This window comes from Aquarana catesbeiana, linkage group LG01 (genome assembly GCF_042186555.1).
Source record: "Aquarana catesbeiana isolate 2022-GZ linkage group LG01, ASM4218655v1, whole genome shotgun sequence".
Classification (NCBI taxonomy): Eukaryota; Metazoa; Chordata; class Amphibia; order Anura; family Ranidae; genus Aquarana; species Aquarana catesbeiana.
Window position 1 is genome coordinate 672,572,552 of NC_133324.1, and position 238,241 is coordinate 672,810,792.

General features: G+C 41.5%; 1 protein-coding gene across 6 annotated transcripts; it reads right to left on the minus strand.

The window, feature by feature from the left end:
• Positions 1–16,679: 16,679 nt before the first annotated feature.
• On the minus strand, positions 16,680–213,205 carry EGF (epidermal growth factor). 6 transcript variants are annotated; one of them, XM_073602404.1, is made up of 24 exons: positions 212,869–213,202; positions 212,661–212,739; positions 191,878–192,484; positions 144,489–144,688; positions 140,482–140,663; positions 136,176–136,406; positions 132,389–132,600; positions 126,700–126,822; positions 125,563–125,685; positions 111,465–111,587; positions 102,408–102,533; positions 102,044–102,180; positions 99,036–99,184; positions 96,298–96,402; positions 95,668–95,888; positions 92,794–92,961; positions 66,646–66,813; positions 58,906–59,022; positions 54,409–54,534; positions 49,410–49,532; positions 42,987–43,137; positions 39,687–39,848; positions 28,203–28,280; positions 16,680–17,431 (listed from the first exon to the last, which is right to left on the minus strand). In XM_073602404.1, exons 3-23 carry the CDS (start codon positions 192,005–192,007, stop codon positions 28,226–28,228), a joined length of 3,132 nt encoding a protein of 1,043 aa, XP_073458505.1. In that variant the 5' UTR covers positions 192,008–192,484; positions 212,661–212,739; positions 212,869–213,202; the 3' UTR covers positions 16,680–17,431; positions 28,203–28,225. The 6 variants fall into 6 exon arrangements, with proteins under 6 accessions (XP_073458505.1, XP_073458495.1, XP_073458522.1 ...); XM_073602394.1 differs by having other exon boundaries at positions 191,878–192,489; XM_073602421.1 differs by lacking the exon at positions 28,203–28,280 and having other exon boundaries at positions 191,878–192,489; positions 212,869–213,205.
• Positions 213,206–238,241: the final 25,036 nt, after the last annotated feature.

Here is a 238,241-nt window from a genome sequence, read left to right on the forward strand (position 1 = left end):
ACTAATGTAAGTCATAAGGTAAAGACTACAGACTTGGAAAAATCAGTTTGTAAATGGATAGAATACTGGCTTATAGACCATATTCAGAGGGTAGTGATTATTGATTTATACTCTGAATGGTCTAAGCTTATTAGTGGTGTACCCTAAAGTTCAGTGTTGGGACCCTTACTTTTTAATATATTTATAAATGATATAGGGTCTGGGAATAAAATGCAGTGGAATAACATCCTTACAGGATGTCTCCAACTTACAAGCCAAACTCAATGCATTGTTTAATTGGGCAACTATGTGGCAAATGAAGCTTAATGTTGATAAATGTAAAGTTTTGCACTTGGGGGCTAAGAATATGCATGCATCATACATAGTAGGGGGAGTGCAACTGGGGGAATTAATGGTAAAGGATCTGGGTGTTCTGGTAGATCATAAGCTTAATAGTAGCATGCAATGCCAAGCTGCAGTTTCCAAATTGAGCAAAGTCCTTTCTTGTATTAAAAAAGGTATGGACTGCAGGAAGAGAGACATCTGCCCCTGTACAAATCATTAGTAAGACTTCATCTGGAATATGCAGTTCAGTTTTGGGCACCAGTTCACAAAAAGGATATCAGGGAACTGGAGAAAAGTGCAGAGCAGTATAACCAAACTGATAAGAGGCATGGAGGAACTCAGCTATGAGGAAAGATTAGAGGAACTGAATTTATTCTGTCTTGAGAGGAGGATATTAAGGGGGATATGATCAACATGTATAATTAAATAAGTGGTCCGTGCAGTGGTCTATATAGTTACTTGGTGTAGAGTTATTCACTGTAGGGTCATCACAGAGGACAAGGGGGCATTCTTTACGTCTGGAGGAAAAGAGATTTAATCTCCAAAATGGAAGGGCTTCTTCACAGTAACACACAACCGGACTTTCCGGCACAAAAGGTCCGATGGAATCATTTCATCAGATATTCCGATCGTGTGTGGGCTTCATCGGGCTCTTTCTTTCGAAAATTCTGACTGACCTAGAAATAGAACATGTTTTAAATCTTTCAGACGAAATCAATTCCTATCGGGAAAACCGTTCGTCTGTATGCTATTCAGACGGACCAAAAACGACGCAAGGGCAGCTATTGGCTACTGGCTATTTAACTTCCTTTTTCTAGTCCCGTTGTACGCGTTGTACGTCACAGCGTTCTAAACGATCGGACTTTGGTGTGATCGTGTGTATGCAAGTCCGTTTCAGCGGAACTCCGTCAGAACTTTGCCAGAAAAATCGTCAGAGTTTATTCTGACTGAAAAAACGGTCGTGTGTACGCGGCAGAAGAGCTGTCAAAATTTGGAAAAGACTCACTTAAAAGCTGCTTCTGGCTAGCTCAGTAGACTGTTTTAAAAAGGCCTGGGTTCTTTCCTAAATGCATATAATATAACTGGATACTAATATTTTAAGGTACAGTTGATCCAGGGAGTGACTTGTTTTCCTCTGTCCCTCCCCTACTTTCCTTTATTCTCTCCCCTGATAAAAATGTAATTGTTTGAACAAGAACTATAAAATGCTGTATACTGGCGACTATTCTGTTATGCAGCCTGTCGTCAACCAGCTTCGCAATATGGAATATTTGGCTTGTATACCTTTACGTGTCGTCAAAGATGCCGCCACAATAATTTGAATAGCTACTGTATGTAGGGTCCTGTTCATTCAGATGTTTATGTTTGTTATATACTCTATATGAAAATGAATAAACATATGTTTGCCTATAAAATATTCAACAGGAAATATTCAATTGCCTTTTTAGGGATAAAGAAGGAAGCAAATTGGATCATACATTATTGTTTTTTTTTTTTTTTGCCTTTTGTGCGTATAAGATAGTGTATATGGAGGTTTTTACTTTGTATGTGTTTTGAGGGTTTTTTCTCTGTTGGTTAAACTGGATGGACTTGTGTCTTTTTTTCAATCAGATTAATTAAGTATCTACAGTATTTGTGTGTCAATCACAGCTCTGTTCACCCATAGTGATAAATAGAGTCCATCACAAACAACCTGAATACATGTACACCTGCTTGACAGTTCATCCATAGAGGTGAATAAAGTTCATTACACACCACGGGGATGCATGTACACTTTGCCAAGTAATGATTTGCATTTACAAGACACAAGTCATTACTTATCTAAATGAGGCATTTACTGTCAATTGGATGTCTCTCATAGAGAATAGAGAAGAATTTGAACTTTTAAATTAATTTAAAAATAGATAAATAAGCAAGATAACTTTTATGGTGTCATAGAATTGTTATGCTGTCAGTATGATGTAGTGGACTATGGACACAATTTTTTTGAGACAGCCAAAACCTAAACTACATTTCAACATTTCAAAGAAATATTGTTTTACAGGTTTTTTTTTTAGCTGAATATCCCACAAAATCCATGTTTCCTAGCCATTTTATATTAAAAAATAGATTAAAAAAAAAACTGTCTAAGACACTGAATCGTGCACTTTAATTCACTGGCATGTGGCCAACCACAGTGCCTCTAGTGGTGACCCATAAGCTCTGGTCGCTCTTTGTGCTAATTGGCCTTGTCATCCCTGGGGTTGTAACTTCATGACACTAAAGCCGGCCATAGACAGAGCAATTTTTTTTCCCTGCAAAAACGGGTTGTCAGTGTTGATGGGGGAATCCCTCCAGCAAAGCCTTTGTGTTCTCTCGACGGGGAAGCAGTGGGAGCTGTCCAAACTGGGAAAACAGAGATTATTGCTAGCAGCTATAACAGCCACTAGCAATAATCACATTTAAAATCTGGCTGGCTGGTTGCACCCAAGTTGATCGATCGATCGATCAACTTGGGTATATTCAGCCTGCCCATACATGGATCATACTTTTTACTTCTCAGCCTCCTGATTAGACCGTGAAAAAGCAGCACCATACTAAAAGAGTTTAGACTGAGAGTACAGTGCAGTGTATTACAATAGAATCCCAACTGTCTCACATTGATGGCTCTTGCTATTTTCTCATCTGGTCCCGTGTAAAGGGAAATATGAGAAGCTAACACAAGAAGAGATTTCAGGAACTTTTACTAGCAGTATTTAAAATGACATGCTCCTATTTTTTGCCAACTAAAAAGTAGCTTTTTAGATTTGCTTAGAGTTCACCTTTGGCTTACTTTGTAGGCAGTGATTTGAAACCACATTGCCTAGCAAAAGAAAATTCCACGTTAGTGGATCATGCAGCACTAGCAATGTAAAATCACAGCTTCTAGTATATACCAACATTAAAATTACAGAGCTCATTCTAGATGGACTTGTACTTTTTCATATCGCCTTGACAGTTTGAATAGAATACCACCATGTTTGTTGTGCAAGCACTGGCAGAGGTCAGTCCTTTTTAAATTAAAATGCAAATATTTCTGCAAGGCCGGTACGTCTCTGCTGTGTGCTTTATCCAGGGCTTAGGTCTTTATGGCTGTACTGAATGCCTCACTCTCAAATAGAATAGTTCACGACACTGGTATTAGGTAAGACATATTGTAGTAGATGATAAGCTCTGTTAAACAAATGATTATTTGAAGAACAAAAATTCCATGCCACCAAGTTTACTATTGTTAAATATTTGTGACGTTTGGATTTTTTTATTTATTTTTTGATGATTCACTGGAGAAGGGAAGATACTAGTATCTTTCTTTTTAATTAAGGTGCCACAAGATCTAATTTACAACCCACTTAGGAGTTTGTACCGCTTTTGTTTTGGCATGGTCAGTTTTATAGAGTATACTTTGTGGTCACCAGAAACTATCATGTAGCTGTTAGCTGTGGTTGCTACATGATGTATAGGCATGCATTACAATTTACCCATGATCTGGCATTCCTGAACACATGAATGAATAACCACTTTGTGGTCTTAACTAATATACAGTTAAAAGGATATCTACACCCAAAAACAAAAATATAATATACTGTAGCTTACCAGTCCTTGTATGTTTATAAGGAGGTGTGGGGTAAAGTGGCGCTGCTAAACCAAAATAACATGTGAAATAATAGATATAAGATGTGTCATATCACTATAAGTGTTGCAAAAACACACTGGTGTGTGAATATAAAAAATCAAAGTATAACTCTGCTATAAATAGTATCCAGTGATAACTGTTGAAAAATAAAGTGTTCAAGTGCTAATAATATAAAACAATGAAAAAACAACAAATGAATGTCTGTTTCTTTAGAAATTGTGTTCAACTATAAACAAACAAGTCCGTTGCACATCTCAGTTCATAAATCCACATAGATGATCATTGTGAGGAAAAGTGACTGGTGCTTGAATGAATATTGTGGTATATAAATCAAAAAAACAGTGCCTGTTCACCCATGCTCCTCCCTCGGGTCCTCACTCACCAAAAAGGTGTACCCCTGCAGGGGTGAAAGACCTCACAATGGAGTCAACTCTGTGTCCTATGTTCCCTCCTCGCCATCCACGATCGTATTATGCAATCACATATAAGAGTAAAGAAAGAGGACATTCCAGCGTGTAAATCCGTATGGATAAGTTTATTGAATAGAAGTTAATAAAAAGCACTTTCAATAGCGCTGGGAAAAAGACCACAGACCAAAAACTCCAAACTGGAAGTGACGTAGTGATGCTGTAAGCTCCACCGTACATGTTTCGTCATGCAGACGTTATGCAGTCCTTGTATGTGTTCAGTGCATTAGTTTTAATTAGCAAGTACAGAAAAAACCTGTTGTTCTTTCTAGGTAGAGTTTTTGTGAGTCTATTCCCCTAAAGAAAACTCTTGTACCTGTCTGCTAGCCCCTCTTTATCTGTGCACTAACTTTAGTGCAGTGCACTGTCTCAGCCCGTTCACAAAACCTTACAGATGCCAGGAATGAAGCAGTGCGGGAGCAGAAGTTACATCGTAAGTGCCTGCTCAGTGTTTGAAATAAGAAGATTCAAGACCTAGAAAAGAAGAGAAGAATATGACAACAATGGCAACAGAGTAGAAGTGGGGAACAATGACCTTGCATTGCATGAGAAAAACAATTCTAGAGGTAAATGTGCCCTAATGTGCAAGTATACTGTGTATAGCAAATGCTGGCCACACACAACCCTCAGTTTAGTTTCACCTTAAAGTTTAACAAGGCTCAGTAAAGTTAAATAAGACCCCATTCACACACATTCATAACATGCTCGTTATTTGCTTGTTTCCACACGTCGCACATAGGGCAGCCCATTCACTTGACACATGCCAAAAACTCATGTGCCAAATTTTGGCACTGAGCCAGGCATGTTTGGCAACACAAGCATGTTGGGGCAGAAATGTGTGATTCTGCCTGCATTTTCATAGTGAACACATGTGAATGCAGCCTTAAAGTAATATTAAAGGTACATTTAAAAAACAAAAAAAACAAACATGTAATACTTACCTGCTCTGTGCAATGGTTTTGCACAGAGCAACCCCAATCCTCCTCTTCTCGGGTCTTCCGCTGGCACTCCTAGCTCCTCCTCTTCTCAGAGTTTCCTCATAGCAAGCAGCTTGCTCCCAATCCCTGCTCTGTGTGTTCATAAGACTCACAGAACGGGGCTTGTCCCCGCCCCCTCCTCACTGGCTGTGATTAACAGCGGTGGGAGCAAATGGCTCCTGCTGCTGTCTCTCAGCCAGTGACGAGGCAGAGAACCGGGAGAGCAGCTGCTCTTGTGCACATCATTGTATCACGTTTGGTCTTGGGTAAGTAGTGGGGGGGGGGCTGCTGAGGGAGCTGCATATTGAAGGTTTTTACCTCCATGTATAGAATGCATAAAGATAAAAAAAACTTCAGCCTTTAGAACCACTTTAAAGCCTAACACTAACTATTTTTACAAATGTTCCTTCCCTCTCTTTCTAGCTACTTTGTCTGCCCTGTGTAAAAATTCTAGCTCCAGCTCCCCTGTGTTAGTGAGGACTGACAACATTTGGGTCATGGGACCCTATGAGTGATATCAAGCCTTCCAGAATTCCTAGCCATTGTCGAGGGCTTCATGACACAGGGGAGCCAGAGCTGCAAAATCACATGACTGGAGAGAACCTGAGTGAAAAAAGGTAAGTATACAGATCTTTTTTTGCACGGGGTGGGCGGGATAGGTGTGAAGAGGGAACATTTTTAAGAATAGCTAGTGTTAGGCTTTAATTCCACTTTAAGGCCAGCCTGGGTGACACTGACATCCAAGGCTTCCTCCATAAATAAAGTGGAGGAAGGAAGGAAGTGGGTGAGTGTAGTCTCCCTAGGACAGGAAATGTGTTATTCGCAGGATTACCAGGTAACAAAAAAAAAAAAACTTTGAAAAAACAAAACTAATACTGCCATCTCATCTAAGGGCTGGTAAGCTGCAATATATTATTTTTTTGGTTTGGCTTAGATACACTTAAGCAAGTTATTTGTTAAAGGTTAAGTTCACCTTTGCAAAATGTTACGTTACACCAGCATTTAGGGCAGCATGCTCATCCAGTGTGGCCCACAGAGCCCTCTAATGTGTCCTCATGCTCTGGGATGGGGGCTGGCAAGCCCACATCACGAGTTGCTGCCCCATCATCACAGGGCATCAGAGTGGATGGAACTGGCACCAAAGAAAGCAAGCGGCTGGAGAGGGAGCAAGAGCTGCAGAAATGTTACATTGTCAACACCTAAATATGGGTGTAACATGTAAATTGCTCCTAAGGGTGAAGGTTAATTACTTGCTCATAAGGGTCAACTTAGTCTTTAAATATGGACATTTTACAGTAGTGGTAATTGCACTTAGTGCAATTATATTAGAATAAAAGGAAATACATATAACATGACTTTGTTTTGGTAATGAACACTGATCTTCTATGCTGGTGTAGCACCCTCTAGTGTGCTATAAGCGGTAGTGTAGGCAAACTCTAGTCTGGCCCAGGTGTAAGCCTGACCCATGGAATCTGGGTCAGGGACATTAGCGTTTAGGGCTGGATGACTCATCCAGGCAGCTATCTGGTGCCTCCCCCTGGTTCTAGAATATTGATGAATGTTCTAGAAATTAGTGGGTGGAGGCTAGGAGGGGCTGCTCTGCATATTTTGAGGTCCTTGGCCAATCCCCAGAAAGTGGGCCTGGAAGGGAACTAAGAAGCCTTTAAATATTGGAGGAGTCATGCCAGCAGGGGAGATGGGTGGAAGATGAAGAAGAAGTGCTGAGGGAGTCTGTCGGGGCTCTTGAGGTACCCCTCTCGGGGAGGGGCTTTACCTCAGGCAGAAGCTAGTGAGACTGGCCTGGAAGAATCCTACCACAGGAGGCAGTTGGAGGAAAGCTTTCTGGAGAGGCAGCGGGAGCAGAGAGACACAGAACGAGAAGATCAGCACGGTGCAGGGATAGACAAGGGGAGAAACTGCCAGCTGTAGCAGGTCTCTCTTGAAGACACAGTGTGCTTAAAGTGTTTGTAACCCAAAAAAAATAAATAAGATCCTGTTCCTTTAAGGAATGAATAACAGCACAGAGCTTGTGCTGTGCAATTCTTCTCTTCCTATCCTGTGATAAACCTGGTTGATCCTGCCAGTTTCTGTGTCCCCCTGTCTGTGCTGACCACGGTTATCATGGCTGCTGAGCCCTGATTACCGTGGTGAGTTTATGTGCCTCTGTCATCCGCTGTCTTACCTCTGATAGTCTCTCCCTCTCTCCCCCTCCCTCCCTGTCAGCATGAGAGCCCCTGCCCCTCCCGCCGCTATTCAGCTGCATAATGCAGCACATATCAATGTATCCCATGCAGGTATCCTGCCATTAGCAAAAGTGTATGTGTTTGTTAGAAATGAAAAGGCTAAATACCTTTAGTCTCACTGCAACTGTGCGGTCATGTGATCCCCCTGTGCTGGCCAGCCTTGATCTATGGAGAGAAATGGGAGGGGCAGAGACTCCCCTCTGCTGGCCAGCTGACGTCACAGGGAAATCTCTTTTCTGTTACTGTCAAGTTGGTCATCCCATAATCACTAACCCCATCCAAGTTATCACCCCCTCAATATAACAACAAACACAAAGCTCAAGGACTGTTTTTCTGTGTCTGGATGCAAGTTGAAAATGCTAAGTGACTGGCTGTGCAGCAGTTGGGAACCCTGACATTTCCAACTCCTATGGGGGGGGGGGTTAGTGCTACACTGATAAAAAGCACAATCTTTTTTTTTTTAATTACCACAACAGGCAAGCTATACAGATCATACAGTCAACAGTCAACTATGTGTATAAGCACTGAGCTAATATGCTGGTGCAAAACTTAAATCTTACAGTACACAAGTACATAATGCCGTAAATAAAAACTATGCTGCTGCTGCATACACTTCTTGTAATGAAGATGTATAAACATCAAAGCCAACATATGCACATGCTGTAAAGATCAACAGAGTTAGTCCAAAAAAGTCCAAAAAAGTCAATGAAAGTACTCGTGTGCCTATAGACAAAAGGACACGTGCTTCACTCAAAAGTGCCTCAGGTGTTCCCACGTGTCCTTTTGTCTATAGGAGCACACGCACTCTCATTGGCAGCACCGTCAGCACATTTACAGTCGGACTTTATTGGATTGACTCTGTTGATGTTTACAGCATGCTCATATGTTGGCTTTGATGTTTATACATCTTCATTACAAGAATGGCATAATACATTTTTTATGCATATCAATGTTTAATTTATTACAGTGTCACTGTTTATGCAGCAGCTCAGTTTTCATTTATGTTATTATGTACAGTTTATGTGCTTATTTAGGTTAACTGCGGCAGCTGAAACTCAAAATATCTATTTTATTCACTGCATTTTATAGATTATTACTTGTAACTCAAATTTATCGCAATACACTATAATTGTTTTCCACGGTGTGAAATAACACATTGTAACCCTGAATGCATGCAGGCAGGCAATAAAGGGCCCATATAATGATAAAGGACCTAATTTGTCTAGTTACCAAATCATGAAAGACTGAGCTTGGGTTGGATAGCCTAATCAGTCCAAGAATGACTAGCTCCAGCCTATATAATAAACCTTTGCTAATATACAGTAGATACAGTTTTAGAAAACTCAAGGAACATATGCTTTAGCCTGTAACAGTAGAGTTTGGGTCACAGCAGCTGAATGTTTAGGTATTTACCTTGCAATCCAAGCCATGATGCATACTGCACAAGACCTATCACATTCTTAGCGTTCCATTTCCAACAGATGTAATCTAAATAAATATGTAGAATTTAGCACATTTGACTTATATACGTATGTGTGCCTTTCACAGCTTCACCAAACATTCAGAGCAGGCTGCTTCTAATACTGGTTTCCTTAGTCTTAAACGGTTGTTTGGCAAATTCCAATGTTAAAACTGACTAGAAAATGTAGAAGAGAAAAAGCAAAAATCTTACTTTTATATGTAAAGGCTCATACACACTATGAGAAAATGGGGCAAACATTTTCGTCCAAAGAATTTTCATACGATTTTCGTATAGTGTGTACACAACTCTCGACTGCCGATTCCAAATTTTCGTACGAAAATTCCCGAAGGGACAAACTCCAACATTTTTCTCGTATGGAAGCAGAACAAATGATTTTCGTTAAATGTGTACCATTTTCGTACGATTTTCGTACAAGAAAAATCAGAAAAGAAAGACTGCGTGTGATCAGAAACAATAAACAACAAAAAAAGCTTTTGTCGTACGAGAATATTCGGAAGAATTTTCATACAATTTTTCTTTCAGCGTTTCCGATTTGCAGTGAAACTTTGAGAAAAATCGGACGAACGTTCACCCGATTTTCTTATAGTGCGTACTCCACTTTAACCATCAATATACATCACTGTAAGGACCAGTACAAACACCATCTAGCTCTAACGAGCAGAGCCCTCTGATTCCTCCTGTATTGAATTGTACTGTCTATCCTCATGATGTAAAGCACTGTGCAAACTGTTGGCGCTATAGAAATCCTGTATAATAATAATAATCTATGTAAATTACACATAAAATAATATAATGTTTCATTAGATTACCTTTAGAGTCCATTTGATCAAACCCAACTAAAGACAGAAATGATTCATTTTGGACTCCAGGGCGATATAAGCTTTTCATGCAGTTAAAACAACCACATGGTAAACTGTATTCATTTTCTGTGCAGCCAGTCCTTGGTCTTGTTTCCAGCAGAGTCCTCCATCGAATGTGACTACTACTATTTTAGCTACTTACCCTAAAAGAGTATGGCACCAGTTGTGGGGCATAGAATCTTTTCTCTATGAAGTCACAATTGTCAGGCTCAGAGCTTTAGTCTCTGAAACCAGCTGAATGAAGTCATATCTACCAGTGTTGGCAACCGACCAGATTGAAATTTACTGACACAACACCCAAAATTTACTGACACAGCCACGTTTTTACTGCCATTTCCAAAAGTTACAAAATTACAGTTTTAAGTGCAAATTTCAGTGTTTAGGCTACAAACAAGTATAATATGCAAATAATATAATGGAGAATACCGTGCTAACTAATTATCAACAAACCGAGGTATAGCTGCCAGCACTACAATCGACAAACAATTGTGAACAAATAAGTCTATATACAAGTCCAGCGCTAGAAATTAGATAACAATAATAAAACTGACTAATAAAATCAAATATGAGTCAGCAAAGTGCAAAAACAATATAAATGATATGTGTTAAAGAACTGAATAAAAAAAATTTAGAATCTAAGTAGTGCAAAATAGTAACATGTCAGGTGATAATCAAAGTATAAATATGTAAAGAAAGTCCAAAGTGATAAATTCTAGTGCAGAAAGGAAGGTTAGAGATGGCATTAGTGACAGTCCACAACCACCCTCATTTGTGAGTTTCCACCACCAAAACCGAGTATTGAGCGTACCGTAATGCTATGACAGCAAAGCATGTAAACTCCAAGTAATGGGTATAAACGCAGCTGAGAAGATCCCACATCACCGCCTCATGATTGTATAGAATTGCCACTCATGGAATGCTATAACAGCAAAGCATGTACACGTCAAGCAATAGATATGGAAGCAGTTGAAAGGATCCCGCATCACCACCTCATGATGGTACCAGATTGCCACTCATTCGGATGTATTTAGGTTCTTTGTCTCCCTTTTAACGGGGTGCAGTGCCACTTCCATGTGCTGTCACTGCCGCCAGGACAGAAGGCCAGGTAATCCAAAGGTAATCCAGCCATTAGCTGATTGACGGGGCAGCTGTTTCCTGATATTTTCTGGGGGAAGTTGTTCGAGATTTGGGTGCAGAAACCTGGCAGGGCGCTGGCACCTTCATCATTGCCTTCTACTAGTTGTCTACCAGTGACTTCCACAGAGGTCTGATAAAGGAGCCACGCATGTTCCTCAGAAACGCGTTACCGCCCACCACCTCTCACTGACGCCATCGGCCCCGTGCGCTCCAGCGTGGAACCTGGAACACAGGCCGCCTCATTGCCTCCTCCCTTACGCATGGAAGTGTTCTGACAGCTGCTGGATGGCGCTACTTGGCTCTCCATTCGCGGACAGAGGACGGATCCATTTACCAGAGGAGGACTCCATGTTATATGCTTTTAATGATCTACGATCCTGTAAGTGCTTTTAACCCCTTGTGCACTTGATTAAATCTTTTAATATTGCACTTAGAGACTCGTTTCTTTCTGCAATACTCGGTTTCGGTGGTGGATACACACAAATGAGGGTGGTTGTGGAATGTCACTAATGTCATCTCTAATCATCCTTTCTGCACTGGAATTTGTCACTTTGGACTTTACATATTTATGCTTTGATTATCACCTGACATGTTACCATGTTGCACTGTATGGATTCTACCATTTTTAATTTAATTTTTTAATATATATCTTTTATATTGTTTTTGCACTTTGTTAAATCATATTTGATTTTATTAGTCAGTTTATTATTGTTATCTAATTTCTAGCGCTACACTTGCATATACACAATTAGCTTATTGCAATTAGCAATATGATTTAAGTTAGATATTACGGCAAAAAACATATTTTGTTTCCGGTATAGTAAGTAGCTCAGGGACAGGACTCAGGAGGGCAAGAAGTTAAAATAGGCAGGCACACACACGAAATTGACTCTCATAGTGACACTAACAGCAGTGTGCAGCAGCACAGATGATGATGATACCTCGCAACATGACAAGTCCCCTCCTGATTCATAGTGACAGTCTTTCTCCATGTCAGGTGGTCCCTTCAATCCACTCCAGTCCAAACAGCATTGACAGGTCCGTTCCTGGCTTGCCTTGCTCCCATCCTTGCAGAGGCTCCGGCAGCTCCGCTCAGCTCCCTTGCACCATGACATCACGTGACACGCTCAGGCACTCGAATGGTCTGGACCAGCCCTGGACTGGACCTGATGTGCAGTTCCAAGCCAAGCACATTTTCCTGTCACTGGCATTAACTGGCAGGACAAAAGTGCCAATTTTTTACTGGCTGCCAGTAAAAATACTGACGGTTGGCAACACTAATATCTACTGTCCACCTCCATTCAGCAGCTTTTGAAGGCACTACCATTGTCAACCTGCTGCTAGTGGACAATTAGAATTTTTTCATAATATATATTTCGACAATTTTTATTTTTTTGTAAAATAAACATTTAAATTATTTAAAGTATTGGTAATGTAGGGTAATGTCTCTGTTGTTTGTGTGTTTTAGCTGACAGTTGTCTATGTCATTGGCCTGTAAAAAATAGCAAGTTAAAATGTAGACAGAATTCTAAAACCACAAAATGGATTTAAAAATCCATTTAAAGTGTATGTTAACTTTAACAATGAGCTTCTTTTACTTGTTCTCTTTTGTCTGTTAAATATATAATTGGAATTATTTTGTTATAGATTTGAAAATGCAGCAGAGAAAAAAAACTGTTGATCCTGCCAGAAATCCAGTAAGCTGATTTTTTTTTGTTCAATTGGCTCTGCTGACTGTTATACCTTATCATTGTGCTATCTGTAGAATACAAAATATCACCCACCATGTTACCCTTTCTGCCCTAGGGTGCAATGCTGTTCTGTTATAGATACTGTGAGGGAACATTTGTTCATTTTCACCCATAGACCAGGAAGTGTGTTACTAGCAGAATCATACGGTAAATAAAGCCTTAGGAATAACACTAATGCAGACACCATAACTAAGGACTGGTAAGCTGCAATATATTATATATCTGTTTTTAAATTTAAATATGCTTGAATGATATTTTTATTGTTTATATATATATATATATACAGTGGGGACGGAAAGTATTCAGACCCCCTTAAATTTTTAACTCTTTGTAAAATTGCAGCCATTTGCTGAAATCATTTAAGTTCATTTTTTCCCCTCATTAATGTACACACAGCACCCCATATTGACAAAAAAACACAGAATTGTTGACATTTTTGCAGATTTATTAAAAAAAGAAAAACTGAAATATCACATGGTCCTAAGTATTCAGACCCTTTGCTCAGTATTTAGTAGAAGCACCCTTTTGATCTAATACAGCCATGAGTCTTTTGGGGAAAGATGCAACAAGTTTTTCACACCTGGATTTGAGGATCCTCTGCCATTCATCCTTGCAGATCCTCTCCAGTTCTGTCAGGTTGGATGGTAAATGTTGGTGGACAGCCATTTGTACGTCTCTCCAGCGATGGTCAATTGGGTTTAAGTCAGGGCTCTGGCTGGGCCATTCAAGAACAGTCGTGGAGTTGTTGTGAAGCCACTCCTTTGTTATTTTAGCTGTGTGCTTAGGGTAATTGTCTTGTTGGAAAGTAAACCTTCGGCGCAGTCTGAGATCCTGAGTACTCTGGAGAAGGTTTTCGTCCAGGATATCCCTGTACTTGGCCGCATTCATCTTTCCCTCGATTGCAACCAGTTGTCCTGTCCCTGCAGCTGAAAAACACCCCCACAGCACGATGCTGCCACCACCATGCTTCACTGTTGGGACTGTATTGGACAGGTGATGAGCAGTGCCTAGTTTTCTCAACACATACCGCTTAGAATTAAGGCCAAAAAGTTCTATCTTGGTCTCATCAGACCAAAGAATCTTATTTCTTACCATCTTGGAGTCCTTCAGGTGTTTTTTAGCAAACTCCATGTGGGCTTTCATGTGTCTTGCACTGAGGAGAGGCTTCCATCGGGCCACTCTGCCATAAAGCCCCTGACTGGTGGAGGGCTGCAGTGATGGTTGACTTTCTACAACTTTCTCCCATCTCCCGACTCCATTTCTGGAGCTCAGCCACAGTGATCTTTGGGTTCTTCTTTACCTCTCTCACCAAGGCTCTTCTCCCCCAATAGCTCAGTTTGGCCAGACGGCCAGCTCTAGGAAGGGTTCTGGTCGTCCTAAACGTCTTCCATTTAAGGATTATGGAGGCCACTGTGCTCTTAGGAACCTTAAGTGCAGCAGAAATTTTTTTGTAACCTTGGCCAGATCTGTGCCTTGCCACAATTCTGTCTCTGAGCTCTCTGAGGAACTCTGAGGCAGTTCCTTTGACCTCGTGATTCTCATTTGCTCTGACATACACTGTGAGCTGTAAGGTCTTTTATAGACAGGTGTGTGGCTTTCCTAATCAAGTCCAATCAGTATAATCAAACACAGCTGGACTCAGATGAAGGTGTAGAACCATCTCAAGGATGATCAGAAGAAATGGACAGCACCTGAGTTAAATATATGAGTGTCACAGCAAAGGGTCTGAATACTTAGGACCATGTGATATTTCAGTTTTTCTTTTTTAATGAATCTGCAAAAAAAAATTCTGTGTTTTTCTGTCAATATGGGGTGTTGTGTGTACATTAATGATGAAAAAAATGAACTTAAATGATTTTAGCAAATGGCTGCAATATAACAAAGAGTGAAAAATTTAAGGGGGTCTGAATACTTTCCGTCCCGACTGTATATATATATATATATATATATTTATATCTGTCCAAATTTCACTTTTAATAACCTTCATAAAATATTGTTATGCTTTGCCTACAATAAAATATTGTAAAGCAAGGCAACATATTCAAAATAACAAGGCTGGAAAGTTTATGACGGGTTCAATTATTTTATATACAAAGTATTGAAGACATGTAAAGCAGGAAAAGATATTTGCTATTTCCATGACTGATGTTTCACCAGCTGCTACCACTCTACAATTATTTCACCAACTACTAATAATGTTAGACCACATTTTAAATATAAAGAACATGTTTTTGTTTGTCACAGTAATTTTGTTTATGGTGCCCATCATACCATTGTATTTAGATATGGGGATGTTAGCTGCATAACTACAACAAAATACATCATGGTAAGAGTGATGTAGAAGATTTGAGAATTATTTACTACAGGTTTTATACTAGCCTAGATGTTGTTGCTGCTAATAGTTATTCAAGCTAAATGGAAATATTATTTTTTTTTATGTCAAAGTTGGCCAAGGCTTCTCACAAAAAACAAGAAAAACTCACATTAACCCACTGCTGATGCTGTTAAGTATGACCTTCCATATTACCCTTCAGTAAGTATTAAACTTTGCAAAAATCCCTGATTAATGGGCTTCTACAGACTACCAATGGGGCAATGCTAAATACGTATGAAACAATCAATATCCAATAAGGGACTGGAGTAAGTTTTTGTTCATTAATGGGAAGGATTCACTTGTAGAATCCATGTGGAGGAGCATATTGCACTATACCAACAAGGGAATTATTGGAATACTTAATGGCTAATATCCCTTAGCATGTCTATAGGTCTTTCTTTAGATGCATCTGACCTCTCTATTCCATTGTAGGTTGCAAAGGCAGGGGTTGCTCCGCCAAAGATGGAAAATTCAGTATAATTGTCCCCTTTTAAATTTTCTAGTTTTTATTTTTTATATTTTTTTTTTTTTTTTTGCCTTTTTGTTTTTGAGCATACATGGCGAACCTTCTATTCTTTTCAGAGATTGCGCCATATGTACTATATAATGATGTGATATGCAAAGTTTTGAGAGTTATGTAGGTATTTTTAACAGTATATGACATGTATAGTACATTGTAGAAAGTAAGGCATCTATCATTTTGGGGCCATCTTAAGCTACCATGGTATATACAGTATGCTTTCATTAAAGTCTAGTAAGAATAAAACAGTTTGTTACACTCCAGTATTTTGTTGGATATTCATTTTTAGACACATATTTATTATCATTTGTTTTATTTAGAGTTGTTTTATTGATTTTTTTTAGACATTTTAAAATTGTTGTTTTATATTCCATATACACAATCTGTGTGTTTTATGGGTTAAATGAAGACTAGAGATATCACAGCAGATGATACCTGCTTTGGAACTCCATTAGTCTGATTGAAACATCAGACTAAGTTGCTTGATAAGAAGTCACTGTAATTCATTTGCGTTTGTACATTTCAGCTTACTCCGCATTGGTCCAAGTGGTGGACAGGACCAAGCCGAATCAAATCAACCTAGCATTACCAGTAAAAGCTGCTCCAGTCTGATTTCATAATTGATTTATACAGGAGAAATGGCAAGAGGTTGAAATGTTTTTCGGCAATAGGAGTAATATGGGGAAACCAATGGGAATGCAGTGCACTTCTGTTTAGAGCACCACAGCACACAAAACTGGTGAATGGAGCTACATAGTGTTAAATGTATTGAAGGAAACCATTAAATACTGTCCATGACACTTTTTTTATTTGCACGAACGTACAATTTTTCAGGACAAGGCTTTGGGGTTTGTCCCCTTCTCTGAAGTCCTAACAGTACTGACCTTGAAGAAGGGGACATACCCCGAAAGCTTGTCCTAAAAAATTGTATGTTAGTGCAAATAAAATAAGTATCACGGACAGTACTCAATTATTTCTGTTGCAAGTGCACTAATACGGCTACAATCACCTCAAGAAAGTATTGAATAGAAAGAATACAGAGAGATATAAACAAGCCCTTAGGAAATCACTCCCTTTATGTTACACTATGTGAAATGCGAGCACAGACATAAACTTCCAAACCTATCTTCTTTAATGTAGTCTACAAATCCACCTAATGGATATAAGAGGCTGAATTTAACCAGCAAGTCCTTGGAAAGCTTTTTGCAATCACTTTGCTTAATTGGCTCAGTCCAAAAAAATACTATTATATAGTAGTGGAGACTTTTCCTTAAAAAAAATACAAAAAAAGATGTCCACCTGCACTCTGGGCCTGACCTGTTTGATAGCACTGGGAACAATGTGAACTATTTCATGTCTAAATTTAAAAACTGCTCATTTTGGAGCATAGTAGTTTTTAATCAAATAAGATTTCCAGGTAAATCTGTTGAAATTGCACAACTGCATAGAGGATTCACATTCTTCTTATTGCTGCAAATAGCTGTTCTTTCTGTTTCGCATTTATCTACAAATCAGATTATGGAACGCTGTAGTTTTTGTAGGTACAGTCATTTTCATGTTAGTTTACACGCTCTTGAAGCTCTGCTTTATTCTTCACAGACCAATAACTTGTTCATTTTTCGTTTTCACAGTCTTGCTGGCCACTGACAAAAGAAGGAATGCAGAAAAATCAACAGTAAGTACAAGGGATTTTACTGAAACTTTATTTACTTAGGAACCCAGTCCGGCTTTTGTTTACATTACACTAATAGAGTAATATCCTACCTGACTAAACAAGCTGCAGTACCAAATTTCACCAGCATGTGTACATGCAGAAGAAAGCCGGGGATGCAATTTCTACATTGCCAATAAAACCAAGGTGTAACTCGCTGGTGGGTTTTGTAGACAGAAAGCCTCCCTAAATTTGCAATGAATGCCCAATAACACACATATGCATGCTCACACATATTTAAAGATAGATGTATACAATATAGAGAATGTTCTTGTCAGAAAATGATATGCTGTAATGCTACCTTGAAGAAAAGCTTTCAGTTGACACCCAATATACTGGCATAGCTTTAAAAGCAATAAGAAACCTGACCTGTGGTACAAAGAGACATTTCAGCACTACATCTCCCTAAATGTCACTTGTGAGACATAGGCTTTTCCAGCGCAATGTTTATTAATGGTAAGAAAACATCCACCTGGCAATAAATCCTATGTAGGAAAATACAAATTAAGCAAGGCTTGGTAAATAAAATGAAGATGAGCCTGTCTCCTGTAACAGACACAAGTGGTCTGCCTCTGTTGTAAATACAGTTGGTCATTTTTATACAACATCTAGTTGACATTTACATGTCTGCCTGTGGGTATTGTATACAAAGAAATGATGAAGAGATGTATGTATCTTCTAAATGCAATTTATATGAAATCATATTATTAACATATACATTATATTCATCATATGAATGCAGAAAAATACATTCTACCACCTCCACCACAATGCATCATATATTCTTATGAGCCATGTGTCTGTGAGAATTCTAAGTCATCGGGGATCATATGGAATTACAAGTAGAAGTCAATAAAGCTGAGGTCTGAGATTCGTCAAAGAGGTTTCCGGTTTATATTAAACCCTTCCAGTCTGCCATCCATTGTTCTCATTCTAATAAAAGTGGGCATTCTAGGACGCAAAAGCTGGTATCTAGCACATCTCTTGTTAATGCAGCAAGATACCTTTATTGGGACAAGAGAGGGGAAGGTCAGGAAAAAAAAAACTGAAAAATTGGGTAAAAAATATTTTTTTTTTCTGTTTTTTTCAAAGTTTGGAATATGTTTCTTTACAATGATAAATAATATATCTATGACATGGTATTTAAATTACATAACATGAAGACCTTAATGAAAGAGCTCTGAGATTTTATGTAAAGTCTTAAACTATTGCACGTTTTCTCAGCTGAAGACAAGCAAATCCTTGAATTCAGTTCTAAGACTGTACTTATCAATGCAGTTCTCGAAAAAGAAAATCATGCATTTCTGCCACTAGGGGGCACTGCAGGGGAAAGGCTCCAATTTAGTTTGCTTGTGGACTCCATCTTGTGCTTCCTACAGTTGGGTGATTGTTGGGATACAGTAGATTATAGTTTCTGTCCTCTCAGGCTGTAATTGACAGGTAAGAGAGTAAATTTGTCTGAGAAATTTGTATATCTTTATAACCTTTAAATGATTCCTACTAATGCTATCCACCATCAGAGCATAATGTTTCCCTATAGTCTGCTCAGTAAATTGTATTTTGCTTTTCCTCCTCTCAGTAAAATGGTGAGACCAGCATTTAGAGTTTGGAAAACATTTCTACAGCGCAATTTCTGCAGAGAGCAATGCTGCAATTTGCAAATACTGTGAGAAGAAATATTCTTTTCCAAATGCTATGAGGATGACAAAACACATCCTTGCATGCCAGAGGTGCCCTAAAGACATGAAAAATACTTTATGGAATGAAAAGATGACAATAATGAAATTGTCATCTGAATGAATTCCAGAAACACTCTTTCTGCTGCTTTTGGATCATCACAAAGTGTTTCTTCACCAGCAGCATCTTCAAGCAAGGAAGTGTTACAAACCACGGCCCCCCAAAAATACACAATGCCTTAATTTATAGATAAAATGACACCTGGAAATCAGGAGAACACTGATCAAGCTCTTGCAAGAGCATTATATGCTTCTGGATCAGCACTGTCAATAACTGAAAATGCATATTTGCAGGAAGCTTTTACATTATTATGAGGGAAGGGGGGGGGGGGGGGGGGGGTTACATGTTCTCATGTATAGTTGAAATGTTCTTAACATCTACAGTCCTTACTATTCTATTTGTAATAAAAAAAATAATTTTCAAAAGCAAGTTTAGTTTATTTACTGAATAAGCTGTACTTTTATTTCAAGCATACATTTATATACACTTTCAATTTGTTAAACTACTCCACACTCAATTATTTTTTAATGTTTCCAAAATTTCATCTCTAGTTGGAACCTGGGGGTTAAAGGGGTCTTTTGCCAAAAATGTACACTGTTTCATGGAAAAGTGGGTGAATGCACTCCATCATAGTGATTCAAATAATAATGGCAAAATAGACCACAAAACATACAGCTTGAGTGGCTAGATTGTTGTCAAAAAATATAAAAACCCAATGAACTTTGAAAGAATTTGAGGGTCCCCGTGGCCTATACAAAGTGGGAATGGTGATTCTTGTGAGCTAAATCATGCCTTACCCTAGGTGTTCACTGGAAGTTTCAGGGATGTCATAATTTCTAGTGAATATGTAGGCTACGCGCATACTACTTTACAGCATAGAATTCATATAGCCATACTGAGGGAAATATAAGCTGTACAGTTGCTGACCTCTAAAAAAGCTAGTTGCCTGTCTGTCACACTGATCCAATGGCTTCATGACCCAGAACAAATATGGAGATTAGAGGTTCGGACTTACATATAGTTACATAGTAGGTAAGGTTGAATAAAGACAACAGTCCATCCAGTTCAACCTGTGTATGTGCACATGAGTCAGTGCCAATAATCATTTCCCATATCCCTCCTTGTTGTGTTCTTTAAGATGCATGTCCAAGAGTCTTTTAAAAAATATCAATACTCCCTGCTGACATCACCACTTGTGGAAGAGAGTTACACATTCTTACCACCCTGACAGTGAAAAACCCCCTGCACAGTTTAAGATTAAACCACTTCTCCTCCAATCTCATTGTGTGGGCACATGTCCGCTCACACCCCTTGAGATTGAATAGCTTTTTCCCTATGCTGGGATCACCATTGAGATATTTGTAAATCACTATCATGTCCCCTCTCAAGAGTTTTTTCTCCAGCGAGAATAAATTTAGTGCTTGTAGTTGCTCCTCGTATTTGAAGTCCTCCAGTCCCCTATTAATTTAGTTGCACTAATGTCGGCTTTGGTAGCTGCAGCTTGACATTGCATGCTATTGCACAGTCTGTCTTCTGCTAGGACCCCCAGATCTTTCTCCATCCTTGACTCCCCCAGAGGTTCTCCCCCCAGTGAGTAGTTTGCATTTATGTTCTTAGCTTCCAAGTGCATTTTTTTACATTTCTCCACATTAAGCCTCATTTGCCATGTAATTGCCCATTATTATTATTGTCCATTATTTTGTTCAGGTCTTTCTGTAAAATTTCTATATTCTGATGTGAAGTTATTGCCCTGCTTATTTTTGTATGAACTTGGGACTTTAAATGAAGTGTGTGGGATTACAAATCTCCATCCCTATCTATATTTATTTATTTATTTATTTCAGGTACTTATATAGCGCCGTCAATTTACGCAGTGCTTTACATATACATTGTACATCTATCTATATGCAAGAAATAGAAGAACCATGAGTGCATGCATGGTAAATAAGCATAACAATCACATATTATTAACCCGATATTCATAAAAACAATCATAGCAACTTGGACATGACATATTGAGGTATAGGACAGTTGTCCATCATAAAGAAAATAAAAAGCAACATTTTATATGTGGTCATGTTTGTCTGATCTTTGTGATCCCTTGCTGGCGCCCTCCCTCTTTCCTCCCATCCACCTTTGGTTGATGCGGGGGACTGGGCAGGCCAGTCCCACTGCGCATCGGTGCCATGTTTCCCCACACCATGTACACGGTGCCCTCTCTGGGCGTCCTGTTGCTGGCGTAAGTGGGATTCCAATCGTGGCCAGCACATGGGCACATACGTCTAACTGTTATAAGCTGTTTTGGTCGCAGGAGGGCCTTTCCTTTTTTGCTGTGCCAGCGCGATGCTGGGAGGAGCCTATTTGTTCATGCTGAGCACATAAGGATCCCCACTTCACTATGCTAGCTCTCTTGGCAGCACCTCCAGCAGCATACTGCACAAATCTGTGGATCATGGTTCTCTGTCACAGCTTTAGGTAATCACCTGTCTGGGCTTTCTGCCTATGCTTTTCAGTGTTTGATTGAAGACAGATTAGCTGCCTTTCATACTTTTTCTTATATCCTCTGCACTCTTCCTTTCCTTCTGAGCAGGTATAGCTTTTTTTCACTATGTCCACACTTCATTTGTATCCACCTGTTATCTTGGTGTTAGGCTCCATTTACTCTTAAATACTTTTCAACAATATTATATACCTTCATATATTCACAGTCTACGTGATTTATTTGCTTTTACAGCATTGGACCCCAAATGTTTTTCTTGCTTTTCTTTTTGATCACTTGTTTCCTTTTCTCTGGGGATCATGATGTGCGTCTGGCTTTCCTGTTGGGCCCTTCCTCATCTCCCGGGATGAACATTTTAAGCAGCCACCAGTTTTCATGTTCACATGGTCTAGACTTAATTGACATGTAAGTCCTTAAAGGAGGGGAGTTCATTTCTCCCCTCCTTTACATACTGTATATAGTCTCCCTTGTGTTTGGGCGTAACATTGGAGTATATAATTTTATTTATGGTTTTTTACAGACATTGGTGCACTCGCCCCTGATGATGTGGTAGGAAATCACGAAAGGTGCGTCAGGCCAATTTTGATGCACTATTTTCTTTTTAGATGGTTTTATTTTATTCACTACCAAGTTACCCCACCATGTTGCTTTTTAAAGGGGTTGAAAAACCCTCGTTTTCTGTTTTTTTTTAAAATAACAAACATATCATACTTACCTCCACTGTGCAGTTCGTTTTGCACAGAGTGGCCCGGATCATCATAGGGTGCATTAAGGTGAAAAAACACAAGGGTTTACAACCCCCTTTAAGTGAATCTCCAAGTTGCTATGATTGTTTTTATGAATTATGGTTAATAATATGTTATTGTTATACTTATTTACCACGCATGTACTCATTTTGCTATGTCATCTTTTTTTAATGTATTTAAAAAAACACGTCTTCTTACATTTACTCATTTTTTAGCCATGCTATACCTACCTCATTTAAAGTCCCAAACCCTCTTTTTCTTGAATGCTTATTTTTGTATCATCCGCAAAAACTGAGATTGAGCTATGTATCCCATCCTCTATATCATTTATGAATCAATTAAATAGAATTGGTCCCAAGACAGAACCTTGTGGTACTCCACTTACCACTCCAGAACAATCTGAGTACACGTTATTTATCACTACCCTTTGGACGCGTCCCTGTAATCAGTTTTCTATCCAAGAACAAATGGTCCTTACCTGCAGACCTCAGCTTGTAGATTAAACGTTTATGGGGAACTATATCGAATGCTTTTGCAAATCCAGATACATCACATCCACAGGCCTCCCCCTATCTAGATGGCAGTTCAACTTCCTCATAGAAGGTTTAACAGATTCGTTTGGCATCATAACTACTAATGATACTGTTTTCATCAGCAAATTCTTGGATATAGTCCCTTATCATCCCCTCCAATAATTTACCTACTATTGATGTTAGGCTGACCAGCCTTTAGTTCCTTGGAATATGTCTATGCCCCTTTTTGAATATTGGTACAACATTGGCTTTTCTCCAATCAGCTGGTACAATTCCTGTCAGTATGCTGTCTGTAAAGATTAGGAACAAAGGTCTAGTTATAACCCGACTGAGTCCTTTGAGGACTTTCGGGTGTAAGCCATCTGGTTCTGGTGACTTATGTGTGTTAAACTTATCTAGTCTTTCCTTGACTCCGGCCTCTGTTAGCCATAAGGGTATATCATGTGATGTGTTACTAATAATACTGTCATGGTCAATACATCCCTCCTTTTCCTGTGTAAAAACTGAGGAGAAGAAAGCATTTAGTACAGTTGTCTTCTCTGTGTCATCTGTAACCATCCTCCCATAATTTTCTTTTATGTGGGCAATGTGCTCTAATTTTGCTTTTTTTACTGTTAATACATCTAAAGATTTCCTTGGGATTTTGTTTTTACTCTTCTCTGCTATGTGTCTCTCTTTTTAGCCACCCTGATTTCGTTCTTACACTTCTTATTACAGTCCTTGTAGTCTTATAGTGTTAGAATGCTGATAATGTCGCCCCTGCTTTATATTTTTTAAAGGCTATTTTTTTCTCTCTAATAAGAATTTTTAAGTTACGGTTTAGCCACCCAGGTTTAACCTTCGCTCTACTATATTTATTTCCCATTGGAATGCACTGTGTGATACCTTTGTTTAATATGTTCCTAAAACATTCCCATTTTTCCTCAGTGTTCAATGTTTCTAGGATTTGGGCCCAATTGATGTTTTGTAGTATTGAGCACAGTTCAGAAAAGGTGGCTTTTTTGAACTTTTGAGTTTTTGTGCTACTGTCATGCCTCCTTTTCCTATGATTTACGCTAAATATGATCATCCTGTGATCCCTAGATCCCAAGTTGTCCTGTACTGCCACATCTGAGAACAGACTTGGATTTTAGTAATGAATAAATCTAGGAATGTAACCTTTCTAGTTGGAGAATACACCAATTGAGACATGAAGTTGTCCTGCAAGACATTCATGAAATGACAGGCCTTTAATTAGTGAGCTGTTCCCTCTGCCCAGTCAATATTGGGATAATTAAAATTTCCCTGCCTCGCTGCCCTTTCTAACTGTGATAGGAGGTCCACTTCCTCTTTCTTGTTTGGGCCTGTAACATACCCCCACTATCCATTTCCCTCTTACTTCTTCTCTTTGAAGTGCTAATCTACCCACACAGTTGCTCCTCTCCTTTACATCATTTTTGATATATATAACTCTTCTACCTTCCCTGTCCTTTCGATACAAGGAATACCCCTGAATACTTGCCAGCCAGTCGTGTGAGCTGTCAAACCAAGTTATTCCCACAAAGTCTAAGCCCTCCTCATATAATAGCAGCTCCAGTTCCTCCATTTTGTTAGCTAGGCTCCTAGCATTTGTGTATACTCCCCTCAGTGTTGTATGGGTGCATATTAAATTCTCCTTAAGTTTTCTCATGCTTTGTTTTTGATTTGACCCTTCATTCACTCCTGGATTAGACGTTCTGGCTATATTATCAGTACTGGCTTCAATATTACCCTCTGTCCTTTGCTCACTGCTGACTGTCACTTCCTTAGAACCCTCCCCCAACACCTAGTTTAAAAGCCTCTCCAACTTTGTGGCCATTTTTTTTCCCCAAAATGACTTTACTTGCTGCATGTTTATTCTATGTCAGTTACTCAGAAAGTGTTACAGCTAAAGACAGCCAGGCCAACTACCATTTTCAGAAGGTTAGTAAGGCAACATCCATTCTTTTGCAGTACAAGTCTAACCTTTAAAATGCTCCTAAAGTGTCACTAAACCCACAACAGTAAAAATCAGTCTGTATATGCAGTAAAGCATGCTTGTTATACTCACTGTAGAACCTAAGGAGTTAATCTTGCAAAAAGGCTGCTTGATCCTGTCTTTTCTGATCCTTCCCTTCTTCCACAGTTCCCAATCTATCTCCTGCTAGTACAGAGCCTTGGGGACACTCTGCACATGCTCAGTTTGATGCGTATTGCTAAAGAGTTTTTTTTTTTGGGAGGGTGCATGTGATCAGCAAATGGCCAATCAGCACTGTCCAGACAGAGGGTGAGGAGTCGTGCAGCCTCTTAGGACAGTCAAAGGAGAATGAAAACTCCTCCTACAAGCCTTAACCAGTGCTCGGTTGGACACTGATAGAAGTCACAAGACTGCTATATACAGCGGATGAGAAAAGGTATTTAGCAGTTTATATTTACTAAAATAATTGCAGTTCCATGTTCTGTGTACTGTGGGGAACCAGATATAGTGAAATCAGGGTACTGGGTTTAATAACAATTGAATTAACTCTCTTGAGCTCTGCTTTCTCTATTCTGTCACTTTCACTTAAAACTGAGATGTTGCATGCTATATCTGCTGGTTCTTTTGCTATAGAAACATTGGTGGTGTATTTATAAAATAACACACCAATGGATCAGAAAATCCCATCCCACTAATAAATGTACTTCTTGTACAGCACGTATAGTCAATTACTTCTGTCAGGGCTTTCTTTCAGCAGGAACGAGGAGGTATGCAGTTCTGGCACCTCCAGCACTGAATGGGGTGCTGGGGTGTGATGGAGGGTCTACTGATGCTGGGGAAGTCTGTTGTTGCTGGTGGGGAGTCTATTGTTGCTGGAGGATCTTATGTTGCTAGAGGGGTAGTTCTTGCTGGTAGGGATCTACTGTTGAGGGAGGGGTATATTGTTGCTGGCTGCTTGAGGGTCTATTGATGCTGGCTGTTAGGAGATATACTGTATTGTTGCTGGCAGGGATCTGTTGTTGTTGGGAGGTATTTTGTTGCAGGGGTACTATTGTTGCTGGGGGGATCTATTGTTGTTAGGAGGATCTATTATTGCTGGGGGGTATTTTGTATCTGGAGAGCATCTATTGTATTGCTTCTCTTGTTATCATTAACAAAGCCCATAAAAATTACTTAGCACCACAAAATTATACTTGGTTCTGTATTCTCTGAAAGGGGTGGTACTGAGAGGTGAGTAAGGGGTGGAACCAAGGGATAGTGCTCAGAGGTGGGTAGGGGGCAGAGACAAGGGGTGCCTCAGAAGGGAGGAGTACCTGCACCTATTCTTTGAGAGAAAAGCCCTGACTTCTGTTTTCCTGAAGACTGACAATGAGGGTTAACTTCTTTAACCACTTCCTGACCGGCTCCCGGCGGCAAGTTGGCTTTCCTGAGCAAATCGCCATACATGTACGGCGGCTCCTTCAAGAGGCACAGTAGGCGTGCGGGGAGCTTGATGCGCATGGCTGACGAGGGCAATCGCCGCTGGCCACCCACAATCGCAGGCACGAGAGCCAGGATGGGAATTTGTGTGTGTAAACACACAAATCCCTGTTCTGACAGGGGAGGAGACAGATTGTGTGTTTCTACTAAGTAGGAACAGCGATCTATCTCCTCCCCCAGTGAGTCACATCCCCTCACAGTTAGAAACACACCTAGGGAACACACTTAACCCCTTGATCACCCCCTAGTGTTAACCCCTTCCCTGCCAGTGACATTTATACAGTAATCAGTGCATTTTTATAGCACTGATCGCTGTGTAAATGTCAGTGGTCCCAAAAAAGTGTCAAAAGTGTCCAATCTGTCCACCGCAATGTTGCAGTCCTGATAAAAAATTATTTATTGCAGCCATTACTAGTAACAAAAAAAAAAATTTGTAAAAATGCTATAAAAATTCCATAAATCTATTCAATCAATATACGCTTATTACAATTTTTTTCTTACCAAAAATATGTAGAAGAATACATATTGGCCTAAAATGATGAAGAAATTTGTTTTTTTTTTACGTTTTTTGGGGGATATTTATTATAGCAAAAAGTAAAAAATATTGTTTTTTTCAAAATTGTCGCTCTTTTTTTGTTTATAACGCAAAAAATAAAAACAGCAGAGATGAGCAAATACCCCCAAAAGAAAGCTCTATTTGTGGGAAAAAAAGGACATCAATTTTATTTGGGTACAGCATCGCACGACTGCGCAATTGTCAGTTAAAACGACGCAGTGCGGTATCGCAAAAAAATGGCCTGGTCATTAAGGGGGCAAGTCCTTCCGGGGCTGAAGTGGTTAACAGACATTAATGTTCACTTGGAGAAGACCAATATGTGTGTTAAGTTAAATAATCATCTGATAGTGGGAAAGACCATCATGTATATCTATGGCTAACTTTTGCCCAACATTCATGAAAGTGTTTGATATATAAGTTTATAGAACAAATGGTTGCTTAGCATGTTCCTGATACCCATTAACTGTTTCTGATATAACTAAAGGGTACTGAGCCAAAATACAGAGGGTAAAGTTCATTGATATATTAGAAATGATCACTTTGTAAGCCTTGGGGTTGCATTCACTAATATTGCCTTTGTGGATCCATAGAAAGAGCATTCCTGAATGAGATGAACAATTTCACTTGGAGTCTGGGGTGTTTTTTTCACCCAGCACCTGTATATACGTAGTCTAAATACTGGCAGGACTCAAGCAGGATGTAAGAGATACAGAAGGTTAATCCTGCAATGTGCCTCCCTGTTCACAAACACTGTAAACGCGTTAGCTTTTAATCATTATCATTTTGCATATATAAGAGGTAATAATAAATATTTTCAATGTGTTTTTACAAAAGCTGTTTGTAAAAATCTGCGGGTTTTCACTAATTTGATAGGGTCTCACGTCAATACAGCATGTCATCGCTTTGCCATTTCCTTAATTTAGACTCGGCTCTCCAACTGTTGTGTGCTGGGGCTAACAATAACACTGGCTCATAACTGCAGAACATCCAAGCAGCTGTGAACTTAGAGGGATAACAATGAAGTAAGATGACCTGGAGTTCAGGGCAAAGTACTCAATGACTCTGGCAGCTATTTAATGTATAGAAGATGTGAATTATTTCATGGATAATCTCAAGTGGATCCCCACTGCCCTTTGATCCTCTGCTGCGACTTATTAATAATAAAGAATTACTGTACCTCAGGCTGGCTTCTGCACATTGCTAATATGGCTCGATGTGGCGCCCGCCAGTGCTTCTGCTTTGTACGAGCTGATACCTTACAGTGAAAACAGAAATATAAGAATGCAGTAAGTCAGACTGACCTAGGTAGCGTTTAAAAAATGTCGTGTGAATAATGATGTAGCACAGGTGTTATGCATCTTTATAGCCGATCAGGTCCCTGTATTGGTCATAGACATAATTGTATTGTCATCAAAGTGACAGATTTCGGATAGATAAGGTGAAAATCTCTTTCTTATCTCATGGACACCAGTAGATACCAAGGGATCGATTGGATAGGCTATAAAACCTTGCATAATTATGATGCTTTTCATCAAGATAAAAGCTAGAAATGTCTGATTGTGCTCCTTCCTCTCTATTCTATTTATCTGAACATGCATGTTTGGGACATCCAGTTGTACATACACCAATCAGCCATACCATTACGTCCACTGACAGGCTAAGTGAATAGCACAAATTATCTCGTTACAATGGCATCTGAAAGTTGGTGTGATAAATTAGGCAGCAAGTAAAGCTGATATTTTGAAAGCAGAACAAAAATGGGCATTGCAGTTTGTTGTGTATGGGGTGTGTAGCCGCAGACTAGGCAGGGTGCCCATGCTGACCCGTGTCCACAGCCAAAAGTGCCTACAATGGGCATGTAAGCATCAGATCAGGACTACGGAACGGAAGAAGCTGACCTGGTCTGATTAATCATGTTTTCTTTTACATCATGTGGAGGACTGGGTGCATGTGCGTCACATACCTGGGGAAGATATGGCACCAGGATGCATTATGGGAAGCAGGCAAGCCAGCAGAGGCAGTGTGATGCTTTGGGCAATGACCTACTGGGAAACTTTGGGTTCTGCCATTCATGTAGATGACACATACCACCCTCCTAAATACTGTTGGTGACCAAGTACACCCAGTCATGGAAATTATATTCCCTGATGGCAGTGGCCTCTTTCAGCAAGTTTGCGAATGGTTTGAGGAACACAACAATGAGTTTGAGGTGTTGACTAGGCCTCTAAATTCTCCATATTTCAGTCCATTAAGCATCTGTGGGATGTGCTGGAAAAACAGGTCCAATCCATGAATGCCCCCACCTTGAAACATACAGGACTTAAAGGATCTGATACTAATGGGTTTGTCCCAAATACCACAGCATACATTCAGCTGTCTAGTGGCGTCTATGCCCGACGGGTCAAGGTTGTGTTGGCCACAAAAGAGGCTCAATATTAGGTGGGTGGTCATAAAGTTATGGCTCATAGGTGTATGTGTGTACAGTCAATAGACAAGGCTTCAGGTGGTTGGATTGTTCCTACATGTATGACCATCCTCCTTAGTCCATGGTTAGATCTGGCTCATTTTAAAGAAGTCTCAGAAACAGATTAGAATACAACTTTTTTTGGTAATAATGTGCTCTATGTGCTTTTTAACTTTTTACTTCAACTTTTTATCAACTGTATGAGTTGTATTCAAAGCTAGCAAATTGGGTCCAATGTTTTATTCTCTGTCCTGCACTGCTAAGTAGACCAACAAATATTTGCAAAAGCTCTACTTTAAATTGTTATCATGTAGGTAGCTGAGTATTGTTAACATACTCTTATATGCCAATTCACTTAAAAACAAGATTTTTAGACCATTATAACTAACATGAAAAGTCACTGAAAATGCTTTTGTAAAGCCAAGGCCACTGTAATATTAGTAGAGGTGGGCACACACGGACCCTATCATCTACCAACATCTAAAATCTCTTAAAGACTCCAATAGGCACATTTCCCCACCTAGATTTGTGTCTTTGCCTATATCTTACAATGTCACTATCTTTATGCAGAACTCTATAATTATTTACATATTCTACCCTAAGATGAATCCATTTGCAGTGGGTGGCACAATTATTTGGCTGTGTCATAGCTTCGGCACTTAATCTCAAATTAGAAATTTGGTGGGAATCTCTTGTCTCCAGAGTCCCTTAAAATACAGGAAACCAGCATGGGACAGCAGCAGAAATATCAAGGCCCAAATATTATAGCACAATGTCAAACCTTGCCCTGCAACAGGTTTGTAAGGATTCTGTGATGTATTGAGAATGCAATCTATGCCATCTATAAAAGCCAATTGTTAAGTTTTAAACATCACAATAGTAAAAAAAAAAAAAAAAGTTCTTATGCCCAGTATTCTAGAACCACCCTGGCACAGGCAAATGCTATTGTTGAACTTCTTCTAAATATGCTAGTTACCTGGTTGTTTACTTACCATAACCTTAAATTTCAACCTTTTTTTTACCTGCAGATCAGGAAAGTTGGAGAAAAGTCAGGTTAAGTGCCGGTTCACACTGCAGCGATGCGGGATCCATGCGAATCCACTGTGGGTTCCCGCATGTCTCCCAGCGGCAGTTCACACTGCCCTATGCGAACTGCTGGGAGTGTAAGTTAAAAGTTAATGACACCCCTAAATCAGTTTGCATATCGCAGTGCAAACTGCAAATTCAGACATGAATTGGATCACATTTGATTCTGCTGTGGACCAAAAAAAGGGTCCTGTGCGAGTTTGATCCGAATGTGATGCAAATTCAGCCATACTATTTGTATGGCTGAAATCGCATCACACAGAGATTGCATGTGATTTGCACTGCAGTGCAATGCGAATCACATCCGATGTCGGACATCGCTGCAATGTGAACCAGCACTTAGTAGTACATTTTTTGTGTGTCTTAAGGTGTTTTCATTTTCAAAAGGAGAGGTCAGCAAGAGGAGACACCACTAATTATCCATAAAATGTTTCCTTTAACCACTTGCCGACTGCCCCATGGCAGATTTACTGCTACAGGGCAGCCGCGCTGTGCAGAATCATGTATATATACGTGATTCTGCACTTCTGGGTTTTGGGAGTGAGTGCTCGACGGCGGCAGCTCGCTCCCGCTGTGATTTTACACAGCGGGTGCTGATCAGCGGGCCCCACAAACCCGATGTCCGCCGGCACCCTCTGATTGTTCGGTACACTGACAGAGTGCCAGTCTGTCCTATGTAAACAAGGCAGATTGTCCTTCTGTCAGTATTGCAGTCCCGCTATAAGTTGCTGATCGCAGCCATTACTAGTAAAGAAAAAAAAATATTAAAATATCCTGTAGTTTGCAGATGCTATAACGTTTGCTCAAAACAATCAATATACGCTTATTGGGATTTTTTTTTTACCAAAAATATGTAGCTGAATACATATTGGCCTAAAATGATGAAGATTTTTTAATTTTTTTTATTGGATGTGAGTTAGAGCAGAAAGAAAAAAAATGTGTTGTTTTTTGTTTCTAGTGCAACAAAAAAAAAAAATGCTGACGTGATCAAATACACCAAAAGAAAGTTCTACCTGTGGGAAAAAACAACATACATTTTGTTTTGGTACAGTGTCGCACGACCACGTAATTGTCACTTAAAGTAATGCAGTGCCATATTGCAAAAAATGGCTTGGTCAGGAAGGGGGATATATTTTCCGGAGGTGAAGTAGTGTAACTGAACAAGGTTTTGCCACCCTTAAACCACCACCAATCGTTGGACAGAAGGTGGGGTGGGCTTTTGAGTGGAGGTTTGTCACAATGGAAAAGCACCAAACAGCTGCAAGTTATATGTCACCCTGGATTCTACTGATGGGTAGTGATTCCCATTATGCAGGCCTTTATGCCCAAAACTTCTAATAGCAGCAGCATAGCATAATGCCTACGCTTCAGTTTGCCAAAGCAGGAAAAATAACAATATAAAATCTGACTGGTAATAAAAAAAAATCATATGAAATTTCCCAGTCAAGAATAAAAAACCTACACAGGTATTTCACGTCATCAGTAGCAATCTAAAAAAAATGCAATTTGTTAATATGGTCTTTGATTCAACCTGGCCTATTCCTCTGTTTAGCACATATGTTTTTTAGCAAAGCTACATGTATTATGTCATCGAGTAAACCAAAATGTCAGACTGGATGGGTATTCTGGTGCAGTAGCGTGTGAGCCTTCTCACCAGATGTCTTCACATGTGACATAGATGTAATGTTTTCATGGCTCAGTTAAACTTTAAGCAGAGCCGCAGCAAACACAGACATCCAAGTCAAGATAGCTGAGATAACTAATGGGATGGTTAAATCAGGAACAGATGGCGGTCTCTTTTTGGAGGAAAACAGGGATTACCATGATGTTATATTTTCAAAATTCAATCAAAACATGCCAGCTCTCAGCAGGAATCTGGCCATTTGCTTTCAGAACTGGATGCTCAGTGACATAAAGCCATTTTCAGAAACAAGAGGAGAAGTAGTGGAAACAAATATTGTCGAGGTCAAGTGCATAATTAGAAATATGTAATTTTAAGGGCCTGCGGCAATCGCCATCTTTTCCCAAAGGTACAGCACATATATGATTATCACCACATTAAATAGAAAGAAATTGGTTTTGGCTTAATTTTATTTATTTACCGTATTTATCAGCTATAACACGCCAAGGCGTATAACACGCATATTCATTTTAAGAGGGAAGTTTCAGGAAAAAAAACGTACATTTTAAATAAGGAACTTTGAAGCAAAATAAGGGTCAGTGCCCATCTGCAACCTTACCATTGCCATCAATGCACCCTGATCAATGCCCATCTGCAGCCTCACAAGTGCTATCAATGCTGCCTCATCAGTCGCCATCAATGCAGCAGCCTCGCCATTGCCATCAATGCCGCAGTCTCGCCATTGCCATCAATGCAGCAGCCTCACCATTGCCATCAATTCAGCAGCCTCACCATTGCCATCAATGCAGCAGCCTCACCACTGCCATCAATGCAGCAGCCTCACCATTGCCATCAATGCAGCAGCCTCACCACTGCCATCAATGCAGCAGCCTCACCACTGCCATCAATGCAGCAGCCTCACCATTGCCATCAATGCAGCAGCCTCACCACTGCCATCAATGCAGCAGCCTCACCACTGCCATCAATGCAGCAGCCTCACCACTGCCATCAATGCAGCAGCCTCACCATTGCCATCAATGCAGCAGCCTCGCCATTGCCCTCAGTGTAGCCTAATCGATGCCCATCTGCAGCCTAGAGGGGACAGGGAGGGGGCGGGATGAGCGCCGACAGATTACATACAGTGAGAATCTCCTATGATAGACAGAACAGTGGTCCAATGGCGGCCCAGGAGACGGGACTTCCTATTAAAGAGGCCGCCCAGTAAACAGGAGATTTTCACTGTATGTAATGTGATGACGCTTGTCCCGCCCCCCCTCCCTGTCCCCTCCAAGGGAAATAAAATTGAAGTTTTGGTGTATAACACACAATCGTTATTTGCACCCGATTTTCAGGGTGAAAAAGTGCGTGTTATACGCCAATACAGTACTTATTTTCAACTGTAGTTTAGATGTATGTATATACTGTAGTTGTGTTCGTAAAATTCTTATTGAGATCTTTCAAGCAGAATTAAACTGTTGACCACCAAAAACTGAAAACGCTATTTCATTTATTTTTAATCAAAGCAAACTCACCCATTCATCCATGTCTCCATGCTTTATTATATTGAAAAATCACTTTAAAAAACACCTACCCCCCCCCGTTTTTGAAGCAACAGATAATCAGTAATCAGATTACAGTTTCCTATATTAGGCCGGTTTCATACTGGTATGACACGACAGTCGTACGACTGTGGATCCAACTTTGCCCTGCGACTTAATGTCCGACTTCCATTCGACTTCAATGAATGAGATCTGACTTTGATCCCGACAATACCAAGCTCTTTGAGTCTGGTATGAATCCTAAGGGGAAACCCATGCCAAAATAAAAAAATAACTGCGCGGGGTCCCCCCCGAAATCCATACCAGACCCTTATCCGAGTACGCAGCCCGGCAGGTCAGGAAAGGGGCGGGGAGCAAGTGCCCCCCCCCTCCTGGATCATACCCATCCACATGCCCTCAACATGAGGGAGTGCTTTTGGGGCAGCACTGTGCCCCCCACCCCAAAGCACCTTGGACCCATGCTGTGCTCAGTTTGAAATAGGAAAGCAGGGGGACTGGTGAGAACACCAGGGATTTCACACAAAGGAAGCAATACAAAGAGAACAGGATCCTTTTTCATACAAGTACATGGTACAGCAGGCACATATCAGGAATATGAAATGTTGGGGTAACAAATGCTTTCTGCCTTTCTTCTTCTTTTTGAAGTTCATTAAAGACTTAGCCGGAGCCAGGAAGGATCCAAGCTTTTCAATTATCTAACCATAAAATACAGAGACTCCAATAACATTGTCTCAGTTAAGTTGGTCATACATGGATCGAAATTCAGCTGGTTCAGCAGGGACTGGGCAAATCTTGATCCATGTATGGGCATTTTGGTTGTACAGAAGTCGATCTACAGTCTCTTTCCACTATCATATCCAAATATATCGAGCTACATTGAAAAGGACTTTGAGCCCTAGTTCACATTGCACAAGCATTGGATTTGCATGGGAATCACGCCACATTCCTGTGCAAATCACATGCGATTTGAGCCTTTCATTTTAAATGGCTCGAACTGCACTGCATCTGCATGAAACTTGCTTGTGGAACTTCAAGAACTGTTGTTTTTAAAAATTCTCTGCCGCTGGAATTGCTGTGCTGTGATATACTGTATTCAATTTCTGCTCTGAACAAACACCTGATTTTTGCATCGCTTTATATCGATGTTACCATTGCTTCCTGTTCACAATCTTGTGCAGTCTATACAGCATTACCAGCCTATGAAAGTTTCCTCAGCTTAGTTTCTGCGTATAGAGTGTCTCATTTGTTTTCAGTATCTGTATGGTGCCACCCTGACATGCACCCTCCTGCCAGCTGGTGCTTTGCATGTGGAACGTAGCAGAAGAACTGCTGAAACTACCTGGCTGGTGCATGCGCAATAGGGTCCACTGGTGCTGTCTGGCCAGTGTATGTGCAGCAGGGGCTGTTGTCTTTCTGAGACTTTCAAGCACAGTACTGTGCATGTGCCAGCCGGGCAAAGCTCCAGCAGCTCCCTACTGTGCAGTCGCTGGCTGGGCCCAGCACCAGCTATCAGAAAGACAGCAGCCAACTTAGCATGGGCTGGCCATACAATGCCAGCAGACCCTACTGCCCTGGCCAGGCATAGCGCCAGTGCATATTGCATTGCTTTATATCTATATTATATCTATATTATGTTACCATTGCTTCCTGTTCACAGACTTACGCAGTCTTTACAGCCTTTTACTTTATTATAGTATAAATATGTGTGAATCAGAAAGGTCTAACTTCTGGTGGCTAAGTATCATAGCATAATCTACACTATGAAGACAAAGAAATTGGAAAACTGAAACTGAAAAACACAAGTCAGGGGACAGATAAAGAACAATTTCTAAGTCACTGGATGGACTGAAGTGCACTTAAATCATCATTAAGAAAAGGAAAGAATATGGCACAGCTGTAAATCTTGGCTGCCCACCAAATGTGAGTTACCAAGTTACCAAGAAGAAGACTAGTGAGGGCAGCCACCAGGAGACCTATGGCTTTACGGAAGAGTGGCAGAAATATCCACTGCTAACTAACACTTTCATGGCATCTTACCAACTGTTTGCCAAATTGCATCTAGGATACTTTGAATTCAGCTGTAAAAAGGTTCTAAGGTTCTATGGTCTAATGTGACCAAAATTAAGCTGTTAGTCCATCATTCTAAACTACCTGTTTGTCATAAGCCAAACAACGCACATCATCATAAACGCACTATCCCCACAATGAGGTATGTTGGCAGGATGCTTCTCTACAGCATGCTGTGGAAGGCATGAAAGGGTATAGGGTAGAATGAATGCAGCTGAATACAGAGGAATCCTAAAAGAAAGCATGTAGTCTGCAAGAACCTTAAATCTAGAGAGAAGATTTGTTTTCAAAGAAGACAATGACTTCAAGCATAACGTCAAAACTACACAAGAACATGTTAAACAACATTGTTAATGTCTTGGAATGGCCAAGTCTTAACCTCCCTGGTGGTTTTCCTGAGTGTGGCTCGGGGTTAAATTTCAGTACCATTAGCGGTAACCCCGAGCCACACTCGGGATTGCATTGCAGGATCCTAGAGCAGTATACTTACCTTGTCCCCAGGATCCTGCAATGTCCCCCCACTGTGTCCACGGGCTCTGTCCTCCGCCCGAAGCCTCTCTGTGCCGGCCTCCGTTCCCTGCGAGCGTCGCGACGCACGGGGGTTGAGCCTGGCGGCAAATTAAAAAAAGTGAAAAATCATAATACATACAGTACACTGTAATTTTACAGATTACAGTACTGTATGAAATCATTTCACATCCCTTTTGTCCCCAGTGATTTGTCCAATGCTCTGCATGCAGTTTTATATTATGTATACTCTTCTTTCTGCCTGGAAACTGGAGATCGTCCATAGCAACCAAAAAGGGTCCCTTTACGTCAAAAGTGGTTTTAGACCAGCTAGAAAACAGCAATAGTAAATTAGGACACTTGCAGAATTGAGCGATAGTGAATCGTGGGGAATTTAATTTTATTATATTATTTTTTATAATTATTTATATTTATTTATTATATTCAAATTTATGATTTTGTGTTTCAAACTTCATCATACCCGGGATATCTACTAGACTCTTGGTGGACAGATTTAAGTGTGTTATTGCTAAGAATTACAGGCCTACAATATAAAATGCCAAATTTCTATGCAAAATAATTGTACTGCTTTGAGACGCAAAAATCTGATATAATCATACCGCCAGGGGGGCTGCGCCTCGTACACATGATCGGATTGTTCCCCAACAAAGCGTCAGACTTTTGTCCGAAGGGCGTGTGCCAGGAAATTGTCTTGCATACAAACGGTACACAATTGTCGGCCAACAAACATGAACATAGTGACGTACTACGTGTAATTTTAGCTCTTAAGCACCACCCTTTGGGCACCTTCTGCTAATGTCGTGTTTGGTGAGCACTGATTCCGAGCATGCGTGTTTGTACTTCGGACTTTTGTGTGACGGACTTGTGTACACACGATAGGAAAATCTGACAAAAGACCGTTGTCCGACGAAAATTTACTAGCCTGTCATCCAACATTTGTTGGTGGAAAGCTGGACAACAATTGTCTGATGGAGCGTACTAATGTTTGGATTTTAGGCAAACAGTCTGTCATCACACAATTCCCTGCCGAAAATCCGATCGTGTGTACGAGGCTTAAGTTTCACCCCAATAAAGAGTTTGTGACTGTTCACTCACAAACCCCATGCAACGTGAAAGAGTTAAATTAATTTTGCAAAGAGGAATCGGAGAAAATTGCAATGTCCAGATGTGCAAAGCTGATAGACACCCATCCAGATTTAAACCTGTAATGGCTGCCAAAGGTGCTTCTTCCAAATATTGACTTGAAGGGAGTCGATACTTATGCATTCAGATGGTACAGTATGTGTTTTTTGTTAATTTAAATCACTTTGCAGATATCTGTTTTCACATTGACATAAAATAGGCTTTGCTGACTTCAATTCTTTCTAGGCCACTGATTCAATACAAGCATATAGGTTTGGAGTTTCAACTTCACTCTGACTTCACACACTTTTTTTTTTCTTGATCAGTGAATCAGCTGAAGCTGGAGGGAGAAAGCTCTAGCTAATTGCTTTTTTTAAGAAAGATATCAGTAATGGCAGCTTGAGCATTGCTATATTCTTCCTCTTTCCCATTATACAGTTCTCCATTTCTAAAAGTCATGCTAAGAGTCAAAGTCAGGAATGCCCAGAGTGGTGCATTTTACTACTTGTTACTGCATTGCACATATCATGAAACACACTGGGGTGACTTTACTAAAGGCAAATAGACTGTGCACTTTGCAAGTGTAGTTGCTCCAGAGCTTAGTAAATGAGATGGAGTATCACTTTTCAAAGAATACCTAATGACATGATAGAAAAAAAAGAAAACATTTGATTGTAGAGATGTGCTTGACGAAAATTTAGTTTCGTTTAGGCTTAATTCATTAAGTAAATCATTTCGATGCATCATAATCTTTATTCCAGAATGATTTGTTTTTGGATTTTTTTTTAGGTATTTGGCTGTTTATTATACTTGTTGTTCTGAATCAATTTGTATTTTTTGAAGTTCTGTTATTCTTTAGTTTTTTTCAGAAGATTGGCTATATCCCTGCAAGTCCAACTCACAAACAGAAATGGAATGAGCTGATTGGACGATATCAACTGGAGTTACCTGCATCCCAAAGTAACGAATAGAACAAAATTAATTTCGGATTCATTCATTATGTTATGATTCGGAAAGTCTGATGGATTCACCTCCATCCAACCCAAACACAATAGGTAGGAATCAACTTCTTTCTCTTTTATACCTTACTGTATTTATTGCATAATGTTTCCATTTCATATAAAGTGCATTTTTTTTTTTAAATAATGAAAGAATGTTCATGCAAAAAGAATCAGGCTGATTATCCAAGAGTCAAAGACTACCTCACCACTCTCAGCCGAATAAAACGAATGGTTCCGAATTAATATGTATTCATTCGCTATGTTATTAAATTTCATTGATTTCCTTATTCCAAATTGACTTTGTTTGTTGGGCTGTGCACATACAAATTAAATGAATGGTCTCTCAGGTTCAACCCCAACATAAAAAGAATCTTATTAGTTCATGCTACGCTCACTAAATAAAAATGAATGGATCCAAATCAATTTTGATCTATTATGTCGTTACGTTATTTCGGATGCTTCAAATATTAACAAAAGGCCCAAACTATCACATCGTGTCTTCCGAATAAATACAAATTAATTTGTTGTTTTCCTTACAATTTATTTTGGATTCACTGAAATTCGTTACTATTGTGATTCGGAGTTTCAGATATATCCGAACCTCCAAATAACGAAAATTCTATCCGAATTTTAATACGTAACTAAACAAATGTCATATGTCAGCATGATTGGATGATGGACGTCAGCATGATGGACCTCATTTACTAAGCTCTGGAGCAACTGCACTTGCAGAGTGTCTATTTGCCTTTATTATTATTATTATTATTATTATTATACAGGATTTATACAGAGCCAACAGTTTGCGCAGCGCTTTACAACATGAGGGCAGACAGTACACTTACAATACAAATCAATACAGGAGGGATCAGAGGGCCCTGCTTGTTAGAGCTTACAATCTAGAAGGGAGGGTCAAGTGTCTTTAGTAAATCAACTCCACTATTACAGTAGCGGGCAATGCACCTGTACTGTAGAGCACCACAACATGTTTACTGTGATTGGGTGTGATTTTCTGTGCATTAACAAGCAAACATACATATTAAATTATATAGTTCCTGTTTGCAGGAAAGCAAAATCGAATGGTTTTCATGAGTCATTACACTTTGCATTGCTCTACTAAATCAACTTGCCAGAAAAGTTAACGTATTTGTATTTTCTATAAATAATCACTATCTGAAATGATCTTCAGCTTATAGTACATGAATATTGCAGTCACCTGTAATGGTATATTACAAAGGACCCAAGACCCAGAGTCAGGAAGAGGACAACCAAAGATACAGCGATGGTAACACTACGAATCCTCATCTGTGTTGATCGTGGCTCCCACCACTTCAGGTCATCAAACTGGCATTGTTCTCCCAAATACCCGTTCACACAGCTGAAATGTGAATTAACATATTATGATATTCACACGGAGAAAAATACGTTTTTAAAATAGCACAATGTGCTTACACTCATTTTAAACATTCCAAACAGTCACAAAAAGTATTACTAATATACTTAATTTGTTTAAATGGTGTTGTAGAGGACTCTGCCTAGCTTGCCTGTGGCTGCGGCAGTGTGTTAGGCCTCAGGCATTCCGAGTGCAGCTGTTATCATTTACAGTTCTGCTCTTTTACCCTGGACAGCCACTGGTATGTCCAAATGCATGCAATTATTTGTAGTGTAGCATTAGGAGAGCTGAAACACTGTCTACTAACTGATATTATGTAAGATACCACTAGACAGACACTTGGAAGAAAATTTGTTTGAAAATTCTTTTAAGTAAAAGCTGTTCCAGACCTGCAGGCTAGGCAGTGTAAACTTCTTATTGTTATATTTACAAAGGTGCTGCAGAGGGGAAGGCAGGGACAGGATCAGGATACTACATACAAGGCCTCATGTACACTGGGCACTAAGCCCCAGTAAGGCCCCTTTCACACTGCCGTGACTTGAAAGTAGCGCAATTTTGCTGCCATTTTACCGCAAATTTTCAAATTCGCCGGCGCAATTTCAGGCAATGCCTGTGTAAACGTCAGGTCTATGGACCTCAACTCACATCAAAGTCGGACCAAAGTAGTACAGGGACTACTTTGAAGTCAGTGCAACTTGAAGTCGCACAGATATGAATGATACTCATTGGAAATTACGGGGTACGACTTGTCATGCGACTGTGCAGTCCCAAGTCGCAGGACAAGTTGCACAAGTGTGAAAGGGGCCTTAATGAGAGCCCAGCATTTTGGTGGGGGCAGAAGGTGCATGCACCACCCGGCTCCACTGCACACAGCCTGGAATACGCTAAAATGCCAGGATTTCATACACCAGGGCAAAATGCCCAACATCCAGTATGCAGGAAGCCTAAAGGTGAATATATATTTTAGTAACTGATATAACAAAATCATATACCCAAAAACAGAATAAAATCAGTGAGGTTGATTTACTAAAACTGGAAAGTGCAAAATCTGGTGCAACTGCGCATGGTAGTCAATCAGCTTCTAAAGTTTTTTTATAAATGTATGGCTGCAGCACATAAGCATTTCAGTGTATACTCTCGGAACCTGTATAATGCCGAGTATAAAGTCAGGTGCTGGGACGGTATCATTTTAGTGCACATATGTAGGACTTATATTATCAGTGTCTGTCCAATGGTCTCAGAAAGAAGATACCAGGTCCAGAAAAAAGGACGAGAGTGGCAGCAGCAATGGTGACATGAAGGAGAGTGCCAGGTCTTGCATAGCTGGAGCAGGCCAAACTAGGAGGTAAGTCTGCAATACAATGCTGTATATACTTGCACAAATGCTCCAGGAACTTGCTTTCATGAAATCTGAACAAAGCACATATCTGTGGTGTTCACTCGCACAATTTGTCCTGGTGACCATACAGGAAGTCTACCAATGGGGACATATGTTCTGGTGACATTTTAAAAAGGCATTTCCTTCACTTTGGAGTGATTTGCTCTCACATCCTGTCTTGTCTACAGGAGTGAAGGGAAATTACTTGAATCAGAGTCAGAAAAAAAAAAAAAGGCTTAAAATATACTTTTAAACAATTAGTGCATCACCATGCTTATATTTTCTGTGTGTACGAGTTTATTTACTGTGTAGAGCCCTAGCGTATTGACACCAGCCTTATTTGGGGTAATGTTCACAGTGCACTACAAAATCAAATTGCTGCTATTTTTGCTTGGCTTTCTCAGTCTATTTAATGAGACAACATCGCCACCTTCTGGATTTTAAAAGAAATAGCATTTAAGTTCTAAACCTAGTGTGTGTTGGAAACTTAAATGTGATTGACATGTAATATCTTGACTGTCATATACAATCCAGTCAAATTAAATAAAACAATGATGAGTTTGCACAAAACATTTATATAATTTTTCATTCTATCTAAACAGATTCCAATCCAGTGTAAAGATCTCTATGGCAGCGAGTGGTATTGTACATTCAGATTTTTCAATGTATATGGTCATCTTACATTTGCTCGATGGGGGGACTTCCTCTTACTTTCTGCCATGTCATTGAAACCGGAAATTAGGGCAAATATCTCTAACAGGGACACAGACAGCAATAAAGAAATACATTTGTTTCCTAAATGTACACAATGTAACTGGATACTAATATTTTTAGGTAAACTTGATCCAGGGACTATCCTATTGACTCTTATGAGATCAGGAAAGAATTTTTTCCCCTACTGGAACAAATTGGACCATGCTATGATGGGTTTTTTTTGCCTTCCTCTGTATTAACTGTGGGTATAGGATAGGGTTGCTACCTTTTCTTCAAGCCAAACCTGTAACACTTTAGCAGCCTGGGACACCTTTAGGTGCCCCAAGGAGAGGAGTACTGCGGTGCGCATAGCGTGCCACAGCTAACATTGGGTGTGCCCAAAGTACTCTTGCTGACATCATTGCCATGCCCCCAGTGATACCGAACCCCCAGACAGCCGCCTGCAGTTCCTGGAGGGCAACAGATTTGTGCGTGATTATCTTGGTTACTTGCGGAGCCACAGCCCATTCTGAATAATATGTCCGGGTTTCAGTATGCCTGAAACCCGGACACATGATTTAAAACCCGGACTGTCTTGGTGAATCTCAGGCAGGTGGCAACCCTAGTATAGGATTGTGTTTATGGGATTGTATGATTTATTTTTTTGCTTCCCCTTTTAAAGGTTGAACTTGGGTATTTTTTCAAGACTAACTATAAATTTGTAGAGTGGAGAATGATTAGACTCCCTATCATCACATTTTCATTGCTGTCTGTCCTTAACAACTATAACGAAGACCAAAAGGGAGAAGAGATCTTTCCAATTCTTCCCCACTAGAAGATACAGAGTGCCCCGTGTTAATGCATGACCTGTAATTGTGAACAATTTAACAAAAAGGATGAAAATATGTTATAAAGAAGGAATAGATACTGGAAAAATCTGACAAAAAAAAAAAAAGTGACCTAAAGGGAGGAGAGCAATGTATACACAATAAAAAGTCCAAGCAGATACACCTGGTTGCCTGTAAATTACAGATCTAATTCTATTGACTTACATGCATCCATATTCTTCTACTGCCGGTAAGTAGATGCACACACCCCCATTATAACAGTAGTCATCATAGAATTCAGGGCAATTCTGTATATAGCCGCTACCCGAAGAGTTGTATACGGTTGGAAAAAAAGTGCTGGTAGGTGTGGTCAACTCTGAAAATAATGTAATATTCAAACATTAGCAAAAAACGAACCATTATTCCAACCTCTCACAATATATACCAATGAGTTCCACATTACAGCATACAAGAGATATATTTCAAGCCAGTTAGCATGGCAGTCATCTAAAACTGAACTACATTAAACCAATTACACCATCTCCCATATATTCGAGTCTGTGTACATTGACAATACAGGTTTACTGTTTTGAGTAAACATATTCAGGATGATATAACCTGCATATGTTATAAAATCGTGTTATAAAATAATTTTTTATCCTTTCCATCAATAGTCACTTTGTTTTGATTTCCAATCAGACACCCAGCTGTGTCAATACAGAGGTTGTTCCAAGCACTAAGGTGTGCTGGAGGGTCTCTGAACATGCATGACATGAGGGTCAGTGGAAGCCTTCCCAAGCTGAAGCAATATGTAAGGCAGGGTCAGATTACAATCATGTGCCCTCAATAGTGTTGCCCCTTTCACCATAATGTAAATTTTAAAGCGGTGTTCAACCCAAAACAGAAATGTAATGATATTGCAGCTTACCAATTTTTAAATGTGGTGGCTGCGTTTGTTTTCCTTTTTAGGCTTTTTTGCTTTATTTTAACTTGGTGATCTGACTGCTTACAGTCTTACACACTTCCTGCCTAAAGCCTCGTACACACGATCGGACTTTCCACCAACAAAACCATGGACTTTTGTCTGAAGGGCGTTGGCCCAAACTTGTCTTGCATACACACTTCCACATAATTGAATTGTTGGCCAACAATTGCGAACGTACTGACGTACTACGTGGTTTTTCAGCTCTTTAGCGCCACCCTTTGGGTTCCTTATGCTAATTTCGTGTTAGTAGAAGTTTGGCGAGTGTCAATTCGCGCTTTTCTTTTCGCGCTTTTCATTTCGCGCTTTTCATTTTGTTTCTGAACAGCCGTTCATCAACCAGACATGTTGCGGAATCGGAGGAGATAACGTGTTATTTATTATTGGCCTTGGAGTTATTGCTTTGACATTTTTTTGGTTGAATAACGCTTTGATTTGGTATATTTTCTATATTTTTGGATGCATAGAATGCAATTTTTGGTTAAGTTCTATTGGCAGATAGCATGTCTAATTTTATTTCTTTTCTTATTTTAATGCACAATAAAAAAATTGTGGAGAATAATACTTGGCTATGTGTTTTACTTCAAATGACAGTTTGGGTGTAGGCAGTTACATTTAAAAAAATACAACGTAAAATTGACAAGGGACACCAACATAGTTGTATCTTTGATCTTAAAAACTACGGGATAATGGCCTTGCCCAAATAATAATAATAATAATAATAATAAAAATATATATATATATATATATATATATATATATATATATATATATATATTAATCTTGATCTCACTAGATAAAAAAAGCCTTTGAAAATTTGTTTGCAATAACTCCATCAGTATCACCAGCAAAGCAGCTTCATTATTATCCCATTAAAGAAGAAGAGAATGTGCGCTGCAAGATTTCAATATTTCATAATTTGCCGCATCACGAATGTTAATTCTCCATTACGAACGCTAGTTTACAAGACCGACCGCTTCTGGCACATCCTTGCTCCCGAGCATGCGTGTTTGTTCTTTGGACTTTTGTCCGACTGACTTGTGTACACACACTCGGAAAATCCGACAACACACATTTGACCGTGGAAAAATTATAAACCTGCCATCCAACATTTATCCACGGAAAGTTGGCCAACAATTGTCCCATGAAGCATACATACGGTCAGATTTTTCCGCCAACAGCCTGTCATCACACATTTCCTCTCGGAAAATCGTGTGTATGAGGCTTTAGGGTGTCTGCACTCTGGATGGAGAAGCAACAGAGACACCTTTGGACAGCAGCAGTGTCAATCTGAGGACAGGGTACTGTTAGAAGGCCTAGAAGATGGACTTTACTAACAAATTAAAGCAGAACTTCAGCTAAGAAATTAAGTGAAATAAAATGCAGCGTAATCCTCTAAAAAAACAAAACACTATTATAAGGACATGTGAATCATGTGTAATACCACTTAAAGTGCCACTAACAAAAATAAAATTACAATGCAAATGAGTGTATATGAATGGTGGTGATACCTTCTGCTAAACAGGGTGAGCAGGGTCTAAACACCTCTCAATCCAATGTTGCAACACAGATCCTTTAGGAACTCCAGCTAACACTTATAAAGTAGTAGTTTTTTTTTCCTTTTGGGATAAAGATTTTACATAAATAAATAAAAGTGATCATTAAGCACCCCTGTCAGTGTCAACCCTCTAACTGCCACTTTTGCTGGACAGCTTGATCTGCTAAAGGAAGTTGAAACATAACAGACTTACTGGCCGGATCAACAGATAAAGGAAAAAAGCCTTAAAAGAAAACCATATTTACTTGGAGCTCATTTGTAAGTAGTGGGACCATGTGATGACCACAACTTGGCTGATTATGCCATACTACCAGTATGTCCAAAAACTTATATGCTGATATTTATTTCCTAGACATGTATTTTGCATAAACTCCTGAAGAAGTGAAAAGAGAGTCACGAAACGCGTTGGTTTTTTAAATGCAAATTGCCAACTATGTATCTATATGTGAAATATATGAATTGTTTAATGTCCATTGTTCATCGTGTATTTATATTTGGAATGTATATATAATATAATTATGATTGTGAAGGAATTTATGTCTTCACTTACTATATATACTATAAATTAGAGCTATATATTTTTCAACTGGATTTTATTGTGTTTGTAATCTGTAGTTATGTGTATTTACCATACAGTATTTTCATGCATGATGCACTTCCTTTAAAGTCCCAGGGCGAATGCTTTGATATTTTGTACATGCCCTTTTGGTGCTCTAGATCACATTTTATTTTATTAAAAAAGAAAATAAATGCAGCCACCACATCTCGGAATTGGTAAGCTGCAATGTAAAAAATGTCTTGGTTTTGGGTTTACTACCGATTGTATGTAGGCTACTGATGCTCCTATTTCCACAGTAAAGGTAAAGGATAACAGAACACCAGACGACTAAGACGTGGAAGGTAAATAATGTCTTGGACAGGACAGGTAAGAACAATTAAGTGGGTTGTAACAACTTGTACTGTCCAAGTCATATATGTTATATTATACAGCAAATACATCATGGAGCAATATATTTTATTATTTTATGATAATAACGATGTTTTCAATTTTAGGCTGTATCTGGGCACTATATTCTGGGGATTCTGTATATGCACTTAGAAATTTAGGCATAAAAGAAAAGATTTGCATAGCTCCACTTACCTCCCTTTTTTATTTATGATAGATACTGTGACATTTTAAGAAGGCAATCATAGCGCAAAATAAGGCATACTTTGACAAATGTAGGAGTTGGAATGAAAATGTATGAACTGGTAATACCTCTTGTCCTTAGTAACCGCTTCACACACTTGCCGTGGATATATGTCATGGCACCTCAGTAAAAGAATGCAGGGCTTAGTGGGAATGGGTCAGAGCTTTACAGCACTGTGACTCCAGCACATTTATGTCATAGCTCCACTACGACTAGGCTTTGCAGAGGTACTGACAAGAGCTTTAGTCCAATCTGTGTGTTGCAAGTATTTACCAAAGGAATACAGACTATTCACTTAGCAAAATGAATGTTCACTTTGTAGTGTGTACGTTTATTTTGCAATGTGACTTTTTACTTAGTGTAGTGAATAAGGTTTATAAGAAGTGTTAATTGCAAAATCATCCAACCATGTGCAAGAAAAAATCCTTTATTTCTTTTTTTTCTTAATTACAGTAATACCTTGGATTGCGAGAATAATTTGTTCCAGAAACATGCTTGTAATCCAAAGCACTTATATATCAAAGCAAATTTCCCCATTTTCCCCATAAGAAATAATGGAAACTCAGATGATTCATTCCACAACCATTTATTCATATAAAAATGATTATGGTAATACAAAATACAGTATAAAGTGTACTGTAAAAATAAAACAAATTAACCTGCACTTAAAAAGACAGTACAGTATAACGTGTACTGTAAACATAACATTAATTAATCTGCACATTACCTTTTTAAAAAAGAAGGATCACAGTTTTAATGTAAAAAAAAAGAATTACACTCACAATGTTAAGGAGTCTGGTGCTCATCCATGTAAAGCCGCTGTTGTATACAGTAAACCGCTGGTGTATATATACAGTAAAGCCGTTGGTGTACAGTATACAGTACTATATGTAGCCAGAGGTCCAGGGGCGCTGGTGGAGAACTCGGAGACACTCGGGAACTGTTGACATCACTTCTGGGTGCTTCGAACGTGCGTTACAACCGCCTCAACCAGCTGGGAGTGTCTCCGAGTTCTCCAGAAAGCGCTGGGAGCCACCAGCGCCCCCGGACCTCTGGCCACATACAGTACTGTATACAACCAGCAGCTCTACTGTATGTATATACCAGCGGCTCTACTGTACGTATACACCAGCGGCTTTACTGTACGTATACACCAGCGGCTTTACTGTACGTATACACCAGCGGCTTTACTGTATTAATACACCAGCGGCTTTACTGTATGTATACACCAGCGGCTTTACTGTACGTATACACCAGCGGCTTTACTGTATTAATACACCAGCGGCTTTACTGTACGTATACACCAGCGGCTTTACTGTACGTATACACCAGCGGCTTTACTGTATTAATACACCAGCGGCTTTACTGTACGTATACACCAGCGGCTTTACTGTATGTATACACCAGCGGCTTTACTGTATGTATACACCAGCGGCTTTACTGTATACAACATGTCTACAGCATGGATTTCAATGTTTTGTTTTTTTTAAGCACATGATTAGAGCCTGAGGCTCTAATTGGCTTCAAAAAGGATGGGCTTGGGGCGCAGAGCACTGCTCCCCTCAAGCCCACCCAGTTGTGTGATATTAGCAAATCAATATTCGCTAAAGTATTCCTGTTTCTCCTCCTAAGTCCTAAGTCCTGATTGGCCAGGAGGAGAAGCGATCACCAGGAGTCAGAAGGAGACGCAGAGTGGGAAGCTGCTGAAGCCATGACCTGGGTGGTTCGATCGAACGACGGTGGGTGTAAGCGGCGATTGATCGAGCGCCAGGGGTGGGGGTGGTTGGCTGTTTGGGTGGGGGTGGTTGGCTGTTTGGGTGGCCCCCCCAAAAAAAAGTTGAGGACCACATGCCACTGTGCGTTACTCGCAAACCAATGTATTACTGTATTTATTTCCCTTACCTGTGATGGGGTATTGAACGTGAAAACAGCTTCACATTACTTACAAGAAAGATCTGTAATTTTAACATGCATATTTAACTGCTCAGCTCACCCCTTCATGTTGTATTAGTTCCTACATATGCAGGTGACATGAGCTCCAACCTATAACCATGTGCTTGTAAAAAATGATCTGCTCATCCCCAACATAATGACTGTATAAAAGTTCATATAATTGAATCACAATCACGATAGTGCATGTTCACACTGTGCTGTTTCTCAGTATTACTGTTTGCTTTTAACAGAGCCCATAAAATGGTTTTAAACAGGCACTCTGTTTGGGATGTGCTAATCGTTTCACAAAGATGTACTTTTAACAAGTACTAGCATACTACCCCTATTTCAAATGCAGCTGTAACCACTATACATTTTAGCATCACAATCTATGTCCATGAGCTGTTCAACTACAATGTGTATGTTACTGGAAATAAGTAAAAACACATACATAATTAATAACATAGTAGCTGCATTTATATATACTCAAAAAGCATTAAGCTTAAAAAAAAAACAAAAAAAACTTTAAAAGTAGATTAAATAAATAGACGAATAGTAGTAGAATACTGATTTTCTACAGAAATAATGCCTTTACTTTCTAAATGATAGGAAGAGTAATCATGGTCATAAAAAGGATTAGATAACACACTTCATAGTAAATCAAAATTTTAAAGGTGTAAATGAATAGCATAATACAATATGAAGAAATAGAGAACCGAGAACAATTTATATAGTTAATCACTTAAATCTCTAACACTGGATGTCAATTACGCCAAATGAAAAGAAGTGGAAAATGAAGAGACTTAAGAAACAATCATGATTATGGAGATTTTTAGAAGATTATTCCCAAACAGCAGCAGGAGACATATGAAAAGCTTATTAACTATGCAGGGATTCCTTGGCTCCACTGTAAGACTTCTATGGTTAACCACTATCCCTGTGCTCACTTCGCTTTCCCAGCGTCAGGCTTCTGTGAAACAACTCACCCAGGCAGTTAGTGGCAGTTCCAGGAATCCCATTACTACATATGCAGGTGTAATTCCCTGGTGTGTTTGTGCAGAGGAACTCGTCTCCACATCCGTGAGTGCCCTGGGTGCATTCATCAATATCTACCGCACAAAGGCATACAGTAAATACGATTATAATACAGACTATGACAACATAGAATCATATATTTTACGTACATATGTGTATTATTTGTGTTAGCAAGTTTTACCAGCTTACTTATATTAGACGAAAGAGGTTGTATTAAACAACATATAATACAGTGTTAGTAAATTGGGTAAAAGCATGGCAGTTTTGTGTCTGATGGGCTGCACTAAGCTCCCCGTGTAATGTATCGTATAATAAATCATAGATGACAAGCTCTTTACTCCTTTAGTACAAGAGTAATTTGTGCATTTCAAACACCTAAAGACATTTCATACATGTGTAGAGACTTAACTATGCAAAGACATGCCTCTTTCAATTAAAACAAAGTGCTCCTATCCCTTATGCTCTACTGCCTTAACTTAATGCATGACTACACCCAGTGGCGGCAGCTTCCGGTATCTGTTCAAATTTTGTTCAAAAAGGCTTCTGACTGCACCCACAAAGTAGCTCCTTAGACTTCTGTGGGGCTGTGGCCAATGGCAAGAGACAGAGATGGCTTCATAGAAGACTATGGGATGCTAACGTGTAGACATGGCCAGCATACAGAATGCTTTTGAAACAGGATGTAGACAAACATTGGAGGCCACTGGATCTAGGTGGGTATGCTTCTTGGGAGTGCACTTTTTTAAAGTGCACTTTTTCTTTTAGGCTTATCCCATGCATTGCTATGTCACAGCTAGAGCAATGCATGGTACACACATGATATGTAGCCATGACCCACTCAAAGAATGATCTCCAACAAAACCCAGCAGATATTATAACTTTTTACATAAAAACTACTTTATACTTTACAGGTCCTTCCTTCTCTTGTTCTGCAACATGCAGAAATACACTTGATTTCAACACCCTATAAATCTGTACATCCAGTTTGTACTTGTTTGAGTTACACAAGCTTGTTTTCTAGCCCCAAAAATTGGCTATGATGCCCCTTTTTTTGACTGGGGCAGAACGGCATCCAATTAGACAACAAGACTTCTCTTACCATGATGAGTTGGAAGGAATGGGGATGGGACTACCATGACACAAAGGCATGACTCACTCAAAGAATGATCTCTAACAAACACTAGTACGTATTTTAACTTTTTATCTTCACAAGTTAAAATAATTACTGGTATTTTAACTTGTAAGCACCCCTTGTACACATATGGGTACAAAAGGGGACAGCATGGGAACAGGATCCCTACCTGTATTAGGGTTCCTTTCCTCCAAGCCATTTAAACGCTCTATACCACCCCCATGGTGGCAGTCAAACTCCTGCACTCCGTATCTTTAACATTCCTGATCTTAAATGGTACCTGCAAAGATTGTCCTTTGTCCCCACTGCTTTTTTTGCTTGGTACGGAACCACTAATCTCTAATTTTCATCATGGATATCTCCAGAGTTATCATACAAAACAGAAATTCTACTATCTCCCTATACGCCGACGATATCCTTCTAATACAATATGAACACACTTGTATCACTACCAAATCTTCATAAGATTTTAGAGGAATATGGCTCCTTGTGGGAATAAAAAATGGACACCACCAAAACTGAAGCACTTCTTTTCAATGTTAGAGCTCCCCACTTCGGTCAGCTGGAATTTAATTTTAACTACAGCTGAAAGGCAGATTCCATTTAGTACCTAGGTGTACACATCATGCCTACTTATTAGTCTCTCTATAAACAATACTTACCCCCTTATGCAAAGATGTAGCACACAAATGGAAATCACACCCTCTATCTCTACTGAAATGAATTGCAACAATTAGGATGTCTATCATTCCTAAATGTCTCTATTTGTTTAAAACACTTCCTATTAGTGTTCCTTTAAAGATCTTTAAAAAATTCAGTTTGCCTTCCTTAAAGTGATTGTAAAACTATTTTTTTTTAAATAACAAACATGTTATACTTACCTGCTTGAACAGCCCTAATCTTCCTCTTCTCAGGTCCCCATTTGGCTCTTCTGGCTTTGCCTCTTCTCGGTGTGCTACCAGAGAAAGCTGCTTCCTATTATGGGACACCTGCAGGGCTTGATCCCGAGCCATGCTGCCTGCATCCATAGACACAGACAGCGCGGCCTGGTCCAGCCCCCCGCTACTTCGTCAAAAGGTTTGATTGACAGCAACATGAGCTAATGGCTCCTGCTGTTGCCTCTCTACCCTGGGAGGAGGGACAGAGAAGAGAGAGGAGAGCCCCTGCTCTAGGGTACAGCACTGGATCGACATTAGACTCAGGTGTGTATAAGGGGAAACTTGTGGGGGTGGGGGTGGGGGGTTGGAAGAGCTGCATTAATGTAAAAAACCTTCTGTCTTTACAACCACTTTCATTTCATATGGAACTACATGACACCGTCTCTTTAGAGGGCTGCTTTGCACACCTAAATCCCAAGGATTTGTTGAACTAATGGATATAACAGAATATTATTTTGCAGCCCACTTGAGACATCTGGTGTCTTGGGCCATGTTCTGGTCCTAGAATTGCTGGACAGAACCTGAGTACATTTGGCTGGTGCTCATTTACCCCAACTCTTTGCCCTGCAGCTCAGGATACACAATATCAGACTCCGATTTTCTGGCTCCAATGCAATTCACTAAACTTATCTGGTGGCAAACCAAAGACAAATTTAATTTGACATCCACAAAATCATTGTTGACATCCTTTTTCTGCACTCTGGGTGTCCCTGATAGCTCACAATCAAAAATTATATAGCCCTGGAGATTGTGCTCTCACCTAGATTCTATGCTTCTTCTGTTCTCCAAATTACAGGATAAATATAACCTCCCTTCCTCAACCTTTTACAGTTATGTCCAAATCCAACACTTTGCCCAGTTATTTACTAAATACTTTAAATTCAATCAGCTCACGCCCCCTTGGAGAAGATCTGCAGGGAGGATGATTCATATATTCAAAACAATGAGTACATTTCTTGAACATCCTTATATGTTGATAGGAAAAGGTAGGGGGACACGAATTTCCCTTGAAGATTTGGCTAATGTCCTGTCTATTCTATATAACATCTTAATGTGTTGGTATTATACTGTACTTCATATTTAATGTATCTCATAAATCCAACAGTCAGCAATATGGCCCACTTAGCAGTGGGGCTAATTATACCATATCTGGAGGGCCTGCTCGGGCACCACATCCTTCTGGGTGGAAGCCGTTGCCTTGCTCTCAAAACTAGCAAAAACTTTTATCACTTTAGACCTTCTGAGACACCTTTTGAGTCTTCCTATTTGAAGTGTAGAAAGTGTTTTTTAAAAAAAAATGATTTCCCATATTCTAACAGAGACACACTTCCAGATAACCACTAAATGGAAACCGACAACTTCCCCTGCTTTGCATGACTTATTGAATAAGATCAAAGAAGTAAGATTACTGAAACACTTAAGGCAAGATTGCACAACACATTGAACAAATTTAATGCTGTGTCGGGCATTTGAAGCACCTGATTTAAAACATGCGCTGACCTTCCTCTGTAATTTCACTGTGTACTAGATGGCTCCCTTTTTCCCCGCATATTCCTGCCCCATTTTCTCTAACCATTCCCTCACTCCTTCCCTTACATCTCTTTTTTTATGTTTCTTTCTTTTGATATTGTTTCTCCACTGGTGTTATAACTACGTCAACACTACCTGCCCTCCACATACTAACAGACGTGGTTACCAGAAGGGCAATGTTGACCTAAATTCCTATGTAGTCTAGGACTCTATTTAACTGTTATTTCTCATAGACTCATTGAGCATGTTATGTACTGTGATCTATCATGTTTCACATGACAGAGAGTTTGTTACCCTTGTATGTGGATCTTTCTACATTTATCTTGTTATTTAACAAAATTCCTAAATAAATTCTTAAATTAAAAAAAAAATTAAAAAATTCTTAACATAAAAAAAGAACTACTAGCATGGCACGAGTTGCTGAGCTGAGTGATAGCAGACTATTTTAAAGCAGCACATATATGTAACATAATGCTCATATACTGCATTTTTACTTCATGCAGCATATGATTAGTTGATAAAATTAAGAGTATGGCACAATCCTGTCCTACTCATATGAGATACACAATGAACTGTTAAAAAATATAACAGAGTAAAAAAATGTAACCTAAAACATGTAACTCAAATAAGGGTGTTCCTTATTGTAGAGTGAGTGTGTCAGTGTCAGTTCAATGACGCTCATGACTATTCATCAGAACCAGTTATTTGATGAGTTTAACTACTGGGTCATTCTTGATTTGAGCCTTGTATCCATATTAAAGATTTCCAATAAATCTATGTACTTGTTCTATTTGTATCTATTTTGTTACAGCTGCCAAAGGAAATGAAGAGAAATGCAGATATAAGCACAAAAAATCTTAGGCTTTAGCCATTGATCTGAGGCTAAGGCAATATTCTCTTGTCTGTAGGCTATGGAAGAAACCATTAACAAATAAACAGCATAGAGTTTTTATGCTACATAATCATGTCATCTTTTCTTTATATTCTGAATATATTATATATTATAATAAGCAATACACTTCAATTTGCAGGCATCTCTAGAGCCAGATGTAATGGCGTATAATGTGCACTATCTTAACTGAATGACTATCCTTGTGATTAACTTTTTAATGCTACCAGACTCATTAAATAGGGCAGTGCAGGCAGGACAAAGTCCTGGAAAACCAGCAGCAACTAATAATCCTCATTTCAACAGTTTCAGTAACCAACTCAACAAAAGATAATTGCTGACTAATTGCTTTTATGCTGCAAAACATCAGACAGTAACAGGTGGTAAAGTGTGTTTGTAAAAGACACTCCATTCACCCATGAGCAAAGTCTCAGATGCGAGAACTGGATATATTTGCTTACCTGTGCACTGAAGGCCATTTCCATGGAAACCATCTCTGCATCGGCATATATAACCACCCTCCATGTTGATACACTCTGCATTGTGTGGGTCACAGGCATCAAAGTGTGGCAAGCATTCATCAATATCTAAAGTAAAGCATCAAGTTAAAAACAAACAGTAAGCAAGTTTTCACACTTTCCGAAATGCCTTGATTATACAAATGCCATGACTGAGAACTCTCATTATTAGTTAAAAGTTTTCGTCAAAATATTATATTGTTCTGTCTACATTAGGACTCATGAATACAGCTGTATCTGGCCGTATAGTGTAAATTCTGGCGTATTTCCCTGCCAGGGAGTCCACAGGTTACATGTACAGCTGCAAATTAAAGTCAATGGGGTTGATTTACTAAAACTGGAGCATGCTAAATCGGGTGCAGATTTGCAAAGAAACCAATCATCCAGGATTTTTTGTCAAAGCCTCATTGAACAAGCTAGAAGCTGATTGGCTACCATGCACAGTTACGTTAGATTTTCCACTCTCCAGTTTTAGTAAATCAACCCCTCTATGTGGCTATACATATTTATATGTAAGTACTTGAAGAAACACGCATATGAATATACGAATCTGGATGCAAATTTCTACCTCCAGAGTTGTAATGCCACGTACACACGATCGGAATTTCGGCCCGAAAAAGACCGATGAGAGTTTTTCATCGGAAAATGCGACCGTGTGTATGCTCCATCAGACTTTTGCTGGCCAAATTCCAGCCAGCAAAAGATTGAGAGCATGTTCTTAATTTTTCGGTTGGGAAAAGTTCCTATCCGAAAATGCAATCGTCTGTGGCAATTCCAACGCGCAAAATTCCTACGCATGCTCGGAAACAATTCGACGTATGCTCGAAAGCATTGAACTTCATTTTCTTGGCTCGTCGTAGTGTTGTACGTCACCGCGTTCTTGATGGTCGTAATTTCAGTGAACTTTTGCGTGACCTTGTGTATGCAAGGCAAAGTTGAGCGGAATCCCGTCGGAAAAGTCATCATATCTTTTTCTGACGAGAAGTCCAATCGTGTGTACGCGGCATTTGTCTGTATGCATGTGGGTGTTTTTGCAGGTACTTGGGTATACATGCTTATAGGCAGGTATGGCCATTCACTTCTACTGTAGAGGTGGCTATACGCATTATCTGTGGGCTCCCTGGTAGGGAAATATGCTGGGATTTACACCATATGGCCAGATACAGCCATGTGCATGAGTCCTTACAAGCAAATGCCTTTATAATCCTTCTGACTGCAAAGTATATAAATTAAGGAGATGAGTGGTGGAATGTGGTGTCCACTTCTTCACCTTCTAGTTTCTACTATTATATCAATAATGTGGCAGCTGTTTTTTTCATTGAGACATCAGAGGGAGGTTGAGGGCTGTCTGTTATTGGTAATGTAGATAGAGGTGCGTGATGTACAATAAATTCACCTGTGCCAAGAATATATGTGCGGAACAAAAAAAGTTAGTCAGAGTTTACATTCCACAGTGATGCATGTTTAAATAGTAAGAGATTTGTGCTGTATTTAAAAAGAGGTGTCACTTATGTATGCTTAATATAAAATAGTAAAATTATATTTTACACTAGAAATGTTCATACAATATTAATTACCATGGACATATGCGGCAAGCAATGCTATGCCTTTTTATAATGGCCAAAAAATTTAGCATTTTTATATACACAACTGTTATGGTTAATGTCATTCTGTATGTAGGTCTAAAGAGCAGTTCTCAAGGATTCAGGCATAAGACCGAACAAAGGAAAATCTCTTTTTAAATCTTGCATAATAATAATAATGATGATAATTATAATAGTTTGCATTCAGTCTTGATTCCTTTTACATTGTCTAGCCTTTACTGGAAAAATTACATAATATACACAACATAACATAAATATCTAATCTGGTAACCATATGTCTAGATATGTTTTTCATTCAGATTTTTATGTAAGGCACAGAACTTTGTCCATAGTTGCCAACATCTGAGAATGGCAGCAAACTACAATTATATCAAGGCGTATATATCAAGTCAAGATAACAAATATATTGTAGGAAATTAATGCAGATTTCCAAAATGCAGGCAATTTTACTGTAAGGCCCATGGCATATTGGTGATCTTGCTCCTGGTGACCATTTGCTTGTGTCAGAATAGCTCAAAAATGCTGAGAAAATTCTCACCTGTTTCCACATGTCACTCATTTGCTGGCTGGATGAGCAAGGGATCACTCCCTTGCTGACAGAATCATAGCAGAATGTCACTCACCAGCAACAGACTGACACCTTGCTTATCTGGTCAAAGAAGGTGAAGTGTATAAAAACAGGAGAGTATTTGTTCTGCCCTGTATAGTGATCTAGTTGCCAGGAAGTTGTCACCAGTTACAGGATCAATAATGTGCCGTGGACCTTAGAGTTGATCAGTGTTCAAAATTGGAGACATTGCTGGGGACACAATTTTCCAGGGACACATTTTCAAAACCTGAGCATGCCCTTAAAAATCAAAAACTGCTGGCAATCATGTTGTGTCTTCCTGCACTACATTATACAATAATAAATCCCTATTACACAAGTCCAGATATGTTGCTGAAATATTATAAACAAATATCTAGGGGTTTGCTCAAACCATGTCAATCTGCATAAATCAATGAGGGCTCAACGCAACAGCATATAGGAAACAATTGCTGTCTATGTTCCCTGTTCACACCATAATGCTGCATTGAGATTGGTTGCAGTGGATAGCAAAAAAATGCAGACACACATGTTACACTGTGGTTAAATGAAGTGTCATATTGTAACACTTCGGTAAAGTTGAAGAAAAAACAAAAAACAGTGTGATGCAACCACGCATTGCACCACCCTGCACCCCTACACAACAGAACCAACAATGGGCCTACTTTAAAAGGAAATACTGTAAAATGCACAACAATATTGATGTTGAAACTAAGGCTCCACTTTTCTGTAAAGAAGCTAGAATGCTTATTCTTATTCTATTCTGCAATCTGAGATAATCGATGTAAATACATCTTAATTAAAGTCAAAATAAGTAATATATTGACAAGACGAGATAGCCAAAATACAAACAGGAGCATGCAAACATGTATGCTCAGCAGAAATATGTTCCTTTCTGTTGTTCTAATGAATAAGCGCAGCGTCTCTGTGTGAAACGCGTTTACCTGTACCTGTTTGCCTGTCCTGTGGTCTAATTGATGTTACGGATTTTACAATTAAGAGATTCATCACTACCTCAGTGTGCAGCCATCCATTCCTTTTATCCTTTCCAGCACTGGCAGGTTAGTGTAGGAGTTTTGTGTTGGGCCTTTGGTGTAGGGTTTGATGTTACAGCAAACTTCCAAAAAGAGGCCTGTTATCCCTCACTAAATGAGTAAAATATACTATATGATCAAAAGTTTGTGGAAAGCTGACCATCACACCTATTTGAAGATCGTTGGACATCCCAGTTCAAAACCATGGGCATTAGGATGCAGCTTTCCCCTTTGCAGTTATAACAGCATCACCCTTCCAGGTAGGCTTTCCAGAAGATCTTGGGATGTGTTTATGGAAATTTGTGCTCATGTAGCCAAAAGAGCATTTTTAAGGTACTGATGTTAGATGAGAATATGTGGCTCACAATTGGAGTTCCGACTCATCCCATATTTAGAACTCTTTGTAGACGACTGAAGTTCCTCCACACGAAACATTTCAAACCATGTCTTTTTGAACCTGCTTTTTTTGTTGCAGGACTGATCTGGTGTGATATACACATACTTTTCACCATATAGTGTTTTTGATATGTCAGTGAGTATAATTCAATTGGAAGTCATTAACAACATAGCTGAATATGAAATGTGTTACAATATCCTGAGTCATTTACATGCTGAAATCAAAAGTAAGCTTAACTTTGAGGTTAAGAGTTATAAGTGTGATAAGTGTATACTGCGTGCAGTAAAAGCTCCTTTTTTGCCAAAAAATATCTGTCATGATTCCCTGGTGCCAAAACACTCTTTTCAGAAGCCATAAAGAAGCTCATAACGGTTGTTACAATTGGTCAGAACTGGGAAAACTGTTCATGAAAACACAACAGATATATAAAAATATCTTAAACCTGATGACAATTGTTACAATTTGTCAGAACTGGGAGAATTGTCCACAAAAACACAACTGATATACAAAATTATTCAGTGAGTTTTCAATATCTACAACATCTATAAAAACTGAAATGTCAGTTTCAGCTGGACGTATGGCTTATATCACACCATAATTCCTATAGCAACAGAGATGAATGGGAGCTTGTTTTAAGCCCCAAACAATGTAAATTCTTGCATATTCTAGGCACAGGGAATCTCTGTGAACCCACTGCATTTTACTTACATCATGGGTTGGGGTGATTTATTACTTGACATACATAAAAACTGAAAGGGTTTCATCATTTCTTTTCACTTGATTACTGCAGTGAAAATAAGTAAATGATTTGGTCATTACCATGACAGGACATGCCATTTCCAGTATAGCCTTCCAAGCATTGGCATCTTGGTCCATCTTCTGATGGCACACAGTAAGCATTGATATCACACGAACTGTCCCCACAGCCACTCTCATCTGTTTGAAGAACAAAGTTTATACCTTACATTTCTGCCAAAAAGAATTACAGACCCAACAGGTGCCCCAGCTATGTGACCTTTTTAAATTACATTTTCAGGTCAATATGGATTATTCTTAAAATACTATCATGGCAGCTAGTTATTGCAGTGCATTACCATCTATAGTTTCCAGAGACGCTTTTATTAGATTAACACTGAGTGTCTAGCTCAATGTGGCATTGAAATGAACACAGATCTACGAATTAAGGTGTATTGTATTATATGCCTCAATGACAAAACCATTGCATTTAATAATACCCAGCATTATTAAAAAGGAAGAACATTTATAACTAAAATTCACAAATTATATTAGATGCCGGAAATACAGCTAAATACATAAGGGTTGGTTTACTGAAGGAGTTTAGGCTGTTTACTTAGCTTTAAAAGGTGAACCTTTGACTACCCAACCATGTGAGAGGGTAATCATTTTTGGTGCCTCTATCCATGCTATACAGCATGAATAAACAAATCTCTTGTTGCGGCTTTTGTATTCGGATAGTCAGCCTTGCTGGATGATTGCATGCAGTCGTTGTTCAGCAGAAAACTATGCAGCAGGCCACCTACTTCAATGGGGTCAGCAGGGCCATCCACTGTGCCAATTTTGGATGGTTCCTCAGGAACCATCCAAAATCCTAACAGTGTATGGCCCACATAAGACAAGTGTGACCAAAAAAGCTAGAGAGAATGGATCTCTCTAGCAAGGACATAGACAAGAAAAAAACCCAAACAGGGGTTCTAATCCTTCCCCATTCCTTCCAAAACTGAAAAAAATGTATTTGCTTTACAAGTAATAATCTAGTTTAAAAATTTGGATTACTTGGATGTATCTGCCTACAGGTATACCACAAGCAACAGGACAATGCCTGTTCAACATAATTGGTTTGAGCCAGTGACTGTTGAACAGTGACATTGGAAGCAGCATGAGAGTAAATTCTAGAACAAAAGCAAGGTCAGCAGTGGTAGTCAATGTGTATTTCACAATGTGTAGAAGTTGGAAACTGAGCATATGAAGCAAAACTACATAAGAGTTTAATCTTTAGTGAAAACTATCAGTAGCCCCAGGATTATGTGTAAATCTAAACTTTTCCTGTAAACGTCAAGTTAGGCCCTGTAAGCGTCAAGTTAGGCCCTGCCCCTCGCTTTTTCTGAGCCTTCCTTCGTCCCTTTAACCACACGGACCAGTAGCAGAACAGTCGCTGGGACATGGTGTATCCAAGTTTGGCTTTTTACTAAAAAGTCAAGATATGAGCTTAACTATATTTGTCTGTATCGCTGACTGTACTAATTATTTTGACATTCATTATTTATCATATCCTCAGTTGGAATTGCCTAGGATTATGTTAAATAAATGTTGTAAGAAACCTTTCTACATAGAGTTGACTTTATGTTATTTTTTTCAGGAGAATTGCTTTGCAGTCAGATTATCTACTGTATATCTGGAGATGGCTGAGTAAAAGAAATATCTAAACTTTTTAATATCATGTCATTTGTACACTACTCTTAAAAGTAGATTTTGGATAGATTAAGCCACAACAGGAAGTGAGAGTAAATTCATACAAAGTGAGGGAAATCCATGATTGTCACCAGGGTCACCAGAATTAGGCCCCTTTCACACCAAGAGCGTTTTGCAGGCACTATAGCATTAAAAATAGCGCCTGCAATCCGCCCTCAAACAGCTGCAGCATTGTCTCCAGTGTGAAAGCCTGAGGGCTTTCACACCGGAGCGCTGGCAGGGCGGGAAAAAAAGTCCTGCTAGCAGCTTCTTTCGAGCGGTGAAGGAGCGGTGTGTTTACCACTCCTCCACTGCTGCTCCCCATTGAAATCAATGGGGCAGCGCTGGGATACCACCGGCAAAATGCCGCTATTGCGGCGCATTGCAGGCGGTTTTAACCCTTTCTCGGGTGCTAGCGGGGGTTAAAAGCGCCCCGCTACTGGCCGAAATGCGCCACTAATCCGACGGTAAAACGCCGCTAAAAATAGCGCCGTTTTACCACCGATGATATGGGCGGCCCGGTGTGAAAGGGCTCTTAGAGTCCAAACTGGAAGATTTTAGCTCTATTCCTGTTCTGGTGACAACTCAAAATGTTGACACTAAATAATTAAAACAATGGCAAGTGGACAAGATGGTACAGAATCAGTGTGTAAGAGTTGCTTTACTTCGCTTCAGGGCATATCTTGTTTTCTAGACTTTGTCGCAACCTGCTGCCTCAAATTTTTTTCAACTACAAGGCACCAAAAATATGCCTATAGTGTTTTTTATGCAATCAGCACATGTTTTTGAAGTTTTTATCACTGTCTGTGCCCCCTTCAGGTAGAGTCATTTTGCTTTTTGTCCTGGTGACCATTGTTACTTCCACAGACCACGTTGGGATATCCAAAATGTTCCAATTGTGAACCAAAACATAAGTTGAGAGTACATTTTAGTAGCACCTGTTCAGGTGACAAATGTCCAACTGTCTAATAGGGGAAGTCCATTCATTTTGTAGAGATGGGAGAGTTCTCGGTGGGAGAGAGATATAGGTTCTATTCCTAATGATAGCTGGGGCGACATTTTCCAATCCCTTCAGAGTGTTTTCTTATCTCCCTCTCATAGACTTACGCAGGTATTTATTTTACATAGAGTTTATAAAACTCCTGAATTTCTATTTAAAATTGGTCTGAAAGATGACCCTTGTTGTGCTAGGTGTGGATACATCTGGATTCATCTCCTTATTCATCTCCTATGGCATTGTCCCAAATTGAGAAGGTATTGGGCTGAGGTGGTAAGGACTCTAAACAAGCTTTTAGGGGTTAACTTGCTGGTTGGCCCGCTTACCTGTTTACTTGGCCATGCTGATTTATCTTTAACTGCTCTTACTTGAGAGCATTATCTATAGCCAGTAGAATAATTGTACTTAAATCGGAGTTCCACCCAAAAGTGGAAGCTCCACTTATCTGTCTCCTCCTCCCCTCCAGTGCCATTTGGCACCTTTCTGACAGGAACCTGTCCCCACTTTCGAGAGATCTCACCGCAGCGAGATCACTCAGAAGTTCGGCCCCCCTCCTCCTTCCCCGCCACTGGGCCATTCCAAAAGCGCAGTGCGCAAAGCTTCACTGCCGGTTTCCCTTACAGGCAATGGCGGTGGCAGAACCCGAGAACCGATGGAAATATCGGCTGGGGTGCCGACATTGCTGGATTTCCAGGACAGGTAAGTGGGGGGAGGAACTCTGCTTTAAGTGGACTACCCTCTGCCCCTTCTCTTTCTGAATGGTTAGCAGAGCTCAACAAATATATTTTCTATGGAATACATACCTATTATTTCAGAAACTCTTTACGGAAGTTCGAAGCAATATGGTCCCAGGGGATAGAGTGTATGTATCCTAAACTTTGATAGAGAGTATTTGTTGATCTTTTTTTTTTTTTCATATGATGAGTGCACCCCTTTTCCCCCGGAAGGTATTGTGCTGTTGGATTGTTTGTTCCACCCTGATGGGATGGGTAGTTATTTTATTTTTGTATTTGTGTGTAGAATAGAAAAAAAATAATTTTTATTTTAAAAAATCTGAATAAAAAGGAGGAAAAAAAAAAGAGTTGTCCTCTCATTTTCTGCTGCATCTCCCGAAATGAATGAGAAATCTCCTCAACTGGATGAGGACAGCAAAAGATTGCTTGTATAATTCTCTGAGAAAAAATGTGTTCCTCCTGAGTCTGTGATTGAGTGTAGTCATGTAAAAATGTAGGTGTCATGCTGAATAAGGCACAGAGTTCTGTCAAGAGATTTTACACTTCTATTTCTATGCACCTGACTGACTGCTGTCTACAAAAGTGATAGACGTTTAAAGTGGTATTAAACAAAAATACATATATTTCAGCTTACCAATCCTAAAATGTGGTGGTTGCATTTTTTTCCTTTATTTTGACTTGGTGATTCAACCAGTACCACACTTCTGTACTAAAGTGGTTGCAAACCTCAGACATGAGTTATAAAAAAAAGAATATTCTCCCGTAGTGCGTACTTGTTTCAATTAAGAGCACTAAATATAATTTCTGTCTGCTGCTTCATTCCTCTGCTATCAGCATGAGTCACTTCTAAGAAATTTTCCTGACACCAAGAGAAAAAAAGGTGACAGGGGAGGGATCTCCAGCTGATTGACAACCTTAAACTGTTCCTGTTTGCTGTGTGAAGGGGGTGAGTCCCTTTTCACCAATCAGCTCTCCTCACTGAGATCTGTAGAGTGGTACTCCAGGTCTCCGTCCCTTTTTTTCTGACAGCTCAAGGAAGCTGTAGAATTATGGACTTTAAATGGATGTAAAGAAGAGAAGACTGCATATAAACAGGTACAACTTATGTAGGAGGAGTTGTTTCACCTCTGTGTATCACCTGAGGCCAGTCACTTCACTGGGTATATGTAAGGGTTTACATCTACTCGTTCTGGGTGGACATCATATGACGGCTTCCCAGAACGGCCGATCTCGTGTGCCCGCGCTGTGTTGCTAGGACACGGTGCGACCCTGATCTCTGTAAAGGGCCACGGCTCTTTCACCATGTAATCGGCTGTGTCCAATCACAACCGGTCACATGTAAGCACGAAGATGCCGGTAATTGGCACTCCTCGCCTCACACTCAGCCGATCTGCGGCATCTCCTCGCAGAGGACATCTAGATATGTAATCAGGGCACTGATAAACAGTGCCCTGATTACAATAAAGCCCCCACAGTGCCAGCAATAAGTGCCCACCAGTGCCAGCAATCAGTGCCCACAAGTGCCAGCAATCAGTGGCCATTAGTGATGCCAGTCAGTGCTGGCTATCAGTGCTGCCAATCAATGCCCATCACTGCTGCCCATCAATGCCCATCACTGCTGCCCATCAATGCCACCCATCAATGCCCATCAGTGCCCATCAGTGGCGCCTATCTGTTCCCCCCAGTGCCAGCTATCTGTGCCCACCAGTGCCGCCTATCAGTGCCCACCAGTACCACCCATTGGTGCCCACCAGTGCCACCCATCAGTGCCGCCTATCAGTGCTCATCAGGGCCACATATCAGTGCCATAATCAGTGCCCATAAGTGCCGCCTCATCAGTTCTCATAAGTTCCACCTCATCAGTGTCCATCAGTGCTGCCTCATCAGTGCCCGTCAGTGAAGGAGAAAAATTACTTGTTTACAAAATTTACTGACAGGAACTAAGAAAAACTGGAAGCTAATTGGTTTCTTTGGAGAGCTGCACCAGATTTTGCACTCTCCAGTTTTAGTAAATGAACCCCATTGTCCTTGAGAATTTATCTGTATGTTGCTTGGGATGAAAAATGTTTCCTTTGGTTTATAACACTCCAATTTAATGCTAAAAAAAATCAGCATAATTGTTTTGCAAGCACCATATAACTTCAAATAGCACGTGTTTCACCTAATATATGCAATGTGTCTTAAAAATATCTAATATGTTGTGATGGTTTGCAAACTACCTGCTCTGCTGAAAACTTTTTTTTATAATGTAATATTTATATTATATTTATATAACTGTTTGATACTATATTATGTGATAATAATTAACACTTGGCAGTAGTACCCCTTGAATTTTTTCTTTTTACCATACGAAAAGTGCATGTTTCGTATTAGACATTACTAACTATCAGGGTGGTCTATGGAAGCTGAGCCACAAAGTAATAACAATGGCTATGCTGAGAAGCATATTTGCGTATTCATCTGCAAGCTTTTTAATTTCACTGTAAATAAACAAAAAGGACTGTGCTAAACCTTCACACTACCATGCTTACAGGCAAGCTAAAATAAATTGATTTCTTAAAATAAAATAAATGTGTAAACAGTTTATGTGAAAAAGATCCCTCTAACAAAACTGTAGGATAACTTCTCCAGAAATCTATTTAGCGAGTTTCAAAAACCCCAAAGACTCTTGTCATAAATTATGAATGGACAATACCGATTTTTATGCTGTTGAGTTTCGTCTGTTTTGCGACATTTAAAAAAGTAAATACAGAGCTAAAAATAATTGCTGCCATTCCATTAGGACATTAAAAATATAGACAAGATTAATTTTCTCCGACAGTAAATGTATGAAGCATTGTGCTTAAAATGTATTGCAGGTAGAAATACTAGGGACAGTTTACAAGATGTTTTTGACATGCAAGAAAAGATCCTCTATTGATAAATATCTATAGCTACAAAATTATAAAAACAATTTAACTAATTACATTTTCACTGCTATTATTTTAAGATTTTACTATAATGTGTTATTATTTTGCATTTTTTGCACCATAGTGATCCATATCAATGTAAAATATATCCAACAAAAATAAGTTTTGGATACAGTAGGAAATGATTATAACCCCTATGATTTTTTTTTTCTGTCTATCATTGGGAACATTTCCCTTCACTCTCGCTATGGAGACATAACATGCAGTTGGAGGAAATCTCTCCAAAGTGAAAGGAAATCCCTTTTGTCACTGGAGCAGGTGTCCTTATTGGAAGATTTACCCTCATCTCCTGTTCTAGTAACAACTGTAAAACTTTATATTTCCCATAGATTTCTGCCCTGGGGACAATGGTTTACCAGGACCAATAAAGTGGGTGATTCCTTTTTTCTCTCTTTCTCATTTCCATCTCTGGCTTTTCTTATTCTCCCTTTATTTCCTTGCTATTCTATTAAAAATTTTTAAAAAAGGCAATAGGCAGCTCCGTATTTTTTTTTGTGTGGTTTGTTTCTTAAAGTACAGAAAGAATGAACCCATATCTGACTTACTCTCTATATTGCTATCTTGAATTTTTATGGGGTTACAACATTGTTTTACTGTATAGAAATGCTGTATGGTATACCATTGGATATGCAAATGTCTATATACCAGTGTTGTACTGTTCTGGATCTGCCTGTTCCTGATCCTAAATAAAATATTTGCAAAAAAAAAAAAGGGTGATTCCAGGTGGGGACAAAGACTGCAGTAAAACCAGACAGAGGTTATAACTCCCTGGTCAAAAAAAAAAAATAAAAAGGTTACATGTTAAAGTAACATGGATACATGATAAGCAATGCTAACTAGACTTTCAGATAATAACGAAATTTAACAATTCCCTGATATTTTTGTTTGACAATATGTTAAATAATAATAAAATCACTACAGAAAAATATTCAACTCATTTTAATTTGTTCATTATTAACACATGTTGAAGATGTTATCAAAAAGTGTAATTAAAAAGCATAATCTAGATTTTTATAAGGCTATAAATTCAGCATGCTTTTTTGCGTTAATAAATTCCTAGCGCTCTCTCTCTCTCTCTCTCTCTCTCTCTCTCTCTCTCTCTCTGTATATATATATCTATATATCTATAGATATAGATCTATAGATATAGATATAGATATCTATATATATATAGATATAAATATATATAGATATCTATCTATATAGATATCTATATAGATAGATAGAGATCTATAATATCTATATAGATATCTACTGCTTGGACCTTGAAGAAGGGGACACACCCCAAAAGCTCGTCCATGAAAAATGATATGTTAGTGCAAATAAAAAAAGTATAAAGGACAGTACTCAATTTTCTCTATATAAAACAAGAAATTAAAACATACTTTACCTGATAAAAATATCTCAGCAACTAACTCATTGCTGCCATGGGCATCCTCTTTCGTAACGTTCCCATAAAAGATGGTACTTAGAGGGCCGTGAGGGAAGGACTGATTAAGTGTAGCTCCGTCGCTAACAGCTATGCCTTTTCTAGGTTCCGACGTGATGTCTGCAAAGGCTGTAACACAAAGAACCATCAAAACTTCATCTTAAACTAATTACGCAGTCATTAGGTTAGTCATTACCAAGCTTCACACTTTGGCTCTCTTTTTTTATTATTGTTCTTAATATAAGGGGCATTATGTGCATAATAGGATCAAGAGGTAAATATAGACAGCTTGGGAGCAGAATTATGTTTTATTATAGTCAGGTGCTAGTCGACTGTCCCATAATTTGGTGCGTGTTTAACGATAAGCAGAGACTAAGTTTAAACTAAAGGCTGAATAAAAGAGTGTTACACTTCTAACAAGCGAACGCTCTCCACTTTGAACATGAGCCAGTGCTTAAGCCGAGGCCTTCAAAGAAGATGAACGAGGACACTCCCTCTGCACGCAGTGGTGCCAAGCCAGGATATCTGGACACATCACAAGTATTCTCAGATTAGATTGTCAGCACAGTAAAGCTTCCATTATGCTACATCAAGGCATCTAAAGCAGTTCTCTTCCCCTTTTCCATTCTTTATGTCTGGGCCAGAAATACAATTCAATCCATGAAGGGTATCAAAACAAAGTGGTTCTTCTAATTCCATCCTTCTAACACTATAAAAGATTAGGACTGCAATGTGGTTATGAGCGCGCAGAAAAACAATGACTCACTGGCGCATTATTGTCTATTTAGGGAGAACGTGCACAGGACCCACAGTGTGATGAAATGATAAGCTCACAAAAGAAAAAACCCTCATAAAGGATACACCTGAATGCACTGTAAATAAAAACATATTTGGTGGAAGATTAAGTTAATCCCAGACTACCTGCTGTTGTTTCAGAGGCATTAGCAGTTTTTCCTACGGCTCCGTTTCATAAAGTCTTTATTGAACAAATGATGCACACGCAGTCTGCTCTCACACATCACCACCCTGACACCTTTTTATGAATGGAAAAGTGTTCTCCCTTACCAAGCTCATCAATGTCAGCTGTCAGGTCCCAATTTTCCAGGTACACTTAGGAACAATCCGTTGATAGCGCAGGCCAAATTTAGAAACTCCCGCTGTAGAGGTGCATTGCTAATTTCAACCATTTTAAGTAGCTCTTAACTTTTAGATTAAGTGATTTTAAGAGTTTAAAGGATAGAAAATGTTAACAAATGTTCCTCCTGTTAGTTACAGCAACAGCGCATGCTGTGATTGGACCATTGATATACCAAGTAGCCCATTTATAAAAGGTCCAAAGGAAAAATATTGATCAATATTCACTGGTTATTAACTGGCTGTTGATCATTTTCCTTTTGACGATTTTTTAGGGGTTTTTCACACTATTTGGGGCTTTAATTTTTCATTTCCCTGCCATTTAATTCCAGCTGGAATTTTTAGTGAGAAACCTTCCTACTATGCTAAGATCGAATGGTGAACATGACAATGTATACCACAATACAGCATACAACCAGGATATTTCTGACGTCATTTTACATTTATTTTTATTTTCTCAAAGAAATAAAAAGGGTAAGTAACATATATGCAATATATATATAATTTCCTATTAAGCAGTGATAATTTTTCATTGGGGAACAAAGATGGTGGGGGGGGGGGGTTTACTATTAGAAATGATAACTGTTCCAAAGTTATATGTTTCATATGCAGTTATTATTAGACAGAGATTAGCAGGATATGTGTGTTGGGACTAATAAATTATAAATTGCTCATTCATCACTTATTGTCATGTTGTTTGCAACTTTTGTTTATTCAAATACATTCACAATTCTTGGCTTCCCATGGCTTTACAGCTTTATAAATGGCTGGAAAACTGCGCAATGAATGAGGCGGATTTAAGCAAATAAATGCTGTCTTTATTTTACTCTTTATCCACTTCAGCCCCAGAAGAATTTACCCCCTTTTTACCAGAGCACTTTTTGCGATTCGGCACTGCGTCGCTTTAACTGACAATTGCGCGGTCTTGTGACGTTGCACCCAAACAAAATTGACGTCCTTTTTTTCCCACAAAAAGAGCTTTCTTTTGGTGGTATTTGATCACCTCTGTGGTTTTTATCTTTTGCGCTATAAACAAAAAAAGAGCAAAAATTTTGAAAAAAAACACAATCTTTTTTACTTTTTGTTATAATAAATATTCCCCAAAAATATATTAAAAAACTATTTTTTTCCTCAGTTTACGCCGATGTGTATTCTTCTACATATTTTTGGTAAAAAAAATCACAATAAGCGTATATTGATTGGTTTGCGCAAAAGTTATAGTGTCTACAAAATAAGGGATAGTTTTATGGCATTTTTATTATTAATATTTTTTTTTACTAATAATGGCGGCGATCTGCGTTTTTTATTGGGACTGCAACATTATGGTGGACACATCGGACATTTTTGGGACCATTGGCATTTATACAGCGCTATAAAAATGCATTGATTACTGTAAAAATGTCACTGGCAGGGAAGGGGTTAACACTAGTGGGCGATCAAGGGGTTAATTGTGTTCCCTAGTGTGTGTTCTAACTGAAGGGGGGAGGGGACTGTGTAGGGGAGATGACAGAACGCTGTTCATACTCTGTATGAACAGACGATCTGTCTCTTCTCCCCTCAGAGAACCGGAAACTGTGTGTTTACACACACAGATCCCGGTTCTCGGTGTGCCACGAGCGATAGCGGGCACTCACATCAGCTCCGTGGGCGTGCAGGGGGAGCCCTAGTGGCCACAGGGCAAAGCGACGTTACATAACGTAGTTTCGCCCAGCCCTGCCATTCTGCCGCAGTTCAACTGCGGCGGCTGGTTGGCAAGTGGTTAAAAACAGTCCCTATACACTATAGAGTGTGGAGAGTGCTGGAGAGTGCAAAATCAGGCTCACTCCCGCAATAGAAACCAATCAGCTTCTAACATCAGCTTGTTCGATTAAATTTTGACAATACAACCTGGAAGCTGTTTGGTTTCTATGCAGAAGTGAGCCCGATTTTGCACTCTCCAGCTTTAGTAAATAAACCCCTATGAGACAAACACACATTTTTTCCATTTCAAGCATTTACTAACCTATATAAAACTTTTACAAAATTGCTTTAAAATATTTTTCACCTTTTCAACCAGTAGTAGACATAGGGGTTGATTTACTAAAACTGGAGAATACAGAATCTGGTGTAGGTGTGCATAGTAACCAATCAGTTTCTAACTTCAGCTTGTTCAATTAAGCTTTGACAATAAACCTGGAAGCTGATTGGTTTCCATGCAAAGCCGCACCAGATTTTCCACTCTCTAGCATTAGTAAGTCCATAGCTCCATACTGTCCCTGATTTGGAGGGACTGTCCCTGATTTGGAGCAATGTCCCTCTGCCCCTCTTTCCTCCTCATTTGTCCCTCATTTTGGTCTGATCTATATAGTTGTATATAAAATGCACTTTTTATCTTTCAAAAAGTGTTTCCCAGTGCTAAACCTTTCATCCAATTTCTAAATTGCTGCATTTGTACATTTTAAAAGCCAATATAAAGGAAAAGTAGTGGTAAAAAAAAGTCCTTTTGGATTTAGTGAACTTTTTTTTGGTTAATTCTCCTTTAAGGGGGTGTGGCAGGGGGCATGTCCTATGCCTATAGACATTTGCTAGTAGGTGTCCCTCATTCCCATCTCAAAATGTTGGGAGGTATGAGTAAGTCAACCGCAATGTCACCAAAAGTTTCCATAGCAAAATATTTTGGGCTCTCAAATCATCTACTATAAAAGTGCAAATGCTTATTCACTGTGATAGACAGACAGACAGATACGATATAGATACGATAGATAGATAGATAGATAGATAGATAGATAGATAGATAGATAGATAGATAGATAGATAGATAGATAGATAGATAGATAGATCTAACATACCTCCCAACTTTTTGAGATGGGAACGAGGGACACCTATTAGCAAAAGTATGTAGGCATAGGACACACACCCTGCCCCGCCCCCTTAAAGCAGAATTATACAAAAAAAAAAAAAAAATGGTTAAACCCACAAGTGTTTTTTTTTTTTTTAACCACTACTATTCCTTTATACTGACATTTACAAACACAGCAATTTAGAAATTGAATGAAAGGTTTACCCGTGTGAAACACTTTTTGAACATTAAATAGTGTATTTTATATGCAACTATATAGATCAGAGAAAAACGAGGGACAAATAAGTAGGAAAGAGAGACTGAGGGACTTTGTTCCAAATCAGGGACAGTCCTTCGAAATCAGAGACAGTTGGGAGCTATGAGCTAAGGACCCATGCACACTGAGCGTTTAGCCCTGGCACATGAGATTCTGGTGTTTAGCTGCGGTCAGAGTGCACAGGTGCTGCAACAGGCTGACAGTTACTACAGCTGGATAGGACTAGGCAGTGCACCTAGCAGTATGTATATTTAGGACAGCATGCGCCCAAGGATGAATGTCTGGAACACAAGCAGCCTGCTGTCAGAGCATTTGTTCCCAGTGGTGTCTACAGCTTTCATATTTAGGGGGGCACATGGGGGGAACAGGGACAAAAGTAGGGGGGCAACTATAAAATGCAATTATATATATATATGTATATATATCCTGGGGCCCTTTACTACGACCCCACAACGGCCCTTTCACATGTTCTGCAGTGAGCTCCCTTCCTACTGTATTGGGGTCCCCCAGGGTGGCAGAAAACAAGAGATATATGTCACCAGCATGACAAGAAAATATAAGGGTCCAAAGCAGTGGGAGAACTATCAGGGTTGCAAAGGTTGTCTTGCCACCGGGCCCTGGTGTTCTGCCACTGTGGGGTACCCCAGCCTCCTCTTGCTGTCCTGCCCCTGCTATTGACAGCGCTGGTCTGGCATCTCTTGGAATTTACAGGCTGGTTCTCCTGTCCTAAGGACGGGAGAAATCAGTATGTTTTTTTCAGTAACTGAGAGTCCTGGTAGAGTCCTTCCTGCAACTTGCTCTTCTACCTGCCAATGAGGATGCAGGGGAAGGAGCAGATCGGGCGGCCGTGGTTGTGTGAGTGCTCACATTATGCAGTGTCAGCAAGCAGAGGGAGGGGGGAGGAATCACCCGCAGGAGCTGACTGGGGACGCTCTCCCTCTTAGACATTGCCTTTTTGTAAAAATTTTTTTTTTTTAAATTGGGGGGGGGGGGGGGGCACAGCATAATGTTGGGGGGGGTCAGGGCCCCCTCTGCCCCCCCCAGGGGCGCCATTGTTCCTGGGCATATACTGCACTAAACAGAAGTACCACTGAGTGCACCGCCTAGCTCCATCCAGCCGCAACAGCTGTTAGACTCTCAGAGAGACAGGCAAGGAATCTCTCCAATGAAACCTCCAATGGCTTAAAGCGGTGTTCCGCCCCCCAAAAAAATTAAAAGCCAGCAGCTACACGTACTGCAGCTGCTGACTTTTAACAATAGGACACTTACCTGTCCTGGAGTCCAGCGATGTCGGCACCACAGCTGATGTTTCCATCAGCTGTCAGGTGCTGCCACTGCCATTGCGGGTAAGGCTTCATGCCGCGAACCCTACTGCGCATGCACAAGGCCCTGCTCCTCTCTCCTACTGCCCCCGACGACAGGGAAAGGAGGAGGGAGCCCCGCCGTGATGTCACGGGCCGCAACCCGGACTACCGGAAGTGGAAACAGGATACCTGTCAAGGACAGGTATCCTGTCCCCCCACCCCCCCGAAAGATGCCAATTGTGGCACCGGAGGGGGAAAGGAGAAAAATTAGTGGTCCATAAAGGTCCATAAAGACATGGATGAGCGAGTATGGGGTGGAGGAACTTGACTGGCCTACACAGAGTCCTGATTTCAACCCGATAGAACACCTTTGGGATGAATTAGAGTGGAGACTGTGAACCAGGCCTTCTCGTCCAACATCAGAGCCTGACCTCACAAATGTGCTTCTCGAAGAATGGTCAAACATTCCTATAGACACACTCCTAAACCTTGTGGACAGCATTCCTAGAGTTGAAGCTGTTATAGCTGCAAAGGGTGGACCAACTAAATCTTGAATCCTATGGACTAAGACTGGGATGCCATTAAAGTTCATGTGCGTGTAAAGGCAGGCATCACAATATTTTTGACAATATAGTGTACATTTAACAGGCATGGTTCACATCAGGAAACCTGCCCTGAAATACAATGCAGCCACCACTTGAGTACATGCAAGTAGATATGAAGTAGCGGCAAAGAGGCTGCAAAAGATCAGCATCACTAAAAGGCAACTTAAGCTGGCCATACAATATATAATTTTCTAATTCAATTTCCTTTAGATTTACCTTTAACTATGTAGTGCAAGGACTTGCCTGATTGCATACAAATTGAAAGTGTTTAGCTTTGACCTCATTTTATATGGTATTATTTTGGTAAATCTAAAGGAAAATTGTACAAGATAAATTGCATAATGTATGGCCAGCCTTAAGATAGAAAAAATATTTTATTAAAAAAAAGTTATTTATTTAGAGTTTACATCTAATTTTAACCACTTGCTGACCGCCCCACGTACATGTACTGCGGGACGGCTGCTCTCTTGCGCAAAATTACGTACCTATCTGTAATTTCGCTCTTCCGGGTCTGCGGCATGCACGCACACCGCCTGTGACCAGCTCCCACTGTGCTGGGACACAGCGGAAGCGAAGCCAAACAACGGGTCCCGCCGATCGTTCCCGAGAGTAAAAAATATTGGGTTTTTTTTTCAAAATTTTCGGTCTTTTTTTGTTTATAGCGCAAAAAATAAAAACCACAGAGGTGATCAAATACCACCAAAAGAAAGCTTTATTTGTGGGGAAAAAAAGACTTCAATTATATTTGTGTACAGCTTCGCATGACCGCGCAATTGTCAATTAAAATAACTGGCCTGGTCATGAAGGGGGGTAAACTATCTGGGGCTGAAGTGGTTAATGCATCATCTGTCGGCTCTAATACTACTGGTATTATACAATGCTCATTCAGACAAACAGTAGATATCACACAAGTATTGCAAATCAAGAGCATATAGGAGAAAACATTTTCTTTTCTTTTTTTTTATTGGCAGTGCTTTAGAAGATTGCACAAAAAGACTTCCATTTAGTGACAGCTGTAAAAATATGGCTTTAGATTACTGGCAAATGTTTATAAAATAGGAGTGACTATCCACGTGACACAATTGAAAAGCATAGGCTTACATTTGAATTGTGAGATTCAGACTATTTCAACTGCATAAACATCTTCAGTGCAAAATAGCACAAATAGTTATGTCATGTTGTAATAAAATCCACATCAATCATTTGATCAGAAAACAAATATGTCATATAAGGAGAATTTCAAAGCTGGGGCACTAACATTTAAGGAATTAATGCATACTTTCACAGTAAGTACTTTCTGCAATTCTTGAAAAGAGTAAACAGCTTTTGGCATTTTCATCAATGTTAAAGTATAATTTTTAAAAATTTTTAAGCTGAACTCTGAGAAATCTGAAAATTCTCAAGGGTTAATTCCTCAATCTATCGGGCATGAAAAAGAAGATTTACTTACCCGATCCTCTGCTTCTTCACATTGCTAGAGCTGTTCCAGCTGTGTCTTCTCCCCTATGCTCCAGTGATCCTGAAGTTATCAAGATTGATGCAGGGTCCACTACCCTGCACTGGATGTGATATGTCGAGGGACAGTCCTCCACTAGAGCATAGGTGAGTGTTGTCTACCAGAGGGAATGCAGAATCGGGTAAGTAAAAGTGTAGAAAAAAAATTAGAAGTTAATCCCTGCAGTGCGGGCACAACCCACTGCAAGGGAGAATTTTCAGATTTCCCTGATTTGGGCTTTAAATCAGAACTTCACTCTTTCAATCAGCATTGACAATTGTATGTTGCTAGTCTTAGAAAACAGCTAGGAAGGTATATTATAACTTTTTTTTTTAATTTCTTCAGTTACTTCCTTGTTTCCAGGCCTAGGCAAATGATGTCATACATCCCAGGAATCTTCAGGAGGAGAAGAGTTAAGCACACCCTCCTTCCTGCATACCTGAGCTAAGGGTAGCTGGATTCCAGGAAGTAACTGTTATGTGAATCGCCTGCCTTTACTCAAGATGGCCACAGGTAGAAATGCTAGGGGTGGTTTTCAAAGTGATTTCTCAGAAAAATAAAGCATAGAGACATGGATGGATGGGGGAGTTCGAATATTGAATATTAAAAATTGTGAATATTAAAAATTAATTAAAGGGGAAGTAGGGCCGAGGCTCTTTTGGCCCTACTTCTCCTGTGGGTCACTTACGTGCACTTATTTCTGCACTCCTGTGACTTGTATTTAGTCAACAGTGGGCTAAAGTCTGCTGTCTGCTGACGTCACTTAGCCGGTCCAAGATTTGGATTGATCCCGACTTTAATGCCTGACCTGCAGCTGGTTTAGGCTTTCGTGCATTCTATGCATAAAGGTAAAAAACCTTCTGTGTGCAGAAGCCCCCCTGCCCCCCTAATACTCATCTGAGCATCCTTTCGATCCAGCAATGTGCACGAGAACTGAGCATCTTACGGGTCTCTCATTCCTCATTGGCCAAGACAGCAGAGGGAGCCATTGGCTCGTTCCACTCTCAATCACAGCCAATGAGGAGAGAGCGGGGGGCTGAGATGTGGCTCTGTGCATCATTAGGATGCATAGAGCGGGGTTCGATAGTAAGCACGTATCAGTGCCCCAGAGCAAGTGGCTTGCTTTTGGGGGCATTGGCTGAAGAGGAGGAGCCAGGATCGCCGGCCAAGGACCTGAGAAGAGGAGGATCAGGTCTTCTCTGTGCAATACCACTGGTCAGAACAGGTAAGTATAACATGTTTTTTGTTTTTTTTAACTAACCTTTAATGTTGCTTAAAAGATGTTACATCTGCTTTACACAACGTTCTCCTAACTAAAAATCAAAGCAAACACCAACTTGCAAAGTGCAGTAAACCAGTGGGAATTCATATTTCGCTGATCCTACGTCAATAAACTGAGATGTGATCTGTCACTTTACAAATAAAAATATATTACTGTAATGCCGTGTACACACGATCGGACATTCCGACAACAAAGTCCATGTTTTTTTTCCGACGGATGTTGGCTCAAACTTGTCTTGCATACACACGGTCACACAAATCTTGACGGAAATTCCGAACGTCAAGAACGTGGTGACGTACAACACATACGACGAGCCGAGAAAAATGAAGTTCAATAGCCAGTGCGGCTCTTCTGCTTGATTCTGAGCATGCGTGGAACTTTGTGCGTCGGAATTGTGTACACACGATCAGAATTTCCAACAACGGATTTTGTTGTTGGAAAATTTGAGATCCAGATCTCAAATTTTGTTTGTCAGAAATTCCAACGGAAAATATCCGATGGAGCCTACACACGGTCGGAATTTCCGACAACAAGCTCCCATCGAACATTTCCCGTCGGAAAATCCAACCGTGTGTACGCGGCATTACTCTTTACACTGTCTGTTTTATTCATAAATTCAAGTGACTCTCAGCACTACCAGCATATGGACCTTATACACATGAGCACTGGAGGACACTAGGCCATCTTCCACTTAATCATTGAGCATTGTCTATCCTTTTTGGTGCATGCAATGATATGAGCATTGGATTGCAAGATTTACCAGCTTTAGGAATAGATGACACTATTCATCATGTTGTGAACATTACAGTCATGATGGGTTGTTTTTCCAATATAAACTTCAAATCCTGTACCCTCGAGCTCAGATTAAGGGGTAAGGCTAGATCCATACTTTAGGGGGGCCGCTTCAGCTGCAGGATGAATTCTGGCCATACACTTATCAATTTTGTTGGTGGTTGGGGACATTAAACAGCAATTTTCAACCACAACAATCTGTCACCCATGGTTTTATTTATTCTGCTGTTTTCAGCTACCCAAACAATTGAAATTGTGATTGAATTTGATTCAAACCACCACAGTGCCCATTAAAAGTCATTTTCTATCAATTTTGGTACTTGAAGCTGGGAAACTGCTTAAACCGTAAACCAAAATATGGTTAAAAGCCTGATGGAAAAGCCTAGAATTAAAGTACACCTAAAGCCAAAACTTTTTTTTTAAATACAATTGAGCAATTAAAATCTTTATCTGATTTATATTGCTGTCTGTGTCTTGGTTAGGTAGATTCATCCTCTCCATCTGTCTTGGTGACCACTTTGTCACTGGGACCAAAAGATAGGGAAAATCTAAAATTTTGAGTTGTCATCAGAACAGGAACATAGAGGAAATCTTCCAGTGGAGATTCTTGTTCCAGTGACAACTGTTCAAAACTGGATTTACTTTTAAAGATATGCAGAGTGGTTTCAGCTAAATTGATTTAGCCTTTTGTTGATTTTGCTAAATCTCAATTTCACTCATTCAGCTTCTTAGGGGAAACTTGCTTGAGGCTGGGTTCACACCAGTGAACCCAGCCTGAAAGAAGAAAAATGAATTAAATAATGTATTTATAATTAGTGTTTTAAAAAAAAAATATATTGAGGGTAGTTCACTTCATTTGAATAACAATTCCTTATATTTGTGTCTTTCCCTTTTCTTGCATTTGATCATTTTTTTGCGTAATCACAATTGTCTGTATTATACTTGTAATAAAGAAAACATAAAGTAATCATGCTAATGAGGGTCCATTTTTGGCACGCGAACAGATCCAGAATGTTTAAAAAGGAGCTTCCAAAGCTATTTAAAGCGGAGTTCCACCCAAATTTTGAACAATATCTGTATGTATTCTCTTCCTTGCCTAGATGCTGACATGCTGTTTAAAAAAATGTAAATCACCGTAATTACCTTTTATTTTTCTATTCTTCTTTGCACTTCCTGGTTCTCCTCCCATGGGAGTAGGCGTGTTTCTAGCCTCTCCCAGACTCCTGGGAGCTAGTCTCAGGCTTCCCAGGATGCCACTGAGCATGTGCGGGAACGAGCAGTGAATGCTGGGAGCACAGCATTCACCACATCCAGGAAATAAATGCTTGTGGGCTTCAAATGCCCACAATGAAGATGGAAACCACCTGCAGTGAATAATATAAGTTATTCTTTCCGACAAAATCTGACGCAGGCGGACATATTACACACAATATGTGAGTATGTAATGCTGAGAAGAAAAGTTTGTGAATGAACTCAAAAAAAAAAAAAAACGATAGATAGGTGGACCCCCGCTTTAAGGCCAATAGAATCCTTAAAAAAAAAACAATATCCACCTTAATTTCATCTTTACTTTTAGCTCCAATATATTTTACCAAACTGGACAGAAAGTGAAAGGAAATCTCACAAATGGGACACAGATGGCAAAAACAGGTGTATTACCATTTCTTAATCCATTGAAAAATGAAAAAAACTGTTTTGGCTTCAGATATACTCCTTCCCACCAACCAACAAATAAAGACCAATCCTCCAATTCTTCCTACCTTCAGTTTGGAACTCACTTCTATCTGTGGGTAAATTGTTGTGTAGGGGAGTAGCTTGGAGACAGGTAAACCTACCAGCTACTCTAAAAATCCACTCTGGAGTTTGAAGGGACAGCTGTAAAGTTTCCATTTAATTTCAGTACAAAAACATAAACATTTTTAATCCCAAGTATTATACCATAGCTCCCAACTGTCCGTGATTTGGAGGGACTGTCCCTGATTGGGAACAATGTCCCTCTGTCCCTCTCTCCCCCTCATTTGTCCCTTATTTTGATCTGGTCTATATAGTTGTATATAAAATGCACTTTTTATCTTTCAAAAAGTGCTAAACCTTTCCTCCAATTTCTAAATTGCTGCATTTGTAAATTTTAAAAGCCAATATAAAGGAATAGTAGTTTTTTTGGTTAATTCTCCTTTTAAGGGGTGTGATAGGGGGCGTGTTCTCTGCCTACGTACGTTTGCTAGTAGGTGTCCCTCATTTCCATCTCAAAATGTTGAATGATAGGTTATAAGTGTCCCATGGGTTACATGCAAACTTGGCTGTAATCTACAAGATGGGAAATGTAACTGTGCACAGTTGAATTGTGTTAAGCCTGATGGTTGGATAGCTGGATAGTTGCCTTCAGAAAAAAAAGTATATATATATATATATATATATATATATATATATATATATATATATATATATATATATATTTATATATATACCCCACTTTTAAGTACACAATGGGGTTTATTTACTAAAGCTGGAAAGTGCAAAATCAGGCTCCTTTCTGCATAGAAACCAATGAGCTTCTAACCCCAGCTTGTTCAGTTAAGCTTTGGTAATAAAACCTGGAAGCTCATTGGTTTCTATGCAGAAGTGAGCCTGATTTTGCACTTTCCAGCTTTATTAAATAAACCCCATTGTGTAGTTAAAAGTGGGGTATGCCTGTACATATATATGTATAATACTTATACACTGTATAAATATTTATATAATTTCATTATGGGGAAACAAAACTGATGATTTTTAATTAATTAACTAATTAATTAATTAGGTTTCCCTAATTTTATATGCAGAAGTTAATTGAACTTGAGATTACAGTTTTAGTTGGAGAGGATTTGCATCTTAAATAAGAGGCTGAAAAGCTGTTGAATGGTACTAGCTCTACCTAGATCATCAATCACATTTTAGCTGGTCTAACATCTGTTTTCCTTTGCACACCCATTCTTTTTATTTTTCTAATGCTCGGGGACAAAACAGACTTTTGTCTTCTTTTTTTTCACCTGTAATTCCTTCCACAAATCTTAAATACGTCAAGTATCGGTATGATCTTGGGTATAAAACTAAAGGCAAGCAGTGTGATTTTCATGAAATCTTTTGTGTAAATCTTTCAACATCTTTTCAAAGGAGCTTCTGAAAACTGCTGATAGAGCCTGCCGACTGTTCATATTCAATATTTTCTTTTAGCAAGAAGGAGAAAGCCAAGATCTGCCAGAGGCATCTAAAATATGTCAAAGATAATCACAATAGAGCTTCATCACTCTCTCAGGTCATATATCACAATGGCTCACAATAGGTTTGGACGCAGTGTTCTGGGGCTGACTCTATAAAATGAAAATAGACATCAGCTTAGTGGTCATTTTTAGTAATACGCTCATTTTTTTTTTTTTTTCAAACCAACGTCTCCTTTGCCAGTGCTGAACGCCCATATTAGCCACTGGGACTATTTAGGAAAGCATAGTGTCATGACATGGTAAGCTTCAATCTGCCCCCCTAGCATAATTATGTTGTCATGTGTCATGTTTATGGGGTCAGCATGTTTTCCAAATGGCCTCAAAACTTAGTGGCCAGTGGTAACAATGCCTTCTGTCTGTGTTATCACTCTTGCCTCTAGTTACTACTTAAATAGGGAACATGAATGACATGATGACAATGAGGATTACAGGGGCTTCTGCCGTGCCATCCTCTCCCCCAGCTGTTGTTAAAGACTGAGTGCAATTCCACTGTTAGTAAAAGGACAACAGCCTAACGTTGAGGACAGCAGTCTGGAATGTAGAAATTCGAGCCTTTGTCGCTGTTATCTGTCCGAGCTGAGAAATTTACTAAAGAAAATTGTCATTTGTAGGATTTTTCTCAACAAGTCATAATGTTCTCAACACGAATATACTGTTGTGTTTGGAGAGTTTACTCTCTATTTTTTTTTTTTTTTTATCAGTCAGACCAGTTGTGATTTTCTGCCACCTGGATCTAGTTTCTATCTGATAATGAGCCCAATCATCACTAATGTCAATAAAGATGTGCTTTAATGCTGTATTTAGGGATAGTTCTGCCTAAGAATGCATGGAGGTGACATTGTTTTGACTGGGACCAGCGCTTAGGCTTTCAACACTGTACAAGGTTATTATCATGAAAGCCAGAGCTCATGCGCACGGGCATATTGGGACACATATCGCATATTTTAACACCCGGGAAGCCATAAGTGTTATGTACAGCTGCTTGTACAAATGGATGACAGGATACGGCTGTATGCGGCTATACGCAGCCCCAACCATAAACATGCATACATCTGTGTGCATGAGTTCTTGAAGTATATGTCAAGACAAAATCATTTTCTAGTTTTTTGGATAGAATGAAGAAGTTTTAGAAGGCCTGTCACTTTTTATTGATATCCAGGGATCCTCATAGAGAGATTTACTTTCACTTCCTGTCCTGCTAACAATGATTTCACCAGACAAAAAAATACAAATCTCTAAAGCTACTTACAACTCAACTCAATCGCTTTCCACACCCCCCTGCCCTCATTCCCTTTCTTTCTATCCTTGGTCCCTTTCGAAAGTTCTCCTGGAACGCGATTCACAGCTTGTTGAAATGACTACAAGTTGGTGGTACTGGCTCTTGTTTATTGTATACAACCTTTGTACCACTCTTACGTGATCTTCAGCCTTATCTACGTGTAAAATGTATAAAACCTTAATAAAACATTAAGTTACAAAAAAATAAAAATACAAATCTCATAATGCATGAGGTTGGTAAAACTGGGGGAGATTGTACAGGAATTGTACAATTGGATTGTATAGTGTATGGCTCAAGTTAGACATATTCTTTTTGGTTTTATTTTACTCACATACAGTATATATTTATTCTTAAAGGGTCCATCTAAATTAATTATTTTAATTGTTATTAATTATTACCATTATTTTCATTATTGCTGTTTCTTACCCTATTAATGAACTGAAAGGCTATGGTTTTTTATTCTTATTATCACATTATCACAAAGGAAGGCCGGTAGACGTGGTGTATCTGGATTTTGCAAAAGCATTTGACACAGTTCCCCATAAACGTTTACTGTACAAAATAAGGTGCGTTGGCATGGACCATAGGGTGAGTACATGGATTGAAAACTGGCTACAAGGGCGAGTTCAGAGGGTGGTGATAAATGGGGAATACTCAGAATGGTCAGGGGTGGGTAGTGGGGTTCCCCAGGGTTCTGTGCTGGGACCAATCCTATTTAATTTGTTCATAAACGACCTGGAGGATGGGATAAACAGTTCAATCTCTGTATTTGCAGACGATACTAAGCTAAGCAGGGCAATAACTTCTCCGCAGGATGTGGAAACCTTGCAAAAAGACCTGAACAAATTAATGGGGTGGGCAACTACATGGCAAATGAGGTTCAATGTAGAAAAATGTAAAATAATGCATTTGGGTGGCAAAAATATGAATGCAATCTATACACTGGGGGGAGAACCTCTGGGAGAATCTAGGATGGAAAAAGGACCTGGGGGTCCTAGTAGATGATAGGCTCAGCAATGGCATGCAATGCCAAGCTGCTGCTAACACAGCAAACAGAATATTGGTATGCATTAAAAGGGGGATCAACGCAAAAGATAAAATGATAATTCTCCTGCTCTACAAGGCTCTGGTCCGGCCGCACCTGGAGTATGCTGTCCAGTTCTGAGCACCAGTCCTCAGGAAGGATGTACTGGAAATGGAGCGAGTACAAAGAAGGGCAACAAAGCTAATAAAGGGTCTGGAGGATCTTAGTTATGAGGAAAGGTTGCGAGCACTGAACTTATTCTCTCTGGAGAAGAGACGCTTGAGAGGGGATATGATTTCAATTTACAAATGCTGTACTGGTGACCCCACAATAGGGATAAAACTTTTTTGCGGATAGGAGTTTAACCAGACACGTGGCCACTCATTAAAATTTGAAGAAAAGAGGTTTAACCTTAAACTACGTAGAGGGTTCTTTACTGTAAGAGCGGCAAGCATGTGGAATTCCCTTCCACAGGCGGTGGTCTCAGCGGGGAGCATTGATAGCTTCAAGAAACTGTTAGATAATCACCTGAATGACTGCAACATACAGGGATATACAATGTAATACTGACACATAATCACACACATAGGTTGGACTTGATGGACTTGTGTCTTTTTTCAACCTCACCTACTATGTAACTATGTAACATTTGTCGGAGGTTCTTGTACAGTATGTTGATTATCCATTCAATGTTAACCAACATTCATTTTTTTACATCCAATACTATTTTCTATTGGGTATTTGGTTTTAACTATCACCCTTAGCAGGGGATATTGTGTTAATGTTGTACTGATATGGAGATTTAATTATGTTTTTTCTAGCCCTGATTATAGGGGTGTCTTTGGACCCCCAAAACGTGTTGGCTATTTTTTGGGTTTTCCCCCTGACTTTTATCAAAATAAAGTTGTATCTAGGCATCTTAGCAGTGGCTTGGCGGATTAATTTTTATTCTTTGTTAGAATTACAAATCTGACAGGGGTGCTAGCCTTCCCTACCCTACTAAGGAAAAATATTTTAATTTCTGTCTGTTTTTTTCTGTTTCTGTTGGAAAGTTCCTTTCACTTCCTGTTTGATAAAATGTCATCAGCAGGACAGAACATCAGGGAAAATCTCTCTAACAGAGCCCCGGATTGCAGTAAAAATAAAAGACAGAGGTTCTAACCCTAACTTATTTAAAATGAAGAAATTTTTTTTGGCTAGAGACCCACTTTAAATATGCTGATGCAGTTACTTTTTCAGATCTCTCATTGGTCTGTACTGTCTATCAATGAACAATCAGAATAGAAAGAGAGATTTCTGCATATTACTTAATCTATAAAGCCCAGTGGTTAAAGTTTGGTTAAGTGAGATGATCCGTGCAAAAAAAAGTTGCATTGGATTGTTTTTTAATTTTGCCATTATTCATAAAAGTAATTCATTGTAATGCAAAGGCAAATATTTTATAGATTGGTGGAGAGAGGTGCAAAAGCGCTAGATACCAAACCAACCTGATGTGCCAGACTATTAGCCTCAGAAGATGTATTATAATTTTTTAGCACAAAAAAATATTTTTTGATGCCCAGCAATATAACTGTAACATGGTTGGATCACTGCCAAACTGTGTAATACTAGATTTTCACCTAGTAGAACTGAATTTTGGTCAAAGCCAGCTTTAAACCTTGGGGGGGCCCGGGGAACTTTAGGTTCGGGGGGGGCTCCTCATACACAGAGTTGGTTTACATTGTCATTGACAGTCACATAGTTTTACAATGCAAGACACAACATCATTCTGAGGTCACACATGCCCAAAAACACACAGTGTTAGAGCTCCATGTGTGGTTTGCTTGAGCCACCAAAATTCATTTTTGAAAAACTATTTAATATACCAGTCCAGAGTTTTACAGATCATGGCCTGCAAAATATTACTTCTGAAGATACATTTAATAAAATAAAGTATGTTTTTTTTATACATTTTATATATATTTTTTTATTATTATTATTTTATTATTTTCAAAAAAAAATGTAATATTGTATAGAGGGGGCCCCTTCTGTCAGGGGGGGCCTGAGGCAATTGCCCTTTTTGCCCCCTATAAATCCAGCCCTGACTCTGGTGACAACCTAAAGCCTTCTTCACACCTATATGTTGCATTTTAATCCAGTGAACCATTTTTGAGAATCTGGTGTTAAAATGGCAAGAGTAAATTTCCTGACCAAAATGTTTTACTCTGAGGGATCAAACAATAATTTCACATGGTGATAAGATCTTGTTTTTTGCTCATTAATCCTCTATTTGTAGCAAATACCAAGAAATCTTGGATTATGACCTGATGGTATAGGACGGTGTCTGTCCTTGCTGAACTTTTTCCAAAACAGAGTGTTCCTGTTGCAATGCCTATACAGAGACCCTATTACATGTTTTTTGGTAATGCCCCATGTTGTGCCCCTTTTGCCAACAGATTGACTAAATCATAACACAACTTACTGATATTTCTCTTTCTAATAACCCTGTTGCTGTCCAAAAAAACTTGACACTGCTGTCCAGGAAACACTACAACACTGCTGGTCCCGAGCCTCTTTCTGAGATTTGTTGTTTACAAGTTAAAAACATTTTTTTTGCTAGAAAATTACTTAGAACCCCCAAACATTATATATATATATATATATATATATATATATATATATATATATATATATATATATATATTTTATTATTTTTTTTCTAACATTCTAGAGAATAAAATGGCAGTCGCTGCAATACTTTCTGTCACACCGTATTTGCGCAGCGGTCTTACAAGCGCACTTTTTTGGAAAAAATACACTTTTTTAATTAAAAAATAAGACAACAGTAAAGTTAGCCCAGTTTTTTTTTTTATATCGTGAAATATAATGTTACGATGAGTAAATTGATGCCCAACATGTCACGATTCAAAATTGCGTCCGCTCGTGGAATGACGACAAACTTTTACCCTTAAAAGTCTCCATAGGCAACGTTTAAAATATTCTACAGGTTACATGTGTTAGAGAGGCTGTCTAGGGCTAGAATTATTGCTCTCGCTCTACTGATCGTGGCGATACCTCATATGTGTGGTTTGAACACCGTTTTCATAGTGACATTTTGACGTCGCTTCTGCCCTGCAATGATATGGAGACGGGTGGGGGCCATCTTCCCCTCACTCGTCTCCATGTCAGGCTAGGGAAAGGATCCGATTGCCTCCACCGCTGCCGATGGCTCCGGTAAGCGGCGGATGGCACCGGAGCACGGCGGGAGGGAGGCCCTCTTCTGCCGCTGATAAAAGTGATCTCGCAGTGAATCCGCAGCAGAGACTACTTTTATTTTGAAGAGGACAGCCGGCTGAAGAAGGGAATACCGGGATTATGGCAGCTAGCTGCTGCCATAATGATATTCCTCTTCAAAGTACCGATGTATAACGACGGTGGCCTGTCCGGAAGTGGTTAAACACAGACAGGACATGCATCCAAGGCAACTGGAAACAAACAAGCTCGCCGCCAATGGTTTGCCAGAGTGAATGATATACAGACTATGCAAAACCTAGCCTCTGCAAGTAGGAATAAGTTGGAAGAATACACCGCCAGATGGTATGTTCTCATAACTAACATCCTCCAGACCCTTTATTAGCTTTGTTGCCCTTCTTTGGGAAACCACTTTCCCATAGTTGCAGTAGGACTTTCAGGGATGTGACGGGAGTGCGTGTGCATGGAGTAGCCCATGAGTGTATGTACTAGACAAATACTAAATTCAAAACCTATGTTATGCTTTATATTGTCTAAATAATGTAGTAGCTTCTAGTCCATGACAGAATTGAGTCATTGTTGTTTGCAGTCATCTCTGCTGATAAACCTCTACTACATTTTGGGCTGGTCAGTTAGCTTCTAGGTTTAGCTTAGCTGTCAAACCTCAGCTTCCTTGACATTCTTCTGTAAGTGCATGATCATGTAAATTGTTCATAATGTCAAAATAAACAAAAACAGTAACATTCTTTTGAAACCTAGAAATTACATTTACACTTAATAGTGTCGAAGCAGAATGCTAATGACATACGAAAGTGGAAAGCTTGTGCAAAAATAGGTAGATAACTCCATCCTTGCATTAGCCTAAGCTGTCATTCTTTGTGGAAGGAATCTTAATGAACGCTACAAGTATTTATTTGTCTCTTGGAATCCTGTGTAGAATGTTGTTTTTCTAGTGTTAAATGCAGACAGGAGGAGTAGCGTGATCCAGCTATTCTCAGTCTATACAAAGATCACCCCAAGTATCAGTGTGGTTTTGGAAAAAAAACTTTAGAGAAGCAGACTGTTAAGCTGGCTACACATTATAAAATTTTCCTTTAGATTTACCCAAACCATATAATATGAGGTCAAACCTTAACACTTTCAAATTGTATGCAATCAGGCAGGCCCTTGCACTACATAGTTGAAGGTAAATCTAAAGGAAATTGAACAAAAAAAAATTGTATAATGTGTAGCCAGCTTTAAACATATGTTGTTCTGCATAGACAGATACCAACACATTAGTATTTAAAGCTGTGTCTTCTGTCAACAATTAATGCATGATTAAGAAAAAAAATAAATAAAAATGAACACATGATTAATATGTGATCGCTTATATGACCATTTTAAAGCCTAGTACACACTGCTAGTTTTTTTCCGTTCAACCCAGCGGGCTGAACAAAACAAAACTGACAGCTCAGGTTGGAACCACTGTACTAACAATCTAATGTTAGTACAGTGATCTCCCCTGCTATTTTATTGTGTTCTGACAGGGGGATGGCCATCCGTCAGAACACTCCGGTCAACGCTCCCAGCTGTTGGCTAAGAGCACTGATCAGGAGCCAGTTGGCAAACCTTATTCGGTCATGCCCCTTCGGCTTTTGTCGGCCTGGCTGCAGTACTCTTGGGCCAAATGTTAGCCCGTTTCTATCGAACCGGCCATGCCGCCGGACATTCGGCCCCTGTGTAGGGGGCTTAAGGTTCATACAATCAAACCATGTTAGGATAGTATGAATATTTGAGATACTATTACCATGCTTGCTTATCTTGTTATTACACAATAATACTTAAACTAGACACATGTTACTACATAGGTTACAGGATACAGAAAACCAAATATTTTAAAATGAAGTGGTTGGAAAGACAAATATATTAGACATTTAGCTATATACTTGATCAGAATCTGCGCATTGAAATGGAGAAATTTGGAAGAATAAGCAATCTTACAGGTAATCTGAGAGTGGCATAATCATATTTGTTGCACCTACCCCCAAAGGAGCCACTGATGTTTGGGTCCCCTGGTTCTACAACCCCAATTCCAAAAAAGTTTGGACACTGTGTATAATCGACATAAAAACAGAATGTAATGATTTGCAAATCTCATGAACCCATATCTTATTCACAATGGAAAAAAAAACATATCAAATGTTTAACCACTTGCCTACCACCCACAGTAAATATACTGCCACGTGCCAGCACATGCTACATGTATGTCATTCAGCCTGCCTCGAGCTAGGAGCGCGCAGCGAGCCCCTACTGTGACCACCATGTCTGATTACAGTTACCGGTAATTAGGGTTGTCCCAATACCACTTTTTTAGGACCGAGTACAAGTACCAATACTTTTTTTCAAGTACTCGCCGATACCGATTACCGATACTTTTTTTTTAATGTCACGTGACAGTTTTTTTTTTGCTATTTTTTTGGGGGGGGGAGGGGGGGAACGTTGTATGTGTGTGTGTTTTTTTTGTTTTTTTTTTACAATTTTTATTTTTTACAATAATATTTTTTTATTCTTTATTGTTTTTTTTTTTTTTTTTTTAATCAGCCCTTTTGGGGGGCTTTGGTGAGATATCAGGGGTCTTAACAGACCTCTGATATCTCCCCCTTGAGACAGAGAAAGAGACAGAGGATAGATATTCCCCAGTCCCTTTCTCTGCAGCGTCAGCTGCACTGAGAATGAATGGAGAGAAGACAACGGCTCCTCTCCATTCATAAACTGAGACATCGTAATCACAGGAGATTACAATGTTTCAGTTATGTGAATGGACAGAGTCAGCTGACTCTATCCATACACAAAGGAAGGAGGGGGAGGACGGAGGAACTGAGGGGGAGAACGGAGGGGACAGATAAGGAAAGAGGAATGCAGGGGACAGATAAGGAGAGAGGAAGGGAGGGGGAGAACGGAGGGGGACAGATAAGGAGAGAGGAATGCAGGGGACAGCGGAGAGGCACAGAGGAACGGAGGGGGCATGGAGGAGGATGCAGTGACAGTCAGCGGTGAGCGATCACCGCTGTATGTCACTAAAGCTGGTGAAAGCCGCTGGGGGAGAATCTTGTAACTCCCCCACCCGCCGATCACAGCTGTCCTCTAGGTATCGGGGGAAGCATCGGGAGCATTTGCCCGAGTACAAGTACTTGGGCAAATGCTCGGTATCGATGCCGATACCGATACTAGTATCGGTATCGGGACAACCCTACCGGTAATCAGTAACCAGGTATCATGTCATCACTATGATTGGTCATAGCGATCACATGATAACAATGTAAACAACCTGTCATAAATGGCTTTCCATTCATGAACAGCTTGTTTACTGCTGTGATCTGTTATTGGCCCAAAGCAATCACATGGTACCTGGCTATCTGTACCACGTGATTAGCTGTAGCCAATCACTGTATTACACTGGTGACAGTAAGTAAAAAAAAAAAATGTGAAAAAAAAATTGTATTTAATTGCTTCATTTTCCAAAAAATGTGGACAAAAACTACAACTTCAAAAAACTCACCATGCCTCTTACTAAATACCTCAGACTGTCTATTTTCCAAAAAGGGGACATTTGGGGGGTACTTGTACTGTCCTGGCATTTTGGGACCTCAAGAAATGAAATTTGAAAATTTGAAAATGAAAATTACTTAGCCATCAGTACATCAGGATTGATCAATTTTCAAATATATATACCATAGTTTGTAGACGCTATAACTTTCACACAAACCAATTAACATACACTTATTGGGATTTTTTTTTACCAAAGATATGTAGCAAAATACATTTTGCCTGAAATTTATGAAGAAATGTTATTTTATTGAATGTGTTTTATAACAGAAAGTACAAAATATTGGGGTTTTTTTTCAAAATGTTAGTTTTTTTTTCATTTAAAAATTAAAAACGAAAAAACCCAGTGGTGATCAATTACCACCAAAAAAAAGCTCTACTTGTTTGAAAAAAAAATAATATTATAAATTTCACTCGGGTACAGTGTTGCATGACCACGCAATTGCCAGTTAAAGTAGCACGGTGCTGAAAAGCAAAAAATGTAAATGTCACGAAGAGGGTAAAACCTTCCAGAGCACTGAGAAAATGTATAATTCAAACAAAATATAATTTTGAAAGTGATGGCAGCAACACATTTTAAAAAAGTTGGGACAGGCAAATGCTTACCACAGTGTAGCACCCCCGCATTTAAAAACACTCTGTAAACGTCTGGGAACTGAGGAAGGAGTTGCTGGAGTTTTGGGAGAGGAATGTTGTCCCATTCTTGCCTGATACAGGATTCCACTTAAAGACCAGCCTCGTTTTGGATTTTAGGTGTTTACATGTTTAAAACAGGTTTTTTTGCTAGAAAATTACTTAGAACCCCCAAACATTATATATTGTTTTTTTTCTAACACCCTAGAGAATAAAATGGCGGTCATTGCAATACTTTTTTTTGCACCGTATTTGCGCAGCGGTCTTATAAGCGCACTTTTTTTGGAAAAAAATCACTTTTTTGAATAAAAAAATAAGACAACAGTAAAGTTAGCCCAATTTTTTTTTATATTGTGAAAGATAATGTTACGCCAAGTAAATTGATACCCAACATGTCACGCTTCAAAATTGCGCCCGCTCGTGGAATAGCGTCAAACTTTTACCCTTAAAAATCTCCATAGGCGACGTTTAAAAAAATTCTACGGGTTGCATGTTTGGAGGAGGTCTAGGGCTAGAATTATTGCTCTCGCTCTACCGGTCGCGGCGATACCTCACATGTGTGGTTTGACCACCGTTTTCATATGCGGGCGCTACTCACGTATGCGTTCGCTTCTGTGCGCGAGCTCGTCGGAACAGGGCGCTTTAAATTTTTTTTTTTTTTTTTTTTTTTTTTTTATTATTTATTTTACTTTATTTTTTTTTTTTTTTTTCACTGTTTTAAAAAAAAAAAAAATTTGGATCACTTTTATTCCTATTACAAGGAATGTAAACATCCCTTGTAATAGAAAAAAGCATGACAGGTCCTCTTAAATATGAGATCTGGGGTCAAAAAGTCCTCAGATCTCATATTTAGACTAAAATGCAAAAAAAAAAAAAAAAAAAAAAAATAAAAAAAAGTCGTTTAAAAAATGACACAAAAAAAATTGTGCCTTTAAGAGAAGTGGGCGGAGCCGTCGTAATGACGTTGCTCCGGCCGTCACATGGTATAGAGACGGGTGGGGGCCATCTTGGCCTCACTCGTCTCAGTACCTCAGCGGTGACAGGTCCCGATCTCCTCCGCCGTTACCGACGGCTCCGGTAAGCGGCGGAGGGTGCGGGAGAGCGGCGGGAGGGGGGGTGGCACCTCTCCCGCCGCCGATAACGGTGATCTCGCGGCGCACCCGCCGCTGAGACCACCATTATCGTGTACAGAACCACTCGCTGTAAAGATGGATATCTCGGTTGTGGCAGCAGCTGCTGCCGTTACCGAGATATCCATCTTTAAAAAAATGACGTATATATACAGTGAGCGGTCGTGAAGTGGTTAACAGTCCTGGGTCTTCTTTTTTGTATTTTTTGTTTCAAGATGTGCCAAATAGTTTTAGTTGGTGAAAGGTCTGGACTGCAGGCAGGTCAGTAAAGCACCCAGATTCTTCAACTACAAAATCATGCGGTTGTCATAGATGCAGTATGCGGTTTAGCATTGTCCTACTGAAATATGCAAGGCCTTCCTTGAAAAAGACGTTATCTGGATGGGAGCATATTCTGCTCTAAAACCTGGATATATGTTTCAGCATTGATTGTGCCTTTCCAGATGTGCAAGCTGCCCATTCCACACACACGAATGCACCCCCATACCATCAGCGATGTAGGCTTTTGAACTGAGAGCTGAAAACATACTGGCCCCTCTCCTTTTTAGTCCGGAGGATGTGGAACCCATTGTTGCCAAAAAGAATGTAAAATTTAGATTTGTCTAAACACAGAACAGTTTTCCACTTTGCAACAGACCATTTTAAATAAGCTTTGGCCCACAGAAGACATTACCATATCTGGAGCATGTTCAGATATGGCTTCTTCTTTACATGATAGAGTTTAACTTGCATTTTTGGATTGCACGGTAAACTGTGTTCAGACAGTGATTTTTAAAAGCCCATGCAGTGATGTCCACAGAATCATGCCTGTTTATAATGCAGGGACATGTGAGGGCCTGAAGATCATGGGCATCCAATATTGTTTTTGGTCTTGTCCCTCGCACACAGAGATTTCTCCAGAGTCTCAGAATCTTTTGATGACATTACTGTATGTACTGTAGATGATGATATATTTAAAGTCTTTGAAATTTTACATTGAGGAACATTATTCTGAAATTGTTCAACACTTTTTAGAAGCAGCTTTTCACAGATTGGTAAACCTCTGCCCAGCTTAACTTCTGAAACACTCTGACTGTGACTGATGCTTATTTTGTACCCAATCCTATTACTGACCTATTGCCAAATTACCTAATTAGTTGCAAAATGTTCTTCCAGCTCTTGGAAATACTCCCAAGAAGGCAACATACAGTATGGCAATAGCAATAAACAATAACACATAATAAATTGGCACAACACTACACATAACAGGAGGACCAAGTGTCTCTGTACCCAAACCATGAAAGTGGAAAGGTCCGAACTAAAGGGGCGGCACTGAAAGCTAAATGTCCTTCAGTCTCTCCTAACCCCTCCCACACGCAAGTGTAAATAATGTGTTGCAGTGCTCAGATTTATATGGCTCCCACAGTACAGGGCATAAATTGTATTCCAAGGTAAAGTGACACTGTCCCTTTAAGTAATGAACAAGAAAGTTGTGGCTAGCAGCCTCTCACCAAGCAGACTGGCAGTCCAGTCTCTCTCTCTCTCTCTGACACTGCGGCTAATACTGCAGCAGGTAGCTCTCTGACTTAGCAGCCCACTCTGATGGTCACCTCTCACTGTTTTCTGAGACTGCCCGAGCCAAGGCTTCTTTCCCCTTTTTCCCCCTCCTGCAGCTTTTTGTCTTCCTGGGACCTGTAGTCCCATCCAGTCCTTGAGTTGATAGGTAACTGTCCCTGGGAACTACATCCCCCTTAGTTCCAGGTGGCTCCAAGCAGTCTTTTCTTCCTCCCAGGCTGCACAGCAGCCAATCAGAATCCTCTGTATCCTGAGACAGGTGGTGGGCTCTCCTCCGACTCCCTGTGGCTGTAAACTCAGCCCTAACAATTGTCCTGTTTCTATCTTTGCCCACATAGCCACTTCTTTACTAACTGGCAGTTGAAGAAAGAGGAGGAAACTTCTTGGGCAGCTGCAGCATCCTGAAAGATAGCCCAGGTTATGTGCCAGTAGACCAAGGCTACATACTAAATCCTGTTCTTAACACTTGTGCTTAACAGCAGAATTGGTCCAATCATAGCTGATTTGCAGGTTCAAGTTCTAGAACCACAGTTCCATTCGTTTTTAATAGGGCCATTAACACTAGGAAGAGTATAAGTTGTGACCACCTGCCACCCCCCACCCCCCTTTGTGTTGCATAAACTCACCAAAAAAATAAAAGTAGCAGACATACAATTTTTATAATGCATCTATATATCTATATCAGTTCAAAAATAAGAATTACCTAGCTTCACCAATGGATGCACGACCACAAGTGCGGAAGGTCTTTGCATACTCCCACGGAGGCGTACCCAGCTGTGTGTGTTCTTCCTGTCCATTCTTATTATTGATGGCTGCACCCAGTCAGACAACCAAATGTGATCTTCAAATATGGTTATACCAAATGGATGACCTGAGAAATATATGCAAATATAATAATCCACAGCCTTTTCCGTGTATTATACATATAAATTAGACTTCTAAAAACCTATAGATGAAGAGTGAAGAGTAGGAGATGTCTGCTCACTAGGCAGGCCACCCCCCAAATAATGCAGCAGTGAAAGAGAAGGTGGCTGGGGTACAGTGAAGATATAGTTTACTACAAATATACAAGACCAGTAACCCAAAACAGGGAGTTAAAGAAGCCATATCTGTAACAAAAAATGTAATACGGTATTGAACTTAGTTCACTTAGCCTTACCTGTCAAAATAAAACTGACTTCATGCTAATGGCCTGATCTAGCTGAATGTCATTGGAATGGTAATTACTGTATTTTGGGGGGAAGTAGTCATTCCAGGACAATTATTCTGGTGGGAACACATTGTAGGGAGGGTTGGATTTTGTTTTATATTTTGGCAGTATGTGATAAAAGGCATATCGTAGTATTAAATTCTGTCTTTTGCACACCAAAGAGCCAAAGCACCTAAGTTACTGAAGCTGGAAAAGTGTGAAGAAACACCACTTCCAAAAATACTACTCTTCAAGTATATCTAAAGCCAAAATTTGTTTTTTTTACATTGAATAGAGTGAGGAACAGATTTGTATTGCTGTCCTTGTCCTATTCTGGTAAAACCTTTATAAGATTACTCCTCACTTTGAAGGAATCAATGAGAAGCTCTTTAATGAGACACAAACAGCAAAAAAAAATGAAGTTTTAATTTTAGAAACGCAGATATCTGCATTTTCTATAAACTATTGAGACATTTTGATACAGGCTGTACACGCAATAACTGAAGTGTGGTTGTGGAATATTACTACTTTAATATTACATATCTTAACTCAGATATCTTCATGTTTGATCAGCTCTTGATACAGTTACATATAAACAAAATAACCAACTGTAATTCATGCTCCTTAATACGTTACAAGAATATGTCTGCATATTATGTGTCCCAAACTTTCAGAATGAAGACCTAAGACACATTAAATTCCATTGCACACCTCTTAGACCCTGCACCCAGTATGCCCACAGTTGGATCACCATGTTCACTTTTAACTAGCCCAAATACTGTATTTAGAATCTGAAAATGGGACAACCTCACTAAGGTCTGAACTCTAGTGACAACTGGGTTTTTTAGTAATAGGTTAAAAAAACACAGAAAAGTAATAACCCAAAACATCCAAAGGATTTTGTTCCTAAAACTAAAACTGGAAAAAAAAACACATAGGGGGGATTAGATAAAGCTGCTGCTCCACTTGTCTTGCCTTAATCCCTCTCATTAATGTATTGCCCAAATTCATTAAACATTTGCAACAGTCTTGGTTCTGACAGCAACTCGTGCACCAAATTCAGGTAGTTCTAAAATGTGCCACTGTTATAATGTGGCACAATGAATGCGCCAATTCAAAATGACGACTATTCGTATCTTACGAAAACCAATTATCTTTTGGCGTACAGAGAGAGAAATTGGCATAGACAGGTTTTGAAAAAGTGTCCTGTGGGCATTGTAAAAGTGGTATAGCTTGCGCCAAATTCAAGTACAAGTTCGAGACAGGTATGTGAATTTGATGCATACTGCACCATTTTTAGAACGCATGACAGACACTTTCGCAAAATCTGTCTACATAAGTCTTTAAAAATTCTATGGATTATCTTACATAGTTACCTAGTTAATCAGGTTGAAAAAAGACACACGTCCATCTTGTTCATCTGATTTTTTTTTAACAAGCACTCACTGTGCCTACATACTCATTATGATATTCTGCTACCTGTAGTTTGGCTAATGCTTCAGGGTGTTATCTTTCAAAGTAAATCTATTAGAAAATGTGTACTACGGTTGCTTACCTGAGTTTCTTGAGTGTTATGCTAAAATTTTGGCTTCAGGACTGCTAGAATCCATGACCCAGAATTTGTATGCATATCAGGAAAGTCAGAGAAAAGTCAGAAGTTATTATTTACAAACTTGTTTCAGGTTTGTGACTCCGAGTATTGAAGCCAAAGAAACAGCATGATGGCCAGGTAAGTAGTATTTGCAAAATAAGAAGTCAGCAATGACAGTCTCCATGTCGAGGGAGAATAAATCAATAAATTGAGTGAAAAATCACTTCAATTATCCAGTAATGTGAAAAGCAAGTTCTGTTTATTTCATCTACACATGCCTGGGCATTCAGAATGGATGCCCAGGCACTCATTTATTGAGTAAAGTTCAAAGTTCAGTCTCATTTTCTCAGAAGAGATTTCTGTTAACTTGGATCCATCATGTAAAACTGAAAATCTATTATAAATACTACAGCAATAACGAAAGTTGAAACTCAGTTGTACATATAACCAATTTTAAACAATCATTACTTTGTGGTGCATGATGGGAATTGAATATGCCTTAAAAAGTTTATCACATTCTCATTATATATTTTTCTGTCAAAATGGATGATGTTCAGCTTTATGCAGACATGTAATAAGTAAATACAGCTTACACCTCTGTAGTGAAAGAATATAGATTACATATGCAATACCAGTGTTAACATACAATATCTCTAATGTGCCGTTGGTAAAAAGATAATCCTATTCCAAGCTAGTGCTTTTTTACAAAATAAAGTGTATCTGATTTCTGTAATATAGACTGGGTTTAGTAATTTGACAGGTGTTTTTTTTTACATGATTTTTTATCAAAACCTCACCTACATCATGGGATAGGCTGCGGCGATTGGAGCCATCCAGATCTGAAGATTCAACGACAGATTTCTTAGCATCACACCAATAAAGCTTATTAGTGAGGGTGTCTACAGTGATTCCACTTGGCCACACCAGGTTGGTATTGATCACAATTCTTCTGTCCCTTCCCTCAAGACTGGAGCTTCCTATTTGAGGAGCAGATCCTATATCGGTCCAAAATAATTTCCTAAAAAAGAAAGAAATTCCATTTCTAAAACACTAGTACTAGTATATAATTTTTAAGCAGGACACAATAAGGTGTCTGTTCTTACCTTAAAACAAAGCTTAGGTCCATGATCTGCCACTCCAACACCCAAAAACAAGTGAAACTTTCATTTATGATACAAACATGCAACCTTCCAGCCTCCCACAGTGAAGTGATCAGTGCCTAAGCAAACTATTGCTAGGCCCAAGAGCTAACATATGAGTGGTAAACTTAGCTGTGTGCTAATATCAACTTTAAGAAAGCTGGTAGTTGCGTAGGACATTTTGGGGTACTGTAGTGATGCACCTGAGATGGCACAAGTGTACCATATTTTCTACATGCTTACTTTAAACATACAATATAAGACAAACAATGCACTACAGATTCATACCCAGCCTGCGGATGTAGACAAATTCCTCTTGGCTGATGCAAGTTTTCGTGGATAATCTTTTCTCTGTTTTCTCCATTCAAGTCACTCCTTTCAATGCAGGATTTTCTATTTATTGTTAAAATAAACAAGATGATAAAGTAATAAATTCAACATTCAGTAAAACAATGACAATAAATTAACTGGTACTGGAATTTAAAAAGCATCCATTTTATATCTATGTCCTCCTGACAATTCGTCAGGAGCACACACGCATGCTCCTGACTAAGTCTGCATGCATATTCAAAAACATCCCATATTTGCGGCATGAGATATCTATCTTTTGACAGTAATTACTTGCCAAAGCTGAATTGCAAAATAGTTCATAGTGCAGCTTTATCTAGCCTCATATCAAAAGCAAACAAAGTAGAAACACATCACTATGATTGTATCCTAATCACCTGACTCTTAGCAGGTCAAGTAATTAACGACTCTGACAGACACAGGGTTTAACCTCCCTGGCGGTATGATTATGTCAGATTTTTGCGTCTCAAAGCGGTACATTGTTTTGCATGGAAATTTGGAATAACTCACTTAAATCTGTCCAAACAAGAGTCTAGTAGACATCCCGGGTATGATAAAGTTTGAAACACGAAATCATAAATTATAGTATAATAAATAACTATAAATAATTATAACAAATAATAATATAATAATAATAAAAATTATTCAATAATGTCATCAAATCAAAAACACTGAAATTTGCTTAGTTGAAGAATTGTCGATGCTGTTACTTTCAGTGTTTGATGACGAATTTCCCCACAAATCACTATTGCTCAATTCTGCAAGTGATTCTAAAACCACTTTTGACGTAAAGGGACACTTTTTGGTTGCCATGGACATTCTAAAGTTTCCAGGCAGAAAGAACAGTATATATAATATAAAACGGCATGCAGGGCACTGGACAAAACACTAGGGACAAAGGGATGTGAAATGATTTGATATAGTAATGTAATCTGTAAGATTACAGTGTACTGTATGTGTTTTGTTTTTTTCACTTTTTGAATTTGGCGCCGGGCTCCGTCCCCCTGCATCGCGACGCTCGCAGGGAACGAAGCCCGGCACACAGTACATCGGGCAGAGGACACAGCCCGTACACACAGCGGGGAGACATCACAGGACTCTGGGGACAAGGTAAGTAACTTTCCCAGGATACTGCGATGCAATCCCGAGTGTGGCTCGGGGGTACCGCATTTGGTAATAAAAATCCACCCGAGCCACACTTGGGAATACCGCCAGGGAGGTTAATGTACACAGCATTATCTGTAAAGCTAGGTTGCTTGACATTATAATAGAGCAGCATATAAAATAATCGTTCTAGACAGAGCTAGATGCATTCTCTGTTGGATATTGTCTGGTGAATTGTATTATGGGACAACTCAGGAGATTGGGGAAAGTGACAATTAACCTGCACATGGGCGATATAGTATAATATGGTGCACACCCTAATTTCAGGGACATCGGAGCATGGGGAAGTTGTTGCATGTATAAATTGAGGTATCAACAAACAGCTTAGGATACCTGCAACCCTATAACAATAACAGTTGGGAGGTAGATGACCCAGTCTAAGAACAAAATGTTTTCTAAAAAACATTACATTTCAATCCCCCAGAACAGCCTTTCTCTCAAGCTTTTGAAACCTTGTTCCCACCTGGTCTGAAGTTACTAAGAGGGTGTAATGCAAGTAACCTGCACCTTTCTACAGTTCAGGTCACTAAGGTACTTTGAGGTATAAAGACATCAGTACAAGAGTTAATAGTGTGAAGAGGCAAGTGGTTACCTAGGGTAACAGAAGTTTACCTGTCAATAAGTGTGTGCCTGAGATGGGTGGGATAGCCTCTTGCAGGAGGGAGTTGTTGTTGGTGCTCCATCCATGAGCGGTCTGTCCCCCATAGCAATGGGAGCAGACAAGCACCACAGAGGTCCCCAGCCTGTACACAGGTACGGAAGAGTTGAGTGAAGTTGAGTACACATGTGGAGTCTGCACCGAGTACATGGCAGGACCCGATAGCCTTACTGGAAGTGAGATAGTTGTAATACACTGGACAGGTGGATGTGCAAAAGACTCAGTGTGTCCCTCCTAAATGCAAGTTATGGTGAAGGTGTACATTGTCACAGAGACCCAAGAGTTAACTGGAGGACTGTTATGGTGCAATTGTACACGGTGTATGTCCGTCTCTAAAAGCAGAGGCCTGCCTTAAGGTCAAGTATTCCCCAACAGAGGCCTCAGCTATGTCCCAGGGCATTGATAAAAATGGCACAGAAGTAAAGATACCCCATGTGTAGTCAAGTGATCCTGTTACAAGTGCCTAGTGTAGCCCAGATAAACCCACCCTGGGGGTAGTCCTCTCATATAACCCAGACATGGCACACAACAAGTTAGGAAAGACCATCCGCTTACCCCCCTTCCACTTTACATACTAAAATTTTTAAACTTTCAGCTCATTGCACATTAGTGTCAGTAGGTCGTACTGAGTTTTAAGTGAAAGAATAATAATTGGGGTTTCTGTAATCATAAAATAACAATACTTGTCAAAAAATAAAAACAGACAGTGAAAATTGTAGTGCCCAACCTGCAACTGCCCTCACCTCAAGGAACCCTAGAAACCTTCGAAGGATCCTCGGATTTCCATTGAACCAAAGCTGAGAAAGGCTGCCGTACAAGATGTATACGCCTTTTTAATCCTCTGTAAGATACTTACCCTCTGTCAGTCCAGTACAGCTTTCTGTTTATGGCATCAATGGCAAGTCCCTCTGGTGTGTCTACATCTTCTGTAATCACTTTTTTTCGACTGTTGCCATCCATCTTTGCACTTTCTATGCACTTCAGAGCTGTGTGTGCAAAGTAAATCTAAGAATAAAATTGTACAGACACATAAAACATCATGACTACAGATATGGGTTCTAGATTTCTCATAGTAGTAAAAAATAAATATGTTATGCTCATTAATCTGCCCTAAAATAACATTGCAGTTCCATGACTATAAAATCTTATTAGATAAAAGCATATATATCCCAGAACATCTGTTTTCACAAATACATACAATGTACAGTGACATGTTTATTTATTCCAATCAAGGCTGGTTTAGGAAGAAGTATGTGTAGTACAGTGAAGTTGAGTAGTGCAATAAAAAGTGGCTAAATAATTAAAACCTCCTTTATGCCACTTGCCTTAAAATCTTCAAAAACCTTTTGCTTTAGGATAGGATATAATTGATATAAAATGTAACTACAGACATTAATTGTCTGCTGTCATTATAACTAGTAGATGAATCAAGGTGGTTGAAAACCATGCAAGGCTGCCCTCTTGTGGAGTATTATGAGTATAACTATTATGTGTATATAGACATCTCAAAGTGGAACTTTACCTAAAAAAATGTGAACAGGCAGGCGGGAATTTTAATGAAGAAGAGACATGCTATGTCTCTTCTGCATTAAAGTTATTTATCTGCCAGTCTACACTACACTGAGCTGTGCCAATGGAAACTGCCAGGGATCGATACCCCGGAAGCGAGAGGTGGAGCTTCAATATATCCCTTATCACCGTAACAGAAACTAAAAGTTATGGGAAATCCAAAATTTTACAGCTGGTGAGGGAAAATCCTTGATTCAAGAAATCTCTTTCATTGACAGCTAATGGGGGAGCTCCCCCTAATGAAACTCTCATTTCCTATTGCATCTCCAAGACAGGAAAAATAGAGAAATCTATATACTTGGATATTGAACTCACTGAAGTGACAATTTGTCACTGAAAAGACAAAAAAACAAAATGATCAATAACATCATATCTACATTTATGTACAAAGGCACTGGCATTTAAAATTGCTATTGTAACACAGTTCTAACTTTTGTTCTTTTAACAAAATATATTAAATTTAATACAAGATATATATACACTGTACTAATACATATGCTATATTTCAAAGTTTATGCAATAATGTTTTACTTATTGTAAGATATTTGAATATTATTGTCATAAACAATGTTCTTTGAAAATTAAGGTGATTTCTAAGTGCTTATTTAGAAGTGATATTGCTTTATGTAAAGATTCAAAGAAAACAACTACCCTATACCACTCAGGTTTTGGCATCAGCACTTGCAAAAGTTTTTTGGACATTCCTTTCTTGCTGAATGCAAGAATTGGTATCAACATAAAAGGGGTATGAACAATTGCAGTCCTTTGGCTATGGAGGTACTGATATGCATAATTAGCAAGATTGATTTGCTATCAATTTTGGCTATCAATTTTTGTCTCTGGGATAAGGGTCTCAATGAGATAATAAGAAGGTGAATCTACCTAGAGAAGATACAGAAAAAAACAACATGGGTTCTAATTCTGCCCTATATTATACAAACAGTTTAACCTGCACATCTCCTGTTGTACCTATCAACTAACCCATCCAGCACAATTCATAACTATAACACTAACATTTAGCCTCTAACTCTAAACTAATCCCAAAAAGATATTAAAGCATACCCCCACCCCAAAGCACAAGGGGCGGGGTCTCTGGGTGACATCATCAGATGGCCACGTCCCATGGCTATTTACGAAATGGTAGACAGTGGGAGCCGACATAAAGGGCCTGGTATGGGCTGGGGGGGGGGGGGGACCCGCAGTGGGGGTTTTTTCATAATTTTTAATTTTCTGCTTTTTTTTTACAATCAGCTGTGAGTCAATAGTTGTTGAGGATGCAGTGGCGGGCTTCCAGGCCCGCTGCTAGGCAACCAGCTCAATGCGGTAAATTACCGCATTAACTAATGCGGTAATTACCGCTAAATCAAACAAATACCGTATGCGGTATTTAACTACAAATTCTTAGTGAATTGAACACTTGCACAATTGTTACCGCATGCAGTATTTTACCGCATAGGGTTAGCTGTTATTTAACTCTTAGTGAATTGACCCCTAATGCCGTGTACACACGACCGGACTTTCCGGCAGAAAAGGTCCGACGGAATCATTCCATCGTATGTTCCGATTGTGTGTGGGCTTCATCAGACTTTCTCTTTAGAAAATTCTGACTTACCTAGAAATAGAACATGTTTTAAATCTTTCTGATGGAATCAATTCCTATCGGGAAAGCCGTTCGTCTATATGCTATTCCGACAGACCAAAAACGACGCAAGGGCAGCTATTGGCTGCTGGCTATTGAACTTTTTCTAGTCCCATCATACTTCATCGCATTCTAAACGATCGGACTTTGCTGTGATCGCGTGTAGGCAAGTCCGTTTCAGCGGAACGCCGTCGGAACTCCGTTGAAAAAAACGTCAGTTTATTCTGACGGAAAAACTGGTCGTGTGTACGCAGCATTAGTCTTAAATTTCCTAACAACTTGATTATATGCAATTGCAAATTGGTAGCACTTATTAAGGATATACCTATTAACATAAGTGACTTAAGGAATGTGTACAGTATACTGCATTGTTTTATCTAAATGTTTAAAAACATTTTTTTTTCTGTCTATTAACTAGACACTTAGAATTTTCACTTTCTGTCAACCACATCTTCTGCAAAAAGCTTTTGAAGAACTGGAGCTGATGTTCTGAATCATTAAATCTCTTGGTTGGAGTATCGGTAAAAGTTCTGTACTGGGTGGTAGATGAAGGCATAGATGGGATAATGGAGACATGGACATTAAAAACTGGGTAATCCCTTTGACCATAGGGCTTTGACATACAAAGTATATATGGTCTGTTCAACATACACTACCCTATTTTCCATAGGGTCATGGTCCACTGCTAAGACTCTCCCCATCTGTGTGTCCAGTAGACTGTCATAATCTGTCCCATCAAAGTTCATTTTCCGGATATCTTTTACATTTGTAAACAGTAAGAATGGCCGAGGACCTGTACTTAATGCACAAAGAAATATTAATGAGTTAAATATAGGAATTAATACTGTCAAGAATAAAAAAAAGAAATGGAAAACAAAAGTCAAAACTATATTTAGTATTTTATAACATATATAAATGGTTTAACTATTTGCCTTAACTTTGCCTGATGCTTGCTATTTTTATTGCTTACAATGGCAAATTAAAAAAACAAAACAAAAAAAAACTATAAAATCTACTGACCTGAAGCAAGGCAACGCTTCTTATCCCATTGTAGATTGTATCCAGGAAAACAGTCACAGTCCCATTCTGCTCTTCTAGTCCTCCTGCATATCTGGCTACATCCTCCGTTGTCAGGAGACGAGCAGCCTTGAAAACAACGTATCTGGGGCACTTATGATTTTGTACTTTGTAACAATTTACTACACATAACACATTCACATCTTTCGGGTTTTTCTAACTATGAATGTGTGATTTTATTGCAGTCCTACTTCACAACAGCTTCCACCTTTAATGAAACTATATAATCACACAAGAAAGACAAATGTACCAATATCATACTTGCCAACAGTCCCGATTTTCCCGGGACAATCCTGATTTTGGGACCCTCGTCCCGATCGGAGACCATCCCGATTAAAATCCCGGGATTTTACTTTTGTCCCTGGATATCAGGACTGTTTTTGGCACCAGAGCTGCTTCTGGATCCAAAAATATGGCCACCACCACCGCCACCACCGCAAAATCTCTTTGTTGTTTCCCCCTAGCTCTCAGCTCAGATCTTAACTCCGCCCCTCCAGCCCTCTGCACCGCAGCTTCTACCATTCTCCCTCGCAATGTTATTCGGCCGTCTACCGCCCCGCCCCCATCCTTGCCCCCTGTTTTCATGGTGTTTTACTGAGACAGTTTTCCCCATGAAAAAGGGGGGCGCGCATGGGGGCAGGGCGGTAGACGGCCGAATAACATTGCAAGGGAGAGTGGGAGGAGCTGCAGTGCAGAGGGCTGGAGGGGCAGAGATTAGGAGGAGCTGAAGTGCAGTAGGCTGGAGGGGCGAAGTTCCCATCTCAGCCAAGAGCCATCCGAGAGCCAGGGGAAACAGGTTTTTTTGGGGAAACCGATGCTGGCAAAACACCGGTTTGTGAGAGGCAGAGGCAAGGGACTCTACTGCACTAGGGACACCTGATGTAAGGAGGGACTCCGCTGCCAGGGGACACCTGATGTAAGGAGGGACTCCACTGCCTGGGGACACCTGATGTAAGAAAGCACTCAGCTGGGGACACCTGATGTAAGAAAGCACTCCGCTGGGGACACCTGATGTAAGGAGGCACTCCGCTGCCTGGGGACACCTGATGTAAGGAGGGACTCCGCTGCCTGGGGACACCTGATGTAAGAAAGCACTCAGCTGGGGACACCTGATGTAAGGAGGCACTCCTCTTGGGACACCTGATGTAAGGAGATAATCCGCTGGGGACACCTGATGTAAGGAGGCACTCCACTGGGGACACCTAATGTAAGGAGACAATCCGCTGGGGACGCCTGATGTAAGGAGACAATCCGCTGGGGACGCCTGATGTAAGGAGGGACTCCGCTGGGGACACCTGATGTAAGGAGGGACTCCGCTGGGGACACCTGATGTAAGCAGGCACTCCGCTGGGGACACCTGGTGTAAGGAGGGACTCCGCTGGGGACACCTGGTGTAAGGAGGCACTCTGCTGGGGACACCTGATGTAAGGAGGCACTCCGCTGGGGACACCTGATGTAAGGAGGGACTCCGCTGGGGACACCTAATGTAAGGAGGGACTCCACTGGGGACACCTGGTGTAAGGATGACTCCGCTGGGGACACCTGGTGTAAGGAGGCACTCCGCTGGGGACACCTAATGTAAGGAGACAATCCGTTGGGGACACCTGATGTAAGGAGACAATCCGCTGGGGACACCTGATGTAAGGAGGCACTCCGCTGGGAACACCTGATGTAAGGAGGCACTCTGCTGGGGACACCTGATGTAAGGAGGCACTCCGCTGGGGACACCTGATGTAAGGAGGCACTCCGCTGGGGACAGCTGATGTAAGGAGACAATTCGCTGGGGACGCTGAATGATTTGAACTGGGTACGTTGGGTAGGGGGGGGGAGAGGGAGGGAGCCGGGGGGAGGGGGAGGGGAAGGGGAAGGGAAGAGAGGGAAGGTGTAAGGTTATAACAATAATAGAGCACTTTTGTTATGGGGTTCTTATGTACATCTAATAGTGGTGATTTTAGTAATATGATATTACATGAATATTGTATACTGTGATGTATTTTATATGAATATAAATAAAAATTATCAAATTTAAAAAAAAAAGGAGGCACTCCGCTGGGGACACCTGATGTAAGGAGGCACTCCGCTGGGGACACCTGATGTAAGGAGGGACTCCGCTGGAGACGCCTGATGTAAGCAGTCTCTCCGCTGGGGACACCTGATGTAAGGAGGGACTCCGCTGGGGACACCTGATGTAAGGAGGCACTCCGCTGGGGACGCCTGATGTAAGGAGGGACTCCGCTGGGGACGCCTGATGTAAGGAGGGACTCCGCTGGGTACACCTGATGTAAGGAGGGACTCCGCTGGGGACACCTGATGTAAGGAGGCACTCCGCTAGGGATGCTTGATGTAAGGAGGGACTCCGCTGGGGACACCTAATGTAAGGAGGGACTCCGCTGGGGATACCTGATGTAAGGAGGCACTCCGCTGGGGACAGCTGATGTAAGGAGGCACTCCGCTGGGGACGCCTCATGTAAGGAGGCACTCTGCTGGGGACACCTGATGTAAGGAGGCACTCCACTGGGGACACCTGATGTAAGGAGACAATCTGCTGGGGACACCTGATGTAAGGAGACAATCCGCTGGGGACGCCTGATGTAAGGAGGCACTCCGCTGGGGACGCCTGATGTAAGGAGGCACTCCGCTGGGGATGCCTGATGTAAGGAGACACTCCACTGGGGACGCCTGATGTAAGGAGGCACTCCACTGGGGACGCCTGATGTAAGGAGGCACTCCACTGGGGACGCCTGATGTAAGGAGGCACTCCACTGGGGACGCCTGATGTAAGGAGGGACTCTGCTGGGGATGCCTGATGTAAGGAGGCACTCTGTTGGGGATACCTGATGTAAGGAGGGGCTCTGCTGGGGACACCTGATGTAAGCAGGCTCTCCGCTGGGGACACCTGATGTAAGGAGGCACTCAGCTGGGGACACCTGATGTAAGGAGGGACTCCGCTGGGGACACCTGGTGTAAGGAGGCACTCCGCTGGGTACACCTGATGTAAGGAGGGAATCCGCTGGGGACACCTTATGTAAGGAGGCACTCCGCTGGGGATGCCTGATGTAAGGAGGTACTCCGTTGGGGACACCTAATGTAAGGAGGGACTCTACTGGGGACACCTGATGTAAGGAGGCACTCCGCTGGGGACACCTGGTGTAAGGAGGCACTCCGCTGGGTACACCTGATGTAAGGAGGGACTCTGCTGGGGTACACCTGATGTAAGGAGAGACTCCACTGGGGACACCTGATGTAAGGAGGGACTCCGCTGCCTGGGGACACCTAATGTAAGAAAGCACTCTGCTGGGGACACCTGATGTAAGGAGGCACTCCGCTGGGGACACCTGGTGTAACGAGGGACTCCGCTGGGGACACCTGATGTAAGGAGGCACTCCACTGGGGACGCCTGATGTAAGGAGGGACTCCGCTGGGGACACCTGATGTAAGGAGGCACTCCGCTGGGGACACCTGTTGTAAGGAGGCACTCCGCTGAGGACACCTAATGTAAGGAGGGACTCCGCTGGGGATACCTGATGTAAGGAGGCACTCCGCTGGGGACAGCTGATGTAAGGAGGCACTCTGCTGGGGACGCCTCATGTAAGGAGGCACTCTGCTGGAGAAACCTGATGTAAGGAGGCACTCCACTGGGGACACCTGATGTAAGGAGACAATCTGCTGGGGACACCTGATGTAAGGAGACAATCCGCTGGGGATGCCTGATGTAAGGAGGCACTCCGCTGGGGATGCCTGATGTAAGGAGGCACTCCACTGGGGACACCTGATGTAAAGAGGCACTCCACTGGGGATGCCTGATGTAAGGAGGCACTCCACTGGGGACGCCTGATGTAAGGAGGCACTACACTGGGGACACCTGATGTAAGGAGGGACTCTGCTGGGGACGCCTGATGTAAGGAGGGGCTCCGCTGGGGATACCTGATGTAAGCAGGCTCTCCGCTGGGGACACCTGGTGTAAGGAGGCACTCCACTGGGTACACCTGATGTAATGAGGAAATCCGCTGGGGACACCTTATGTAAGGAGGCACTCCGCTGGGGATGCCTGTTGTAAGGAGGTACTCCGTTGGGGACACCTAATGTAAGGAGGGACTCTGCTGGGGACACCTGATGTAAGGAGGTACTCCGCTGGGGACACCTGGTGTAAGGAGGCACTCCGCTGGGTACATCTGATGTAAGGAGGGACTCTGCTGGGGTACACCTGATGTAAGGAGGGACTCCGCTGCCTGGGGACACCTAATGTAAGAAAGCACTCTGCTGGGGACACCTGATATAAGGAGGCACTCCGCTCGGGACACCTGGTGTAACGAGGCACTCCGCTGGGGACACCTGATGTAAGGAGGCACTCCACTAGGGACGCCTGATGTAAGGAGGGACTCCGCTGGGGACACCTGATGTAAGGAGGCACTCCACTGGGGACGCCTGATGTAAGGAGGGACTCCGCTGGGGACACCTGATGTAAGGAGGCACTCCGCTGGGGACACCTGTTGTAAGGAGGCACTCCGCTGAGGACACCTGATGTAAGGAGGAACTCTGATGGGGACACCTGATAAAAGGAGAGACTCCACTGGGGTACACCTGATGTAAGGAGAGACTCCACTGGGGACACCTGATGTAAGGAGGGACTCTGCTGCCTGGGGACACCTGATGTAAGAAAGCACTCTGCTGGGGACACCTGATGTAAGGAGGCACTCCTCTCGGAACACCTGATGTAAGAAGACAATCCGCTGGGGACACCTGATGCAAGGAGGCACTCCACTGGGAACACCTGATGTAAGGAGGCATTCCACTGGGGACACCTGATGTAAGGAGACAATCCGCTGGGGACACCTGATGTAAGGAGACAATCCGCTGGGGACACCTGATGTAAGGAGGCACTCCGCTATGGACACCTGATGTAAGGAGGCATTCCACTGGGGACAGCTGATGTAAGGAGGCACTCCGCTGGGGATGCCTAATGTAAGGAGGGACTCCACTGGGGACGCCTAATGTAAGGAGGGACTCCGCTGGGGACGCCTGATGTAAGGAGGCACTCCGCTGGGGACGCCTGATGTAAGGAGGGACTCCGCTGGGGAAACCTGGTGTAAGGAGGCACTCCGCTGGGGACACCTGATGTAAGAAGGGACTCTGCTGGGGACACCTGTTGTAAGGAGGGACTCCACTGGGGTACACCTGATGTAAGGAGAGACTCCACTGGGGACACCTGATGTAAGGAGGGGCTCCACTGGGGAACACCTGATCTAAGGAGGGACTCCGCGGAGGGACACCTGATGTAAGGAGGGACTCCGCTGGGACGTCTGATGTAAGGAGGGACTCCGCTGGGACGTCTGATGTAAGGAGGGACTCTGCTGGGGACACCTGATGTAAGGAGGGACACTGCTGAGGACACCTGATGTAAGGAGGGACTCCACTGGGGTACACCTAATGTTAGGAGGGGCTCCATTGGGGGACACCTGATGCAAGGAGGGACTCTGCTGGGGGACACCTGATCTAAGGAGGGGTTCCACTGGGGACACCTGAAGTAAGGATAGATTCTGCTGGGAATGCCTGGTGTAAGGAGGGACTCAGCTGGGGACACCTCATGTAAGGAGGGACTCTGCTGGGGATACCTGATGTAAGGAGGCACTCCGCTGGGGACACCTGATGTAAGGAGTGACTCAGCTGGGGACATCTGATGTAAAGAGGCACTCCGCTGTGGCCACCTAAAGGCATCTGGTGGCAGGCGACGTGACAAGTAACACACTCAGGGCTCCCACTGATTCTGCATTATGGTGAGTTGAACTATTTCATTTTATATTACAATGTAATAATAGAAATAATGTGCTTCAATCATCCTGACACCATAAAAACCATGGTGCCAGGATGATTGAAGCGCTAACACCAGGTGTTTGGATTATCTGCTGATTGTTAAAGTTTCTGAAATAGACATATTTTTATTGTGGTGTAGGATTTGTGCCTGCTGTCCGTCCATCCCTCTTTCTTTCCTTCCTTCTCTCTCCTTCCCTCCATATCTCTTTCTTTCTTTTTCCCTCCATCCCTCCTTCATCTCAGGCTCGGACCACACCCCTTGAGCCACACACCCTTTAAGCCACGCCCTCAAAATTTAGTTTAAATCACACCCATTTTTCGCCGCATTTTCCTTTTCCTTCTATAAATTTGTTTACAATGTTGGCAACTATGCAATATACATAGGAAATCTAAAATATATATTTAATAGTGGGCATACACATGTCAGTTTTTATGTCCAATTGCTCAACTGCCAAATAAGAACAGTCAAATCAATGGGCCACCACTGGTTGAGAAAATCTCATTACGATTTTTTCAAACCTTTGCCAACTTCACATTTAACAAAAAGTTAACAGAAGACAAAAATATTACCATGCAATACAGTTTATACAAGACATAGCTAATAAAATAACAATTAATATACATTTATTTCAACCCTCTTCCTTGCTGATGGACTACCCCCCCCCCCCTTCTTTTTAACAAAAAAATCTTTATTCTTATTTTATTCTCATCTTTTTTTACAGGTGTCTTCGGTCTGTGTATTCCACTCAATTCATCACTGTGTCGGGCTCAGTTCCCTGCGAGCATAGCGACGCATAGGGGCGGAGTCCGACAGCAAATTCAGAATAATGAAAAATACAGAACACACACAGTACACTGTAATCTTACAGATTACGTTAGTGTATCAAATCATTTCACCTCCCTTTTGTCCCAAGTGCTTTGTCCAGTGCCCTGCATGCACTTTTATATTATATATACTTTTCTTTCTGCCTGGAAACTTGAGATTGCCCATGACAACCAAAAAGTGTCCCTTTACGTCAAAAGTGGCTTTAGACCAGCTAGAAAACAGCGATAGTAAGTTCTAATCACCTGCAGAATTCAGCGATAGTGATTCATAGGGAAATTCGTCAACAAACACTGAAAGTGACGACAGCGACAATTCTGCAACTGAGCAAATTTCAGTGTTTTTGATTTGATTACATTGTTGAATACATTTTATTATTATTATATTATTATTTTTGATAATTATTTATAGTTATTTATTATATTATAATTTATAATTTTGTGTTTCAAATGTTATCATACTTGGGACTAGACTCTTGTTTGGAAGGATTTAAGTGAGTTATTCCTAAGAATTACATGCCTACAATATAAAATGCCACATTTCTATGCAAAACAATGCACCGCTTTGAGATGCAAAAATCTGACATAATCATACCGCCATTGAGGTTAAAGGGGTCCTTTCATGCTTTTTTCTATTACAAGGGATGTTTACATTCCTTGTAATAGGAATAAAAGTAATCCATTTTTTTTCAAAGGGACAGTGTCAAAATAAAAAATAAAAAGTAAAATAAATAATAAAAAAAAAATGTCAAATTAAAAGTGCCCCATCCCGCCGTGCTCGTGTGCAGAAGCGAGCGCGTACGTAAATCACGCCCGCATATGTAAACGATGTTCAAACTACAGATGTAAGGTATTGCCGCGATCGTAAAGTGAGAGCAATAATTCTAGCAAAAAGACCTCCTCTGTAACTCAAAACTGGTAACCTGTAGAAATGTTTAAACTTTGCCTATGGAGATTTTTAAGTGTCAAAGTTTGTCGCCATTCCACGAGCGGGTGCAATTTAGAAGCATGACTTGTTGGGTATCAATATGCTCGGGGTAACATTATCTTTCACAATATACAAAAAATTGGGCTGACTTTAATGTTTTCTTATTTTTTTATTTAAAAAAGTGTATTTTATTTTTAAATTGCGTTTGTAAGACCGCTGCGCAAATAAGGTGTGACATGAAGTATTGCAACGACCGCCATTTTATTCTCTAGGGTGTCTTAAAAAAAATATATAATATTTTGGGGGTTCTAAGTAATTTTCTAGCAAAAAAAAAACTCTTTTTAACTTGTAAACACCAAATGTAAAAAATAGGCCTGGTCCTTAAGTGGGTAAATACAACAACACATGTGAATGTTTTTAAACAATTTGTCATTATGCTACTGCAATAGCTTGGCTTTTATGTCCATGTATTTACTCATGTTTTCAATAAACGATGTAACCATGTTTATTTTTTTTGTTGAACCCCGTGCTCACCTCACTCAAATTCACATGAGCTATTTTTGCTTTGTTGTACTGTATAGGGATGGAGCACGGGCATTATCAGACCTTTCTCTTCTTTTTTACTCATCGTGTTCTGTGTTAAAATCTGAGCTTTAGCCGTTGAGCTCAATAAACTGGCTTTATTCAGACTAGCTTAAATTATAGGTATTGGAATTTCCTTTTAAATTTGTCTGTTAGTGAACGTAATGAATTTACCAAAAGTTACCAAAATAACAAATGCCGCATCTAAACAAATGGAACAGAACTAATTAATAATAAATAATAATAATAATAAAAAAAAGTTTTTATTATTATTATTGTCATTTATTGTTTTTAATTCATTACGTTCTATTCGTTTAGATACAGCGTTCGTTATTTCGGATAATTTGGAACTTCGGATAAATTCGTATTCATTACGTCCACTAACAGCCAAATTTGAAAGGAAATTCTAATACCTATAATTTAATAGTTAGGAATAGTTAAGTTATTATTAGTTAGTTATTATTTCAGATCTTCGGATTTTCGAATTTACGAATTTTCGAACTTATGAATTTCTGAATTTGCGAATTTACGAATTTGCGAATTTACGAATTTTCGAATATTCGAATTTATGAATATTCGGAAAAATTTGTTAAACGTGTTTTCATTAATTCAGATAATTCCGAATGAACTAATTTGTCGAAATTCGTTAAACTAATTTGGGAAGAAAGGATTTGCACAGGTCTAATGCAAACCTGCAACAGACTTTGCACTCTCCAGTTTTAGTGAATCAATCCCGTTGTGATCCGGCCCATCATGATGTGCCATATGGAAAAGGGCTGGAAATGCCGTACATGCTGATAAGAGAGGACAGCTAGTTCATTAACGTGACCGTTATTCTTTCTAGAAGTCCTGCATACCTGTGCACCTTTTCCCATCACTAGCAAGCACTGATCCTTCAGGGCAGTAGCAGACAGGTCCTCCAGCTGTCTGTACACAGCCATGACTGCAGTTTCTATTTTCTTGTAAGCAAGGTGTCACATCTAGCAGATTGAAAAAGAGTTCTCTGATTAAACACAGCTGTAAGCATTATGAACTGAGCAAACATCTGTAATTAACTACCAGACAGATATAAATATTGTGATGGGTAGCAGGTGCTTTCCTTTTCTATGTAAACTTAAGTCTTCTCGTATTTTGTTCGCCTGAAACAAAAAAAAAACTGCCATTGTACCCAATAAGACAAAAGATAGTGAATTCATAGAAATATAGAAACCAGTAGGCTTTTATTTTTTTTATTTAACACATGAGCAAAAGACACCAAGCATCCACAAATTGCCTTCACAGGTTTCGTATAGCAGTAGCCTTACGAGTAATGCTGGCCATACACTATACGAAAAATCGTCCGAAATTCGTTCATTTAGAAAGTTTGTTCATTTTTCGGCCAGTTAATGGGCACAAAATCGATAATCGTTGGGATGTTTTTGAGCCGAAAAAAACAAAGGACAAGTTTGGAAATTTTATGCCGAACGAACAATAAATTGAAAGGTTAATGTTTCCCGTCCGAACTGTCTGCACTAGGTATATGTAAAAGAAAAACGAACAAAAAATGCATTCATTTATGCATACCTTCCAACATTTTGAGATGGGAATGAGGGACACCTACTAGCAAACATATGTAGGCATAGGACACGCCCCCTGCCACAACCCCTTAAAGGAGAATTAATTTTTTAAAAAAGGTTAAATCCACAAGTGCTTATTTTACCACTACTATTCCTTTATATTGGCTTTTAAAATGTACAAATGCAGCAATTTAAAAATTGGATGAAAGGTTTAGCACTGGGAAACACTTTTTGAAAGATATACAACTATACAAATCAGACCAAAATGAGGAACAAATGAAGAGAGAGGGACAGGGGGACATTGCTCCAAATCAGGGACAGTCCCTCGAAATCAGGGACAGTTGGGAGGTATGATGTATGTCCACTGAACGATTTATTGGTCATTACATGATGACACTATCATTTGCGCTCATGGCCGAATGTCCATTTTTCGAAAATGGGTTGGGCCGATTTTTCGTATAGTGTATGGCCAGCATTAGCCTTTCTGTGTGAGACATAGCAAGGTATTTTTGCAGGAAGGTGAGCACTGAACCCCTTTATTTAAAAGTTATTTTAATACTGGAACTGTAAATCTTGCTTCCTGTGACATAGGCCATTATAAAGTCATTTATGCCAGACAGATTTTTTTTGTTTTTTTCTGAGATTTTTTCTGGTTCCCATTGCTGAAAAAAATATCTGTTGAGTAAAACTCACACCAAGGAAGGGAAGAAATGAGCGACAAGACCATGGTGACAAGTAAAGAGCAGGACTAAGGATCATAAAAGCATAGTACGGCGTACATGAAGATGAGAACATAAGGACCTGGTAAGTGCTTATGCCTGACGGGTGTTTGGTGATGGTACATTATATGGAGGATTGGAAAAGACACAGCTTCAAATATTACTGTTGGAATGAAGGTTTAGTGACAAGCTGCAGCTGACAAGTGTTTGTGAACAGAGATTAGCATGGAGCAAGCTATGGACTAATAAGACACTTTAAAATGTTTGAGTTATTTCGTTCACATACTCTTATATGTTTTGTGCTGTCTATCACGTTTATTTATTTCTATATTTGTATGGTTCTATGATCCTTTCTTATTTAGCTTACTCTGAGGAATATCAAATGTAGGGATTTTTTTTTGTAGGGAAAACACAGTTAAAAGCATTTTCTATTCACCATAAGACATATTGGGGGTTATTTACTGAAAAATGCATGGTGCAAAATCTGGTGCAGCTCTGCATAGAAACCATAGAATCAGATTCCAGGTTTTATTGTCAAATCTTAATTGAACAAGCGGAAATTAGAAGCTGATTGGCTACCATACAGAGCTGCACCAGAATCTGAGTCCTCCAGGTTTAGTAAATCTCCCCCATTAACCACTTCAGCCCCGGAAGATTTTTCCTCCTTAATGACCAGGCCACTTTTTGCAATACTGCACTGCGTCGCTTTAACTGACAATTGCGCGGTCATGAGATGCTGTACCCAAACAAAATTGTCGTCCTTTTTCCCCACAAATAGAGCTTTCTTTTGGTGGTATTTGATCACCTCTGCGTTTTTTATTTTTTGCTCTATAAACAAAAAAAGAGTGACAATTTTGAAAAAAAAAAAACAATATTTTATACTTTTTGCTATAATAATTAAAAAAAAGAAAATGTAAAAAAAGAAATTTCTTCATCAGTTTAGGCTGATATATATTTTTCTATATATTTTTGGGGAAAAAACGCAATAAGCGTATATTGATTGGTTTGCGCAAAAGTTATAGCATCTCCAAATAGGGAATAGATTTATGGCATTTTTATTATTTAATTTTTTTACTAGTAATGGCGGCAATTTGCGATTTTTAGCGGGACTGCGACATTGCGGCAGACAGATCGGACACTTTTGACACATTTTTGGGATCAAGGGGTTAAATGTGTTCCCTCATGTGTGTTTCTAACTGTGGGGGGATGGGACTGACTAAAGGAGGAGACATATCGCTGTTCCTGATTATTAGGAGCACATGATCTGTCTTTCTTCTCCTGTCAGAATGGGGATGTGTGTGGCTCCGACCGCGTAGCCTTCACCTTCCTGCAAGCCCTCCTCCCTGGATGATCCCTCCCCTGGATACCGAACCCGGAAGCGGACGAACGACCTGTAACGTCACGCACGCTCCACGTGCGCTCCACGCCGGCCCCTAGTCTCTTCCTGATGGCCACAGAAGGAGCTCCCGGCTGGTAATCCACCTTCTGCAGCCCAGCATCCCTGCAGCGTCACCACCACAGGATCAGAGGGAACACCGAGGACCACATACCTATACAGATGAGCCCTTTATATGTTTTCATCCTGTAAGTGTGTTTTTACCTGGTGTCATTAAACATCATTTGTTAATACTACACTCAGGGGGTGCTTCCTTCTCTACCCCTCTCTCAAAGGAGAAGTACAGCCAAAGCTCGTTTGGCTGTACTTCCCCTGTGGATCACAGGAGTGCAGTTCATTCTGGGGCGTTGGGGGGTACGCTGGTAAAGCACTGCTATTTTTAGCGGCACTTTACCGTCGTTTTTGCAGAGGTTTTTGGCCACTAGCAGGGCGCTTTTACCCCAGGTTAAAAACGCTGCAGTGTCGCTTTGCCGGCAGTGCTGCCTATTTATTTCAATGGGCAAGGGCACTTTAGGAGTGGTGTATACACCGCTCCTACATCGCTGCAAAGATGTAGCTTGCAGGACTTTTTTTTACCATCCTGCCAGTGCACCGCTCCAGTGTGAAAGCCCTCAGCCCTCCTGGAGTGAGAGGAGAGGCTCTTTCAAGGTGCTTTGCAGGCACTATTTTTAGCATTATAGCGCCTGTAAAGCGCCTCAGTGTGAAAGTAGCCTAACTGATATTTGAGTAGTAACATATGTAGCACCCTCAAGTTATTGAGTGCTAGAAGTGTGGATAATTTTGACAGGGTAGGAAAATTTGGGCAGGCCTAGCTGGTGGCTTGGCCTGTTTGTTTTCATTCTGGGCTGGGAATGGCTCAGGGAGAGTTGGGTGATTGACAGTTGGCATCACCATCAGCTCCCCCTTCCTTCTATAAGGTCCTGGAAGGAGAGGAGGGGAGGAGAGGTAGAGCTACCTGAGGTATCTGGGGAGCCTTGACCAATCCCCAACTTGGATTGGCAGGGTGCAGGCCTTCTTAAACACCTGTGGTCAGCCCAGCTGGGGAAGAGTTGTCAGTGGAAGAGGCTGTTGGGCCCACGAGGAGCTCCCTAGTCGGGGGGGTGACCCTGGGCTGGGGCTCGGGTGCATCTGGGTGGAGTGAAGAGATCCTGAAATCAGAGGCACATGAGAAAGCAGGAGAGAGGACAGCAGGAGAGAACACTCTAATTCCGCGTACACACGGTCGGATTTTCCGACAGGAAATGTTCAATGGGAGCTTGTTGTCGGAAATTCCGACCGACTCAAATTTTCCGACAACAAAATCCGTTGTCGTAAATTCCGATCGTGTGTACACAATTCCTACGCACAAAGTTCCACACATGCTCAGAATCAAGCAGAAGAGCCACACTGGCTATTGAACTTCATTTTTCTCGGCTCGTCATATGTGTTGTACGTCATTGTGTTCTTGGCGATTGGAATTTCCGACAAGATTTGTGTGACCGTGTGTATGCAAGAAAAGTTTTAGCCAACATCCGTTGGAAAAAAAACATGGATTTTGTTGTCAGAATGTTCAATCGTGTGTACGCGGCATAAGAGTCTCCAGAAGGACTACTGGTCGCAGCCAGGAGGGCTGGTGAATGAGCACAGTCGGGAGGACTGGGGAGGCATGCCTGAGAGAACTGGGAGATTGCAGTTTGAGAGATGGGTGCAGAACCAGTGGAGAGAGGACTGTGGAGAAGGGCAGTGGAAAGGTGTCCTTGCAGCAGGCTGGCTGGCAGGGCCTGAAGAGAGCTATCTGGGAGTGGTAGCTGAGCAGAGGACAGCTAGCACCTGAACTATTCCACGCCACAAGGGCCCAAGGTCCCTGCCCGCAAAAGGCAGTTCATTAAGGCCTGGCTGGAGCAGTGTCAGGCCTGCACACATGGTGCTAGCCAGTCTGGAGGAGTGACAGTCTGCAGGCAAGGGAAGTGCTGGAGAGAAGATTGAGGTGTATGTACAGTAAGTGTACATAGTCAGGGCCGGATTTCCCACAAGGCCACCGAGGCCAGGCCTCGGGGCGGCAGTGGTACAGGGGCGGCGCAGCTCCTGCAATGACTTCTCGGCCGCCCCCCACACTAACATAGCAGCATGCAGTGCACCAGGGCGCCAGAGAGGTGGGGGCGCTGAAGTGCTAGAGTGCTCCTCTCCCTCCTCCTCCTCTCTGTGTCCAGACTGAGGCAGCTCCCTCCGCAGGTCACCGCCGCCGCTGCTGTTTTTTTCGAGGCTCAAGCCTGTCCCCCTCCCTCCTCCTGTCAGAGAAGGAGAGCAGCCGCCGGAGATCGGAGCGGCTGGTCTTTGTGGGGGGGGGCATGTTCTCCTCTGTCTCTCACTCCCGCCCAAGCCTGTCTCCATCTGTTCTGTTGTAAACTTATGGAGGGGGGTTGTCCTGGGGGGTCTGTACTAATGGAGGGGAGGTTGTCCTGGGGGGGGTTGTCCTGGGGGGTCTGTACTAATGGAGGAGGGGTTTGTCCTGAGGGGGTCTGTACTAATGGAGGGGGGGTTGTCCTGGGGGTCTGTACTAGTGAAGGGGGGATTTGTCCTGGGATGTCTGTACTAGTGAAGGGGGGGTTGTCCTGGGATGTCTGTACTAATGGAGGGGGGGTTTGTCCTGGGGGGGTTGTACTAATAGAGGGGTGTTTGTCCTGGGGGGGTCTGTACTAATGGAGGGGGGTTTGTCCTGGGGGGGTCTGTACTAATGAAGGGAGGGGGGTTTGTCCTGGGGGGGTCTGTACTAATGAAGGGAGGGGGGTTTGTCCTGGTGGGGGTCTGTACTAATGGAGGGGGGTTTGTCCTGGGGGGGAGGGTCTGTACTAATGGAGGGGGTGGTTTGTCCTGGGGGGTCTACACCCAGGAAAGTACACCCAGGGCTCCAGAGGGAGAGGGCAGTGCTGAGGGAACACCATTAGAGAGAGAACCCCGCTGCCCTGCGCCACCAGAGGGAAAGCCACACAGCCTGGCGCCATCCCTGGCGGAGAAAGGAATGGAGTCATTGCAGGAATACAGATCTGGGTGCTACAGCGGAGTCGCCACAGGCAATTCAGAGTGAGCAGACTCCTGATCAGGGGAACCATTGCTGTATCGCTGGGTCAGGTGAGAGGGCCGATCGGCCATTATCTACTAATGTCCATAGGAACTGCAGTCTCTGACCGTCTCCTGTATCATGTCTGCAGTCTCTGACCGTCTCTTGTATCATGTCTGCAGTCTTTGACCGTATTATGTCTGGGGGCTCTTTCTGGTGGTGTGTGGGGGGGCGGCATTGAAGGGCCCGGCCTTGGGGCGGCAAAGGGAGTAAATCCGGGCCTGTACATAGTAGTCCCAATTGATTGCTCTACAATTTATAATTGATTGTTTTATAATTCACAATTAATTGTTCTACAATTCCTGGGCATCCCATAATTCCCTAATACCCATCCAAGTTTAATCCCCTCAATAAAACAAAACAAAACAAGCTCTGAACTGGTCTGTGTTACTGAGTGACTGTAAGATGGACGTCGAGCTGGGCAGGGTGACGGTTGAACCACAATTTTCAGCAACCCCCATGGGGGCATGGCTACACATATGCTAGTAGTTATTACAATTTAATAATGATTGAATGATGATTGTGTACAATTTAGTAATGATTGAGCCCTCGTTCACATTGGAGAGACTTGACAGGTCAAATCGCATGACAAGTCGCACCTTATTGTCGGCAATGGCCCTGTTCAAATCAGTGCAATGCCAACTTTGTGGTGCCGCATCGATTTGAAAATGTAGTTCCTGCACTACTAATGGCGATTTCGGGTGCAACTTGCAGAGACATCTGTGCATGAAGCCATACAGATTTCTTGAAAGTCGCACCTAAAATTGCACTGAGATGCAGCTTTGAAATTGTGCAATTTCCGATGAAGTCACACGATTTCAAAGCCAAATTCAAAGTAAATGAGGGCTTAGTCTCTATTATTTTTCTTCTTTATGCATTCTAAGGGTACATTCACACCAGATGCAGAAGGACTGCGTTAAGTGGCTATTCCAGTGCAGTCCCACCACAGCACCACTGAAAGACAAGGCAACTTATCTTGTCTCCTAGCTGGCTGGTTCAGATCATACTTTTTTTCAGCGCAGTCTAAGGCAGTCCACCATCTTGCACCGCACAACCGCCAGTAGAACCTATGTGACGTTTCAATAAAGTTTGTTTAGAAAAAAAAAAAATGAACAGTGAGATATGCAGCGATCAGCACATCAGCACTGCAGTCATCCCACTGAACACCAACCACTGTCTTGTAACCATGGCTTTTTTTCAGCGGGAACGCGGGGGAACGCAGTTCCAGCACCTCTTGGACTGACTGTATGTAATGGCAAGGGGTGCTGGGGTGTGCTGCAGGGTATTGATGCTCACTGCTGGGGATCTATTTTTGCAAGAGGGGTCTATTGTTGCTGGGGAGGTCTATTGTTGCTGGTGGGGGACCTATTGTTGCTGGGGGGGTCTTATGTTGCTGGGGAGTCAGTTGTTGTTGAAAGAGATCTACTGTTGGGGGAGAGGTCTATTGTTGATGCTAGCCAGACAGACTATTAATGCTGGCAGTGCGGAGATCTGTTGATGCTGCGGGGAGTCTATTGTTGCTGGCGGGGAAATTTTGTTGTGGTTGGTTCATTGTTGTTAGGGGGATCTATTGTTGCTGGATGCAGGGGATCTATTTTACTGCTTTTCTTGATATTATTACCAAATTCCATACAAATTACTTAGCACCTCAAAATGATACTTGGTTCTATATTGTCTAAAAGGGACAGTACTGGGAGGTGGGTAGGGGCGGAGAAAAGGGGTGACTCGGAAAGGGGGAGTTCCTACACCTATTGTCTGAGAAAAAAAGCCCTGCTTGTAACCCAGTCCAGGCATATGCAATTAGCGGACCTCCAGCTGTTGCAGAACTACAAGTCCCATGAGGAATAGCAAGACTCTGACACCCACAAGCATGACACCCAGAGGCAGAGGCATGATGGGACTTGTAGTTTTGCAACAGCTGGAGGTCCGCTAATTGCATATCCTTGGAATAGACCCTAAAAGACCAGAGACATATCAAAACCCTGCTGCACACAGCAAATGTTCAGGCAAGTAAGCTGCTCATAGTAGATGAAAACTTGTACATGGGAAGATGGTGAGGGGTCTGCCTAATATCACTCATAAAGCTAAAGCTTCTTGAATTTATTCAGCTTCTACCTACTCAACCCAATTATTACAAGTTTAAATGCCAGCTGCATTGCATGTGAAAAGTTGTGTATAATGCAACACAAGTATCAACCAATCTGTCAATCACTCACCAATATACAGCAAAATCTGCCTATATTCTTTACTGCCCATTATGAGGAACTCATATTTTTCATTTTAAACATGCTGTTGTATGTGCTTGTCATTTGCTGATGAATGCATTTCCCACATTTTAACAGGAAAAAAGTGGGGAGTGAGCACTGAACACCTTTATTAAAAAGCTGTTATTTTAATACTGAATCTGTAAATCTTTTGTCCTGTAATTATTCACACAAGATTAGTTCATGTAATAGTTGCATAACTAATGTTTAAAACAATGAATCGTTAAATCTGTGTCTTGAAGCTAATTCCATTGTGCACACTTCCTACAATTAACATTATAGATTGAAATGACAAATTACAGTTGCACGAACATGTCTGCAAAACACAGACAAAGATTACAATGCATTTATCTGACTCCGCAATAGTCACCTCACAATAAAACAGCATTTACAGGAAATTTGTAATCTTTCACATTGGAGAGCTATTCTAAACATTCTCATTAATTTAGTGAGCAAAGAAGAAGGCGGCAAAATAATGAGAGTCGTTAAAGCAGCAATATGTAATTTGTTAAATTGCTTTAATGCAGCGAGAGTACTCATAAACTAACATAAGTGACAGTTTCCTATGAGGTTGTTGATAACATTCAACTATGTAATTAGTGGCAATAATAATTAAAGTGTAACTAGACCATAGACATATCTAGAATTTATGAAGAACCAACAACACAAACCAATAGATTCTAATGAATGGGACTGACAGGAACTATAAAGGAGAAATCTACCAACAGACAGCAAAAGAAACGCACCTGGGGTTCTAACTAGACATGTGCATTCGTTATCGTCCGAATGCACTTTCGTCCGAATTCTGGGAATTTCATGTTCGCTTTAACAAAACTTAGCAGAGGAATACTAAAGCAAGTCAATCCTAGAACAAAATAAAATTGTTCATCCGAATTTATCAGTAAGCTTAACAAGCCTTACAGACATGCAATTGGGTAAAAGAAGGGGCAAGGGATGAGGTTCAGATTCACAGGAAATCCCCAGGATTTGCAAAGTTTTTGAACCTGCTGAAAATTTTAAATTTGGCATCAGAAAGAAAGAACCCCTAATATACAGTGCATAGCCTTTGCTCCTGGTCAGTTGAGTCATAATAGCCAATAACCTGAAGGAAAGGATAATCCAGCCCACAACAGCCATATTGTCAGTGCATGTTGGATCTGTTAATATTTCTTTGTAAGTCACAGTACTTTTTTTTTTTTTTTTTTTCGATTTTGGAATGGGCACATGTTCCCTATGGCAGGGCCTGGTCTCCCAGGACCTTTGTTTGATAATAACTTGCTTATTGGTCCTGCAAATGGACAGAATTGAATAAACAGGACCATCCTCTATAGACTTCAGTAGGGTTTGCCTCAGAGTCTGTAAATTTCAAGCAAAATTCACAAAACTGTTCAGGAACTAAACCCAAACATATTAAAGTGATATTAAAGATTTTTATTTTTTTTTTTATTAAGATAAAAAAAGGTTATACTTGCCTGCTCTGTGCAGTCCCTTACTGCCTCTTCTGAAAGTCACCCACCTCGTTGTCCACGTCTTCTTCCTACAAGTGCCTCCTTAACAAGCCATGTGCTATGGGGCACCCATGGGGGCGCACTCTTAAACCAGGCTGTGTGCGTCAATAGACAAATATAGCACTGGCAAGACATTTCCCCGCTCCCTCCTTAAACGAGTTTGACTGACAGCAGCAGGAGCCTTTGACTCCCGCTGCTCTCAGAGAAAGCAGGAAAAGAGAGGACCATTGCTGCAGCTGGCACAGCACTGGATCGGGGACAGGGTGACAGGACATATGCACAGGAGTCACAGCCCTCTTTGCATTCACGGCACACTCAGTGTGCCATGAATGCAGAGCACACTGCAAATGTGCAGTTAGGTAAGTGTTTAGGGACGGGGAGCTAGAACAAGTAGTGAGAGGTTTTTATCTTCATGCGGTAAAAAAAAATAGTTTAGGACCATTTTAATCCATCCCTAGTATACTTGGGTGTGCAAATAGCAACTGCACACTGGTATTGATATGTGTAGCTGGATTCTTGCATAATTAAGCCACACTTAAGCCTATGCAAAAGTAGTGAGTCAGTCAATAGTAAATGGATTCAAGCATGTTCGGTACAAAGATTGCACTATACTCAAACAAAAAAGTTAAAACAAGTTAAAACATAAACATTGTAAATAAGTACTATATTTATATTATTATTATTATACGGGATTTATATAGCGCCAACAGTTTGTGCAGCTCTTTACAACATCGGGGAAGACAGTACAATTACAATACAATTCAATACAGGAGGGATCAGAGGGTCCTGCTCGTTAGAGCTTACAATCTAGAAGGGAGGGCCAAGTGGAACAAAGGGTAGTAGCTGTGGGGGATGATCAGATGGACAAAATTAAAATACAGTTGTTAGGTGTGGGTAGGATAGGCTTCTCTGAAGAGGAGAGTTTTTAGGGATCGTCTAAATGCTAATAGAGTAGGAGATAGACGGACAGATTAGGGTAAGGAGTTCCCTAGGCTTGGAAAGGCTCTGGAAAAGTCTTGGAGATGAGCATGGGAGGAGGTGATGAGAGAGCAGGAGGTCTTGAGAAGAACGAAGAGAAGGGAAGAGAGAGAGAGGTTGGTATTTTTAGACTAGGTCAGTGATTTAGCTGGGGGTAGAGTTGTAGATTGCTTTGTAAGTAGCTGTTAGTATTTTTTTTTATAATTGTATTTTTATTAAATTTTTATATTTTAAAGTGAACAAGTACAGCATTGTTGTACAATATAGAATATAAAGTTATTGAAGACATCTTGATATCAAAACAGAATAAGTACATGTGAACAGAATTCACAATTACAGAGCACAAGAGTGTTCTGCACAATATATCCAGGATATACAAAGTAAGCAGTCCAAAAATAGGAGTACAGAATCAAAAGCATAAGTTAATCACATAAAAGAAAGAACACAGAGTCCATGGAGGATATGTGGTACGGGATAATCAACGCTAAACAACAGATGTAAAAGTGGAGTAAATGGGGGGGAAACGTCATGATCACATGGAAAATCTATGCCAGTAAAATTTTAAGAATCAGTATTTGGCATAGGGGTCCCAAACTCCGACTTATCCCAGAATTCCCACAGTTTTTCAAATTGGGGGATAGTGTCATGTACTGAGGCTGTTAGATATTCCATAGCTCCGAATATCAGCCACTAGTTGCAAAAATTTGGGCCAAGGAGGAGGGGCATTGGACAACCAACACAGGGGAATGAGTCTTTTGGCAGCCAGTAGTATGTAAGAAAGAAGCTGGTTGGCTCTTTTGGTTATGCCAGGGAAAGGAAGGCCCAACAGATAATGTAAGGGGTCGAGTGGGAGAGATTTATCCAGCACTTTCTGTATCAGGAGCCTTACCTCACCCCAAAATGGTTGGATCATCGAACATTGCCAAAATATATGGAATAAGGAACCCGTGTCAGTCCCGCAACGCCAACAGCGCGGCGAGACTGAAGGATCATATTTGTGAATAACATCAGGGGTTCTATACCAAAACATAAGAATTTTCATAAAAGTCTCCCGTTGGGTCACACACTTGGAAGACTTGGAAACAGAAGACCAAATCTTATCCCACATCTGGATTGAAATAGATCTGCCTATCAAATGGGACCATTTTCCCATATCATGATGCGTGGTCTCAGTAAGAGGTGTCGACTCATGAAGGATACGATGAATGGAGGATATATATTTTTTTTTTTTTCAAAATTGGCCAAAAATGCTGACCAGATGATCTATCTATCTATCTATCTATCTATCTATCTATCTATCTATCTATCTATCTATCTATCTATCTATCTATCTCTCTATCTCTCTATCTCTCTATCTATATATATATATATATATATATATATATATATATATATATATATATATACAGTGGGGACGGAAAGTATTCAGACCCCCTTAAATTTTTCGCTCTTTGTTATATTGAAGCCATTTGCTAAAATCATTTAAGTTCATTTTTTTCCTCATTAATGTACACACAGCACCCCATGTTGACAGAAAAACACAGAATTGTTGACATTTTTGCAGATTTATTAAAAAAGAAAAACTGAAATATCACATGGTCCTAAGTATTCAGACCCTTTGCTCAGTATTTAGTAGAAGCACCCTTTTGATCTAATACAGCCATGAGTCTTTTTGGGAAAGATGCAACAAGTTTTTCACACCTGGATATGGGGATCCTCTGCCATTCCTCCTTGCAGATCCTCTCCAGTCTGTCAGGTTGGATGGTAAATGTTGGTGGACAGCCTTTTTTAGGTCTCTCCAGAGATGCTCAATTGGGTTTAAGTCAGGGCTTTGGCTGGGCCATTCAAGAACAGTCATGGAGTTGTTGTGAAGCCACTCCTTCGTTATTTTAGCTGTGTGCTTAGGGTCATTGTCTTGTTGGAAGGTAAACCTTCAGCCCAGTCTGAGGTCCTGAGCACTCTGGAGAAGGTTTTTGTCCAGGATATCCCTGTACTTGGCCGCATTCATCTTTCCCTCAATTGCAACCAGTTGTCCTGTCCCTGCAGCTGAAAAACACCCCCACAGCATGATGCTACCACCACCATGCTTCACTGTTGGGACTGTATTGGACAGGCGATGAGCAGTGCCTGGTTTTCTCCACACATACCGCTTAGAATTAAGGCCAAAAAGTTCTATCTTGGTCTCATCAGACCAGAGAATCTTATTTTTCACCATCTTGGAGTCCTTCAGGTGTTTTTAGCAAACTCCATGCAGGCTTTCATGTGTCTTGCACTGAGGAGAGGCTTCTGACGGGCCCTCTGCCATAAAGCCCCGACTGGTGGAGGGCTGCAGTTCTGGTTGACTTTCTACAACTTTCTCCCATCTCCCGACTGCATCTCTGGTGCTCAGTCACGGTGATCTTTGGGTTCTTCTTTACCTCTCTCACCAAGGCTCTTCTCCCCCGATAGCTCAGTTTGGCTGGACAGTCAGCTCTAGGAAGGGTTCTGGTCGTCCCAAACGTCTTCCATTTAAGGATTATGGAGGCCACTGTGTCTTAGGAACCTTAAGTGAAGAAGAAATTTTTTTGTAACCTTGACCAGATCTGTGCCTTGCCACAATTCTGTCTCTGAGCTCTTCAGGCAGTTCCTTTGACCTCATGATTTTCATTTGCTCTGACATGCACTGTGAGCTGTAAGGTCTTATATAGACAGGTGTGTGGCTTTCCTAATCAAGTCCAATCAGTATAATCAAACACAGCTGGACTCAAATGCAGGTGTAGAACCATCTCAAGGATGATCAGAAGAAATGGACAGCATCTGAGTTAAATATATGAGTGTCACAGCAAAGGGTCTGAATACTTAGGACCATGTGATATTTCATTTTTTACCTTTTTAATAAATCTGCAAAAATGTCAACAATTCTGTGTTTTTCTGTCAATATGGGGTGCTGTGTGTACATTAATGAGCAAAAAAAATGAATTTAAATGATTTTAGCAAATGGCTGCAATATAACAAAGAGTGAAAAATTTAAGGGGGTCTGAATACTTTCCGTCCCCACTGTATATATATGGATCACTTGGTCAGCATTTTTGGCCAATTCTGGAATTTCTAGAATGCAGTGTATACATCCTTGAACACATACAGCCCTAACACACAAGTCTAACTAAGTACAGCATCCAGCTGCATACAGTGATTGTGTATTTCAGCCTGTCTTAGAATTTGATAGCCCACTGACAGCAAGGCTGGAAGCTGTACCAGTGCTTCCTGGGCACTCAAAAAAGTTAGGATGTTATGCATGTGGCCAAAGGGCTAGTGTGTCTGTGGCCTTATGGAGGAACAGAAGTAAAGATGTTCTCTTAAATTAGATTCTACCACAGTTGTGCCAAAGAAAATGTGCATAGTGATGGCATTTAAAAGTGGAAACAACACTATATAGATGTAAATGGGAAAGAACTCACCATGACATGACTTGTTGTCTGGTAGAAGAACATAGCCTCTTGGACAAGTACAAAAATAGGAACCTGGTGTATTTTCACAGCCAAGAGTGCAACCATGGGTCCAAAGAGCACACTCATTTATATCTAAAGAAAAATATATAAAGATGTAACTTAAAATACATACCTAGACTTATACATTTTTCAAATATTCATGTCATGTGTTTAATAGAGACTACAAAATGACTTGTCAGGGCAGAAACTTAAAACAACCCATCTCAGCTGTTTTACTTTCATGTTTAGGTTCACCTGAAATAGAAAGTCTAGTGAGCTGAGCCTCCCACCTTTAACCTTCCTCAATAAACATTTATAATTTAACAGCTGGAACTGTTTTCTTTTTTTCTAAATATTAAACATATTTTTCTTACAGTGTTCATTTTCATCAGAGCTGGACGTTCATTCCTTAAATACTAGAATGAGGAGGGTCTGAGGACTTTAACACGTGTGTTATGTACAAAGAGGGATAAAATCCACAGAACTTGTCATTTTAAAAGGGAAATTCCTTTTATGGGTTAGTGGAGGAGGGAGAGTAGAGTGTTCCGAATACATACATCCCCAGGCACCTGTTTTTCCCTGGTTTAAAGAAAAAGCCCACCCCAATCTGTTTGGGGGGGGGGGTTGTTGGCTGATTCAATAACTTATAGTTTAGTGTTTGAAGTGAGGGACTAAGGCACTGCTGCCTCTAACTGGTAGCCACATGAGGTTTGGAGTAAGATTTGGTGATGTCACTGTTGTGCTGCTCACTTTTCTCTTTGCTGGAGGCTCTGTCATAAGGAAGCAAAGCCCTGCATATACCAAGATGGTCACCTTCATAATGAAAACAGTGCATAACAATACATTGTAAGTCAGTAAAGAGGAAATGCTGGTAATTAGTCCTTAGGTTTCATGAACATGGATGTTTCTAAGGTATTTTATATGCCTGGTGTCAATTTCCAGAAGCCACAGATGCCACGCTAAGTGAATGGCTACATGCAGCCAAACTCTTGTGTACACGGATGCTACTTATGAATACTATAAAGCTTTACACATACTAGATTACCTAAATTAAATCAGTTATTATCTGTATCTCAAAGGTAATCAAAGAAAGCGGGTCCATCATACCTTCACAGTGTCTTCCATCAATGGAAAGTTGAAACCCTTCTATACATCTACATTGCTGGCTTGCTGCATCATTTTGACATATTCCTGTACAATAGTCAGTTCCCTCATCGCAAAGATCAGGCTCTAGAAATATTCAGTACATAAGAGTATTTTATTGTGTCCTTAATCCCAATATTATACAAAATATGTTTGTGCTGAATTCATATATAGCAAAATTATTTTCATGTTTTTCAGTAAAGTTAGGGCAACAAATTATGCAAAATACTGTAGTTTGTTGATCAATTAAAACAAACCCAATCAAAAAAATTGTAAGATTTTCTTGTACAGTATTTTGTGTCATTAAACGTCAGACCAAAATGAAAAAATTGAAATACATGCACAATCCCTATATGTTCCCCTTGAAGACCCTGCAAGTACAGAATAATACCTGATATTCTGCCAGAAATGCACTCAGTCCTTTTGTGGGCTGAAAGCACAAACGTTGTTGTGGAGTGTTGAGTGTCTTTTGTTAAACCTCTCAATCCCTCCCATCCTCCACATCTACATGAAATAAACCTATTTTTTTATTTCTGACATGATCAACAGTTTTTTTGGGGTTTTTTTTTTTGGGGGGGGGGGGGGTTGCACTTATCGTATATATAACAAAACAGTTTCAGTGGTGTATAGAACAGGCCAGGGGATAGAACATGAGAACAGTTCATTATTAGGGTTTACAGGCACTTTAATTAGTGTAGGGAGGGTAAAAGCAAATCGCACTCTGTATAAACTGTTCTCCCTAAATCCTGAGATCTGCAAAAACAAATTACTATAAAGGAACTATGTAATGTTCCTGACATAACTGCACCTTTAACTGCTATATGCCTATATACAGGCATACCCCACTTTTAATTTACAATAAGGTTTATTTACTAAAGCGGGAAAGTGCAAAATCAGGCTCACTTCTGCAAAAAACCAATGAGCTTCGAGGTCTTATTACCAAAGCTTAATTGAACAATCTGGGGTTAGAAGCTCATTGGTTTCTATGAAGAGGTGAGCCTGATTTTGCACTTTCCAGCTTTAGTAAATAAACCCCATTGTGTACTTAAAAGTGGGGTATGCCTGTATTTATTATCTGGATTGGAATAACTGGCTTTTTCATACATGAGGCTAACTCTGGGACACATAGGGGTTCATTTACTAAAACTGTAGCATGCAAAATCTAGTGCAGCTCTGTATAGAAACCAATCAGCATCTGGGTTTTATTGTCAAAGCTTAATTGAACAAGCTGAAGTTAGAAGCTGACTGGCTACCATGCACAGCTGCACCTGATTCATAGCTTGGATGCTCCTGTTACTAGTACAGTTATCATTCATCTTTAGGTATGAGCGTGATATGCCCTGTACACACGGTTGGACATTGATCGGGCATTCCGACAACAAAATCCATGGATGTTGGCTCAAACTTGTCTTGCATACACATGGTCACACAAAGTTGTCGGAGAATCCGATCGTACTGAACACGGTGACATAAAACACGTACGTCGGGACTATAAACGGGGCAGTAGCCAATAGCTTTCATCTCTTAATTTATTCTGAACATGCGTGGCACTTTGTGCGTCGGATTTGTGTACACACGATCAGAATTTCCGACAAGGGATTTTGTTGTCGGAAAATTTTATAGCAAGCTCTCAAACGTTGTGTGTCGGAAATTCCTATGGAAAATGTGTGATGGAGCCTACACACGGTCAGAATTTCCAACAACAGGGTCCTATCACACATTTTCCATCAGAAAATCCTATCGTGTGTACAGGGCATTAGGTTTTCCTTTTCACTATACTGGGTTGCAACAAACATAGAGACATGAAAAAAGTTACATATGACAGCATGTTAGCACTAATGCAGTGTTCCTTTAGGCTCGATTCACATCTATGCAGTGCTTTTTGCGGTGCTTGCCACGTTTTTTTGACACGCATTTTTACAGCGATTTGCGTTTTTATTTTCATTTTTTTACACTGTATATAGCCGGTTGCCACGTCCTTAACAACCGATGAGTCATCAGCTGTCAGCAGGCTTCCTGCTCAATGTAAAAAAAAAGAATTGCCGGCTAAAAAAAAAAATCGAGAGAAAAAATGGCATGGGGTCCCCCCCCCAGGTCCTTGGGTCTAGTATGGATTCGGAGGGGACCCCCATGCCAAAATTTTTTTAAAAAAATGGCGTGGGGGTCCCCCCAAAATCCATACCAGACCCTTATCCGAGCATGCAGCCCGGCAGGTCAGGAAAGGGAGGGGACGAGCTCCTGAACCATACCAGGCCACATGCCCTCAACATGGGGGGATGGGTGCTCTGCCACCCCACCCCAAAGCACCTTGCCCCCATGTTGATGGGGACAAGGGCCTCTTCCCAACAACCCTTGCCTGGTGGTTGTTGGGGTTTGCGGGCGGGGGTCTTATCGGAATCTGGAAGCCCCCTTTAACAAGGGGGCCCCAGATCCCGCCCCCTTATGTGATTGAGTATGGGGTACATTGTACCCCTACCCATTCACCTGGAAAAAAGTAGTGTAGTGTTAAAAAATACAGTAGACAGTTTTTGACAAGTCTTTTATTAGGCAGTCTCTTCTGACTTCTCCACTCTCTTCTCCGTGCTCTCCGGTTCATCTCCCGCTGTTCGGTGCCTTCTGCTGAGTTCTTCTGCTCAATTGTCCGCTCTTTTGCTAGCTCTTGCCCGGTCTTCTCCATTGTCTTCTTCCCTCTTCTCTTCTTCCGATGTTGACCCGACGCTCTCTCCAGCTGTAATGCCGTGTGCGCGGTGCGCAATGACTTATATAGGCATGGGGCTGTGTCACCGGTTGATGTCATCTAGTGACCCCGCCCCCTTATGACATCACAGCCCAGGGCATGATGGGTCTGTGATGTCACAAGGGGGCGTGACCTTCGGATGGCATAATCCGATTGCCACACCCCCATCGTTATTTAAGAAATGCAGGACTTTGGCGCTGACAGATCAGCGGGACTCAGCATCGGAAGAGGGTCGTCGGAGGGAGGAAGAAGAACACTGGACAAAGAAGACAGAAGAAGAGCGGAAGAAGAAGCAGGGGGAGAAGGAGAAGTCTGGAGGATGAAGATGCGGGAGAAGATGGAGGAAGACCGGAGGAAGAAGCGGAGAAGAAGAAGAAGATTTTTAATAAAAGACTTGTCAAAAACTGTCTACTGTATTTTTTAACACTACACTACTTTTTTTCCAGATGACATCACATGGGGGGGCCAGGATCTGGGGGCCCCCTTATTAAAAAAAAAAGAAATTAAAAAAAAAACAAAGCTCAAATTGCGGTAAAATCGCGGTAAAAACGCGGTACTTGCGTTTTGGATGCAGGTCCATTGAATTCTAATACAAGCAATACACTGCATTTTGCGGGAAAAAAAGTCTCCGACCCTTTCCAAAAATGCAGAGGTACAAAAATGCATTGATGTGAACATGTTCCATAGGAACCCATGTTAAAAAATGTCCCTGCATTGCTGCAAAATGCAAAATGCATCAAGAAACGCATTAGTGTGAATCGAGCCTTAAAGTGCTAAAGTCCTGTTCACATGAAGCCTCACCCCTTTCCTTGATGTGTAAGATGCACCTCGACTTTGGAAATTGGAAGAAAGAATATGAGTTTTCATTGTGCCATCAGGAGAGGGAAGCAGTTTTCCCTTTACCCATATTCCATTAGTGTGAGCACACCAATTATTTAAAGCAGAGCTCCACCCAAAAGGGGAAGCTCTTCTTGTCTGCCTCCTCCCCCCCCTCCTCTGCCACATTTGGCACCTTTTTTGGGGGAAGGGGTGTGGTTACCTGGTTTTGACAGGTACCCTCTCCAAATTCCGGCTCAGTACGCCGCAGCAAACTGAGCAGGAAGTTCCTCCCCTTTCCCCTTCACAGATCCCAGGAGACTGTGGCCCATTCACAAAGCGCAGTAGGAAACCGGCTGTGAAGCTGAAGAATCAGCTCAGATGAGGACACTGCTGGATGCCTGGACAGGTAAGTACAAAATATTAAAAGTCAGCAGCTACAGTATTTAATTTTTTGGGGGAGCCTGGAGCTCCTCTTTAATTACTTGACTTCATATACGTAGCACTTATCAAGTTGAAGCACCATCATGTAAACAAACTACCGGCTGCAATTACATTATGTTACAAAATGTCCTCTCCTCCCTCAGTCCGTTGTTGGATGAAGTTGGTTAATATACATAGCACTTATCAAGTTGAAGCACCATCATGTAAACAAACTACCGGCTGCAATTACATTATGCTGGAAAATGTCCTGTCCTCCCTCAGTCCATTGTTGAATGAAGTTGGTTAATTACTATTTACCCCTGTATCAAGATACCTACCTAAATAGAGGTTGTCCTAACAAGTTTTATAAAGTTTGGTCATGTTGATTAGATAACCGCTCCACAGCCACTCCATTGAATCCATGGAGTAATGATTATATTATTCTGGGAGAGGAGTTCCCAAATGGGTATGGATGCTCCTGCTTATTATTTGTACTTGTGATTGAGCCACGAACCATCGGTTCTTTTCTTAGAGAGGAGTCCCACTCGTTTTTCTGTTTATTAAAAGGCAGCAGCTACAAAAAGTGTAGCTGCTGACTTTTAATAAACAGACACTCACCTGCCTCATGGTCCAGCGATGCGGCCGTCTAAAGCCTCGCTCCTCTCCCCCTTCTCTCCGCGTTTGCCTTAATTGCAACTGTGGGCACTCGACTGTGACAGCTTGCGGCTTCACAGCCAGGAGCTCACTGTGCATGTGTGAGTCGCGTTGCGCTCTCCTAGTGGCCAGGCAATCTCCTGGGACCTGTGATGTGTCCCAGAAGATTGCAGAGAGGGAGGGGCCGCCTAGGAGGAGAGGAGGAGTCGCCTAGGCGGCGAGTATACGGAAGGAGGAAGTGGGACAGGAAGTACCTGTCAAAACTAGGTACCCACTCCCCAAAAAAAATGACATGCCAAATGTGGCATGTAAGGGGCGAGGCGTGCTAAAAGCGGAAGTTCCACTTTTGGGTGGAACTCAGCTTTAATGTCTACTAATAGATGTTCACTATAGGATACTAAGTTATGTTGTTAATATGTATCTCTGTGAGTATGAGGCAGTTGCCCCTGCCTGGGCTTGGTTGTATCGGCCTATTGTCTTGTTTTGTAATACCTTGCAAAATTCAATAAAAAAGATGAACTACCTGCTGCTACAGAAGGTACGTTTACCTTTTTCCTGCAGGTTTCTCGTAGAAGTAATTTTGGAGGCTTTAAAAGATGCCTGATCACTTCTACATCTGTGTAAAGTATGCAAAAAAAGGTTTAAAAATAAGGCTCTAGCACTAAAAGGGTTAAATGTAGTAAACCAATCAGCCTAATGATTTACAAAAACATGAGGACTAAAACATGGGTTCCATATCAATCAATTGTGTTCCAGTTTTACTGACATTTATTTAGAAATGCAATATTTCTCCTATTTTAAAAGAGTAAAAGAAATTACAAGAGACAGGAAGCCATAGATATAAGACAGAATCATCACGCAAACTAGTATTGGGCTCCACTAAGCTTTAACAATAGCCGTTTGTGATAACAAGTGTTATTTTTAGAAATGACAGCCATGTGAGCTGAAAATAACAGTCAGATGGCTCAAAATTAGCAGTCGTTAAGTTAAATATGCTGCGTGCTGCCTATTGAATCAACTTACCAGATATCTGTGAGTAAGTAGCCTCACTGGTATGTGACAGCTGAGCAATTACTTTCATGTCGATGACGTCCACAATGTATGGTGTTAGGTTAATGGTAGTGGAATTTTTTCCTGTATATTTGTGAATTTTTCTGATGGAAGCAGATTTCCTTTCTGAATAGTAGATGTGATCATAAAAAACTGAAAGTCCTACATTATTTTGTCTTGAAGCCCTAAAAAGTAAAAAGAAAGTTCATCGCCCAATTACATTCAGTTTTGAAATGCCATAAATTATTAGATCTACTTCTACTAGGATTCAACATAAGGTTTAAACATGCTGATACCATATTTATACCAATCTATCTCATGTCATGGTAAATATTAGTTTATTACTTTTGTTAAACGTGTCTATGCCATGTTCCTTTTTGAAACCTTCATATGTATTTTGATTACTCAATAAAATATGAAATAATGAAATAAAAAAAAGATCTACTTCTACAACATCGGTTATGTAAATCATAACTATGAGTGCTTAATTTTATCTTCAATGTACCAATTGCTTTATTCAAAGTCATTTCAGCTTTTTGTGGATCTTGGGCAAAGCCATCCTAATGTAAACTGTACTTAATCAAGGGTCCTAAAGCTGGTCATACACATACAATTTCATCCAATTTGAAATGATCTGGCTGAAATGTAATCAGTGGACAGCCCTATCAGCACCACTCTGTCTGACATCCTTAAAGTGTTACTAAACCCATAATAGTAAAATCAGTCTGTATATGCGGTAAAGCATGCTTCTTATACTCACTGTGGAACCTAAGGGGTTGATCCTTTGCATTGTGTAAAAAGGCTGTTTGATCCTGTCTCCGCAGATCCTCCCCTTCTTCCACTGTCCCCAAAATATTTCCTGATAATACAGAGCTTCACATGCTCAGTTTGGTGTGTATTGCTAGAGAGTCTTTTTTTTTCTTGGCAGGGTGCATTAGATCAGCAGCACAGGGCCAATCAGCACTGTCCAGATACAGGGTCAGGGGTCCTGCATCCTGATATGACAGTTAGTGCAGATTGAAACCTCCTCCTACAAGCTTTAACCAGACACTGATGGCAGTCCAAAAGACTGCTATATACTGCTGATAAGAAAATGTATTTAGCAGTTTATATTTACTAAAATAATTGCATTTCCATGTTTTGCGTACTGTGGGAGACCAGATATAGTGAATGCAGGGTCCTGGGTTTAGTAACACTTTAAGTTGAAAAATTGAAGGAGGCAGCTGGAAAATTCTAGGCCAAACAGGACCTGATTTTAATCAGATGTAGGCACTGTTTTGGTATTCTGACATCCGCAATGGAAGATTTGTACTTCTTGGCTATTTAGCCACAGTGTGAGATTGAGGAATCTGTTAGTTTTCTTTCAGTAAGCCGCAGAAAGGAAATCTATGGGTGTATGGCCATCAAACAAAATGCACATTACAAACTGTCCCATTTATAAGACCACTTTAGTAGAAATGGATGTGATTTTACCAAAATGAATGCATGATGTTTGGACAGTAGCAAAAGTCTGGCTCTGATTTATCAAGCTGCAACAGCAATAGAGACATGCTAAAACGTGCTTATCATATGGAATGATACTGACTGAGAGGACTCTTTAGTATTCCTTCTTCACACTTTAGGATACTTTAACCACTTGCCTACCGGGCACTTATTCCCCCTTCCTGCCCAGGACATTTTTCAGCTTTCAGCGCTGTCGCACTTTGAATGACAATTGCAGTGTTACACTGTACCCAAACTAATTTTTTTATAATTTTCTTCACACAAATAGAGCTTTCTTTTGGTGGTATTTAATCACTGCTGGGTTTTTTATTTAAAAAAAAGACCATAAATTTTGGAAAAAAAATGTTTTTTACTTTTTTTCTCTCAGTAAATTTTGTAACTAAGTAATTTTTCGCCTTTACTGATGTGCGCTGATGAGGCAGCACTGATGGGCACTGATAGGCTAAACTGGTGGGCATTGATGAGGCGGCACTTATGGGCACTGATGAGGTGGCACTGATGAGGAGGCACTAATATGTCCCACTTATGGACACTGATAGGTGTCACTGATATGTGGCACTGATGAGCACTGATAGGCGGCACTGATGGGCACTGTTAGGTGGCACTGATGGGCACTAATAGGCGGCACTGGTGGGCACTGATAGGTGGCACGGATAGGTGGTACTGATTGGCACTGATAGGCATTGATGGGTGGCCCTGATGGGCAACACTGATGGGCATTGATCGAGAGCAGTGATGGGCATTGATGGGCAACACTGATAGGCGGCACTGATTGCCAGCACTGACTGGCATCTCTAATGAGCACTGATTGGTGGCACTTGTGGGCAGTGGTGGGCACTGATTGCTGCCACTGGTGGGCACTGATTGCTGCCACTGGTGGGCACTGATTGGTGACACTGTATTGCTATATTGTAATCAGGGCACTGATGATCAGTTCACTGATTACATTCCTAGATGTCCCCCTGTGTGGAGATACCGCTGATCGGGTCTCCTCGCCACACACTCTGTCAGTGTGAGGCGAGGAGAGCCGATTACCAGCATCTCGTGTTTACATGTGACCGGCTGTGAATGCACACAGCCAATCACATGGTTAAAGAGCCGCGGTTCTTTACAGAGATCGGGGTCACGCCATGTCCTAGCAACATTCTATGCATTAAGATACAAAAACCTTCTGTGTGTAGCATCCCCCCCAAGCACCCCCTAATAACTTACCTGAGTGCCATCTCTCTGCAGCGACGTCCACGCGTGTCTTAGCTATCCAGGACTCTCTTTCTGATTGGCTGAGACACAGCAGCGGCACCATTAGCTCCCACGGCTGTCCATCAAAGTCAGTTAGCCAATCTGACTGGACACACGGAGCTGTGAGTCGGCTCAGGTGCCCCCATAGCAAGCTGCTGGCTGTGGGGGTACTCGACAGGAGGGAGGGGCCAGGAGCAGTGAAGGGGAGACCCAAGAAGAGGAGGATCCAGGCTGCTCTGTGCAAAACTAACTGCACAGAGGAGGTAAGTATAACATGTTTTTTTTGTTTGTTTTTTTAAACAAGACTTTATAATCACTTTAAGCCCAGGTTTACACTGAGCTGAATGATTTCACTCCCGCATGTCAGTCCCGATTTCGGCTGAGATTTTACAGACATCTGTGCGGGTTTCTGCACAGATGTCAATGTAAATCGCACCCCGAAATCGCAAAAAGTAGTACAGAAACTACTTTTTGAAATCGGTGTGGCACTACAAATGCAGCGTCGCACCGGTTAGGACGGTGCCATTGGCGGAAATTGGCACCGTCAATTTGACATGTCAAATTGCATGTCAAAAAGCAACAATGTGGACCAGGGCTAAGTGCTACTAAGTTAAATCAGGGATTTTGTATGGTTTGGGAGGAGCTTAAAGCTGTTAGGCATGAAATGTTCCATACCCAATCTGAAATGAAAATAACCAACTTCAAATAGAGAGTGAAAATAATATACACTTGGAAAAAAAAAGTAAAACCTACAAATAAAAAGTGTATTCCTCTCCTATTCACAATCTAAGACTCTTAGAAACCATAATGACCAGTAAGATATGTTCTTTTTATGCAGTACACAGTTTGTATTGTAATCCTGGTACATGGTCCACATAAGTTTTAATCTAAAATAGAATTTAAACTCTAGACATTTGTGAATTGCGGATATGTAAGGAGAGTGGGAATGAATGTACATATTAAATAAAAAAAATAAAATAAAATAAATGTTAAAAATGTTATGTATGTACAAACTTACATGGCTAAATGCTTAATTACAGTTACAGATTCCCCATTGTAAGTGCATGTGCCAAGGCTTGATTCTGCAGCATCTAGTTCTGATCGAACCCAATAGATTCTTTTGTCATGTGTGTCCAATGTTAGGGCTTTGAGTTCTCCTTTCATTTCAATAACAGACGTCACATTAGTTCCATTCAATCTGGATCTTTCAATGACAGAAACTGAACTCCCAGATTTCCAGAACAGAAAACTGAAAATCAAAAAGAAAACATATAAAAATAATAGCACAGTCATTGGTGATGCAATTTCAAACATAAAGATATGCTTGGTAATTGGTAATAGAAAGTTTAGATAAAGTATTATTATTTATTTTATTTTTTTGCAATAAATGTCACTAAAAAGTGCCTGCTTAAAAGTTTTTTATGGTATGATGGTTTATTCAGGGGATGGATGTATTACATCGCAGTGCCTGTTAGGCTGACTTGATGACTTTTACACTGATGTACATGCTCAAGAAAGAATTATTGGACAAATCATTTCTTGTTGATTATCATACAGTGTACATGCATTATACAATTTTGTGTGCAGCTATCTTGGACAAATTTCCATTCATTTGAATATGTGTAACAAATACATTTATTAGCCTATATTGAAGTTGTAGTAATTTCTATTTCATCTGCAAAGCAATTCATGCTGGGGATCAGTCTTGCTGTTCTTTGATAACTTGTAACATTCTCAACAACTACAAAGCACAATTGCTGCAATATTGAAAGTGGCCACTAGTGGTCAGCAGAAGCAAGAATAAAGCTTCTGTAGATGGTCATAGGACCAGCTTACAATGTTGGTATTTTTAAAAAGAAAATTATTAATAAAAATACAAAACAAAATATGTTTAAATATACAAAATAGACCTTACAAATTATATACATATTATATATATATATATATATGCACACACACACACACACACACACACACACACACGTACATCTAAAAAAATGTAATAATATCAAAAAGTTAATTTATTTTAGTAATTCAATTCAAAAAGTGAAACTCATATATAGATTCAGTACACACAGAGAGAGATATTTCAAGCATTTTGGCGATTATGGCTTACAGCTAGTGAAAACCCAAAATTCAGTATCTCAGAAAATTAGAATATTGTGAAAAAGTTCAATATTGCAGACCCATGGTGTCAGGGTAACTGTAACCTTGAGAGGATTGTGAAGCAAAGGCCATTCAAGAATTTGGGGGAGATTCACAAGGAGTGAACTATGGCTGGTGTCAGTGCTTCAGGAGCCACCACACAGACGTTTCCAGGACATGGGCTACAACTATTTCATTCCTTTTTCATTCCTTGTGTCAAGCCACTCTTGAACCAGAGACATCAGATGTCAGAAGCGTCTCACCTGGGCTAAGGAGAAAAAAGACTGGACTGTTGCTCAGTGGTCCAAAGTCCTCGGATGAAAGTAAATTTTGCATTTCATTTGGAAATCAAGGTCCCAGAGTCTGGAGGAAGAGTGGGGAGGCACAGAATCCAAGTTGCATGAGGTCCAGTGTGAAGTAGAGGAGCCCTGACCAAGTATTGAGTGCATACTATACTGCACATGGACATGCTTTTTAGTAAGCCAACATCTCTGTATTAAAAATCCTTTTTTTTATTGGTCTTATGTAATATTCTAATTTTCTGAAATACTGAATTTTGGGTTTTCACTAGCTGTAAGCCATAATCACCAAAATTAAAAGAAAGAAATGCTTGAAATATATCACTCTTTGAGTAAAGAATCTATATAATATATGAGTTTCACTTTTTGAATTGAATTACTGAAATAAATTAACTTTTGATGGATATTCTAACTTTTTAAAATTGTACCTGTATAAACACTCACCAGCCACTTTATTAGGTACACCTTGCTAGTACAGGGTTGGACCCCCTTTTGCCTTCAGAACTGCTTTAATTCTTCATGGCATAGATTCAACAAGGTGTTAGAAACATTCCTCAGAGATTTTGGTCCATATTGACATGATAACATCACGCAGTTGCTGCAGATTTGTTGGCTGCACATCCATGATGCAAATCTCCTGTTCCACCACATCCCAAAGGTGCTCTATTGGATTGAGGTCTGGGGACTGTGGAGGCCATTAAAGTACAGTGAACGCATTGTTATGTTCAAGAAACCAGTGGTGAGATGATTTGATCTTTGTGACATGGTGTATTATCCTGCTGGATGTAGCCATCAGAAAATGGGTACACTGTAGTCATAAAGGGATGGATATGGTCAGCAACAATACTCAGGTAATCCATGGCATTTAAACAATGCTCAATTGGTACTAAGGGGCCCAAAGTGTGCCAAGAAAATATCCCCCAGACCATTACACCACCACCACCAGCCTGAACTGTTGATACAAGGCAGGATGGATCCATGCTTTCATTGTTTATGCCAAATTCTGACCCTACCATCTGAATGTTGCAGCTGAAATCCAGACTCATCAGACCAGCCAACATTTTTCCAATCTTCTATTTTCCAAATTTGGTGAGCCTGTGCGAATTGTAGCCTCAGTTTCCTGTTCTTAGTTGACAGGAGTGGCATCCGGTGTGGTCTTCTGCTGCTGTAACCCACCCGCTTCAAGGTTCAATGTGTTGTGCATTCAGAGATGGTATTCTGTATACCTTGGTTGTAACAAGTGGTTATTTGAGTTACTGTTGCCTTGAACCATGTCTGTCCATTCTTCTCTGACCTCTGACAACAATGTCCACACAACTGCCACTCACTGGATATTTTCTCTTTTTCGGACCATTCTCTGTAATCCCTAGAGATGGTTGTGCATGAAAATCCCAGTAGATCAACAGTTTTTTAAATACTCAGACCAGCCCTTCTGGCACCAACAACCATGCAATGTTCAAAGTCACTTAAATCCCCTTTCCTTCCCATTCTGATGCTTGGTTTGAACTTCAGCAAGCACTACCACCTGTGGATGCCTAAATGCATTGACATGCTTCCATGTGATAGGCTGATTTGTGTTATCAACAGGTGTACCTAATAAAGTGTCTGGTGACTGTGTGAATATATATATATATATATATATATATATATATATATATATATATATATATATATATATATATATATATATATACACACACAGTATCTCCCAAAAGTGAGTACACCCCTCACATTTTAGTAAATAGTTTTTTATATCTTTTCATGTGACAACACTGAAGAAATGACACTTTGCTACAATGTAAAGTAGTGAGTGTACAGCTTGTATAACAGTGTAAATTTGCTGTCCCCTCAAAATAACTCAACACACAGCCATTAATGTGTAAACCTCTGGCAACAAAAGTGAGTACACCCCTAAGTGAAAATTTCCAAATTGGGCCCAATTAGCCATTTTCCCTCCTCGGTGTCATGTGACTCGTTAGTGTTACAAGGTGTGAATGGGGAGCAGGTGTGGTAAATTTGTTATCGCTCTCACTCTCTCACACTGGTCACTGGAAGTCCAAATCTCACCTCATGGCAAAGAACTCTGAAAAAAAGAATTGTTGCTCTACATAAAGATGGCCTAGGCTATAAGAAGATTGCCAAGACCCTGAAACTGAGCTGCAGCATGGTGGCCAAGACCATACAGTGGTTTAACAGGACAGGTTGCACTCAGAACAGGTCTTGCCATGGTCGACCACAGAAGTTGAGTGCACGTGCTCAGCGTCATATCCAGAGGTTGTCTTTGGAAAATAGACGTGAGATACTGTATATATATATATATATATATATATATATATATATATATATATATATATATATATATATATATGCACTGTATGTATACAAATGGTAAAAGTAGGTTAAAAATGCTGTTCACCCCCTCCTCACATGCTGCATACTGCCTGTAAAATCGTTATGCGTAAATACCTTTTTAGTTCAGCTCTGGCACTCTTGTTTCAGCAAGTGGCTCAGCAACGACGGCTCATCACCCAGGGAGGTAAATACAGTGGGGACTGGGGGTGCGGAGGGTGTATGGTATTGTTCCACATTTTAACTTTTTTTCTGTAAAGATGAACCAACCCTTTATGGTTTGTTAATGAATGCATAACTGCATTAATAGGTCTGTTCAGCTTTACACAGTAAAGGGTGGTCTGCTTTTAGTGATTGCTAGAGGAAACACTTACTATTTCCTTCCAATGATTTTTTACATGAGATTCTACTGTATTTCCATATTCCCAGCACCTAATTTTAAAGTAACAAATACTGTAATTATTTTATTATCATTATTAAAATGTGTGCTATAGTATAATAAATAATATGAAGTTCTAAAGTAGCATATACCCCTCCACAGGATCAACAGAAATGAAGGTGGGATGAACTAAACCTCTCAAAAGGGTTCGAGACTTCTTCCCACTCAAGCTGGTCCATTCTATGGTTCCTTTGTTCTGGTTACACCAGAAAATCATTTTGTGTTTCCAGTCCACTGTAAATAGTGTGGCTCCCTGCATTACAGCACGCATTCTCTGAAAAAGAAAATTTGTACAGAGCCATAACAGAAAAGTAAGACACATAGTATAATCAACTGCAATGTGTCATATACAAAACAATGATATAATTAACAAATAAAACCACAAAATCTAATTATGGCATAACTGAATCATGACTATAGAATTAAAGTGGTTCTAAAGGCAGAGGGTTTTTATACCTTATTGCATTCTATGCATTAAAGTGCAAAACCCTCTGGGTGCACTCCATTTCTTTTAAGGCCTGTACCCACAATCGGACTTTTTGACAACAAACATGCAAATTAGCTGTTTTGGAGCAACATCCGACCGTGTGTACGCTCTATCGGACAAACTTATTCTGTTTTCATCTGACTTTTGTTGGCTTTGCGAACGCACAAACTTTCCGGCAACAAAAGTCCAATGGAGCAAAGTCTGATCGTGTGTACACAAAGCCATCGGGCTTTTGTACAAACTACAGTATGTAGCCGCGAGAATGTTTCCAGCGCGATCCGTTTCCAGCGTGATCCCATCGCACTGGTTCTCGCATCAGGGTACTGTACATCTTGCGCTGGCTGCAATAGGAAAAACACATTTTCCTATTGCAGCGAACGCAAGAGGGAATTCCACTCTGGGAGCATACCAGGCCCTTAGGTCTGGTATGGATTTTAAGGGGAACCCCCCACGCAGCCTGGCCGGTCAGGAAAGGGAATTGGGACGAGTGAGCCGCAACATGGGGGAGGGCACCCCAAAGCACCTTGTCACCATGTTGATGTTGATGAGGACAAGGGCCTCTTCCCGACAACCCTGGCCGTTGGTTGTCGGGGTCTGCGGGCGAGGGGCTTATCGGAATCCGGAGCCCCCTTTAATAAGGGGGCCCCCAGATCCCGGCCCCCACCCTATGTGAATGAGTATGGGGTACATTGTACCCCTACCCATTCACATAGGAAAAAAAGTGTCAATAAAAAAAACACACTAGACAGGTTTTTAAAGTAATTTATTAGGCAGCTCTGGGGGTCTTCTTCCGACTTCGAGGGTCTCTCCGGCCTCTTCTCCCGATGTCCGGTTCTTCTCCGTTCTCTCCAGCCTCTTCTCCCGGTGTCCGGTTTTTCTCCCGGTGTACGGTTCTTCTGCCGGGCTCCTCCGCTATCATCTGCTCTTTTGCTGCTCTCTTGCTAGCGGTGGCCTGGTCTTCTTCGTCGTCTTCTTCCCTCTTCTCTTCTTCTGATGTTGACACGAAGCTCTCTCCCACTGTAATGCTGTGTGAGCGTCTCGCGATGACTTATATAGGCATGGGGCGTGGTCCCCGGCTGATGTCATCCGGTGACCATGCCCCCTTATGACATCACAGTCCCAGCATGCCCCGGGACTGTGATGTCATAAGGGGGCGTGGTCACAGATGACATCACCTGGTGACCACGCCCCATGCCTATATAAGTCATCGCGAGGCGCTCACACAGATTGCAGCGGGAGAGAGCGTCGTGTCAACATTGGAAGAAGAGAAGAGGGAAGAAGACGACGAAGAAGACTGGCCACCACTAGCAAGAGAGCGGCAAAAGAGCAGAAGATAGTGGAGGAGCCCGGCAGAATAACCGGACACTGGGAGAAGAGGCTGGAGAGACCCCCGAAGTCGGAAGAAGACCCCCGAAGTCAGAAGAAGACCCCCAGAGCTGCCTAATAAATTACTTTAAAAACCTGTCTAGTGTGTTTTTTTATTGACACTTTTTTCCCTAGGTGAATGGGTAGGGGTACGATGTACCCCATACTCATTCACATATTGTGGGGGGCCGGGATCTGGGGGCTCCCTTATTAAAGGGGGCTCCCAGATTCCGATAAGCCCCTCGCCTGCAGACCCCGACAACCAACGGCCAGGTTTATCGGGAAGAGGCCCTTGTCCTCATCAATATGGGGACAAGGTTCTTTGGAGGGGAGCGCAGGGCGCCCCCCTCCCTCTAAGCACCCACCCCACATGTTGAGAGCATGCGGCCTCGCTCGTCCCCACCCCCTTTCCTGACCGGCCGGGCTGCGTGCTTGCATAAGGGACTGGTATGGATTTTGGGGGGACCCCCACGCCGTTTTTTTCGGCATAGGGGGTTCCTCTTCAAATCCATACCAGACCTAAGGGCCTGGTATGCCCCTGGAGGGGAACCCATGCCGGTTTTTTATTTAAAATTTGGCGTGGAGTTCCCCCTCATAATTCATACCAAACACAGTGCCTGGCATTGGTGGGGATCCAAGTCGGATCCCCGCACCAGTGTGAACCCAGCTCGCAAGGTGTCAATCTCGCCGATAAAAGCGGTGAGATTGACACAATATCAGACAATACAGAAGTTGACCAAAGGGTGGTGGTAAAGAGCTGGAAAACCACGTGATTTGGTGAAAGCTGGCTGAAAAAGTTCTGCCGTGTGTATGCAATACAAACTTATGGCCAACACCCTTAGTACAAAAATCCACGGGAAAGTTTGTACAAAGTCCTATCGTGTGTATGAGGCTTTAGATAAAATAGCTGTCCAAAATACCAAGCCATTGACTCGGATTTAAAGAACCTGTGCAAGATAAAGGAAAACCTGCAAACATGGCCTGTGGGGGGTACTTGAGGACTGAGGTTGAGAACTGCTGATCTATGGGACAGAAATCCAAAATTTTACAGTTGTTACTGGAACAGGTGGTAAGGGGAAATCTTCCAATAGGGATACTTGTTCAGGTGAAACGAATAGGTTTCATTGATGTTTGTGCCACGGAGGGAGATTTACCCTCACTTCTTCTTCTGTCCTAAACCATTGAACCAACAGGAAAAGAAGAAAAATCTCCAGCAATAAATATTTGACAGAGGTTCTAACTCTTCCACACCTTATCCAAAAAAGTTTTAATTTGGGTACTTAGTTGATAAAGATACTGAGAAAAATTAACTCATATGGACAGATCAGAGGAAAAACAGGCAGATTTCTTGGGCACAGTGGGTCCAAACAGAACAGACATCTGTGGGTGACCAAAGTAAATGGTCAGAACAGTCAGCATAAACTATTGTTCTTGCATGATAGTACAACAATCATAGTGCAGTTGCTGTGATAGACCACATACACATGTGCAATTGTAAGATGCCATGCCATTTAATATACTGGGGTTAATTTACTAAAACGGTACAGTGCAAAATCTGGAAACAAGAACAAGCTGAAGTTAGAAGCTGATTGGCTATCATGCACAACTGCACCAGATTTTGCACTTCCCAGTTTTAGTAAATCAATCCCAATATGTGTGTTTAATAATTATATGGGGAAATAATATTTTTTATGGCTGGATTCTATATGTATAGACCAGTCATGGTGAACCTTGGCACCCCAGATGTTTTGGAACTACATTTCCCATGATGCTCATGCACTCTGCAGTGTAGTTGAGCATCATGGGAAATGTAGTTCCAAAAAATCTGGGCTGCTAAGGTTCGCCATCACTGGTCTAGACCAACTTGACTAAAACAATATTTTAGTTTTGCAAGGTTGTTGCAAGTTGAGTCACATGCTTGCTTCATACACAAATAATGGTGTTATGATTTCAAGCTGTCTTCTCCAAAATGCAGTATGAAAGATAGTTGGGGATTCAAATGAAAGAAGGTGTCACCTTCCTTGTGTCCTAATAGTAGGTGGTGTAGATGAGAAACCATAGTAATGAGACACAGTATAAGGAGGTGGTTAATAATTCAAATCATTAGTGTTCATCAAAAATGCCATGTTTTGGTGGAGTTGCCCTTTATTGTCCAAGCATAATTAATTCATTGTATTGCACACATGCAGATCTGTTACACTGTGCTTGTGAATATTCATTTTTGCTATATATTTCCATGCACCTTACCTCACGTTTAGTCCCATTCAAGAACACTCTTTGAAGAAAACCTTTGCTGAGATCAAGCCAGTAGACTCTTTGTTCCTGATGATCAAAATCCAGAGAGGCTAAAGATCCCGTGTTACGTGCTACTGTTCTGAAATTGGTCCCATCGCTGTCAATGCTAAAAATTTCATTTCTGTGACTAAACAGCAGGAACGGCATTAGAGCTAAAAGAAATTAAAAAAACACAGAGGAAATTACAATATAGTTTATGAAAACAATATTCTCTATGATCAAATATTGAGACATGCCTTCTATTCAGAATTATATTTGCAAAAGCACACCCTATAAATTTTGAAATGTATAGAAGATAAATACATTTATATAAAAACTGGTGTCAGTTTTAGATTAAAGCTCCTTTACGTCAACCTCAAATTGTGGCTGTGTGTCCTCATCAAGAACATTAGAATAAAGAGTTTGTTAGATGGTGACAGGATGGAGATCACATTTCCATTTAAATGCCTCTTCTTTAAAGCTGGCCATATGCTGACCAAATTCAATTGCTTCAGCAGGGCTTGCCCGAATTTTTGAACAGTGTGTGGCAGACCCCGCTCAATAAAACTCAATTGTTTGATCGATTTCTGTCGAAGGGACATGTTGGAAAATGTTTCTTGATCAGCAGCTGCAGCCGAACGTTACAGCCGCTGATCAGTGTATGCTGACAGTGGCAGGTACAGCTGTCAAAATGGAATTTCGCAATGAGGTGGACCCTTGTGTGGATTGGGAAATCTGGTATGCTAGCCATTAGCAAATTAGTTTGGCTGGCGGCTGAATGAAATACGCTAAAAGATTCCTCCATCCACACAAAAAAGTGGATGGAGGATGGCTCCCCTCTAGGACATTGTATTCTGACAGCTGTACCCGCCACTGTCACGATACACTGATCAGCAGCTACAAGTGACTGGCTGCACCCACTGATCAGCAAAGGTTTTCCAGCGTGTCCCTTCAAACACTCGGATTCTGTTGAGCAGGGATAGCCACACACTGTGTAAGTGTACCTGTCTGCATATACAGTATATGTGAGCCCTAGATGCTAGTTTCAGTTCAGTGCTCATCTAAAAACACAAAATTGGTGACTAGATCTGATGGCTCGGGTTCCCTTTTAACCCAGATTGCACTGTAAGAATTGGAAAGAGGAAATTTGGGAGCAGGGAGCTTAATTCCGAGCTCTCCAGGGGGAAAGTGCAAGCGGACTATCTCAGTACAAGTAAAAGAGGGTAGACAGCAGGGGCGTTGCTAGGGGGTGGCTATTGGGGCTATAGCCCCGAATCTGGGGCCCATAGCCCCGAGTCTCTTGGCGCAGGGTCCCTGCCTAACCAGCGGGTTGCGGCTACTGCGGCAGGCTGGCTGGCTGCATGAGAGAGGCGGAAGAGAGGAAAGAAGCAAGCTCTTCACAGCCGGGCCTCTTCAATTTGGGAGCGAGGTGCGGCGAGCAGCAGAGAGATGACATAATCTCTCACTGTCCGCCACAAATCGGCGCTCCTCTGCCCTCACAGCACGGTCATCGTGGAGCTCCACTTTGCAGCCAGACCCCCTTGCTTCAATGTCGGAGGTGCGGCGGGGAGCAGCGAGATGACATCATCTCTCACTGCCCTCCCCGCATCATCGCTCTCCTGCTCCCACTAAATGGACCAGTGCTGTCAGACTGCCACCAATGCAGCGTCAATGCATATTTGGTGGCAGTGGCTGGCATGGCAAGTGACAATCCACATCAGTTGGCAAGTAACAACCCACCTCTGGTGGCAGGTGACATGGCAAGTGACAATCCACATCTAGTGGCAGGTGACGGTGGCAAGTTAGACGCAGCATCTGGTGGCAGGAGATGTGGCAAGTGACACGCCCAGGGCTCCCACTGATTCTGCAGTATGGTGAGTTGAACCACTTCATTATATATTAGAATGTAACAATAGAAATAATGCATTTCAATCACCCTGACACCATACCAACCATTATGCCATGATGATTGAAGCGACAACACCAGCCATCGCCCGTGAAAAAATGCTTACCACTGCCCCCCCTGCAGGCATGCAAAAAGGTTGGTGACCGCTGCTATGGGCTCTAGCCACAGTTTTTATTTATACAAAAATCAAGAAAATATGTAGTACAAACTATATAAAAAAATGCACAGATGACATGGAATTTCGACTAGTTTCACGGGAAACCCGCTTCGATCTCGGAATTGAGGTCCCTGCTCCCAAATTTCCTGTTTCAATTAAACTTGGATGATGGTACTTTTCCATATAACCTTCCTCGGTATGTGAGGCCAGCAAATCCACTGTAAGAAATGGGTTGAAAAACTTGGATGCGTGAAGATACTGTACATCTTCAAAGCTCAAAACGTTGGAAATTGGCTTTCCTTATGCTGGAAGGATTTTTGAAATATTGGGTTTGTCATTTTCAGATAGAAATAAATGTCATGAGCTGATTTCATATTACACATGTGCCATGCTGGGAAATGAGGAAATAAATTCAGGGTGTTAAAGATTAAATTAACCTTGACAGGAAGAGTTTCCAAAGAATTGATGTTGTTTGCACTGATAGAAGCACACTATCAGCTAAGTTTAACAGCTTTTCTGCTGTGGATTGTTTACATTGAACAAAGTAGTGTGAGAATATGTTAAAAATGTAGACAGCGCTTACGTGCATTGCAAAAAGTATGCTAAACCTATACAATGATCCTGAGGATTTACAGATCTGACATTGTTGTGCAATCCTTCTTTAGTGCTTGATGTAGAAAAAATAAAATAAAAGAGTAAATTTTTACTAATTTAATTTTTTAAATTTTTTTAATTAATCCACATCCTTGCCCAAAAAGTATGTAATGAACTTGTAACAAAACATCATTTGGTGATGGAGATGGCACTCCTGAAAGTCCTATGGTTAGATTAAATTGTATGGTCTTCCTTTAAGGCCCCAAAACATTTGCTAAACTTTTTATTTTGGCCTGATATATAATGTGCACACGTCGACTCTTGTCATCAGGCTGTAGTGGGAGAAAAGAGCTATGAAGCTATCTGAAAGTATTCTGCTGTAGTTCAGTTGTTTCAGATCCCATACCAGGATGGCATTACTAATTCTCATCCCATGAATTTTAGCAGTAACTAGCAGTGCAAAGCATTTCTGTGACTAGCAAACTCCACTAATTAGGTCTTTCTGTATACAGATCAGAGGTGGCCCATCTATTAAGGGTGCCCGACGCCGCCCTCTTTCTCCTCTCCACTCCCTAAATGCAGTGGATAGATTCATGCATAGCACGAATCTATCCACGGCCGCCGTGAGTGCCCCATACTCATGTGTTTCGGGTCACCGGGCACATGAATTACAGCGGCGGGGGTGTATTTTTAAAGTACCTGATTAGAGCCATAGGCTCTAATAGGCTTCAAAATAGCATGGGATCAGGTCGCAGAGCATGCGAGCTGGAGCCCACCCAGGTGTGTTGCTACAGCGAATGAATTTTCCCTTTTGCAACACTGATCCTCCTCCTGGCCAATCGGGAAGCAGGTATGAAACCCGTTTCCCGACTGGCCACAACGTCAGGTGATCCTATTTACATGACTTCACTTCACTATGCACATGGTTCTTGGCTGATGGGGAAGACCTGGCAGGGTGCTCTACAAAGCTTCCTGAAAACATCACAGCACCCTGCCTTAGTTCTCCTTTCAAGAGCCCGCAGCCCTGATGCAAGAAGTGGGCTGGATCTTGGGAGGAGTTGTGCAAATATCAGAATGCACAGAGACAAACGCACAGAGACCCAGTGTTGACATGACTGGGTCTACAATAACATATGTAATGAAAATGTATTATTTTTCTAAATTTCATTAGCATATTAATGAGCAAGTATGGAGGAAATAGGGAAGGCAAAATGAAAGCAGATTTTTCAGCTGTAAAGGAAACATCAGTGAAGTAGCAGGTACCTAGGTTAGTCTTCACATTAATGTATTTTTGGATCTTGGATCCTTTGCACATGCTGAGATTAAACCCTTCCCCAAATATTAAATACTACCCAATGACAAAAGCGGGTGTTAAGCACAGTATTGGGTAAAACTGCAGAGTATCACCATGTACAGTATATCCTTGCTGGGGTATTTTCTCCTCCAACAGATGAGAAATGTAAGGGGCACTATGTTGATCACTGCACTTTATTGTGCTTTACATAGCAAAGTCCTGACTAGGGCTGATCTTCGGGTTTGAGTTAAGCTTGAGATCAACCTGAACCCTACCTGTTCATAGATTGGCAAATTGATGAACAAGATTGCCATATTTCGCCAGTTATATAATGTGAATCTCTGGCTACGGTCTGTAAACAGCCCACCTGAAGATCAGTCATTTAGCAGCGATAGTACTACTGATGTTAAATGACAGATCCACAGCCATAATCGGTTTGTACATATGCATATGATCTCACCCAGCATCCCTTGCTGGTTTGTCTGCAAGCAGTGGCCATCAAGGGACCTGTCACATTATGGCAGTAGTGTGGCAAGATCTAATATGAATTTTACAGGGAACTTGATGACTTTTTTTCCTTGTTCCTTTAATGTGCGCCCTCTCTTAAAAAAAAAAGGAATAGAGTTGGGCTCCCCAAAAAATTTAAACCAGACCCTTCCCCAAGCAAGCAGCCTGGATGGCCAGGAAATGGAGGACAGCGAACATCCGCTCCCCCCCCCCCCCCCCCCCATACCAGACCACATGCACTTAAAGTAATAGTACAGTTTTGTTTTTTATTTTTTTAAAATAACAAACATGTTATAATTACCTGCTCTGTGCAGGGATTTTCCACAGAGCAGCCCAGATCCTCCTCTTCTCAGATCCCTCGCCGGTGCTCTTGGCCCCTCCCTCCTGCTGAGTGCCCCCACAGCAAGCAGCTTGCTATGGGGGCACCTGAGTGTCCATTCAGACACGGACCTGCGGTTCGGCCCCGGCCCCCTATCTCTCCTCATTGGCTCACTAGGTTTGATTGACAGCAGCGGGAGCGATCCATTGCTGGATCAAGATGGGGCTCAGGTAAGTATTAGGGGGGCTGAGGGGGGCTGCTGCACACAGAAGGTTTTTTATCTTAATGCATAGAATGTATTAAGATAAAAAATCCTTCTGCCTTTACAACCACTTTAGCATTGGTTGGGTACCTTGCAAGAGGGGGTGGCAAATCCATGCTGAGGGGAAAAGGGCCTCTGTGGGGTAACTGGGCCCCCCCTTATTATAAAGGGGCTTCCAGATTCCGATAAGCCTTCGGGCAAACCCTTAAAATTCTTTTGGGGACCAGATGTGGGGATGAGGACCCTATCCACTCAACATAGAGACAGTGTTCTTTGCAGAGGTGGGGGGAAGTGGGGTGTGGGGGGGGGGTAGAAGGCCTTGCTGCCTACTTTCTCACCTAGGAGAAAGCTGGAAGACCCAAAGAACACCACCATATTATGCATGCGCCACAGAGCATCATCAACAGGCTGGCTGCAAGAACCAGGAAGAGGAGGCGGCGGTGCAGGACACAGCATCACTTCCTGTTCTAAAGTCAAAAAAGGAGCTGAAACGAAATCTCTAAAAGGTAAAAAGAAATAATTTCTCACCTCTTGTCAAGGGAACAGGTGTGCCTGCTAATGATTAACCCTGAACTCCAGCTACAGTAACAACCAGGGCTGCCATTAGAAAGCATGGGATCCCTTACAGCCTACTTGGCAGAACCCTTTCCTAGTCTCCTTGATCATCCTGGTCAGCACACTGTGGCAAATTATGGGTGTGACATCAGTATGTAATGCAGAGTGCAGAAGTTAGTAGTTGGTAACACAGAGTTCAGTAGTATTTAGCGCAGACTGCAGGGGTCAGGAGTTAGTTGCGCACAGTTCAGTAGTATGTAACACAGAGTGTGGGGGTTTGTAGGATGTAACACAAAATGCAGGGATCAGTAGTAAATAATGCAGAGTGCAGAGGTTAGGAGTAAGTAACGTACAGTGCAGAAGTTAGGAGTAATGCACCTGTATTTTAGACATTAGATAACTGCTGATACTTCTATCATACTGTCAGTCCAGTACTGTAATTTTAGCTAGAACCCTTGTACAGCCTGCTGCCCTCCTGGCACTGATTTCCTTGCTGTCCTTTTACCCACATCCAACCCCCCAGGGACCTGCTCTGCAGCATGTGTCACCCTGGGCACACCAGACCCTCTGATCATTGCTTCAACATAGATGCATCATGTGGATCCAGGACTGATGGCTGTTTTCACCTTTCTTTATTCTTTTCAAAGCTAAAGAAAATGTTTTGCTATAGACATACCAGAAAGTATGAGTATGAGCCATGACTAGGGTCAAGTTGGCCGAAACATATAGGCTGTTTGTGTGGTTGTATACTGTTCCATGATAATGGATACTCTATAGCAGATCTTCACCAGGGTGACGGCTTTCTTCTTGAATTATACATGAAAGTAAAAGTACTGTGCAAAAGTTATAGGCATGTTTGAAAAACTGCTCTAAATTAAGAATACTTTCAGAAATAGAAGTGCTAATAGTTTATATTTATCAATTAATAAAATAGAAAGTAAATGAACAGAAGAGAAATCCAAATCAAATCAATATTTGGTGTGACCACCCTTTGCCTTCAAAACAGCATCAATTCTGCTAGGTATGCTTGCACACAGTTTTTGAATTAACTCGGCAGGTAGGTTGTTCCAAGCATTTTGGAGAACTAACCACAGATCTTATGTGGATGTAGGCTGCCTCAAATCCTTCTGTCTCTTCATGTAATCCCAGGCTTGATGATGTTGAAATCAGGGCTCTGTGGGGGCCTGTCCATGCACACTTAGGCATTTACAGGTGTACTAGCAGAGGAATGTTTACATAAAAATGTTTACATAAAAATTAAGAACAACAATTTGTACCATCATTCAGGACTTAGTAGAATAGAGGTTTGGGAACCTGGTCCCCAACCAAGGTCACCAGGGGCAAAGGAGCAAGTGGACTATTTCGGTACAGTGTGGAAAAACTACAAATAGAGTATATAGACAATCGTAAAAAATTACGAAAAATCCCAGCGAAACCAGTCAAAGTACTATGTATGACCAAGTCACCCTTGTTTTAATTCTATTTTCATGTATTTTGTATTAATACATTTTTCGTAATTTTTTACGATTGTCTATATACTCTATTTGTACTTTTTCCACACTGTACCGAGATAGTCCACTTGCTCCTTTTCCCCTGGTGAACACAGTACTGCATTAATTTAACTGACAATTGCGCGGTCATGCGGCTCTGTACCCAAATACAATTTATGTCCTTTTTTTCCCACAAATAGAGTTATCTTTGATCACCTCTGCAGATTTTTTTTTGTGCTATGAAAAAAAAAACACAAAAAAAACATAACCAATAAAAAAATTGAAAAAATCAAATTTCTTTGTCAATTAAGGTCAATATGTATTTTGCTGCATGTTTTTGGTAAAAAAGAAATCCCAGTAAGCGTATATAAATTGGTTTGCGTAAAAGTTGTATTTATGGAATTTTTAATTTTTACTAGTAACGGCGGTGATCAGCAACTTATATTGGGACTGCGACATTGCAGTGGACAAATCGGATACTAAGTGACACTTTTTGGGGACCAGTGAGACTAATACAGTGATCAGTGTTCCACCAAGTGGTTGCATTGTTATAAAAGGGCCAGGGACTTTTTCCTGCAGGTACAACAGCCCGTTCAAACGATGGATCCACACAGATGTGAACCTAGCCTTAAAGTTCACCTTTATTAAAAAAATAATAAATGCACATTGCAGGTAAAAAAAATTAGATTTTTTTTTTTTTTTTCTAAGGAGCCTGCAGAGCATTGCACCTGCGTTCAGCAGATGACAGGTGCAATGTCCAGTTCTGCAGACTCCTAGGATAGCTATCTGCTTGTTCCTTGTACGGGCAGGCAGTTACTTGAGAGCTGGAAGATCAATGGACTATGAGAACGCTCACCAGCACCCACCCAGCTCATTGAAAAATAGAAGCTGTCAGCAGCAATGGATTATGGTACTTGTAGGCATTCATTCACAGGAAACTGTGAAAGAATGACGTGGCCATGTGGGTGGAGCCCCGTGTGACTACACTGTTTTCAAATAGTGACAGCGGGTGTGGGGAGATGATTCCCTGCCCACTGTCACAGGGAGGGGAGTAGCAGAAGAAGAGGCTGCAGATGCTGCTAGAACATGTTACATGTTCAACCCTAAAAACGGGTGGAACATGTAACATGTTCCAAAGGTGAACTTATTATTAAAGAGCCACATATGTGTGAACCCATTCTTATGCCCCGTACACACGGTCGGATTTTCCGATGGAAAATGTCCGATCGGAACGTGTTGTCGGAAATTCCGACCGTGTGTGGGCTCCATCGGACATTTTCCATCGGATTTTCCGACACACAAAGTTTGAGAGCAGGCTATAAAATTTTCCGACAACAAAATCCGTTGTCGGAAATTCCGATCGTGTGTACACAAATCCGACGGACAAAGTGCCACGCATGCTCAGAATAAATAAAGAGATGAAAGCTTTTGGCCACTGCCCCGTTTATAGTCCCGACGTATGGGTTTTACATCACCGCGTTTAGAACGATCGGATTTTCCGACAACTTTGTGTGACCGTGTGTATGCAAGACAAGTTTGAGCCAACATCCGTCGGAAAAAATCCTAGGATTTTGTTGTCGGAATGTCCGAACAAAGTCCGACCGTGTGTACGGGGCATAAGGCCTCTTGTGCAAAAAAAACACCATGTTTGTTGTAATGTCGTTTGTTTTTTGTTTTTTTTAACGAATGTGAATATGGGTGCAATGTTGTCTATGGGACAATGCAAACAGTTGTGTAAAGATCTATAAGGCAGTATTGTGTTCAGAGCCATTCAAAAATGTGAAAATTGTATGTTTGAGTGTGGTAATTTGCATCCACATGCATGTATACACAAGTATATACGAGAATGTCAACTCAGAAAAATCCCCACCTACCCTATGGGTAACACTATGACCCCATACACACTATTAGATTTTCTACGGATTTTTGTCTTCAGATTTACCAATACCATGTAATATGAGGTCAAACCTTAATGCCCTGTACACACGATAGGATTTTCTGACAACAAAATCCATGGATTTTTTCCGATGGATATTGGCTCAAACTTGTCTTGCATACACACGGTCACACAAATCTTGTTGGAAATTCCGAACGTCAAGAACGCGGTGACGTACAACACGCATGACGAGCCGAGAAAAATTAAGTTCAATAGCCAGTGCGGCTCTTCTGCTTGATTCCGAGCATGCATGAAACTTTGTGCGTTGGAATTGTGTACACACGATCGGAATTTACGACAACGGATTTTGTTGTCGGAAAATTTGAGATCCAGATCTCAAATTTTGTGTGTTGGAAATTCCGATGGAAAATGTCTGATAGAGCCTACAAACGGTCGGAATTTCCGAAAACAAGGTCTAATCGAACATTTTCCGTCAGAGAACCCTATCGTGTGTACGGGGCATAAGAGTATCAATTTGTATGCAATCAGGCATGCCCTTGCACTACATGGTTTTAGTAAATCTGAAGACAAAAATCTAATAGTGTGTATGGGGCCTACGAGGATGTACATAAATTGCAAGACTGGCAGCTAATGGAAAATGAAGAAGAATTATATGTGTGCATATGTATACGCAGGTTTACGCACCTGTACATGCATTTATCAGAGGTCTTTACAAAATATAATTTGTGTATTTTTACTCAAGATCTTTCTGCTATCAAGAACCTTCATATAAACATCAGTAAATTATTATGTCTGTGTGAAAGAGGCCAAATACCTATTTTTTGTTATACCGGCTTTCTTGTTTCTATGGCACCCATTTACTCCCGTTTTTTCATTCTGATCCAGTACCGTGCTGTTCCTTCAAGAGCTGTTTTGGCCAAGACTCCCATATGCATGTTCGGGAGTGACATCAATGCAGCTCGGCCATTCAAGCGACCGCAGCCCGTGATCCCGGAAGGAAGACCGGGTGAAGATGGAAGTCTCTGCAGCACACTGCTGGAGGGCTTCATTTCAAGATAAGTCTTTCATAATGTGCCATTATGCAGTGCATACTAGCACATTATAGTATTGCCTTTCAGGAGGAAACCCTTTTTTTCCCCCAAGAGTTTAATACCACTTTAATGGTTAACTGTTATGGTAAATTAAGTAGAATGTAGAATGTCACAGAGTTAAAGGATAAGTTCATCTTCAGGAGCATATTACATGTTACACTCATATTTAGGGTGTAACATGTAACATGCTCATATGCACACACCTCCTGCCACCAGAGCTCTCCTCTCTGTGATAGCAGGTGGGGGTCCTCTCCCTGCACCCACTGTCACATATTGAAAATGGTGCTATGCCCGCACAGCCACATCATTCATTCACAAGTCTCTTTGAATAAATAAACTGTAAGTCCCGTCTGCCACTACGCAAGACGGACTTGCAGTATCAATAAACTGCAAGCACATGGATCAGCATGCTCCTAGTTCATTCATACTGCCTACAGCTCAGGAACAGGAAACATACAGAGATATGGGCAGAGAGCTTATGAGAATGTGTGCAGGAGCCTGACATTGCATGTGCAATCCGCTGATTATAGGTGCAATGCTCCAAAAAAATAATAACTGCATATTTTTTTTCTGCAAAAATGTGTTCATTTATTATATTTTTACAAAGGTGAACCTAGCCTTTAAAGTGGAACTCCAGTACTGGCCACTTAGTATGGGTTAAGTCCACTTTTAATGAATCAGAACACGTGTCCAGAGACTGAGAAGGGAGTGCTCTTGGGACTGGTAAGAGACTAACATCATACAAGTTAATCTGTTGTCTGCTGGGAACTGTTGTGCTTTCTTTCAGGGCCCCAACTGTGCCAGCCAATGTTTTTTTTTTTTATCAGTCCCTGGCCAGTGAGATAAAACTGGGACTGTTAGGCCCCTTTCACACTGGGGCGGTGGGGGCGTCGGCGGTACAACAGCGCTATTTTTAGCACTGCTGTACCGTCGTTCTTGCAGCGGTATTCGGCCGCTAGCGGTGTGGTTTTAACCCCCGCTGACGGCCGAAAAAAACAGCGGAGGCTGTTTAGGGGCGGTTTGCAGGCGGTATTTTTAGCGCAATACCGCCTGCAAACCGCCCCAGTGTGAAAGGGGTCTTTTAGAAAATGTCTTTATATACTGTTGCTAGGTAAATGCAATTCAGTTATGTTAATTACTGTTAGTCAGAATACTACAGGTGTTTAACCATACCTCTCAGAATAATGTTGCCTCATGGTTAATCTGCATATGTACACTAGCTAAACCTCTCTTATTTTAGGCTATGCTTGGCCTAATAAATTCTTTGAAATACCTCAAGTGGGTTTGTGCTGGGTGATTGGAGTGCGTTATCTTCATGTATGCAGAGAAATTACAAAACAATTTATCGGCATATAACATGCACAGGCGTATAACACGCACATTCATTTTAAGAGGGAAGTTTCAGTAAAAAAACTTACATTTTAAATAAGGAACTTTGAAGCAAAAAAAGGGTCAGTGCCCATCTGCAGCCTCACCACTGCCATCAATGCAGCCTGATCAGTGCCCATCTGCAGCCTCACAAGTGCCATCAATGCAGCCTCATCAGTCCACATCAATGCAGCCTCACTATTGCCATCAATGCAGCAGCCTCACCAATGCCATCAATGCAGCAGCCTCACCATTGCCATCAATGCAGCAGCCTCACCATTGCCATCAATGCAGCAGCCTCACCATCGCCTTCAATGCAGCAGCCTCAACATTGCCATCAGTGCAGCAGCCTCAGCCTGATCGATTCCCATCTGCAGCCTAAAAGGGACAGGGAGGGGGGCAGGACGAGCGCCGACAGATTACATACAGTGAGAATCACCTATGATAGACAGAACAGTGGTCCAATGGTGGCCCAGGAGACGGGACTTCCTATTACAGAGGCTGCCAAGTAAACTGGAGATTCTCACTGTATGTAATCTGACAGTGCACATCCCGCCCCTCTCCCTGTCCCCTCCGAGGCAGCTAAAATTTAAGTATTGGTGTATAACATGCACACGCTATTTTCACCCGATTTTCAGGGTGAAAAAGTGCATGTCATACGCCAATAAATACAGTAAGTGGCTCTTCTTGGGGTACTGCTACAAGTGGAGGCTCGGGCAAGGATTTGAATTTGGGACTGAGAAAACAGAGTGATGACCGCCTCCACCAGCCAATCCACCAAGATAGACCCCGTCACTGCTTCCAACTGGTGTTAAGAGCAAAATGGCAGGTTTGGACTCTGTGTAATTATGCGTCTCACTGGTGTCGCCTGGACAGAGATACAGATCCATCGAGTTGTATCGACATTGGTACCTGATGAGAAAACATTTGAGGTGGACACAAAAATTGACCAGACAGCCTCCTGCACTTATGTTTTATTAGAATGGGGAGAGGAATCCCGTCTGGCTTTCAGGATGATAGCATACAACTACCAGGGGATCTTAAAGCTCAGCTCACCCAACCAAGTATGCGGAACAGGCACCAAGAAAATACCAGTTCCATAGAGTTGGATTCAGGAGTACCAACTACAGTTCAAACCAGATCCTCAGGCTTCCCCACTACCCCACTCTTCACTGTTATGGGAAGGCTAGTAGAGACCTTAGTTTAGAACTCAGCAGCATCCAACAATTATGGGTATCACAAGTTGAGGTTCTATCTTGCAAGAGTCCCAGTGCCACCAGGAGAAGAAGATTTTGAACAGAAGAATCAGTGCTACCACCCATATAAGCACACTGATAACAGAGCTCCCGGGTTCTCAATCCACAGTCATTTGGCTGAGTAGATAATGTAAAAAAAGATGATCCACACACCAATTTTTGCTTTTAAAAAATCTTTTTTTTTTTAATTCAGAAACCACAGTGTACAAACGCAGATAAATCAGTTAACGCATTTCAGTCTATAAGGCCTTAGTCCAGTGATTCTCAACTATTGTCCTCAGGATCCACTAACAGGCCAGATTTTAAGTATTACCTTGGGAAAATGCAGACTAGAATACTGCAATCACTGAGCAGCAAATTATATCACCTGTGATGTATTTCAGTTATTTTGCAAACCTGGCCTGTTAGTGGGTCCTGAGGACCGGAGTTGAGAACCACTGCCTTAGTCATATAACCATAGGCGTGCGCAGCCTATTGCATTAGGGTGTGTTAAAAAAATAAAATAAAACACTTTATTTTTTTAAACTTTTTAAAACATTTAATTGTTTATACTAGTGGTTGAGGGGCAGGAAAACTCTGCAGCTGAGCCATTCTTTTACTGCCTCTTAACCGCTACCACCTTTTAGCTGAAGAGGCAGCGGCTATACATGTTCACATGCCACAGCTGCAGTTATACCCCTTTTTGCTTTCAGCACCTGCTGACTGTGACCCATTCAAGTGAATGGCGGCACTCTGCAAGTGCCCCGCAACTGTGTGCAGTGTGGAGTTCAAGGGGTTAAACCTCTAAAATGCTCTATGAAGAGTGATTTGTTCGCGGATCGCTCTTCAGAAATCAAAGCATTTGTGAATGTCCCCCTACATATGCCACAGTGCTCCCCTCAAATCTGAGTCCTCTTTTACATCAGAGTCCACAGCATTCACCCTTACACCAGAGTCAACAGTGTTACATCTTATATCACAGTTCCCCCCTTACATCAGAGTACCCAGAGTTTCCCTTTACACTGGGAAAACTGATGTAAAGAATGCTGTGGACTCTGGTGTAAGGGAGAACTTTCATATAAGGGGGTCTTTGGTCACTAGAGTCCCCAGCATTTCCTCTTATATCAGGGTTCCCAGAGTCTCCACTTTCATCAAAGTCCCCTTTATATACACTGTAAGGGGGCTCTGACACAAAGTGGATCTCTACAGACTGTGACGTCAGGGGGGCCTCTGATGTGAGGGGGTCTCTGGTTACCACAGAGTCCACTGAGATCCCACTTACATCAGAGTTCCCCTTTACCCCAGAGTCTGCATAGTTCCCCTTTAAACCAGACAATAATTATTTCTAGAAGGGGGTCAGGTCAGCCATAGCAGCCCCCTCAAAACACAGATTATTTTACTTTATATGACCAGCCCCTTTTCCCAATATGTGTGAGTATTGCTCCCCCTCCACGGGGACTACAAATCCCAGCATAGCAGGCCGGACTCCCATTTCTCAGCTGCTCCCTGGTGCCCCACATACAGTGTGACTTGCACTGCAGGAGAGGACACCTTCTCTTCCTGCCTGCCGCACACACACTGCCAGAGTCTGTGCCCCAACTCTCTCCTTACCAGTGACATCTCCTGAGTCCCAAGTCCCGGCGGGTCTCCTTCACCTCAGTTTATTCCATTGTTGGCACTCACTGCAGGGTGGAAGCTGTGAAGCGGGGCACTCGGAGGCGGAGCAGGGAGGAGAAAGTTACATCCTCCTCCTCTGCCTGGGACGGTCCTGGCAACCAATGGTTTTCTCGGTGGCGGCAAAGGGCAGTGGTGGGCTGCGGAAGCCCCGCAGTGGCAGCGGGCAGGACTTGATGACAAAAACAGTGGGGTTCATCCAGCCCTGATGTTACTTCTATAGTTCCGGCTACAGCATCCCTGAAAGCAGGCAGCTGAGTGATATTCAGCTGTCAAGGATGCTGTAGGTGCCGAAATAGAGATCCTGCACATTCTGTTGGCAAAAAAGTCCTGGAGTGTGTTGGATGTGCCTGGGCATTAGGGTATGCCCAGGCACACCCTGTGTGCACGCCTATGCGTATGACTAAGGCCTTAAAGGCTGAAATGCGTCAACTGATTTTATCTGCGTTTGTACACTGTGGTTTCTGAATAAAATGGAGATTTCTTAAGAGCAACAACTGATGTGCAGTCATCTTTTTACAAGAAGATTTTGAGACCTGGATAGATCAAGCAATCCAAGATGTAAAAGAGTCGAAATTTGCTGACACAGCCAAGAGGCGGGATAATCAAGAGTGTGGGAATTCATGCTTCTGAAGTTGTCCAGATCTTAAAATGAGACAAGCCAGGCTGCACAGCTACTGGGTATATAGTAGGCTTGCAGGAGATTTACAAGTGCAAGACTGTTCCGAACTGGTTTATATGTTCTTACAAACTTATCAAAATGAGGCAGAAGAGTTGTCCTCGTATGTTATGCAGCTGGACAAGATTCTACACCAGAATATTCTGAAAGGTGGCATTGGGGCCAGGCAACGTGAGCAAGGCTTTGTTGGCACAGACTATTAACCACTTGCAGACTAGCCGCCGTCATTATACTGCGGCAGGTCTGCTCAATAACGCGAATCACTGTAGGTGATCGTCGTCACATTTAAGGGCAATAGCGGGGAACCCGATGTGCGTGGACAGCGATCATGATGACCGCCGGTAACCCACGATCGTGGGTACAAGAGCCAGAACGGGAATGTGTGTGTGTAAAAAAAAAAAAATCATAATAAAAATGCCATAAATCTATCCCCTATTTTGTAGACGCTATAACTTTTGTGCATACCAATCAATATACGCTTATTGCGTTTTTTTTTTACCAAAAATATGTAGAAGAATACATATCGGCCTAAACTGATGAAGAAATTTGTTTTTTTACTTTTTTGGGGGGATATTTATTATAGCAAAAAAGTTAAAAATATTGTTTTGGGTTTTTTTTTTTCAAAATAATTGCTTGTTTTTGTTTATAGCACAAAAAATAAAAACCACAGAAGTGATCAAATACCACTAAAAGAAAGTTTTTTGGGTACAGCGTCGCACGACTGCGCAACTGTCAGTTAAAGCGACGCAGTGCCGTATCGCAAAAAATGGCCTGGTCATTAAGGGGGCAAATCTTCCAGTCTGTAAGTGGTTAAGGGACACTCCCATTAGATCCCATAATGTTGAAACTTCGAACCAGAGACCAGAATGAGCCATTAACCTACCCCAAATTGATTTCAGAAGGAAGAGGCTCTGTATAAGGCCAAGAAAGAAAGCTGCTCTTGGTTCCCCAAACATAAATATTGTGGAGGTAGTAACTATATGCACATTGGAGGTAAAGTTGCTGCTTTAAAGACACAGATCTCCTAGAAGATGATGGAGCTGATGACTCTGCTGTCCACCAGGGTTGCTGCACCTTCAGGGAAGAAAGCGTTAAGACCTAATCAGAGAGACATACCACAGAATAATCCCATTAAAAAGCCATCCAGATGAGTGGTCTGCTGTAAGTGTGGGGGCTTCGTCGCTACTACTGTGACTGTCCCAGCCCAACAAAGTCAGAGAGAGAATATTACAAGCCATACGTACCCATCTATGCCAGCTTGTTCTAGTTCCTAGATTCAAAACAAAGTGGGAATGAGGCCCAAGTCTTTGTGTCAAACTCCATCTAAAGCCACAATTAGGCTGTCTAAATTACCCTTAGGCTCAGGCCTCAGATCGCTGGAGATCAGTGCACAACCCAAAACTATTTGCCCGGGCGGCAAAAGAACGGCCATCAGACCAAAAGAGAGGTTCATGCGCAAGCAATAAAACAAGTCACCTCAGCTTCTCTTCTGTCAAACTTGTAGGCTCTTCTCCTATAGTGCCTGTTCAGATGGACGATGTTTACAAGCCCTTCTGGATTCAGGGGCTAAAGTGACTTTAATCTACCATCTACTTTAATTTACTATGGCTTCTCTGACAAACACCTAAAGTACCTACCCCTGCAGAAGTCAGAAGATCGACGTACGTTTCATGTCAAGGGCGCCTCAACGTACGTTTCATATCGCTACGTCATCAAGAAGCATTCCTAATGACTTAACGATACGAAACATACGTCAAGGCTCCTTCGGGTCACGTCACTTCCGGGTCCCAGCTTCCGGTTTTGTCTCCAGCGGTGGTGGAACGCACGCCGATTCCCAGCGCGAGCAGGGCATATCGCGACATTCATCAGACCACACACGCTTTACCATCTAGTGCCAGGATACAGGAACTTATTAATATAAGCAGGCAATTTTTATTTATTATTGATGTTTTAATAAACCAAGCAATATTACACTATTGGATCCTCCTTGTCTTTTCTCAACTCATGTACCCGTTGTGGGGGAGAGGAGAGCACAGTGTTGGTTAGCCTGAGATTCCACACCAGGCTGCAAGATTGCAGCACAAGCGAATTCTGACCTTCTTTTTAGTTAAAGAGGTCATGGCTGTTTGTTGAGCAGGTTATTTTACAAGAGCACGTTGGGTGTTGTTGGATGTTTACAAGCGGTGGAGGATATCTACACTCATTGATCGAACTAATCACGTTTCATTTTGGAATATTCACAGAGAAATATGGACTATTTTCATCTTTATTAATTACAGAATTTCACTATACAGTATATATGTTGTTATATATCATGTATTATTGCATCTGTTCACAAACTGGTACACTTTGGATTTTATTTATTTAGTAGTCACAGCGCCCCCTACTATCACCTCACATTCAAATGAAAATAGGACAAGTAAACCCAGCTACACCCCCTCACACCACGACTTGGTGGAGGGTGCTACAGAAGAGCTGTTATAGGGCCTGTTCCATCCAAAGAACACTCCTATGATGCCTGAATGGAAAGAATGTGCTAAAGCACAACTGGCGGAAAGTGTTCTCCCATTGTGGTGAGGAAGAAAAATGTATTACTGAGAATGTGCATTGACTATAACACCCTCAACAAAAGAATCATCCTAGACCAGTACACCAACCTTCAAATAGAAGATACTGTGCAAAATCTATCAGGGCCAAATGGTTCAGAATGTTGGATCTGAGAAGCAGGTACCATCAGATCCCCATGCACCCTGATGATCGGAATAAAATTACATTTATCTGCCTGGTTGGTTTATTTGAGTTTAATGCCACGGGTTTCTAAAAGGCGCCCCTGAAACATTTTAGTGTTTAATGTAGCAAACTGTTGGTGACATAAACCTTATTAAAGTGCTGGTGTACCTGGACAACATAATCATCTTTGGACGGACTTTAGAAGAGCATGAGGAGCATTTGGAGAATTTTTTGAAGCAATTCTATGAAGAAGGTTTGACATTTTCTCTTGAGAAGTGCAAGTTCTATCAGCCATCGTTCACCTACCTTGGGCATGTTGTCTCTGCTTAATGAGTGGCCACTGACCACAAGATGTTGGAAGGTGTCACAACCTGGCCCAAACCCAGAGTTTTTCTGAGGTTCTGTTCTTAATACAGGAGGTTCATGGAAAGGTTTGCAAAGATAGCCCAGCCTCTCACTGAGCTCCTGCAGGCTGAAGAAGATAAAGAAGAGCAAAAGTTCATCAAGCCAAAGGGTCGAGAAAGTCCCAAAGGCCTTTCTTCATTTGAAATGGAGTTTGAACAATGCACCAGTTTTGCCCTATTCTGACCCTGCCAGGTCCTACAAGCTACACGTTGATGCCATCAGAGAAGGACTGAATGGTGTGTTGTGTAAAGAATATGACGGATTGATATATATGACCAGTTGCTTATGTGAGCCAAAACCTTACCTGGTCTGAGAGAAACTACTCTACCCACAAATTTTTGGCTTTAAAGTGGGCTGTCATGGACAAGCTGAAAGAATACTTGTACAGGGCACAATCTGAAGTTAAGACTGATAACAACCCACTCACATACACTATATTACCAAAAGTTATATTACCAAATATTACCAAAAGTATTAGTGCCTTTACATGCACATGAACTTTAATGGCATCTCAGTCTTAGCCCGTAGGGTTCAATTTTGAGTTGACCCACCCTTTGCAGCTATAATAGCTTCAACTCTTCTGGGAAGGCTGTGCACAAGGTTTAGGAGTGTGTCTATGGGAATGTTTGACCATTCTTCCAGAAGTGCATTTGTGAGGTCAGGCACTGATGTGGACGCGAAGGCCTGGCTCACATTCTCCGCTCGAATTCATCCCAAAGGTGTTCTATTGGGTTGAGGTCAGGACTCTGTGCAAGGCAGTCAAAATACTCCACCCTGCTTTGTGCACTGGTCCAAACCATTTGGTGGAGGGAGGATTATGGTGTGGGGTCTTTTGTCATGGGGGTGGGCTTGGCCCCCTAGTTCCAGTGAAAAGAACTCTTAAGGCGTCAAGACATTTTAGACAATTTCATGCTCCCAACTTTGTGGGAACAGTTTGGGGATGGCCCCTTCCTGTTCCAACATGAATGTGTACCAGTGCACAAAGCAAGGTCCATAAAGACATGGGTGAGCAAGTTTGGGGTGGAGAAAATTGACTGGCTTGCACGGAGTCCTGACCTCAACCCTATAGAACACTTTTGGGATGAATTAGATTGGAGACTGTGAGCCAGGCCTTTTCGTCCAACATCAGCCTGACCTCACAAATGTGCTTCTGGAAGAATGATCAAACATTCCCATAGACACAATGCTAAACCTTGTGGGTAGCCTTCCCAGAAGAGTTGAAGCTGTTATAGCTGCAAAGGGTTGGCCAACTCAATATTGAACCCTATAGACTAAGACTGAGATGCCATTAAAGTTCATGTGCGTGTAAAGGCAGGTGTCCCAATACTTTTGGTAATATAGTGTATGTTCTTACCACAGCCAAACTGGATGTCACGGGACAGGGAGGGTTGGCAGCACTGTTTGTGTTCCATGTCGGCTTAAAATACTTCCCTGGAGTCAAGAATTAGGAATGATGATGCTCTGTCAAGAAGACCCTATGACTCAGACTCCTAAGAAAGAGTGGACTCAATTGAATTCAGAAGGAGTCCAAGCTTTGTGTTAAGGAATCGAGTACAGAGCCAGCGGGGCAACAGGGGCCGAAGTTATTGCACTCACCATTGCTGGCATCACTGCAACTTGTGAAAAATAAAACACCAGCACTTGTCCTTGGGCTTGTAAATCTTCTTTATTGAACACCCGAGTAAAAGTCACAGATGCAAAAGTGCTGACATGTTTCAGCCATGAATGACCTTACTCCTATGAGTAAGGCTATTCATGGCTGAAACATGTCAGCACTTTTGCATCTGTGACTTTTACCCAGGTGTTTAAAAAAAGATTTACAAGCCAAAGGACAAGTGCCGGAGTTACGCTTTTCAGATGGATACATACATAAGACATACAGGAGCTTTTACCATAGCACCGTTTACCGCATACAGATATCAGGTCTGGCCGGGTTGAGCACAGTGAGTTCTTTTTGTATCTACTGCAACTTGGCCCCAGTGTGGAATGAGGGTCTGTGTAGTCTTTCCAAGAAAGACTTGAGGGAAGACCAAATGCAAGATCCTATCTACGGTTTGACTTTGAAAGCCTTGGGGAGTGGTTGCTCAGAACTTCTACTAGCCTCAGATTCTCTGAAGGAGGCTTGAACAGTCCACAGAGAGTGGGATCGTTTACAGTTGCTGGACGGGGTGATCTACTGAAGGGGCCTCTTGGATGAGCCCAAAGAAAGATGGCAATTGTTCCTCCCCAATAAATATAGGGGCACAGTGTTGAATTTTACACAATGAACATGGACTCTCAGGACCTGACAGAATGTTCACATAAGAGATCGTTTCTACTGGCCATGTATGCAGACTAAAGTCGAGAACTATTATCATTCCTGTCTCTGCTGCACCCAGAGGAAGACTCTACTGTTCAGAGCTGCCCGATTGGGCCCTCTCCAGAGTCAAGTTCCTATGAATTTGGTGTGCATTGATTTCTTAAGTATTGATCCAAACACCAGTGATCCTAGTAGTGACTGACCATTTCCCTGATAGTGACTGATCATTTTATGCCCAAGCTTGTCCAGTAAGAACAACAAGTAGCTACAGTGATCAAAGTATTAGTGGAAATGTTCTTTGTTCACTATGTACTACCCCAGTGAATCCACTCTGATAAAGGAAGAGATTTGGAAAGCAGGCCCATCAAACAGCTGTTTGATCCGCTGATCATTAGGAAGTTAAAAATGGCACCTTACCACCCTCAAGGGGATCCACCACCAGGAAGATAATCGTACTCTCCTTGACATGTTAGGGACCCTACCTTCAGAAAGAAAACAGCATTGGAGCAAACGCATCTCCGCTGTGGTGCATGCTTATAACAGTACTGAGAATGATGCCCCTGGATATTCCCCTTATAGATTTATGTTTAGGAAAAAAGCTGCACTTCTAGTGTATTGGGCATTGGCATATCCCTAGACAGAACATCAGCTACAATTCACAAAGACTGTGTGGACTGGCTCTGGAAGAACTTAAAGATGGCTTATGTGAAAGCTTGAGAAGCTTCTGATGCCAGAGGTCTGTGGAACAAGAGGAGTTATGATGTGAAAGTTTGAGTACATGATTTACAGCTGGGACAAAAGGTGTTTCTAAGAAATCTGGGACCTCCTGGAAAGCATAGGTTAGCTGACCTGGGGATTCCCAGCAATATATAATCTGCAAGCAACTGCCTACCCTTCCTTTATACCAAATCCATCCTGATGAGAAGACAGGGCCTGTGAAGACCTGCCTTCAAAACTAATTATTGCTTCTGAGTGTAGTTTACATGGTACCTGCAAGAATTGAGATGCCACCACCACACCGACTTCGTCCAAGCGAGTTCTAGTCAATAGATCTGAACCACTGCCACATGCTGAAGCAGAACAAGAAGAAGAGGATAACAGTGTTGATGACTTATATGTGGATTGGATGTCGCCTTCTGAGCCACCAGAGTTAGTGCCACAGATTCAAGTGGAAAAGGAACCGAGGGACTCAGAAGAAGGGACCTTTGTAGAATTCCTTGTAGAGGAAACAGAACCATCTTTAGCACCTTCTTCAGTATCTTCTCCAGTGTCCCATGAACAGGACAGGAAAACCCTTATCTTTTGATTGCCAGAGCCTGAAGAAGAATATTCTACCTCAGAGCCATATGAACACAGGGAACAGTAGGTCAAGAGAATGGTATGAGCCCCACAAAGACCTACATATGACTCACAGGACAACAGTTCAGAAGAGATTATCCTGCCTGTGCACTGGTCCTTTGACATTTCAGTGCTACCTATAAAAGCACCAGAGGAAAAGGCCCTTGCTTCACCCCCAACACACTTTGATGGCAGATTCCATTACCTGATGCCTTTGTTAAGAAATGTTATATAACAAATTTAGTTTCTAGGTAACTTGTTTATTAACTTGCACTTAGTTCCCTGTTACCTTTCACCTCTTTGCAGGACCAAAGATTCTTTGGTGGAGGGAGTATGTAACCTAGACTATAGCTGATAACTGCTTTGGAACTTCCTTTGTTGCTGTTGTATTAGCCTTCTGCAATGGGGACAGGGTTAAATTGAATATTCATAAATTCAGACGCAACAAAGCAATGATTTGAGCTACTGCAAAAGGGGAGCACTGTTGTGCCACCAGCCTGGAGAATGCAGAGATTAAGCCGCTGTTGGACCATGTGCTGCTGCAACCATTTTCCTGTGCTGAGAAACTGAGAGAGAGAGCACCACAAGTTTGCAGTGAAGAACAGTGGTTTGTGGCCAGAGTTTGCTAGAGCTATCTGATGCCCTGCTGCCCAACAGAAGAGGGCTATTCAGAGACTGCTGCTGCCATCATACTCTGTGCAATGCTACTTGTGAGGGGATGGTCCTGGAAGAAAGCAGGTGTGTAGGAAAGAGACTAAGCTGTTGCTGCTGGATGAATGAAACCCTGCCATAGCTGACCACATTTGGGTGAGCAAAGAGACTGAGAGTGTTTTTCTTGGGAGGGTATGGTTTGAATGCCTGGTGAGATCAGACTGTACTAGAGAGCACTCCCACCACTTGTAAGATAGGAAAGGAGGAACTGTCTTAACAGGAGTGAAAGAGAGAGGTCATTAGGAACTTCTAGACTTTTACTAAATCAGAGCATGTGTCTGGAAACCCAGAAGGGGGTGCCCTGGGGCTGGTAAGAAACTAAAATCATACAAGTTAATCTGTTGTCTGCTGAGAACTGTTGTGCTTTCTTCAAGGGCTCAAACTTTGCCAGCCAACGTTTTTTTTATTCTTTTTTTATCAATCACTGGCCATTGGATAAAACTGGAACTGTTATAGCAAGTTAGGACTGTCTTTATATACTGTTGCTAGGTAAATGCAGTTCAGTTCTGTTCACTATTGTTAGTCAGAGTACTACAGGTGTTTAACCTCTCAGAGAAATGTGGTCTTATTGATTGTTTGTATAAGTACACTTGCTAAACCTCTTTACTTTTACGCTATTCTTGGCCTAATAAATTCTTTGAGCTACCTCACAGTGTGTCAGTAAGTGCTGGGTGAGCGAGGTATGTCATCTTCAGGTGTGCAAAGAAATCACAAAATGATTCAGTGGCTCCTCTGGGGGTAGCACTTCAATATCTTTGTACCTTTTATTGCAGGACATAGCTGCTAATGGCATTGACAGTATCAATAATGCCTTACCACAAACATTTCTTTGTCTTGTGACAGTATCAGTCTTAGCAGACAGACTCTGAAATGTGTGGTCAAAATTTGGGGCTATTTTTGCATGAGGAGTACAATTTTCTCTTGGGAAACCTCACATTTCTGAGTCAGTGATGTAATTTGGACAGTTTTATCATGAGATCCAGGGTGTATTGATGTGGATTACTGCTCAGACTAATGCCTGGTACATGCAGAAATTTTTTTCGTTCAACCCAGTGAGCTGAACGAAAAAACTGACAGAAAGTTGTACCAACACAAGAGATGTTGGTGCAGCGATCTCCCCTGCTGTGCCTTTGTATTCTGACAGGGGGACAGCCCCCTGCCAGGAAACACTGATCAGCGCTGGCAGCCATCTGTAAACACTGACCGAACGTCGGCTGGTTCCTATTGACTGTGGCTAGTTATGCTATATGTTCTTAAACCAAGGATGTGGTGGCTCTGATTCTGGTTCTTATACAACAGCTATGGCTGAAACTTTTATTGGACTATGCATAGAGGTGAGGACTGCAGTAGTGATATAGAATTTGGTACCTGGCCCAGTACAGATTTGGTTCAGAAACTTGTGAATACCAATTCTGGACTGATCTCTGCTGGTTTGGCATATGAACTTATGAAAATAAATTTTTCTGCATATTCAAAACAGTCCATTGAATGAGCCTGTTTCTACAACAGAAACAGTTTTTTGCACATTTTATAACATTATGTCTGTAGGAACCATGATTCCATATTTCAGCAACAAGAAATGTTGTATGCAAAATCTGGAACTGTAATTAACGATCTCAGGAAACAAGTGATGTACAAGAGAAGGATAAAATGAGTAAAAACATGCAATTAAAAGTTGTGAAGTACTAATTTGTCTGAACTACTGTATTGACCTTCCAAGAGAGTCACATGCTACCTCATACCTGTAGGGGAAGGGTATTTCTTTTCATGCCTAGCCAATGAAAAGAGTGCTGGGAAGCTGAATATGTTTTGATGTGGAGGGAGGAATTAGGTAACTGTCTTACCATGCATGAGCAAAAAAATATATATATATAATAAACTGAAAGAGTAATTTTACTTTACTTATTTGGTCTCTTTATACCCTTGTTCCATCAGTTTACAATCACTGAAAAAATTACTACAATTTTGTTATATGTCTGTTTATAAAAAAAAATTAGAGAGTTCAAAACTTTGTGTGAGTCACTTTTCTGTAATATAAAGCCCTTCAGATAACAGGCCATTACATTTATCAGTAACTACAAATACTACATAGATTTCAATTAAGCATGACGCACCATGACATTTTAATGCCCCTCGTATCCTGGCAACGGTGGTATTATGGAGGCCGTGTCCTGAAAAAAAAGTAGCTTAACAAAATACAAAGGCACTCTGCAGCATCGTGTCGGTCTGTTCTGAATAGAGGAATGAGCTGGCCAAAAGCAGGGATGAAAAGATCCTTTATGTCACCTTAGCGCATAATGCGTTAGAGGAACAAATGAAAATAATGAACAATCTCCGATCCTTGGCAGCTCTCAATGGTACTGTAGACAAACACAAAATTTGCACTTATTGGAAGGCATGAGAAAAGGCCTGATGAAGCAGGGCAGGGCATTAGTATGCCAAGCAGGAAGAGATCAGGAGAAATGAATATTAAGCCGTGGATCCTGGACAGATACTAACGTAGAAGGAATGTGCAAATACAAACAGTGTACTTTAGAAACCATTAAAATGTATACATTTATTGATTATTTGTTTGAACCACATTTTATTTAAACTTAAGGTAAAGTTAAAAAAAAAAACATGTTTAGTACATCTCTGAAAAACATGCACATTCCCCTGTGTTTTGTTTGCTACCAGTACAGAACACACAGCTTGTTGATCTTGCCAGAAATACAATGATCTTGTAACTACCTGTCAATGGTGTCACTGCTGCACTAAAATCCCAAGCAGTACTACCTGAGGTCTATTGTGGACTACATAACATCTATCCCACTACTCATCTCCATAACATAAGGGGGGGGGGGGGTGTTCTGTAGTCCAGCAAGGAAAACTTGGTCAGGACTGACAACCAGCGCTGTATCTTGACCTAGGCCAACAAGGTCCAGGCCTAGGGCAGGACATTACAGGGGGGGCAGCAAAAAAGCTGCTCACTCCCGCCAACCCGCACAAAGAAAAGCCCCTTCTCCCGCCTTCCGCACAAAAACATACAGCTCAGCCCATACAAACCGGTGACAGGCTGGCAGCAGTTGTCCGCTGGTATTCCAATGTAATCTCACATGGAGCAATTACCTGGGGTTCGGGACAGATGATCACTCCAGGACAGTCATCTGTCCCTCACCATAGATAATCATTCCTTAACCCTTTCATGACTAAGTCTATTTTTGACATTTGGTGTTTACAAGTTAAAATCCATATTTTTTTCTAGAAAATCACTTAGAGTCCCCAAACATTATACATATTTTTTTAGCAGAGAATCTAGAGAAAAAAATGGCGATTGTTGCAATATTTTATATTTTTTATAACGCAACTTTTTGGGAAAAGGGACACTTTCATGAATTTAAAAAAAAACAAACAGAAAAGTTAGCCCAATTTTTTTGTATAATGTGAAAGATGATGTTACGCCGAGTAAATAGATACCAAACATGTCATGCTTTATAATTGCACGCAGTCGTGGAATGGAGACAAAAATCTCCATAGGCGACGCTTTAAATTTTTTTACGGTCACCAGGTTAGAGTTACAGAGGAGGTCTAGTCTAGAATGATTGCTCTCGCTCTGACGATCGCGGCGATACCTCACATGTGTGATTTGAACACCGTTTACATATGAGGGCGCGGCTTCCGTAAGCGTTTTATTTGCTGCGCGAGCTCGCGGGGACGGGGGCGCTTTAAAAACATTTTTTTTTCTTAATTATTTTATTTATTTTTATATTTATAAATTGTGTTTAAAAAAAAAAAAAAAATTTCTTGATCACTTTTATTATTATTTTATTTACATCCCTTGTGACAGTAATAGGTGGTGACAGGTAGTCTTTATGGAGGGATCGGGGGTCTGAATACTGTATATTTTTTTAAAACCGGCGCCATTTGCAGCCGAGTAAATGGGAAGTGACGTCATGACGTTGCTTCCGCGTTTACAATTAAGAGGCTGGAACGAAGCTGCTCACGGCTTCGTTCCAGACTGTCACTAGCCGCTGGAGGCGGCGGATTGGTCATCGGGCCTCCCGGTGAGAGCGGCGGGAGGGGGGGACGTCCCCTCCCGCTCCTCCGGAATAACAGCCGAGCAGCTTTTAGCCACATCGGTTGTTATCCCTGGATAGCCGATCGTCGGCTCTAAAAAAACAGTACCGGGATGATGCATCATCCTGGTATAACCCCAGAAAGCCGAGTACGCACATCTGCGTACGCTCGGCAGGAAGGGGATAAAGTGATTACATGTAAACATCGAGGCTAGCTGCGGATGTTGAGCCTTTCATTGCTTTGAACAGCCTGAGCAGCTTCAACTGTCTTCAAGCACCTGAAAATCCAACTGCAGGAGTCCACTGCAGTTGAGGTGGAGCTCTAAGAGCAAAAAGGTGGAGCATCAAGAGGAAGGGGTGTGGTTTACAGATGACAGGGTGGGCATTAAACCGGAAGGGGTGTGGCCTTGACAGGAAGGGGTCGGTAATATTTAAATTAGGGGGTGCACGAGTTTATTCAGGCTTAGGGCAGCACAAAACCCAAATACACCACTGCTGACAACACTTGGGTTTTCAGTGTTTGCTAAAGCAGTGTTGACAGCTTACGATGGGAAGTTACAAGCTCACTGCATTTCTGGCAGGTATTTTTCAGTACTTGCAGTGTCTTCAAAGAGACAAAAGTAAATGCGACATGAGAGACATTTTTCCTGGTCAACCTTTACCCTAAAAAACTTTCAAACCACATTATTTTTTCAAGCATGGTCGGAAATATAGTATGCATAAAGCCATATAATGTGAATATCTGATGGCTGGAGGTTCAGTTTCTGGAGACCATAAGTGGCAAAAGAGCACCCCTTTGGTGATAAAGGAAAAGGTGTAGACAATGCTCCACTGACTCTACTGCTATCACTCAGGTTCATAGCTTTATCCAATGGGTATGATGTCCTTTGAACCTAAAACTCTCTAGGTTAATAGAACTAATAGTTCTAATAATAACTATTCTAATAGAATAATAGAATCTTGTATAAATATAACCAGTTCATGCAATTAAAGCTAAGCCTAAAGCTAGCAAGGCTTCTTTTCCAGGATTATCAATTGGGGTTTATACATTTATAAACAATCATCTAGTGTTAATTTCTATGGATTTATTAGTCATAAAGTCTGATTAATCTAGATTAATTATACCCCTCAGATGGTACTTTGGCCAATAATTTGGCCCCAATGCTAGGGTTTTTTTTAAGCTGAAATTTGGATAAAATTTTAGACTTTGGTCTGTGATCCCCACCTGAGAGATTTGCACTAGTTTCCTGTCAGGAAAGGAAAGTAATGGGAAACTCCTTTACTAGAGATACAGAAAGCTCCTATTTTTATTAAAACGAGGAAGGGTTAAAACCTCTGTTGGATTATTATGTATGTGTTTTCCTATCCTAGAGATAAGTACTCCCTTTACTTCTTGTCCTGCTGTCATAGGCTGTCAAAGACAGCGGTATGAAATATTACATACAGGGTCAAGGACAGGAATAAAAATTTGAAAGAGGTTCTAGCCCTCCCCTACTCAATCCAAAACTGCAAAAAAAAAAGTTTGGGCTACAACTGGGCTTTAAAACATGTGCAGTTTTTTTAATAACAAACATATCATACTTACCTGTTCAATGCAATTGTTTTGCACAGAGCAGCCCTGGTCCTCTTCCTCTCAGGAACCCACCGTTGTTCCTAGCTCCATAGCCAATTGCTATGGGGGCACTCTTGTGGACTCGCTCCTGAGCCAGCTCTGTGTGTACAAAGACACACAGAGCAAGGCTCAGCCCCACCCTCACTTCCTTTGAGCTAATGCTGCTGTCTCTGAACCAATGAGAATAGAGAGAGCCGAGAGAGCCTTTGATCTTGTGCACAGCTCTGGATCGAGATCAGGCTATGGTAAGTATAAGGGGGGGCTGGGGGAATATACATGCAGAAAGTTTTTGTCCCCAGGTGTATGCATGCATGCAGGGAAAACAGCTGCTGGCAAGTATAGCTGAAATAAAAAGTACCCTGTTGAAACTGATTTCACTCACAGATGCAGGTGTGCTGGATGTCAAACTTCACAAATGGATGCAAACCAAGGTAGCAAGATTAAGAAGCCATACAGCATCCTTAGTTATGTATGTGTATGCAGGGATAACAGATGCTTGCCAGTATGCAGCCAAAGTAGAAAATGTCTCAATTTTGTGGAGTGCTGCCAAACCGGAGCCAGTGTGCCCAATGACATTTTCAGTGACCCTTAGAAAATCTGAATCCAGCTCCCTGTTTGCTCTTGTATTCCTCTTACAATGACACTTTGGTGTCCACCTAATCCTAAGAAACCTGCTTTCCAATTCCTATGTTGAGCTCTGCAATTTATGCACTGGTATTAGAAATTAACATTAGAAGCCATTACCAGTCCATTACAAGCTCCTGGTCTGTTGATACATTGTTATAACGGTCTTACTCTGACCTAAAGAAATTGAAGTTAAAGGAGAAGTCCAGCCAAAGCTCGTTTGGCTGGACTTCTCCTATGCATCACAGGAGTGCAAAAATACCCATACTTCTCTTTTAAGTGTGGGCTTATACAAGATAACAATGCTCTCCAAGTCCCATGGCTACTTACTCTTTCAAATTACTTCCTGTTATTGAAATCTGTGTCAGGGCCTAGGCTACTAAAGGCACATTAACTGCCGTGCCCCACTAAAGTAGCCCAAGAAGTATTCATTTTATTGGGGTGAAAGGTTCCCTTTGTTTGCAGTAGTTGGGTCTGTGAGGGCTTTCTTATCTGATTTGTGATGAGAGGCCCTGGTAGAGGTACTGATGGCTAGCGCGTACAATGTTATGGCACAAAGGGCAGAATGAAGCACTGAGTGAATGATGTGGATGGAAGAGCAAGCACTCTTTTAAGCAAGTTCTATACTATGACTAAGTGGCCTGCCTTTTCGTCCTCTGCAACAGATGTCACTGGAAATGAAGTGTTTCCCAGAATGTTCTAAAAGGATCAACACATAAAGGAACCAGTAACAGTGCCAATACTCTTCTTTAGGTGAGCTGTACATGGAAAAGCAGGTTAAAGACATTAAACTATTTGGCATGTTTACAGCATCTCACTCCACTGCTTAGATACAAGGTTCAAACAAGGACTAATTGTATATTTGCTTTTGTGTACTTATCCTTTGTTTCTCTACTCCTCATTACAGGGCTGATATATTAAAAGTACAATATATTAAATATTTCCCATTGCCCATAGCAACCATTATCTGCTGATTGTAAATTCTGCAGTCCATGGTTTGAAAAAGAAAAAAGAATTATGATCGGCTGCATAACTAAACAGAAAAAAAATCCCTTTAGCACATTTATACAACAGCCCCAAAATGAGTCCAGTGAGCTAGTTATTATCACTGTTTACTATGACGGTAGAACTTTCATGGATTAAAGTAGAACTATGGTCTCCCATATAAAATACATATGCTGCAGCACTTATTTATGCGTGAATATATACACTAAGTGCACTTACAGTTTTCTCTAAGTACCCCTGCAAAGTCCTACAAATCAAGATCAAGATAATATACGAGGAAGTCCACCCATTGTTAATATAACAAGAGCGGTTTGAGCAACACCGATGTAACCTGGCAGCCAAAGAAAGTGGACTGGAGAGCGCATGTGTGAACAATTATGACTTCACTGTACTAGTCAGTGGGGGCGAAAAATGCCATTAAATGAGCATGTATACTATTTGGCTGTCGCATTCAAATGACTTAGCAAGTAAAGCAACAAATCTGCATCTGTGGAAACTATTCGGATGATTCAGGAGACTTTTAGGGATGATTCAATGAGTGCAACGCAAATAAAAGCATGCTACAAATGTTTCAAATATTGTTGACAATCCGTTAAAAAGTGATCCACGTTCTGAAAGGCCTGCAGCAAGCAGAACATCTGAGAATGTTGAACGTGTACAGGCTACAATCAACAAAGATCGTCAAATGACAGTGCGGGAACTAGAAAATGATCTGGGGATTCCAAAAATGACTGTGGCTGAGATTTTGACGCAGGATCTTGGCATGCAATGTGTCGTGGCAAAATTCGTTCAGCAGTTTGTTTTTTTCCAGAGCAGAAGGAACACTGTGCTGCATTTAATGGCTTGCTTCAAGCCACTACCAATGAACCAGACTTCCTCAAGAAGTTCATAACTGGAGATGAATCGTGGGTCTTTGGCTATGATCTGGAAAAGAAGGCCCAGTCATCCATGTAGTTAATATAAGTTAATATACCAGAGTGCGCTTGCTGGCTACAGTACATTCAAAGGAAAACCATTAGAAAAAGTTTTAAGAACAATAGTGTCACTAGACATTTCAGAGGGATGCGCAGCAAAGATCCCAGCTTCCTAGTATTTTATGGTATTGATTGTGCTAAAAACCACTGGAGGGGGCTCGAATGTTATGAAAGATATTTTAAAGGTAGAAACTAAGTGGATTCATGAGTTATACACGCTACAACCCACAAGATTAAATATAGATATTGATTAAAAACTGCTTTTTGACTAATTTTAAAAGGCCTTTTAGTTATTAGGAGGTCATTCTTTAGCTTTTCACCTAAATAGTAATTTATTCATTCATATATTTGCTTTAGTGTGAGAGGATTAGTAAAGTTGGGACATTATCTAATTTTAAGTAATTTGTAGTGTAAGGGTAGAGTTCTTCTTTAATATAACTATTCAGATAAGTTAGAGTTCCGCCTTAAATAAAGTGTGTCATCTTACGTTATATGGACATTTAGATCCACGATAGGGGGTTTTGGCTTGGTGTTAGGCACCTATTAATAGAGATCACCAAATAGGGTCAGAGTTCCACTTTAATTAGTACAATGTCTCTTTAAATATTGGCTTTTAATACTACATTTCTTGCAGTATAAAAGTCTAAAAGGTCAGATGAAGTGCAGATTAATAAATCAATTTTTATGGGTAGCTGTTTGTTTTTAAAGTTCTTCATTACCATATCATTTTTGAGCATCTTCTGAAGGAAATAAGCCAGTCCTTGGAATGTTATAAATGAGAGAGAGAGACAGAGACAAATACTGTTCTATACAGGGTCTGTTCCTTTGGTGAGTTGTTAGTGTGGCTGGTGCAGGAGTCCTGGAGGTGCTGGATGTTTGATACACTAAACAGCATTTAAAGAAGTAGCACTTTCTGGAATCAGGCAGGGTAGATTTCATTATTGCATTTCTGAATTTTGAAGCAATGGGATTTTTTGCAGTTGCAAATGTGATCACTAGACACTTTGTATTATATGCTGTGAATATCAAAGCACTGGATACTTTATGCATATTGTGGCTATATTGTGTTTTTTGAAGCACAGGTCAGTTTTTTGGCACAAAGTTTTTTTCTTTATGTATTTATGTATTTATAATTTTACACATTAGCATTAATATTTATTGTTATATGCTATTGTTGATTTATGTAGATATAGATAGATGAAACATGGTGATATATACAGTATATTACAAAGGTGATAGCACTGGTACACATACCTTTTATAAAGTCCCACAGACACCTGATGATCCTCCCAGTCAAGTCCACCTAATGCAGCTACCTGAGCTACCTGTGATGGTGTGTCGACAATGCTGCACTGCTCCTGAATTCAAAGATGCACTACAGTGGGATACAAATTGTTGTGGCTCTCAGCATGGTCACTGCTGATTGATTTATAAGTCTGTAGCCTACCCATCAGCAACCGGTTACACCTAGTCATCTAGACTGCTTTCTGGACTGACAGCAGTGCCTCTATTGTTGAAACCCTCCCACTTTGTGGAGGGGGAATGTGTGAGACACAGATAAGGGCAGATTTGGCTCAGTCAGGGAAGAAAAGGATATTTTTTGTTTACTTTGTGTGACTTGTGCATCACTTAACAACTTAATTTAATACTTGGTTGACTCTCATACAGGAGCTTTCAGTTGTATTTTAATGAAAAAACACAAAAATATTTCTGAAAAATGTGCAAAGGGAAAGAGGATTATTTTTAAACCCTAATGTTCTTGTATATTTTTATTAGAATGTTATCTCATAATTTAATAGTGTCATAAAAAGAATGTATCTATGAATACAGTTTGTTTCCTTGCTTTATCATAAGTAGGGCAGCGTGCAGCTGCTGTTATTGGATACTGGGCTGATGTTTTGTAGTTTTGTTAACCACTTGCCAGCCGGGCCGTAGCCGAATGATGGCTACAGTGCGGATAATTCTGGGAGGGCGTACAATGGAGTCTTCCCAGAATTGCGCTCCCCGCACGTCCCGAGGACACAGGAGTCTAGGGACCCAGCGCATCACAAATCAGGGTAAAGGACCAATCCCAGTGATCCCTTACCACACGATTGCTCCATCCAATGATGGAAACTGTCAACAAACTGTCAACAAACCGGCATCGTGTCCGGTTCTCTCTTCTCCTCACACCGATCGTGTGAGCAGAGGAGGGAGAAGCTGCAGCATCAGGCTGCTTGAGGTTTTTTTCATATATTGCCCCAGAAGGGCCCCATCAGTACCACATATGTGCCCAACAGTGCCCTATCAGTGCACATCTGTGCCCCATCAGTGCCACAGCAGCACTTCACAGTGCCCCAGCCCAGCAGTGCCACATCTGTGCCCCATCAGTGCTCTACAGTGCCCGATCAGTGCACATCTGTGCCCCATCAGTGCCAGTCAGTGCCCAGCAGTACTCCATCAGTGCACATCTGTACCCCATCAGTTCCATATCAGTGCTCTACAGTGCCACATCAGTGCCACATCAGTGCTCTACAGTGCCCCATCAGTGCACATCTGTGCTCCATCAGTACCCAGCAGTGCCATATCAGTGCACATCTTTGCCCCATAACTGCCCAGCAGTTCTCTAAAATGTCCCATCAGTGCCCCATCAGTGCACATCTGTGCTCCACAGTGCCACATCAGTGCCCTACAGTGTCACATCAGTGCAAATCTATGCCCCATCAGTGCCACATCTGTGCTCTACAGTGCCCCATTAGTGCCCCACAGTGCCCCATCAGTGCACATCTGTGCCCCATCAGTGCCACATTGTATTCTGCCTCTTCATCTCCGCAGCGATTTACTTCATTTCCCTTGGCGCCTGTGCTCACTAGGGCTCCTGGGAGATGTGAATCATTCCTTCCCAGGAGTCAGTGGGCAGCGCCGAGGGCTCTCATTGCATTATTTTGAGAAGTTTTCTGCACTGCTAGGGGTACTTACTGTGCATGCGCAAGAATGGGCATTGCATTCTGAGAAGATGAGAAGCCAAGATTGCCAGCATAGTACCCCAAACGAAGTATTGCTTTGTGGAATACTATTGCACAGAACAGGTATGTAAAACACGTTTGTTATTTTAAAGCGTAACTCCACTTTTGTTGAGAAAAAACAACCCCCTCTCGGTGATCAATGTACATTGCAAGGATTATAACAACCTTTGTTGTAGATTAATACCTTTTGTTATTCTGAAGTAATCCATGTGTGTTTCTCTGTGCCTCTGCTCTGAGTGGGTCTAATGGGAGTGGTTTCATAATTAACTGTCAGTTATGCAGCTGCAGGGCTCTAATGAGAAAATCTGCTGGGGATGCATCCCTTTAGACGTGTTCCTATTAAAAGTATCCCTCAAAAAATGATATTTTTGTTGCAGGGGATGCCTGAAATCTGACTTGTATCTTAGGCAGACTTCTGGGAAAATTGGTGAGCCAATGACACAAGCAGGAAATTATGTTTCTGGGGAGTGGTCAGTACACACTCTGTGTACAGAACAATTCAAGGCAGTCATATTGCAATGCATTCTCAGAAAATTACAGTGGCTGCAGACTGAAAAGGAAAGGTAATTTTTCATAACATTCAATTACAATATAATTAATGTTGCACTGATATGTGCTATATATATATTTTTTATTTCTTTGCAATTTTTTTTCCTCTACGAAAGTGAAGTTACCCTTTAAGAAAATAAACAACTGCTTAAAGTTTTTTATATTTATTTTTTTCTGAAAACATGAAATTGGAAACTGAAAATAGCACATGCAAACACACTTACAAATCTATGTGGATTTTGCACAAAGTTACCCAGCTGCTGTACAGGCATAGTAGCAGGATTTGGGATTTTCTACAACCCTTGGATTAAGCTCTGCAGACTGCGCTGCTCAAAGCTCATAGGCTTTCCACTCCTCCTTCTTATTATGTCATTATTTTCCTATATTTGCCTTGGAGGCACAGACCAGCACTGCATGGAAAATGTGGCTCCCCCAGTTCTGCCCTGTGTTATGCCTCCTTATTTGATTGACAGCGTTATTTAGTGTAGCACTACCCCTGGAGGAGCCGCTTAAATATGTTTGGTTCCGTTACTCTGCCTCTCAACCCCAGTAACAGTCTCAGCCCCCTCTGGCACACCTAGCAATAGTGTAAGTACAAGGACCAATGAGAAAACACATGTTTTGATAAAACACAGACATTGTCTTTACTGCAATATTTCTGTGGAAATGTAACAAACAGTAACGATATATATGTTCAAGGAATGCAATGGGAGAGCAATAACTGAGGTTATGAGAAATATAGCTCAATACTATATTTCAGGCTGCTTTCAGGGGATTCAAAACTTGAGAATAACCCCAAGAGTGGAGGCAAACACTTCAATAACAATAAATCACAATATGGCAATCGGTAATTAACAGGAGACACTCATATGAGTGCAGACAAAGAAGGCTGCGCACCCCCATAAGATGCATACAAAATGTACAGAGAACCCCCCTAGCGGGGCTTTAAAGCAGCCAATGAATACAAGATGGATAATCAAAACATAATTTTATTGGTACAAAAAATATTATGTAACAAAATGGTTTTGAACTATAGAGTCAGGACATGAACTGGGATAGAGTAAGCAATAAAAGTATAAAAAATACAGCGGACAGTGCCCGTAATCGGGAACAATGTGCAATACAATGTATAGGACAACAAAAGAATGTTAAATATTAAATATTAAAATCCTGACGCGTTTCGACCCTGAATGGGTCTTCTTCAGAGGATAATTGTCAACTGTGGAAATATAATCATGTATCAAACAGAATGTAAGATTCACCAATGGCAAACTTACATATATAACTCACAGTACATATACAAGACTTGTATAATTACCAATCACAAAATTCCCGATAGTGTTAGGTGTTCACGATTGCACTTTTACCCCTGCATGCCCCTACACCCACATTCAACTATGCTCTGAATTAGGGGAATTTATATTCCTCCACGAGTATTAATCAATGTTTTTCTGCCTTAAATTGATTGTAGTACCATCGTCACCTCACCCCGGGTGCGGGGAGTGCCTGCTGCCCGCCTCTTCCTTCTTCCCTCCCCTGCGTGGGGGGTAATAAATGCATGATTCGTCGTAAGGCATGCCTGGCCCACCGCCCGCTCTCTGAGGAGTTGACCCAGTACTGGGGAGGCACTGACTCAGGAGGGACCATATCCTTTTCATCGTGAACACCTAACACTATCGGGAATTTTGTGATTGGTAATTATACAAGTCTTGTAGATGTACTGTGAGTTATATATGTAAGTTTGCCATTGTTGAATCTTACATTCTGTTTGATACATGATTATATTTCCACAGTTGACAATTATCCTCTTAAGAAGACCCATTCAGGGTCGAAACGCGTCAGGATTTTAATATTTAACATTCTTTTGTTGTCCTATACATTGTATTGCACATTGTTCCCTATTACGGGCACTGTCCACTGTATTTTTTATACTTTTATTGCTTACTGTATCCCAGTTCATGTCCTGACTCTATAGGTCAGAATCATTTTGTTACATAATATATTTTGTAAAAAAAAATTATGTTTTGATTATCCATCTTGTATTATTGGCTGCTTTAAAGCCCCGCTAGGGGGTTCTCTGTACATTTTTTATGCACAATATGGCAATCTGTACCAGAATGGTTACCTTTACTCAGGTCGGTTCTATGAGTCCAGGCAGAAGGAGAGCAGAGGAATGACCCTCTTATGTCAGGATTCTCTCTTCTGTCCCCTGACACTACAGGCCCAACTTTAAACACTTTATTCAAATCGACATGTAATGACTTAAAGCTGAGTTCCAACGACAGATACCATTTTTTTTTTTAAAATCCATCTGTTATACTGATATTGGACTAATGATGCACTCATTGAGCCGCTATTGTTCATATTTTATAATAAAACTAACCTTATATCCCTACTGGTTGGCCATTCCCATCTTGCTTGTGGGCAGGCGAAGTCCACAAGGATAAACATCCGGGATACAGTGCTGTTGAATTACCAGCATGCACTGCCTGTTCTCGTGCATGTGCAGTAAGTACCCCTAGCAGTGCAGGAAACTTCTCCAAATAACACGAAGAGAGTCCTCGGCGCTGCCCACTGACTCCTGGGAAGGAATGATACACATCTCCCAGGAGCCCTAGTGAGCACAGGCACTGAGGGAAATTATGTAAATCGTCACAGAGATGAAGAGGAAGAATACAAGAGACCCCATAGCAACAGTGCATAAGGGGTGAATAAAAAAATAAATAAATCAATTTCCAGTTGTTGTTGCTGAAGGATTATGATGTTTATTTCTGTAAAGTTAATTTTATGGGTGGAACTCTGCTTTAACTTCCTAGATAAACTGTTCCACACACCCACTGCATAGAGCCTGAATATGTATGTGCGGGTCTGTATGGCACTAGCTTCAGTCCTTTTGAACAAAAGATAAGACTTTGTGTCTTCAGCTCGCCACTTTTGTTGGTGCACATAAACTCCTGAAGAGCAGGGCCAAACAACACAACTTGCCCTGATTATCAAGTAAAGAAGGCGGGATCTTTCTCAGCAAGGTGAAAAGACAATGATGTCTGTATACAGTGTCCCTGGAAATGGATGACCTTATCCTTTTAGCCTTGTGGCACTACAAGTGTCAGCAAGATGACTAACAGCAATGATGTCTGTATACAGTGTTCATTTAACTTCTTCTGTGGTGCAGTATCCCTGTTTCCGGCAAATGAGCAAAAGCCCCCTCACCCAATCCTGCGGTCGAGGCCCAAATTAATGTCCTGGAACAAGCAGGCTCTGACTGGTCACCTCACACTGGAACTCTTCACCGTCAGTGCAGGTGTGCCTGGATGTGCAGCTGGGATCCCCCTCTCTCAGGCTGGATGTCCCATGTAACATTTTTAACACCTCCCTTAATTCTGGAAAAAGACTCTATAAGATGTCATATGAATGTAAAATGCAAAGTAGATCCCATGGGCATGTGCACAAGTTACTCCATCCAGGCCCAGCAAATCAAAAATCCAAAGACAGCAGCCCTAAAAAAGACTTTAAGAAGATGGAAGGGACAGATGTGAGTACTGACATTGCAGCACTGGAAGGGATCACTTGCAAGGTAAGTCTGCAATAATGTGCTAATACATAGCTCCTAACTGTCCCTGATTTTGAGGGACTGTCCCTGATGTGGAACAAAGTCCCTCTGTCTCTCTTTCCTCCTCATTTGTCCCTTATTTTCTATTTTCTGATCTATACAGTTGTATATAAAATGCACTTTTTATCTTTCAAAAAGTCTTTCCCAGTGCTAAACCTTTCATCCAAATTCTAAATGGCTGCATTTGCAAATTGCAAAAGCCAGTATAATAGTAGTGGTAAAAAGCTTGTGGGTTTAACTAATTATTTTTTTGTTTAATTATCATTTAAGGGGGAGTGGTAGGGGGTGTGCTCTATGCCTACATATTTTTGCTAATAGGCGTCCCTTGTTTCCATCTCAAACAGTTGGAAGGTATGCTAATATGCTGAGCATAACTAACACATTATGGCAAACAGCTACTGGGGGTCCTCTGTAGTCATTTACTTTCCCTTACGGTAACCCTGCAATTGGAGTTCAAGAGGAGTTCCAGTCAATTTTTGTGTTTATTAAAAGTCAGCAGCTACAAAATGTGCAGCAGTGGCGTTGTTAGGTGGGTGCGGGGGGTGCGGGCCGCACCGGGTGACACCCGCCAGAGGGGTGACACCCGTAGGTAGCGGCACACACCGCTACACTGCCCGCTGTGGCTTGTGCTGTGTCCCTCAGCACAGCGGACTGAAGCCGCCTCCCCCTCCTCTCTGTTTACTTCACACAGGAGGAGGAGGAGCCCGAGGGACACACACGGCTGTGTGCATCTGTCCGCGCTGTTCTGAGGTCTGTAAACTTTATGCATACAGTATGTGGGTGGACATGTGCAGGGGGATTCTATACTAATGGGGGCTCTGCACTGAGGGGGATTCTATACTAATGGGGGGCGCTGCACTGAGGGGGATTCTATACTAATGGGGGGCGCTGCACTGGGGGATTCTATACTAATGGGGGGCGCTGCACTGAGGGGGATTCTATACTAATGGGGGGCGCTGCACTGGGGGATTCTATACTAATGGGGGCTCTGCACTGGGGGGATTCTATACTAATGGGGGGCTCTGCACTGAGGGGGATTCTATACTAATGGGGGCTCTGCACTGAGGGGGATTCTATACTAATGGGGGGCTCTGCACTGAGGGGGATTCTATACTAATGGGGGGCTCTGCACTGAGGGGGATTCTATACTAATGGGGGGCTCTGCACTGAGGGGGATTCTATACTAATGGGGGCTCTGCACTGAGGGGGATTCTATACTAATGGGGGGCGCTGCACTGAGGGGGATTCTATACTAATGGGGGGCGCTGCACTGAGGGGGATTCTATACTAATGGGGGGGCGCTGCACTGGGGGATTCTATACTAATGGGGGCTCTGCACTGGGGGGATTCTATACTAATGGGGGGCTCTGCACTGAGGGGGATTCTATACTAATGGGGGCTCTGCACTGAGGGGGATTCTATACTAATGGGGGGCTCTGCACTGAGGGGGATTCTATACTAATGGGGGGCTCTGCACTGAGGGGGATTCTATACTAATGGGGGCTCTGCACTGAGGGGGATTCTATACTAATGGGGGGCTCTGCACTGAGGGGGATTCTATACTAATGGGGGGCGCTGCACTGGGGGATTCTATACTAATGGGGGGCGCTGCACTGAGGGGGATTCTATACTAATGGGGGGCGCTGCACTGGGGGATTCTATACTAATGGGGGCTCTGCACTGGGGGGGATTCTATACTAATGGGGGGCTCTGCACTGAGGGGGATTCTATACTAATGGGGGCTCTGCACTGAGGGGGATTCTATACTAATGGGGGGCTCTGCACTGAGGGGGATTCTATACTAATGGGGGCTCTGCACTGAGGGGGATTCTGTACTAATGGGGGGCTCTGCACTGAGGGGGATTCTATACTAATGGGGGCTCTGCACTGAGGGGGATTCTATACAAATGGGGGGCTCTGCACTGAGGGGGATTCTATACTAATGGGGGGCGCTGCACTGAGGGGGATTCTATACTAATGGGGGGGCGCTGCACTGGGGGATTCTATACTAATGGGGGCTCTGCACTGGGGGGATTCTATACTAATGGGGGGCTCTGCACTGAGGGGGATTCTATACTAATGGGGGCTCTGCACTGAGGGGGATTCTATACTAATGGGGGCTCTGCACTGAGGGGGATGTCTATACTAATGGGGGGCTCTGCACTGAGGGGGATGTCTATACTAATGGGGGCTCTGCACTGAGGGGGATGTCTATACTAATGGGGGCTCTGCACTGAGGGGGATTCTATACAAATGGGGGGCTCTGCACTGAGGGGGGAATCTATACTAATGGGGGGTCTGCACTGAGGGGGGATTCTATACTAATGGGGGGCTCTGCACTGAGGGGGGGATTTTATACTGATGGGGGAGTCTGCACTGACGGGGGATTCTATACTGATGGGGGTCAGCACTGGGGGGGGTGTATGTACTGATGGGGCGGTCTGCACTGAGGTGGGAGGTTGATACTGATGGAGGGGGGTCTGCAGACTCTGTACTGAGGGAGGGTTTCTGTACTGATGGGAGGTCTGTACTGAGGGAGGGGGTCAGTACTTAGTGGGGGGTCTATACTGAGGAAAGGGGGTCTGCACTGAGCGGGGGTCTGTACTGATGGAGGGGGTCTGTACTGAGGGAGGGGAGTCTGTACTTAGTGGGGGGGGTCTATATTGATGGAAGGGGGTCTGTACTGAGGGAGGGGGGCTATATTGATGGAGTGGGGTCTGTAGTTAGTGGAGGGGGGTCTGTACTGAGGTAGTTGGTGGAGGGGGGTGACACCAATTTTTTTGGCACCGGGTGACACCAACCCTAGTGACGCCACTGATGTGCAGTTAACGAGTGTGGCGTTAGGAGGGGGGGCTGGAGCCCCGAGTGGGTCCCCAAAAAGTCCTGGGTCTCGGGCATTCACAATTCTATTATTAGCCCCGAGCCCGAGCGGGGACCAATCTGACCCGAGCGCGGCCCAGTGACATAGCAGGTCCCGCATTCTGGAGCCTGCAGCGCCTATGATGGACGTTCCACTGGTCCAATGCTGGGACCGCGGGACGTGTGAGGTCCTTCATAGGCGCTGCAGGCTCCAGAAGGTGGGATTTACAATGCGGCCGCCGTGTTGTATCACTGTGAGAAGATCCCCGCTCAGCACGCTTTTCTCCTCTCCTGTCATGGCTCTGACTCTGGCTCTGGCTGCCTGGAGTGCCTTCGGCTGTCTACTCTGCTGCGATGGACGCGCCGCACACTTTTGGCTGAGCTGCATGAGGAGGTCACATCACCTGAAGTCTGGTCAGTGTGTGTCAGTGTAGGTCAGTGTAGGTCAGATAGGTAGGTCAGTGTGTGTCAGGTAGGTCAGTGTATGTCAGCCAGGTAGGTCAGTGTGTGTCAGGTAGGACAGTGTATGTCAGATAGGTCAGTATATGTCAGGTAGGTCAGTGTATGTCAGGTAGGTCAGTGTATGTCAGATAGGTCAGTGTATGTCAGGTAGGTCAGTATATGTCAGGTAGGTCAGTGTATGTCAGCCAGGTAGGTCAGTGTGTGTCAGCTAGGTCAGTGTATGTCAGGTAGGTCAGTGTATGTCAGCCAGTTAGGTCAGTGTGTGTCAGGTGTGTGTCAGGTGTGTCAGGTAGGTCAGTGTATGTCAGATAGGTCAGTATATGTCAGCCAGGTAGGTCAGTGTGTGTCAGGTAGGTCAGTGTATGTCAGGTAGGTCAGTGTATGTCAGCCAGGTAGGTCAATGTGTGTGAGGTAGGTCAGTGTATGTCAGGGAGGTCAGTGTATGTCAGCCAGGTAGGTCAATGTGTGTGAGGTAGGTCAGTGTGTGTCAGGTAGGTCAGTGCGTGTCAGTGTCAGGTAGGTCAGTGCGTGTCAGGTAGGTAACACCCCCCACCCCCCCCCCCGATGCTGGGCTCTGACTTCGGGCTGAAGCCCCTGGTCTTTTTGCCACCTAGCAACGCCCCTGGTTAACGACTTTTATTAAACACACACTCACCTGTCCCACGATCCAGCGATGTGGCCGCCCCGAACCCTCGGTTCTCTCCCTCTCCTCACCCTGGCGCCAGCATTACAAGTGTGGGCACCCAGCTGTGAGTTGCAAACTTACAGCCGGGTGCACACTGCACATGTGCAATTCGTGCTGCGCCTCCTCAATGGTCGTGCAATCTTCTTGGACTTGTGATGCGTCCCAGAAGATTGCAGGGAGGGAGGGGGAGAGGAGAACTTTTGCTCGGATCACCAAGGCAGCCTGAGCGGAAGTGGGAGCGGGTAACTGTCAAAGCTAGGTACCTGCCCCCCCCCAAAAAAAATGACATGCCAAATGTGGCAAAGGAGGGGAGGAGAAGTGTTTAAAGTGGAACTTCCAAATTCGGGTGGAGCTCCGCTTTAAAGTAACAAGTTTATATAGTAGTATTAACCTACCTGGCGGTATGATTATTTCGGATTTTAGGTGCTGAAAGCGGTACAATTATTTTGCATGGAAATTTGGCGTTTTATATTGTAGGTCTGTAAATCTTAACAATAACACACTTAAATCTGTCCAAACCAGAGTCTAGTAGATATCCCGGGTATGATAAAGTTTGAAACACAAAAACATAAATTATAATATAATAAATAAAAATAAATAATTAAAAAAAAAAAAAAAAAATAGTAATAAAATAAATTTCCCCACAATTCACTATCGCTCAATTCTGCAAGTGTTCTAATTTACTATCGCTGTTTTCTAGCTGGTCTAAAGCCACTTTTGATGTAAAGGGACACTTTTTGGTTGCTATGGACAATCTCCAGTTTCCAGGCAGAAAGAACAGTGTATATCATGTAAAACTGCATGCAGGGCATGGGCCAAAGCACTGGGGACAAAAGGGATGTGAAATCATTTCATACAGTACTGTAATCTGTAAGATTACAGTACTGTATATGTTATGTTTTTTACTTTTTTTTTAATTTGCCGCCAGGCTCCGCCCCCGTGCGTCGCGCCGCTCGCAGGGAACGGAGCCTGGCACGGAGAGGCTTCGGAGGAGGACGGAGTCCTCGGACACTGCGGGTGACATCGCAGGATCCCGGGGACAAGGTAAGTAAAGCCGCCCCAGAATCCTGCAATGCGATCCCGAGTGTGGCTCGGGGTTACCGCTAATGGTACTGAATTTTAACCCCGAGCCACACTCGGGAATACCGCCAGGGAGGCTACATCCTTTATCTTAACACATTCAACGCAATAAAATAAACATTCCCTTAGTTGTTAAAATTCTTCTGCAGTTTACAACTTTGAGGGTCCATGCACACTGGACTTAAAAAAAAGCTCATATAGGGCATTTTTTGTACAAGCATTTAGGAGCGTTTTGCTTTTTTTTTTTCTGCCAGAAAACCCCTCTCAAAAACGCAATTCTGTAGGGTCTATTTTCTGCCTTTAATTGCTGAAATTAAAGAGTCATTCCACTTTTGTTGAGAAAAAAACATTCCTCTGGATGATCTATGTACATTGCAGGGATTTTAACAAACTTTGTTGCAGATTTCTATCCCTTGTTATTCTGAAGAAATGGTTGTTTGTTTGTCTGTGTCCATGTGCTTAGTGAGACTGTATGGGAGCGGTTTTATAATTATCATTCAGCTGCTGCACCTGCAGGGCTCTAATGAGGAAGTCAGCATCCCTTTAGTGTCGGTTCACACCAGTGCAAGGTGCGAGATCGCATGTGATTCGCACTGCACTGCAAATCACATGCGATCTCCGTGCGATGCGAATTCAGCCATACAGATAGTATGGCTGAATTCGCATCGCATTCGGACCAAGCTCGCATTCAGACCAAACTCGCACAGGACCCTTATTTTGGTCCGCATCAGAATTGGATTGCATGGGTGTTCACACCCATGCAATCCAATTCATGTCTGAACTGTCAGTTCGCACTGCGATATGCAAGTTGAAATGGGGGTGTCATTAACATTGTATTGACACTGTCGACAGTTCGCACATGACAGTGTGAACTGTCTTGTGAGTTGGGTGCGATGCGGGAACCTACAGTGGATTTGCAGGGTTCCCGCATCACACAAGTGGGAACTGGCACTGAGACATGATTTCCCTTTGAGAGTATCACACCAAAAATAAAATTTTCATTGCAAGAGATGCTTAAAATCTGACTTGTATCTTAGTGCAGATTTCTGGGAAAATCAGTAAGCCAATCACACGAGCAGGAAATTACATTTTTGGGGATGTACTGTATACCATCTGTGTACAGAACACCTCTAGGTAGCCATATTGCATTGCATTTTACAGAAAATTACAGAGCTGCAGATCAAAAAGGAAAGGTCATTTTTACTAACACTCAATTACAATATGACTTGTGTTGCAATTTTAAATGCTATATTATTTTTTTTCTATTTGCTATTTTTTTCCCCAGAAAAGTGGAGTTACCCTTTATCTTCTTCACGCCTCATATTTGCGCATCTCCCTTTGTGCTGGGAGCGCCGCATGTACTAACGATCGGGACCCGGAACTCCCAATTCCGGGTCTCCTGATCTCTGTGACAGTCTCTGATTGGCTATCATAGTGATCAATTACTGTGAAGCCCGCACCTGTGTTTTCTCTCTCTGTGAATGGAGGAGAGAGATACATTGTGTCTCTGTCTTTCCTTGCAGAGGAAAAAAAAAAGTGTGTGTAAAAAAAAAATAAATAAATAATAATAATAATAATAATAAAAAATACCTAGATCAAGGTTTGATTCAGGTCAGTGCCTAGGGTTAGTGTTTGGGTCAAAGGTCAGGGTCAGTAATTTTTTTTTGGACAGGATTTTTTTCCCTTAAATTAGTATCAGTGCCAGTTTGTGTCAGTGTGTTTATGCTTCAGTTATGAATGAACACAGTGAGTGAGTGTGTTCACTGCGTTCATTTAGAAAAGCAAGGCGCTGGTAAACTACATATTTACTAGCCCCTTCCCCCATTCTCAGTCCTGAAAGAACCCCTGCAGCAGCTGGGGGATTGGGGAGAAAGCCCGGGCAGTAGGGGGAATCGACACCGCCCATAGTCATTAGGGTGTGCCCAGGTACACCAGGCACACCCCCTGCGCACGCCTATAACCCAACATATATCAGAAGATTAGGAGAGTGTAAATGTGTGGATAGGTGAGGATCAGCAATTTTTTTAAAACAACATAATACACATACGTCCAGTATAAGCTGCCTAAATATAGAAAGCAAAAAAATCTATGCTATATAATTCTGATACTTAGAATATAATTTTAAATATGTCTGTTAGTAATTCTCTGTAGTGCCATGAAATGAATTAATATGCCAAAGTGTAAATTTATTATAAACACTTGAAGCCCCCTAACAATGTAATTGTTAGGGGGCTTCTGTATACTGTATACTGTCTGCATGTACAATGACATATCACCTGTTTTGATGTTGATAATAAAAAAGAATTCCCCCCTGTGTGAATTGTAGTACACCTTCCTGGCTATTCTACAGACAGTCATTCAAACAATGCGAGGCTCACAAAGTCCATTTCATTTCCTGAGCAATGCTTACACTAACCTAAGCAATGACTTGTGGACGGCTCTAATATAGAAAGACCTGCAAGAGACTCAGTCACAAAGGATAGACCCTTTTCAATTTAGGAATCATTGCAGATTTACAGAATTTCTTAACCATTACATTTGGAAAATTCTAAATTATTTTGCATATCATTCCTGTACACAATTAAATTGTTAGGCAGAGATTTAATATGCTAATTATTTAATGGTGCATGCAATAATGTAACACATTATCAAAGACATAAAAACATGCATCATGGGTTTGAGAAAATTGATGTTCTTAAAGCAGTATTAAACTCAAAAACAAAAATCGAATATATTGCAGATTATCAATCCTAAAGTGAATATTTTTTTTGCTTTATTTTCACATGGTGATCCTGCCAGTAACACACTTTCTATTCTAAGGTGTTTCTACTCTGGATGGAGGAGCAATAGAGACACCTTTAGACAGCAGCATTTTCAATCTGGGGAGGGGGTAGTGTTAGAATAGCAGATTTAGATGTAATTGACTAAGAAAAGCTAACACTTTTAAGCAGTTACAACATTTTTTTTCCTTTTGAGATAAAGGTTTCATATAAATGAATCAAGTCAGACCATTGTAATCACCTCTGTGAATGTTAAATAATGTGCCCCAAGCCACTAACTGCCACATTTGCTGGACAGTTTGGTCTGATGAAAAACAGACTTTCTGGCAGGATCAACAGGAAAAAAATGCAGCTACCACATCTAAAAAATTGTAATTAAATTAATAAAATTTTGTTTTTGGATTTAATACCACTATAATAGTTACAAAGCTGCATATTTTAATTAGATAAAAATTATAAAAGGCTGGGTTCACACTATTGTGAATTAGATGCGGGTTTCCCCGCATCCAATTCGCATAGCAGGAGATTGTGACCATGCTAACGTGCATGCGTTAGCACAAGCCTAAACGCATTGGTACTGCAGTTTTACGCAATTTTTAAAAAGGGTCAGTGACTTTTTTTGTTTTTGTGTTTCTCGCGCATAGGGCAACCCATTCACTTCAATGGGCTGCCCTATGCACGTTTGTCGCCCCAAAAGGAGCTCCTGCTTCTTTTTGGGCGACAAGCTTTATGGGGTTTTTTAAGGCACATTTTGCTGTGATTGCTGCGTGATTCTGTCACACGACAGTCGCAGCAAAATCGCGTCACGTTTGGGGTGCCAATTGCGATTGCCATGCAATTTGAAATCATGGGCAGGATCGTGTCAATTTAGTCCGTCCAAATCTCCAAGTTTTGTATGGGGCCTAACAGTGAAAGGGACATTTTAGCACAATATCTAGTTGAATACAGTTACAGGCTTATTCAACAAACTACTACAAAATACAATTTAGATGATCTGAGACACTATTTAATGCAAGATAAGTGCAAGAATTCTTATTGGCTTTTGAGGTTCACTGCATGCTACACGTCTTTCCTTATCAAATAAACCACCTAGGTACAGTTGCCTCTGACTAAATTTATTTTTCCATTGTGCTGGTATTTTCTTAATTTGTTCAATAATTTCCTTCCTTTTGACCCCCTTTGTTGATTACATATGTGTATGGATTGCCTCAAACAATCAGAACAATCACATCTCTGTTGAAATGGACTGTGACTATAGCAACTATAAAGCTGTGTTCACAATTAAGCTTTTCTTGAGAGACTAAGCTGTGAATGAGTGCAAGAAGAGTGAAGAATGATTTATGTGTCACCTTCTGTACCTTCACCTTAACTCATTCCTACAGATCCTCAAAATTCCCCATATAGTCAAAGTTTTACATATAAAGGCTTTACTCCATTAAAATATAACGATACCCCGTCATAATGTTAGAAAATGACCACGCGTCCAAAAATGTTTTCTTTATCAACAAATTACATTCAATTTACTCATCAGCTAATAAAACATTTACTTACCGTTGCAAGTGGTCTGTCCGTTACCATAATCACCATAACCTTCTTGACAATCCCATTGCTGTATTCCTTGGGTGCAAAGGAAAGCCATAAAAAAAAATAATGGCCAGAAAACAGTTAATAAAAGGAACATAATCTCCTCTTCTTGTGATTGCTGTCCATAGGCTACATGTCACTTGTCTTTCACCCCATGCAGCTGTGTGCATGAAGGACGCTCCATCTCTTCCCCACAGCCCTTCACAGCCAACAACATTTTCTCAGCAATGCCAGATTTTTGTTATCCTGCTTTCTATTTACTTCAACAATGCGGTGACCCCTCTTCGTATACAAGCCTCCTAATTAGTTATGCCTCTTGATTTTTTTCTTTTCGAAGCAAAGTATGAAATGCCAGGCACCCTGGTGACGAATGTAACACGTTCAGCAAATACAGTCTGGAAGCATTTCTTTCAGTGTCAGAGCAAACTGCTATGTGATAACCTTCCAGTTCGTGGTGTGCAGTCTTCTATACCAGGGTCTGTCTTTCCCCAAATGCTGCCCCCTTTAAAACGCTTCCTTGCCACTCCTCCTGTCTTCTTAGTGCCAGCCAAGCGGAGCCCGTCTTTAGTCTATTCTATGCTGGGAATGAAAGGATCCAGACTTAGAACAAACATACAAGCACTTGTAACTCTTTCAAATTGTAGGGAGGTATGTTGAGAGGTATCATGAATTTTATTTTGATGACTGGGGGCAATACATAACAAGTCTGAGACTAGAGAATAATAAATACATTTGATGTGCTTGAAACTCATTTAAGTGTTCTTTGATTCAAAAATGAGACAGGTGACTCATCTGAAATACAGTAATCTGACTTATGCTTGGGTGCATGAATTATTGAAAATCAATATGAAAGAGAACAAAAATGACTCATTGCAAAGATCATCATCCTACCTATACAGGTTGTAAACAGTGCACAGTTCTGGCTCTTCATGTGATCAGGAAGATATTGAGAAATACTTGTCTCAGCAAATCGTGAAACGGTAGCATTAGCATTTAAAAACAAAACAAAGGCATAGTTTACATTATCCTCTTTGAGATTTGGAATACCAATGGATTTACGTTTTACTCTATCCCTGGCAAACAACATTTACTGAAAACAATCGTCCGGTGTTGGATAAGGAACCTAAAAAAAGACCTCCACCTAACACCGAGATTCAGCACGAGGCAAAATTCAGTGGATAAAGCATGTGTTATCTCATCTTTTAGTTCTTGCTGTGCTCTACCTACAGTACCAACCCTTTACCAGTTGGTCCTTATCCTCCATTCTACTCTTGTTCTACATTATAAAGAACAGATAAGCACAATCATGTTCCACAAGTGGTGGTGTTCCACGTTTCACGAGTGGTGGTGACTACCATAATAGATGTTGGCAACAAATCCAGGGATATATTTCTGCCTGGCCAATATAGGTTGTGATCATGGCACCACACAACCACCACCGGCTGTGTTCTTATTATTGTTGTCCCTGCTCAGGTATCGCATTATTCTTAAGAGAACAGTGGACTGCGTATTTACAATTCACTCACCCACCTATTTACAATTCAAGCACTCTAGGTCCATACACCTAGAAACCTAGGAATACCTACCCTTCAAATTGCTATTAGATTAGGCCCATAGTTTGCACTAATCTTCTAGTGATAACACCGATGCCCTGTTCAAACTTGAAGCTCATAGCTTGTAGCTCGAAATTCAAAAACGCTCAACAAGCAAAAACCCATCGTTTTTAATAGCCCTTGTTCACATCTTAACGTTCTGTCTCTTCAAGCAAACTTCCTGTTACAGCCTACCTATGCAGGTTGTAAACAGTGAGCAGTTTTGGCTCTTCACATGATCAGGAAGATATTGAGAAATATTTGTCTCAGCAAATCGTGAATCGGTAGCGCTGGCATTTAAAAACAAAACAAAGGCATAGTTTACATTATCCTCTTTGAGATTTGGAATACCAATGGATTTATGTTTTACTCTTATGCCGCGTACACAAGAGCTGAATTTCTGACAGAAAGAGTCCGATGGGAGCTTTTTATCGTATACTCCGACCGTGTGTATGCCCCATCGGACTTTTTCTGTCAAAAATTCAGACGGACTTAGATAGAGAACATGTTCTATATTTTTCAGATGGAACAAATTACTATAGGAAAAACCACTTGTTTGTATGCTGTTCTGATGCACCAAAAACGACGCATGCTCTGAAGCAAGTACAAGACGGAAGCTATTGGCTACTGGCTATTGAACTTCCATTTTCTAGTCCCGTCGTATGTGTTGTACGTCACCGTGTTCTGGACGGTCGGAATTTGGTGTGACTGTGTGTATGCAAGACAGCTTGAGCGAAATTCCGTCGGAACTCCATCGTAAAAACCTCCAGAGTTTATTCCGAAGGGAAAACTGGTCGTGTGTACAGGGCATAACCCTGGCAAACTATGTTTACTGCAAACACTCATCCGGTGTTGGATAAGGAATTTCAAGAAAGAACTCGACCTAACACTGAGATTCAGCACTAGGCAGAATTCAGAAATTAAAAGCATGTGTTATCACATCTCTTAGTTCTTGCTGTGCTCTCACCTACAGCACCAACCTTATGCCACATGGTCCTTATCTTCCATTGCACTCCTGTTCTGCGTTATAAAGAACAGATAAGCACAACTATGTTTCCAAGTTCATTTGAGTGTTGGTGACTACCATTGTAGATGATGGCAACACAGCCAGGGATATATTTTTGCCTGGCCAATATACTGAAGGCCATGACCATGGAACCACAAACTCACCACCGGCTGTGTTCTTATTACTGCTGTCTCTGCTCAGGTCTCATATTATTCTTAAGAGAACAGTGGACTGCGTATTTATAATTCACTCACCCACCTATTTACAGTTCTCCCATTCTAGGTCTATACACCTACCCTTCAAATTGCTATCAGGCCCATAGTTTGCACTACTCTTCTAGTGATAACACTGAGACCACGTTCACACTTGAACATTTTGTAACTTGTAGCTTGAAACTCAAAAACACTCAACAAGCAAAAACCCATTGTTTTAATAGCCCTTGTTCACGTTTGAGCATTCTGTCCCTTGTGGGCAAAACGGCTGTTGCTCAAAAAAGTACATGAACTACTTTTCAGGCAGAATGTGTTTTTGTCCTCATAGACTTCAATGGAAAAGCCTGAAAAGTGCGACATCAACTTTTTTTGAAAGTTTTTCAAGCGTTTTGTAGTACGTTTTCTGCTCAAACAGCAGCTCTTCACCCCTTTTTCAGCAGCATTCCACACCTTTTAGTTGAAAAAGATGACAAAAAAAAGCCTGACAAAAGCTGCAAAAATGCGCAATTATGCTCCAAAAAACCCTTGAAAACATGACACTTAGGTGTGAGTGTAACTTGACTTTTTGAATTTTCAGTCAATCCACTCCCATGCTTAGTTTTTTTTTTGTCTGACTATGTTGTCTTATCTTGTTAGGGTGATACTAAGGATAGCCAGAACGTTAGTTTGGGGATGGCACAGGACTCTTGGCCTTGGAGAAAGGAAATACAAATCCAGTCCTGGATACAGTACCATATGACCCATATTGGCAGGTGGACAGGAAAAAGCTTAGTAAGAAGGGGCACAGTCATGAAATTCCCTAGAAACTGATGATTCTCTGAAGTCCATTTTAAGCCAGCCACCCTCTGCAGGGCTCAGTTGTCAATACGTGAGAAACTAAAGGTCTCTGTGTGTTCTGTCCTATAGTGTGTGTTCTGTCTCATCTTTCCCCTGTTAGTCACAAACATGAAGAAGAAAAAGGGAACGCAGATAGATCACGAAAGCCTAGCTTGACATACAAATCACATATGTCTGAATCTGCCACTCCACTTTAAATGCGGGCTGTTTTTCTCGCTCAAAGATTTTTATTGAATGATCAACGGAAAATAACAATTCTAATATATCAATTAGGAGTCATTTAGGAATAGTACGTGAAATAAAAATACAGGTTGAAACATTGTAATGGTGAAATGACACACAAAGGATAGAAAGGATAGAATGAGGGCTGTTTTTCTTACTTTCTATAGTCCCCTCCTAATGGCTAACCATACTTTTATTGTTTTATCAAAAGACTTTCAGACTGGGTTCACAACTATGCGAATTGGATACGTTTTTTTCCCGCATCCAATTCGCATGACCGGAGATTGTGACCGGCTCTCTATGGAGCCGGTTCACATATCTCCGTTGCGGCTTCGGAGCAGCTTGCACAGGAACGCTGTGCGTCTTTAGCTCTGTTTCAGGGGCGAATTCAGGCAAAAACTTGGCCCTGATTCGTCCCTGAAATGGAGAACAGGGACGCATCCGTCAGAGGTGTGAACGCAGCCTCAGACACTTTCCAACAATGCCAATTGATCTAAAATGTGTGCACATCATCAGATGCATCTATAGATGTATGGTATACTGTATATGGTAACATATAAGACACTGTTGACATTAACTCTGCCACCGTTTTTTCTTTCCTCTAACACGGGAATCGTCAAACTACGGCCCTCCAGCTGTTGCGGAACTACACATCCCATGAGGCATTGTAAAACTCTGACATTCACAGACATGGCTAGGCATGATGGGAATTGTAGTTCCTGAACAACTGGAGGGCCAAGACCATGACACCACCACCACCAGCCTGAACCTTTGATACAAGACAGGATGGATCCATGCTTTTATGTTGTTTAGGCCAAATTCTGACCCTACCATCTGAATGTCGCAGCTGGCTCAATAGACCAGGCAATATTTTTCCAATCTTCTATTGTCCAACTTTGGTGAGCCTGTGCGAATTGTAGTACCAGTTTCCTGTTCTTAGCTGACAGGGGTGGCACCCGGTGTGGTCTTCTGCTGCTTCAAGGTTTGATGTGTTGTGAGTTCAGAGATGGCATTCTGCATACCCTGGTTGCAACAAGTGGTCATTTAAGTTACTGTTGCCTTTCTATCATCTCAAACCAGTCTGCCCATTCTCCTCTGACATCAACAAAGCATTTTCGCCCGCACAACTGCCGCTCACTGGATATTTTCTCTTTTTCAGACCATTCTCTGTAAACCCTAGAGATGGTTGTGTGTGAAAATCCCAGTAGATCAGCAGTTTTTGAAATACTCAGACCAGCCTGTCTGGCACCAAAAACCATGCCACGTTCAAAGTCAATTAAATCCTTTTTTTCCCATTCTGATGCTCAGTTCGAACTTCGGCAAGTCGTCTTTATCACATCTAGATAGAAGTGCATTGAGTTGCTGCCATGTGATTGGCTGATTAGCAATTTGTGTTACAAAGCGATTGAACAGGTGTACCTAATAAAGTGGCTGGTGAGTGTGTAAGCACTGGATGCCCACTGAAATCTTTAGGAGCTAAAATCTATGGGAGCTAAAATCTAAGCATACATTTAGATTTTTCCTTTAATTTTTTTTCATATACACTACACTTTGCAAGAAGGGTCATTGTAAGAAGATAGTTGTTCTGGGCCCTAACTAAATATTTTTTTCTCACCACTCATCAACATTTGTTTAGAAAGCAGTAACAATGGCTGTAGCCCCAAGGTCTAGTGCCCACCTGGATCACCTTCTAGCCAGTCTTTAGTGACACCCAAGCAGCTTGCCACTTTTTTTTTTTAGACAAAATATCAGCCTAATGATCTTCTTTCTATTAACAGCATTGGCAGCACCTCTTTTTCACCAACCAGGCCAGTAAAATACCAGCAAGGGGCCAACCCTAGGCTGGTGGCTATGAGTGATAGGATCTCCTGTGATGTAAAGGAATGTCAGCAATCACATGCTTAGCTGGACATGGTTAAAAGGCCTGAGTGTTGATTTGATGTAGACTCTCATCATCTATTTATTGATGCTAGATGCTGGCATTAAAAATTTACAGAGACAAAAAAGCACACAGCCTTTTTCCAGACATCAAAGGCAGATACAGAGCAACAAACATGGTACTTAGACCTCACCTTCTGCACCAGACTTGGACGCCACACACATGAAGTGGCTGCAAATTGCTGGGAAATAAAATATCAATTTAAAGTTGAACACTGGGTTGTAGAAAAACTAATATACCATATACAGTAAGTAAAAGATTGAAAGCTTTTGAGGTTTAAAGTCACTAGAACAGATACAGGCCCACTTTTAATTGGAATGTATGCTTGTTTTACCAATTAAGCATAAGTATAAAAAATAAAAGAAAGGGCAGTAAGCAAATAAGTAAACTGCTGTTATCTGAATTTGCAAAAATATAAAAAAAATGCCTCCATTTCTGTAAACCACAGGGTAGGAAAATGTATATACCTAAAGTTCCCTGTACCATCCAAGTGCCAACTTCCCTCCCCGTCTGGGCCTAATAAACACACTCTAGTTGTTCTCCTTGTTCTGTTTGCTCTGGATATAATTATTTAGTGATTATAAGAGCTCTCACCCTAAATCTCTCTTTTGAGATCTTAAGCTTCCTATTCAAACCCAAAAGCAAACATTTATTAAAATGCAGCTTACCAATTCTTAGATGTAATGGCTGCATTAGTTTTCTTTTTTAGGCATTCTTTGCTTTATTTTCTCCTGATGATCCGGCCAGTAAAGTTATTATTTTTCAACAGAACAAGCTATCCTTTAGTTGTAACAGTTAGAGGGTTGAGACAAACCATGTAATACTGAGAGGGGTACTTAAAATAATCAGTTTTCATTTATTTATGTAAAACATTTATCCAAAAAGAAAAAAAAAACTGTTGTAACCACTTAAAAAGTGTGAGCTAGAGTTTGGCTTCAAAATGTTAGTGTATCTAAATCTGCTATCACCCCCCCCCCCCCCCCCAAATTACCAATGCAGATTTCCAAAGGTGTCTCTGTTGCTCCTTCATTAAAGGATAAGTTTACATTTTCACTTTAACTTGCAGACGAAAGGAATAACAAGGATATGTTGGTTTCCAGAGAGACTGAACAAATGGAAGCTTTTGCCTCTGGATTTACTTTCCCAACCACATATTCCTCCCAACATTATGCTATCAAGCAAATAATACACAAGCATTGGGGAGTAGTAATGATAAAGTATTGGGCCCTTTAATGCCAGATGCTCCTTCTGTAGTGTACAGAGGAACTACTACAGGTAGACTACAGGTGGCCCCCAATGTGATAGAAACCCCTAAGAAACCTTCCTTCTTTCGAGACATGGGTGGTTTCTATCCCTGTAGGAAGTGTTCTATTTCCAAATCAATGTTTTTAAAGGGGAGGAAATTTAATTCATTTGAATCTTGTTCAACACAGAAATGCTTTAATATTAAGTCGTTTATCACTTGTCCTTCTAAAAATGGGGTGTACCTTATACGTTTTCCGTGTGGTTTACAATATATAGGCTGCACAATATGTACACTACAGACGAGACTTGGTGAACATGTAGCTAACATTAACAAGGGCTTTCCCAACCATAGCGTCTCCAAGCACTACGCTTTATACCACAATAAAAATCCAATTATTCTGGGTATTGACAGGTTTGACAGGTTTACTAGCAACTGGAGGGGTAGTAACTTGATCAGAGAAATTTCTAAACTCGAAACCTGGTGGATCTATACAGCTAAAACTTACGTGCTATTCGGTATGAACATTAAAAGGGTTGTAAATGCATTCATTAGTAATAAATACATTTTTCCGTCATTTAAAGGCTAAGTTCACCTTTACAAAAAATTCTGTAAGGTGAACTTACACAGGTGCCCCTCCTCGCCCCCCCTTGGAACAATCTCTGGTTCTAAGGCTCGGTATATCTTCGCCAGGAGTCCGGGGCTTAGAAATCCCCTGAGCTCAATGTCCAAAACATCCCTCATCAGGAGGGACATATGGAGCATTCTAATTGGTCAGCGCCGTCACATGGGCGTCTATCAAAAATTGATTTTTCTTTTTCTCAAAGCGACTATTTTGTGAGATGACATGCTTGATGCATGTCAGCCCCTTATCGTGTGGTATTGAGCTATATAAGGCCTCTACATCCAATGCCACAAGGATTGATGCTGGGGGGATGCATAGGCCATCAATAATTTGTAATAGATGCATGGTATCTTTTACATAGCTTGGTAAATTCAGCACGTATGGGCGTAAGTGACCGTCTACAAACTGGCTAAGATTTTCCATCAGTGAACCATTACCGGATATGATGGGCCTACCCGATGGCTGGTGCATGTTCTTATGCAGTTTAGGCAAAGCGTAAAAAGTTGGGGTACGGGGTAATGCAGTTCTCACATAATCCTATTCTGAAAGTATATTAGCGGCGTACGATTCATCAACTAATTTGTAAAATTCCTGATGGAATTTATCAATTTTTGTTGAAGAAATATTGCAGTACCATTGCTTGTTGGATAAGATTCTATTTCAAATCTCTTCATAATGCTCGTTATTCATAATAACGATATTTCCCCCCTTGTCGGAAGGTTTAATCCTGATTGAGGAGTTGGAGGCTAGTGATTTTAGCTCCTCCCGTTCCTCATCACTTAAATTGTGCTGCCTATCATTGGAGGTATTGATTTTACGAATTTTACTACATGTCAGCTTGACAAAGGCTAACACATTTGAATTGGTATTGAGGGTGGGATATATATCTGATTTCTTTTTAAATGTGTGTAAAGACGTAGTGGGTCATTCTGATTGATCGAAGCATCCAAGCAAATGCTTAAGGTCGATCCGATCAATCAGATCCGGGGGGATCGTTTTCCTCCAGTAATTCGATTATATTATCTAGAGCAGTGAGTTCTTGGGATTTGAATATAGGTTGTTGAGGTACATTTTTAGAATACATTTGTTTAAGGATAAGTTTTACGTGCAAACAATTGAATGTCTTTGGTCACCTTGAACTTGTTCATGTCCTGATTGCGACAGAAGCTCAAAATACTTGTAACTCTGACTCGCTAAGGTTATAAGAGGAGAGATTAATCACATTAAGGTAATTGGAAATTGGTGATTGGGTGAGTGACTCATGTTGGTACAATCCTTGATCGGTCATGTCTCGACATTGTCGATTGGTTTGAATAAAAAATTGTCCCGTGTTACATTGAGTGTCTGTACCGTGTTGCCTGATACCATTAGTCTAGGAAGAAGATGCGTAGCTGCAGAGAGGATTTCTAAGCCCCGGACTCCTGGCACAGATATACCAGGGCTTAGAACCAGAGATTGCCGTGGTCCAGATCATCAAGACCGGGGGGAGCGAGTAAGGGTACCTGTGTAAGTTCACCTTACAGATTTTTCTGTAAAGGTGAACTTAAACTTTAAGTGGAGTTGTGTTTATTGCCTAGCCCACTGTTATTTTATTTGATTTTATTTGGATCTATAACCAATCAATTTGTTTTGTATAGGTTTTTATGTGCTGTTCTTGATATTTGTGCATTGTGTTTTTGTTTGAGTGTGCTCTGTTTTCTAACCACAAGATGGCAGGCTCCTGATGCTTCATAGGTCTAATTAGGCTGACCTTTATCAGATTAATGGTTATTTCCGCTTTTTAAAAATCATGATTCGATTAGAAGTTTAAAATTTGATTTGGAGATTAGTTTCTTCTTTCTCCAAATTAACTATGTTTTCATACTTAATAGGGTATGGAAATATTGTATTTTTCCTATTGGGAATGCTTCCCTTTGATTTGGGAGGAGTTTCCAGTTCCCTTCCTGTGTTTGAAATGCAATTGTTGCCCCCAATACTGCCTACTGCTATCCCCTATATATGGCGCCCTGTCACTCACTGGCCATTCCCCTGATAATGTCATTGATAACGAAATGCGTAGGAAGGAGTCGTGGCATGTGACATCATTGCGCATTGGGACGCAGGGGCCATTTTGTTGGTTGGAAGCTTGTGGTTATTTCGATATGCGGATTTTTTTACCTTTATTGAAGTAAATGCAATACTTTTAAACCAATAAATCTTTGAGAAATTTTTACACTATGTTATGCATTCTGCATTTTTCCCTAAAACACATCTGGGAGATTTTAGTGGAGAGTATCAGCTGAGTGGGAGAGTTGTATTAAGAGGAGAGTGGTGAAGCATCTTCATTGGATTCCCGGTCTGGAGTGTGTCCCATATTGCGTGTTTGACCTTCCGCTGTGGGCGTCCACACTTGATGGTAAGTGACAGTGTGATTGGGTGTTGGTGATGGCAGCGCCTTTGATGTAAAGGCCTTGTGCGGACTCTTTTATGTGTAGAATTGGATGTCACAATCTAATCCATATATAGCACTGCAGCTCTAGTATACATATTTACATGTATTGTTTTTTTTCCAGCAATATTGTGCTAGCAGCTATTACCTCCTTTCATTTTAGTGACCTATATAATTTACCACCTAGCACAGCTAGCTAAAATTATATATACCATAAGAGTCCAGATGAAACACTAATAAAATTGGTGATAAAGTCCACAAAACCTGGCATAGAGTCCACTAGAGTTAGTCCACTAGAGGGCACATTGGTTGCAGCCCAGTAGCTATCCTAGTAATGATGGACTGAAGGCATTGTCTCCTTGAGTCCTTTTGACATTTGCTTGTGAATAAAAGGAGAAGCTATGTACAGAGCTATTCCTGTCCATTCATTCTGTGCAGCTGAAGCTGCAGAGATGGAGATTGAAGGCTCTGTGGGTTCTTTTCTCTGTCTCAAAGTTGAAACATCAAAGGTTGATATTTCGCCGAAGCCCCCCAATGGGTCTCCTAAATATAAATATATATATATATATATATATATATATATATATATATATATATATATATTAAAATGGTAAAAAAGAATAAAAAAAATAAAATAGCAACAAAAGAAATCTATTGACACCAGTGGAAGAAATACCAGGGTTCCAAGGGTCACACTTGTGACTAGGCCCTTGCGTTTTGTCACCAGGTTCAGAGAGAAGGGCCCCGGCTGTTGGATCCTTCATGGTTTCTTGCACGGGAGCCCTGAAGGTTTTAGTTAAACCTCTGCGGTCAGGTGTATGTATATTTAAACCAGTCCCACATTGCTGCTGTGCCCCTGCGTGTGGCTCAAGAATTTTTGGTATGTTTATACTGCAGCCACTACATTGGTAAGTTGCAATATATAAAATGTTTGGCTTTGGGTTTAACGGCCGGTTCACACCACAATTTCTGCATTCCGGATGCGTTTCTGCATGTACATTTTTTATGTGTTCCGGTGCATTTTTCATGCATAAGTGATGTGTTCCGGTGTGTGTTTTTCCCCCTCTTTTTTTTCTTCATCTCAATTCAGGACGTGAATTCTGGTGCCTTTTTGATGCTTTTTTAATGCGTTCTGGTGTGTTTGGGTTAATTTCTGGTGCATTTTGCCGCATTCCAGATGGTGCATCTAGTGTAAACAAGCCATCATTTTGCTTTAATTTCATCCAGTTTGGATGTATGCATAAGAAATGTCCCATGGGAACCCTCTGTATAGTTGATAACAGCATTTTCTGCCAGTGTCTTTTGAAAGTATATCGACCTTTCCTTTTTTATCCTGGGAAGCAAAAATTCCCTTTTTTTTTTTTTTTTTTTTTTTACATTTAATTTACATGTCAGGGAGATGCTATATTATGATATTATAGTAAAGGAAAATTTCCCTGTGGGGTTTTTTAGCAGAATATTCTTTTATAAATTCGTTGACTCACAATTGCTGCTAAAAAACCCCACGGGGAAATTTTCCTTTCCTACAACATTTTGTTATTCGGGGTATGCAGCCTTTCAGACTACTAATATGTGTCATATCATGTTATAGTTTTTTAGATTATGATATTATATGGATTCCCATTTAACTTTGCATAGAATCTTTCAAACTCTTGCTACCTTTTAACACAACCAGCACATCATCAATATACCTTTGCCATAGGCTATTTGTATCATTATCTTCACCTGGGTTACTGGGAGAAAATGTTGGTGAGGGGCGTGCTAGATTTACTAGCACGCCCCTCACCAACATTTTCTCCCAGTAACCCAGGTGAAGATAATGATACCGGGGTGCATAAGGCTGCCATAGTTTCTCTTCTTATTTGTCTATAAAAATGATATGCAAATAGGAAATAATTATTTTTCAAAATGAATTTAAGTAGATGTATTAGAAATATTTTTTAACCTGGTCTGTACAATTGTAATAAATACTCCACAGCCTCTATGCCAACCCAGTGTGAAATTGATGTATACAATATATCATCATCAAACAATAATTCAACTGGGATACTCTCCTGTTCAAATTTTGTCAAATTCAAACTTTCAAAATATGCTTACTATCCTGAACATAAACTGGAGGACAGATCATTAGGTCCTAGTCTTCAACTCAATGATTGGGGCTAACTATAGCAGAAATTATTGGGTGGCCAGGCAGCATTCTGATTTGTATGTATTTTCAGCACATAAGAAGAATATTGTTCTCCTCTACCTTCATGTACTCATACTCATCTTTTTACATATGTCCCCCATGGGAGCCAAATCCAATCTTAGAAAAAGTCTACTTTCCAACTCTGGAAATAGATTTTCCCATACCTGATATTTCTCTGTAAGGAGGACAATATTACCCTTGTTTCTGGGTTTACTTATTATCTCCCTATTATTCAGCAATTCATCCAGTGCTTTTCTATTTTTTCTCCTTAAAGAAGATGTATGGCCAAAGCTCATTTGACCCTACTTCTCCTGTGGGTCACAGGAGTGCACTTAGTTCTGTACTCCTGTGACAAATATTCAGCCGACAGCAGGCTAAAGTCTGTTGTCGGCTGACATCACTCAGCAGGTCCAGGCCCTGGATGGATCCTGACTTATTGTTTGGATCCACACAGATGCCTAACCGGCAGCTGGCTCAGCCTCCTAGCGTGCTGCTCCACTGAGCGCTGTAAGAGGCAGAAAGAGCCTATCACTTGGCATCACTTACACTCTCTGCTCTCACAGCATCTGAAAGGGTGGCTACAAAGAGAGATGTTGAGAGAGCAGAATGAATTGTAGACACAAGCATAAAGGAAAGGGATGCAGATGGGGATCTGATGGAATGGTTCTAAGGTATTTATGGGGGATGAATGTACACAGGATTTTAAAGCAACAGGATGCAACAGTTGCGAACTTAAACTTTAAGCGTATATGTAAAATTAGTTTTTTTAAATTTAGTTACACTTTAAAGCTAAACCCCAGGCATATATAGTTACCATTATATCAGATTCTTGAGTGCCTGTACAGAAAAATTCAGACTAGGACAGAGAGAAAGCAGCACAAGGGATTATGTGCTAACAAGAAACATGCTGATAGGAGAAGAGAGCAGAGTGACAGAGATTAGCTCATCAGTCTGCTGCTTCTCCTTTCACTGTTCACACACAGGCTGGGGAAAGGACAAGAACTTAACGTGTTACTAAACAGATAGGCAGATTAGGCTGTGCTGTGTGGCAGTGTATGGACAGAAATGCAAATCCCTTATATGTTTTGTATCTGTATTTCATATGTATCTGTGTTTAACTGTTTGCCTGCAGTTCAGTTTTAACAATCAAAAGTGTCCTGGTTTATAACTGGATGATGGTAATTTATTAACTTTTATTAAAATTCATATAAGAGCAAGTTATAGTCTGATACATTTATGTAAATGTATGTTATTTATGTGTGGCTTGGGTTTTAATTTTGTCAAAGTAATTAGTTATGGATTTGATTATTTCTTTTTATTTTATAAATATTTGAAAAAACTGTTTTCATCTGTCATAAAAAATCACTTTAGGCAGGAGCATAACTAGAAACTTCAGGGCCCCAGTGTGGGAAATCAAAATGGCCTCCCTGACCCCATTCCCTCCGAGCGCGGGGCCCTTCCTTCCGAGCCCGTATTTTTTTTTTTTTTACAAAACTTGTTTTTTATTATTTTTTACAATTTTTTAAGGAGCTCCGTTGGGGGGGCTTTGTTGAAATATCAGGGGTGTAAACAGACCTCTGATGTTACACCTTTTAGTCAGAGAAAACAGATTGAGGATGCAGCTCTTAATCTACATTTCTGCAGTCTCACCTGCACAGAATGAATGGACAGGAATAGCTCTGTCTCTCTTCATTTACAAACTGAAGCATAGTAAACACAGTTTACTATACTTTAGCTCTGAATGGGCAGAGTCAGTGATCAGTACTGATTACTGACTCTGTCCATTTAGAAATGGAAGAGGCTGGTAAATTACATATTTACTGGTCCCTTCCCTGCTCTCCATCCACCGCAGCACTGGGGGCGAGAGGGGAGGGAGGAAGCCAGCAGAGCTGCAGGGGGGACAATGTGGGGCCAGGGGAGCACACGAAGGCCCAGGGCACCAGAAAGAAAAGGAAGCTGTATAGGAGGGGCAGCGGGGCTGGTAAATAGAGAAGACAATCTCCTTAATTTCTGCCCTTCAGCTGCTGAATGCCTGCAGGTGGAGGAGAAGCAGGCTTTCTGCAGCTGTAGTAGGAAAATGTAGAGGATACGTTCCTCTATATGCTGCCACCCCCCCTCCCCCCATCCAGGTGTACAGGGGAGCTGCAGTTGAGAGCCCTGTAGTTACACCCCTGACTTTAGGGTATCTTTGCCCTGGAATCAGCATGCAGTGCAGAACATTGTGCTGTTTATTGACATGACATGTACAAATTATTGATCTCTACCAACATTTGGAAGTGACCACAGCTCTGTCAAAGTGTGGTACAAATACCAAATGTATCTACAGTTTAATATGTAATAGTGTAAGTTCAACAAATGATATAATTATAAATGTTACACAAATGTCTGCTTAGTTTTTCCAACTTTTGTATAGACAATGATTTGTTTTTTAAAAGTTTGAGTCTTCACTAGATCATTTTCTGTACTAATAAAGTTTCAAAAGAAGCAACTATAAACAATTATTTGCAGTTTCCCACTAAAAAACAAACAAACAAAAAAAACATAAGTAATCCATTCTACAAAATACAATACAAGAGATACTGACATTTGTGCTTCTAATATGTCTGCAACAAATAACTTGGCCTTGTGAATTCACTCACTGGAATGCACTGCTAAAACTCCATATAGCTTTAGCCAACAAATTAAAGTTTCTCTAGTAGTAATTCTAGACAACTTTATTTGGTAGGTGTACTTTAATAAAATGTAAAGACATAAGGGTTTTATCAGAATCAGTGGGTATTGACAACAAAAGTACAAGCCTTTAAAATATGTATGCTTTGGTGAATTAAAGTGTATATTACCATAAATATTATTTATATTTTTTTTTTATGTGTGTGTTCACATATGTGTATATTATAAACCATAGTCTCTATCCTCGTCATGTGTTTCTTCTATCTGAACTATCTGGCTGATGTCACCATTCTTCCTGTTGTCAGTCACTATTTTTCCTTGTTCTAAACTGACCACACAAAGCACAGAAGCTGATCTGATCTGATCCGTGGTCAGCATTCATCCTTTGGCTGGCCAGTCAGAGGTACAGGACACCATGCGGAGACATAGCATGCCTGTACTGTGTAGTTTGTTCAGTCATCCCCTGACCAATCACAGCCTTCCTCTGGCACACACCCTCTCCCAATCATGGCCCCTGCTCAAGCACATGCTGTATCTTGCCTCAGGCTGAACAGACCATGGCATACAGGCACACTGTATGTCTGCACAGTTTTCTGTAACCCCCAACCCAACCCCCCCCCCACACTATCAGGATGGTAAAATTACAGAACTTTTTAACTGCTTAAGGACCACCCCATGTACATATACTATGGCAGGGAGGCTCTTGACGTACGTACCTGTACATGATTTTTTTTCTGCAGCTCTGGGGCATGCACATGCGCCACCAGAGCCCCTCTCCCACTGTGATTGGGCATAGGGGGAGCCAATCAGCGGGTCCGGCGGAAACCTGTCGATCATTCCGAGAGAGGCAGAATGGCAGTTTGCCTATGTAAACAAAGCAGATCACTGTTCAGCTCGTAAGGAAGACAGAGATCTTGTGTTTCTTCTAAGCAGGAACATGGATCTCTGTCTTCCTACAGTTAAACCATCCCCCACACAGTAAGAAAGCACTCCCAGGGAACACATTTAATCCTTTGGTCGTTCCTGATGTTAACCCCTTCCCTGCCAGTGTCATTCATCACTGTATTAGTGTCACTTGTCCCCAAAAAGTGTCACTTAGTGTCAGAATTGTCCGCCTCAATGTCGCAGTCACGCTAAAAATCGCTTAAATAAAAAAAAAAAGTCCATAAATCTATCCCATAGTTTGTAGACGCTATAATTTTGCGCAAACCAATCAATGTGCGCTTATGGGATTTTTTTTATCAAAAATATGTAGCTGAATACATATTGGCCCAAATTGATGAAGAAAGAAAGAAAAAATATTGTTTTGATTTTCAAAATTGTAGCTCTTTTCTTGTTTATATAATAAAAAATAAAAACCGCAGAGGTGATCAAATACCATCAAAAGAAAGCTCTAGTTGTGGGGAAAAAAGGTAATCGATTTTATTTGGGTACAGTGTTGCATGACCACGCAATTGTCAGTTAAACAATGCAGTGCCTTATCGCAAAAAAAATGGCCTGGTCAGGAAGGGGATAAAATAAGTGAGGCTGCAAATGGGCACAGTGAGGCTGCAAATGGGCAAAGTGAGGCTGAAAATGGGCACAGTGAGGCTGTAAATGGGCACAGTGAGGCTGCAGATGGGCATTGTTTACCCAGTAGCTGCTGCATTTCCCACCCTAGGCTTATACTCGAGTCAATACGTTTTCCCAGTTTTTTGTGGTAAAATTAGGTGCCTCGGCTTATATTCGGGTCGGCCTATACTCGAGTATATACGGTGATAAAATATTTACAAAAATGTGAGGGGTGTTCTCACTTTTGTGAGATACTGTATATTCCCACACAACAACCTTACAAATGTTATCAGCTGTGTTTCTGTCACACTTCACTTACTGCCACAGTGCTAATTAATAAAATCCTTACAGATGCACTAAACACACAGTACAATTCATGGGTCATGAAGTGCTAATTGTAAAAATTCCTCATATCAGCTGCCCATATGAGAGACACTACTTTGTGGATGGAGCACCGGCTAACTGCTTAAAGCAAGAAAATACGTTATTCAATAAATATTTTGTTGTTTAGTAGTACAAAGTTTCTGTAGAACAATAAAATAGTTTGGTTATTATAGCAGATCTATGTTTGAGTTTGTCAATCCGCTGGTATAAACATAAAAAAAAGTATTTGAAGATGATTTTACAAGTAGAGCACCCAGGGAGGCTCAAAATTCGGTGTGTTCTTATATACAACTAGTGATTTAAGGAGCAGAGAGTGAAGTGTTCTTCACGCCAGTTTTTTTTTTCAGTTTGGCAAGAGTTTCCCATCAAGATCATCAGCGCACAAGCTGCATCCCGCAAGTCGGATCATGATGACCTGTGGTGCGACTTCTATTCAAATCAATGGGTTCTCTTAGGTAATCATTGATTTTGAATAGAGTCAGAGAAAAGCTGCTAAAAGCTAGCGCGGCTAAACGTGCATTAACACCAATGCAAAAAGCTACTAAAAGCATGTTTTTACAGCTTTTTCCTGGCATTGGTAGTGGCTTTGCAGCTCGTTGTTCTAATGCCCTGTGTGCATGAGGCCTAAAGCTGGCCACACACATTGGTCTAATTGTACAATCTCTATAAAATACCCCTGAGATATACTAAAAACTATATAGGGTTGTAAAGCGCTGCGTAAACTGTCGGCGCTATATAAATCCTGTATAATAATAATGTAGGGTGATGGCCTAACTAAACAGCCTAATATCCAACCCAAGGAGATTGCAGATATAAATGAGTATGGCTTCTTAAGACTGGTATTGAGTATTAAAGTGGTTGTAAACCCACATGAAAAAAAAAAAAAGACCTGCAAGACAAAGGCATAATGAGCTAGTATGCATAGCATAGCCGGGATGACGTCACTCCCGCGCATGCGCGCAGGAGCCGCCAGTAACGGCACACTCACTGAAGCAAATGATATCTCCTAAACCGTGCAGGTTTAGGAGATATCCGGGGCAGCTACAGGTAAGCCTTATTATAGGCTTACCTGTAGTCAAAGGTGGATTGTAAGGGTTTACAACCACTTTAAGCAGAGTTTTTGGGCCAGTTTATTACTTTGAGTTCCAGTCAGCCAGGCCCACAGTATAAATCACACAAAAAAGGGGGTATTAATGTTAAGTGTATGTAAAAACATTTCTGTTTAGTTTCTGATAGAGTGGGAAGTGGTTAGATTTCATCTCACATTTTTATTGCAGACTGCATCCTGTTTGGGAAATTTATGCCTTGGTGATCATTGTCCCTAACAGAGTAAGTGATGGGAAATCCAAAATTTTAAAGTGGACACCAGAGCAAGAAGTCAAGAAAAATCCTCAAACCGGGACACCTGTTCTATTTGCAACGCTCTAAAGCAGAGTACACAAACAGCAGGTTGAACTAAAAACACTCACAGATCTCTGCATCCACACAAGTGATGTGGATGCATAGTTCTCCCCCATCACGCTATTGTATTCTGACAGCAGGGAATGACCACCACCCCTTGTCAGAAAACACTGATCAGAGCTGCAGCCATTGGCTGCAGATGCTGATCAAATGTTGGATTTCCAGCAGGATCGTTAGACAGAAGCTGGTCTAACAACTGTTTTCTATTGAACAGGTAGAGGTACACATGTACCAAAATTCAGCCGACCAAATTTCGATACCTGTATACCGAGCTTAATATGGGAATTCTGTTTGTTTTCTGTTCATTCAGAGATTTTCTCTAATTTCCTGTTGCATCAAGAAGTTAGGAAGTTCAAGGAAATCTCCCCAGACAGTTAAAAAAAATAACCTGATAGGCGTTTTTAAGGATATGTTCACCTTTGCTGCACTGCTGCAGCCGCCGGTCAGTAGTGGTAGTAGAACTGCTGGTCAAGAAAACAAGAAGGTTCTAAGGGATCTTATATTACATTGTACCAGCAAACCAGAACAGAGGTGAGCAGAGCGGACCCAGACCATATCCAGTAGAGGGATCTGTACCAATGGGATTCATTGATCCAGTGGTATGCGCAATTCTGGAGAGCAACATATTTTGAAAGTGCTACATGACCTTTATGGTCACATATAAAGGGTGAGCGGCCAATTCACTTACTGGTGGTTGGTGGAGGATAGTTTGTTTCTTCCTGCATGGAGGATCACATGGCACTAGGACTCTAGACGTGGATGTTGTTGGCAATAGAGGATTGATTTACTTACTTACAGCAATCTGTTGTATATGTTTGTATGGACTGTTTTTTTCACCTGTTGAATCACTATAGTGGATGTGAGCACGATATGGACTAATTAAGGACTATATAGCACATATTTCTACCTTTATTTTTATTTTATTTGATTTTATTAACATTTGTCAATTGTCATCCTAAAATAATTTTTGGGTTATAATTATGTATTGGCACAAGGTTTGAACAAGCGCACCATTAATATCCAATAAGTACGGGGAGAAGTTTCCCGTACAAGCTGTCACTTTTTGAAAACAGCTTGCCTCCGTTCACACGGCCACATCATTCACATATAGAGTTCTGTGTATGAATTTAATACAAGTCCCGACATCCTTTGCAGCTGCTGGCTTGTACTTTTCAATGAACTATCATGGTGCTGTCGAGCGCAAAGGTAATTCACTGGGGGTTATTTACTAAAGGCAAATCCACTTTGCACTACAAATGCAAACTACAAGTGCAAAGTGCACTTGAAATTGCAGTCGCTGTAGATCCGAGGGGGACATGCAAGGAAAATAAAAAACAGCATTTTAGCTTGCACATGATTGGATGATAAAATCAGCAGAGCTTCCACTCATTTCAGATCTACCCCTCAGATTTACAGCGACTGCACTTCCAAGTGCACTTTCAGTGCAATTTCAAGTGCACTTTGCACTTGTAGTGCAAAGTGGATTGCAATGCTTTTACCTGCAAAAAAATTTACTTTTTTTTTTAAAGTGAACTCATCCTTTAACCTTTCCCTACTCTATCTCAAACTTAAAAAAATGGCTTTACATGAACTTTAATTTAATTTAAAAGGCCAGCCAGAGTGTAACACTATTAGATGAAAGCTGAATTTTCATTGGAAATGAATGTTTGTAACGCACAAATGCTTACCTTTCCTTTACCTGAGGGCTACAACATGCAGCTTAGGAACTTTTTAATCATACTCTTTTAAAACACTGCCATAGTTTGGCCATACCCCATTCAGTTGCTACAGTATACTCAGTGCTACAATTTTTCCCTAGGAGAGTACCCAGAGTTTTCCCTAGCGTATTAAGACCTTTGCAATGTCCCTACTGCCCTTGCCCTGTTTTAAAGTAGAACTATAGGCAAAACCTTTTCTCATTTTAGACAGAATAAGGGAGGGTTAGAAAATCTGTCAGTTCTTTTTTTGCCATCTTAGTCCCAATGGGGAGACTAACCTTCACTACCTGTCCCGTAGCCAAAGCAGGAAGTGAGAGGAAATCCCAGCAATTTAAGGGAATCCCCCCTCTCCTCATTCACCAGAACTAGTGTCCCCATTAGAAGATTTCCCCTTTATTACTTTGGGGGTTTTTTTACTTTCACTTTCAGTGATAATAGTGAACAGAACAAATAGAATGGGTGAATCTCCCTAATGGGGACACAGCCAGTAAAAAAAACCTGACAGGTGTTCTAATCCATCTTCACTCAATCCAAAACTAAAATAAAAAGTTTTGCCTTTAGTTATACTTTAAATAGGCTTGATAAATCATCAGGTGTAATATCACAATAATATTATTTTTAATAATTTACAGAAATTTAATATCAAAGCTAAAAACATTTTGGGTAATACTCACGAAGGGCATTCCTTGAGTGACTGTTGGTCTTCCCAACACTAGTCTGCTAAGTCACATAGATAAGAATTGTTCTGTTCTCCTGAAGGAGGAAACAAGAAATGATCATTTTGCTCACACAGCACTTAACTAAATGGGGTGTGTAGGTCTAATTATAGCTTTATTAAAGAAATGTATTATATTACTACTAGACAGATAATATTTAGCTTACCTATGCAGTACGAAGCCATGAAGTAGTAGTCCAACATGAAAGGCATAGTCAGCCAGCTGGGCAAGGGAACGCACTTTAGGGTGTGTTTGCAGTTCTAAACTAGTTGACGTGCTTAAATTATGACACCAGTAGGGGAATGTGCTGTAATCGCCAACATTTCTTTTCCATAGCTCCCATCTAGCATTTGCTCAGCAGAATTCCCAGCTGGGTTCTAAGGCTCCTCTCTCTCCACTCTAAGATTTTCTAGTAAAAGGTGAGCAGACATTAAAGAAACAGAGAACTTTCAAGTTCAGCTTTCAAGGCTGATCACATGGTGTGACCCTGAGCAGTGTAGGACACATTCACCAGCTGCCTGCAAAAGGAAGCCAAAGGACTGGACGGTGACCCAAATGCCACTGTGGGAAGTAACAGACATCCAAGAGCTTGGCATTCAAGTTTAGCTACCGAACACACCCTTGTGAGGGGGCACAGCTGCAGATTATGCTGCTCAAAAAAGGGAAAGAAGGACAAGGAAAGGTTATGTACAATGTGAACATCTCTGCTCTACAACTGTGCTCATTGAGTAGCTGCGAAGTATCAAGAATGCATTTGATCGTGTGTACGCTGTCACATACATTCTTGAAAGAACATACAAAAATCTAAGAAGATCCTTTACTCTCCAGCGTCTTTCAGCACAGCAGGAACATTGTACAGCAGAACAATGACAACATCTATGCGCTTCACTGGCCATTCATACCCTAAATACATTCATTAACCTTCTTCATTTCCACTGACGTACATGAAATTCAGCCATTTCTGTAGCTAACATAACATTTTGGACTCTGTTACTTTAGGGGAACAGTGCAATATATAGATGCTGACTACAAATGAGAAGTATCAAGAAACATATCACCTGAATTCCTTTTTACTTTCCAAATTTTCCCTATAGGAAATAAAATAAATGACAAGCAAAGATAAATAACTTTTGACAGGGCCACCGGAAATTCTACGTTGTTATATGTAAAAATTTTAAAAGTGGTTTATGTACAAGCTAGGTAAGAAATATTTTAAATTAGACTGATACTGTGGGGAGTAGTATTTTCAAATGCTCAGATGACTTCCTGACTACTTATGCTATAGATTAACTACTTCTGTCAATTTTAACGAGAACCTGTTTGAGAAGGCTTAAAGTGTATCTATACCAAGAACGAAAATATAATATATTGCAGCTTAAAGGATATCTAAAGGTTAGTTTCAAAAACAAAACAAAAACAAAAAAAAAATATCATACTTTACTCTGTGCAGTTGGTTTTGGCCCTGATCCTCCTCTTCTGTGGTCCCTCAGCGGCGCTCCTGGCTCCTCCTCATCTCAAGTGCTCCATTGGAGAGGCGTGCTCCCGTGTCCTGCTGCTGCGTCCATTGACACAGACAGCAGGACTCGGCCCTGTCCCCCGGCTCCCGTGCCATTGGATTGGATTGACAGCAGCAGGAACCAATGGCTGTGCTGCTATCAATCTATCCAATCGGGACTCGAGACACCGGCTGGAGCTGGTGTGCTCATCCCCGTCGCTGGAAAGACCGGGTTCAGGTAAGTAAAAGGGGGGCTTTTGGGGGGGGGGGGCTGCTGCATCACAGAAGGCTTTTCACCTTAATGCATAGAATGCATTAAAGGCTAAGTTCACCTTTTTTTTTTTTTCTAAATTCCCGCCCCCCTATGTACCAATATAGCATTCATGTACTTTTTTTGCAAAAATATCAAAGCTTTCCATAAAATCTACAGACACGGACCTTACTGTCCTCCATCCATGATTCCAACTGTATCTATTGCTTCTGTCTTACGTCCTTACAAACTGTAGGATATGACACAGGAAGGAGTTGACCAGCTGACCTCATTAGCACACACCCTGCATCATCCACCCACCCACTCCCAGCTGCACATTTATTAAATGAGATGCAATCAATCAGTGATCGTCACTAAATACACAATCAGATTGCATAGTGTATGGCCATCTTTATACAAGTACATAGAAGGGATTGGACAGAAACACTCAGCTGTCAAGCCCTGTTCACATCTCTGCATAGTGGGAACTCGCATTCCCACATACGTTTTTTTTTTTTTTTTTGTGGGAGGCGTTTTGGTGCATTTTCACTCATCACACATCACCACCTGAATGGGCCACCCTACACACAGCAATTGCCCCAAAGAAGCTTCAGAACCTTTTTTTTAGAGCCGAGCTTGGTACGTTTTTTACTGCGATTTTAGATGCAGCGCATTTCTGATGGCCCCATTCACATCTAGCATAGTGGGAGTACATATTTTGTGTCTCGTTTTTCCTGTGACCCGCATAGGGCAGCTTGTTGATTTAGATGGGCTGTTCTATGTGTGGCTCATGGGACATGTTGGCATTTTGTAGGTTCCGTGTTTTTTACTGTGCGTTGTGCAGCATTTGCCATTCGTTTTTTCACATGGCAAAATGTGTGTTTGCTTCTGTGTTTGGTGTGTTGTTAACAATTAATGGCACTGAAAATTCAACTAGTAATTCTAGGTGTATAAATGTGGCCATACACTATACAATCTGATTGTACAATCTCCTTTAGATCTGCCATCAATTATGTAGTGCAAGGGCCTGTCTGATTGGATATAGAGTGATTGGCTAGATAGGTGTTTCCTCCTATTATATAAATTTGGTAAATCTAAAGGGGATTGTACAATGTCACTGGTGGGAATTGCATATTTTTAAATCACACGATATCTGTGCAGCGGTTTTTCAAAAGCCAATTGTTTTGAAAAAAATACACTTTAATGGATTTTAATGCACAAAAAAACAGTATAATACCCAATTGTTTGGTAGAATATATACGATGATGTTACGCCAAGCAAATAGATAAAATTGCATCTGCACATGGAATGGTGCCAAATTACGGTACCCTAAAATTAACAACATTCCTTGTCATAACATGGGCCATTACAGGTCCTCTTTTTAGAGAGATCTATTACAGCCAATCAGACACAGATCGGTCTGATTGGCTGCTTCTCCGGCTGGTAACGGCCAGGTAAGCAAAGAACTGAAACGGGAAGTGATTAAATCCTCATCGCCTTCCTTTTTCTGACATCACACAGTGAGAGGAACAACATCCGTTCTTCTCACTGTGTGCCTAGAGCTGGATGCCTCCAATCGCATCCTTACTGGGCTCTCTGATCCCATGGGAGACCCTCTTCTGCCGCCTGTAAAAGTAATCATTAGCCACTAGGATTACTTTTACTTTGTGCAGAATTGTCGGCCCTAAAAGAGAATATCTTGGTCATTGCTGCAGCTGCAATGATGACCGAGATATCATCCTTCCCGTCCAAGGACATTTAAAAACATACGGTGGACAAGAAGCGGTTAAGGAGCAGCATTATCACATTGAACAGAAGTGTTATGCCCCGTACACACGGTCGGACATTGATCGGACATTCCGACAACAAAATCCTAGGATTTTTTCCGACGGATGTTGGCTCAAACCTGTTTTGCGTACACACGGTTGCACAAAGTTGTCGGAATTTCCGATCGCCAACCACGCGGTCACGTACACCACGTACGACGAGACTAGAAAAGGCCAGTTCAGAACCAAGCGCGGCACCCTTTGGGCTCCTTTTGCTAATCTCGTGTTAGTAAAAGTTTGGTGAGAGACGATTTGCGCTTTTTCAGACTCGTGGCTTTCAGATCGTTTTCTGTGGTTCAGTTTGTGCTTGTGGGTTTGTATCTGCACTTCAGTGCGTGCAGCGAGTACCGTTGACTTGTCAGTGTGTTCTTGTTCGTTCGTTAGTGTTTTTTAGGTCGCTCTTCACAGACCTTGCTGTTCTTCATTGCGTTCTGTTACTTCGTTCTGAGCAGCCGACCGTTTTCTAGCCATGTTGCGTATACGTACTCCTCGTAGAGTTCGTGCTGTGCGGGGGCTTGGTGTTGGGGTCCTTACCATGACACAAGTCCAGTCCATGAACAGGGTGGGGAGGAGTTCATGGACCAAGAATTGGTTGCTTCAGCGTGACCAGTTCTCTCATATGCCTTTGCTCCGTGAGATTCATGAGAATAATCCTGATGATTTCAGGAACTTTCTCAGGATGACGGACCCCGTATTTCACCATTTGTTGGCTTAGCTGACCCCCTATATAAGCAGGCAGGATACCTGCATGAGGCAAGCCATCACTGCGGAGCAGAGGCTCGTCGCTACCCTGCGGTATTTGGCGACAGGGAGAAGTCTGCAGGACTTGAAGTTCTCGACAGGCATCTCCCCCCAGGCTCTGGGAATCATTATCCCAGAGACCTGTTCTGCCATCATCCAGGTCCTGCAGAAGGAGTATATGAAGGTAAGATTTGTATCTTTTAATATCACGTTTTATTGTATTGAATGTTTGCTAATATATTGTATTTCTTTCCTCATTCCCTAATTACCATGATTGTAATATGCTGTGAATGTCCCCTTTGTTCTCATTCATGCTGGATTTTTAGGTAATTATTTTTGTCCTTCATACATATTTGCCTTCACTTACCTCCCCAGCATGCTCTCCTGCCCCTATATTCACCTCATGTAGTCACATAACAATGTATTTTATCAGCTCCTTAGTAGTGCTTTACCCCAAACACCCCCTAAAATGTTTAGAAATCTGATTTGTGCTTTAAATTCAGGCAGAGTGCCAGAGGCTTTTTTTTGTAGTGTCCCCAAATCATTTTTTTTAACCCTCCCTCCCCCCAACTGCTAAGTCAGCTGATACCAATTCTCTATCTATCCTCAATCATCTATCTGCTGACTTTGCCAAACCCATACACACTATACCCATCTCTTTTGTGGTCAGATTTATGGATAAATTCCCCAAAGCATGTAGTGCAAGGGCCTGCCTGTATAATTTCAAATGGTACTGTTTAAAGTTTTTGTATCATATTATTATCTTGATAGGTAATAGCAGAATGTCCAAATGTGCTCAAATGTGTACAATGTGTATTTATATCTTTGTATTATGACACTTCTTACCTGTCCAGTGGGCTGCCAATAGTGTAACTAAGGAGGGGCTGTTCAAAGTAATACCCTGTATTTAGGCATTCATCTCTCAATGAAGTGGAGAGGGTTACCTGTCCAAGATTCCCCCCCCTATAATGTTAGAAATGGCCCATGAGGGGGGGGGGGGATATGATAGGTGTACCTTATACTTTGGTGTTGTAAAATTCCCCTTAATAAATGTTATCTGGATGTTGGCCAAGAATGTTTGTGTCTAATCTGCTTTCCATGTTTATGTGCAAAAATACTAAGTTTTTTTGTTTTCCTCAACAGTTTCTTTCCACACCACAGGAATGGCAGACTGTGGCCTCCCACTTTGCCCAGCGTAGGGACTTTCCTAACTGCGGAGGGGCAATTGATGGGAAACACGTCCACATCGTCCCACCACCCAACTCGGGGTCGTACTATTATAATTACAAGGGGTTCAATAGTATTGTGATGTTGGCGCTGGTGTCGGCTAATTACAACTTCCTGTATGTGGACGTGGGGAAGAATGGCCGGATGTCCGATGGTGGAGTCATCAGCCAGACGGAGTTTTACAGGCGTCTCCAGAATGGCAGCTTGGATTTGCCACCTCCAGAAGAGAATGTGGAAGGACTCCCATTCGTCTTCGTTGCGGATGAAGCATTTGCGCTGGGGGACCATCTTATGCGGCCATTCCCGATGAGGACCCTCACCCCGGAACAGAGGGTTTTTAATTACCGGCTGGCCAGAGCCAGAAGAGTGGTGGAGCACACTTTTGGAATCCTGGCCAGCCGGTTCCACCCATTTCTGATACCCATCCATATGGCGGAGTATAAACTTAATCATATAATCCTGGCATGCTCTGTTCTACATAACTTTTTACGCCAACATTCTGCCAACTATGCTGGCTCAGTTGGGCCTGAGGCCAGAATGATCAATGAAACAACCCTGACGGCGCTTGAAAGTGGCAGTCCTGGCTTGCCCTCCCCGAGTGCCCGTGATGTCCGGTTAAGATACCTTGAGTTCTTTGCGGGTAGGAGGGCCATCAATATGCCAGCAAATTTGTGAAGCCTTTATCAAATAAAAACCAAAAAAAGCAAATCTTTGTTGACATTTACTGCTTGTGTTTGTTTTAGTTGACCCTGACAGAAATGTGGGGAGTCCTGAAAATGGCGTGATTGTGTAACCTTATACAAAGCACTGTTGGGTGTTATTTACTGAAGGCAAAGACACTTTGCACTACAAGTGCACCTGAAACTGCACTGAAACTGCACTTTTAGTGCAAAGAGGATTTGTCCTTAGGAAATAACCCCCATTTTCACAGAAAGCAGCAATTACATCACCACAAAAGTGTGGTAGCGTTGAGAGAATAATCCACACATTCTTGATTAACAATCTTTTTAATATCTGCACAATCACATGTGCATTTCGAAAAGGTTTTTAAATTTTTGGGGTAGCATTATAAAAAAGAGAAATGTCCATTTAAGATAAAACAGGCCTGTGTAAAACCAACAAGAAAGACACAAATCTTGAACTTACAAAGTTCACATTTGGTAGAACTTGAAGGCAATATCAGACATGAGTATTTAGGAATTGTGTTTGATATTGCGTTCAGATGGGGTGAAGTCACCCCAGGAAAAGCCAAATTTGGAAGATGCACACCAATTTACCAATGTCAACATGTGCTAGCTGCCATCACAGGGAATCAAGGGGCATGTTTTGGGGGAGAAACCCCTTCCTCTCAGCTACTTTATTATTGAGGAAGGGGTTGCACCCCCCAAAACGCATCCATTGATCACCCGTGGCAGATAGCACATGTTAGCACACTGTGTGCATCCTCCAAACTTGGCTTTTCGAAAAATCGCTAAAACATTTTTAACATTGTAGCACACAAAAAAACAAAGGGATTTGGAGGGGTTTTAAACTCGCCCCAAAACATCAATGATGTTTTTATTTTTTTTAATAACATCATTGATGTTTTTCTTGAGGTTTTCCAATTGTAAATTACAGCCCATGATCTCCCCAATCAGGATCTGGGCACTTTCTGATGTGAAAGGATCTGGATACACAACATCACGATCACCTAAAAAGAGAGAAACCAAAAAAAAACAGGTATCAAAAATATGCCAGCATCCATCTCTTACCTGAGCCTGTGGTCGCAGACACTCACCTGTTGTGGTGACTATTTCCACAACATCTTCCTCCTCCTGCTCTTCTTGAGTTGGGGGGATTTCCCCTTCTTCCAGAGGGGGGGTCTGTGGTCTCCTCGGATGAGGGGTGTCCTCCGAGTCTTTTCTCCCCTATGTAAAACAAAAATGGTATACTTAGCACACAGATATTTGATGGCAGAACTATAAATAGGAAACATTGCTTGGAAGTGGGGTACAATTGTCTATTTTGGCAGAGTTCCAAAATGTAGCATTTTCAGTGTCCTTTGTCAAGCTGCAATACTTTACCTGTTTGGTACAAGCTTCACAGATGGAGACCCCCCTATAGTATACACTGGAGCACCTGTGTGGCCCCCCTAATAAAAAGGGTGTTCTGGGGTCCCACACTAGTGCTCCAGTGTCCAGATGTGAAAACAGCTGCTCAGTGTCCTCTCCTTACACAGAATCTAGTTTGCATTTCATTCTAGTAACAAAGCCATCTACACAACCAAATTAGTTTCATACAAGTAGGGCGTAAAAAATGTGGCCAAATGCATATGGCCAAAACAATGGTGTTTTATAGGCCGAAAGAAAAATGTTTGATACGAACGAATAATGTGCCCATGAACATGAAAGTTGCCATTTTAAAATGTACAATTTTAAGAAAAGCACATGGAGCAGCACGAACGTAATAAACATAAAGAATAGGAACACAGGACAACTACTTACTTTTTTGCAGCACTCTCCGGATCTTTCTGTACTGCTCGTGACCTCTTAATTTGAGGTCCGACCACCGTTTTCTGAGCTGATCTTTCGATCGTCGTACCCCGAAATGCCGGTGCAGACTCTTGACCACTTTCGCCATGATCTTGGCCTTTCTGACATTGTGGTTGGGGTAAGGTCCATACTTCCCATCATAGTCGGCCTTCTTCAGGATGTCCACCATCTCCAACATCTCCCCAAAGGACATATTTGAGGCCTTAAATCTCCTTCTGGATAGGGACGTGTCCGGATCCGGGCTTTTCTCCTCCTCCTCGTTCCTGTAATTAGCACGCACCTGCTGTGTATCCGCCATGTGCTCTTCCCCCACTGCGCTGAATGAAAAGGGGCGGGGAATAGACTAGAAAGATAGTCAGGGGCGGGCGGAGTTCCACGCATGCGCAGTGTGTATAAAGTGTAACACGCGTGCGTATTACGTACGATCTGTGAGCGGAGGAAGGAGCATCGGAGGCGCCGATCGTAAGAACGAAGGTAAGAGACAAACTTGGGCCTATACTGCTTCTAGATTGAGGCCTATATTGTAACAAGATTAGGAGAGTTTTGGCTGACATTAGGGTTTGTCTTGTGTTGTGTCTTGCAGTGAAAATGGATATCTTTCAAGATACTGACTTCATGGCAATATTCATTGATATGTTCAGGGAGCTGCCTTGTCTGTGGGAGATCAACCACCCACATTATAGGAACCAAACAAAGAGGAAGGCAGTGCTGGATCAATTGTTGGAAATTGTGAAGCAGGTGATCTCCACGGCAGACATCACATATTTGAAGATCCTAATTGGTGGCCTGAGGAGCACATATGTAAGGGAGCGCCAGAAAGTCCAGGATTCGCAGAGATCCGGAGCAGCAGATGACATCTATGTCCCCAGGATGTGATACTATAACAGGCTGCATTTTCTGGCAGGCCAGACTGAACCCAGGTCATCACTCTCCAGTCTTCCTTCCACGCTTCCTTCCCCCCCAGCTGAGGCTTCTGACGCCCAACCTGGGCCTTCCAGGCAGCAACATGTGGAGGAGCCCAGATTGAGCCAGGTATAGAATTTCTCAAAATATTTCAGGTTGTCCAATCAATGATGTTAACTAGATGTTAGTTTGGAGTACTAATTTATGATTGTGATTGATGATGCAAAACATTACAACCATGTCCCTTTTTCATACACAGGGAAGTCTCAGCTAGGAGGTGGCCGGGCTGAGCAGGCTGCCTGATATGCAGGTCCCTCCCGTACACCTGCAAAGAGAAAGTGGCAGGAAGAGGAGTACCCTAGAGGAGACTGCCATAGGCCTCTTTTGGAAGGCTACAGAGGCCCTGGGAGCACCACACACTGTGGAGGAGGACTTTGCTGCCATCATTGCCTGTAAAATGCAGCGGATGGAGGAGGGCCAACAACTCATGTGTGAGTCATTAATGTTGGGTGATCTGAAGAGGCTGTGCACAGGAGATGCCTTCGCAATCTGGCAGATATGGAGTGTTTTTGCAAAGCAGATGGGTTAATATTGCCAAGTCAAGATGTGCCATGCTGATAGACTCATACCCAAAAAGACTGAGTGCTGTAATAAAATCAAAGGGTGCCTCAACAAAGTATTAGTTTAAGGGTGTGCACACTTATGCACCCATATTATTTTATTTTTTTATTTTTACTTCCCTCCACCTAAAAGATTTCAGTTTGTTTTTCAATTGAGTTGTACAGTTTATAGGTCACATTGAAGGTGGAAAAAGTTCTGAGATGATTTATCTTTGTCTAATTTTTTTACATCACAGAAACCTGACATTTTAACAGAGGTGAGTAGACTTTTTATATCCACTGTATATAGTCAACACTGACTACACTGTGTATATATATATATATATATATATATATATATATATATATATATATATATATATATATATATATATAATATATTAAAATGCCTGCACGCCACTAACTAACCTACCTAATCTAGCTCAAGTTTTCTCCTACACGTATCACACTACATACGGCTGCCGTGTAAGCAGCCTTTTATAGTGTGGGGAGTGAACTTAGCCCCCTGAGCCATGATTTGCCAAAGGCACCCTGATCGCACTGTGATTGGCCAAAGCATGCAGGTCAGGTGCATGCTTTGACCAATCAGCAGCCATCGCAGTGCATTATGGGGCGCTCTGCGGCGCTCGAATTTGCCGCGAACGCCCCATATGTTCGGTTCGTTTGCGAACAAACGAACATCCGATGTTTGAGTCAAACTTACGTTCGATTTGAACATCGAAATCATCCCTAATATGGGGTATAACTCACAGAGGAGAATTGGGTAGGGCTGGTAGGATTCCTTGGGATTTCAGTGCAGCAGAGGCTTTCTGTTCCAAACTCACTGCAGAAAGCTAAGAGCTCAGTGGATTTCTGGCAGGATCTCCCCAACAGCCTCTCCTCTCTTCTTGACAATCCCAGTACTCAATTGTACCTGCTGTCCTGGCAGCTGCCTGGGGGTTCCCGTCATCCCCCTCTCTCCCTCTCCCTCTCCTCATCGTATTGTCAGGAGAACTGCCAGGGTCAGGAGAAGATGCAGTGTTGATGCCGCGTGGAGGAGGGTAGGCAGAGCATTAGGCTCCGCCTACTACCCTTCAGAAGAATGGAGTACTTATGAATGGACTTTAAGCTGCGATTTTATGGACACAGATTATTGCATGAATTAGTTTGGCACAAGAGCACTTTAAACACGGTTCACTTTATTTCTATATTGATTATTGTATATTGATGCACTTTTATATAGATTGATGTAAATTACAGGTTGTCACTTCAATTATCGCAGTATCGCAATTATCTCACAGGGTTGCAAATTTCTCTATTGCATATGAATGTTACATGTGTATATAGAGGTGTGTATGCTACACAGGTTGTCATTGGGAGGATCGCATAGGAATGTATTTTTAATTGTTCATGATCGCAAGTTATAATCGCATAAGATTGCATTATTAGATTCACTCGATTTTTGTTATATAGGAATATCTCACCAACACTATTTAACTGCAACCAGTCATATTCTGATTTAGTACAGTTACCGTGTGATTATATTTGGATAGCACAGCATTATATTGGTATAAAACTTTTTGGCACGAGCATATGGGACGTGATCAATGTTGGCAGCTGTCCTTTAACCACTTCCATAGAGGGCATTTTCACCCCCTTCCTGCCCAAGCCAATTTTCAGCTTTCAGCGCTGTCGCAATTTGAATGACAATTGCGCGGTCATACTACACTGTACCCAAATGAAATTTTTATCATTTTTTTCCCCACTAATAGAGCTTTCTTTTGATGGTATTTGATTACCTCTGCGGTTTTTATTTCTATTTTCTATAAACAAAACAAGAGTGACAAGTTTGAAAAAAACACAATATTTTTTACTTTTTGCTATAATAAGTATCCAAATTTTTTTTTTTTTTAATTTTTTCCTCAGTTTAGGCCGATACATATTCTTCAACGTATTTTTGGTAAAAAAGATCGCAATAAGCGTATATTGATTGGTTTGCGCAAAAGTTATAGCGTCTACAAAATAAGGGGATAGATTTATAGCATTTTTATTATTATTTATTATTACTAGTAATGGCCGTGATCTGCGATTTTTATCATGACTGCGATATTGCAGCGGACACATCAGACAATTTTGACACATTTTTGGGACCATTCAGATTTATACAGCGATCCGTGCTATAAAAATGCATTGATTACTATATAAATGTGACTGGCAATGAAGGGGTTAACCAGGAGGGGGCGCTGTAGGGGTTAATGTGTTGCTAGGGAGTGATTCTAACTGTGGGGGGAGGGGATTCACAATGGGAGGAGACCGATCGGTGTTCCTCTGTACAAGGAACATACCATCGGTCTCCTCCCATCTGACCGGACGTGGATCTGTGTGTTTACACACACAGATCCACGGTCCTGCTCGGTTACTGGGCAATCGCGGGTGCCCAGCGGACATTGCGGCTGCCGGGCACGCGCACCAGGACCCCAGCGATGCGGTGGGCGCGCAGGCGCGCCGCCGGCGGTGCGCGCGCGCCCCCTGGGCTGCCTGGAAGGCTGCGCCGTCATATGACGGCGGCCCAGAACAACAGCTGCACCGTCCCGCCATCATATGACGGCGGGCGGGCAGCAAGTGGTTAATCATCTCTAATTATCATTTGGATTTTCACATGGTAGCTCGCAAGATTTTGTTTGTTTTTTAGGGTTTACATATACAGTACTTTAAAGTGTATCTATACTCAAACCCTTATTTTTAATTTTGAGTAGAATGGGGAAAAATGAGAAAACCTGTCAGATTTTACAGCTATGTGATGCACCATTGAAGATATTTCCCCTCACTTTCTGTTCCAGGGACAACCTTTTACCAGGCAGGAAGTGAGGGAAAATCTGCTACAGGGAAACAGACAATTAAAAGCCGACAGAGGTTCTAGCATTCCTCTTTTCTTAATGTAGCGCTTACTCCCGTAGATGGATTTTTGGGCGTTTCCCCCACACAGCCAGGCAACAGGAATTTTCACACTTTCTCAAAGGCTCATTAATTAGTCCAGGAGATTTGGTTTTGCTTAGTTTAGTTAAGGGAGAAACTTGGATAGGGAATAGGGATGCATGGGATACCTAGAACTGAAGAACTTGGGTAAGCTCTTGAGAACCTGTCTCTGGCTGCTAAGAACTGACTCCCCATAACCCTGTGGAAGGGAGGGTGTAGCTGCAATGACAACAAAAAGTTCCAAAACTGAAGAGGCAGGTGCTGCTCCTGACAGGAATACCAAAGCATCTGGATACTACTGTCACAAGCTAGAGATATGGGGGTGCTTCTGGCTGCTTTGCACTGGCTCCAAGCTGTCCCCTGGGCCCAGGCATGTAAAGTATTGCACCTTACTGTCTTCTCTGTACAGGCTTGAGGTAAGTTGAAATGGAAGTTACTCACACAGTCCCTTTGATGCCGCGTACACACGGGCGGACTTTTCGACTGACTTTCCGAATGAATGCACTTACCTACACACGATCAACCAAAGTCCGACGGATTCGTACGTGATGACGTACGACCAGACTAAAACAAGGAAGTTGATAGCCAGTAGCCAATAGCTGCCTTAGCGTCAGTTTTTGTCTGTCGGAGTAGCATACAGACGAGCGGACTTTTCGACCGGACTCGAGTCCGTCGGAAAGATTTGAAACATGTTTCATTTCTAGGTCCGTCGAACTTTTGGGGAAAAAAAGTCCGCTGGAGCCCACACACGATCGAATTATCCGACGGACTCCGGACCTCCGGACCAAGTCTGCCGTAAAGTCCGCTCGTGTGTACACGGCATAAGTGTTTCCTGGAATCCAAGAGGCTGCTGTATGGCCACACCACTGTACAGGCTGGTGTCTTCAGCTAAGCCTAGCTGAGGCTGATAAAGGGTGTGAGGCTTCCAGCTTCTCTTGCTCTTGCTCTCCCTCCCTCCCTCTCCCTCTCCTGGCCTTTCTTCTGCCCAGATCAGAGCTCGGGGGTTCCCTCCAAGCAACTGGACCCCATAGTCTGAATATTTATGGGTTGTTGCCCCACCTACTGAGCCTTGTCTCCTCAGGGATTGGTAGGAACTCCACTCTACTAGATTCTATAACTATCCACAGATTTCTAGAAACAGGTGGAAGTAACAGGAGCACAGCCCTTGAAGCCCTGCACAGTCAAAACACAAATTAACCCCTGCTTCTCTACCTACGGCAGGGCCCAACTAAATTTACCTACACTTAGTAAAATTGAGGATGCTGTATTAACTAAAAAAAAGCTGCCAGCTTAGTTCAGGAGCAATGACAGATCCCAACTTGCTCCTGTATAAGTAATATGCCCTTATACTACTGCACACCCTTCTGCTGTACCCTTCAGCCACATATTTCCCTGCCAATTACTCCTTTCCCATGCACCTCATCCCCCCATCAGACTCCTCCTCTCCTGGCCTTCTCCCTTCACCTAGTCAAAGTGTTTTTCTCCTGTTTGTGTCTCTCCCAATCAGATCATTCCTGATCACTTTTCTTTCTGTCATACTGCACCTATCCCTTCCCTGACACACACAGACAACAGAAGTCTCTGGGGGTTGCTGTTATAAATGGGTTTATCTTCATACCCACTCATAAATAAATGTCAGCAGGTGTGTTGGGAGGTGCAGCATGGTGTTGTGGCAGTAATTGCACAGACTCCAGTACAGACCCGGCAGAAAGGCACCTGTGACCCGACCAGGAACACTCATGGCAAGTAACAGCAGTCTGAGTAAGTGTAGCAGTACGGGTCTCAGATGAACCAACAGCATCTGTCTTGAGGGGCGGTGTCAGGGGTGGCCTCAGCCCTTCCTTCTCAGAGCCCTGTGCTCAGCTGTCGGTTAATTGCCAAAGTCTCTTCCTTCCGTAGTGAATCACCTGGTCTTCATTTCCTGCTCGTCAGCTAGAGCTGCTGGTTATATAAACTCCTTGGATCAGATCTTCAGTGCCTTTGCCTTGGTCAACATATCCAGACTCTCTCTGCTGTGTTTTCCTGTGAAAGACTTTTGCTTGGCTGACTTCCTTTCTGGTTCCTGATACTGTTTGCTGCACTCGACTTCGCTGATCTCTGGACTCTTGTTTCTCTGGCTTGTTCTGACTACCCATTCTGGTTACCAAACGCTAGCTATGTTTTGACTATGTTTGCTCTGTTTATACCATTTTATCATTTTATTAAACTGTGTAATTATACTGCACTTCTATCTCAGTCTGATTCATGATTCCTGACAATAGGCAAAGGCCATGAATTCAGAAGATGCAGGCAATCCACTTCTTGGTAATATTTTTTCCAGATTGGATGAGCAGGATCACTGCATGGATCAGTTTGCCATAGCGTTACGTATGCTCCTGAGTCGCACTGCTCACCTGGATGCTCCCACTGAGGCTGTTCTGGTGCAACCTGTGTTGCAGGCCGTCCCTGCTGATGCTCCAGTCTCTGTGCAGGCACCCGCCTCGAATATTACCTCTATAAGAGGTATGTCTGGTTCCGCTCTGCTTCCCCAGCGATTTGGGGGCAATCCAGTTCTATGCAGAGGGTTTCTCAACCAGGTTGGGATATACTTTGAGATGCTGCCCCAGACGTTTCCCACAATTAGCAGCAAAGTAGGCTTCGTGATTTCTTTGCTTTCTGAGAGAGCCTTGGCTTGGGCAAACCCTCTATGGGAGATGCAACACCCTGTCGTCCTGAGTTACCCTCAGTTTGTGGCTTCCTTTAAAAGGGTATTTGACATTCCCACATGCTCCACTTCTGCTGCCAAGTGCCTCATGTCCATCAGAGTACGAGAACTGTTGCAGATTACGCCATTGAATTCCGTACTCTGGCAGCAGAGGTTGCATGGAACAATGAGGCGCTCGTGGCTGCTTTTTCTCATGGTCTCTCGGATACCATCAAAGATGAGATAGCAGCCCGAGACATACTCACTGAGCTGGAGAGGTTGATCATGTTTGTCGTTCTCATTGACTCCAGACTCCGAGAGAGCCCTTCTTTTAAGGAACGCTTGCGAAGGCCTCCTGCACGTTATGCTCTGAGCTTTTAAGTCCCACCCGTGCCTCCTTCACCTCCCATATATCCTGGTACCGAGTCTGCCAGTGAGGTAGAACCCATGCAATTGGGCTTCACACGTCTCTCTGCAGATAAATGGGCCTTTTGGAGGAAAGAGAGATTGTGCCTTTATTGTGGTAAGGCAGGTCACTTCCTGAAGTCTTGTCCTACCCATCTAGGAGAATGCTTGCACCTGAGGTCCTGTAGGGGACAGACTTAGGTGGGATTGTTTCGTCCTCAGTTATCCAGAATTATAAGCCCCTGGTTCCGGTGACCGTTTATTGGTCTGAGTCGTCCATTGAGATACAGGCTCTAATCGACTCTAGGGCTGCAGGCCTGTTCATTGATGGTGCCTTTGTGCCTAAGCACTTAATTCCGCTGCAGCTTTGTGCCACTTCACTTGCCATTGAGGCTATTAATGGGAGAGGGAAAATTATATTAAAGGATGAGGCGCTAGTGATGTTCAGTGAATCAAAAATGCAAATACAAATAAATAGCAAGCTAAAAGTCCATATATGATAAATCCCAACACCAAATTGTGATGCTCAAAATCGGATTCCTAGTTCTTCACCACCAGTGCTCAAGAGATGGTTGGCCACTTACCAGAGAATTATGTCCCCTTTTTACAGGAAGGTCAAACAGCGCTACTGGAATACCAATTGATTCCACTGACAGCACAGTTCCACTCCACTGGCCCCTCGAGATGAAACTAGGATGGGAAAAATGACCCCACAAGAGACATAGAGGGAGGTCTCATAGTGTAGTATTTTTAATAGAGAAAAAGCAAATGACAACAACAAATGGCGATTACACTCACATGTTACAGTGCCAATCTGGGCTAGTCCTAAAGGGATAGCGTGAAGTCCGCGTCTCTCCTAATGCCAAGCCTAGATAGAATGTGAGATCAGAACCTGGAATGGCGGCTCCTCTGCTCCGACATATGTATCACCATATTCGCGTCTTTAGGGAGTGATGTCACACCACTCCTAGCTTGCTTAAAAGTGAATGGGAAGGGTGCTGTTGGTGGGACTCCTCCAAAATGGAGGAGAAGACAAAAATGTAATGCAAAATCTCCCTCTAGGGGATGCTGACTTACACACACTGTTCCCACCATACAGCATAAATCAACCTGATATCAACGTGTAAAAACTCGAAAGACACGTTAAAAACATCGCAAATTGATAAAATATCATAGCTAAATCACATAAAGAAAATAGTGACATGATAAAAAACTATAATAAACAGGAACCATGTAAACTGGCGCCATCTAGTGACCAGGCATAATAAATGTGGAACCTAGATGCGTGCAACATAGCCTATAATGAAAAAAACAAAACAGAGCAGCGCCATCTAGTGGGCAGTATTTAACAAGGCCTGAAACAAAATGTATACATAGCCAAAACTGATATAAATTGGAAAAATAAAATTATATATGAAAAAATATTCTATAAAAATAAATATATTTTATAAAACAATATAAATTCATGTGTACAAGCTAGATGAACTAGCAAAAAAGAAAAAAGAAGAAAGAGTCACCCCATATAAATAGATTTTAAAAGAAAAATGCTACACTCCACCCACCAAAAATGTGATGGATGGCCCATAGTAGAACAGTCCTCAATAGTCAGTCAAAAAACACTTCAGATCAATATCAATATTCAACCCCCTAGGCTGTAAAGATTGGAGTCTAAATTTCCATCATGTCTCCATTTGGGACACCTTCTTTACCATGTCTGTACCTCTCCATTGGTGGTGAACCCTATCAATACCCCAAAATCTGAGCAGGGAGGGGTCTTTATTGTGTACCAACCTAAAGTGGTTGGACACACTATGGTACTTAAACCCTTTTTTGATGTTTTCTATATGCTCCCCCACCCTTATAGCCATGGTCCTGGTGGTTCTGCCCACATATTGGAAATCACAGCGGCACATCAAGAGGTAGGTAACATATCTCATGTCACAGGTGATGAACTGATGAATATCATATTCACCCCCCGTGACCACCGATGGAAAACTGGTGGCCTTAATAGTTTTAACCCTAGTGGTTCTGCATGCTTTACATCTCCTGCACTTAAAGAATCCTGTGCGATCCAAAAAGATAGGAGGTCTCTTGGGGGGCCGGATAACATTTTTGGCCAACATATTGTGCAACCCTGGAGCCCTCCTATATATAAACTTTAGTTTATGTGTAGGGTCCTTACACAATAATGGCCAATGTGTCTTGATAGTTCTTAAAACTTCCTTATATTGAAGATTAAAGCCCTTTTCCACAAACCTGCCAATGAGCATATCAGTCTGAACCATGAAGTCTCCTTGCACTTGATTCAGAGAAACTGGCCTTTCAGAATCACCCGCACCCAGTCTGGGTGGTGGCAATTCCAAGTGGAAATGTAGCCATTCCAATCGGTCTCTTTGAAGTGGGTTTGTGTCTCTAGACAGGAACCTTACTTAAAGATTTCAAGATCCAGGAACTGTATACTTGATTGATGCCAAGTGCTAGTGAACTTGATATGATAATCATTACAATTTATTTATGATAAGAACCTTTCCAATTCCTCTTGCAGACCCTCCCACACGATGAAAATATCATCTATGTATCGTCAGTACATTTGTAGTTGTGGCCACTGGTTGGTAAAGATACATTCCTCCTCCCACTTGTTTAGAAATATATTTGCAATGCTCGAAGCATACCTAGCCCCCATAGCCACCCCTTTGATTTGGTTGCAGAAATCTCCCGCGTGCCAAAAATTATTATTATTCATTGCCAGGTTGAGAGCCTCCACAAGAAATTTGACTTGGGGCTTCTTTAGGTGGGAGTATTTTTGTAACTCCCATAGGGCACCATCCAGAGCATCCTGTTGGACAATGTTGGTATATAGGGACTCAACGTCCACTGTTACCAGCAATGTATGGTTTCCCACCACAGTTGTCTTAGTCATGTTGATAAGATCCCTGCTATCCTTGAGGTATGCTTGACCCTTCATGGCTATAGGTTGCAAAAAAATATCAATATATTCACCTAGCCTTGAGAATAAGGAATCTATCCCACTAACAATGGGTCTGCCTAGAGGAGTTTGTCCGTTCCTATGTATCTTCAGAATATAATAAATAACCGGAATTTTAGGGACTTTAGGTAATAGGTATTTGGCTTCTTTTTTGTTAAGTATATCCAATATCAAACATTTATCAATCAATTATATTATTGATGGGAGACCTCTACAGTCTGCCTATGTGACTCGTGAGACTGCTCTTCACCATGAGATAATCCAATTCCAAGTAATTTCTTCACCTCATTTCCCGGTGGTTATTAGTTATCCTTGGTTACAAGGTCACAACCCCTCTTTTGATTTGTGCTGAGGTTCTTTCCTGGTCGCCACAATGCAGGAAGACATGTTTTCAGAAAGTGGCTAAGGTCTTGTGCACCTCTTCACTTTCCTTCCTGCCGGAGGAATACCGCAAATTTAGCGATGTCTTTGACAAAGATCAAGCCAGTAGTTTGCCTCCACATCGGTCATATAATTGCGCAATTGACCTTCAACCTGGTGCCATAACCCCCCCCCCGTGGCCGGGTGTACCCTTTGTCTGTCAAAACAGTTATTCTTATGGTGGTTGACCGGTTCTCGAAGATGTCTCATTGTATTCCACTTAAGAAGTTGCCCACATCTAAAGAACTGGCTTCAATTTTTGCTCGGGAGATCTTTCACTTACATGGGCTACCCAAGGTGATCGTCTCGGACAGGGGTAGCCAGTTTGTGTCCAGGTTCTGGCGAGCCTTTTTTGCACAGTTGGGAATTCAGCTTTCTTTCTCCTCTGCGTATCACCCACAATCCAATGGGGCCGCAGAACGAGCCAACCAGTCCTTGGAACAGTTTTTACTTTGCTACATTTCTGACCACCATAACAACTGGTCAGACCTCTTACATTGGGTGGAGTTTGCTCACAATAGTGCAGTCAATACCGATTCCTGCTTGTCTCCATTCATGGCGAATTATGGTTTCCAACCATTCATGTTGCCTGACTCATTTGTTCCTCATCGCATTCCTGCATTGGAGGAGCATCTCCGTGGTCTTCGTTCCACTTGGGTACAGGTCCAAGAGTTATTGCAACGTGCCAATGATACATTGCAATGTGCCAAACTCCATTCTGACCACAGGCGCCTACCTGCGCCTTCCTACCAAGTTGGGGACAGGTTCTGGCTGTCATCTCGCAACCTCTCACTCCATGTTCCCTTATTCAAACTGGCACCACAGTTTATTGGGCCTTTCCGTATTCTCCGTAGGATCAACCCAGTGGTTTACACTTTTAGACCTTCCTTCTAATTTGCGTATTTAAAATGTATTTCATGTCTCCTTATTAAAACCTTTGGTATGCAACCGTTTCACCACTTTGGTACCACGTCCTCACCCAGTTCAGGTTGAGAACCATGAGGAATATGAGATACAATCTATCATTAATTCCTGTAGCTTCTGTGGGAGCATACAGTACCTGGTCCATTGGAAGGGGTACAGTCCTGAGGAACGCCCTTTTGTCACATCATCGGACGTACATGCTCCTGTCCTCCTCCATACTATCCATAGACATTTTCCCCTCAAAGCTGGTGCTCCTGCGAGGGGAGGGGTCATTGACGAGGGAGTACTGTCAGTGGTGGGCTCAGCCCTTCCTTCTCAGAGCTCTGTGTTCAGCTGTCGGTTAATTGCCAAAGTCTCTTCCTTCCACAGTAACTTACCTGGTCTTCATTTCCTGCTCATCAGCTAGAGCTGCTGGTTATATAAACTCCTTGGATCAGATCTTCCTGGACACTCTCTCCTGTGTTTTCCTGTGAAAGACTTTTGCTGATTTCCCTTCTGGTTCCTGATCCTGTTTGCTGCACCCGACTTTGCTGATCTCTGGACTCCTGTTTCTCTGGCTTGTTCTGACTACCCGTCCTGGTTACCGAACTCTGGCTAAGTTTTGACTACATTTTCTCTGTTTATACCATTTTACCATTTAATTAAGTAGTGTGATTTTTACTGCACTTTTGTCTCAGTCTGATTCATGGTTCCTGAGTCCTGACAGGTGGAATGCAGCCTGGCCAGTCCGGATCCAAATGGGGAAATCTTCAGGTAGGATGGCGTATCCCTTTCCTTTCCCTACTTGTCAGGAAGCCCTCCCTGCCCCTAATCACTGTCCCTGTCTGATGGTTGACCTGTCACTACACTACCCGCATGTGAAATGCACACCAAGCCCGGGAGCCAGGGCCTTAAATAGGCTCTGCCGGACCCAAGATGGCTGCTAGAATCACATGGGGCAGCACCATCCAATTGAATAGCTTCCCCAGTGACCCTGGGAACCATAAACTATGTTCCACTTGACTTCCTCTGCCCTGCAATGCTGCTGCAGTTAAGCCCCACCTGCAGTGGAGAAAGTAGACTGCACCTGTCTAAACCACCCCCCCCCTTTTCAAAGATGCTGTCCTCGGCATTGCACAAATCAATGAACATAAGTAAAGCATAACAGGTACAAGTTCAAACAAAATAATCAGAGTTTCTTGCAGGAAGCTGGCCGCAGTTAGACCACAAAGGCCAACAGGTCGCAGTGTCCTCTGGGGAGTCAGGTTGCAGCTGATCCTGTTCTGGTTGTGAGTCTGAGCCCACAGGTGGATGGGGGTCAAACAGGCCTCCCATACACCTAGGCCCAAGTGCAAATCCTCAGGTGATTCTGGACATCTGTGGAACTCACAGGAGAGGCTGTATTATCCCAGAAGGGGAAAAGGGTAAAGAGCCAAAGGCCCTCGTTCTGACTTTTCAGGCAATGGACAAAAATATGATAAAATGAATATTTTATTAACAACACGTTTACAACAGACAGGTCATTGAGAAAAGAGTTAAAAACGTTCAGTACACATTGATGGTCAAAAGTGTCTAATTTAAACAGAAAATTGGCAACGAATAGATGGTAGTGAGCCCCTGTGCGTCAACACATTTCGCTTTTGCTTCTTCAGGACACACGGGGTTTGGTTGAAAGAAAACAGGTCTCACTCGTAGACACACGATTGTCTCCACATGGAGATCTCCCGGATGATCAGAAATAAATCCCTGTTTGTAACAGGAGGTGGACACTCACTAATACCAATAGCCAGAGGACGAACTGATAACGTATATAGATATAGGTGTATCGTTCACTGGGGGAGAAGGGGATAAAAATGCAAAGCTTGGAAAATCCTGGATAATCAAGAGGGAAGGCAAGGAGAGCCTCTCTGACACTTAACGGTCCACATTCATTGGGAAACTAAACAAATAGTTCCAAAGGACTGGGGAATATAATTTCAAATAGATTCAGCAGGCACTTGTGCATCAACCCATCAAAAGTCTGTAAAATCCACTGTAGTGGTTAAACATGCAGTGGTGACTAGTCATTCAGTGTTCCCCCGGGATCATACAGAGCAGAACCGTACAGTGGCGTAGCGTGGGTTGCCAGCACCCGGGGCAAGGCAAATAATTTGTGCCCCCTAACCTGTGGACTTTTAGCACTCCCTTCAAATACAATAGTACTGACCTACCTGATTCCTATACCGACCACTACACTAACCTACTTGATTTCAACACTGACCAACTTGATTCCTTTACTGACCATTACACACTACACTGACCACTATACTATACTGTCCACTACACTACACTGTCCACTATACTATACTGTCCACTACACTGACCCTTACACTGTGCACTATACTGTCCACTACACTGACCACCATACTATACTGTCCACTACACTATACTGACCACTACACTGACCACTACACTACACTGTCCACGACAGACCACTATACTATCCACTACACTGAGAACTACACTGACCACTATACTGTCCACTACACTGACCACCATACTATACTGTCCACTACACTATACTGTCCACTACACTACACTGAGAACAACAGACCACTATACTGTCCACTACACTGAGAACGACAGACCACTATACTGTCCACTACACTGACCACTATACTATACTGTCCACTACACTATACTGACCACTACACTGACCACCATACTACACTACACTGACCGCTATACTATACTGTCCACTACACTGACCACTATACTATACTGTCCACTACACTATACTGACCACCATACTACATTACACTGTCCACCATACTGTCCACTATACTTCACTGTCCACTACACTGACCACCATACTACACTAACTGACCCACCATACTACACTAACTGACCCACCATACTACACTACACTGACCACCATATTACACTAACTGACCACTATATTACACTAACTGACCCACCATACTATCTGACCACCATACTACACTAACTGATCACTATATTACACTAACCACTATATTACACTAACTGACCCACCATACTACACTACACTGACCACCATACTACACTAACTGACCGCCATACTACACTAACTGACCCACCATACTACACTAACTGACCACCATAATACACTAACTGACCCACCATACTACACTAACTGACACACCAAACTACACCATACTACACTAGCTGACCCACCATACTACACTACACTGACCACAATACTACACTAACTGACCACCATACTACACTAACTGACCACTATATTACACTAACTGACCCACCATACTACACTAACTGACCGCCATACTACACTAACTGACCCACCATACTACACTACACTGACCACAATACTACACTAACTGACCACCATACTACACTAACTGACCACTATATTACACTAACTGACCCACCATACTACACTAACTGACCGCCATACTACACTAACTGACCACCATACTACACTAACTGACCGCCATACTACACTAACTGACCACCATACTACACTAACTGACCCACCATACTACACTAACTGACCACCATACTACACTACACTGACCACCATACTACACTAACTGACCACTATATTACGCTAACTGACCACCATACTACGCTAACTGACCACCATACTACGCTAACTGACCACTACATTACGCTAACTGACCACTAAACTACGCTAACTGACCACCATACTACACTAACTGACCACTATACTACGATAACTGACCACTAAACTACACTAATTGACCACTATACTACACTAACTGACCACTATACTACACTAACTGACCACTATACTACAATAACTGACCACTATACTACACTAACTGACCTACCATACTACACTAACTGACCACCATACTACACTAACTGACCACCATACTACACTACACTGACCACCATACTACACTAACTGCCCCACCATACTACACTAACTGACCACCATACTACACTACACTGACCGCCATACTACACTAACTGACTTTCTCTTTCTCTCCCCCCCTGTGATTGGGCGTATGGGGGGTCATGTGCGGAGGCAGGACTTCAGGAGCGATTGCGGACAGGCCAGCCCTACGCCTCACATGACCCCCATACGCCCAATCACAGGGCGCCGGACACTGAACATGGCGGCCGGAGCCCAGGGACACAGGAATTTAAAATTAAGAGGAGGCAGCCAGTGACACATACTGGCGCCCCCCTAAATGTCGTGCCCGGGGCAACGGCACCCCCTGCACCCCCCACGCTACGCCACTGGAACCGTATTATCCGTAGTCACTGTATTGGGGCTTCCTGCTTCCAGATCAGGAGAGGCCGGAGGATTGAGCAAGAGAGGAGGCAGGTACCATTCAACTAGGGCTTCCTGTGCAGGTGGGACATCCGCAGAATCAATCATCTCCTGATCTCCTGCTGGTTTAGCAGAACAGATGCCAATTAGCACACAGGGCCTTAGCAGGTTGCATGGAGACATCTTTTGACAGGATTAGGTCCCTCTGAGATTACGTCATACACCAGAGTCAGAGGGAAGGGTCAACCAGATAAGGAGTATGTTCCAACTTGGGCTCCAGCTTACTGTCTTGCTTGTTCTTGTTATTTTTCACCAACACCCGGTCCAGGTGCTTGACATGATCCTCGAAAGTCTTGGAGAAGATAACAAGTCCAAGTTGACTCGCACAGTCTCAAAGTTGAAGTCCCTCAGGTATCTCTCCATTAGGTGCTGAAACATGCTGGAAGCATTACTCAGACCAAAGGGCATACAGTTAAATTCAAACAGTCCCAGGGGTGTGACAAAGGCAGTCTTTTCACAATCTTGATCTGGCACTGGGACTTGCCAGTAGCCGCTTCCCAGTTCAAGGGTGGAGAAGTACTTGGCTTGACTCAACGCCATCAATGACATCCTGATGAGTACAGGCGTTTAATTTGTGGTATTTGCGTGTGACTCACGCAAATACGCAAGCTTCAATCTTTCTTTACCAGCAGAACCACTGGAGCAGCCCACAGACTATGACTCTCTTGAATCACCCTACTCGGTAGCATACTGCGGAGCAAGTCCTTGACCTCCTGACACAGCGTCGAGGGAATATGGCGGTATAGCTCCTGATTGGGTGGAGCATCCCTTGTATGAATGGGGTGATCACTGGCTTCGGTATAGCCATAGTCTTTTCAAGTAGTTGGTGAAATAGTCTCTGCTGCATAAGGGGATAGTCCCAAAATGGAATGTCCAGTTTTTCGAGCAGCAATTTATATTGTGACTCGTCAAACAAGGACATGGTTGCTTGTAGTGGAGCACAAATGGCCTCTACTTTGGGTTGAGCCTCCGAGATGCAGTGATGGGGCACTGCATACAGGTCTGCTAGGGTGGTATGGATGGGAAGTGTATTCAGGATAATCCCCATGTTGATAAGGTGCACCTGGAGTCAGTAGAAGGAGCTGTAGACTCCGAGGGCGTAGCCTATGTTACAGAGTCAGACACGCTCTCTGGATGGCTGCCACCACTAGCATCTCAAATTATCTTTTATGGACTTGGGACTGAATTTGTTGATTAACAACAGAAAAAACAAATATAAGTGCAGCGCTAATAAACGGTCTTAGGATAAACT

Bases quoted from the DNA above. Each gene is read 5' to 3' on its own strand.
- EGF (XM_073602404.1), bottom strand. From the start codon at position 192,007: ATGTTCCTTTTATTAACTGTTTTCTGGCCATTATTTTTTTTTATGGCT. The intron at 92,962-95,667 runs GTGAGGTTTTGA...TATATTTCTCAG, and splicing joins CAGCCTATCCCATGATGTAG to GTCATCCATTTGGTATAACC. The intron at 28,281-39,686 runs GTGACTGCAATA...TTTCACTGTAAG, and splicing joins TTTGTAATATACCATTACAG to GTATCAGCTCGTACAAAGCA.